General features: G+C 40.4%; 1 protein-coding gene across 4 annotated transcripts; it reads right to left on the bottom strand.

Annotated features, from left to right (window-relative positions):
• Positions 1-124,192: 124,192 nt before the first annotated feature.
• ADGRD1 (adhesion G protein-coupled receptor D1) lies at positions 124,193-282,209 on the bottom strand. 4 transcript variants are annotated; one of them, XM_064466444.1, is made up of 27 exons: positions 281,843-282,209; positions 279,300-279,671; positions 279,168-279,204; positions 274,941-275,024; positions 271,491-271,586; positions 268,501-268,623; positions 264,163-264,342; positions 262,718-262,972; positions 259,159-259,223; positions 258,237-258,392; positions 255,371-255,430; positions 253,990-254,107; positions 252,955-253,065; positions 251,142-251,217; positions 247,621-247,762; positions 193,366-193,439; positions 191,293-191,416; positions 175,734-175,837; positions 172,821-172,932; positions 166,186-166,339; positions 159,098-159,164; positions 158,007-158,073; positions 151,472-151,563; positions 129,225-129,351; positions 127,929-127,970; positions 125,107-125,199; positions 124,193-124,431 (listed from the first exon to the last, which is right to left on the bottom strand). In XM_064466444.1, the coding sequence occupies exons 2-27, from the start codon at positions 279,366-279,368 to the stop codon at positions 124,336-124,338; spliced, it is 2,724 nt and encodes a 907-aa protein (XP_064322514.1). In that variant the 5' UTR covers positions 279,369-279,671; positions 281,843-282,209; the 3' UTR covers positions 124,193-124,335. The 4 variants fall into 4 exon arrangements, with proteins under 4 accessions (XP_064322514.1, XP_064322515.1, XP_064322513.1 ...); XM_064466445.1 differs by lacking the exon at positions 279,300-279,671; XM_064466443.1 differs by lacking the exon at positions 281,843-282,209 and having other exon boundaries at positions 279,300-279,933.
• Between the last annotated feature and the right edge of the window lie 6,149 nt (positions 282,210-288,358).

The following is a 288,358-nucleotide window of genomic DNA, read 5'->3' as shown; positions in this document are numbered from 1 at the left end:
AATCATCAATACCCTCTTCCAGACTTAGGTCTCCAGTGATGTAAGAAAGTCAAAAAATGACAAGTCCACTTTGGAGGACATTAGGCAGACTCAGCACTGGTTTGCTGCAGCACCTCTAAATGGGATACCCAGTTTGGTGCTGCTGATCATCACTATTTTTGAACAAGGACTGACCAGCAGAAAAATATAAGAACGCTTCTCAGATAATTAGTGGAGAAAAGCCACTGTACACATGCTTCACCTGTATATCCAGGGCAACGTTGTCTGGTAGAGCATTTCTTCATGCTTATAGAATATTTCAGGCAAAAGGCACTCAACACCGTCCTACCTGACAATAAACAGAAGTACAGTTAGCACTGTAGCCATGGCAAAAAGCTCCCAGTGTGGATATAGTATATGTGCTGTCTGCTTTTCAGCACATAGAGCATTCTAATTTCTTCAGGTAAAAAGACTTAGTCGCATGTAGCATTCTGTGAAGCTCATCTGTCACTGCATTTAAAGTACTGCACGTGGAGTGTAATATATTTAGCTTTATCTTTTTTCCTGCGCGTGGCCTTTGTTCCTCAGAATATTTGTATTAAGTCTGTTTTTCCCTTCTGTTTATATGTGATACTCCACTAGTCAATTCTTCTGAATGCTTGTTTACAAACAAAGGCAAAAAATAATTGATATTGAAATGCAAATACAATATAAGCAACCTGCCTCCATTGCATTAAGATGCATAGAAAATAACCATATTATACCATTCTGAGCTCTGAATGTGCCCCTGAAATAAATACAATCCATCACTAAATACTTTTTTCATCTCATAATGGGCCATTAGTGAGCTGCCTTCGTATGCCAAATAACAGCTGAAAGCAAACAGCTAGAACGGGCTAGGAGTAAACATGCCACACTTGGAATTAGACAGGAGGCAGAGTTTTGGCTGTCTTCACACTTACTCTGTATTCACTGGCTTCTAGGGAGCACTTTGGTAATTCTTACCAACCTAGGGGAGAAGAAAAGCAGACTAAAATATCATTTCAGACAGCATTATAGTGGAATATACAATATCAATAGAATAGGACATGCTGCAAATGCTCTGACATGAAAGTCATAACGGCGAAGGAGATATGTGGTGCCTAAGCGTTTACAGCCTGTTGAAGTTTTTTTAAAGAGGTCAGTTTTTCATTGGAAAATACTTATTCAATGGAATTGAAGCTTTCTGTTAGCTCCGACAGGTCAAGTCTGCTGGAAGAAATCCTTCCGGCCAGCCAGCCGTTTCTGGGCCACTCATCCCCTTGGACGCCACACGTGATTATTGCTCTGGCTGACCCGCATCACTGCCAGCCCCCTCACGGTGGTTGTGGGCTCTCCTCACCATGCCAGAAATATTAACAAATCTCTCTTTACATTCTTCCAACTTTTTTTTTTTGTTTCTTTATTAAATTCCCATATCTGGAAATTTCTTACTGCTGAAATTTGGTTCTGGTACAGAACAAAAAGCAGCTTCACCCCTTCCCCGTCCTCTTCTCGCTACAGTTGTGAAAATGAGACATTTCTGCAGGATGGAAATTTCGGCTTAGTGTCTGTCCTTTCACAAAATTACCATGAATTTTGTCAGAGCAGAGTAATCAGCAGGCTACCGGCAGAGCTGTAGATTTGAACATTAGATTGGCAGAGTAATTCTAAGGGGGAGAGGTGCACTGAGGTCTAGCTGAAACTGGGATTAGCCATTACAAATCAGAGGGACGGTGCATTGGCAGAGCAGCGTACTGGGAGCACGATCTGGCTGCTTATCCTTCTAAACAAGTAAAACCTCAGTAAGCTTTCCCTGAGTGATTCAGTCTAGTAGTTATACTGTACTCAGAGCCTAAGATAGAAATTGTTGACTATATTTTCTGTCTAATTTGCAAAGCTTGATGGTGATTTGTGTGCTACTTTGGAATCCTTATGGATTGCAGTAGGGAACAGAGACCACAATACAGAGTTATACAGAATGCATTAGGTTTTGACCAGATGATTTAAGCTGTTAGCAGTTTGCATTAAATCACCAGCACTGGATTATTTATTCTTTTTGTGTTTTTAGAAGTAATGCAATATTTGGACTTTAAACTTGCTTGGTAGTCTCTAAGCATTATTATAATAGATTGTTCCTGGACTGGCCTAGTGCAGAACTTGGCAAAAATATTTTCTCAGCTAAACACAGACTTTCTTTCTGTCATTCACTTATCAATATAATTTCTCTTCTTTGGCCTTTTCTTGCTACATTTGCAACAGGCTGGGAATCAGTTCAGCCTTGAATTGCTTGGATGTTTATTTGGAGGAAACACACACTTGCATTTATGTAAATCAAACTATAAAAAGATCAAGAAGCTTGACAAGCGTGAAGTGTTGAGATGATCTCTAAAAATATCAAGCCAGCAGCATGTTAGAATGTAGCTTTGCAAACACTCAACCTTTTCTTTTCAGGCTATCAAACAAGTCAACTCAGCATCCAGGGAGTTAATGATAAGTGAAACTGGCTCTCTGGGGAAGTAGAATAAATGATAACAGCGTGTGCTTCAGTTCAGATTGTGGTAAGTCCTGCCTGCCTGCCTTACTGTGTGGAAGGGGGATCGTACTGATACTTTCCAATGATACCTTTTTTCTTTTTTGAAATTTTATCTGCATAAAAGGCAAAAGAATTTGTCAAGGATTTCTAGAGACTCAATGAATAGTGGGTTTGGGGCACCTGGGCCGCTTGACACATCCAGAGCTTGTCACACGTGCTCTGGCACATTTGCCATTTCCATATTAAAAATTTCCTGCATTAAAAATTCTGTGCTAGGTTGAATCAAATCTTTTTTGGGAGACTTCTAGGATCCAGGATTGGATTTCTGGTCAAAATTCAAGCATTTATCTTAATTACATGCCAGAATGGTGAAAGCATAAGGAATAAGATCTCTCAAATCCCAATGCTGACAGATTTGGACATTCAGTCTCTTTTCATTTATGCCATTTGAGGCTAATGTATTCCGTGTAAATCCATTACTCTTGATCTGATTTTCCCTTGACCCAAATTAGACAAATCAGAGCATGGACTTTCATTGTAAACCTTCCAAAGACAGGTTAAAGGAATTGTCCAGAATTTGAATAATTTTTGAAAAATAGGAAAAAAGGAAGAAAGAAACAAACATTTTACAAACACTTGGAGTTTATTGAGCTTGTATTATCAAACAGGGATATGTCCTTGCAATGTTAAAAGCTCATTTGAAAGAAAGCTGGGTTTCTACATATGAAACCTCTCTATAGGTTTGAAAAATTAAGTCAAACACTTTCCAGAAGTTTTGGGTTGAGTGAAGCTTCAAAACCTAATGATAACAATGTGTAAATGTGTGCTTAAACTAGATAATAGGCACTGACAATTCAGAGAAGCTAAGTGGTGATCAACACGATTAATCATGCAAGTATTCACTTGTAGTTCTGCAGCTGATTTAGTAACTCTTTTAACAGTCCCATGATTTCAGAAGAGGACTCTTGTGTTTAATTGTATGGAGTCCTGAGCTGACTGTTCCCCATCTAATAAATGTTTTTATTGATCTTGTGGGCTGATGATCTGCTTAACTTCATGGATGACAGTGGGAAGGGAGAGGGATATTTTGAAAATTCTCATCTGCTAGCAAGTCCTGTTGCCGGGGGATGGGCTGGCCCTGTGTTTGCCAACGTGGCTCTCTTGCTGCACATGCCGCTGTGTGACTGTAGCTCAATCGTTTTTAGGAATCAGGTGGAAGTTACGGACACAACATCTTAGTCAGTCGTGTGAACCACACAGGAACAATGCATTTAAGTGCAGCAAAATTATGTTTTTCTGGTCAACAACAAATCCACCTGACAACAGAATTGTCATGTTCTGTATTTGCATCTTGTACTGGACACTTACATCTCACTGAAAGAGGAAATTAAATTATTTTTACATCAGTGATTTCTGTGATCTTGCTTCTAATGAACCACTAGGTGATTAATTTTCCTTCCTAAAATGGCACTCTGTTTCTCAAGATGGAACATTGAACCTGGGAAAACAATCCGGGAGTGCAGTACAGACTGGGACCCACCTGGCTGGAGAGCAGCTCTGTGGAAAGGGACCTGGGGGTCCTGGTGGGGGGAAGCTCAACATGAGCAAACAGTGGCTGCTGCGGCCAAGAAGGCCAACAGGATGCTGGGCTGCATCAAAAGGGCATCGCCAGCAGAGCTAAGGAAGTCATTATCCCACTCTGCTCAGCGCTTGTCAGGCCACACCTGGAGCACTGTGTACAGTTCTGGTCCCCACTGTACAAAAAGGATGTGGCCAGGCTGGAAGGGGCCCAGAGAAGGGCCACCAGGATGATCAGAGGACTGGGAAGCTGCCATATGAGGATAGGCTGGGAGAGCTGGGTTTGTTCAGCCTTGAGAAAAGGAGGCTCAGAGGGGTTCTCATCCCCATGTACCAGTACGAAAGGGGTAGCTACAAAGACGACTGAGACTCCCTTTTTACAAGGAGTCCCATGGAGAGGACAAGGGGGATGGACACAAGTTGCTCTTGAGGAGATTCCGATTGGACTCCAGAGGGAAATTTTTCACAGTGAGGACAGTCACCATTGGAATAATCTCCACAGGGAAGTGGTTGGCTCGGCCACGTTGGACACCTTTAAGAGTTGGCTGGACAGGGTGCTGGGCCATCTTGCCTAGACCGTGCTCTTCCTAGAAAGGTTGGACTAGATGATCCCTGAGGTCCCTTCCAACCTGGGATTCTGGGATGCTGTGATTCTGTGATTACCATTCCAATCTTTATCCCTCCCACAAGTCACACAAAGTAAAGGAAGTTAAAAGATATTTTTGCTATAGCTGTTTGGGACAGAATATGCTTGCAGTGTATCTAGAGATCCGGAGGACCAGACAATACCGTGTTAAAGAACACCCTGCAATGATTTGTTCAAAAAGAATTTGTTAACTTCTGAAGTTCAAGAAGGAGAAACATGGTCCACTGGTATGAACATGGGAGTTGGAAAGTCTAGGTTGATCTTTCTGCTCTGCCATTCTCTTCTTCCTTATCTTTCCACATGGCAATGGATTCTGCTGAACCTCTGCTCGCCCTCTGCAAAACAGGGGCAGCAGTATTTTGATTATTTATGAATATTTTGAATATTTTGAGGTGTTGTGCTAAAGCACTGGAGCGCTCATGGTAATTGGACAAAAGATAATGAACAAATTAGATACAGGTTTTGCTAAAAGTTTAAATTGTATGAACTCCTGAAGATTTACAAATGTTACTATTTGTCATTACTCTGCTATATCAGCATTCAAGAGAGGAATGCCCAAGTTGACAGACCGTAAAATTTGATTTCCCTCCATACAACAATTTCTGATTTGAAATATCTGCTGTTAATATGTGCACATCTGTATGCACGTATGTATATATTTATGTATGTGGATATTCATACACTACTATTGGGCTCCAGGCGCCTTGTTAAATTCTGATACTGCTGAGAAGTCTGAAACAGTTTGTGTTGCAGAGGTCTTGCGTTCATCAGCTCCTGCATTTCTGATTTAGAGAGGGACTGAAGCAGGCACATGTGCTGTTCTCCAAGGGAGTGATAGAAGCAAATCCCTTGCTTATTGAAAACAGAGTCTAGCATGTAGAGTAGGGAGGGACTAACGTCGTGTGTGCTCTTGCTTCCCAGCCCTCACACTTCTACAGTTTCTTATGCATGAGCTGTCTTGGGTAGGAGCTACAGGTACCTTGAGTTCATGGTGGTATTGATGTCGTCTTCTACAGAAGATCATAGTAACAGTGAAAATACTGAGAGAAAGTTGAGATTTTGAGCAAAACTGTCTTGACTTTTTAAAATTAATCTTAGGTTTAATTTATTAATTTTATAAACTATAACCACAAGATAAAAGTCCTGAATTGTTATAGCTTTCCTTAGGTAGTGGTGCATATTCATATGAGCACAGGAGGTCACGCTTGCAATGCGTGTCATGGTCTCCCTGACATTTCTGGAGCTGTACGTATTTAGCCCAGCTGAAGGCTTGGGACTGATGTAATAGATTCCAGGTAACATAACGGAGGTTTATTTTATTATCTCCTTTAATTAATGACTTAATGTTTAATGAAAGTTGCACTTACTTTAAAGATACTGTTTCACCTCTTTTTAGCAGAAGCTATGGATAATTTTGTCTAAAGTAAAATGTGGAGAACGTGTCTTTGAAGAGAGACTTCAGAGGAGTTTGACCCCAAACATAAATCTTTTAAATTGTTTCCACTTTTCTGTCTCATAAGGAGATCAGAATTTTAAAAATTCCATTTATTTCCTAATCTCTTAAAACAGCCATAAAGTCTTAGACCTCAAAACACCTATAGGAACAAGTCCTGATTAATCGCTACAAAAATGTTGTCCTTGAGAGTCTGATGCTGGTGCTCATTTCTGCCATTTTCTCACCATTCACCGTATACTCGTTTGCACTAACTGTGCCAGCTCTGCCTTTAAACAAAGCCCCACACAGAAGACCCTCAGGAATAGCCAGGATTTGGCAGGCTAACTGGCTAGTGGGCGGTTTGACATACTTCTGTTGTTATCTGATTGCTGCCGGATAACTTGGAAAAAAAACCTCCGCTGCCCAGAGAGGAGAGGCAGAAAGACATTGCATATTAGGGCAGTGCCTCCGTGTCTCAGCAGCTCCCACGGTGGCTCCCAGGCATGCACAGCTCCTTTGCCATGCTTGGGGGCTCACTTCTGCTCTAAACATTAACTCATTTCTCTGTATTGAAACTGAGGTTTGGTGTGGGGAGAGGAATGACCCCTGCAACGCTGACAATCACTTTAAAACTTAAGGGAATCAACTTTAACAGCAAATATTTTATCTTCTCGACAAGGAAACACTTTAGAGTTCCTTTCAAAGGGTAATAAAATGGAGTGGCTTAAAGTAAAAAGGAAAAGAAAAAGGACATATTTTGTATTTCAGATGTTTGCTGGCAGGTCCTGAGCTGGTGTAAATCACCTCTGCTCTGTTCAAGTCAGCAGATTTCTGATGATTTATACCAGAAGGGATCTTTACCTTTTAACTTTAGTCCGCCCATGGAAATAATGGTTTATATGGAAGTCTTCCATTTCAAAAAAGGTAGAGATAATTTTAACCAAAATGTGTCCTATTGAAACAAAACCAGAAACTAAAGAAAGATGAAGGTGCATATGTACCCATCAAGGGGAGAAAGATAATACCGCGCACATAGGCTCTGCTGGTTAGGGTGTGCTCACAACGCTTTCTATTCAGCTGTTGCAGAGGGAACCCAGGCTAATTAAAAAACCTTTTTCCTTTGTTAAAGAAAAAAAACATGTTAATTTCAGGTTTCATTAGAGTCTGAGGACAGAAATCAATGGCTATCTAATGGAAAAAAGACTGTCTGAAATCAGTGGAAGGTCACTTTTCTAACAGAGCTACCAGAGGCTAAAGACTCTTTCAATGGAGAGAGTGAATTTGCGTGCTTGAAAGCGTGCTCTCATTGAACTGGTCGGCAGATTTAAGTAATGTGATCAAAGGGAATCATGCTGAAAATGATGGTTAGTGCCCGAACGCTGTTTGCATGGACTGACCCGATGTAAGACACAGTTCTAGTGGAATGTACAAGCGCTGAGACACTCTAAATAGGGAATAGAATTTCCCTCAGTGATTCAAGCTTGTGTATCAGATTTGGAGTAGGGTAGCAGACTGTATTTGGGAAGACAGAGGCAACGATCATATGATTGCAGGTCTCCTCCTAAGGCATAGGCTAACACATTATACTCTGCTTTGTATTTAAATGCAAAGGTGGACAAGGTCAATTTCTTTATTTCGTTTGAGGAATGAGAACTTAAGTTGGCCGTAATCTGTCATTTGACTCTCTAGGACTAGAACATTTAACAGGATTTTTAAGAGTAAATCATTAGCAGAAAAGACATAATTATTAAACCAAGGATGTGGATATCAGGTTTGAAAGATCTGGACATGTAAGACTGCTGTGCTCTCAGCGTAGTTTTGAATGCCTGTACGTATGATACCAGGGCCCTCAAACATCCTCAGTAGATCCCAGAGTTTCATTAGGCTCTGATCTTTCATTTATTGTCACCGTTGAGTGAAAAGTACAACAGAAGAAGCAAAAATTCAAATTATTGTTTCTCACAAATTATTAGGTAGAATTAAATATAACTGTAACAGTGGCTTCTTCATAGTGAACAAATATGAATCTTGAATGACAGTGTGAGAGAGAACAATCTTCTGTCACATCAAACGGCCAAAATAAGGAGTTCATTTTAACTCCAAACTACTTGAAGACTTTAATGAGGGGGGATGGAAGCCAAATTATTCAGGATTTACAAATGGGCATAAACTTGCCCAAGATCAGCGCTTGGCACATGTGCCAGCGTCCTCTTTTCGTTCCAGGTTTCTCCTGTTGTAGTTCATTGCTTGTCTACAAGACCAGACTTCTTTCTTGTAGACCAATCTTTCTCATTTTACTCTCTCACAATGCAGTCTCCCAAGGTAATTTGGAAGTATCCTAATTAAGTTTTGTTAATTTGAAGAGAAAGGGCCATTATATACCTTGGATGGGAAGTGTTATACAAGGGTCAATTATTATAATGATGATTATTATTAAGCATTTCAGACTGTCTATCTGCTCTATTGACAACCTATTTGCAATCATTATTTTTATATGAATATTCATAAGGACTGTAGAGATATAAAGTACGATACTTGGCAACATTTATGCAATTAAATACACATTTAAATTCTGCTGGTAGTAGTGGAAATTAAAATCTTCAGACTGATTAGAAGGTGGTTAGGCTCTATTAATCTCCACCATCTATACATCTATCCCTGTAGCTATCTGTCCTCTTTAGATGTTTCAAAGGTGTTCTTCTGTGCCCTTGAATTACAGAATAATTTAAACTCTTTTATCATAGTGTAAAATGGCACAACTTCTTTAAAAATGAATATGTATTAATATTATTTACATAAATATCCACACTGATGTCTTAATTTCTCAAGTGTAGAAGTGCCATTTTTCATGCAATCACAAAATTTAATAGCTTTTCAGTGTGAAGAAAAGTATCCCGTCTGAACAAACTAAAAAGAGTAAGGAGAGATTAGGCCTATGCTTTTTTGATGGATAGAAATGTCATTTGAATAAGATCAATAATTATTCCTCAGTTTCTGAAAGTGCCAAAATTTAGGTTTCCCTAGAGTCTCCATCTAGCAAATTGGAGCATTCCTTCTTTTCAGCCTTTGCCCAGGGCTTCAGTGAGTGGTGGTTGTTCCTGGTCTCTTACTACGCCATGAAAAAAAGTAATCAGAAACTAACTTCAGTTCCATGATTTTCTGCTGTTATCAGGAAAAAAAAAAATCAGGTTGCTTGCTCTGCTCTGAATCTTCCTCACTTTGCATCTGTTTCAGAGAAATGGGAGATTTGCAGTAGAAATTTTGCCCAAATGAAATACTGCATTTGTTGAATTTTTGTTTGTCTGTTAGAGCCATTGTCAGGGAAGAGAAAAGAAGGGCAGTGGTAAAAGCAGGCTTAAAATGTTCCTGTCTATTGTATTTGAACAGACAATATTCCTGCATTCATTTGAAGTATCCTTCAGAGTGCCTGTTCACCCTTCGCATAGACCTGAGAGTCCATTTATTTCACACATCAATTACACACTTGACATTTTAACACTGTGTCTCTGATTTTAATGGGTTTTAGGAACTGCATTATGATTAGAGAGAAATGCTTCATTCAAGAAAGGAGACACCAATCACATTAAGAACAGAAACGTAAATTGCAAAATGTTAAAATTAATGTAACTGGAACTCAAGAAAAAGATAAAATACCTGTAGAATTTCCATCTCATAAGATGTTTCTCCTGTGTAAGTTCAGAAAGTACACTGCTGCATTGATACTTAAATCTTTTTTGGATCTGCATCATTAAGAATAGGATTCCCCTCATGGTTATTACATGCCACAGCCTTTAGCATCGTTTCAAGGATAATTCAATGGAATTAGAATGGGTCTGAAATCACTACAAATATTGTTCTGAGTTAAAGACGTTCCCAAGTGGTAATTTGATGTTTTCAGCTTTCCTTTTTGTAAGATCTGTCATTTAGTTTGAATGTCAACTACATGTGGCTAATATTCGAAACAGTCTTTTTAGGTCTTGACTCTAACAGAGTTGTGCTCTTTGTTTATTTCTTTTAATAAAATATTCCCCACTAATAGCAATTAGTCCAAAGCAAAGATACTTTTTTCATATAACAAGAAATTTCTGAGTGCTATTTAAATTGCCTTGGTCACAAATGACCTACAAGTCATTTTACAACAGATTTGCTGGTGTTTTATTAGCAGCTGCATTTCAAAAACTTTTGTATTAATGGAACTTGATAAATGGACTTTCACCCTCTGCTGAGTTTATTAATTTTGTGCTTAAGTTTCACACAGGGTTCCTAACTTTGCAGAAACTGGAGAAAAGAATGCTTGACAAAAGTAAAATATTTTCATTGGTTGCTATCTGAGAATAAGGAAAAGACAAATGTATACAAAAAAGCTTCAGAGAAATAGCAGAAGCCAGATTTTATCCTATTTTTGCTTACTTCTTCAGGTGGTGCTTTAGCTACTTTAGGAGACTCTTGAGCTGAGAGATTTTTCAGCCCATATGAGCATCGGTATCAGGAACACTTAACTCTTGTTAAACAAGATCGAGTTTTCCCAGAAAAATGAGAGATGAAAAACAGTCTATCCAGTCTGCAGGCCAAATCTAGCCAAGTATTTTCTCTTTGTCATTAATAATAAAAACAGGACAGAGTGTATGCAAGTTTAATTTTAAGTGAACCCAATTTACACATGCAAGTGAGCAAAAATTCATCCCTTTGGAAAGCCTAACTCTAAACTCTATGGCATGAGCCTGTAAGTCTGATATATATATGTATCAGTCTCAGTTACTCTGGGCAGATGGGAATGAGTTTACATAGAATAATTCAATTTAACCTATGTGCATCTGTCATCCCTTATTTAAGATATTTTGCATGTTCCTCTCAAAGCATCCATAGAAAATGAGAGCCCATTACCATTTAAATCCAGGGAAATTATGACTAGATTTTTAAGAGTGTCTTATGCTTGACTGGAATTCATAATGGTGTATCTGATTGAGTCTACATAATAATACCAGTGTGGTACTTGGTCTGCATTAGGGCTTTATACCTTGACCAGGCAGCCTACTGGCAGATATCTGAGAGCCTCACTGCAAATAAAATCATTTGGCAGAAGAAAGACACCAGGACTCAGATCTGAGAGTCTAATTCTTACCTCCCCATAAGGATGGGAAGATGGTAGAGCAAAGCTCTAGTCTGAAACATTATCATTAAGAAGCTGCTCAGAAAGCGGCTTCCCCTCACTCACAATCAGTTAGTGCTCCCGGCTCCAACTGGGAGCTGCCTGGGTGAGTGATCCCAGCCCTTTTGAAGGCAAAGTATGTAGGGCTTGTTTTCTGATAATTTAAATTAATCTGTTTGGCTGAGAGCTAACAGGGACTAGGAATGCCCAGTCAATTACCAGATCTCAGATTAAAATATATTTGATGATTGTTTCAGATGTGTTGGCATCTCACTGCACATCGTGTTAATTTATTGTACGTTCCAGGGAGTTAGGACAGCAGACCCACATACAATGTCCGTATATTGCTGCCTTGCTGCCTATCAGTATCTCTAAAGCAAAGGGTCAGAAGGGTATATGGGCTGTCACTGTTACAGCTTCCAACCAAAAGAGAATTGTCTCAGAAGATGAGAACCCATTTCTGATGTGAAATATCTTTTCTGTTCCTCCCCTGCTGGAATTACTTCTGACTTATAAATGAAAATGAGAAGTTTTATGGTGTTGCTGTTTAATGTACTTAAATTCTGATATGACAGACTATACTATCACTACAGGAGGTAAATTAAATCTTCATCAAAGTGTTATGCAGAGCCTCTGGGCTAGGCTATGTAGGGCATAGTGGATAAATTATACCACTTGGCCCAAGGCACTATAAATCATATACACTTCTAGGTACAGCTTCCTCCATATTTTTCCTAGCTCCAGTGTACAAATATGGAAGATGAGGAGAGAGTTACTGGTTTGTGCAGCGTTGGCCTCAACTCTCAAACAAACGTGATTCACTTAGAAATCACAAGGAATTTTGCAGATACGGTTTGGGTTCATTCTGATGGCTATTTAATTTCTGAGTACTTAAGGTATAGTCAGTCAAATCAGATTTTTCGATACTTAGAAATGAAAATGAAACTTGCAGTTCTCTAAAATTAATTTGCAGGAATGGGATCATCAAGGCAAATATTATACTAGATCTCATAGTCTAAGAGCAACTGTTGGCTACAGGTGCCATATTAGAGGTATAACAGGACACACGCTGCACCATCCAAACATCTACTCATGTCCCCCCATAACCCGCCCACGTGGCTGAAAAACACTGGGTGGTGACGGGTGCACAGCAATTGCTGTTTGCTGTATATCTGCAATGTGCTATTTGCATAGGCTTCTAAATGATGCTTATATTCTCTTCCAAGCTGCAATATAAGCATATAGATTAAACTATATCTAGGACCATATATACAAGCATTGGGGAAGTCTTGGTGGCTAGAAATTTGTAAGGTCACATATTCATCTTTTGACTGAGTTATATAGTGTCTTATTCAGTAAACGCTGCAGTGGGAAGGTAGTATACTACTGTCTTTATTAGTAGACTAATTAGCATGAGGAAGACAACTATTCCTGCCTGTTTATGAAGTCCACTGAGTTGAAGGCAAGCCAGGTATGGAAACGCCAAATACCCTGTAGGGCTGCCTCTTCTGAACCTCCAAAGGAGTGGATGAAGAAGAGGGTCAAGAAGCAAGGGTGATGCCTACGATTCCGGAGGCTGGTTTACCTGGATAGAGGGAAACTTGCCGGTACCATCCTGGATGATGTGGAATCCCTGAGGTGCAGTATCCCACTAGATGAAGTCCAAAAAGCATTCAAGTTGAGGTGGGAATTGCCAGGAACATTCAAGGGCCTTGGTGATTTCGGGACTGCTGGTCATGCAGGCAACTCGACATTCGAAGCCATGATTACGGTGAAAGAATGCAACATCAAAGAGAAGAGCAAGAATGTGGCACCAGGGCTGACCAGATGGGCTTAGTTTGAGGGATCTCATTAAGATTAATCCTCGCTATACCCAGCTAATGGAACTTTTCGATCTATAGCTAGTGTTGGGAACCATACCGGACATGGTGAGAGAATGTGTTAACATCAAAATCTGCCTTGCTGGACCATGGAGGACATGAATAATTTGTGGCCAATTACCATCAGTTCAACCGTTTTAAGGTTGTGTTCAAAGATGTTAACAGAATGGCTGACTCAGGCCTGCCCCATTAATCCTAGACAAAGGGGGTTTATAAGGTCAGCAGAATGTTTGGAAGATCTAAAATTATTACAGCTTTTGATTCACAATGCTGAAAGGGAACATCGACCTCTGGGGGTAGTCTTTGTTGATCTAGCAAAAGCCTTTGACATCATGAGCCGTTTGCACATCATTTTAGCTCTTAAGCAGAAGGGTGTGGATAGTCACATTATTGCCCTGATTAACAACTTCTGTTATTACCATCTGATCGACTTGAAGAATGAACAGTTGGATCCCATTGGGATGTGGATTGGTATAAAACAGGGCGATCCAATGTCCCCAGTAATAGTCAATTTATCTGTGGATCCTCTGCTGGAGTTGGAGGAAGAAGGAAGTGGGTTCCAACACTGTTTGAAGAATATAACAACTATGGCTTTTGCAAACAACTTAGTTTTGTTAAGTGGTTCATGGGAAGGGATGAAGAGAAATATTGGGCGTCTTTTGCGATCTTACTGGCCACAAGACCCAGGGAGAAAAGCGTTGTGGCTTTTACGTTCAGCTGACAAAAGATTCAAATACTATCAATCACTGTCCAGCATGAATGATTAACAGCACTCCCCTTAATATGGTTGAACCCAGGAGTTCTGAGAAATACCTGGGCCGAAGTGTAGAATCATGAACAGGAATATCAAAACTGGAACTACTGGAGAAAGTAAAGGACTGGTTTCAGTGGATTGGAAAGGCTGCTTTAAAGCCATTTCAGAAGGTGGACATCTTGAAAGGATATGCTATCCCACAATCGATCTACTTGGCAGACCAGGCTGGTGTGAAAACCATGTACCTGGAAACCCTTGACTTGGCTGTTCGAGCAGCTGTCAAGGAATACATCTCCCAGTAAGTACATGTGATGCCCTACTATATTCCAGCACTCAGGACGGAGGCCTAGGTATCACCAGGCTCTAGGGATTGATTCCCAGCCTGTAGGTCCAAAGGCTATGCAGAATTGTTTGGACAAGATAGTACGAGTGGTGGCTTGACAAGAGGGACTTGAGAAAGAATTTGAAAAACTATGGATTGCAACAGGAGGGGATAAGGGAAAAGTTCCACCTCTCTGGGACCCAAAAACAGTAATAGTAATATCTGAGGAGACTGGCGGTGAAGAACCAGTCTTGGAATGGGAGATACCTGCTCCAAAAGTCTTCTTTCTGAGGCCTTGTAACTAGAGGAAACAGGAATTTGAAAACTGGACCAAGCTGGTTTCCCAGGGCCATGGTATTTCCAACTTTGAGAAGGATGAGATCAGTAACAACTATTTAGAGTTTTATAGGGGCATTCCCAAAAGAAAGCTTATCACCACATTGCAGTATACAGCCAACATCTACCCGACAAGAGAATTTATAGCAACGGATAGACAGGAAAGTCAAATTAAATCTTATTGACACTGTCAAGTGGAGAATGAGTCCTGCACACATATTATTGGATACTGCCCAGCCGTACAGGATGCCAGGATTAAAAGGCACAATCACTTCTGTGAATTGTTGGCTGAGGAGGTGAAAAAGAAGGACTGGGTAGTATTCCAAGAGCCACTGCTGAGAATTGAACAGAAGGAACTATATAAACCAGGCCTGGTATTCGCTACAGAAGGCCAAGCCCTGGTTGTCGGCATCACAGTTAGGTATGAAAGTAAATTAACAGCTTTGGCCGATGCAGCGGTGGAAAAGGTTAAGAGATACCAACAGCTGAAAGATCAAATGCAGGAACTGACTAATGCTAATATTATTAAATTTATGGGATTTCCACTAGGCGCAGGTAGAAAAAGGTATCAGGGCAACCACAAATTATTGAAAGAAATCGGACTCTGTAGTTCCCAGCAGGAACAGTTAGCTCGTCGATTATCGAATCGAGCAGTATTCTCTTCAGTGGACATTACGCATATGTTTGCTAGTAAAGTAAAAACTACTGTAAGATCTTAATGTTTGATGTATTGTAAATATGCTATGTCATCATTTATAAATAAACTGACCTTTCCTCTCTATCTCAGGCGGGAGCTGGACCCCCTGGAGCTGCCAAGGGTGACAGAAGCTTGGATAACAAGGGCAGGAGTAAGTAGAGATGAACTGGGGCTCAGTATCACAGTGTGTCACTGTTCCTGCTAAAAAGACAATTATCACAGGTCTTTACCAAGGTAGACAGGCGACCTGTACTTAACATGGAAGAGGAACATGTATAAAATTATGTACGTTCCATAAATCATTAAGGGTATCTGGACGTCAACTGACAATCGGAACTGTGCTGTTAAGCCTTTTTTCCTTTTTTTCCCAACGAAAGAGAGCTGAGTTATAAAAACCCACTAAATTTCTTTTTAAAAAAAGGAAAAACTCCCATTTCTTCCTGCAAAATGAAGTAACATTATAAAAAAGGAACACTTTTAAAAGGACAACTTATTTCTTTTATAAAAAATAAAATCTATTTTAACTGTTTGGAGGAAAACCATGGGCCCATCAATAAGTTCAGATATTAATACAGAGCAGATTTTTTTCTGCTAAATCTAGGTAATTATTCTCCCTTGTGATACATCTAATTGATATTATTTTTACAACAATCAACACCAAGTATATGTTTGACCTATATTGCACTGATATTTAGAAACTGTAAGAAGGTGCTCTGCCTGGAGGTTTATAGACAGAAATAGTAATACAGCAGGCAAGCAGGGGAAAGCAAAGAATAAAATATTCTTGGTGAATTTTACTTTCTTACAATTTTCAACTACAAAGACCTGTTCAGTACTCCCTGTGTTGCTTGACCTGTGATGAGTTATGCTGTTGTGTCCATGGCTGAGGAATTAAGACACAGACACTGTCCAGTCTACTGTAATTTCTGTAACTGGTAAATCATAATAATCTAGAGGGTCAGTACTTTCAGGGGCCACAGGTTATACCCTTGGAGATGTCTGTACAGCCTAAATCAGAATTAAGAGAAGGACTTTGATAACAGGTGCACAAGCTTGTATGCTTTTAAAATGCAAGATGTGATGCTACCTTTCTGTACTGACAGGGGTTTTTTAATTGTTCATAAAGTTTTTTTGGGACTGTTTCAGTAGACTGCAGCATTGCCAGATTCTATCTGTACTTATGAGCGCAAATATTGATTATGATGACAGTTTTCTCTGATAGAAGAATTAGAAGTCAATGGAAAAGGTGTGTTTTGAAGACAGAAATTGGTCTATAGTTTATTAACTGATGGAGAGAAATGGCTCTATGGTTTTATTAGTTCATGTAATTACACAGTTTCCTGGTACATGTTTCTTTCCCTACGTTGTGGTTCAGCCCCAGCCAGCAGCAAAGCACCCCACAGCCGCTGACTCAGTCCCTCCCCAGTGGGATGGTGGAGATAATTGGAAGGGTGAAAGTGAGAAAACTTGTGGGTTGAGAATAAACACAGTTCAACAGGGAAAGCAAAAGCCGCGCACACAAGCAAAGCAAAGCAAGGAATTCATCCCCTCCTCCCCACGGGCAGGGGGTGCTCAGCCATCCCCAGGGCAGCAGGGCTCCATCACACGTAACGGTGACTGGGGAAGACAAACCCCATCGCTCCGAACGTCCCCCCCTTCCTCCTCCTCCCCCAGCTCTACATGCTGAGCCTGACGCCATGTGGTGTGGGACAGCCCTGGGGTCAGCTGGGGTCACTGTCCCGGCCGTGTCCCCTCCCAACCCCCTGTGCCCCCCCAGCCCCTCGCGGGTGGGGTGGGGTGAGGGGCAGCAAAGGCCTTGGCTCTGTGCAAGCCCTGCTCGGCAGGAGCGAAACCAGCCCTGGGGTATCGACACTGTTCCCAGCACAAATCCAAGCCACAGCCCCGTGTGAGCTACTGTGGAGAAAATTAACTCTGCCCCAGCCAAAACCAGCACACCCTAAATAGCTGTAAAGCTGACAAAGACATGCTTTGTTACTGTCTTGTGGCAGGAATTATTGTCCTGAATAATATTTTAATGGAACCAATCTACCACAGAATTACTGAAATTTCAGCATATTTGGATTGGCCAGTGGCCATTGCCAAGCACTCTCCTGAGTCGTTCCAAAGGATAAACTAAGAAGAGGACAACAATCTAATTGTAGTAAATCTAAAGAAACAGTTTAACTTAGCGAGCACTTAGCACTTCTAAGCATGTCTGTAGTCCTACTGTCTTAAAAGCAATACTCAGAAGTTAAAGTTGTACACATCTTCTCTCTTGTTCAATTATAGCCTTAAGGAAAAATGGATAAACACTCTTATCCCTTGATGCTATAGCTAACTAAAAATTTCAAAAACCTGAGCTCTAAAAAAAGAATAAAACAATCCTGAAACATCTCTGGTCAAAACCAGCCCATGAAAATTCTAAGATTAAGTAAAGCAATGAATATAAAAAGAAGCAGTAAATAGCCTAAACCTGAGACTGTTGGTAATGGTCTCTTTCATTTATGACTTCTTGTGTATCTGCTCTGATAGTCAGTCATTTATGCTGCTTGATTAAAAATCAGGACATTTTGGAAAGCATCTTTCACTTGTCAGGGTGGATTTAAAGCAACTCAACCACATCAGAATGATCAGAGAAGATCTGATATTCAGGGCTGCTTCAAGAGAGGTTGTAGTTTCCATCTGCAAGCAGTTGCACACAGTCAAGGTTGTGCGAGGTGTTGAAGAAAACCTAATTTTGGGCAGTCAGACTTGAAAGACTAGTTTACGTATGTTTCTTACATGGAGACAGGCTCCTGGTGAGTTAAGCTCCTGCTCTTGCTCATTGTCTATAGGCAAAACCAGGAGTCCAGGGAGTTAAGCTTTCTAAAATCCAATTTGTGCTTAAACATAGATGGTAGAAACATTTCTGTGTTTCATATAACGATGAGCAGGCCAGGCTTGCTAAATAATAATTCACCTAAACACTGAAGTGACTCAAAACTTAATGTATTTTTCAAAGTTTGGTTCTTCAATGAACTGCACACATTACAGGATCATAACAGGGAGAAGAAATAAGTCTTATGTTCCAATAGACTACCTTTATGCTTGGATCCATGCAAAAGGCTTAGTGTCATCTTCTTTTACATAGAAGATTAGATGTGGTGGGGCCTTTGAAGGCGATTTTAAATCTAAGTGTAAAATACTGATTGATTTCTTTAAATTTATGACCAAGTGTTAGTTTGGCGTGCGAGCCCCACATGCTACGAATTGATTTTGAAGTTTTTTCTTCTATGAGAATTTGAAGACATAGATTGCCTAACGGCTTTGCTCTTGAGATCCTTCTGTCATCTTTCATAGGCATTATCAAATGGGATGTTTGTTTTGAGGTCTAGAGAAAGCTGAGCTTTTTTTTGTCTCCTGATGCTATGGTTTTTTGAGTCAGGTTTTGATGCTCTTAATCAGACACCAAATTTCACTTCATGTCACAGATGGTCACGCTTGTCAGCTTCATACACGATGAAATGAGTGATATCTAACTGGACTTCCATGTGTCAGCAAATAGATTCTGTATTTATGTTTCTTCAATTTGTGAGGATCTTATTTGCCCTTCACAAGTCCTCACACCTAATTAATACTGGTCCTAATATTGCTTTGACTAGTTTTTTAACTACTCTAGGATAAATTTCTTCAGGTTCTCAGTGTATCTGATTACGCATACTGTTTCTTATTCTGGTCTGCAAGCCTGTCTTTCTGTTGAAATCAGTATGTAAAATACCTGGGTCTTTGGGGGAAGACTGAGATAGTAAGTACCTTGAATCCTTCAGCCTTCTCTGTCATCTCATACTTGCTTGCTTTTCCTATTAAATAATCTACAACTCTGCCACCTTCTCATGGTACTGAAAGAACCTTTCTCCTGCTATCTCTGATAGTCCTTGCTAGAAATAACTCCCTTTTAACACTTGTTTTTCTGATATACCTGTCTAGTTGTATAATACGTTTCCATTCCTCCTTTATGATGCATTCTTCTAGATTTTTAAGTTCTTTAAAGAGTCATGCCATGTCTTTTTCCTCTATGGTAGACTCTTTTGCTTTTGTGTTTTCAATATAGTCTGTTTTAATAACTGCCAATTCTCCTGCACTTCTTTTTCCCTTACAATTTCTTCCCAAAAGATCCAACCCACCATTTCCCTGAATCTGTTGAGCTTCACTGTTCCTATTCCACTGCTCTTTGCAATAAAGAACTCGGATGACTTCTTTATTTTTTTACCCCCAAATTTCTTCCTACTTTCGAATTCTTACTTAGCTTCTTCTTACGAGTTAGAATCAAATTTATGGCACCAGTTCCCTGAGTCACCTCCTCTGCCATGTGGCAAAATGAAACTGTCCCTGAAGCATAGCAAACGCAGCCTGCATTTTCCAGATTTTTTTCAAGATATGGTTTGGTAATAAAATCTGGTTTTACAATTTTGTCCTTTGGATTCATCTATTAGCTATAATTAAGCTTGATTTTCCTCTTTCTCTGCTGACTGGTAACTTGCTCTAGACAAGACCCTTTCAATGGAATTGTTCTTTAACTTCTTGGAGAAAGAGGAAAATGCTTAGGGCTGGATTTACAAAGAGTGAGTCATCTTTCACTCGGTGTTCTTACAATTAAGCAGACAAGACAGCCTCGAAGCAAAAGAGAGTCAATATTATTGCCATCCCTATTTCATAAGGGGGAATTGAAACACAGTGATTGTCCAAAGGTCATCCTTGATGTCTGTGGAGGATTTGAGAATTGCTTTAAATCTCCTTAATTCCAGTCCAGTTTCTAAGTGACAGGTAGTTTTTTCCGTTATTTATCTAGCTCTAGTTCACTTTTTAACAGTTAGTCAGGTTCTTTGTCATCCAATTTTGATATCATCCAATTAATTACTTCACATTTAGAGTTTTTTAATCCTTGCTGAAGAACAAATTGCCTTCTTTAGGGCTTCTTTGGAAAGGCAGATTATGGATAGAAAGGTAGAAGAGTGGGGGTGAGGTTTAAGTGAATCAGAAATGGTGTTTCTGCTTCAAATGTTTATATAGCCAATTTCCTCTCCACAAATATTTTATATGTATATGTATGCATGTATGTGTGAATGTATGTGTGTATTTGATTTTGTATAATTGACTATTGGTTTTCTATCCATCAGTTTAGGTAACAGTGATATATGTTGTTTATCCAGTTACTGAGTAGTCTTAGATGTGAATAATGTATTCTAAGCCTTGTTTCTCACAGTTACCAAGAGAGAATAGACTGCAGGGCCACAGCCCTCAGGGTCAGGGTTTCATCCCTGTAGGAAGGATGGAAGGAGAGAAATATTCACAGATCTCTGCTACTCACACTGTTAAATCCTACACAGGCCTCGGTTGGCTGCATCCTTTGCTCCTACACTTATCCCTAGAAGATGCTGCCTTGCATTCATACCCAGTCTACTTGGTTTTCTTTTTGATAATTTTTTTCTTTTAAAGATTTTACGGGTAATCCTATCCTGCCTCTTGCAAATGCAGGGCCCCTGGTTCCCCTCCCAATCTTCTTAAATCCAGAGATGCCCCACAGCAAAAGGAGCCCTTTGACTCCTGTGCTCTGAGTACCTTGTGTAGAGGGGAGCCTGATTTACTGTCGAATGTTGGCGGATGTGATAAAACCATTGAATCTGTTTTCTAAGCCCCATGAAATTGGTCCCTGTAGTGACTCAGCTGGTCTTTCTGTTCATAAATAATAACTATAATAAACACATGAAGAACTGTCCAGAAGATCAAACCCAACATTTCATTCTCAAGCAGCACTGAATTTTGCTCACCCAACTACCAAACCCTAAAGAATTTTAAAATTTGCCTTGCCATTATTCAGAATTAAACAGCAGCAGAAATGGGAAAGAAGGTGGCCAGAAAAGAAAGGAGAAAGAGATGTTCATAAAAGCTGGAGACTGATAGCAGTGGCCAAACCAAACCAAACCAAACCAATCAGAGAGGTGTCAGTGTTTCTGGTGCTTAAAATGCACAGGTTTTGCTTTTCCATGGTAGAATTTCTGCTGAATATTGGCTGACAAATGCGCCATTGGCTTGTGTAACTGCTATTTATTATTTGTCATGCAGCTTGGGAATTGCAGCTTTAGGCTAAGACCTTTTTTGCCTGGCAACATACCAACTCAAAGCAGAAGGATATTTGCTTCCAGAAAGTGGTTAAAATAACACGAGGATAAAATGAATCACGTACAGATGCAGACAGATACGCATCTGTAAACTGTTGCCCAGTTCTGGATAGCAAGGTGTCTACCACTCGGCTAGCCCTGTAGCTGAAGCCAGCTGTATAACAGAACACACTGTATTTAAGAAGTTAAACATAATATCCTAAATTCTGAACTCTTCATAGCTGTGTTAGAGCAGATCAGGGACCAGGTAACAAAAGTAAGAAATGCTCTTCTCCCATTCTTTTTTTTGCAGGAATAATCTTTTGCCTGCCCATAGCAAGTTTCCTGCTGCTGGTTCAGCTGTACCTGGTGAGTATGAGAATCCTTACTCAAGCCTTTTTTACCGCTCTTCTCCCCTGTAGGGATATGAAGTTCAGCTGAAGTCTAGAAGGAGGAAAAGATCTATAGTTTTATGTCAGCTTCATGCTGTGGTAGTTTATATCAGGAAAACTGAAACTTTTCAGGCATGGTATTTATTCCATTCTTTTCCATAATTCCCAGGGTTGAATACAGTAAAGCATTTAAGTTGAGCAATTAAATTAATCAATAGTGTCACTGTTGTTTTAGTAATTTAATATAAGATGAAGAGGGGGCGATGACTGTGAAATTATTCATTTCTGATGCACACCCACAAATTAGCATTCCTTGTGCTTGCTTTTTTATGTGTAATTTTGCACTTCAACAGAGAATTATAGACTGTAATTGGTTCACAACTGAAAATAAGAAGGTTCGATGGCCTTCTCACTGCGTGGAAGAACTGTGCTAAGAAATTTGCTTCCCCCTCTTTATGTCCTCTAAAAGATAGGTGATCAAGGGCTCAAAGTTCTCAATGACATTTAAATGATGGATATAGCAAGAGTGCAGTAAGGTCTGGAAAGCCTGCTTAGGCTTCTGCAATTTGGGCATTCCAACACTTAAAGAAATGAGGCTTTGACTGAAGTGGGGTGGTTGAAGGTCAGGAAATTTTCCATTATGGTCGAATAAGATACCAGAATCCTCCACGTGTTGCAGGCTCTGAGTAGAGCTTGCTAAATAGTGGGAACCAGCAGCTTTGGGTTTTGTCTCAATCCCAGCCCCATGGGGCTGCATGCTGAGTGCTCCTCTCCTACAAATTCACAGTCTGGACTCCTTTCCTGCAAGCAGCAGACCACCTTTTGTGAAATACTTATAGTTAACCCCCTCACGCAGTGTGTGGGAGGGCAGGATGCCAACTCCTGCTCCTTTGTTCACTATACAGAGGTGGACCAAAAGCCAGAACTAGTCATACGACACAGTCTTCCTAGTCTCCCTTTGTGTCTCAGCTGTAGGGCGATGTTCTTGCTGGCTTGCTTGCTCTCCCCTGTCCTCCTGATCCTTGTGCCTTGGCAGCAGAGTGAGGTAGCCATGGCAGGTCTGGAGGGCATCCTGGGGCTTTTGTGGCCTGGTGGCTGAATAAGTCCAGCGAGGCTGGATGGATCCCCTTTTACTGATGAGGGCAATGAATCCCCAGCCTTGCACCTGCAGAGGAAGGGCTTTTCCTACTAAGCTACTCTGCAATCTGGGCACCAGCACCCATCTCAGCTGTCACCTGTGAATAGTGTAACTGTGGTTATATTTGGATTGAAATGTGAAATGCTGGCAGTGTATCTTGGATCTTGTTTGAGCATTCCCTTGGGATTTTTTAGGTATTTCCTACCTTGTCCCTGGATCCCAAATCTGGGACAAGGGTAAGAACCATCTTGCTAATCTTTGGTGCTTCTGTGAAAGCATTTAACATTTACAGAACTTTTCAGTGCAACATGTTGGAACTGAATTAGTTTAGAGGGACCAGATTTATCTGATAAATATTTGGACATTTAACGTGTGCAATTCACATCCTGCTGCAGATTAACTGCCACCAGTTCCCAGATCAGCTCAGATGTATGTTCAACAGTCTTTGCTGTGACTGCAGCATAGATATACTGTGCTTTCCAACAGGAAAGTATAGTGCTTCCCTCCGAAGCAAGGTTGTGGTGAGGTAGGAAACATCATTAGGTGTGTTGGTACACTAGCAAAGAGTATTTGGATGGATGCTAGTATAATATTGTATAATACCTAGGAGTCTCAATTGCTAGTAATCTTACCTTGATTCAGACTGACACCGAAGTCTATCCCAAGGTCAAGTCACATGGAGGTGGGGGGGAGACAGTGGAACAAATGGTCTGTACAGCTGCACTCCAGACCTGTTGGCTATTGGACATAAAACTTGGACCCATTTTGCCACAAACTGCATGCCTTTTTTTCAGATCAGAAATTTAAAAAGTATAGAATGGCATGTGGACATATTCTATTTTTATATATATAAAATATATAAAGATGTTCTGAACATACAAGGTGCTCTTGTCTTTGGCTTTTTAAATTTTGATTTTGCTCTCTGATTGCCTTTGGTGTATCTGCAGGGATTTTCTTGCGTTTGCAGAGAATTTACATTTTAAATTGCAGCAGTGTGCTCTCTTTCCACTACTCTAATTTCTAAATGTCACTTGGATTATTAGCATTTTTTTGACATAATTCAAGGTACTTTGCTCCTTTCTAACCACATAGCTTTAGTTCCCCCCCCCAGTCTATTTGCTTTCCAATATGCTTTAGTATCCTTTTCCGTAGGCAGGTATTTAATTTTAGTTGTTCCCTTCACTTGCAAATTAGCTTATTTTGTCTAATTATTTCTCCTTTTTAATATTTACACTTCAAGGAAAATGGGAAGACACATGCTATCTGAATTTTTCACATTCTGAAATTTATTTTAATTGACACAGCTCTTCACTGAAAAACAGCTGATTCTTTTCCAGCTCTTGCTCTTCTCCAAGGTGAGCTGGAGGGGATGGACACCATCCCCTGTCACAAATGAAAGCTAGGGGCTGTTGTGGCCTGGCCCTCCTCCAGGGAGCCCTGCACAGCACCAGCCTCCAGCCCAGCTCTTTCATCTGCTTTGGCTTCTCTAATTCCAGTTTCTGTGTAGCATTTATTCCTGGCCACCATTGCTCACAGGCACTTTGATCCTTGCAAAACCTCTTGAGAAAATAGAATACACAGAACGCCACAATCACTATCTGTGTTTCTTAATGACATTGCACAGCTTTTCTAAAATGAAACAAGTATCTTGCACAATGTAGTTAGTTCGAGGCAAGCCTTCAAAAGATAGAGTTCATGTCAGACAGATACTGTTGGCTTGTGGCCACCCGCCTTGTTGATGTTCCTTCTTGCCATTCGTTGTCTACCTGCTTAGAATTTCATTTACATGAAACATACATCATGACACAGAATTTTATGACAAATAGTTCTTGGAGGGGCTTGAGTGTTTTCTCCCTTTACCCAAGTAAGCACTAATACAAACTCTCCATTAATATGCGTAACAGAGGCTGTTTCCTGAGGCATGTCTTTATTTTAATAGAGTAATCTGGAGTATTTTTGAAAACATATGCAATTAACATTGATTTTTTTTTTCACCGTGACACTACTTAAGGTACCTAAATGAGAGCCCGAGATGTACTTTTCTTGTATTCTCTGAGAGAGTACTCCAACATATGCACTTCGCTTTCTCTCAGGTGGAAAATGCTTTGTCTGACATCTCTTTGCAAGCTCACATGAATGTCTCCTTTCTTTCACTTTACCACAGTGGTGATTAATGTACTTTCTGAACCAGTGAGATACTCACATTCCTACAAATCCTTTTTATTACTGCTACTTCTATTTGGTGGCCGTGCTCCATAGTGCTACGCATTACACATGCAAATTTTCAAATTGATGGACTGGCTTTTGTAGGTACAATTAGATGGGAGTGTCCCCAAATTCTCAGAGTTTAGCGATCGATTGTGCCCGGAGTTGAGATCTCAGAAAGCTGGTTTTCTCTGGCTACTTTCCAAAACACGTTAGGAGATTACTGCAGCACATACCGTGGTTACCGGTCCTGTGCCTATCTAATTTGCATCTCTGTGTTCGAGGCACTGACGATCCCTCCCGCAGCTGCTTTCTGGGGTTTCTCCCCAGCAAAGGGTGCTGGGTCATGCTTCCTCCCTCCCATAAGACTGGAGAGCGGTAGGGACACGTGCCCACACCAAGGAGCTGGAAGGACCCCCACCCCCTATTTCAGATGCAATGCAAGCATCTCTACTTGCCAAATGGTTCACCAGGGGTGACCCAAGAAACAGCTCACAGGCTGAACAGTTTAGGTCCCACTCTGGCCAGATGCGCAAAGAGCATGCGTACTGGTGTGCCATTCCTATTTAACGGATGAGAAACTGAGGCACAGAGAGCTTATGTGACTTCTTCAAGGCCAACATAAGTTTACTGCAAAACTAGAAACACTAGGAGTTTTGTCCAAATTTCCTCAGTTTCTATGATTAATTAAACTCCTAATAATTTTCTTATTTTTAATTCATAAAGTGCTATGAATAAACCCTATGCTGAATTTGCCTTTCATGTATTTAATTCTGGGGACACGTTGTGGCATTAAACAGTGACAGCACTGCAGACTCTCAATTGCCCTAGCAGGTGAGCTGACAGTAATTGCAGAATTTTCCAGAACTGACTCTTGGTTTAAGACCTCTGCCCTTAAGCTTCCCTCCGCAGTTGCAGAAAACTGGTTTTTTTCCATTTTTCATTACTGTAACATCTCACTGAAGGCAGAGAAGTGACGTTGCGAATAATGCTGCTGTGAGGATTACCTGCCAGCTGAGAGACTGATGGCCCCATCACTCTCTTCCTAGGTGGAACAAGCTTCCAGCACTGCAGGAGAAAAAGTCTCTCATGCATATCTGAGAGGAGGTGGGAGGTCTGCTCTCCTGTTTGTACCCAGAAATGGGTACACCAGCTTCTCAGGGGAGGGATGAGAGAGAAGAGAATATACCTTTGAAATTTACTGCCCAGGTGCAAAATGAATGGAAGAAACTTGGAATGCAAAATTAATTTTCTCATAGCAGCTATAGGAAAAGAATACGGCTGCTCATAAACGCTCTTGTTTTGTAAGTGCAACGTTCTTCATCAGCTACATGTTTTCAGCTCTCAAAAGCTCAGGAGAATTGCTGTGAGTGATGTGCTCAGGATTTTTAGGAGCTATGCTCTTCCTTACACTTGCTTCTTTCCTTTGTCTTATTTATTTGAGGTTAGATGCACACATTATTTCAACCCCAAGAGAAATAGGTCAGCTCATTTCAGCATTTCAAAACCAGATGAAAAGGAGACTAGATAGTTTAGGTACTATTTTAAGGCTTACACATTAAATATTCTCCTGAGATAATGAACCTGTTATCATTTTCAGAGGGTGATGCAGACAGTTATTTTTTGTACCAGAAACTCTCAAAAGAAAACCAGAACTGTGGTCTTAAAATTAAAACAAAACTGTTGTGTGCTACAATCTGTGCAGTAGAGACCAGCTCATTTGCTCCAAATGCAGTCCAGGCTCATCCTAACCACCGCCTTTCCCAGGGTCCTGGCGTACCGCCTTTGAGACCCTCACCAGAGGCAATGCAGCCAACTGCAGGGGCATCACTGGTCACTGCTGGCTTGGGTGGGGAGAAGCCTGGAACCTGTGCGGAGCTCCTCAGTCCTATCGCTCAGTGAACAAGGGTAAGAAAAGCCCAGACGTGCTCAAAGACTCCAGGTGGAGAATGAAAAGTGCTGCCTCAACTAAGCTGAATTTACATGTATTTTTTCAGTTCTCTGAAGATATTTCAGTTGGAAAAAGCAGACCAAAATGAATGAAACAAAATTCAGTTTTTTAGTTGGGATCAATCTATCAAAACGTGAACAAAATGTTCATGTTCTCTTAAACACAGACATCTGAATTCTGCCTCTGGTGAGGAGTCACTCTGACCTCACTCTGCAGCCTGCACTGGGGAGATAAAGAAGCTTGCGGCAAAGAGTTTGCATTTTATTTCATTTTGAAATGAAGCAGAAAGCCTCTCTTTTGTGGATATGAGTTCTTGAGACACCTGGGCTCCTGAGCCCTTTCTCAAGCACTTGAGCTCTCTACTGTAGAAGCAGGCCTGAAGATTTGGCAGTGCACCATAGCACAGGAAGTATAAACAGTGAGTGGAATTGTTTAAAATATTAAAATTAGGGGGTTTTTTTTGGTAGGATATTAGAACTTATTCCATTTAGAAAAGCTCTGGAAAATGGAACAGTGAATCTGCACTGAAGTAGGAAAGCTTGGTCATGATGTTAGCAAGGAAAACACCAAGACCATATTTTCCAAGCACAGTTAAGAAGTTCTGATGTTTGTGCAATTTTGAGCATTGGAGAATATGGATTACTTTGCACTGGAAAGTTTGTGGTCTTGTGAACTAAGTAATTTCTGTCTTACTAAAGTTGCAAAACTAAGAAATTGTGCAGTACAAGCTTGCTTTATTAAGTTATTTAATAACTTAAAGTATATAAAAACACTCCTGATTAAAGTCTGTGGATGGGCAGCATGCATTGTTTTGTTTCATTTAGTAAGATTCTTAATGACCAGCTGGCAGACACCCTAGGCTGCATGCTTGTTCTGCACTTCAGTTACATCAAACACCTTTTCTGTGTGCTGAGGTGCTGTGGCTGAGAGAGCAGCACCTGCCTGCTGCTGCCATTTCATTTATTCCCTGAATTGGTATGAGTCACCCAGCAAAGCAATGGGAGAACTGTCAGGGACATGCCTGTGTGTTTTTAGAAGATAACAGTATACCACGAGTAGCTAAAGAGATGTGCTTCTGTTTAATCAATAAACAGATAACATGGAAAGTTGTACCCAGCTGGCTATACATATGAAGAATCTAGAGAATCCTTATCACAGCTCTGTGTGCAGTGCTGCACAGTTAGAGAACTGAAAGCATCGTGACACTGAAAACAGGATCCTTTCTTAGTTACCCCTTATGCTTTCCTTCATTGATGTTGATTTTTACAGTATTTTGTAACATGTGAAAATCATGAAATTCAGGCTCAGGTGGCCATTTTATTGAGAGTTGTTCCACGATGTTCAGTCCCACGGGAGCTGCCTGTCCTAACATACTGTTCGTGCCACACAGTTTGGCTGGCAGACAAGCATGGGAACTGCTGGGAACAGTCATGACTGTAAAGCAGGGAACACCTCTAAAGATCCAAACATCTTTAGAAAGGAATTTGGACTTTTGATGCCCATGTATTTTTAATGGCATGTAAATCTGTGAATTTGGGGATGTCTCGGACAACCTTATCCTTGTTTGTTTGGGAAATCTGCCAAAAAGTTTGGGCAATTGCTTGCGCTGGACTTACTGTCATTGGTTTTGTTTGAAGAGAGAAGGAAGGGGGATGGCTTTTTCCAAACACCTGCCAAACAGGACTGACCTGCAGCGGACAACCCCTGGAAAGTTACACTTTCAGGAGTTTGTTTAAAAAGAACACGGAGTTCTTCTGAAGACTGAACTTGCAAATCATGTAGTGTCACCTTGGAGTGATATTTTATACTGTGACATTCATTGCTACTCTAGCTTTCCCAGTGACTGTATAAATTGCTTTTGCAAGCAGAAATTTATTGTATATATGCAATGTACCTCTCTTGATTTTGGCCCTCCATCACTCTCCCAGCTCCTCCCCAAAACAGATGTTGCTATAAAGTGATATGTCATTTGTTCCTGAACTTTTCTTAATGATTGTGGTGGCATTTCTGATATTTCTTAGAGGCAAGTGCAGCAGCTGCCACCGTAATTGTTTCACTAAGTCAATGAAATACGTTCTACCACAAAAAAAAAAATCCAGCTATGATTTCATAATTATTGTTTCCCTTGTTCAGCTCCAGAGCTGGTCAGTCTGTGTATTCCCTGTTCCTAAAGCCCAGGATCCTACAGACTCTGTGCTTTGTGCTTTTTGTTATGCCTCTTGAAAAAATATCGCACAGATTTGAACAATCTTGCTAGACTCACTTGTCAGGAAACATTTTGACTTTATTTCTTTGTCCTATTTTAAATTCTCCTCCTTGACTAGCCCTTATGCAGATCCATCATATTTAACCCAGATGGGTCTTCTATGAGGCATGTTTGGGCTTCCTTTCTGGTATCGCTTATTTAAGGAGAGATCTATCATTCTGCTTTATCTGTTGGGTGTGGTTGGTTTTTTTTCTTTCTTTTTCGGATTCTTCTTGAACAGATTCATAGAAAAGGATTCAGGTAAATTTTCCAGCTACTCTGTAGTGTCTTTGGGCTTTATTTTCTTTTGTGTTCTACTGAAGTGGTGAAGCAAACTTAAAATGTCTTACACATGCTTTCTACTATAGGCAAACATCGAGTAAGCTGTAAGATGGTCCATACTTTCTTTGACCTTGGTCCTATCCTTCCTTTACCCTTTTCACATCTTATGCAAATGCTATACTCCAAGCCAATACTGAATTTCATTTGTTAATCACAACACCAAATTATATAAAGTTTATTTTTACTATCACAGCATAACTCCTCAGTAATTTTCCTTATGCTTTTTGAAAACTGAAGCTGTTCATATCAATCACTCTGTACTTTTATGCAATTAGCTGCTGTAAAAATATTTTTAGTCATCTATTTTATAGAACAAAATAACAACTCTATCTCTGCAGAGCACTTGTAGATACTCAGAGTTTGTGATTCTGCCATGACCTGCTGAATTGGTCACACTTCATTAGGTCATGGTTTGAGGAGCTGCAGATATTTGGACATGGAGTTTTAATTTGATCCATTATAGTAATTTATGCCAGCTTTGAAACTGTGATCTGGATCCATATCTAAATTCTGATAATGTTACAGTCTCATCAGTGCTAAAATTATTAAATGATGCATATTTGGGATATTTGGGATTGCTGCCTTCTACGCTGTCAGTTGCAACTGCCACTACAAAGCGTGAATGTCGTCATGTCTTTTGTGTTAGACATTTATCAAATGTCCCCAGCCATAAGCATCATTCTCGGGGACTACCAGAAATCCAATCATAGTGCAGTAATTAATAGCAATGTGTTTAATTCTAAATACTAATTAACACAAAAACATTGCCGAAATTAATGTCTGTTGCTAAGCCAAAGCCCAGAAGTTGTGCAGTTTAAGCTCTGATTCCAGTAGGCTTAGCAGTAGCCTGTGGGAAATGCAGGAGCTGTTACAGTTTTTTGAAGGGCCTTTGAAGACTTAGAGATATGACTTTGATATATTTGAGAAAAAATAATTACAATGAACAGTGATTTCCAGTTTTGTTTTAGCATACTTGTGAAGCATTCAATCTGTACAATCATCTATATTTTTTTTTAAATTCAGTTAAATAATAACATGTCTGGAGTCAGAAAAAGCCATTGCTTATTGCAGTGTCTCTGGGGAAAGGAGTGTCCAGTAGAAGATTTTTACTTCATTTGATTCATCCATCTGATGTTATTTGAATTTACACTAGAATCGAACCTGGTACTGAAACAATAAAATGTTTGTTAAAAAAAAAATAATTAAAAAAATAAAAGAAGAAGGAGTATGTGGAAAATTTTATGACAAATACCTGTAAACTGGAATTGTTGCAGGAGATGCAGGCTTTTCAGAAAAGAAAAAAAAAGAGATAAGATATGGAATTGGACCTTGATTCTTCTAGGCCTGAAATTCTAACCCTGAGATTTTATGTATCATTTTGCATATCTCAAACCAGTATTTCCTTGTCCCACAAATAAAGGCTTTTTCTGCTATGAATTAGGCTTTTCTATTTCTCAGTGACTCAGATTCCTTGTCCATACCTACATCTATCTAGCTGTCTCAGGACACGAAATTTCATTCTTGAAAGTGCAGATAAGACAACGGAATTTAGAAAGTGATGTTCGCCCATGTCAGCTAAGCGAAAGCACTCAGAACGGGCTATTTCCATGGTAAGTGAAGTAAGCGGTTAAAAAAATCCCACAAAATACGTTCTGTAACATCTGGATGTGCTTGTAATATATGTCCATATATAATTTGTTTTAGTGATGAATTTATGGATGTCAGAAAATTTGGATAAACTCAGACATATAACTTATCCAGTGGGCAGCTAATCCATGATAAGAGCAACAGGCCCCAGGAAAGAAAACTGCAGAGTATTGCCCATGTTAACAAATTAGTGATGTTCTCTTGCCTTTTCACTTTCTTCAATTATCCTGGTTTAGTTTTGACGATTCAATTAATCAAGTGCGCCTTTTAAAATTTGCTGTTTCGCCTACTATTCACTGATGATATTAAAAAGAAACTAGGTATATTAACCGCAGCATTCCATTTTCAGCATTAAGGTATTAGTGTGTTTCTTTGGTTTTGATGAAAGTTGTGGCGCAGTGAACGCCAGGCTACTCTTTCTCTTGTATTCCTTGTGCTCTGCCAAATGGAAGTGCTGTGGCAACTTCATATCAGAAAAGACTTTAGAGCTGTTGCCTCTCTATCTACATGTAGTAAAATGCATAAAGCTGTTCTTTTATGCCGCCTTCTCCATGTTAGGTCCAAGCAGAAAGCTGACCATCCCTATCCCCGCCGCACACCTTTTGAACTTCCCCTGAAAACCAAGCTTTGCCAATCATTTTCTGAGGGCTTTCATACTGTGAGGCTTGATCCAGTTGTTCCTGATTATTCAGATAACTGTTCAGATAATGGTCCAGATTATTCAGATAACCTAAAAAAAAATAGAACAAAAAAGTGCAATTTGGACTGCTTTCATCCCTTTTTTTGAGAGGTCTTAGAGGAGTACTCAGAGAAAAATGGGTCAAATCTCAGAAGACACTTAATGAGGCAGATATTGACCCAGTTCAGTGGGAAAGAAACAGAAAAAAGAATAATGGGACCCAAAGAAGCCATCCAAAAGAGAACATTCTCCAGTACACCATTCAAGTCAGTATTAGAAGCGAAACTTTCTTATCCTTATACCAACTATTATATAATCCTTCACTCAAGTTAAATATTAAATAGGCTTCTAGCAATGCCATCAGTAATGTACAGCAGTGTCTCTATTTTAGATATAAACAAGCCCATACATCCAAATTATTTTGGTAGGCTGGAGGTTTAAAAAATTGAAAAGAAAACAAATTACTACCTAAAAATTAAGTTCTACATTATATTAAATAAAAACTTCATCAGTGTTGTATGTCTCAAACCTTTAATTGGTGAAAAAGCAGTATTGATTAATTGGGGGGTGTTGGGTCTGTGTGAGTGTGGATGTATGTACGTAGGCATGCAGAGGAGGAGAGGGGTTTCTGCAGTAATGGCTGGCAGAAATGAAAAATAAACCTTGTAAAAACCACACAGTGCATGATTTTACATTTAAATAATTAGTTCTGAGACTGGCACTCTGGAGAAGCAACTGTTTCATCCAGCTCTCCATGATCTGATTGTGTGTGATCATAAATCTGCCTTCCCGCCATCGCCTTTCTCCCAGATAACAACTGGTTACAAAAAGATCGATCTTTTGCTGGAAATACTTTCATTTAAATGATTCATGGGATCATGTTTATTATGAGGAAAAGTTTACACCGATTTGTACAATTCATTTTGATTCATTGACTTTCATTCAGATTCAGAATGAAAATAAATGTTGGAATGAGTTGTGAAGGAGACGTTCCATTTTCTGGCCAGCCCTAGAGTTGCCATCAATTATTCACAATAACACTTTATAACTTCTGGTAAATTTTTCTTACAACAACACTGCAAATTTGATGGAGGTATCTTGTGGTTTAGCCTGGCAGGCAGCTAAACACCGCCCAGCTGCTCGCTCACCCCCCACCACCCCAGTGGGATGGGGGACAGAATCGGAAGGGCAAAAGTAAGAAAACTCGTGGGTTGAGATAAGAACAGTTTAATAATTAATATAATAATAATAAAATTAACAACAACAACAATAATGATGATGATGATTATGAAAAGGAAAACAACAAGAGAGAGAAGCGAAATCCAGGGGAAAAACAAGTGACAGAACCGCTCACCACCCGCCGACCAACACCCTGCCAGTCCATGAGCTGTGATCGCTGCTTCCCCGGCCAAGCCCCCCAGGTTTATATACTGATCATGATGTTATATGTTATGGAATATCCCTTTGGCTGGTTTGGATCAGCTGCCCTGGCTGTGCCTCTTCCCAGCTTCTTGTGCACCTGGCAGAGTGCGGGGAGCTGAGAAGTCCTTGACTAGTGTAAGCACTGCTCAGCAACAGCTAAAACATCAGCGTGTTATCAATGTTATTCTCATACTAAATCCAAAACACAGCACTGCAGCAGCTACTAGGAAGAAAATTAACTCTATCCCAGCTGAACCCAGGACACATCTGTAGTAAATGGCAGGGGAAAGCAGATGTTATGTGATTTGCTCAGGAACAACACAAGAAAGAGCTGCAGAGTAGCCCTGGGCTCAGTTGACACATGATATCACCTCAGCTGAGAGATGACAGCTAAGAAGAGATTTCTTATTAAAAGAATATTTCTTGATCACTCCAAGTGCGTAGTTGGGTGGTTCTGTTAAAAATTATAATGGCTGTACAGACATTGGTGGGCTGGGAGGGGAAGGGGTGCAATATGTGCTGTCCTACACATAACACACGCAGATTAGGACCAAGTGCCTGTAGGACGGGACAGTCAGGAATGGTTTGCCAGAGCATGTAACACTGGACCAGCATAAAATTGTAGTCCAAGGCCTTTAACTGGTCTGTTGCTGAGTATTCATGGGGCGGGAAGTCCCATCAGGTCAGATATCATGGACTTTTTAGGGAAGAGGTGGGTTTCCTTACGCAAAATTGGTAGTGATGGTATTTGTAAGGGATAAGCATGTCCTTACTTGGACACTGCTGTAGTATTTTAAGACACAAAAGATGTTTCAAGTAGCTCTTATCCATGATGTGGTTGCAGCCCCCAACTGAATTTGTAAAAGATTTTGTTCGGCAGTTTCCTGTGCTTGTACAGCAAACTCTCTTCTCGCTTATTTGCATGGATCCTTGGACTGTGCCTTTTCAAAACGGGGTCAAATATACAGGAAGACCCATAGTGATTAGAGAAAAATAAACATTGATGTTTTCTCATAGCCTAAATATGACTTGTTTCATTGTTCCAAAACCATCATAGTTCTTGAAATAAAATTGTCAGAATGAGGACCATAAGGGAGATTTAAAGGCACTTCACTCCTAGTGAGTTAGCCACCTGGATATCCTGAGAAAGCTGACCCTCTCTTCAAGAAAGAGCTTCATTAAGCTCTAAATGCCATATACAAATTGCCTCTATAACCTCTTCCTTTTTACTGTCTGCTTTCGCACAATGTAACAACAGGCCTTTGAGATTCATGCTGTGCTCTGTTTCTGCTGGGCAATGTGTATATGTACTCACATTGCAGAACAGTGACGATGCTTTTCTTTCCTCACGTAAGAACAGATCATTTCAACAGCAGCTGTCTGTCTTTTGAGGGGAAAAGGCAGAGTAGTTATAATTTTGAATAAAAACCTACTCAGATTTTTTCCTTCCATTCACTATATGCAGCTAGAATGTTTCAAGTAAAAGATTCTCTTGGGAGAAGTTGTTAATGGCCACTTTGTCACAACATCAAGTTTAAAATTTAACGATGTTTACAAAAAAGCTTATTTTAACATCAGTGTTTTCAAATAAACTGTAGGTAAATAAACGATCCTTTGGTTTAGGTTAATTTTAAGGAGCTTTTCCAGTCTTTCAAAGCTAATGAACTGCCTAAAAAGGCTGACGCGCAGAAGTGAAGAGGCATTACACGTTCCATATCAGGCCTTGCAAAGTCCGCTGAAGTCAGGGTGGAGCTGCTGCCCTACTTCAGTGAGCGGTATTTCAGATCTGCAGGGAGAGCAGACTTGAGAAAAAGGGTTACCTGCTTCTTTAAATGGGACCAATTTAAATCCTTCCCTGCCCCTCCCTTCTTGCTTTATAGAGGCCAGTTGGGCTAAACCCTAGTAGTTTTGTTTCTACCAAAGTAGGCTGATGTGTGACTTGCTCCTGAGAGGTAATCAGTCTGTCTTTAAGCTATGCTTGCTATTGTTTTGGTGTATTCTGGCTCGCCATTCTTGCATCTAGCTCATGCTCAGCTGGCAGCTGTTACCTCCAGCTTGTGTGAAGGTGAATTAAATCAGTGTATTTTCTAACAATGGTGATTTCAGCTCAGCTGACTCTCAGTCAGTGGGTACTGGCTTGACCAGGCTGGCACAAAAAGGGCACTTGCTTGGGTATCATTGACATCAGCTATCCTGTATTTTAGAGAAATAGGATACAAATGTTCAAGGTTAGTTTGATGTGCTTCCCACTATATATTCTTAAAATACAGCCAGGCAAACAGCAGGTGTATTATGCAGAACTGCCTCTACCAGAATAAAGCCATAATTGAAATGGACATTGATGTCACTGAACAATTTATCTTCCTTAAAAGGGTTTTGCTTTACGAAAGAAGCTAATTTAGTCTGGGAAATTAAATTGATAGCCATGCGGGAACATTTGTCTAATTCACTTACAGGGTTGTATCATTAACCACAATTGTTTGATCAATATTTACAAAACAGTAGAATTTACTCGGTTGACAGATGTCAGAGTTCCTCTCCTCATTACTGAAAGTAGATTCTTTGTGGGTAACCTGCAATAACATCTACCTCCTCAGAGACTCAGAATGCTAATATGGTATTAAAAATGGATTTTTAAATGCATGATACAGTCTTCTACAATCTTTTAGTAGACAACTAAACCCAGGAAAAACTCTTCTGAAATCCACAATATTAGTATGTAGCAGAGACAGAAGTTTTGTCGTGGTCTTAGAGCATTGGGTAAAACCTGGAGGATGCCAAACCTACTATATCTAACAGCTAAAAAAATATAACCAGCGAGTAGAAGTAATTATGTGGATACCAGCAAAGAGTGCTTCAGAGAAGGAAATACTTCTGCAATTATGTGCATACTGCTGGGATTGCCTGTTCTCCCTCTTTGATTGTGCCATGTTATTAATCTTGTATTGGTTTTACTCGCCTTCCATCGTGTCCATTTTGCTTCTTGTATCTGTAGAAACTGATGTGAAAGATCTGTGGAAGCTGAACCCATGACAAATGTACTTTAGACCAGCACAAGAAATTAATCAGGTCAAAGAATTACCTATGTGTTTATACTTAAATAATACAGAAAATATTTTTCTCTGCATCTTCAGAACTTTCATCCATTTCATTAAAGCTTTCCTTCATTCCTACAATTTATGTCATCATGTATTCAGCTGTATGTTCTGTGAGTCATGCCTTTAAAGCACTTCAGGTGACTTGTCTGATCTCGGTTCACATTGCCCTATTTTCAGGAGAAATTTTTTTAATCAAGTGGCTAAAATATAGACAAATTTTCTCTCTTCCTCCCTTCCTAAACAAAATTCACTTCAGAACCTTCCTTTTTACCACAGCTTTAGAAAGGTCTTTATAAGATTTATCACTATCAACACTTTGGTGCTTCTAGATGGGGCGGTGGGCAATATATTCACAGTAAATCATAATCTCATTTTGTCAAATAACTTTTAATATAAAGGAGTCTGGAATACTTGCTACTAAAAATGTTGTGTTCATGGTGGAATACGAGCTGCAAAACGTGGTACTTACATTTGGATGTGGGAATTCAGGGCAAGGAGCTTTGTTTACTCCTGTTTCTGACAGGAAGGCTGTCTCTGTCTCACTTAGTAAGAAAATCAGTGTTTTTCCACTGAAGCCATTAGAACAACGGTGCTTTGGGGGCACTACGCTTCTGTTTATCAAACAGTCTAATAGAAGAGAGACACGTTTAAACAACATGGTTTTTTTTTTTCCTGTGAATCCTGACTGTTTTCATTACTTTCATATCTTTTAACTTTCATGTCTGTGGCTCAGACTTTCACTGGATTAGCATGGCTGTAAAACTGGAGGAGCTTCTTTCAATGTAAATGGAAATTCTTCCTGATCTGCCCTGGTTACACTGACATCAGATTTTCATTCTTTATTGATTCTTACAAATTTTGGTGCCTTCTCTCTCCCCTGCCCCTCTCACCCCAGCCCCCTTCTCTATTAATGATGGATTTTCTTCTTGTAAGCTTTTCTAATTCTTAGCTTGGTTTAAAAAAAGGCGCAATTACTTCTGAATGACATGCAACACAGGAGTAGTTTCCTCCACTTTCATTTTTTTCTCACTTGACTTGCCTTCTGCAGTTAAAATAATATATTTTCCACTTACATAATTTTATGTTTTTCTTAAACCAACATGCACAAATACATAAAACACAAGTAACTTGGCTAGCTCTCATTGACATTTAAAACCAGAAGCGTGACTGCATTACGTAAAATGTCTTTCTTCCCACTGCATTTTTCATTTTATTGCTTCTCTTGTATTATAAATACTTTTTTAAAAGTACATGCTAATTTATTAACCAAATATTATGATGGTCTGAGATGCCTGACCATCCTAGTAGGTATAGCACATCCATGTCTCCTATAAGGAGTTACATCAATTTATGTGAGCTACAGGTCTGCTTTTGGGGGGGGACAGCTTGTGCCTTTGAACCATATACAGTGATTTTACTGACACTTGATCCTCATCTCGGCATTTACTGAGCATTTATCATGCAAATGGTCAATGCCAGGTCTATAGAAGTATTATTCTGTGTGGAGGGTATGGGGGCAAGGCACCTGGCCTCACATCCACCTCCCTCTCTCTAATTAGTAAATGTGAAGGTGAAATGGAGCCAGATTTCTGCCTATTACTCATACTTTCACGCTCAGCTGTTTCAGACCAGGAGTTGAAAGCATAACTCCTCTCTGTAACCTGTTTGAATCAAAGGCCAGGATATCATTGCTAGCATGAGGGCGACTCTCTAATTTTCTTGAGCAAGAAGTGAGCCCCAGCTGAAATCTAGCCTTTTATGTAAACAGGTTTTTGGGTTAAGTCATTCAGATTTCCTGAGTTGGTGGTTAGGTAAGAAGAATACAAATGCTTTGTGCAGTCCTATACTCAAATTCAATTTCTTTAGGTCAGTGTACCATGAAGAATCAACTCTAGGATTTCCAGGTAATAGACTGCCACATGCTTGAACTTGTGCCTTTAATTAAAGTTGTCAAGTTGGTGCTTTTGAGAAGTGTATTTCTTCGATTTCCTTCTATTCTCTTTGGTCCTGGCTTGAAAGTAGGAAAATAGAGACAGACATGGTGATAGATTTGACAGCTGACCTATTACTCTCCCAGAAAATGATACAATGATGGACCTTCTCTAATAAGAATTCAGAAGGTATTAATGTCGCTTTCAATCTAACAAATGTTTGACCTTTATTATGGTCTTACAGAAATGATAGCTGCTCATACTCACTCTTCAATTTTAAATGCATGCTGAAAAACGTTTAAATGTGGAAAGCCCACAGATTCAAGGCAAGTTCAAGAAATTGCTTCTGACTTCAGGCATTTTAATTAATTTATGAATGACAGACTAAGCTGGCTCATGTTGAAGGTGGCAATCTAAGGAACTAAAAAAGTCCGTCTCATCAAGCTAGCTAGAAGGCTTTCCCTTCTTTGGGAAGCTATGTTATATGATTCTACAGATTTTCATAGGTGTACTTTCATTCCAGGTTCTGGGAAGAAAGCCAGAAGTTTAATCCCATTTTGTAAGTGATTGGGGCCAAATTCTATTCCCAGAAAATTAAATGAGAGTTCAGTGATGGAGTTCAAAAGAATTGGGAATTGACCTCTATCTAATATCTTTCAGAATAATTTATTAAAACTATTTCACTTTGTCCACTATTGCATTGCCAATGCAAATTTGTGCATTGGGTTTCAGACTCTGGGGCAGAAGGGAAAAGCAGCTAAATAATGATTGAAATTCCAATTATGTTAGCTTTATGCTTAATTCATATTGCTCCTAAAACCGATTCAATGCACAAGTTCATGGCATTATGGAAAAATGTTGCCGAAAGGGCCATATCTGCAAAGATGTGCTAAGTAAAAGAAAGGGCTCGAAAACCGTAATGCCCTGATCTCACTAAGTCAACACATAAGACAAACAAACCCTGCAGGACCAGGACTACAGAGGGAGTTTAAACTCACCTTTCTATTAGAACATGTTGTACAAGAAATGCTTAAAGGATGGAGCAAGTTTAATATTAAATAGCAATTTTTATAGTACATTACATAAGTGATTAATCCTCAGCTGTGCAATTCCACCTTGCTTTCCTGCTTAAACTCTCCTTGAACAACTTCTTAAGCTTCTTAGGACTCGTTGTTGATTTGAACTTCTGTGATAGTGCTTCATGTGATTAGCCTTTTGTCTGGGACACTCTCCATGGCACAGTATAGTTGTTCTACAGAAGCAGATTTGCCTGTGACACTCGCTTGAAAATCTCATTGATGCTTATGGAAGTCATTCATACTTAGCAGGTACCTTGGTATTTAACAAATTCCAATTGAATGTAAGTATATGGATTAAATTAATACACAGTCAATATTGTTATAATGAATGGTTCCTTTAATGAGCAGGCAACTCTCATTCTTTTAGATCAGGATTTTCAAAGTAGTCTGGAGGGATTAACATATTAAATTTCAACAGTGCTTTTAAGATAATGGGACACCTAACTCCCTTGTGCACACGTAACAAATCCTCACGAAGTTCTGTCTCTTAGGTTTCTGTGCAAAGGAGAGGGACGACAGTAAGAGGGTTGGGTTTTTCTAAGCTTTTTTCCCCCATTGTTTTGGAGAATTGCCAACCCTAAGTCAATTAAATAGTATTAACTGCTTTAGCTGTCTCTCCTGGCTTGTCAGTTAGAGAAGTATGAGACCACATGGTTTAGGAAGAAAGTAGAATTTCCACCATAGCATCTACTAAAGCAATTCTTTGGAAAACCTGTGCCAGGGAATAGTTCAAGTTTCTTTGGGAAAAGGGGTAAACTCTGTGACTTGATGGCATTTCCAGACTTTTTTTCTAACATATTTTGTTATTGCATTTTATAACATTTTATTATACTTCAATTTCTAAGTATAATGCATTAATGTAAAGCTGATGTCAGAGAGTGAACCGATTTCTGAGATAGATGTCTAATGCTGTGGGATGGCAGCCTCTATTTCTGCTCTCTGACTGCAGAGCGGGATTAGTTAGATGAGAAAAAGCCACTCTTAATATGGCTCAGCATCCTTCAAATACGCCAACAACCTTCCTCAGTTTTGACATTAATATTTCTGATGGAAATGTGCCCAATTCTGGGGCTTATGGCAGAAATTCTGGTAACCAATTCAGTTATTTATTGAAGTTTTTATAGAATGAGTTATAATTTGTCTCAACGTCCACAGAGAAGCTAAACAATATTGGTTAGCTGGGGTTTAATTGCAAATTACAGAGAAGACGAGAAAAAATTTCATTTTTGAAAACTGATGCTTTTTTTCACAAGTTTTTTTCCCAAGGCTTGACAATGTTAGTGCACTAATATTGGAATTTTATTTTATATATATATATTTTTTTAATCCAAGCAAGTGCCACTTCATTGTTATATTTAATTAAACACCCCCAAAGGTCTTTGGACAAAGTGTCTGAGTTTATGAAACTTGTTGTGTGATTCAGCCACACAGCAAAAAAGTCCCCGCAGAAGGCAGTGGTGTCAATGTTTGTTTTTCTGTCATGTGGTGTTCCAGCTGTCACCAGCTGCGCATAAAACAGAGATGCTCTGTTTCAGAGTTGTTCCAAGATTCGTCCTAATGATGAGGTTCATTAAATCAGCATGTGCTGATTTATGTCAGCGCCACATATCACTTAAGTGAGTTCATACCATCCTTATTTACCATCCTGTATTAATTTATGGCTTAGCTGTCCACTTCTCCAGTGTTTCTTGCAGCCTTTGCTCTGAAAGGTTGATTGGGAGGTTTTTAGCTTCTGGGAATATATATATGTGGGATCATACCTATATTCTTAGAGCTCACATCCAAAGAGGCATCTCTGTTCAAGGATGGGATTTCTGGTGAAAACCAGAGAGATCTGTGCCAAATCGGTAGAAAATTGGAGGCAGATGTGGAAGGCCTCTATTTGAGGAAAGCAGTCTGCATCAGAGGCAGCATAACCTTAAACCTCAAGCGCTCATTTCTCAGATTGGCTTTTTCGTTTGTCTATCCTTTCAACTACCCATCCACAAAACCCTTTAAAAGACCTTGGTTTTGCTGTAATGTGTGAAAGAAAGCTTTTTAAAAACTTCATTTTGTGAGAATGGAACCCTTTGCCAGTTAACTTTGCTCCTGCTAAATAATGAGGTTCTTACTAAAGGCTGAGGTGAAGTCCTGCTTTATAATTGGGCCCCTGGTAAGAAATGGAGCACATACGTGATGCTCAACTTCAAGCGTTTGCTTGTGTCCTCGCTGAAGTCCGTATTACTACTACTAATGGACTCTCTCTTTAATCACAATTAATTGCTTTGCTGAATCATCTTTTTAAGCACATGAAACAGTTGAAGATAATCACTTTAACCTAATCTAACCTTGGGAAAAGATTTTTGGAACTAGACCGGAAAATACATTGAAAGATAAATTGGGGGGAATGAATTTTGCGAACGTTTTTTGTCTATTTTGAATCATCTGCCTGTAGCCGTGATAGGCATCTATTTACACTCTCCAATAGTTTTGTGTGAGTTATGACTGCCACAAAATGGCATATGTTTCATTTTTGTCGCTGTTCTAAGTTTATTAAAGCTCGGCTAAACAACTAAATCCTGATAGAGCTGGTTTTTGTGAGGAAAACTCGTCTATCAAGGTGAAATAAGTAGTATAATAGCAGAGAATTTGTTTTTAAAAACCAAGTTTCAACAATATCTTATTTTCTTAATTCAGAATGAAATATTTAGATTGCTGTGAAATAAAGTGTATTTCAAGTAAACATACATTTGAATTTTTCCAAAGAAAATTCCAGTAACTTGATAATAATTATTCAGAGAAATGTTATTGGTTTTGAGTTAAAGATTTTTGTAATCTCCATGTTCTCCACAAAAAAAGCTTTATCGTAGCCTCCCCCACTCCCCCCCTTTTTTCTTTTCGGAGGGGAGGGCAGTTTGTGATGTCACTATGAATCATCACTCTTCAGTAACTTCTTCCAATCAGGTTTCTGTACAATTACAAAAAAGGTCAGCAGAACATGTAACTTAGTGGTGTGACTGAACACAGTAGTGGTAACTCTAGCACAGCTCTACAAGTCAACGTGATTTTCAGAGAAAAGTGGAGTGACCACATCTTTTGGGAATATTGCGTACAGAAGTGCAGTTGTTCCAGGACTCTGTCATTGGCCTTAGGTGAAATCAAACCCAAATCTGAACAAAAGTTCATGTATACGAAGTTCTGTTTCTGTTGGTGGAGGCTGTGTTTGGACTGCCAACGGATCTGTATACATCTAAGTGACTCAATTATATTTCAGGCTCGGGCAATATGTACCTACAAACCCTGACAGGGTGCTACTCAAATCCTTAGTGTATTGCTGTCTCTGTGTGACCACTGGTGACCACGTTTGCATTGATCCTTAATATACTCTGTCTATAAATTCCAATTTCTAAATATACTGTGCTATAGCGAACAGCTCAAAGCTGCTCGTTACAGCTCAAGAAATATTAGGTCAGCTTATACACTCTCCAAAATTGCACTGGAAGTGAGAAAGGATTTGTCCTTCATTCTTTAAATTAGCCTGCTTGGGCTACTGAATGTCGTCTGCCTGGTAAAGTTTTCTTAGATGAAATCTTTGTATTTAGAACAAAGCAGCTAATGCTGTCCACTTAGTGACATACGGTGTCATTGATTATAAATTGTGAGTGACATTTTACCAAGGAATTGCTTTGTGCTCCCATTTTCAAGAGCATATCAGCAGGAGTGCGTGTGTTCATCTATTTCTCTATATATCGATATTTATATAGTTATACCTCTTTTTTGAAAAGGTACTTAATTTAACAACAGTAAAAAGCAAATCACTTAGAACTGAATTTTGATGTGCCACCAAGCATAATGTGTGAAACCCGGACTGTGTAAAGTCTTTGGAGAAAAGCATGAATATATGCAAAGATTTTCCGGGTTCCTTGAAAGCCTGAAATGGTTCTGATGTTTTGTCAAGTTTGCATCATTTTTTCTGAGTAAACTACAACCTAATTACAGATGACCCTGAGCTTAATTGCAGCTGCTTATTTCAGTGTTAGAAATCGTGTGCCCAGCATGTTGCACCAAATTTAAAACAACTCCAGAAAGGAGAAACTTTTATGTACTATCACTTCTGCATAAAGATTTGGATAAAATAGCAACTCAAAACAGGAAGGGAAAAAGAGCTGCTGCTTCTAAACCAATAAGGACTTTAGCAATTGTCAGAGCCTTGCTGGAGTTCCGTACCCGGGGCAAGCAGCAGGACACATGCCTCGTTTGTTTTGCCAGTTTTCTTTCACTTACTCTTTCAGCATCCAAGAATGGGCATGGGTTCTTGTAGCCTAAACCCCAACGTGTGGTTTCCTAGTAACAGAGTCTCCCAGTACACTCATTCCTAACAGAATGCCTCTCCTCTGCAATAATACTATATTTTGGTGGCAAGTTATGAAGATCCAGAGTGGTTACAGCCTTCTAATGAAGGATCCAGAGATGATTTGGTGCTTGAAAGCAGGATGAGGAAGACCTAGACTGTCTCATTTCCTTCCTGAGTCAGTTCTCATGGGAGTTTGAGCACTGCCTTCTCCCCCAGCTAAGGCGGGGGGGATGGTAGGATTAACATTTTAGTCCTGCAGGTTACTTTCTCCGAAGTACTAGCAACTTCCATCTTCCTGTGTGAACATGAATGCAATAGTTTCATTATCCTCAGCGATGCTGCTGTCTTGTGGGAACCGGTTGACATCCCTCAGTATTTCTTGCTACCTGAATAGCAAGGAGACTGCTTTGCTTCCAGCAGAACATGACAGCTGAGTGGTTTTATCTAATAAGGCCCTGTACGCCACAGGGTCTCAGGAGGAAAGAGACACCAAATGCTCTAGCTGCTTACGTATGCAGCTCTGTAAGAGGGAAGGTCACCTAGCCCGAACTCATAGACAGAAAACTCAGTTTGCCTGTTATTTGACAATTTCTTTCCATGAACCATAAGTTTGCCAAATCACACTGGTGTAACAGGTGTGTTCTACCATGAGAGCCAAGTCATAACGCACCAATACTGAATGAAGTCCAGACTACTATCCAGTCATTGAATATTGTGAGCACGTGCATAAGTAACATCCTATTCCACTTCCTGAATGGCAGCTGGGAGTCCTGACTGATGCTATTTCATTGAAACTCCCGTGAGGGTTTTCACCTGGGGAAACTGGTACGCAAACATCAAGCAAAATTAGCCGCGGCCATGGTCGGCTGAAGGCCCAAAGCTCCTCTTGGGAAATCTGGGCTTCCAAATTGTGGGGGCATTCAGATGCTGCAGATGTTGATATAGTGAACCCAACTAAAACATAAATGGATGATGACAAGGAGAGAAAAGGCCGGGGTAGATGTATATTTGTTGTGGATGGAGAGGAAGATCGACTTATGGTTTGAAATAGGTCAGTTAGAAAGCGAATGCATGGCAACAGGAAGAATCTCTGCTAAAATTACCAGCAACAGAAAATGCTCTGACTTTTGTGTCTATGCCAGTCATCTTTTTAGTCTCAAAATGACATTCACTGCTTTGTTTAGTACCTCAGCACTTAGCAGGAAAAAAAAATCAGAATATTTGTATGCTGAGTGAGAGAAAATGACCCTTAAATGTTACTGTAACCATAACTCCAGCACAACTGTGAAGATTGTAAATAATAATGTGAAGTGTTTCCCTCTTGATCATCTAAAGGATTTATATGATTTCAGCACTGTTCTGCATTTCCTTTCATCTGGAACTCCTCAGTTTTGGAGTAATCTTTATTCCTAGAGTGGACTAAAATGTACAGTGAGATATGCCACATCCATACTTGTATCATAGCGAGCCATAGGGGTCGGTTCTTGGTAATTCTGGCATTGATCTCTGAGTGCACAATGTATGGTGATTAATGCAGTAATTTTCAATCAATTTACTTATTGATAAATTACTCTTAATCTGTAGGTGGAAAAAATGCCAAGTAGCGTGGGCTCCCTTCCTGTGCCCAGTTTCTCCTGTGCTCTCAGCAGGATGCTGATGGGATGGCTAGGAAGAGAGATGAACAAACTGATTGCAAGATGAGGAGGAAGAACGGTTTCTTGATAACAACTAGTTTGAGTCCTCGAGCACAGGGAGGCTGCGAGTAGTTCTGTCATTAAGAGCTTATTATCTATGGAGATAAAAACTAGGAGAAAGGTGGGGGACGACAACACACCAACAAAAAAAAAACCCCAACAAACAAACAAACTCCAAAACCAAACTAAACAAACAAAAACCCCAAACAAACAAAAACCACAACCCAAACCATGAACTACCTTGGTGTCCCGATCCCCAGTGCTCAGAAAGCAGATCCAAGCTTTGCAGGCACAATAGTGTTTCTGTCTGTGGACAAAGCTGTCAAATTATGTGAAAGGTTGTTCATGAGAAAAATATAACTGAGAGCATGATGACATGAAGGTTAAAACCATTTTCCATTTAAAAAAAAAAGAAGTCACTGGCAGCATAGAATTGGAATTATATATGTTTTAGTTTTGTCTTGTACGTTCTTTTCTGGCACAGACTAAATAAAATTTAGTAGAAAAGTAACGAGACTTAAATGAATTAAATGAATTATGGCTTCAAAACTTACTTTCAAAGGGTCTGTAGCAATGACATGACTACTTTTTGTATACTCTGTGTGAGTTATATCTGTGCATTAGATAATTCTAAACGTGTCCAGTGTTTTAACCTTTCCATTTTTATATACAAACTGGAGACAGAAATTTCTGTGCTGTAGAAAAAGATGATACATGCATCAAAGGAGCATGCTTAAGGGAAAAATTTTTCCGTGTCTTTGTTGTCTGACATGATACCAGACACGCAAGCTTGAGCTGTGTGTTATACGTTAGGGAATGACAACTTTTGAACAGATGTCATGGAAACAATTTCTGAACAATATTCTGGGCACTTCCACTTAAAATTATTAACCTGTTTAATGTAAGATGTTCTTCCAGTTCTACAGGGAAACATTTCCCATTGAATCTGAAATGTATGGTGTTTGCTCTGATTTTTGTATTCTATGATTTTATTTTTACTGGTCATTTTGTTATTACATATTGCAGTAAAATTTAAGCTGTAATTGCTAATATTGTTGCTTTGTTCAGGCGTGTGAAGATATGAGGTCTCTAACGTCAGAACCACACACTGGGCTAGTTGCTTAGGTAAACCAACAAACATGCAATCGGAATAATTTAATTTATACTGTGTCATAAAAAGCACAGCCTATATGGAGATTTAAGCCCAGTATGTTTATTTATGACTCTCCAGATTTATTTAGTTATTTAACTGCAGATCTACATCTGTAGAGAAACTACTGACAACCTTTTCAGTAAACGATAATCCCAGTTCTTGATTTAAGAGAAGAAATAAATTTTTTCTTCCTCCTTATAGACAAGAACCACCAGTACAGATTGGTGTTCCTGGGCTCCCCGGAAGCCTGTAGTAGAACTGGGGAAACATTTAACTACAATTTAGTGCTTGAACCATAGGATAACTGCTTCAAGGACAGGAATACACAGTACATGTTGCTACTGGAGCAGTCTCATCTAATCTAGCTGTCTCCAGAACACCACCTTGGCTTAGTCCTGCCTCCACAGAGGTCTGGAAGATAAATATTTCTATATGAAGTTTAGACTGGTAGCCAGAACCATCTGCGGAAGAAAACTCGGTGTGTTAAAATATGCCAGAGTACGATACGTTCAGATGGGTAAATGATATATCCGAACTATAGTAAGCTCCAAGTGCTTGTTCATTTAACCAGTAAAATTGCATCCACACTAGAAAGATTTCACAGCTTTAATTATGTTTTTGGATTAATTAAAGCAGTAAAACTTTCTAATGTAGATGAGCCCTTGTTCATCTCATTTCTTTGCTTCCAGCATGCAGTCTATCAGATTTGCAGTGGAATTTAGACGCCCTTATTTTGTCATTTTGCATACAGCTTGGTAGGGCTCCTAACGACTTCACCCAGTCTTGTGTTAACTTTTGCCTTGCCATTTTCACTTCATGACTGCACACTCATTATAAATCAGCTCACACTACAGCTCTTTTTGGGAGCACATTTTCTTAAGCTCTGTGGCTTTCAGGCATGGAGGGGTTTTATTAGCAAATTTGGTACAGTACAATCAGCATTACACTTGAAATGGTCTTATTTATCCTCTGATTATGACCCCTGGATGTCTGGTACGCAAACAGGTGCTCAGACACCTCTCCTGCTATAACAGAATTTGCATTCTGTCCACACCAGCAATTTTAGTGAGGCAATGAATATGATAGATGGTCCTGACATGTAGGGCCAGTGGTGTCAGCATATTTGTAGTGGGTTCTTTTTTTCAGTCTTATTTTTCTTTTTTCTTTTATGGCTCAAATATGGAGATTTTGGAAAAGATAACAGTGATCAGATAGGTAGATAAAAGATGAGAGTGTGAGATAGAAAAGGACAGTAATCCGTACTATACATATGAGGAGGCACTAGAAGAGGTACCTGAATTGGTAATATATCGTGTATTTGCTCATTGTCAGTAGGCTGCTGTTTTCCACACTTGCCGTCATACCTAAAGGCCCTGTTGGGTTAGGAACATGTGAAATAAGGTTTTTGCTGCACCCTGTTGTATTAGTTGAGTAGCATAAAATAATTTTTCAGGTCATGGCTTGGTACTGAAGCAGTCTTCGTGCCCCTTTGGAAAGGCTTCCAATTTCCATAAAAGATAGATGTTGGAGTAGGAATGGTGGCCCCAAGAGGTCTAAGTTTATAATGAAGGCTTACAAATCATAAAACTGGATTAAAATCTGAGAATTTAAAAATTAATAATTCTCTTGGACCTTTAGGACACATTTTGATAATTTTGAATATTTTCTCCACCATCATGAAACCTTTCACCTTCTCTTTCACTTCTTTGGAAAGCAAAGTTAATACATTCAGAAAATACTCTGTTCGGAGACTTAAATTACAACAGGCTTCTTAAGTCACAGAAGTGTGCAAAAATATTGAAGCATTAAAACTGTCTTCAAAATTTTCAGCAGTAGAACTTGTACTATGAAGTAATACCAATCAAAATAAGTATTTCTGCAATTTAATGGTACAAAATGAGCTAGTTTGAAACCTGAAATTATTGGCCTAACTATACCCTTGCTTTTATGCTGTGTGACAATGGAAGAGTCAAACAGAACTCTGCCCTCTGGCATTGTGCTGCTGCTGAAAACCCGTGGACTTCTTCGTGATGAGTTACAAAGCTAATGCATGTGCCGGTTTATGGTATAGTTCCTAAGGCTATACAGGGTCACTGAAGTGTTTAATGTATGCATATGTTTGTCCAATTTAATAACAATCTGCTGAGAAATAAATGAGAAGGTGAGACCCTGGATGGTTGCAGATCTTCACAGGGAAATACCGTTGGGTTAACAATTTACTGTTCTTAGTTTAGTCGGAGTTGCTGATTGTGTGATTGTCACTCGGTGAAAACGTGAGGGAAAATATAACTTAAACCAAGTATTGATTATTTAAAATAAAAAAAAAAAAAGGGAAAAACATACCACCAATGACAAAAAACCCTGCTCCCTGGTAAATATATTTAAAAGGTGGTGCATTAATTATTCATCCATCTATGCCTCACCAGACCCAGGGGAATCATAACTGATTTGCAGAATACAGCAACTCAGGCCTTTTGCCTCCCTGGGGACCTCCACAGGTTTCTCCCTGGGAAAGCTGTAATTGCAGAAAGCGCTCAGAGGCAAAGTTAATCCTGTGAGCAGGTGAGTGAACCCATACCGTATTCAGGTTTTCATTACAAACAGTTTCTCTCAGTTAGAAACATATGTGGCTGGTGTTGCTGGCACGAGTTTAAGGTACTACGATATTGCAATTTCAGCCAGCAAAAATGAAGAGTCACTCCAGCCAAGTCACTTCCACAAGATCTGCAAAAATGTGCAATAGCTAGTTTTTATTTTTTAACAGCAGAGACCCCAATATTGGAGATACACTGGATTAAAATATGGGAAATCTTTCTGATTACAAGGAAGTGGACAGTCCTGTATCAGCGTTAAATGGGTTTTAGAGGCAATGAGTACTATTTAGGCTTGAGTTCATAAATGACGGACAAAAATCTCTTGTCTGGCACATATGGCTCATTTACTGTTAAGCCGTACAAAGAACCTTGTAATAGTTGGGTTTTATAATAACTGAAAAGCCAATGGATGAGTGAGTACAGAGAATTAACTTCATAATCTGAATGTTGCATTTGAATGTTATTGAAAACAATTATTTGAATCACTAAACTATATTTACATGTTTTGAGTTTTCCCTTTGGGGTAGTTCCCTGGTCTTCTATCACACATCACTGGCTGGTAGATATTAGGCTGTGGTTAATAGTTTTGTATTACATTGCAATATTATTTCGAGTACCTGAACGTAACAGTAGCAAAACACATCATGGGTTGTAGCTGTGGTCAAATCAATACATTCACACAAAATTAGGAGAAAATTAATGTTGTGCTGTGAAAAGCTCTAGTTAGAAAAATGTCCCTTCTAAGAAGGAGCAGACTTAATCTGCGGCAAAAACACAGAAGTAAAAAGCATCGTGACACTGTAAGTAACATAAGGGAGCTTTGGTATGCTCTCAGAATCCTCTGTATCCCTCTACGGAGAAACAGGATTTGCTCCATGATATGCTGCTCTTAAGGAAGAAGAATAACACCTATAAATAGATAAACATCTAGGGGAGAACCAGCCAAGCAACAAAATCTGGGTCCGAGTCAGCCTTTTTGTAATCATCTCTCTGCCTCCTGGATGGGAACTGAGCCTGCCGAGGGAAAAGCAAGAAGGGAGGCAAGCTGCCTGCAGCCGAAGGCACTGACATCTGACTGCAGGGAGCTTGCCAGAGGCTGGCAAAGCCCTGCGTTTCAGTGGGAAGGACTACTCATGGCCAATTCCTTTAAGCACAAGGGGTATTTGTGATTTACAGGCTTGTTTCTCCAGGTGGAGGCGATTTGCGAGCTGTAAGACGGACAGAGGGACCAATGAGGACAGGAGAGGCCATTTGTGCAGCAGATTGAGAGGTGACCTGGGTGAAAAGCCTGGGAAGCGGCTGCCGATAGAAGGGAGACCCTTCAGCTCTCATGCAAAGTGAACCCTTCCTCAGCTGCAGGTGGAGGCTCTGGGAATGGGAGACTGCAAACAAAAAGCCATACGGGAAGACTGGGCATCACTGCTTCCCTTAACAGATTCAATCCAAGAAACAGAAACGCTACCTGAAGTACTTGGGGCTAACAGTAACACTTAAATATCAAAACCAGCACGAACTGAAAAATGAAATGCTGTGCAGCAGTGCTTGCTGTGAGGGGACAAAGGGCTACAAGTATCTTCGTTTGCCTTGCTTTTTTTGCTGACATCTGTGACCATAATGTCTTTTGACACATACTTTTTTGTTTGATATCTTTAAGTTTCATGCAGGGTTTTTTTTTACCACTGGGAACAGAATTTTGCTCACTGCAAACAGAAAGAAGGCCATGTTGAGCTCAGGTGTGATAACAGGCTGCTGGTTCTGGCAAGGCAAAACCCCGAGCATCTCTTTGCAGCTGCTTTAGCAAGGACTTAGAGGGCAGACCTTGCAGCAGCAGTAGGAAACATCATTTGTTTCCTCGACACTGTGATGGATGGCTATCAACAGTGGACCCCTGTAAACTAAGAAAACAGTTCTTCCTCATACCACAATCATCAGAGCACTCCAAGGTAGGGCTCTGCTGCCTTAATTTAGACATCTGTAGTACAGACATCTCGAGCTGGGCACACAGAGTATTTTTATAGTCCACAGAGAGAAATAGGGAATGATTTGTCTTATTCTACAGTAAATGTCTAAAGTGCCATATAAGTCATGCTTTAGAAATGCCTATGTCTCTCCAAGGACTATTAAGATGTTGTAGATAACTAGTTGAAGACTTCTGAATTTACCCATCTATAGGCAGGTGAGATGAGACCCTTTCCCTGGCCCTGAAGCGAAACAGCGAGACAACTGCTGAGAGGCGCTGGTGCTGCAGGCGCTGTCTGAGCCACGTGTGCCCAGCTGCTGCCATCCCAGCTCTGTCCCTTCCCGCAAGCCCTTTTCCTGCATCTTCTCTTCCAGCTCCCTGCAGGTGACTCCCTCTGGGCCTGCCGCCCCTCACGCAGCATGTGGCGCAGCTTTCGGGCTCCCTGAGAGAGCCTCTGTGTAGGGAAATCGCTTGCTGTCCCTTCAAGGCGCCTGTTTACCTGCCTTAGCCCAACAATTTGTAGCCCATATCCACAGACCACGCATAAAGGAGCATCCATAGGATGTCATCCGATTTTCGGTGTTTGATGGTGCTCAGTATACTTCTATCTACCAGGCTTTGACTAACTTCAGGTGACTGCACAGTATTTAGCTCAAATCCAAACCTCGCAGAAAAGGACATCTTCCTTCTCATGGCCTAGCCTTAAGGGACTCTGTTTCCATCTCAGTCCCAAGGTGTTTCTCTTGAGTTTATGTTAGAGGAGCAAGTGCTGAGCTTGGTTTTCTGTTTCCTTGCACCACATAGTCATTTACACTAATGAGAACAGGATTCCAACTGCTCCACAGTCAAAATGAGGACTCAAGGCAGAAATTATGGGCCAGATTAAGTTCTAATTTGCATTTAATTCTGGATGAAGTGCCCCTCCTTCTCTTTTCACTCATACTAACTCTGTTTCACCATTGCTTTAGGGTTTCCTCTGTCCTGCTTTTGTGTTGTGGATTTGTTCCTTGATTGCAATGTGATTTCAATAATATCTGCAATTGCTCAAGTTTCAGTAGCTAACTATGTTAATTGAGAAGCTGGACAGATGGCTCAAGCATCTGATATTAAGCTTACTGTGCTGAAATGATGTAGCCATCAGGGCTTGAAGTGTTACCATGGGAATGCACTTCTAAAGGCTATTGAATGCTAGAAGCATTACACAGTGACACTCCTGCCAGGGCTGTAGTGACACTAGCTTTTAAGAAATCAAAAGAGGCAAGAAAGGGTCATCTTAAAAATCCCTGGAGATATACTGTGATATGTTGGTATCCTCCAAATAGCTGCTGTATAGTCAACCAAAGGTTCTTTGCACACGCACTCCACCAAGAGCATCAAAGCTATGATGAGCCTTTGTCTCTGGAATAAAGTAGAACTATCATTGTATAGCTTTCATTGTAGACTTCAGATTGAAATAAAATCTTTCTAGTCTTCTAAATCCTCTGTTCATCTCTCTGGAAAGAGTTTTCAGTGGCCTTCAGAAAAGGAGGATGGTGCAGTAGCTGAGAATTCGAGATGTCATTTCAGTAAGATTCACGGTTGTTCAGGTTTCTATAGGTACTATGTGAACTGAGAAGTTGGACAGATGGCTCAAGCATCTGACATGAATCTTATTGTTGAAATGGTGCAGACATTGGCCCCAGAGCAGCATATAGCTTCTTTCTATATTTGGGCAAGTCCTGTTATTTCTTCATTATGGAATAATTGAAATTTAAGCCAATACATTTTACCTTATGGTTTGAGGATGCTGAAGACATGCTAGCTGCTGTGCTGACAGAAGGGATTCCTTACATGGCTACATTCAACAGGTTTTCTGTGTTTTCATGGGGCTTTGGTGAAAGTTATCCAGGATTAGTAGGTGTTTTGCTTTTAGTTACAGTGAGCTTTTGAGCCAGTCTGTAACTAATGTCTAAACCACCCCCTTCTCTTTCCCTTAGATAATGTTAACGTGTGCACACATTGCCATGTAATCTTTCATACAATCTGTTCTGCAAAGGCAAAAATAATAAACATGGACCTAATGCTGCAGATCAACTGGAAAACCTGCCAATGGCTTCTGTAGAAGGTTTTCTTGAGTAGAGAAATTATCTAATCTGATTCATGCCCATCACCATGGTAACCGAGCACTGTGTAGAAATTTACCTATATCTGTAAAAGTGTTTGCACATTCACTGGATTCTTTCCTTATTTTTTTACTTTATTTATATGATCTAAGAAATTCAGTGGGTTTTTTTCTCTATCTTTGAGAAAGTTACATGAAATGGAGACTAAGGCCTGTGTTTGCTTTGTTATGTAGAGTAATTCCCTAGGGTAAATATATTTACCATTTATCATCTGTTCATATACATAATGCATATGTGTAGCTGAGTTGGTTAGCAGATAAAAACTTTTTTCTTTTTAACCTTTCAGCTGAAAAGATGCATAAATATAAATCCCATCTGCAGATATAACATCCTGAGTGCTGCATATTTCCAAATGCCTCCAGCAGCTGGGATTTATATTCCAGGTCATACACATTTATTTTCTTTTACTGAATTCCTGTGATGTATCAAAAGACTTCCTGGGTGTGATGCCCCACGTGAAATAGGCATGGCTGAAAATTCCAGCCAGCTCATGAGAAGGACGGGACTCGACATAATTTCCAAATGTTGGTGGGGCTTTTTTTACCAGAAACTTTGAGGTGGTTGTTTTTCTGAAACCAAATATGCTCTGTTGAAAGGCTAGATCGCATGGTATAAGGTGTACTCTTGATCCCTCCGTTCCTGAGAGTGTTTTTCAACAACAAAAGGAGGGAGGGCTGTCCATGAAGGTCGCTCACAAATAGACCTGTGTCTATTTGACTGCCACACTTGTCAGTGAATACACAAGTAACAGGAGGGGGAAAAGAGGAAAAGGAGGATAGTTTGACTATTCCGTTTCCTCCTAAAAGGTGTTTCTATTGTAGTGCTTTATCTTTTATTTAGTATTTTTTCCATCACTGGGCACTTTCTTTAGAATCTGTACATTTATTTTGGAATTTGGAGGGGAGCTGAGATCTCTAGAAAAATCTCTCTAGAGGGTATAATCTTCATAGTAATTGTCTGGTCATAGAGAAAGCTGTGGAGAGGAAAAGGTCTGTCTGCCTGCCTGGGGCCTTGCCATATCTCTCACTTGGCGAATGCAATCCGTGTTGCTGTGATTTCAAAGAAATGTTGTGACTGAGTGGCTTTAGGCAAGATGGCCCGCTATGCTTGCCATTTTTTATTCTTTCTAAGTAGCAGTCCCTGTGCAGGACTTATAGCTGGAAGGAAATTTTAAAATTGTAAAATGAATCATACTTGAGTAGAAAAGGGATATGCGCCGGCACTGCTCGAGACAGGGGCCAGAACATATGAGCTTCATTTTCAGAGAAAAAAAGTCCTTTGGTGGCAAATGCATTTGCGAATCGGGGCTGTAGACAAATCCTAGCCCTGCTTAAATAAGATGGTAGTGATTTCTGACTTGTGAAATATGAACTGACGGCATGATGTTGTATTGTTTTCATTGTAGTCTTGTACTGCCCCTCATTCTCAAACATGAAAATTAGCAGCAAAAATACTCCTGCTGAAAGGAACCAAAAGCCCATTGCTGGTTGTTCTCTTCTTTAGGCCATTTAGAGCACCATATTCCTTTATTCAATTTCTTTGAGCATTGTGTGTTGCTGATGCAAACTTTTGACTTTTCAAAAGCTTCCTTCATTGCCTGCCCCCCGAAAAGGTCTAGAAGTGCCCACGCTTCAGATCTTATGCCTCGTCTGAAGAGCAGTTCAGTCAAAAAGTAATTATATGTAAATAACAAGCATTTATTCAACAGAACAGCTCCTTGGTAAACTTTTGACGCACATCTGCTTATTTTCCCTAACAGGCAAACAAGATGTGTGCTTTTTTCCTCCGCTGTTAGCAAAAAAGAACCAATATAGGGCATGTGCGTTCCCCTCTACCCTGCCCGTCATCACCAGAACTATCAGTGGTGTTTTGACTATAGAATATTCTTAGAGAAAAAATAGATAGCTTGTTTTTGCATATTCCAGGTCACCCTTGCAAAAGGGCTGTCTGTCTTCATAATGTTGGGCATTAAATGTTTGTTTCACTCAGTATCTCTTCCAATCTCCAAAATGCACTAGGTTTTATGCTTGATTTGCCCACATTTCTAGGACTACTAATCTTTTTCGCTATGTTAAAGCATATTTATAAAAAAGGCTAGAGGTGCTAAAGTTAAAGTAGCAACATCTATTTTTCTCATCAGAAGTCTTTTGGTGAAGATTTTTGCCCTGCTATCCACAGATCAAGAGCTGATTGGTGAGGGAATTGTGGCATAACCTAGAGACATCAAGGACAAACCTTTCACAAAGATCTATGGAGAGTTTGTGTTCCGCAGCAGCTGCGGTGTCCTCCTGGTACGTACACCGCCTGTTTGAGACACTGGCTGTCCCAGGTTATTACTGGAAGTCAGCATGGTGCTGTGCCTAAACTAATTGTTTCTTCTCAGTTTATCAGTTTAGGCACAGTGCTGAGCGAAGGCAGCTAGTCTGTGTCACTACCAGAGCCTCTCTAGCGACTTGGTGTCTCTTCGCTCCACTTCATTGCTCCAAAGGCTTTTTGAGTGTTGGTCCTTCTTTGAAAGGAGAGTTTTGCACTTCTGACTCAAATTTAATTGAGAGTCAAAGGGACATAGGTTGTTATAGGATAGTTATCAAAGATCTTTAGGAGTTTAGTCTCCAAATGTCAAGTTTTTGTTAGGCTTTAAAAATTTTTACATGTTGACTTCCTATTGATTTCAATGCCTACATTTCAAAGTCCTGTCAGATGCCATCAGCATCTTTTAGTTGCAAGTGAAGATGCCTAGATGCTTTTGAAAGTTAGATGTTTATGTCAAAAACCATTTGCCATACGCCATATGCCATCTTCACCCCTGTAAAACAACAGCACTCCATTGAAATGACCATGCGCATGGTTAAAATGCAGTCTGAGTTTAGCTCCTTTATAAAGTAGGCCATTTTGCCATATACTTGTATTTAAAACATGTGAGCAGCCACACTGGGATTATTTGCTGCTATAGAATGAAATAATAAGTGGTGGTATTTTTGTGTTGTACAACAGCATAAGTTCCATCTGGACCTCATTGACCTTCGGTCAAAGCTCTGCATTTCTTAAAATCTCATTCCTAGCAAATAGATATTGCACACATGAGAGGGGATGAGGCATGGAAATGGGTCAAGTGCTGGCTTCACCCCCTCAGCGAGGTAGCTACCGCCCCTGATGTGTCAGGATGTTAAAATGTACTGGAAGCAGCAGCGCGGGTCAGCTGTGCCAACAAAGAAGTGAGCAGTAGGAAAACTGGGTTTGAGAACTGGGGCTCTGGGAGCCGTGTCACTGAATCACAGGGCTCTGGAAGCTATTTCTGGCATATCACAACCTTTTGTGTCACATTTTGCTCAAGGCTGTAGGTAAAGCTAAACTGTTGTCCCGATGCCGTGATACCGCACAGCAGTCTTTACTAAAGTACAGAAAGCCTGTTTAACTGCCTCTGCAAGATGACTAGTAAAAATGCTGTTCCAGGACGCAGAAAGCCAAGTTCTTTTGGTTTACGCGATATTACAGTGATGGAAATGATAATGCAGCTGGATCATTAACTTCAACAATGTCAGCATGTTCTCACTATTGCATTTCCATTAATTTGTCTACATATTATTATTTAACAGCACACTTCTCTTAGATGAATTCACTAATGTAGTTTTTGGCTCCCACTATGTAGAGTACCTCTGCTTCAAAAGTGAGCTATTAAATGCTAGAAAAGGTAGGAAGATTTGTGGAAAGACACACCAATGTGCTCACATTTGAATAGGAGCGCATGAAGACATTGAATGATAACTTCCCTGCAGAAATCTCTTGCCGCTTACCATGCGGAAGTCTTTGTTTCTACCTCACGTGCAGGCATGAAAGAAAACAAAAAGCAGAATATCAAATCCAGAGGAGGAGTGGATGTTTATGGACCTGAGAAGTGAAATGAATGAATGGTTCCAGCCAGATTGTTTTAGCATAAATTAAGACACTGTTCGCAGTCCAGAAAAGGAACAGGAAAATATGCTGAGTGCAGATCCTTACGGCTGCTCCCTATGTACTAAGCACTCAGGTTATGAACAACAGTTACTCTTCATTACTTTCCTCTACTGCATCTCTTCTCAGCCAGACTTAGTCATTGAACTTGAACTACATCATGTTTGGATTAAAATGCTGTATCTGTGGGGTTTTTATTTTAAATCTGTCTTCATAACCATCAGAGTTGAGAAAAGCTTCTTGGTCAGGAGTTCAAATGTGGAATGTGATACTTTAGTTTTTGCCTTTTTGCCTTACCTCTGCGCTGCCTTTAGCTGCGGAACTCAGCCTGGTCCTTTGGGCTGGAATAGGGACATTGAGCTCCAGCTGGCTCTCGGAGGCTGTGAACTTGGTATTGCAAATAACTTATAGTGCAACAAGAATGGAAAAACTGAGGCATGTAATCAGATAACTGAAGAATTTGGGGGCTTTCCAAGAAGTATATTGGCTCTGAGGTGTGGGGGTTCCTTTTTCTTCCCCGCCCCTCCAACTTTCCTTTGAAAAGGAACAAAGGGCTCTTACAGCGTACGTTCTGTGGCGTAAATGTAACTGTAAAAAGGGGGAAATGCACTACACATGTAGAAGGACAGTCCAAGGCAAAGAAATCAGAGAGCTTCCATATCAGGCTTATGGGGTAAGAAAAAGACAAGCTTCTTAATGAAGTAATGTTGTTGATTGATAAATATTTCTGTTTGGCTTATCTGTCTGTATGTAAGCAGTGTCAGCATGGGGCGAACCAGCCTGCTCTGAAGGCTGATGCACAGTTTGACCAAACATAGGTTGAAATGTAAAGGTTACATATTTACATCAGCAGGGTCATCTTGCAAATATGAATCTAAAGCCTTACTCTTTTAATACCCTTTTAAAATAACTTGCAGACAGGAGGCATCTGCCTATAATGGATGGGATATTGAAAGCCAAGCTTAAATATGAAAGCCCAGATTTAATGTATGTTACTGGCAATGAGATTAGGCAAATCTAACCAGAATTCCCTTTAGGGCTGAACATGAAACCCCCTGACATAATTTACATGATGTCATTCAACAAATTGCAATCATGCTTTAGATAAAAGAACTGTTAAGACCTCTTTTCTGGGTGTGTTTAGAAATCAGAGTTGCACATAAATGATGTTTTTCAGTACAAGAGGCATGTACAAATTAATCTTATTCTTTGCCAAAGGGCCAAAAGCTCGTTCATGAGTGAATATCCATCAAATATGGTGACTGTAGGTAATAAAGGAGTGAACTGAAGCAAGAACGTAAGGATTTCCCTACCCATGAAATTGAATGTTTATTCAATAAGAATCAAATTAAAACTGTGGTATTGATTCAGTTAGTCCTGTAGAATGTCATCTTTTGATATCTTTAAACTGTGGCTATATTAGCAAATGCAGGCTGAGGACTGGGTGAATTGCGTGGGTGCCAATACAGTGAAGATGTTCATTGCACACCTGTGGTGCCAACCATGAACAAGTCATGAACTTGACTTTATCTAGTCAGTAAGTACTTCAGTGTTACACACATGCCCTAAATCCTGATGCTACTTTGGGGGAACATTCTGTGTTGTAACACTAGTGAGAAAACAACTGTTGAATATTTAATTGTCTTTGATTTAATTCAAGGCTTGAGAGATGCAGGAATGATGGTATCTTCTTCTAACCCAATAACTGTCATTGGTCTTGGGTTGTTATATACTTCCCTCAGACAAAAAGTGCAGAAGGTTACCCACTGGTCATGATACCAGGTGCAAAATTAATTGACTCATTAGCCTTAATCAGCTTATTTTAACTGCGAAGGTCTCATGCTCTGAAGATGATAGTACCTTTAGCTTACAGTTATAAATAAGCATTTACCACCCACTTCTGCAGGGCAAACTTTCCTTTAGTAACACTGAAAATATATTTAGAGGAAGATTTTGTTGTTTATTTGAAGAACAAAATACATGCAAACCTCTAGACACACAGATGGTGTTACACAGGTGACTCCTCTGTTCCCCAATATCTGCATGCCGTAAACTGGAATTTGCTTCAGTTAACCTGGAGAATATCGGTTTGCCATTATTGCCCAAGTGTGACACTTCTTATTAGTATTATCTCACGAGAATATATGTAGGAAACTGTTTTTTCTAATTACTATGATTATGTTATCAACAAATTTGAGAAATATTTTGAATCATTCATTCATGCCACTCTCAGTACGGCAATATCAAGTATTCTTACTTTATAAATATTCTTTGAGAGTTCAGCTTTCAGCTTCCACTAGTAACATGTTCTGTAATGTACACCTTTTTTTTTTTTTTTTTGTGGCTGGCATGTCTGTAATTTTGTTCTCCTTGGCAAGGAAAAACCAAACAGTGACGCCAGGATATTCTGCAGTATATGAAATGAGAATAGATGAGATTGTCATGCAACCTTAGTGTATGGGGTTTTTTTTTTGGTAAGTGATAGTGAAAGAGATGATCCAAAAATACATTTAGTCCTCGGTGAAAGGTCTGACTTAAGCTTATGTAGACATATCTTAGCCAGCTTTACCCCCATCTAGGCTGGGGACTAATTAAAATCTGTGCAAGCTACACCCTCCAAAACTTACCCACTTTCTCAGACTTACAGCCTTCAATGAGATCTTGTGCTTGGCGCTGTGTGTGCTCACTATAATTTCTGTTAGCTCTAGTTCATCTACGCAAGTAACAATCACAGACTGATTGCTGTATATAACGTGGGCATATTTATGCAGTTGCGATCGTATGGGGTCTAATAAAAAGTGGCAGTTGGTTGCCTGTTTTGTTTTCTGTTGTGATGCCCAGAAATGCCGTCCTAAGGATTTGCACATATTGCTTGATTGCTACCATTCATCTCGGAGTTCTTGATACTATTCTTAAGCAAAATGGACCTAAAACTGCAGGGCTTAACAGGCCCCATAGCAACTCCCACAAAACAAGAATGAGGTAGACCTGGCATATGTTATCCAGCGCTCCGCCGCCTCCATGGTGCTTGGTGGGCATAGCACAGGGACAGGAGGGAACTAGGAGAGGGAAAGACTCTGAGTTGCAGAGCACTTCATAGGTAGCTGGAGGAGGCAACTGTAGGACAGAGAGCATCTCAAGCTGAACCAGTATTTGGGAGGCACAATAAACAAAAAGATTTTTTTGAGTTTTTTTCCTTCTCTTCCTTAGGCTATGTCTTTTATGCTTCAGATCTTGAGAGGCACAGCACGTAATCTGCTGTGTGGGCGGCAGACTCCATGACTGAGCTGCCGATGTAAGTTAAGTTATATATTGCTCATAAATTGTTATTTTCTGGGGCTTATCTTCTTCATTAAAAATCACTTTGAGCTGAATATTTCTATTATTTTATCAGCTCAGAGCTGACTATTTATGCCTCTTAAAAATTCCACTTCGCACTTTCTGAGTTTTCAAGCTTGTATTGAACCCTTTCAAAAGGAATCCCCTTTCAAATCTTTTAAAAGAAGAATCCACAAACAACATCTTTAAGAGTTCCTCTTTTTTTGAAGTATCCTGGATCAAACCATGAGTGGTACTGTGGAAATCAACAACTTTTTAAAATTACCCAAATCCAGAGTTAGCTGAGATTGCTAGAAAACCACTCATTATGTAATGATGGCCATAAAACAGCAATTATGTTATTTCATTCTGAGTTTTAATTATGTAATTGCAATGACTATGTTGATTGAATTCTTAGAATGTTTAATGGTGTTAAAGAAAATATTATGACATTTTAGCCCATGTTCTTAAGAAGTACTTTTAAACGACAGCAGAATTCACGTGCTTCCCCTGCCCTTCCTCGTAAGGTTTTTTTATTTTTCATTAGTGGGGGAGATTCTTTTGAGGGAAGCAGAGGCAAAGTGAAAACACAGTGAACATTGGATCCTATTTCTGCATCTGGATCCTCCTGCAAGTACTAATTTCCACCTCCCTGCTTTAAAAGGAGCTTGGTACTTTGCAGCATCAAGCAGAATAAGTAAAACTTAATACGTAACAGAGACAAATGCCTGACAGAGAGGGGAAGTTTTAAGGCACTGAACAAAGTGTTGATATGGCCTCCTTTGGCATATCTTTGCAGTTCTGTTCATTTATGTTCAAGAAAGATGAGCTAAAATCAGAAAAGGAGCAAAAGAAGATTACTAATATAATTAGGAGAATGGAAAGTTGATTGTACAGGAGGAAAGCAGGGTCTGTCTCATTCATTCCCATAGACTGAAGACTGAATAGGAACATCATTGCTATATATAAATAAAAACTGAGGGAGAGAGAAGGATAATGGTGATACAAGAATAAATGGATATAGACAAGACACTAATACTTCCAGACTGGCAGTTTAGAAGCAGGTTCCCATCCACCAGAGCACCAAGGTGCAGCAGCAGCCATTCTGCCAGAATAAGGGAAAAGAGCCCAACTTTTTCTTAAGATTGACCTCAGTACCCCGATGGAGGGGACTTCATGGCCACGGTGCTTGTGACAGAAAAGAATTTGACCTTTTGATGCAGAATTACCCTTCTGCCTTGTGTTTTACTTTTTCCCCAGCAAGTTCTAAAGTCCTGCAGAAGTGAGGGCTATCCTGTGCTGAACTGAGCTTGCTGTCCTGATTTCCTGTCTACTCCAATCCATTTAATCCCCATTCTCTCACAAACGCCTTTGGGAGCCAGTGGTTCCCTGAACGTTCACAGTGGTGAGTAGATGATGCTGAGGCTGAAGAGTCTTTGTGTAGGTCCCTGAAAAGCCTGACACCTGAGGCTGGCATCACTGGTCATTCCACAAAGGAGCGAAGTACTTTCCCCATACCCACAGATTTGGAGAGGATACAGTGCCTGCATCTTCTGGGGGGGATTCTGCAAGTTTTGGTGGTACTTTTTTTTTTTTTTTTTGGCAGGGATGGACACAACGCAGACATGACAAATCTGTCCCCATTTACCCCACAGTGGGGACACATCTATCCCCATTGACAGTGGTGAGACTCTTTTTGGCTCCAGTGGAAGAGAAGGGAAACACTAAGCCCTTTAAAACCCCACTAATAAGATTCAGCATTGTCTAAAGCATTTCCACTTAAGTTTTTTTATGGTTCTTTTTATGACTCCAAGTGACAGGGTAATGGGGCGTTTCTATCATCACACACATTGCTCAGCTCTTTCCTTTTTTTAGACGTTTTAATTCTTTAGTTAGGATCCGATGTCATCTAATTTGGTGCAATTGCTTTCAATTAGATTTCAATGAAGCTTGCACTGGTCTATGCAAGACCACTTTAAGGACCCTGTGGATACTGTTCTTTTCTGAGTGGGCCTAATAGGAAATAAGGTTTTCAGCCCCGATGAGTTTGTGTAAATAAACTTTACTGCATCTTCTTTTTGTCCAAAAATAAGATAGGTCATCTGAAATTACTGTTAGTGATACACCATGAATATCCATAGCTTACAAATGCATTCAGTAGAGAATGTGTAACTAAATACAAGCACAGGATTTCATTCCTTGGAGATCAGTGCATAGGTCTTGGCTGCATTAAGGGCAAATTTCATGCTTAATGCAATTACTGCATCTTCTAAATTGGGTGATATTAACATGCTGATCTCTTTGGGACAGGAGCTGTTGCTTGCTGTATTATCGGACAATGCCTATCATGCTGGGGTTTTAACCTGATTGAAATTTTTAGGTGTTACCATGAGATCTGAATGTAAAATTATAATCAGAAAAGCTCAGTGGCTTTTCTCCCCTCATAATCTATCAAATTGCTCAATACATTTTTTCTCTAGCATTTCAGCCTTTTCCATTTGGCAAATATTGATGGTTTTTCCAGAGCTTTAATGGAGGTAAAACTGTCACACAAAAAAAATAATAATTGCCTGCATTTCTGTAACAGTTACAAGCCAGAAAGCTTTTACTTTGTTCCAGAATAATAACTCAAATTAATATACAGTCTAAGCTCCCTCTCAGCTTTTTGAAGTCTTCTGCTCTGAGTCAATCACAGCTTCGCTGAATTGTAGTAACATGCAGTACCTTTATAAAAGTACTTGACTATTGCCTCTCCTGAGCAAGAAGACTTAACTTGCAACTGTTCATTAGTGTCAGCAAACATTTCACACAGGTACCACTAAGAAAGCTTACAGGACAAAAGCTAACAGTCTTTAGCTATGCTAAAAAAGGTATCTGACTCCAAAGTAGCCTTGATGATGTAATTGTTACTCAGGCAAAACTTTAAATAATAAGCAGAAGATTCTTTTTTTTTTTGTCCTGATATTCTATGATCAAGTCCAAAATTTGTAACAGTAACATTATACAAATCCAGTATAAGCAATATCAGCACTGTATAAAAATGATACAGCACAATTTTTTTTTCTTTGGAATGAAGAGGCATAAAGTAAGGAGGGAAGGGAAAAAAAAAAGGCAAGACCAAGGTAGGCAAAGTCATACTGAGTGGCTAAGCAATATCCCCATCTACCTGTCTCCAAGTTAATTACATATGTGTGCAGGTTCCTGTCAACTGAAGAGTCAACTAAAGCAATTTTCAAAGCAGCAGCGGAAAATGGATAAAGGCAGCCATCCTAAGGAGTACATCTGGCAGCTTTAAGAGCACTTGACCTTATGTCAAGCCAAGCTGGGAGTTCCCAAGCACAAGCTATCGAGAATCTGGTTCACTTCAGGCGTATGCAGCTTCCCTTAGAGCCACAACTTCTCTAAAGCAAAGCAAGGCGTGAGAGAAGGACACTCATAGAGATTGACTGATAATGCTGTCACACGCCTCGTAACACTGGGGAAAATGCACATGACTTGTTAGTTCATTTAGGTGCGCTGTTTTTCTCATCATGTTGGTTACGCTGTTGTGCATCATGATGGATTTTGGAGGTTTTTGTTTCACCCTTTTGACAGCATATATGCAGACGCATTACATTATTCATTCTCTGGGTATGATGCCTCTTGTGGTCTTAAGTGTGAAAAATATTTGTAATTAGATAACTCACAGGCATCCTAAACTCTAAGGTGCAGTTTTTACGTGGAGATTTTTCACACTTTGTTGTGCTATAGCCACGTGCCATCTTTATAGAAGAATAGAGTACTTTTATGCGTAAGAACACTCCTGGTCCATAAAAATTTGACCTTATTCTGGAAGATAATTCTGTTATTAGTCGGTAAGGCTGGGATGAGCGGAACACTAGACATGGAGTCATGAAAACTGAATCCAGTCCCCAGTCCTGCCCTTGGTCTTCTAGGTCATGGTAGGCAAATCAGTCGGAAGCCTCAATCCCCATTTTTAAATGGACATTAAATCTTTGACTTTGCTTTAAATCATTCTGAGATTTGCAAATGTAAGGACTGTATTAAAAGTAAATGGCATATTATTGGACTCAGAATTCCCATTAAGACTTGTCAGTTTTAACGAGGAGTTGGAATGTGATCTTGGTGAACTTGCTAAAGGACAGGCACTTTAAAATAATTGGAAACAGGAAAGAATTGTTAATTGATGACCCCTTTTGGAAACATGACCACTAGTATTTCTATGCTGCATTTTTTCATTCTTTTAAAAAGATAAAAACTCCTTTCCTTCTGCCAGTTGTGTTCAGATTCCAAGGTATTCCTCAGAGTGACTGTCTTTGCTACGTGCTTCAGCAACACAGGCTATAAAGAGAGACCCCACTACCTGGAAAACCAGTTTTGTAGAAGTCATATTCTTAGCTCAAATAAAATGAATCGTTTAATTTGTGGGGAAGGGTTGAGGTGTGTGCTGCTTTTAAATGACGCAAAGGACCATTTTCTTTCCCTGAAGAACCTGCTGCCTGAGTACATATTTTAAAAATCCTCGGCGTGAATTCGACCACCTTATCTAATATAAGAGCAACTACAGATAGATATCCACTCACTTTTCTAGTCTACTGATTTCAGTACAGCGGTTCCACTTATACTATGCCCTGTGCCTTTGAAAACATTACATAACATTTTCCAAAATGGTGCAAAGAATGAGTAAGGGCTCAAAGACACGTTCCTGGGGAATTAATTCTGCCAGTAAAACATCCCTATCATGGAGGGCAGTAGAGCTTAAAACCCCAGCAAGCTCTGAGAAGTGAGCCCCAGCTCGCCCCAGGACAGGTGACAGTAGAGCCATCCCTCCCTACGGCAGCCGGGAGTAAAGCAATGTGCAAGCTGTGAGGTATTTTTAATGATGATGTGTTATTTGACAAGGAGCTATTGAAATTCCTTGAATATTAGCATCACTTAGGGAGATCTCTAACCCTAACTATACATATGCACAAAACTGGAATTTTCCTTAAAGGCGTGCAGTGGAAGAAGCTACTCAGAAAGCCAGTCGACCTGGTTACTGTAATCTTGACCATAAAGACCTGTCTGGTGTCACTGGAAGCACACTCACACCGCAGTCACTGATCATCCTAAGTTTCTACAACTGTAAGGTAATCGGGGACATTAACCAATGGTGGGTGGAACCCAGGAAATTAATGTAATAAATCAGTGATTGTAACAGGTTTGTCAACTCTGTAATGAAGTAAAGCACGAAATCTTGTTCTTCCAGTTCTGCTTACCAACAAGGAGTCTGTCTCTTCATATTCCTGATTTTTCTCCCACCTCTTGTTTCTATATCTGGTTTTGTTTTCTGCTGATGGATTTATATTTTATTGGCCACGTTGGAATGACGAGACAGTGACATCTGGTGACCAGTTATGGGTATTCATCTTATTTTTTGACACTTCACCATAAAGCAGTTACCCCAAACCTTGGTAATTACTGTGGAGAAATCTAACGTTAGGTCAATCATCTTCAAAAAGAAGGACCTCAGCAGGTCCCATAAAGTGAATACAAATGTCACCATTTTAGCCTAGTCTGCTGGAGAACTAAATGTTAAGTGATCGCTTATCCACGTAGCCGTCTGTGGGCCCACTGCCACCAAGCTGTTACGGCCAGGTCCCACGTTGTCCCCATGGGGGACTTACATCTGCTGGGTGTTTGGCCTGAGCTGCTGACTGACCATAGACGTGTAGGGTAGTGTGTTATTTTTAGACTTGGAGGAAGCAACCAGTGAAATAGGTTGCTGGCTTCTTTATGTACTATTTAAAAAAAAAAAAAAACCACACAAAAAAAAGAGCAAAAAAACCCCCCAACTTCTCAACCTAATCTGCTGTCACAGCTATGTTTTTTCTTTCCAAGTGGACTGCCAGCAGGGCTCCTGCTAATAGCCTGATGTCTCAGCATGCTATGCTTTTTGGACCTATTAATTCCATAAACAGAAACATCAGCGCTTCTCCTCCCTTCAGGTTTGAAAAGGCATGTCTATACTCAGCCTCTATCAGCTGTGGCTGCTCAGGCTGTACCTTTGGTACATCACACGACTGCTTTAGCCGTCAAACGCTACTGGGGTTGTTCTGATGATGATGGTAGGTTGAATTTACCCAGAGATGCATGAATAAGAAAGAAATCAAGAGCAATAAAGTGCAGAGCTGCCTCTTTAACCAGCTGAGTTTCCTGCATTGCCCTGCGAGGAGCTGGGGATAAATGCTGCGCGTTATGCCGTTACCCTCCTTGGCACTGCTGCCGGTACTCCCTGGTAGGGTAAACGAGGCTGCTCCTTCTGGGAAGCGATATGACCCAAGGCTTTACCTTCCCCTCTGTTTCCTTGGCTCCTCTGCCTGGTTGTAGCCTGCCTGGGGAAGGAGGGGGAGGCACTGAATGCATCCCATCTGCCTGCCCCAGGGCAAGGGCAGAGCAGGAGGCCCTTGGCCTCCACTTCCTCAGGAAAAGGAACCAAATACCTTGGTGGTTTTTCCCCAGATCATCACCAGAGCTGCCCTGGGACAGTGCTGCTTCTCAGGGCAAACTTGGGTTTAATTGCAGCTTCTCTCCTGATGAAGTGAGAATTTGCTTTCACAGAAAAATGTTTTAAACCTTAATCTTACTGTCTCTTATACTTTAGTAAAGCTTTTGAAAAGATTTTTCTTTTAAGATCCAATGCTTTTCTAATTTTGAGTAGAGGGGAAATAGTGCCTTTAGAGAGACAGATTTGCAGTCAGATGACAATTTAGGAATACAAGTACAAGAAAAGGGAAATTAATTTCATAGTCAGGTTATAAAGAAAGACTACGTGGTTCCTCTGTGCTATTAGAGTTTGCAGAAAGAAGCAGGCTACCTGCATGGACTCGGGGAACGGAAAAATTAGTTTTCTTTTTCTGTGTTTAAAAAATAAAAAAACACAACCAAAAACCCCAACACTATCGTTTGGGTGTGTATGCTAACAAAATCAAGTTTAGACCGACATTGTGCCCCAGAGAACTGACTGATACCAGAATCCAGGGACGCCAAAGCAGCGCTGCACAAAGTGAGTAACTCGGGTATTTAAGGCAACAGACTTTTCATCGTTCTCCCTTTGCTCACTCAATAATAAAGCCATTTTCTTTACTTCTTTCATAAAAATAGTTCTTAGAAAAAGCTGTTGCAACAAGGAGGAAAGGGCAGCTAGACATCTCAGTGAGACCTGTGGCATCGTACTGCGTGGAGAAGCTGTGATGCTCCATCCCCTTCCACGCCTGTTTCAGGCCCTTCCTCTCGGGTGACGGACGTGGCGCCACGGCCCCATTCGTGCTGAGCTTGGGCCAGCGTGCACCCCTGGGGTTAAACTGAACAAATCCTGCCAGGCAGAGCTCAGGCAGAGCCCTCACACAGCCGCGGCCCCAAGGCTCCTGCTTGACCCTCGGGGGGCTTCTGCCCACAGCGGCGCGGTGGCCCTGGGGACCCCCAGGGATGCTGGCAGGACGGATCCTGGACTCCTCCAGTCTGGGACCACCTGTTTAGCACCAGCTAAAGCTTCTTCGTCTGCTCTCCGAGCCCAGCCAGGCAGGTAGCACAGGTCCCAACCTCTTCCTTTGTGCTATGCCTGCCCTCCTCTGCCATCTCATCCTATTATCCGGAAATGAATTTAAATCATCATAAATTACTAACCTGTGTTATTAGTATCTTCACTGAGGTAAATAAAGGGCTACAAAATTTATTAAGTCTAATTTCTTTGCATACTGGTTCTTTCTATATTCCCAGCTCCTGCAGGGTTTAGTAGAAAGGCAAATTATGTTTGATCCATTTTTAGAAGTTTTAATTATTAATATTGTAATAAAATAATTAGAATAATTTTTGGAGTTGTTAAAGATATTTTAAGTTGATGTCATTTTCCAAACTGTACTGCTGGGTATAAATAAGAACAGTTATTGCAGTCTCCTGACCTAATGGGAGTAACCTGGCAAGTATTATCATTCCAAAGATTTTTTTTCAATCTCTCTTTTTTTGCCATCATCTGAGCAAAGATGGATTTTTCCATAATATCATGATAAAACATTCATAAACAATAATGTTTTCCTTATTGTATGTGGTATGTTTTAGATTACGTTTAAAGCATCTGAAAGGAATTTATCCCAGAGCTACATGGTGTCACTTGAGAAAAGAAAATCAAAATTGCTTTTGAATTTGTGATGACTTCAGTACCGCTTGTAATGGAAGCTGAAGTTGCTGTTTAGAAAAATTGAGTCCCTAAGCATCTTGAAGTACAATACTTGTGTGTGGCGGGGTGTGTATATGTAATTTCCTCAACCTCCTGAGTACTTTAAAGCTTCGCTTTCTCATTCAGGTGTCTCCGATTCCCTTGACCTTGTGAGCATTTTAATGTTGTACTTTCCAAAAATGACTATTGCAGCTGCAGTTGAACATTTTAATTTGTTTTGAGTGCTGTTTTGCAATGGCCTACGCTATAAAGCCAAATTAGACAAATTACAATGCGTGTTCATAGAAATTAATTATTCCTAATGATTTCCTGCCCAAATATATATTCCTTTCTATGAATGAAATGGAAGAAAGCTGGTACTTTGCGAAAGTGTCCATATGTTTACACAGATTTAACTTTACTGTCTTATAGTTCTGAATTATACAAAAATGTATTTCTATTACAACTTTGCAAGTTCTGGGTTTTTTTTTTTTCCTCTCGACGCTTGTACTCTCCCTGCAGCCTGTGGGTGAGGAAGCACTTGCTGTTTTACTGTTCTGATCAAGGTTGCTTTGATACTGTAGGAAATGACTTGGTTTTTCTTGTGGCTGTATGGAATCTGTTGGTTGTCTTCAATAGAATAGAGTTTCTATCCTTAAATCTTCACTGTGAATAACATTCGTACCTGCAGCAGGTAGATGTTACATTTCAGTTCATTAAGTGCTGCAGATGCTGGGCAATGAGGGATCTCAAGTACAAAAGACTTGCTCTACATCAGGAGATTGTAATAAATTATGAGTATGGATTTGTTAAAATAAAGATCCTATCATTCATATAGCGATAACTTTTTTTGCAATATAAGGCATTTGCTCCACATTCTGACAGTCACTGAAATCACCTTTCAAGCCTGCCCCAATTTGTGTTCATTTGTCTAAAGAAATAGGGGGGGGGGAGGCTTGTGTTGTTTTTTTTTAATGTAGTGAATATTCTTTATATTATATTTACTCTAGCTTTTATTTATTTAACAGTACAGTTCAGTAATCAGCGGGCTATTGAGCCAACCTCATCCAAACATCTCTACTGTCATCTCAAATCCCAGGAATAAGAAAGAGCACCCCTTAGATCTATGAGGTGCGGCCCTAGCAAAGCCACCGGTTCGTCCTAGACAAGTTTAGCGGTTTAGGCACTATCAGCAGAGAAGCAGAGGCTTCCAGCTTTGAACTGTCAGTCAGACCCACCAGTCAGAACCACCCGCTCTCCCATTTCAGCTCTTCTCAAAGCATCAGAAGGCATGGCTGAACATGCTTTAGAGAAAAGCATAATGCTGGCTTAGGGTCTCTTCAATATTTTCACACTTCTTTGCATTTTGTACATACAGGAGAAGGACTTCTTTTATTAAACAACTAATCATTTATTTGTCCAGGTCAGGTTTAAGTGAATTAATATTGTTTCCGTGACTTGCAGAAGATAGTGCTATTAAAAATAAAATAAGGCACTTATCCGTGGTTCGTGGCTTCCTTAAGTGGCCTTTAGGGAGCTCAGGTTTCACTCATGGTCTTATTTTATTATTAAAATATGTATATTTTGGTATATTAAGATGAGAAGCCAATCTGGCCTTGATCTTAGGGCAAGTCACTTTGCTCCTCTGCACTGCAGGTGTTCCTTTATGAGGAGAGAGTATTAACAACTTTTATTAAGTGCTTTGAGATCCTGGTTTGAAAAATGTTATACAACAGCTTGGAGTCCTGATTTCTTCCAGTATGGGGTCTTGATTTGAGGAACACTTTTTTGATGCAGCACTTGAATTTTTTCTGCTGATTTTCGTCTCCATTATAAATAGTTCTGTAAACTCCGCAGATAAATATATAATACTTTGCAGATATTTATTAATCACTGGTTGTTGCTTTTATATTATTTGCTGTTATGTTATTTTGTCAGAGATGAAGTTGATCAAGTTTAATCACAAGTTCATTCTCAATATGGCATTGTAAGAGATATGGATAGAAATTGCAAGCCCTTTTTACAGCTGTTTAAGGAGACAAACCATTTTACCGGATGGCTTGAGGGCTACAAAGAATTCTGCATCTCATAGAATAATTAGGCTGGGTTTTATGAATCAAGATATTTAAATAAAGAGGAACTAAAATCTCATAGTGTGCTTTCATTTAAAAGAACAACAACTTTTATATATTGGTGGCTTTGCTGTCAAACAAGTGACAGAAGATCTCAAATGAAGAATAGTGAGGGGTGGAAGGGATCATCTAGAGAAGGGCACTTGAGAATGGTTACGATGGGGAAAAAATGATTGTACAAAGATAAAAGATGTTAATAAAACCTGCCCAGCAATCAATAGCTAAAGGTGTCAGTACATCAGAAAGTTTAGTATATGAGATATTATTTAATACCAGTTTGACGAGGTAGGGTTACATAGTGAGAACACTGCTACCTCCTCTGCAGAGAGGGTTCTACAAAACAGTAGCTAAAAACCTCTCTCTTCTTGGTTGGACAGACTTTTACTAGATCTTGTTACATAAATGTGAGACCAAATCACTAAGTATGGAAAACCTTGGAAAATAAAGGCTTGAAAAGGCAGAGGAATAATAGCAATAGTGTTTGTGTCTTTCTCTCAGTAGCACAGAGACTTTGACGGCAGAGCGTGTGCTTCGTGAGGGAACACAACTCACTCAGACGGCCTTCCCTTGCGGTGCTCAACCTCACATGCAACCCCGGGGAAACGCGAAGGGAAGGACTCAGCAAAACCAAAGCGCTCATTAATGTGAATTCCCAGGAAGAGGAAATATATGTCCTTGAAAAAAAAAGAGATGGAGGATGTGCCGCAGTGGTAACTGATGCAGAGAAACAACAGGATCAGCTCTGATTTCACGCTGGGAAAGATGCTGATCTCATGCGCTTTGAGGAGGGCTGGCAAGTTCTGAAAAACTTGCTGGGATCGCAGAATGAAGCCTCTGCAAAATGTTTGATTGTCGCAGATAGCATCATCCCTAATGAGGCAGCAATCTTGTTTAACCCAGCTTAACCCTTCCATCATCTAATAACCTCATTCCATTCTTGTTAGCTAACACCGAGAGTCGGTGATGTGTTGCCAAGGGGTATGGTTTGTTTTTCAGAAGTTAGCAGAAATCTGATGGCATAAAAAATTAAGCGTTTAAGTGTTTCCCCATTTACTGTACTTTTACTTCTCTCCGTTATTAACAGTAGCAGGGGAGAGATGGTAAGGACTGAAATCAGTAGGCACTGTAAAACAGCAAACGTCCAAGCAAAGATGACAATGGACACTTAGAATAATTACGAGTGGACAGATGGTGAAACCCGGTAGAAACATGTTTGTAAACAGAGGCAGTACACTTTAATGATGTTATGGGAATGATCACCAATCCTTTGGGAAGATTTAAGTACTATTAGCAAAGAAAAAAAGGCAACCTTTTGCTGAGGCCTCAGTTCAGCACAATTACAGGATATCTTACCTTCAGGGTTAATGTAGATTTGTACTCAAATCTTAATGCCCAAATCTTTTCCATTTATAAACAAATGCTCGTATCTCTCTTGAATGGCACTTTAGACCTGGACTAATGGGGGTAGAGGTTACCACAAGTCTTAATTTCACTGGGAATAGCAGCCTGCCCAGTCTTCCATGAGGAGCCAAAACTAATCATTCAGGTGTAGGTAGTGACTTGTGCCTTCCCCTTTACGAGGAGATAGCTACTTTTCCTATAATAGCCTGGGAAGCAAATAGTGCCTGAAGCACATTGCTCTTCTCCATGAAGCATAGCAGTATCTACAAAAATGAATGTAGCAATCAGAGAGGAAATGTTGACTTGTGTGTCATTACAATGTGGCTGCTTACCCACACACGACTGGCCGGGGCCAGACCTTCCTGCTGACCATGTTAATGCTTCACTGAACACAATCTTGTGTTTGCATAAGGACTCTGCTGAAAATCAGGCTCTCAAATCCAAATCAGGATTCAGGCTGACTCAGGATGGATTATTTCCGTTAGTCCCAGTTCCAAACTGTGAGAAAATATCAATGTACTGTAAGTCTTTGCACTATGAAGATGTGAAAACATTAAGAGACACTGTGTCTTCTCATTCTTGTTGCGATAGGAGAAACAGTTCCTCAGGTTGCTCCCGAAGTTGGAGGATTTGTCGTAAGGTCATTCATCTCTATGAGTGCAATCTCAAGCTCCTGTGCAAGGAAGTAGACACAAAATATGTTATGTTCTTTGAAGTCGTCCATCTGACCTCCTGCCTCGCAGAAATGGGAGGGGTATTTGAGAAAGAATTTGTTGACAGTGCCAGCCCGAGGCATAAATTCTCTGAGAGATTTCTTGGGACCCCTGACTTCTGGCAGAAGCAGTCCTAGCCTGACCTATAAGCTATATCTTTTTATAAGCTTATATAATTTCAGAGTGAAGGTTTCTATTTTTTGAATTACATAAGCCAGGCTGAACTCTAAACATTCATAAGCATATCAGTGGCGCTCTCCTTCCTCCTCAGCTGTGTCCAACCAGGCTTACTGTTAATTAATGTCATTTTTTTTAGCGCATTTGGTGTTCACCCCAAAGGGCTGAAAACAAGTATTGCAATTGGAAAGAGCTGCTAATACTGTGTGACTGGTACTGACTGGAAAGGATGTGTGAGGAGGCAGAGCCTGACTGCAGCCGCTCTGACTGCTGCTCCGGCATTGCAAATGCTGCAGCATTTCCTTCCCTGTCCCTCGCTGCTCCCTGGGGAGAGGCTATTTTCCTTGCTGTTTTTTAAAGCGCATATTATTGCTAGCCAAATGGATGATCTGGAAATGTCAGATAGGAACTAATTTAAACACAGAAGAGGAGTAGACTGCAAAAAGTTCTGGGCTAAAAAACAAAAGTGGCATCAGTTAAATTTAGAAGGCAGAGGGAAACCAATTAATAAAGTGTATTTGAAGGAATATACAAAATGAAAAACTTATATAACAGGTTTTGTTTTGGCAAGAAAAATAGAACAGAATATGGAAAGAATGATGGAAGTCGATAATAATGGTTCGAATGTTTTAAACAGGTTAAGGTTTGTAATATTTTCCACTTGAAATGAATGCAGATTTCATATGTTGTTATTCAGAGGTTTGGAAGTCTTTTTGCTTTAACCAGGAAAGACAGTAATAGGTGTAGGTCAACCTGCTGGATAGTTGGTTGAATGACAAAAATCAATCCAGCAGGACAATAAGATATCTTTCCCCCCCCTCCCCCCTCTCTCTCTGCAGTGCTACATTGCTGTTTGGAGATGTTAATGGTTAGGGCATTTCCCTCCCAATTTTAATTCCACCCAGAAAGTGACATTCCTCTGCTCTAGATCCATTAACAGTTGGAGCCCATGTCTAGTACAATAAGATATACTGATTTATGAAATTATAACAGAGATAATTTTTCATGCTCAAATTAGTAGTTATCAGCAATTTTGATGATGTGTTGGTGACTCTGGGAGTTTCTTGCTGACAGTCTCCAGCTCTGTATCACCACATCTATTCACAAATGCACTTGGAAAAGCCATGCACTACCACATTTTTGTCTGTACATGCACCCAAAAAATATTTCTTGATTGATAATAATATATGGGCTGCCTCCAAGAAGATGTTAATACTAATGCCAACATGAGAAAAAGCACTCAATAAAATAGAACATATGCTTGTGCCATTCCTGTCCTTGCATTTTTTGGCACCGCACTGGCATGTTTATAAGCATCAGCTCTGTTCTATATCCTTATAGCAACACATGCCACCACAATTCTGATACACCAGAAGCTGTGCTGCCACCCAGCGAGGGCTGGGCAGGCGGGAGAGCTGGACCCAGGGGAACCTCAGGGAATTCAACCAGAGCCAGTGCAGGGTCCTGCCCCTGGGGAGGAACAGCCCCCCGCACCAGCACAGGCTGGGGGGGACCTGCTGGAGAGCGGCTCTGCTGAGAGGCCCTGGGGGTGCTGGGGGGCAGCGAGGTGACCCTGAGCCAGCACTGGGCCCTTGGGGCCAAGGGGGCCAGCGGTGTCCTGGGGTGCATGGAAAGGAGTGTGGGCAGCAGGGCAAGGGAGGTTCTCCTCCCCCTCTGCTCTGCCCCAGTGAGGCCACATCTGGGGTGCTGCGTCCAGTTCTGGGCCCCCCAGTTCAAGGAGGACAGGGAACTGCTGGAGCAAGGCCAGCGCAGAGCTGCCAAGGGGATCAGGGGCTGGAGCATCTCCCCTGTGAGGAAAGGCTGAGAGACCTGGGCTTGTTCAGCCTGGAGAAGGGAAGGCTGAGGGGGGATCTCATCAGTGCTTATAAATACCTGAAGGGCGGGTGTCAGGGGGATGGGGCCGGGCTCTTTTCAGTGGTGCCCAACGCCAGGCCAAGGGGCCACGGGCACAAGCTGGAACACGGGAAGTTCCCCCTGAACATGAGGACAAACCCCTTCCCTGTGCGGGTGCCAGAGCAGGGGCACAGGCTGCCCAGAGGGGCTGTGGGGTCCCTTCCCTGGAGACATTCACCCCCCGCCTGGACGCGGCCCTGTGCCCCTGCTCTGGGGGTGCCTGCTCCAGCAGGGGGTGGGACGGGACGAGCTCCAGAGGGCCCTTCCAACCCCCACCATTCTGGGGTTCTGTGAATTTGTCATTTACTACCCACACAAATACTCTGCTGGAAATTAATATTTTTTTCATACATAGTTAGAGATGCAGAGCAAAGAAGGGTTGGAGAAGTGGTCAAGTAAAGTAGTCAAGAAAAATGCAGATTTTTTGGACTCCTACTTGGAGCTTCTCTGGCACCTATCTTTCTTTCTTTTCTTTTTTTTCTTTGTTGTCTTTTTTCTTTCTTTCTTTTATTTTTTTTTTTTTTGTCAGCAGCTCTTGCTGCATAGGTACAATGTCCTTCACTGTATTTTTCCTTATTTAAGAAAACATTCTAGATACTAATCCCTGCAGGAGACAGTGCAATCCTGACACTGGCTCGTGATAACCAGTGATTACTCTGAATTTCAGGAGATTTTCCATTATAATGTCATTGTGTTGTGAGAAGATCAGGCCCAGGATCTCCTCCTTCTTCTTCTACCTCATTTCTTGCTATGATTTACTCCCTTTTAGTCTTAGTCCAATGTTTGAAAGAAGGTACTGCTGAACTGGGACTACCCACAACAGCCACCATCACTATATTGTCACCTTTCTGATCCTGCTGGATGTGCTATTATCTGTCTTGCAGGCTGTCCTCAAAATTTGCTTTTTGCATCCACTGAACTGCTATCTATCCAACCTGCTTTGCTGCCTGTTTCTCGAAAAGATTGTCACAAATCTGATCTTTGCAGATAGCTGTCCTCACATTCAGTGCCCCCAACACACTTATCTTGGAGCCATCTCGCCGCATGAAGAGAGATTTTTTCTTTTTTTTTTTTTTTTTTGAGGCTCCTTCCTCACCTCAGTGCTGTGAAAAAGCAACAGAAAAGGAGTAGGTCAAGATGCTTCAGGAGGCCAAGGCAGATGATGTCCAGTGATGAGGTAGAGAGTTAGCTTAGAAAATACCACATAGGTATATCATGTGGTTCGGACTGGGTAAGTGCCTGTTGGGCTGGGTTAGCCCGTTCTGCATGGGCTGCCAGCAGAACACAGCCTGGGTATATAGCGTCCTCCCGCTGAACTGCACAGAGAATTCCCTCTGTGGACAAAAACGGATTTTGAAACCCCTCAGACTAGACCAGAGACTTTGAAAACAAGGCCTGTCTGTGAGGCAAACAGTGAGAAAAGTAGCGCTGCATGGATATCACTGCTGTCTGTTCAAGCAGCAGCAGGTGGAAGACCGGTAAGTTCTCTGCTTCCAGGTCCTCTCCCCAGAAGTCCATCACACATGCAGTTCAGGAGGTTTCCCATCTTTGTTCACTCGTCTCCTGTCCTTTCCTCCCACTTGTATGTGAAGTTTTCCTTTCCTTTCCTCCCCTTTTTTAATCTCTATCCCCCCCGTGTGATTCAAGCGACTAAGCATTTGATGAATTCTCTCATTGAATTGGTAGGGGCAAGGGAAAGATTCCGATTCTGTGTGCAATACCTAGAGCTAAAGAAAATACGCCACAGGACATGAGAATCCAGGTGAAAATAAGTAATCTTTTTCTTTTTTTTTTTTTCTCCTAACTGTCTATGGTATTTCACATAATTGCTGTTCTGCTGTTGCTATGGTAATGCCAGCATTTCTCTGTCTCTATATTGTCCATTTTTCTGTCACTTACATCTACTTACTACATGGGCCCACTTCTACCTAACAGATGAATTGCCCATCTAGAGGCGCAGGTGTCTTTTTTTTTTTCCTTCCTTTTTTGTTGTTTTTTTTTTTATTTTCATCCTGCTTTCCAGCTCATGCAAGAGTCTTACTTTAAATATGCACAGAACTTAAAAATAGTTATATGCCTAAAGGCTTTGCTGGCTTGGTACCAGTGCAGTATATCTCGCATGATCAAGGTGCCACAAAAGCAATGGGAGCTCTCTCACTCAACCCATAGTATTTAAAAGACCTCTTAAATTAAGGCCAGTATTGTCTTTTGAAATGCCTTAGAAAACTGACATGAGAAAGGCTGAAATTAAGCCTACAGTATTTTAGCAACTATAGACCTTCCTTATTTTGTCTGATCTTACATTTAGAGCTTGGCTCTTGAAAGGCTGCAAGAGAATGGAGTGGGGGTTGCTGCTGAGCATTGCTCATTATTTATAGTGCGTACCAGGCCGTAGTGTGTGATTAGGACACAGGCATTTTTCTTAGTTTGGAAGGCTGCTTCCAATAGAGTTTCACAATCCACATGAAAGAGTTCACTAACAGTGGGCAGACAATTATAATAATAACATAGCATCACATAGAAGAGTCGTCATTTCTCAGGCATAATGGACACTTCGTTTTCATCTTTGAGAAAATCAGAGCTATTGGCTTTGGAGAAAAAAAAAGAAGATAATAAAGAGCAAATTTTTAAGATAAGCAAGTTTTATGACAAAAATTTTTTGTTACTGCTTAGCCACATCAACCTTACTCTGAATGGGTTTGTCCACAGTAGTACCATGCAGTAGCATAAGAAGAGTAATTTGGGACTGTCTTTTATAGCCCAAAAAATGGTGCATATGCTACAGGAGGGAGAAAATGAATCCAATATTTCCAGGACAACAGAATCCATACTGATTGAGTTGATCTCCATTTAAATTGTGGTATTTGAAACTAGGTTGGTTTGGCTGCCATCTCAGTCAGAGTGAATGACATCCTAGTTAAACTATCGTTATGGTTCCTGCTCTGAGTATGTTCTCCAGGATCCTTCTGTCATGTAGCAGAGCATCTACTATTTTTTTCCATAGACAAAGATAACTTTAAATTAGATCTCTGGCCCTTTCAGGATCAAAGTATCCACGCTCCAAAACTGGCCTTTGCTTCTGCAGGATGTGTAGGAAAAAGCTCACAATGGGCAGATGTTAAGAGACTCATCTTTCCAGTATCATCTTGTCTCAGCCTCTCATTGCCATCTGCAGTAGGTCTTATACTTTCTTGGACAAATCCAATGCATGAAAACATAAGAAAATGCAAATATTATAATAGGATAGACTGAGCTAACAAAACAAATAATGCTATTTTCTTCCTAATTTTCAGATAAACATCAATCTTGTCTTACCCCGTTCATCTGAACAGTACAGCTATTGCTGTTGCCTGTTGTTCAGTGACAAGCTCCGACTTGTCTAGGGTCCAGCTTCTATCAGAGCGGCAACTGTAGATCGTGACTGTAATTTCCCTCCTGCCGGTTTTGGTGGGTTTTTTTTCAACTGCTTTCCCATAAGACCCACTCAGGTTTTTAAGCTTGGGCTATATACAGCACCACACCCCAGCGGAAGTCACCGACCGTGGCAATTGCACCCAGGGCTTCAACTTCTAAAGGCATGTGCTGGCCAAGATGATACCAATGGGAGGTCTTGTCTCCTGCGTGTGGTCCAGTCTTCTCAAGAAGAGCAAAACATTGTATGGGTTGAGTTTACATAGCATGTAAAATGCCCTTTAGAGGTAGTGAGCCACTGTAACTCATCCACAAATTCATGTGGAGGTAGAAACAAAGCACACCACATACTTTATAGTTTTAGAAATGTAAGAATAGTCACAGTAGGCTCAGTTAGCTGCTAAAACTGCATATAAAGCTACGGAGAAGTGCTAATGGAATTTTGGTTCATTGCTGCTTTTGTATTATACATTGTAATGGCACTTATGTATATACTACCACATGGGTTTCAATCACTATGTGAGGGATTGGACCCCAAATCAAAGCATAATCAAATTTTACACTGGCAAAGACCAGAAACTGGTTGAAGAACCAAGTTTTTAAGTCACTGGGGGGGATTCAGGAGTTGAGAAGGTGAACTTTGGGAGGATGAAAAGCTGAAAGTTTTTAATGGTTTAACTGGGATGTCACTCTCTGAACTGACTGTATTTTTATTGCTGAGTTTTTCTGGTCATATTACAAGGGTGATTATCAAGTCATATAGTACTTTTAAGCTCTCATTCAATGTCCACAATGCAAATCTGGGTATTCTTGCATTTACCTTTGGGTCAGACTCATAACGGCATTTTTAAAATAGGTCTCAAACTGTATTTCAAAGGAAGGTAGACTTTCATCCACATTCATAAAACACAATCAGCAATGAAAACTGACATGAACAGATTGGTGTGGTTCGTCCACACACTTGTATAAAACTCCAGATCAGAGCAGAATTATTTAATCCAGCCTGCTGTGGTCCATACTACAGCAGCAACAGGAAAACATGAATGACCCTAAACGAGTAATGGACTGTCTTAAGATCCTGCTGAGGCCTTCTTTCTCTGAAGAGTCAGAGATCACTCTCATACCATCTTATAATATTTAGTTTTACTCCAGATCTTTCACATAGTAAAGGTGAGAATTGATTACACTTTGTATTTTTCATTGTAATGAAAGATAATTAACAGTACTTAACAACCAGTTAAACAGGAAAGATACAAATTTCAAGAAATATAATGTATTAGAGATATAAAGTGTTGGTTTTTCTTTTAAATATGCCATATTTTGAGGCATTTGTAAGCTCTGCTAAAGTAACCTTATTGTCCGTGAATATTAGAGTGTCTAATTCAGCTGTTTTGTACTCAGTGTTGTTGGTGTATTTATTTTTACAGCACAAGATGAGCTAACATTGAGTAATGGAGTTTCATCTGGGATATGGAACTCAATTTATAAAGAACTTTATGCTTAAGAACTCATAAAGTCAGTGTCAAAGTTTGAGCTAAAGCCACAGGCTCTTGTGAGGTGTAAGAATTAAATAAAATGATTTGGAAAATCCAGAGAGGACAAGAAATAGAAGTGTCATTTAAAACAAAGACAACACTAAAAAATCCCTTTACCTGAAGAGGTACGTCTTTGTCAGATGCTATTTTTGTTTTGAGATGATATGATTAACTAGAGTAAAATGTAAATTCCAGCGCCACAGAGACTTCTGCATATGCTGAATTATGTGGCAACACTAAGGTGATTAGAGGCCTGTCTGCATGCAGGGACCGGGGACACTCTGTGACTGCTCTGAAGCCTGATTCCTCGCAAGACCGACAGAACTGTTAGTCTTCTGGTGAAAGGATATGGCAAATTTGCAAAGAAATTAATCTGGAGATTTCACTTGTGACTGTGAGTTACCTGTTGGGAAGAGATCCTAACACACTTTACACTAGATGATATTTTCAATAATATGATTTTTCTGAACAGGAGGAGATGGATTCTGACTCATAATTACATAGAGCAATGTGCCCAGCTGATCAAAATTCTACTTTTCCCCTGGGCTTCAAGTAATGTGCACTCATTAAATACTGACTCCAGAAGTTACGTACTCCAAAATTACCAATATTTTTTTTCCTTTGACTCTCATCTCATTCCTGCAGCCTTCACCTTTGAGAGGTATTTTGTTTGCTGTGTTTTCAGAGGAGGCTACTACTGACTTTTTTCTTTAAATGAAACTTTACACAGTGTTAAAAATACTTCATTTCAATGCAAATAAAACTTCAGTTTGTGGTGTTTCTAGTAAAACATTAACAAGTATCCATGTAAGTCAATATTACCACAGCTTCCTCTTCCCATCTTCTGATGGCAGAGGAAAGCATTTTGGCTGTGGAAGAATCCCCCATTAGTGATCGTCAGGCTTTCAGCTGGCCCAAAAAAAGCGATGCAAACCAGACACTTTACTGAAATTCAGCTCTATTGCACGCTGATTAAAATATCAATTTTTAACAATCACCATTAATACAGGCATAGTGTTGCCATGTTCTGGAGATCAACTTTTAATGTTTAGAGTTAATGGCTCAGCGAATATGATCGGGGTTTCTAGGCACCAAGCTCATACATGTTTACATTTGTCTTATGGCAAAAAGGCTTATCAGCTACAACAGCTGTAACACCATTTTCTCCTCATTGTTTCCAAAGGGAATTTAATTGTTGGAGAACCTGTATCTAAACTGATTTCTGGTAAGGTATTCTTGGTCTCTCCAAGTGTGTCCAGGTCTGTTGCGTGACGTTATTATACTGTGATGGGTAAGATTTTTTCAAAGACTGGGGCCGGCTCTGCTAGGAACTGTAATTGCGTATCACCATCCCAAAGCATTTACAATTCTTATGTAAGAAGAAAAAAAAGATGGGAAAAAGAAGGCTTGTTACCCTTCTTGTACCACAGCAACGTGAGATACGGAACAGTTTAATTCCTTATTCAGATCAGTATGTGCGAGAGTGGGGAAGTGATCTCGGATCCCCTGTAGTGCTAAGGTACGGGCCTATCCGTCTTGTTCAATTTAATTTAGAATAAGTATCCATTTTTAACGGTGCTTCTGTATAAATCATTTAGTAATAATCCATCCTCTTGAAATCAAAGTTATAACAATCAGCTGGGTATGAATAATTGGTAGTAAAAGATAGGTAAAAGTGTCTCTTCTCCTACAAAAATGTCTTCCTTTCTGAATCAATTCAGCATTTTCTCTCTCCTAGAGAGGGAAGGATATTCAGGCTGTGAAAGGATGGAAGAAGAGGTTTGTTTTCATTAAAAGTTCTTTTTCCAAAGATAATAAGAGAAGCCCCATCTCTTTGTTACATTGAGCATAAAACAAAATGGGTTCCTCCAGCAACTCACAAAACATCTGTAGCATGTTGTCAAATAGCCGGGGGCAATTACAGTGCCGGGCAGATTTGGGTTCATTAGTATTACTAGCTTGAATACTTCTAATAATTAGCCAGGTCCCTCTGGTGAAGAGTAAATAGTCTTTATAACTCTAAAGCCATGTCTCAGTTACATAAAAGAAAGCGAGTTGCTGTTCACGTAAGGTACAATAGGTGTTTTGGAAATCTGTTTTCTCTAGGTGATTGAGAACCCTGATGTATCAGAGAGCTTTGTACTTACTTTTATCTCATCTTTTTGCACAAAAAGTTGATATTAGTTATTGTTGCTCGATTTAGTGACCCCTTGAATCAAATTTATAACTGGAAGACATGGAGACATTACTGATTTCTCTTTTTATAATCGGGGTGTTGTTTTGGTTTTTTTTTCACATTTTTTCTTTTTTTTTTACATTTTTATTTTATTTCTTTTTCTTTTTTATATTTCCTTTTTTTTTTTTGCTTTTTTTCTCCCACACCCCCAGGATCCCTTGCCATCCAGGGACCAATGCATTTATTTCCCCTCCTGTGTCATTTTAGGGAGGAACACGTTTGTAAGCCATTAAGAACACTTTGTGGAGAAATTAAATTCAATGAGAATTAGAGATCAGGAGGCTTCTTTTCAAGTTCCGTAAGCAGATTTTAAAACTAATCACCAATAAAGCCCAGGATCCTTGGAAGAATGGTCATAATATGGTACGCTGGGAAAACAGGTATCTGTAGGTATGTGCTGGAGCTTTCTCAGGCAGCTTCAAGTCTCATTCCATATGGCAGAAAAAGCAATAGGCCACGAAGGACTGACATTCATGATGAGTTTAATCCTGTTGAAATGAAGGCGGGTTTTCTAGGAACTTCAGCGGGGCTGGGATTTCACCTTTGGCTTTTGGAAGAGATGCTGGCTGCTTCCCAGTTTAATGTGATTTATCCTTCACTTCCTTTTACGTTCATCCCCTGATTAGCTTTAAATTCAGGTTAGAGCTGCTTTCCTTCGTCTTCCAGAGAGCAGCACTGACAGCTGTGGGCTGTCGCAGGGAGAGCGGAAAAAGCCGCTTTCAAAGTGGGACAAGGGTAAGGCTCTGGTTTCCAGATGAGACACCACCACCAGCACGCCTGCATAATCAACAGCGTGCAATCACGGCATTTCGCTTAAAGTCATTCAAATCAAAATGCCATTAGGAGGGTGCAGAAACCTTTGAAAACATTGGCGATTTAAAGATGGCCTCTAAGATTTTTCTTTCAACTCTAAACGTTTCTTGAGCCACTGAGGCCAGTGAAGCATTTAAGATGTGAGTCTGTCATTGCCCACAGTGCGGACTAGTGTGTGATTAAAGCCGTGCGTGTGCTGCAGGCTCCTCACTGAAATGGGGTCTGGGGTAGCAGAGGGTCAGGGAGTGTCGCAGAGGCCCTTTCATTTGATTGAGTTCTTTAGAGAATTCCTAAAAGAAGAAAAAATAACTTCCATTAAGTTAAGGGAGGCAGAAGCTGAGGAAAGCTTTGACTCTGAAGACAACCTATATGATATTAAATGGAATGGTTTCTGGTGAGTGTTATGTGGGTGCCTTGCTTAAAAGGGGGAACAAAGGGTGGATTAGAGAAGCTGAAACAGCCAGACATGCAAGGGCATTTATTAGTGTTGTCTATTATTAAGTTTATTCCTTCATGTGGCATGCCTACAGAAGGTAAAGATGTATAAATACCTGACAAGGAGAATAATCAGAAGGGTGAATAGGTCTTAACTGGATTATTTTGCTGTTTAAGAAGGTATAAGAGGAATTTAGTACTTCAAAGGAATATTAAAATCGTATGTCATGGAAGTGGCACTGAAAAGCCTAGATACATTAACAATATCTTTGCTGTTCATTACTCCAGCCACGCAGGCTGATCCAGAGTTGGGCAACTGAAGAGCAGAAGATTTTTGCTGGAACTGAGTAGCTGGTATAAAATGCAGGTCCAAGGCCCATATATTCATTTTTAAGTGGATGCGTAAGGTCATTGATTTCAAGTATCTTGCACAATTTCCTCTATTAATGCACCGTGCTCTAAGATACAGGCTCATTATTTCCCTGTATATTTGTCAGTGGCTCTTTGCCCTTGTGTACACATTCAATATCAAAACTTGAAATAAAGAAATGCTCTACCTAAATGAATTTCTACAAGAAAATCATCCATGTGTGTAATAACGTTGCTAATTGTCTGTCATCATGAAAGATATAATCATTTACTGTTGATACATTTGATAGTAAGGAGTCTGAATCCTGGCTCCTCCTCATTCTCCTGCTGACAGCTAGCTAGTCACAGAAACCTTCACTGTCGTGATTTTTGCCTATATTTATACAATATAAGCAGCAAAAAAGCAGCGGAATTGGTAGCAATTTGTATGGTTTGTTTTGTATTTGTATTTAAATGTGTGATTAACACCTGGCTGCATTGTAAATCATAGCACTGACTAACTGCTTACATGATCTATGCCTCTACATTTGTCTACTGCACTAAAAATAACAGAGGCGCAATCAGTCGTTGGTATCACAGACGCTTCAAGCCTAAACCAAAATCAAAAGGACTTGTTTCTTTTCTCTCTCAAGTAAGTAGTGGCACTGCCACATCCAACCACCCCCCAACGAGTTCTCTTGACGTTTTCTTCTGGCTGCAGAACAATCATGTCACAATTTTTTTCTCTAATTATAGTAGCTGAGAAAAATGCCTGTTAGGCATTCCTGTAGGCATCGTTGTTTTTCACAAGGACACCATTAAGTCTTCTGAGAAAAGTTTCACCCTGTTCCTTTCTCAGATGGACAAGGGTTGCCTATAAATATATTTTTGACCTTCTCCCTATTGCTCAGTGGCCTTTAGCAGTTGGTTGGGTCATTATTCGGTACATATATATGTAGATCATGGTGCAATCACAAGAGTTGGACGTTCAAATTTCCATCGCATAATTTTTATGTATATTTCATACAAACTTCTCATGAGCTTCAAATGCAATCTGACACGTTTGTTCTCATGGAATTTCTCGTCCTGCTGTCAACAAGCTGGGTACTATTATTTGGAAACCCACTTCAGATGGCCATTAATTATGCCTAGTTAGTGTCAAAATAGTTAATTTCTTTTCTTCTTTTTTTTTTAGGCTTAATAGCATGCTATCATCTGGCAGCTTAATCTTTGCTTTAATGAACAGTAGCAACACATTAAAATGATGTGAAAATTACTACATTAACTTTACAGAAAAAATATCATTAGTACAAGAAGCACATTAAATTCCTGAAGGGTACCTCAAGTGCATGGATTCTGAAGTTGATTAGAAGTACTTCTGCAGAAATTGTTATTTTAGGATGTTTGCTACCCTTTTTCCCAATTTGCTGTAAATTACCACTGTATGTCATAGATAGATTTACATATTCTGTACAGATACAATAGAATCTTAATGCATATAACGATATCTCTGAGGCTATGGTTTATTAGTTAAAACACAATTAATCACAGTTTTTAATGATTTGGCTGGAGGTCTAGGCGGGAACTATCACAACATACCTGTGTTTAAACAGATTTATGTGGAATATTAACAGGGTGATACAGAACTTTTAAGAGGTGCTATTTGTGACACAACATTTTTAGATTATAAAAAGTCAAGCTGAACATTTGGACTTCCTAATGGACTCGGTACAATAATAATTTCTACCTGATATATATGCATGTGTACAGCAATATATGTAATATAATGATTATATAATGCTGTTATTTTAGGTATAGTATAAATGGGCAGATGTCTATTTTGTTGCACCGATGTCACTGTTATCTCTTTTTCCACCAAGACTTCCCTTGTCTGTCGCAAAAGTATATGTGCTGTTCTAGATGTTGACTTGCTTTGGTCTATATTACTGAAAACCTTTCAGAGGCATCATACCACTCAACTTACCACCATGAACCAGATTTAGTGGCATTGCTGGACCATCTCAGGCTACTGCTGCTACACAGAGCAGTTGTACATGAGGCGTAGCACAAAATGATGTAAAGCATCCAGACCTGTGGGTGAAATTCAGTGTAATGTGAGGTTGTAGGATGTAGTATTTCTGGCTTTCCTCTGCTGCTGGCTCATCACTGGCTTTAGTAGCCAGTAGTTGTCAGGGGTCAGATTTGCAGAGCATTAAGCACCCGAAGGCTTGGATAGGCACTCACTGACCTTTGCCAAGTGCCGAAGTGTGTTAGCAGGTGTCTAACCCCTCTCTGACATCCTGCCTACCTGACTTCCTTCTGTACACCCAACTAGACACGTATGTTCACCTTTAGGTACCCAGGCGTTTGCAAATTTGACCCTGATCTCATGAAATGATCTACTTGATTACAGCAGGAATGTTCGTTCAAAAATTGTCTTGCAAAAATTCAAAACTGATTAAAAATACCCCAGAAATATTTCTGTTCCACTGTTTCTCATTTGTAAACCGGCCATTCTCGATTCTGTCTGAGACAAATGAACTGGACTGTCTTTTAGAGACCTTTCTGACCCATCTAATATAATTACATAAAAATCCCTTGGCAGGTCGATCTTTCTCTATTGCTTCTCCTCATGATTTCCAACATCTCTTCCTGTATTAATTCTTTCCTGCATAAGAGCATTAAGTACCACGTTTCCAGTATCAGTTCTCATGGCTAATGCCGTTACCACATCTGTGCTGAACTTATTATTCTCTCAGACTCCTTTAGGCCTGAAGGGAGCCTGACATCATGTGGCCCGAGCCGCTGTAAAATCAGGTTACAGGATTTCACTCCGTTTCTCCTTTATCAAGCCCAGTATCTTAAGTTAGATTAAGTCAGATCTTGCCTAATGTTATCACTCTGAACCAGAAGGCTTCAAGACATGGAGGCCCACTGCCTTTCTTGGTCACTCATCCCTCATTTCCCCTTGCCTCTCTCCTAACATGACAGCTGGTTGAAGCCACCATCGTTCTTGCGGGATCCTGCAAAGACAGCTTGCGGTGTCCCATAGCTGTCTACGCCGCAGCACCTCGGCTTGGGGCAAAAGGACTTTGCCCACACTAAGCAAAGACTTCGGTCATCCCACCTCCCGCCGGAGTGCCAGAGAGGGCGGCTCACCGCGTGAGCCTGCGCTGAGCGGGGGCTGCCGCGTTGCAGCATCGTGTCAACTAGCGTATTTAAATGGATCTGCCGTAGATAGACGTTAGCCAATTGGTCATATCGTGTACCAGACTGCTTTCTGAACTAATTACAGTCGTCCCTTTAGAAGCCAGTGTCTGACACATTGTTCGTCCTCTTTTTTTTCTGCAGACGGAGCCATTTCCCTTGATTTTTCACCATCTGGGAGTCCTCCTCTGAATTTAAATGTTCTGCAGTCTCAGAAGGGCAGCTCTGTTCTCTAGGTTATTAGTTTTTCTCATTATCTTGATTCATTTTCTTATGAGCCATGAGATGGAAGCCTGTGATATTGGAGGTCTGGGCCTGGATTTGGATTTGAAACTTACTGACTTGCCCTAACTCCCTGGTGTGTTAAGTCAGGATCTTCTGGCGACACCTCCTGCAATTTGCAGAACATACATGTCACGCCTGTGTCTACATCTAGTTTCAATTAGTCGTTAGCACTGCGGTCCCTCCCCTGCACTGTCGTGTAGGCTGTAGCGCACACACATTAATATTCCCCAATAGTCTCTTCTTTTTACCTATGCATTTTTTTGCCTAGTTAATGTGATTTCTTTAGCCTGTATTTCTCAGGCGTCCTTTCTACTTTTTGAAGACGACTTTCTCTCTTGTCTCGGAGGAATCTGACCTCCAATGTAATTCAGTATATTGCTTCAAAGCACCCAGAATGCTATGACCCTGCATCCCACGCCTTAATCTTAATTTCTAAAACTGTGTGAAATGAAGCCTGCATGTAGACATATTTTTCATGGAGCCCTGAATTCTGTTGTATATTTTCACCTCTCTGCCAGTCCATGTTTTCACACACTGAGTTATTATTGTTTATTTTCAGACCCTCTTTATCTGAAAATAACGAGGGCTGTTCTGTATCTCCTGTCTGTCATTTAGAATGAATTTTTATAGTGATAACCCCAGCAGATTGCCAGATGTACTTTTAACTTCTCTGCTTTGGAGATAAGATTGATATTAATCCCATCTTTTTCAGTAATCTACTGAAGTATTTACCTGCCTGGAATCATCATCTTTATTTATTTTTGGATTCTAAATCTATTTTTTTTCAATATCCCTTCTATATGCTTTTCATTTCAAGTTGCTTAGATGACTCATTACTAGTCTCAGGTAGGGAATGCATTTGCTGTGCCAGCCACTGAATAACAACTTTAGATGGTTTCTTTTCCATAGATGATTTTTTATGATTATTATTTTTAATCTTAGCTATGTCTTCTTTGGCGATGTGCTGCTGGGTACTAGCAATAGATCTAACTGTAGTTTGCACTGAAACTCTTTTCTGGCCATTTAAAGGAGCATTAAACTGGGAGTAAATTATTTGTTGCTTTTTTTTGTGATCCTCTTAAACTGCCAACATAGTGAGAAAGGGATTTTGTATAAAAGACGGCTGTATTCTAAATGTCTCTAAAGAAGTAATAAAGAGTTTAGTCCCAAATGGATAAAGGTGAGAAATTTGCCTGTTTTTTTTTTTTTTTAAAATAAAATGTTATATGCTAGAAGACGTCATTTGGAAAGGAATTATTTGAGTAATTCTGCCATTCTCCCCAGAATTAGCTTAGGAGAGGCCAGTTCCAACCCATTACAGAAAGATGATCCTTGTCCCGGGTATTTTCTCTGTCTTGCAGTCATGTAAACCATAATACTCATTAACATTTTCTGTATTTTCATCAGAGGATGGATTTATGGCACTGTAGGTGCAAGGATGTACCTCAAAACTCCCAGAGTGTTGTGGGAGTGTAAATATAAATAATAGATTACTTGGAGCAGATTTTGCATGAGGCCAATCCCTTCTCTAATTATTCCCAGATCTCAGGGCTTGTCTGCCTTTAGCATTTCTCATCGAGAGACAACTGTTCCTGAATAATTTGGTCTACAGGCTCCCTGGTGGGCTTCGTGTCACCTAATTATACATGTGTGACAACGTAGGTGTTTGCATCTGAACCAGCCATCTAAGTAGTCGGGGGCAAGAGAGAGGCATTCCTAGTGCGCGAGTCCCTGGCAGAGGTCCTTGGGAGGCTGGGATAACAAACAGTCGTTTCTTTCCCTTGACTATAAGGGGAATCTCAGGCAGAAATTCAGGTTCTGATTTCTGATAGTGGCAGATATTTAAACTGGGGTATGTGCTTCCATGCCCTCTTTCAGAAGTGGACTCAGCTCGAGCAGAATAAAGTAGTCATCACCCCAAACGGGAGTATTGTCATGGGCTTGTTCAGGGATCCCGTTTGCAGTTAAAATTTCTACTCCACCATAATTCAAATATGTTATTAGAGTAATTGTTGAAAAAAATTATATAAAAATGCACTACTCTGTGACTAAACACTCTGTTTTCTCAGCTAAGTATGCACTCTTCTTGCCAAATACTGAGCTCTAGTAAGAAAGGTGACTTGTACAAAGGACAGAATACACCTATCAATTTCTCTTACTTGCATTTGCAATTACCTAGGCTTTTTCCCTCCTTTTTCCTATGCTGAAGATGTTGCATGTGATGGCATTGTACTAGCAACCGCAACAACCAAAAATTCAGCTGTGTGAAATATTTATGATAATGCAGCGAGATGTGCTCACAAGAGCTGAAAGCTTCAAAGGAGCCAAGCTCATAATGGATAAAACTGGACTTTGGTGCTTTGAAAAAAAGTTTTAGATATGTTTAAAAGGCTGGAAAGAATGGAAAGTACTAATTAAACTGATTAAACAACAGTTAAAATTAATTGCCTATAAACCAGAATCAAAAACTGAAAATATGAGAAATGAAACTCAGGGAAGCTTCCCATCCATTACTTTCTACTGGAACGTACGAAACGCAGTTTCCTGGCTATTTCTAGTTGTAACTACATCTTAGCAATAAAACTGAGAGCCCACCAGATTAATGTGGGCCGCAAATAATTTTGAAACCAAAATGAAGCATTCCTCAAAATAAGGGAAAATTGCATGTAAGTCTTAGAATTTTCTTCCCCCAAGGCAAGAGCTAGAGGATAGCTGAAATTATATTTTATATGGGTTTTTTTTCTTTATAATGCATACCAATTACTCCTACAGTAAGTAGAACTGGTTTCCTCTGCCTGTTTTGAGAAGACATTACTTACATTATAGATAAGGGCACAATCCTATTTCCAGCAGTGCATTAGCAAAGAAACAATTCCTTGCACCTGAGGGCTCTGCCTGCCATCTGCATAGCTCAGCGTGCCAAATTTGGACATCTGTCTTGGAGGCGTCCATCAGCAAAAACTCCTGTTCAAAAACATCTTCAGGTTTCCTCAGGGTTTCCCCCTTAGTTTTCATGAGCGATACTTCTCACCCACGCACTCAAAAATTATTTACCACCTGCTACGTTCGGAGACTGGGACTTCTAAAATTACCATCCTATAGCTTAAAAGCCCGTTTTCTTCTGCTAGTGAAGGAGGAGAACTGCAATAGATCCAAACAGAAACAACTGGGGAAAAGATGAGGAAAACTGGTTACAGAGGTAGTTCAGAGAATGAATCTCCAGAACCTACATTAAAAATCAGTAGACAAAGCTGTTGTTAAATTGCAAATGACAGCCGTTATCACTCATTCTGAATCTACTCTCAAATCAACTGCTAGATTTTGAAGCACTTGTTGATGAAGTGAGTTAGGATTTATTACTGCTAAAGCATCAACTTCCGTTTGTCTTTATGTGAGTACAGAGAAGCACAAAAACCAGTATGGAAATGAGTAACAGTTTGCTTTCTGTTTTTAATTAAATTTGGCAAAATAAGGTCAGAAGAGGAGTATTTGACGTTGCCTTGGGGGGTTTTCAGACTTTTTCAGGCAAACTGCTGCGAAAAATATAAAGAAAAATATGAGATACTGTTGGAGCATCATTGCATGACTATAATTGCGTTAGAATCAGCCTGGTACTCTCTAAAAGAAATGTGAAAATTTTCTGTTGACACGTTTGGAAAATGGATTGACCCAGTGTTTACTCAGTAAAATAATTTGATGTAATTTTGATCCGCAGCTGATTTCTAGCATTTGCTGAGGCCAAGACTTGAAGAAAATATTTTTTAAAAAAGCAAGTAAATGTCGAACGCTGGCAGTGATGTGTTAAGGACATTAAATACTTATGTCAAGTAATAGTTTTTGCATTTTTCTCTCCAAAGTAGCTTAGACATTGTGTATTGGTTACATGTTTTATTTGTTCTTCTAAACTATACAAGTCTAGGAGCTTTCTGAACTGTTTGACACAGACGTGTTAGAGGCCATGCATTAAGCTATTTGTCTTGCCAGGTTCCTGCAAAGAGTGGGCTCAGAGAAGTGGGAATTGTGTAGAAAATTCATAAGGAAATAGTCCAATGAAACCCCAGCTGAGAGATACTTGCAGAGCATTAGCCAGTCCTTTGCATCACCCAGTCTCCATTCTTTTCCTACATCCTCTCTATTATGCTCAGCGTCTTATCAGTGGTCAAATGATCTCAAGCGCTGAGGGTTTTCAGTCCAGTCCAGCGAGGCACCAGCCTCAGTGGAAATTAACTATGCCCTAAGTGGCTGTGCTGATTTCAGGTGAGCTGAAATGCGCTAAAAGCTAAGCATTACTTTAAATGCTTCATAAAATCAGAATCACAATCAGTGGTCACAAAGCACTTTGGAGGCCAAGGAGATGAAAAGCATTTTTGAAAGAAACATGAAAATAATCTATGATCATTATATCTGTGTTAAAGCAGTGCAACATATGCAACTGCTTAGTTTCCAGTCCTTATATATTTCACTAAGATTAATGTTGCCAAGGTTATTTCCAGAAAGACATGGCTTTTCCACCCTTAGAAACTTAGTACAAGTAAGAGGGGTAACAGCTGCGTCCTGTCTACACCAGGTAATGAAGCTGCAACTCTGAAAGCGATGCACAGAGAATTTAGTCCACTAAGCTCAAGTGCTCCAACACAGAGCAAGTAGAGGTGCGTACGCAAAGAACAAAGGCTTTCTTCCCCATGTACCTCCTTACACTTTGTTTTGGTTATTGAAAATAGCTCAAGCAAAGAGTTTGCTTTGAGGTTCCCCAAGTCTCGTAACCCAGGGTTGCGGGGCACCATGCTGTTTGCATGCCATTTGCACCGTGAAAGAGCTGTGTTACAGGCACACAGTCCTAATCGCTTTGTGCATAACGGGTTATAATATTTTGCCATTTTAAAATTACTTCAGTTTGATGAACTACATTTTGATGACCCTGTTTTAAAGAAATGCCATCGATACAGACTGGCATTACAGATGAATTAGGTACCAGCTCTGGTTAGTCTGGCTTATCGCCAAGCATCGTGATGGGAGAGTTTAAAATTTCTGGTTTTAAACCTTAGCAAAGAACAATTTTTCTTCTCCTCTCTTTTAAATCTGCAGTACTATAATTATGAAAAGCAACTCGTTGTTACCATTACCTACAGGCAGAAGCTATAAGCTTCCATTTCTTTTCCTGCACAGCTGTCTGGTTCAGTAAATACATCTTTGGGGACTCATTTGCATTAGTTACCACGAGATGATGTGCAGCAGTGAATGGTGGTTTGTGCCTTATAATGGGCTTCCTCAGCCCTCACTTTCTAACACGATTATGAGCTCTTCTGTCGTTAAGGGAGGAGCAGAGATTCAACGCTGTGCAGGAGACCTGAAGGTTAAGACTGAGTAGGCAGGAGGGACATCATCTGGCATTCCCCATAGCATCTTGTAGCAGCCTGATGCCAGACTTTCAGCCAAGGTCCAGCAACGTTTCCCTTTTTGAGGCCTGACAACTGTTTTTTGGAGTTTCATTAGAGTTTGGTATTATATTCTAGGAGCTTACGAGAGAGAGTAAAGTGCACCATATTAATATTTGTAGTTATCAAAGAAGTAGAACAAGAAAGCCAAAGGGCTCTGCATTTAGATTAATTCAAAATATTTAATGTGTGGCTGCATTATTTGAAAAATAAGATCAATAAAAACCCAGGAGATAAAGCATTTTGGTTTTAGTGGAAAAAGAAGGGAGAGCTGCTAACCCCTTCACCGAGCAGAGGAACTCTGTCCCCGAGACGAATGCGCTCGCAGACACAGCCCTGCGTGTGGGTGAGTGGGGAGGGCGGAGGAAAGGCACGTGGTTTCTCAGCCAGTCTAACCACTTATCTCAAAATTAAAGGGTTCAGAGGAACATTTTGGAATATACGAGAAGATCTGGAGAAAACACGTCCCACTGCTTTTCAAAAACACATTGTGCTCATTTCTTTAGATAATCTGCACAGTTGTGATTTCAGGTTTCTTAGGTTTTCAGTAAAACACACTAGGGCATTTTATTATAAGCCCATATCATGAAGTGTTTCTCCTGGCTGGTCTACAAAAAAACATGATGGCAGGAATTTACAGTAACAAGTAAACTCATTAGCTTCCAGTAGGGGCTCCCTTACTGTGCACTTTGCATATTTTTGTGTTCAGACAGGAAGGACTGTGGAGTAACTGCTTTGCTTATTGTGTATTGATTTCCCAAGTAAAAAAAAAACCAACCTATGTTTTCACTGAATAACATATTTTTCAGGTTGATGTACGTTTTATTGTGATGTAGCTTATTCAGGGTTTGCTCTGGTGCAAATGAGATTGAGTGTGAAATAAGGGCTTTGCCTTGCAAATTTTTAACTTAATGGAAATAATATTAGAGTGCAATAAAAATATATAGAATTTATCAGTGAATAAAAATTATGTGTCTCATTGGATGACACATGTTCCAGATACCTTTTATTGTATTTTGGAGTGAAGGAAAGGGAAGAAAAGGGAAAAGATACTGAACTGTAAATATAATTTAAAAATATGATTTGAAGTGGCCTTAATACACACAAATGCCTATGGTCCAAGTTAAGGGTCCAGGTTTAAAAAAATCACCTGAGCAATATGCATGGCTTTTTTTTTTTAGTCTTCATTGCTGTTCTCTCCAAAAACTGTTCAAAACCATATTGATAAGGAAAAGCCACCCAGTCCTTTGGGATCAGCTCTCTATAGTTGGTTTAGCCCATCATTACAATGGCCTTTCAGCTTTATCAGTCTGTATTCCCTCTATTCTTATAATTCCTCATTTGCACCTTTGTTTCATGTATAATGATTATATCCATCAAAGCCCATTGTAATTAATAGGTTCAGCACTTTATTCTTAACAGGTAAATCTTGCCCCCCCCCCCCGGATCATTTGTTAGATATATCTGTCAAAAATGCTTCTTGCCCACAACAAATATTATTTTGAAGTCATACTCTAAATGTGAAAAGGACAATCAATTTGCTACCAGCTAGGACCGTTCTGCAGTGTATCAAAAATGAGGGGGTTGTTGTGAAATAGTGGTAGTGGGATGGAGGATTGATGTCACTAATTGGAGCCTGTGCTTTTAGGCTAGGTAGGCATATCAAAGACTAAATGGGCGTAAAAGCTGAATTCACCTCTCACCCTTACAAATGAGCTACCTCAGCTGGGCTTAGAGCATGTTGTTTAATCAGCGAGGAGCAGCCTCTGCTGATACTCCGGATGTTTCCCCTATTTGTCATTAAACGGAGGTCATCGGTCTCTGTGACTCTCCCTTCCACCTTGGTATTAAATTTGCTGTAAAGGAAACAAAAGCCCTGATTAGTGAGGCCTGGAGATGTTTGTCAGGGCTACAGGTGCCTTTCTTGGCTGGGGAGCCAGTATAAAAATAAATCTTTGTAAAATCAAAAGTTTCCATCTGTCTTGAAGGATGGGGGAGGATTATGGATCATCGAAGGTGGGAGACCAAAATGGCCGGATCTGAAACACAAACACATTGTCTTTTCGTCCACCAGAAAATTGGGTTTGGTTGCTTTTTTTCCCCAGCTGATTTGTCTTGGACAAAGCTCATCTTTTAGAGATAACAAACTTCTTTTTTCCATGTAGAAATAAAATTTTGTTACTTGAATGATAACGCAATGCTCAGAGTTTAGTGTCTTGCTTTTCGTCACTGTATTAGCTTGCAGAGAATCGGGTTTGCTGCCTAATATACATCCACAGTTCTAGTAAGCCACTTCCTTCCTTTGTGCAACACCCAGCTATGCATCTTCCCTGGCCTGTGCATTCCTCTACGTCCTTTGCCTCTCCTCCATCAAAATGCAATCACCGACAGCTGATCAGAAAATGTCATTTAGATGAACCTTTTATCACTGCTTCATGGGGAAGCCAAGGATGAACCAAATGATGGTGTCCTGTGAGGTATCATGAGGGTTTCTTTCTTTTTTCTTTCCTTTTTTTTCTTTTTTTCTTTTTTTTTTTTGAGAATCTGTAAGGAAGAAATACTGTTGATTGCATCAAGTGCCAGAAACATGATCAGAACCAATTCTGCTCTTTAGATTTACATATGAAAGTCATAAGCCAAGGTTAAACAGCTGCTTTGTTTATGTCGACATCATACCCTATGCCAAGTGTTCTCCTTGGACAGGCAGAGCCAACTGCCTCCATCAGGAATGCAGGCTGGGGCTCAAATTGGTTTACTTCTCTATACTGTGACAGTAGTATGCACTAGACTTTCCAACAATTTAGAGGTAACCTGCAGTGATGGTTGCGTATTGTGCGAGCTTTTTATCCTATTGACTTTTTCAGGGCTCTTGTGGGTAAGTTCTGCTCTTATCTGTTCACAAACTCTTCCCTGAGGTGCCTGGAAATGTGATGACTTCCTGATTATTTAGGCTAAAATGTGCATTTGGTTGCATAGGTACCTACACAGGCAAATAGGTTAGTTATGTTTTTAAACTAAGAAACACATAGATTTAGCTTATCGTAAAATCAGAGACGCAAAATGAATGGGTTTGACACTTTGCATTTGGGAATAATACAGCTGGGAATAACATTCCTTCCTGTTCTGCAGCACATAGAAAAGCGTGTTTCTTGATATTGATCAAATAAAATATGTTTTATTATACTATAGTTGCAGATGGAGGGAGAGGGGAACCTTGTAACTGTGAGAAATAGATTTGGAAGAGAAAGAGCTTTAGGACTGATAACTGAAAGAATATGGCTTAGATAACATGATAATGTTCTTTGAAGAAAGCTCTGAACAGATCAGACTGGAACTTAGTGAATAACTTGGTAGGTGATTATGGCCCTTGGTGAATTGTCTGAAAGTATACTTTGAATTGCATATAGATTTATTTGCTAATCATAGTAGTTTAAGCAATTTACGTGATCTAGCACATTGCAAGCCTTCATCTACCATCAGGTTTTATTTCTTGCTCACATTGTTCTGCCTGATGTGACTGGAATAGAAATTTTCATAAAAGCTCTAGATATCTCTTAGAGAATGCCTGTTCACCTGTGGGTAAGCCCTCAAGCAGGGGAGATGAGTTCATTGAAGAATTAGCATGACTGTAACTCCTGTGCGTGTCCATGACTGCTATCTCAAAGCTGGTGAGAAAGTTACACTGGAGCAGCTTCGGGCTGTGTTCAGGTGGTTCAAAGGGTTTGTTAGCCACGTAGTGCCCTGGGAAGAGGCAACCTCTGGGTTTGCTTACACTGAATAGGAACAGGTTTGATATTCAGAACAATCCAGTTATACCAACACCAGCCTGTCCGTACAGCTTTTGGCACCACTTTAGATACCTTGGTTCAAATTTTACAGATAATCCACTAAACACTGCTTTCTTTGTGAACAAGTTTAGTTCCCTGGCTCACTGGGGTGGGAAGCAGCAAAAAAATAAAACACAGTAATGAAATAAATTACCTTGTACTAAACACATTGGCTTGCAAGGACAGCTGCAGACAGGAGGTCTCTTCCAGGTGAACGGGCTGTAATTCGAGCTGAGGAGTACCAATGTTATATGAGGGACATGGGGGCTTGAAAGATGATGCTGAGCTGCTCCAGCCTTCAGGGATCACAAGAGTCAACACATTAGCCCGTCACCTTGAATGACTAAAAATTCCCATCAGAAAATCTACTCCAAAGCACAACATGAGCCCACCAACACCATTCTATGAAACAGGTGCCTTAGAAGCTGATCTGCAGCCGTTCTCACTTTTGATTACATTGCAAGGATTACCAGCAGCCAGCTAATGATCAGGTCGGTACCCTGCCAGTTTCCCCATATCTGCATATCCTCATTATGTATTTATCCCGTGTTGTGTGTGATTACAGAGTAACTGAGCAGCCAGAACTGTTATACTTATTCCAGAATTGACTTTTCTGAAGTTTATGATGTGGAAGAATAGACCTTAGGTATGAAAATTGATCCGTTCTATAAGATAGGAAGTATTTGGGCAGCAGTGTAGAATCCCATGCAATGTATATCTGCTCTGAACAGAGGGTGTAGCTGACTGTGCCATGGTTAGATCCAATTCAAAACTTCACCAAGTTTAAATGGGATTTAACTTGGCCATAAGTGTTGCCTGGCCTTCTGCAAAGATCTGAAATCTTGCCAGAATTTGTACCGGGAATGGGTGTGTTATAATAATTAAAATTAAGACAAGATAATATTTTGTGCTTGCAGATGGCACAGAGGAACAATAGGGGCTGATCTTGTAGCAAAGAAATTAAAATAAAGCATCAGTTGAATTAGTTAACTACATAGCCTGAGCCAATGTGAGATGCTTCAGTGTAGCTTAAGACCTTGAGTTATAAGTAAAAGCAGACTCAGTGATCCCAGCAGGCAGTTTGTCTGCAGCCCTTTGCTCTCAGCAGCAGGTAGGATATGGCATCATTCTATTGCTATGCATATTCACCAGTGTTTGTAATTATTTTGATTAGATTTACAGCCAGAGATGCTCATTAAAATAATATGCAGTTGTATACGTGTCCCTCTTCCCTCTTGCTCTGCTTCCTGAATTTAGCTACGGCTCTGAATTTAGCTACAGTTCCGAAGCGGAGTACGTGTGAAATAAGGGCTGGGTGCTATACGTGTCCACAAAGTAATTTCTTTTGCTTCCTGGTAGCTGAAAGGCAAGAGGTTTGTTCAGGGCCAGCTAAAGACACAGAAGCAATGTGTCCCTCCCGACCATGCAGCCCTCCGACTATAGCTCCTGCACAGAATTGCAGAAAGACGTTGATGATAATACATTTACTTTGGAAAGATCCTTGTTTCTTTGAGCTAATGAGACCATGAAACAAATGCACATGTAAGCATTGAAATAAAAACTGAAGTAGGAGATTTGCAGAAATCCATGGCATTTGTTGGTGATCCCACAAGAACCACGCTAGTAGTTAACGGAGGCGGCCGGCCTTGGAAGCACGAGCGTGTTGCGGTTCACAGCGGGGTACAGTCGGTAACAGATCCAGGGTTCAAGGCCTGTGTTACTCCTGGTTAGTACCAAATGTATTTCGGTGAGCAGGCTCAATCTTCGGTCATATTTGAGAACCTTTCTGTGTGACACCGTACTATTTTTCACATTATTCTCAGTGTACAGCCATTCAGCAGCTTTATTTTATCTGAAGATGGACCTTATTGCCTTGATCATAACCAAGGGGGTTTTTGTTGTTTTGTTTTGGGTTTTGGTTCTTTGGGTGTTGTTGTTTTGTTTTTTTTTCATTTTTAACCTCATTTGAGCTTCCAGTTTGTAATGAGTCTTAAATCCAAGTCTGTTTTGCCTGGCCTGTAGTCTGGTTCCCGCAGCTTTTACGCTATCTCAGGGACAACAGTTTTACATGTATCACTTAATTTTTCTTTAATTTCTCTGGTCTGAGCTCTCACCAGTTCCTGGGGGAATCAGTTTTATCCTGTTTCCAACTCTTCACTTTCACACATCTAAAGCATCATTTTTCTCTTTTGAAAACCCAGCATCTGGTTACGCTCGTACTGAACAAAATGAAATAATAGAGGCAATGGCATACCAATTAGATCACTAAAGAAATCAGTCGGTTGCCATTTCCAGGAACATGTAGTACTTCTGCAAGACTATACTATTATTACCTTGCATTTGGAAGTACTGCAAACTCTTCCAACAACTTTCATGGATATTTGCCTCAGAACTGAATGACTCCAGTTTAATTTAAATGTAAATGAAAAGTGCGTAGTGTTTAAATGTTTAACAGACTCACAGAGGATTTTGCACAGAGCAGAATTATTCATTTACTATGTTCTGTAGTGGTTATTATTCATTTATTACCACATCTAAATTCCTTAATCAGATCCAGATGATATTCTGCAGATTCCCTCCCTCCCCGCTCCATGTCGATGGCCTTCAGGAAGACTTCCCAAGACCTATGCCAGTTTGGCTTCTGCAAGATGCTGCTGGTTTCCTAAGTCCTGGCTGGAAAATAGCTTCCATGCTTGCAGAGCATATCTAATGCCTTCTAATACTTGTTTCGCAATGAGTAGCAAAATCGAAGCAAATGGCAGGCCTTAGTTCCTGCGGCAATCCTGGATTCTGGCAGGCTTTCCTCAGGAGATTCTGGCCTCTTTGTACTTCGATAAACTGCATGTTTGAAAAGAAGGATGACAAGTGGTCTCTTTAACTTCAGGCTTGCAGAGGTTTTAGAGGGACTGTTCTCAGCTCTTGAAAATCACTGCTACGGTCTTAGAGCTAAGACTGAGAAGGCTTGTCCATATCTTCAAAGCCTCTAGTATGTTATACTTCATACAGCGATTTATTCATAGGTGTTCACTATATTTGTAAAGTCCTTTTTACTGGTAATTTACATATTATTCTAGACATTTAATTTAGTGCCAGTTTTTAGCCAGTGTTTAGTTTTTGATGTATGTGTATATATATATATACACACACACAATTCATGTTTATATAGTCTCCAAGCTGTTCTTTTGTAATTAGAAAACATTATTTTTTAACAGAAGAGCAAGGCAGGATCAGGTCAATAGTTCTGTTACACACACACAGAGCCATGCCCTTCTCCATGATATATATCCTGGATCTGAGGACATCCAGGTGGGTGAGCAATAACAGTACAGCTCTTTTGACCTCCTTCAGCAATGACAGTGATTTGGAGATGGTCAAGTTTCCGACATGATTTTCATTTCTGTGAAATTGCTTCAAAATTGGGATTGCAAAAAACCAGTCATCTTGGCTGCCTGAATTGTTTCAGATTCCTGTTACAGGTTCTTGTTACAGTCTCTTTATTTAATTCATCTGCCAAAAAAATTCCATTTTTCATCACCTTCAGCCTTTGCCAGACTGGAGTTTTCCTTATTTCTTGTATCTGCTCAAATTAATAAGTGTAGAAATCGTTTTTAGTGCCATAGTATTAAAAATATATGTATTAAATCCTGCTGAATTTCACATTAGTTTTGATACTCTGACTTGCAAGGAGCTCCCTAACCTGAGAACTTGTGAACGGCATAGGCAATTCATTCCTCATACTGCTCAAGAGCTATGCATTTTATTCTGTATGCTGCAAGCTTGTCAGATTAACAGATTCTGCAGTTTTGTTCTGGCTGCTGCTGGTGGCAAGGAAATAGAGGCAGAAAATCCACCCGTCGCAGTAGGAACTGTCTCCAGCCGTGGACAAGATGCTGCAACCACAAAAGCAGGTGATGGCGAGTGCTGCAGTGAAAGCTGTAAATCAGTTTTTGTTGTACGCAGAATTTCTTGGGGGGACACTGCATGATGCTGGACCTCGGCTCTCCCAGGAATGCAAAGCGACCGGGAGCGCTCAGGCTGGCTGCGACAGACTTGAACCAAACGATGCCGAAGCCGGTGCGGTAGTAGTAATTTGGAAAGTTTGCCAAGGTTTTCTGACTGGCAAATGAACCCAAGCCACTTTCTGACCTCTCAAATTAAAGCTTAATTTCCTTTCTAATTTAAAGTGAAACCTATCCCTACTGGTTTGCAATGTGCTAAATGTAAGCAGCCTCATATGTGTATCTGTTCTGCCAAGTTCATGCAAAGAGGAGATAAATTCATATTAACAGGCTGGTTGGTAACTAACGCTTTCAGTCAAAATATTGTGCTGAACATAGGATACAATATTCCACGGTGCACTGTATGACAACAGAAGCTCTCCGGGTAAATATACCCTCATACACTACACTATAGCAAAAAATAATTATTGAATTTACTCTGCAGAGTAACTGTGTGATAAATAATTTCAATCCTTTAGTTACTCACTGTAAAGAAGCTACATAAATAATTACTGATTTACTGACAGCAATTAAGTTGGCCTAAGAGCCCAGGATTAATAACACACTTACTCTGCTCGTTCTCTGGAATTATAACTTAGATGCCATTTCTAAACATCATATATCTTTATCTTGGCTTCTGATAACTGTCAGCTCATCCTGACCAAAGGAGCTATGAAAATGTAGCTAAAATGGAGATTTCTTTCATCTCAGTAAATCTCTTTCCCTTAGTGCCTGTTTTTGCAGTAGTCAGGATTCTAGTGAGGCAATCTTAATTTATTAGTTTAATCTGGGAAATTAGTTGCTGTAGGTTTTGGTTATACAGATCAATGGACAAGAAAAACCATTTTGACTTGAATAAGATTTCTTTTCCTTTTGCAAGGATGCAAAGAGAATACTGGAAACAAGTCAACTATTATTGTTTTAGAGACTAAAAATCAAATACAAGAGCATACAAAGTAAATATTGCACCAAAATCTCTGATAAAGTGAAGCTTGTTGCTACCTAGCTGTAGCTGTAGGCAACCATGCGAAGACATGATACAGTAAAAGTTGAAATGAGTAACAACTGTTATGTTAGAAACATGACACACGCACACCCCCGTATTACAAACTGCATTTTACTGAAAGGAAAAAGGAAACACATTTGAAAGCTTCCAGCTGATTGAAGGATCTAAGTCACATTATGAAGTGACACGGGGCCAAAACCACATAGCTGTGTCTTCAAAACCAGCTTTTGAAAGTAGAATTTGCACTATAGTGGCTTTTTGAACATTGTGCTAGGTACCCATTTGCATTTGAGGGGTTAAGTATATTTTAATGTCTGTGCCTATGTGATTTAGACTTTAAGGCCTGTTCGATGCCTTTGACTACTTGGGCTTCCAGCTGCCTAGTCACTTACGAAAGCAGGATTTAGCTGTTCAAATCCTTTAGGCCTTGTAATGCTCAGTGCAGTAGCATAAGAAAATTGAACCTGGCTGCCTAAAGATACAGCTAAATACTCAGCAGCATATTATAAAATGCCTACACAGGTTAGGCCTGAATTCAGTGTAAGAAAAAATCACAGAAGTGCCCCTGCTGTTTATTGAATAGGGTCTAATTAGTATATGGAGATAGTGATCAGATGCCTTTTATCCTTCTGTAAATGAGGAATGATTCTCTGCTTGTATATTGTGCTGAAATGTGTATATAATTGCAGGAAAGTACCTGCAGAAAAAATAACCAGGCCAAAAAGATACCGCTCTGCCTTGTGCTGTGTGACAGTTCCTGTGCTCCTGAGACTGGTGCCACCACCCCATAACGCCACCCATTCATGTCTCACATAAAAGGCATGAAGAGACTAGCTCTTAATGCTCCTTTTAACTACAACACGGAGCAGCTTGCAACGCCTGAGAGCAGATCACACTGTATGCAAACATTGTGCTCCAACCCCAACCGCCCTGCTTTTAGCAGTTAAAAGAGTCAAAGCCAGCAATACTCCAACTCATGCTGCTGACAATAGTCTTGATTGCTCGTGCCTGCCAGGGAGAAGGGTCTCAAGCCAAAATGTCAGGAAGTGTGGGAGCTGCTTGCTCTTTGACCCAGTAATAAATAGATTTTAGATTGTTCTGTTAACATTTGGCTGTTTGCAGAGTTCTACTTTTATTCTAAAGGTTTTTGTAGGATTGAGAGGGACCTTCGCTTGATTTTTTAAAGCACAGCCCTTTCATTTTTCTCTCCCTCTGAGCTGTCCTGGATTATGAATAAAGGAAACTTCCACAGTAAGAACAATAATACTTTTGTCTCTCACAAGATCATTGCAAAACGTGATAAAACAATGCCTTTATCATTGACCGCACTAGGAACATCATTGACTCTGGATTTTACTGAGGTTGACATTGACTTTACTGAGGTTGCGTCTCAGTATACTTGTGCTTTGGAGTGTAACATACAGACTTTCCTGCTTTTCCTCCTCCTTTTGTTTAGAATAGAAATGAAAAGGAGGGGCCTGTTGAATGAGTTGGAGAAACTCCACTGCTACTCTGATGCCCTGCTTCCCATGGACTGCTTAGGCCTTTTGTGGGGGGTTGGAAGAAAGAGAGTAACCACGATGTATTCCCTTCGTGACTGAGCCACCTGGCTGGTTGGAGACATAGGTCACGGTCACCTACTGTAATTTAGAATCACAGTCTTAATTTGAAGCTGAAGAGGGTTTGATCAGTTTTTAATGCTAAAGGATTGATCAGTGGTCAGTGACTGCATGAGTTTATTCTAGTTTTTCTCCACGTTTGGCACTGTTCGGGTAAGGGTTAGGCCTCTCTCTCTCTGCCTGAGTCAGATTTGGAAATGTTGGCAATAATCGTGAAGTTTAGCCCCAGCAGGTAAATAGATGCCTGCCTTTACAGTGTCTGTTTACAATTTTGTCTCCTTTTAATAAAACATCTGAAATTTAGCTTCTCTGGCACTATCAAAAATTTAACTGAAACTCATCCATTGCTTGAAGCCTATTACAAGATTAAGGAACTAAATTAGTCTAAACATGTTAACGCAGCTGCTTTATCCTTTCTAGGTCTTTTGATAATGTCACACGTGGGTGCCCTAACTTTCAGAAATGCCGGTGTTGTCAGGAGGAAGATCCTGAAGAGTGGTCAGGGAGGGAAAGGCAAACCATTAGCTGTCATTTGTGACCATAGAGGAGTCTTTTGGAAGTACCTAGGTACTGTGAGCAAAAAATGCACACTTGCATTTTAAAACTAGGTGTTAGAGAGGGATAAAATGGATAAATGTAAGAGAAGGAGACCAATGGTAATAGAAGAATAGTAAGTAGCAGACATTACTATTAAACGTGGCAGTTTGGTTCAATTCCTGCTTTGTTTTAAAATTATTTTTGCATGCTTGTATTTTATGAGAGATGAAATGTGATCTCTGGATGAATCTCCCTCACTGGCATCACAGGACTTGTAGTTGTGACAGGGCAAAAGGGAAATTATTTTCCATGAGGCATTTCGGTTTAGATTTTGTAACAGCATTAGGTACCCACTTTTCCAAAGTTTTTACAGCTCTTGGCTGTCAGGTCTTCACTTTTTGCTTCAGAATGTCCTGGACTGGGCAAGTCTCCAATGTATTTGTTTTGTAACACCTTCCTTGGATAATGTGTCCAAGGTGGGTTGTTTTTTTTTTTCAGTTTGCCCTGGAAATAAAAAAGACAAACTGTCTGACAAGTTCTGATTAGAGAAACACCAGTATATGAAGGAGATTCTTGTACAATGACGGAATGAGGTAGGGAGGGCTATATTCCTATGTTATTAGCAAAAGATACTGAGGCATGAACTTACACTTCACTACCCTGTTTTGCAAGACAGAGAAAAGAATCTTATGAGAATGATCTTGTGGAGATATAATCCAGAGGCAATGATGTTCCTAGTGCGGTCAATGATAAAGTTTTATCATGCTTTGAAATGATCTTGTGAGAGACAAAAGTATTATTGTTCTTACGGTGGAAGTTTCCTTTATTCAGAATCCAGGACAGCTCAGAGGGAGAGAAAAACGAAAGGGTTGTGCTTTAAAAAATCATAAGGATAGACAAGTCCTGCCGCAAAATATTGTTTAGATAAATATATGTGGGCAGAAGATGTTATCAGTAGCATCATCTTCAGTAGCCTTTTAACTATTTTCATCCATTCAGGATGAAACCAGCCCAAATTCTCCTTCTGCTCTCTGAGGGTGACTAGCGATGAGCATTTGGTCACTGTGATGTCTGTGTGTACTTTCTTGGACCGTGCATGTCTGAGATACGTCAAGGCACAGAAAACATCATCTGAATTTGAAAAAAAATAGACCAAATGAAGGCTTTTACATCCAATTTTAAGCAAATGTGGAATGGAACAGCTCACGGACAGAAAATCATCTTTATGCCAGGCTGATGCTACTTGTTCAGTTCACTCTGTTCCACTCCGAGTCTAGTGAGACCAGAGGGGCAGGAGTGACCTTCTGAAAACAACTTTCAGTCCTGACTTTAAGCCATACCTTCATTTAAATAGTCCTCAGGACGGTTTCATCAGAGTAGGGTGAATGATTTAAGGCTGGTGGACCGCTGTGTAACTCGTGGGGGTTTTTTCTTAAAAAGTTAAGGCCTCGTTCCTGAAGCATAATTTTCTTCATGATAAAATGCAGTGTGAGGAAGGCGTTGCACTTCAGAGAATATATACCTTGCTGCAAAACATTATTTTTTTCACCTCAGTATTTCCAGATTGCCTGGTAATGTCCCTAATGTATTCATTAGAGAGTGGATGGATCAGCGTGGCATGGAACCAGAATAAGATTCACACCAGGAGACATGAAAACACAATATTGAGATAAAGGAATTCTTTTCATGTATGGAATACAAATACTCTGAAGATACACTATCTGTGCTTGCTTTCCACAAATATTTTTCTTTTCTTCTTACATTTCCTTTTGGAAATTGCATTTCTGTATAAAGGCCTTCTGTTTTTTTCTTTTTTGAAGTGAAATGGCATGTACTGTAAACTGATGTCTTAAACAATAATGGCTTGCTCTGGACTCCTTGCTGGTGACTAGTGAGCTACAAATACATAGTGAGGTGAACAACGGGAACAAAAGATTATCACTTTATTTACTTGAATTCAGCAGCAAATTTTGATTGAAGGGGGTCTGTTCGTGTGGGGTTTTTTTTCCCAAGAACATTCGACTGTTTGACCTAAACACAAAAAGTGGTCATGAAAGTGTGAGGGTGGTTTACTCCGATGTTGGAGTTTTTACCAAAGTTTGATGCACATCTTTCTAGCTCACTGCATGTTTTATCAAATGAGGAAACAGACCCAATATGTGACCAAATGTTTTCTAGCTGCCACGATGTCTATTCTATTGTAATATTCCATTTTTTGTAATTATTCAATATTTTTGCCATTAGTCACTTCCAACTGACTCATACAACTAAAAATGATGTGTGAATGGCAAACCGTGAACACTTGTAGCAAGATTTTAGCAAATAGTCTGAAGAATGGCAGTTACTGTGAAGCAGTTAATAAATGTCAATGTCTCATCCAGTTCCAGAATAAGATGTGACATAAATCCTACTGAAGTAGTTGGAAGTCTTCCAACAACTGACTCCATTAGGCTTCAAATTGGAGGGCTCATCAGCTAAAATGGGATGGTGTTCAGTTATTTGTATTATTTGTAGCGTACTATTAATAATTTTTTATCTTTGAGTAATGTCACAGCTTATGTTTATTCAGAACGTCTGTAGCCTTTCTATAAGCAAAATCTTTCAATCCCAAAATTTCTCATCCTGTAAACTGTCAGTCAAATTATGACAGTCTTATGGCAACATGGTTCTTTTCTGCTTCACCTCCCTTTGTTTAACTGGAAGATAAGCGATACCAGGAAATTAAAAATAATGCAAATGCAAGATAAGAACTCTGGTGGAGCTTTATGAGACTTTTTTCTCTTTTTTTGAGATTTGGGGCATTCCTCAAATAAGATACAATAAACTCAGCATGCTCATGAGAATATTATCATCAGAATTTCCATGCTATAGACCATCCAGAAAGACGAGTACTTCAAAGGGAGAAACACAGTAGATTTCAGGTAGCCTAGGTGTAGCCATTATTTATCACTCTGATGCATCTGATTCCAATTTTGTATAAATGCTCATATCAAAATAATTATTTTTAAATCTCTGCTGCGATACAAGAGTAGCATTGGACCTTTCTTGCAATGCTCTGACTACTAAAACTGACTTATGATGGAACAGCTCCTGTCATTCCATTGTAGCTTTCTAATTGACTACATAATTTTTGGTATTAGCCCTAAAAAGCCTGTCTTGTTTTTTCTTTCTTCCCCCGCACCCCCCCAAAAAAGAAAAAATCTGTTCACCTTCTGTGATGATCTTAAATGATTACACCAAGCATCTGCTGCTAATGCAGAAAGGAGGCGGGAGCAAACAAGGCCTCCATCTTTGTGCATTCCAGCTTCTGAAAACAAATCGAGGGGGAGGCTTTGTTATATGACATTTCTCAGCAGCCGAATTATTCCTCACTCACATGTCGAATGCTCCTTCCTGAATACTTAATTGACCAGTAAACTTCCTACCTAGAACACAAAAGCTAGATAGAGAGTGCTTCTGCCTAAGCAAGATGAGATGGGTACTATAAGAATACTGCATACACTTAGGTGCATATAGCACTGAGATACCTTAACAGTGGAAGAGTAAACAGAGTAAATTTTCAGATAAAATACTGGCTTTTCACCTCTGGGGTAAATGTTCAGTTTCTGTCCGTATTTTTACTAAATGGGAAATTAGCTGCCAGGTTCCTCTGAATAGCATTTGGCATCTCAGAATCGTCATTGTCACTCAGCAGTTTGGGCCACCTGCCCTTTCTACTCAAGGACTGACCTACTGGAGAGGCGTAGCATCAACGATGGGGGGCCTTCCTGGGAGTGCATTGGCATGTCTCCCCATCTAAGTCACTGATGCCTCTGCTGCCTACATTGCCCGCCCAATCCGTAAATCTCCTAGGCTGGGTTCTTTCCACTGCTTTAAAGCAGATGTTACGTGGGCAGTGTCCATGTGCTCCATGCGTCAGGACAGCCCTTGCATCTCGGGAGGCAAAAGAGCAGCACTGCTGCTATCTCATGTGAGGATTTAATCATGTCTAGCAACCCAAATTATCTCCCTGAAACAGGTATTCCCTCTCAGGTGTTGGGTTCATTCATTAAAAAAGGGTAGTTCTGGCATCGCTTGAATCAGTGCTCATTCTGGTGCAAATACTGCCCAGGCTGCCCTGCTGTGGTGTGCTGGCTGATGTTTGATGTTGTTTCTCTTTGGTTGTTGATCTTCCTAAGGCTCGTTTCTTTGAAAAAGTCACAAATGTCTAAGTACTGGCAGCTTTCATAGGCATCCGGAAAGCCAGGACGTTTCAAAGCCAGCACTGATTTGCAGTTTGCAGCAAGGTTGCAGATAAAAAATCCTGATATTAGGGCAAAAATAGCTCAGATTTTCAAATCTACAAGTTTAAAGATATGCATACATATTGATATATACCTATGTGCTTACAGAGTTCTCTAAGAATAGCAGACTTGCATCTGACTTACAGCTTGACTTATCGTTGGGAAACAGGAGTTCAGCTGAAATAGACAGCTGAGGTTATATTAACTTCACAAAAAATGGAGGGTCTAACTCAAAAAATCCAGCATCTTTTAACAGAAGTCAAGTGATTTTCTCATTTGTCTGGCCAGCTTCTATCAAGTTCATTACTCTTTCTTGATTAAATCTTTTCTAATGATTTCTGCCTGAATGAGAAGCGGAGAAAAGGTAGTCACAAATCACTCCTTAGACAGACTCTGACAGCGATGTATATGACTCATTTATGTTCAGCTGGATGTAAGTCTTTAATTCTCCTTAACTGTAAGGAAAAGGGTATCATCAGCAACAAATATCCTAAGCGTGGAAGTTCTAAGAAGGGAAATTTCTACCATGTTATAGCTGGCAGTAATTAGAATATTAGACAAAATGTTGCAACTTCATCAGAAATAAATATAATAGTGGAAAAGGGGGAACCAGTGTAATAATACTGAACTTTTAAGTTATTACAGTCCATTTATTGCATAGAATTTATTTATCTGGAGGGGGGGAAAAAGGCATTTTTTGCCTTTTTGGTGTATTTCTCTAATTGGGGTCTATAAACAGTTTGGTCTGCAGGCTGGACCACTTGAAAATGAGTAATAGGCACCTTTTGGCCTGAGTAGAGTGACTTAGAAAGAATATCCTACTAAAGACCAATAGCTACACCAGCTTCTTGATGCAATCAAATCTTTCAGTGAAAGATATAGGTAAGTGTTCATTTTATCTAATGGATACTATCCTTAAGTTCTAGCCTCAGTACTGGCATAGTGTTCATGCACGTACCTGGCATTAAGCGCTTTGCTTAGCGTGACATGTTCAGGTGCTACCAGAGTGCTCTGAGAGACTTCTTGTGGTGGGAAGCAGCTACATTTCTGATTCTGGAATAGGCAGGTCTTCATTTTGCATTGCGTTAGCATCTGACCTTCCTTTAGATTTAAACATGGTAGAAAATAGAGGTGGGTGCTGCTCTAGTCTGGATGGTGGGGTTGGGTTGCATGTGTCTGTTTCAGCATCACAGTATTAGAAGGATGCGTGCTGCGCCAGGCACCGCTAGTTAGGAGAGGGAGAAGGGCTCCAGCCTCCTTAGCTCCTCTAGTAAACCTGTGCTTACATAGAATTAAACATGTGCTAGTTGCAGAAACGCAGCTTCCATCAGTTTGGCCTTCCAGATAGAAGGGGAGGAAAATTATTCTTTTTCCTCCCAACCACCTTTTGTCTATTATTTTTCTCTTTTATCGACTTTTCCTCATATGGCTGATTGTAAATGTTGCCTTTTCAGACGGAGAACTGGCCTGCTCTGAGCAAGATAACAAACACGTGCTTTTTCTCCCACTTTCCTTATATAAAATAATATTTCTTATTCTATTTGCTTTGTTGCCAGCTCTTATCTGTAATTTGGATCAAAACCCAGGACTATCTTTTTCCAGGAACACTGAATAATATAATGGTTGGCAAATTGTGAGGATATTTTTTTTCTTTTGTTCTGAATTTTTTGATGTTTCAAAATAGATTTTGGAACTATTCATACTCTATGGAAAAAGCAGACGCAAAAGCCTTTTATCCTCTTCACTTCTGACTGCTATGTCTGGGTGTTTAACATGTTGTCTTTCCCTTTCTTACTAAAAATTAGAAAAGGTTTTATTTAGTGATACAACTGTGAGTCAAGGCGTGATATAACGCTTACTGCTGTTAGTACCAAAAATTTCTGTCGTCTTCCACTGGTGCTGAATATGGCTGGGAATTCTACCCTACAGTGAGGGATTCGGGTCCCTGGGTGGGATTCCTGGCTGGGGGCTCTGCTTAAGAACGGCTTCCAAAAGAAGATGCTCAAATGGTCCTTCAAGGCTGATACTAGCGGGTCCTGAAACGGACCGCACGGAGAGCTGCTCTGTGCAAAGGGTGCTGAGAAAAGGGGCAGAAGAAAGAGAGCTCCAAATATTAAGCAGGAAAAGCAGACTTTAAGCTGGGTGTCTATATATTAAATATTTGTCCTCTGCTTTTTGGAGAACTGAACCTCCACTTTGCTCTCCGGGGTAACAGTTTCTTCTTTGCTTTCTACTTTTCCTGTTTTCTCTTCCACAACTGTCTACAGGAGTATCTGTTAAGAAACCAGACTCGGGGATAGAACTAAATCCAGGCCCAAATGTTTTCATTTCAGCCATGGACTTCCACAGTTTATCAGTTCCCTGGTAAATCCTGAATTAAAAGTTTAATAATGTATTTTCTGTCCTGTTAGGAGAGAAATAAACCTAAGATGTTTTAATCATTTTCAGGTTGCCTTACAATTACACAAACTGAAACATCACATGGAGTCAGTCTTCTTGGTTGTGTTTGGAAAAGGGGTTACCGCGCAGTAGGTTTATTTCATTCCTTTAGTATGTTTTAGTAAATTATCCTTTCTCCCCCTCTCCCCACCCAAATCGCTTTCTTTCAAACAATATCATTAACATGCTGGATGAAGAAAAGTCTTTCTGTTATTGCTCTGGATTCCTGTCACCTTTTCCATCTCTCATGGCAGTGTTAACATCCCTTTAGACTGTACATTCTTTTGGAAAATTAGCCCAAAAGTTTAAGAGCACATAGAGCCACCAAGACCGTGGGCGTCTGGTTTTGATTCTGGCCTTCAGATGCTTCAGTTGTATAAATATTTGTGATTAATGACAATAGGTTATAGAGCCACTTCCAGAAACTCCTGTTACTAATCACAGTGCCAGCACAAGGACCAGCAAGCAAACCCAGGGGGAGCTGTGTCGCAGCAGAAAGCTTTTACCGGTTGTTGTTCACTGAGTTTGTGTGCTGCCCTTCCACATCCATCCTACTTACCAGAGGGTACCATTACCCTGTGTTGTGCTACTTAACAGTGAGTAAAGCGCTGTTACTTTGTGTTTATGCAGCCTTGTTTCTTGCTAGCCCTGAAACACCACTGCTATCAACAGTATTATCTGTATTTATAACAATAAATAACCTGCAAATACTGCACACAAAACTGCTCAAGAGAATACTTTTCACCGATTAGGACACGGTTTACTGGTCTGTCATTAAATCTCCTGATATCTCCTCAATTGCTAAAGAGAAGTGAATGAATTTTTGATTGAGATGTGATGGCTTTTACTGCGTTCATCAGCCAGTAGATCCATCAAGGCATTCCTGTCATGCTTACGGTTATGGTACCTCGGCTCCCAGAACAGTGAAACTTAATTTCTTATTGACTGGGGCCCACAGAGGACTAACGTGAGACCAGGAGAGTCCCGGCCTCTGGCAGCAGTTGGAGGCAAAGGAGTCCAACCAGCGGCAGGAGGTGGAGTATTGCTGCCTTGGGGCAAGCTGCTAATTAAAAGATGCTTTTCTGGTAGCTTACGTCAGAGGAGCCCTGACATAACCTTCAGCAAGAGGCCTCTTTATTTCTCTTGAATGCCAATTAATTTATTAATAAGAAGATCAATTTTAAGTGCTGCTCCCAGTTTGGGTTGCCGTGGAGACCGCTGACGGCCATTAGAGCGAGGCAGACTTGGGGAGCAGCCCCTGTGCTCCCGCTGGTGTCTGAGCATTTTCTGTGACTTGGATGAAAATGCAGCAAATTACAGCTGTGCATATCTGAGGCAGGGTAAATCCAGATGTGATCGATCTCAGAATCAATGATTTTCTGCTTCAGACGAACCCTTTTTTTTGCTGCACCCCTGCAGACCATGAGGTAGCAGAGAGAGAAATTAAGTTGGGGAGCAGTGGCAAGAAGCATCCAAGCAGAGCCTGACTCAAGTCAAGGATGTCAGACGGCCTGGACGAGGCTGCATTCCCACAGTACTCTGCTGGTTTTTGAATGATAAAGGAGGAAATAACCATCATTATAGGAGTCTATTCATCTTCCCTTGCCTGTGCCCATTGCATGGCGTGGAGGATAGCTGAGGACTGGACCAGGTGACTGGCCTTTCCATGCTCCTGCTTACAAAGGGCTTCAGAAACTTCTGGGGCAAAGCGTAATTTTTGTAATATTAATTATTGTTAGAGAACCAGTTTTATAAATTCAAACCAGCTACTTATAAGTTTGTGCCCTTGACCTCGCTGTATGGGAAATATGCCTTCCATAGAAACTGGTACCGTCAGAGCCCCAACATCCACCCTATGGCAAGGTCAGAACATAAAAGCAGATAAGGCACCGAGAGGTGATGTTCAGCCAGCAGCTGCCTACCAAACACCAAGCCAGGGAGCAGGGCGGCCAGAACCACCCTGAGCCAGGAAGCAGAGGTGGGAGGTGAGGACCTGAACCGCCGCTCTCGGCAGGGCTGCAGAGCCAGTCGCTAGCTGCTGGAGGAGTGAGCCCGACACAGGCCCTCGGGTGGCACCGGTTGCCGTCACTTGATTGACGCCAGTTCACAGCACTTCAGGGTCTACTTCACAGAGCCGTCTGGGCTCATGGAGAGGATGTTTTCAGAAAGCTCTCGGCCAAGTATAGATTTCGGTAAATGAGTGTTTACAAATAAGCCACTTACCACCTGGGCTTTATAGATAGCTGCAGATTTCTCTTTATCACGTAGCCTCTGTCTCCCCAGCCAAGCAGAGCGATGTCAGATGCAAATGTTAAAAGGAAAGAGTAAAATGTAGGCATTGCAGAAATTAATATTTACAATATCTGATGTAAGTGCTGGCAAGACCAGGTAAGAAATGCCCGAGGAATTAAATAAACTGAAGAGGTATTTATGGGAAGGGAAGTAACCAGCTTGAAAGAATGAAGAAGGGAACAAGACCTGTGAATGTATTTGATTACCATAAACAGAGACCAGCTGCTTCACACATCCTAGACAAATACGGTTTGGCTTGTAATTAATTTAATTGTATAAAACCCGCCATCTGTAGGAAGAAAAAGCAGAAGGTAGAAGTGGAGGTAGCACAACCTCTTCCCTATGCCAGTCCCAAAATTAATACGGCAAAAGCAGCAGTACCCGTAGTCCATGGAGGAGATCAATGCCCATAGTTTATGACATCTGCTCTGGCTTCGCTTGAACAGATAATGCCACATAAGGGAAACAAAAGGGTTTGGGGAGTGACTAGACAAGTGACTAAAATAGAATTGTTCTTAAAGCATTGTGGGGGATGCCTAGTGGTATAGATGCACTTTTAAAAAGAATGTTATTTGCCAAATCGATGAGATGATAACTGGAATTTGGGAGTTTAAAATATGTTTCTTTTAAAACGGCATTAACTAAAAATACAATTCAAACTGAAAATGCAATAAGGATTCAAACCATGTTTGCAAGCAATGGTCAGATTAGAAATGTAGGTTTCAGATTGCTCAAAACCAGGATGCTGTCCATCTGTGCAACTAAAACAAGGGGTCACAGCTCTGCTCCGGCCCTTGTGCTCTGCAGAGGAATCCTACACACCCAAGCACAGGAATTAATGCAGCTGTGAGGAACATGGAAGCAACATGAAACACACCAAACCTCTCAGCTTGTCTTTCTACAAAGTTTCCTAGTTCTCAAGCAACTGTCAGGCTACTAGGTCTTTAACAGCACTCACTCCTGAAGGCTGCTTGAACAAGGGTGGTTTAACCTGGGTTGTGAATTTATTGGCACAAAGAGACAGAGTTTACATTTATTTTTATATACTTTCCAACTCACTTCGAAGTCGGCAGTGGGCAGGAGCTCACCGTTTGACTGAAATTGCATCAATAGTAGACATAAAATAGCTTTAGAAAAAGTTATAGCATGCGTGCTAGAGTCCTGGCATCTTACTCAGCCAGAAGTGGAGAAGTCCTGGTTGTACAGGTGATGTGTTATTATGCTTTAGTATCACTGTTAAATGTATTAGGATTTTCTTCTTTTCTGGCACGAATGACTTGAAGGAGTAACAGTGGTTTTGGCCATGACAGCAGGTCACCACCTCTAGTGTGTTTTATGGGAATCTCTTATTTAGCAGGAAAGTAAATACTGTTCCTTTTGGCACTCCCTGGCACCCCTGCCCCTCCCAGGTAGCTTCGTGCCTCTGCAGCTGGGGTTAGTGTGCTCTCTGACCCATCAGCAGATCCTCTGTGTCCCAGGCATGTTTCTTGAATGCAATGAGATATTTTTGGCCAGGCTCCTACTGTGCTGGCAATCAGGGAGAGTTTGGAGACGTACATCACTTACATAGAACAAAGTGAGTTGCTGTCTATGGCCCTTGGGCCAAACAAAGAATAAGGCTGCAGCCTGCCTTTGTGTTTCTCATTTTGCATGGTGGTTTTCTGGCGGTTTTCTGGGGGTTTTGGGATGTTTTTTGGTTTTGGTTTGTTTTTTTTTTGTCCTTAAACTGCATCTCTAAGTTCTTACTTTCTCATCTTGGAAAGTACAATGCTTCACGCATTACAGTCCACAGGAGGAGACTAGCGTTTAGCTGTTTTGAGCTTCCCAGTGAGCATTTCTTGTAGTGACATTACTGAGGCTGTTATCTGAAAAATAGCTCTATTAAATTAAGAGCTTTGATATATAGGAAAAAAATTATCTGATATTTCTTTCCATGTTAAATTATTGTACTGATGCACATCCAGAAAGGACTGTATTTTTCTTGCAGAAAGAACAGCTAGGTGTTCATAGGCCAAACATCTTCTTAACAGGACGATGTTACTAAAAGTTTCTCTACAAAATGTTTTGTTTGCCATTAAGAGTTATGGCTAATGTAACAGTTACAGGGGCAAGACAGACTGTCATTTCACAAAGTTTGCTCTGCACACCCCCATGAGCTCTGCAGGGGGATTTAGGCGGCTGAAGGAAGCGGAGAGCGGAGCGGGACGCGGGGTGCGGGTGAGCGAGTGATGCACCACCGCTTGCACGGCTGCGGGAGAGCAGGCGCCTGGTGCCATGCCAGGGCTGGGGACCCCGCTGGAGGTGGGGAGCCTTGCTTCAGCCTGAATGCAAGACTGCTGCGCTTCCAGGAGACAGGACTAAGGATGTATTCCTTGCCTCAGGCTTTCTTCCAGCTGCCTTAGGCAGGTCCCTCTCGGCATGCCAGCTGTTGTGGGGACTCCCGATAGACTCCTGTGCATTGCCATCACCTAAGCCTGAGCCCCAGAGCACAGCTGTAATTGCATAAGGCAGCAAGCGCTGGACTTCAGGCTCTTCAGCGCCTGGGTTTGTAGTGCCTGCTCCTTTCATGAGTCTAGTCTGTTGATAGGCTAGAAAATAAGTCTGATTTCAGAAGTTCTTTTGATTTCAACTGCCGTGCATTCAAAGAGAAATTACTCATAGAAGTGACTTTCTTGAAGTCATGGCGCCAATATTATCCTTTACTGTCCGCTGAAATCCTCCTAAGTGGCTACTCTGATCCAAATAATTTCTGCTCTTAAGATGGCAGAGCACAGCGTGAGTTATTTTATTTTGCAGCACAAATGTATCCCGTATTGAGTGTCTGAGGCAGGCAATTCAGTAAGTGTAAATAATAACTGATTTTGACAGAAATGCCTTGTACACTGGAGTCCCTTCAGACAAGCCGAGAGTGGCTTTCATGCAGTTTTTCCAGCTACATTGTAGAACAGAATGCAGAAATCCAGTTTTGTGACATTCCGGGTGATTCCTGCTCCCCTAATAGAAAAAAAAGAGAAGACCTCGCTGCTTCACTGGTATGGCTTTCTGTCTGTGACAAATGCATTGACGTGACTTTTTCTGTGATTATTCATTTTCTTTAATGGGTTTGAAAGAGAGGATGTTCCTTGACAGTATTATGGAAAGAAACAGGAATTACACGGTGGCAGAGAGGAGGTAGAAGGCATGTAATATATCCTGGCTCTGCAGCTGTGCTGTAGAATGAAATACTGTGCTCTCCCCTGCAAAATACAAGCGATGCAAATGCCATCTACTGTGGGGCAATCTCTGTGTTTAGCTGGGGGATGGTCACTCCTGAAGATGATATAAGCAGTAAGAAAGACATATAGGACAATACCGGAAATACAAGGCACGCAACGGTGAATAAAAGCACAGCTCTGCACATGAGGAGTGCACGTTTAATGAGATAATGATGAAGCATTTACTGATACAAAGGTGGGGGAGTCCCCACCTGACCCCGCCTGTCTGGCCCTCTGCGTGCGCACGCCTGGCGATGCAGCGTGCTGCAGAAACCCGCTTCGGGTGCTGCTGAACCGCGTCCAGGACCGGCAGCAGGAAGGTCTCGGGGGGTTTTGCGCTGACCTTATAGCAGCTGTAGCGCTCAGGGGCTCTCGGTGAGAAACGCTGTGTGGTACTGTGCTGTGCCACACGCTTGCTAGCTCAGGGCGCCTTGGTGGGCATGTCTGCACTTATATGGGAGCTGCGGCTGATGCGTGGAGAGGCAGGGACTCGGGGAGGCTGGCGAAAGTGAACGTGGGGAGGTATTGCTGGGAGCGGCAGCCACCGTCAGAGCCTCCCCAGCTGGTCGGGGCAAATTAAAGCAGGAAAATGCTTTCTACAGTGCTTTCTGCAGCAGACTTTGCTGCAAAGACCCACTGGAGCTAATGGGTGTATCTATGCAAAACGTTATTCTGTTCAGCAGAGGTTCGTGTGCGTGTGTATAACCATCATATGCCAAAGATGAATACTCCGAGGTGATTTGGCTGTCAGTATTACCAGAGCACCAATCAACAGCTGCTGGGTGTGAGATCTTCAGATGTGGCTCTTTCACACCAGCGTGATTTAGACTGCTAGCTGCTGTTGGTGTTTGGTGTTATCAACATCTTACTCAAGCTATTGTCTTCTCCTCACAATGTGCATCATCTCCATGGTGATGCCTCCCCGTGTACCATTTGCCCTACATGTTTTGCCATCTTTAATTAACTTTTCTTTTTCAGACTGTGATTGAACACTGCTCCTAACAACCGATAAGCACTAAAGGCTTAGGCAAGATCCTTGGAGAGTTCCCAACATTAAACTCATGTTTTGCCAGGTGATGATCAGTTTTGATAACCCCTTAGTTTGAAGGTATAAGAAATTATTTATGACATCACCAAATAAGTGATATTCTATTCCAGTCAGTGGTATAGACTTCCAGTGATAGTCTGGATTTTAAGAACTAATTCTGGGAGACCTTCTGCACGCTGTATGTTGACTTGCTGTTATTAGCAGGCAATATTGAGCAATATTTTAGGCACATAAAAGCATAAGATTGAAAAATATCCCTACGTTATGCAGTTCACGCACAAACTTTCAGTGTATTCTGTTGACTAACCTGCTCTAGCTGAAGATGTCCCTGCTCACTGCAGGAGGGCTGAACCAGATGGCCTCTAACAGTGCCTTCCAACCCAAACTATTCTGTGATTCTATGACTATACATCTGAGATTTTAACACATAATGTACAATGTAAATGTGCAGTATTCAGCTTACCAGTTGTGAAACATAGTCCACAGACTTTTTTATTACATACTTTTGTCCTTTGCTGCTGCTGCAGAAAGCTGCCTGTGCAGATACTCAGATGTTAAGCGTCATATCCTGAAGCCTCCCATGCAGTCATCGACAGAGAGTATGAGAGTCCCGTGGGTCAATATAAGGACTGAGCTTTGCCCTTTTTCCTCTATGAACACATGCCCATATATCCCCACCCCTCCTTTTTCTTTTTTAAGAAAATTAGTGATACGTGACTGGCTAAGTGAGAAGACCTCCCCACATTTAGTTGTCCTGTGCAGAATCTGAAACAAAAACTCTAGAATGAAACACACTATAGCCAACATAATAGGAATTTTAAGTTGTTGAAATCCTAGTATACAAGCCCCAGATTTTCCAGGGACCATTTGATCTTTGCTGCTTAACTGGAGACACTTGGGAGGGTAAAAATTTTGTTTTGTTTTGTTGTGTATTTTTTCTGCAGAATATTGCCAGCACAAAGTAAAATGTAAGGCTTTTGCAGTGACAGGGTTGCTCATAGTGCTTCAATTCTTTTTTGGGGAAGGAGAGGTTGAACTCTTTTATGCATTATTCCATGTTCGTAAGTAGAGAAAAGCAAATGCTTAACCTGGAGCATGCTCAAAGGAACACATGCAATGCCCAGTCAAGTCTGCTTTTGTACAGTAACCACAGAAAATAGCATGGGGAGAGAAGATTTCAGTTGCCGCTGGTATAGGTAAATTAACCTGAATCTGCTCTATTGGGAATTACCTTTAGCAAATTAGCAGCTGGTCAAGGAAGCTGTTTGGTAAAGATGCGCTGAACAATGCCTAAAAGACACCCTTATGACTCAATATTTCTGTCACGTGTCAGCACCTGGTGAATATGTTGTCAGTGGTACATTTAGTATTGTAATCATCCTTGACAAGATGAAATATGGCCTCCGAATTCCAAGAACATATGGGATTATTGGGAAAGAAAATTGTGTGAACAAGGGCAATTATAGCAGTAACTATCCATGACATACTACATTGAGTAATCCAAGCATAACATAGATATAATGAAAATATTTTTAAAGGCAAGCATGATGTAAACCAGTGCCAAAATTACCTAATTTATTATTCTGTCGTGAATGATAAATGTTAAAAATACCCTCCACATTTCACAGAATAGCAAGAAAGCATTCTTTTATGTATGCCTTGCTGCATGATTTGGAGGGATACAAAGGGAGGAAGGTTTCTTTGTAATGGGTATTGAAAGATGATGAAACACTGTTCTCATCTAAATTCCAATCTTTAATTTTTCAGGATATAATTGCTCTAGTTACTCTTCATCACATAATTCCCCTCCTATTTAACTTCCCATCATTACCCCACCACATCTACACAGCTATGCAACATAGGAGAGGCAGTTGGCAGCCTATTAATCATAATAGACCTAGCTTTAACCTTGAAAACATGTCATCTACAGGATTGCACCTCTATGATGATAAGCTTTGGGAGCTATTTGTTCTTTGAGATGTAACATTTCTGGATTTACATTATCCTTTTCAGATAAAAGTGTAGTAGTAATCAAGTTTGAATATAGTATGCGTTAGTTTTTTTTAAAAAATGCCACAGTTTTTGTAATACCTTTCTTCATGACCCATTGCCCTGCTAGAGCGTGAAAGTAGTCCTAAAGCCAAAGTTTCAGTCTCTGAGCCACTGAAGTGAAGCCTGAACCTTGTGCTGGTTTTCTGCACTGACTGTATTAAACCCCAGAGATCTCTTTCTGCTAGCAAGGCCACAATCGTTGGCTGTTCCTAAGGGACAGAGGAATCCCATCCTTTTGATGCAGCTCTGGGGCATCACCAAAGTAATTCCCTGCCTTCACTGTGATGCAGCGCACGTGGCGAGGGGACCTGCTGGCCCCACTTCACATGCAGGGTTGCTCCCATGCGTGCGTGAGGCTCTGCAGCCACAATAAGAAGGTCTTCTCTGTGCTGTTACAAAAAAATGAAGCGGAGATCTCTCTGGCCTAATGCTGTAGCAATTAACGGATGCTTTCCCTTGCAACAGGACTCTGCAGAGCATAAATACGTAATGCAGTGGTTGGGGGGACAGGGCTAAGGTTAGGAGCCATGGTGTACAGCGCTTTTGTCCCAGCACTGGAGCCAGCAACAGGTGAAAGAACCAAAATTATGGTGTAGCATTAGTATTTGATAATAAATGCTCTGGTCTCAACTTAAGTGTTTTGAAGCACTTAACAAAGACGACAGTATCATTATCTTCATTTCACTGATGGAATAAACACATAGCCAGGAAAAGTTACTTGCTGAAGGTCACACAGCAGGGTAACTGCAGCGACATGACAAAACCCCCGGCATTTCTGAAACACCACCCTGTCTGACCATGCCTCTGCTCCCAGGCATCCACAACATGGACAGTTGCTGGCGGCTGATAGTTGCTGCAGTTGCTTGGCTGGAGGAGAGTGCAAACCGCCATGGAAAGTTAATTGTTGCACGTGCACCCCTCTTCTCCTGCCGAGCAAACGCCCTGTCCCCAGCCACAGAAAACAGCGGAGAAGATGATGCAGGTGTGGTGATGGGAAGAGACTTCTGACAGATGTGGATATATATAAAAATAGATATATATATATAAAATATATGTAAAATGTATGTGTGGATGTCACACACAAAATCCTATTTTCAGAGATCTGGCAGAATGATTTTCCCCTCTAAGTCTGAGACAGAACCTCTTTCTTATATCGATAAATGTCATTTTTTTCACCTGGGAACTGACCTTGATCAGGTTGCTGGAATAATTGGGTTAGAAGAAATAATCTGCAGGAGCTGCTTCGTAAACTAGGCTCCTTTCTTAAAGGGGAGGAAATCACTTTCCTCAGTGTATTCTGCGGGTATAAACTTTAATACAAAAATATTGCACATTACCACGGCACACCTGATGCATATAGCAGGACTCTCATGAGTACAGCTCTGCTTGTTTAATCACAATAGTATTCATAGGGAGCCATGATTGTTATGCTGTTGTTTATAACCCATGTCAAAAGAATAATTTGAACAAATACAAAGTTATTTTAGGAAATTAAGAATTCTTATTTATTTGGGGGGGGGGGAGAACAACAAAACTAAATCATTTTACTACTTACTGGCAAAGTCATTCTTGCTACATTACCTATTTTAACACTCACATCTCATTCAATTAAGATTTCATACCGTTGACAAAATGATGCTGCCCTGGAAAAAATATTGCAATAGCTGCTATATACAAGCCCATAAATAAACTGCAAGATTTTCAGGCTTTAAAAGACTGAGGGCAGGGAGAGATTGGTTAAAGATTCATTTGAGCATTTCTTATTCAATACATTTGCTGCATTCAGTAACAACTAAAATACATTGAATCAAACAAAAAGAATGGACTCAGTTGGCAATGGAACGCATTTGTACTTTGTGGTTGTTTTACTAGTTTATCAAAAACAGAAGAAACCCCACCCCCAACCCAGTACTATAAATACAGTGTTCTAGCTCCTAACCTCACGTGACATAAACAACAAGATAAACGGCTTCATCACAAGCAGCGTTCAGAAGTTAAAGCACGGGGCGCGGGTTATCCACTGTGGATCTCAGTAGATAAAGGGTAATAAATGCTCCCTCAGTATATATCGATGTCACGGTCTAAAGTATAAAACCAAAAACATGCTCATGCTTTTCTTAGTTTTGGTGAACAATTTCGAAATAGGGTGTAGCTGGATGAAGAACAGATTTAGCCCTTTATACTGCTGTCGTTTGTGTGTCACACGTGTTTTTTCAAGTGGACCTTGGTTAGTGACACAGGTGATCAATGTACATCCCATGGACAGAAACGCAGGCAATGAAAACTGTGTAGAGGGGAATAGTCTTAAAAATTAAGATTATTTTTTTAAAAAAAAAGCTTTTAATATGTCCTCTGGTTCACTCGTAGAGCTGTTTGTGCTATAATACAATGATTAGATGAGAAACAATCAAGGAGGGTTTCAATCTATATCCACGGTCACAGTGTAAGTAAAAAAAAACCCAAACCCCACAACAAACCCCCACATGCTCCAGTATAAAAAATATGCTTAAATACGTTGTCTGCACACAATACAAACACTGAACTCTGTTATCACAGTACTGTTCTGTTACAGTCTCCTCCATACATTCCAAGGGCTCCTTCTACTGTGTCTTTTGGGGAAAAAAAAAGTAATCATTCTCAGGCCAAGAAAAGCCCATATATTTGCACAGCTGTAATACAGTCCAATGCAGAAAAGGCTAGGGAAAAGCCATGCACAAAAGCCAAAATAAAGACCCAGCCATTTAGACACCTAGCTTTTACTGACCCGCCTTTTAGAGTTGGCTGTCAGCAACTGGAGTTATTCAGCAACAGGAAACATGAGATTAGAAGCTTATGTATTTCATGCATGTATACGTGTGACATGCACTGTGTCACATTTGGCGCTGTTCCAGCTGCATTAATCCAGCGTATATCTGGTGCGACTAAGATAATTTCTGTAGCATGTCTTAATTTGCAGCCAGAGACGAGCTTGGGCGGACTGTGGGGTTTCGGTTTGGTGACCACACCAACAAGTCCTGGCCAGGAAGGGGAGAAGGTACAGGAGGTGGAAAAGATTGGTCCAAACTGAAACAGTCAACTTTTTCTTAGTGCGGGAAGGAAACATGGAGAAAGCTTGGTTTGGATCAATCAAAATTGAAATGCACTGATATTTTCTAAACTTTCAACTCCATTTCTTTTGGATGAAACACTTCACTATATTCGGTCCTAATTAATGAATGTTTCCTGTTACCTAAAGATCAAGTTACTTTTATTTTCTTTTTCACGAATTTGCTAGCCAATAAACAATTTCCACCCTGCGCATTAGCGTGCAAATACCTTTTCTCTTGGAAATCAATAGCAAATATCTTGCTAGATTCACTGGTACCAGAAATGGTCTGAGCTGCTGAAGGTACAAACCTTCAAGAAAGAAGGAAAAAAAAAAAAAACAAAAAAAAAACAGCAACCCCCCCCAAAAAACTCCTTAGCAAAAAATGAGGCTGAAGATTTGCATATTTCCCTCCCTTTGTGGTATTTTGATAGCAATGGGAAAGCTAATTACCGTGGTAATTCCTGCAAAGCAGGATACCTGGTGTGTTAGGGAGACAGCTACCGCAAACAAGGCAGAGCTGGGGTACGACGACATGGCTGCAACGCCACGCTGATGGGGCCCTCGCTCTGGAGGCCCTGGCTGCTGAGTAAATCCTAGCGCAAGACACAATCTTCGGGGCTCCGAGCACCTCTGGGGCTTATAGTCTGCTTTACCCCCAGCTGGAAAGGAGCATCACTGGCACAGGCAAGATTGCACCCCCTTGTGCTCCAAACATCACTTCTGAGAACCTACAAAACACTGGTCAAAAGAAAAATTACAGTGTTTTTTCCTCCTTAAAGATACTTCATAGCAGTCCTAAAGGAGAAGCTATTAAGTGCTGAGCAGGGTTTAAAACCACAAAAGACTCTGCAGAGACCTATTTAAAAGATGTCTGTAGGTAACAATACATAGACTTATTTGTAGTCTGGCTGTCTTCACAGTATATCATTGCGTTACATTTTTGTGGTTGGAATTCAGTGTCTCGGTTTGACCGGTAAAAGGAGAAAGATAAGTCACAGTGCCAGGTTTTGATTTCCAAAATCTACAGCGCATTTGTGAAACGCACTTGATGGACAGTTGCTGATTGCATCCAAACGCTTCAGGCAAAGCAATACTAATACTTGTGTTGTGATATGTCTGCAGACACAAATCAGTGATCGAAATGCTGTGGGCCGCTATAGGCCATCCTTAGCCATTTCTGCCTTTTACAGGTACAATGTAAACAGCAATATCTAAAATACTAACAGGCCACGTGTAGAAGTATTAGGTGTTACATACGCTGTTTAGGAGCAGAGAGACACGTGTATATCAGCTTTGCTAATTCCACGCCCATGCTGGGAGCTGGGTAGCTGGAACCTGCTTCTCCCTCAAGCCCTGGCTTCCTCGTAGCATTTAAATTAATCACCACACTATGTATTTTGAATAAGCTTCACTTCAATAATTGGATTCTGTATGGTAATAAATGTAAACAGAGAGCGCACAGCAAGACCAGAATAGCCCCATTACAACAACACAATGGGAAGCATTTCATTTTAGAGCATAAAAATCCATCTTTCCAGAGGTATGTTGCCTTTCCTCAGTTCTGGGAGCCGGAATGATTCAGATAGCAATAAGCCTTTTTTTTGTGTACCTAGTGTTTTCATCATTGCTGACAAAACCATCCAGTGTATATTTGTGCTAGTTATTTTTACAGAGATTGCTAATAGCCAAGTGGTCGAATGTGTTACAGTTTCAAAGGCAAGCGGATGAGGGCTATTTACCCAACAAAACAACACGGCGACTTCCAATTTATTAGGCAGTGATTTAAAAAGCAGTTTTCTGCTGGTATTAACAGTGAGAAAAAAAAAAACTGGTGGACACTGTGCCAGAGGTCCTGAATGTATGGCTTGGTTTTCTCCGAGAAGCTGGTCTTACTGTCAGACTGCTGATAAATCAATGCGGTTGGCCGAATTGGTGCTTTTATCCCAGGTGTTCAGCTTTGTGGGGGATGTGGCTGGCCTGTTCCCAGTCATCTGGAAAACAAAATAATATTGAAAATGGATTTATTTATTTTGCTAAACCACTCTCGTCTGGATGAAATAAAAGCTTGAAAGCATCTATTTACATTAAGCATTGTCACGGTGTCTTAAGAGCATATGCTATAAAGGATTTTTAAGCAGTTATTGCCAGGATCTAAGGTGATTGGCAGCGGTCACTTAATAATACCTATCACTTCAGAAGTCTGGCTCTGTATAAAAACAAATGTCTTTTGCCTCAAGACAATTTAGGGAGAGCTAGAAAAGCATATTTGTGTGTTGATTTATTTAAGATTTTACTCCTCGGGCTTAAATGTAAAAGTGACCTATCAAAAAGCCATCATCATCAGACAAATATGTTGCCAAATGCTGCATATTATGAAGTCCATTACAACTGATGGGGACAGTCTGATTGAACCACACTCCAGGGTTCATAAACCTTGTTTACTTTTATTTGATAGTTTACCAGAAAGTAGAATTTTGTCCTTTGCTTTCAAAACAAATATTGAGGTTGCAACTTAATACTTGCTGATTCCACCCGTCTACACCATGCATTAGGTCAGGTACTAAAAATACCCACGTGCCTTCTTGTGTCCTGCTCTTTCTAACAGAATTTAATGTGAACACTTTCAGGCACAATGCGGGGAATAAAAAGGAAGGCGGAATACTCACAATGTCTGAACTGAAAGGTTTCACGTTGATGTTGCGAGTTGAACTGCTGGTAAGGGACCAGACCTTGGTTTTGTGCTTAAAGGCAGCTCTAACCTTTGGGAAAAAAATGAAACCAGATAGAAGATTTCTTTCAAAAAAGTTGTGTTTATTTTCACAGGTGCAGCCTACAACCATTTCCCCATTATCCTTCCTCCACATTAATGTCAGCGGACTAAAAAACAACAAACAATCTGCCGCTACATTTTTCTTTATATTTATGGTCTTATTTTAAAATTTAACTTCACTTTTCAGGTACTCATACGTTAAATACAAAGCATTTTATGACCTCACTTAAGTCTCATTTCATTGGCAACATTTTCATGTTATCTGGGTTATCCCATCCTTCTAGATGTCCAAGGTATGACTGCATTACCATTCACCTTGTTAAAAAAAACCATAATAAAAGCAAAAAATAAAACCCAAAACTGCAGGGCACATAAGCGTACATGCCCCGTATTTGCAGTTCTGGTTTGAAAGATTTCATAAGGTGCCATTATATTGATTTTCAGCATCTCACTTTCACATTTTCTGACTAAATATACAGCCCCGGGCTGGACCACAAGCTCCCCGCGTTGGGCGGGCTCTCCCTGGAGCTCACACAGCCCTGATAGTGCTCAGGTGCCACGAGGACGTAAGGCAGCTGCCAGCTTTTTGAAAATCTGGAGGTTTTTAAAGACGCTGGATGAAATTCCCTGTGGATGTAGGAAGATTCTGCACCAAGGTGAAAATAATCAGCTGCATAACCAAAAGATGGTAAGGCACTCATTCTTTAGGCAAGTAGGTGAGATTTATCGAGGCTTACTGACTGGAGGTGATTGACCAGTGTTACGATGTTGTGATAAAGACCGTCTTGTCGGGAGGAGCATAGTCCGCAAAACACACGAAGTAATCCTTCCTCCCTCTTCGACGCTGGCATGGCCCCAGCTACAGTGCTGTGTCCAGCATCCCAGGAAAACCAGGGACCAGCTGGAGACAGCCCCGAAGATCAGAGCAGTGAGGATGATCACAGGTCAAGCAGACACACGTTATGAGATGCTCAGGTTGTTTAATCAGAAGAGGAGACTGAGGGAAGACAGGCTAAGCCTTACAGTCTTCCCTTTCCTGCAGAGAGGAAGGGAATTATCTACTCTTCATAAACATAGTAGCTAAAAAAGGAAAGAAAAAGCTCAAACTGCAATACGAGCGATGACACCTACGGTTCGGGAGTGGCAGTGGTGAGGCACGGCGCCAGACCTCTGAGGGAGGCTGGGGGGCTTCGAGGGCTGAGCTGTCGGGGGTGACACCAGGGTGCTGGACGTGTGCTGCAGGAGAGGCTGCTCAGGTCCCTGTCAAACCCGTTCTCCTGTGTGGCTTCTAGCGTGTGTGCATTTCCCGTCCAGGCGCACTGGGAGTAAAGCTCGCTTTTTTACCCAACCCCTTGGAAATATCTGCAGATTTCACTTTACAGTATCTGTGTTTTACTTCTAAGGTAAGAACAAAATTCTCAAGAGGAATTCTCGCAGTTTAGCTGAAGTATTTTAGATATGCACAGCGTATGATGGAGCCAATAAGAAGCCAATAAGCTCTGCAAAAACGACAGTTCACATTAGCTATAAATGAACTGGTTTTTCAGGATACAAATTCTGAAAAGTTCCTGAATTTAATTTCTCATGAGGTTCCTGGAAAAATGGCAGCAAATCAAATATTTGTATTTGATGTAAGGCTTTTGAAGCTTGACAGCAGGAGGAAAGCTTTCTAAGCCTGGGGGAGAATAGAATAAAGAAATATTTTTTCCTTCTTACCTTTAACCTGCCTGCTTAACTTTAGTTGATTTCAACAAAGATCAAGATTTCACAGTCAGTCCTGGCTCTCCAAACTGATTGTGGCAAAGATCATATCAATGCTCTAAGACTGAATAGTTTGGCAAATATTAATAAACAATAACGTCTCCACAGAAGAGCTGGAGTGCTACTGGTCATCAGGAGGAGGCGGGACGCTACGGGGCAGAGCTACTTAGCGGCATCCAGGAGAGCGAGCTGTGGGACAATGACAGCTATGTGGGTATTCCCTGAGCAGTACCCGCCCTAAGAAACTTTCCTTGTCGCTAATACGTGTGGCTGAACATTTTCAGCTATCTGCTATGGGAGGAGAGGATGGTGCAAGCTCCAGGCCCAGCAGAGATGGTCTCCACAAGCCCCATTTACATCAGTCTTGCCTTGGCTTTACTCCAGTTGCTCTGAGAGAGCCTTAATGCAAAAAGATGCCTCTTGGTCCACTATGAATAACCGAACTTCCTGCCAAGAAAAATACCTGGAATATGTTCTATTCTGTTTGGTTTCCCACTAAGGACTGCATGAGCAACTCCCAAAAGTATGTTTTCCTGAGAATAATATTTATTTTCCTCTCTGGAACTGCAGACGTAACAAAGCCAGAGGGTCCCCAACGGGGCTGCCAGAGCGAGTCCTGCTCCCACTATTTAAGCATCCTCCCTTATCAGCACAGCCCGTGCCCTGCTCAGCACCTCCAGCCCTCAGGAGTGCTTCTTTGCTTCATCTTCAGCTGCTTTCTCTTAGCTTTGTGGTTTTTTTTTTTTTGAACCTTTCTTATGTTACAAAAGAATAAACCTCAAGCATGGGTCGAAAAGATGCAATATACAAAGTCACTGACTGTCATGTATTAATTGAAAGAAAGAAGAAATCAGTGGCATAGCAGGCAACGATAATGGAGAAGGTATTTTCTTGTCTTATACTTGTGTTACTTGACTTTGGTGACACCAAATTTGTTAAGACCATTTGGTTACATACCTCTGAATTCAGAAGACAGTGAAACAGGAACATGAAAAATCCCTGAAAACAGATAAAGGGAGAAGGGTGAAGACTGACAGTGGGGAATGGAATACAATAATGTATTTCTCACCATATTGGCTAAAGCAGGCATTGAGCAGCTGGAGATCTATAAATATTGAAGGGTAGGGCAAATCGTGCCCCATGTTAAACTGGGGAAACCTGCAGCGTTAGGTTACTATGAGGCTTGTCTGGACCTTTTCCTGTAAAACAGCACCTCGTAGCCTTTGGGGTGCTAAAGGAGAAATCTGGCTGAAAAGAAGTGGGAATTCTGTTTTCACAGGAAAAAGAAACCTTTTGGTTTGTGCTTGTAAAGATAAAGGCAGAGGGAAATGCTCTTTGGGAAACACCAGGTCAATATTTTTCACACTAGAAAAGCGAGGTATTAGCATTAGCAAAATTTTTACAAAATAATTTTGCTGTCTTTGGGCTTTTTGTCCCATGGAAAGTGAAAAAGTCCCATCCCCTTTCCCTCCCAAAGTAATTTTATTTTCTTTTGGGGACTATTCAGCCAAACTTATGGGGGGGTTTTTTGGATGAAAATTGGAACGTTCCTTAGCTTATGTGGAGAACTCTGTTGAACTCTTTTTACGGCCATGCTGGTATTTGTTCCTGAGGCAAAAAAGGATTTACAGGACTTAATTTCTTCTTCCACTTTGTAACCATTACTCGAGAAAGAATTATAACACAACTATAGATTTATGCCTCCACTGAAAAATCCGCTTAAAGCTAAGCAGATGCTTATGTTCCTTCTTGGACGGAACTATTTTTCTGGACTGGTGCCTTAAGAAGACGAGGGTTAATTGCCTGCCTGCAAGAGTCATGTGCCGGTTTCTGCAGCATGCAGAATAGCTCCACTTTTCTCCTTATGCCGTGGCATTCCCACAAACTTCTGTTCGCTTTCATTTAGGCACCGTAATGAAGCCTCAAACTGACACTGAAAAATTGTTCCAGTATTTGTACTAGAGAATCTTGCCTGTGGTACATGGTGCTGGGAGAATGAATTTCATTTCTCAAGCTCACTCTCTCATTTATTTAATTATTGCTCCTGGAAGCACTAAGGAGTGGGATAAAAGTTCTGTTTACACGGAGACGAAACAATTGCCAGCGTTCTCTGGTCAATACAGGCTTAAAAGACAGAGGAATGAACATAGTAAGAAACCAATAAACACAGGCATGTGAAAACATTACTAATGATCCATGTGTTGGATCTCAGGAGCAGTTCAGCAACCATAAACTTTCCCACCAGGTACTTACTTGTAGTGAATTGAAAACAGCAAATATATACTGAAATACTAATGCGTGGGCATTGACAGCCAAAATCCCAAAGATCCATGAGCTTCCCAAGATTGGTAAGAGAACAGCGACGGCTTTAGCTGTTAGTCTGAAAGAGAAGATGAAAATAGGAAATGAGATGAGACAGCTAAACAAATTTCAGCCGCCGCACCAGGGGGTTTATCGGTTACGTCCTGGCAGCAAGGCAGCGTGTGTATGACTCTCTTCACCATGAAATTCTTCTAACAGGCAAGTTTCTTAATTACTCATTCCTTGACTATGAAAATGGGGATAGCAGAACTTTGGTATCACGTGGGATAAATACAGATTGAGAGTCAGAAACTGAGGGTGCAGGGGGAGAGATGGTGAGATGGTCCTGTAATACGGCAGCCACAGCTTCAGTTTACAGTGAAGTATCACCATTTCGTCCTTGAGGAGTCAAGAGTAAGATTCAAAAACAGAGGGCAGAAACCAAGAACAAAGGCAGCATCACCTGGAAAAACTAAAACTACTGTATAGTATATCCGAAACGCACTTGCTCAGCACTAGAGCTGAGTGAAGACAACATGCTATTTCTCTTATAGAAAGTGACTTGGCATTTTTAATCACCACGAATGGGAAGGAACATGCTGCACCTCTGCAAAATGCAGATCCTCCAACACCGCGGTGTTATTCTGCTACCACCCTGCTTTGTTCAGGGTTGATTCAGAGAAATGTATGCCAAATACTGAAATAGCTTGTGTTTCTTGGAGGTCCCTCCTGATAGATCTTCACTCTGCTCAGCTCGCAGGACTCGGCAGAATTTCAATAAAAGGTGATATGACAGCTGAAAAGCTAATAGCACTGAGAAAATAAGAGGGATTTTTTGGCTCTGCCTTAATGAGCTTTGTACAGTATCTTTGCTATAGTGGTAGATGAAAAGAAACTGTGGTATACCAGAGGATTACATGATCACAGAAAGTTTTCTGCAGCAGCTGAATTCTGTGGACCAACTTTTATATAAAGAGTAAGCAAAGGGAGCCGCAGAGAAAACAAAGGCACAGCATTTAGAATTGTAAGATCACACTATGTCTCTTCAGTGTATTCATAGCCTTCTACATTGAAGACCAAAGAACTATGCACTTTCTACAAGGCGCTTGTTTCCTTCATCTGCAACAGGAATTAAGGGCAGCCAAACCTCACAGAGATCTCAGGACCCTGCAGAACAGGTACCGGCAAGTCTTGCATTCCTTTTCCGCTTTGACATAAACATTGCTACTGTCTCTCTCTGCAGCTGAACGCCACTCAGCCACTTCCCAGACAGGCACAACTGACAAAATTTAACTCACAATTATTGCTTGTCCCACACAGTTGTCTTCTCCTTATAAAGCGCCTCAGAGCATCATCTCTGATTCATGCTAACGAGTTGCTCTAAAGAATTGTACTTTGGGGTCTGCGTATACCCTGTAATATTGACTTCAAGAGTGTCATACTAATAGCCTTACAGAGTGTTTCTAGCTTAAGCACAGAAATATTAGGAAGACAAGCAGATTACTCTGTGGAAGTCCTTGCCACAGGATGCTATGGACATCTAAAAAGGCTCCTATGAATTCATGGAAGATAGCTCTGTTGTGGATTGTTAAATGTGACAGTTCAGATGCAGCTGCTTGTGCAGGAAGTCCCTGATCTTTTGTGTGCTGAAGGGTGGGAGCCTGTGTTTGGAGAAGAAGCGCTCTGCTTGACCTTTATAGTGGGGATACATGGTTGGATGGACCCCCAGTCCACCTGGTTTAATCCGAGATGGCAGTCCTCCTGTTCCTAATCCATCTGGCTTTTTGAATAAAACAATAAACACCTCCCCAGTTTGTTTTCACATCAATTTGACCTGGTAAAGGCAGGTGTAAAATCGAGCAGGGCCAGGTGACCAATAGTGGAGTTAATAAGTCATCACTCACTTTTTCCCAGTAAGTGCTAAACATCTAGTTCACAGCACTGGGCAACCCCAAAACATTCATGATGCCTGTCCACTCTGTAATCGCTCAAAATCCCCCATGAATCCCACAGGGCAAAACACTCTTGTCAAGACACCACTAACTAGACAGCCTGGTGCAATTTTGCCTGTCAAGGATGATAGGTGTCGAACCTTTGCACGCCCAGGCACCACGTTTTCAGTGACAGCTATCCAAGGACAAACTCTTCCTCATGGGCAGCCGAGTACACTTTTGGTGGTAGGACAGAAAGCACAAAAAAGGGGAACCGTCCCCATGTGAAATGTCCTGACCCAACAAGGCAGATAGATCTAATCCCTACTTACCACAGCACTTATAAAAACTTACTGAAATCCTGTTGTAGCCCGCGTGATTTAAGCACATTCTTACAATTAAATGTGTTTAAAATATTTCCGTGAATTTAGTCTATGGTACAATTATAGATAAAGAAGCCAAGAGGGCAGTAAAGGGAACAGAGGTAGTGAGAAGCTAAAAGTAAGTCCATGCTTGCTAAAGCTCCATTTTTCAGAAATTAGCAGATTTCTATTTAGCGGGAAACCTATGCAAGAGAGAACGTTGTTTTAGGGAGATTAATGTCCTACTTGTGCCCCCTCGTACAGATTAAAGTACAGGTTCAGGAGAGAAGTGCACAGAGCTGCGTGACAAGAGACCGCTTGTAATTACAACAAACATAAAACAAATGAGAATTTTGTACAACACAATTCAAGGAAGGAGTCTTTTAATTAAACTTGGAGACAAGACATCTTGACCATTTCAGTCACCTGAGCACACACTTCATTATATCCTTGATTAAAAGTGTATGTTGAAGTACTGCATAGGCTTCAGGTTCACAGGGAAAGCTGGGACAGGGAAGAATCTGGAATATATTTTTTTTTCCTTACTGATTTGTATCTTTATGTCTTTGGCCATGAATATTTCTGCACAATTCAAATTAATTCTGCAAAGAAAGTTCAGCCAGAAAATGACAGAATACCTTAAAGCTTGAGCTCTCCTATTTGATTAAAAAATGCATTGTAAAAGGAATAATTTTAAAACAACCGATACAAGTTTCTTTTAATGAATCGAGGCTGTTTTGGGTTTCTCTCCCTGTTAAGATTGAAGTTCATCACCTCGGTTCTAACATAAGCCCTGCTCCATCGGGGAGCTGCCAGCAGACCACCTCTTGCAATAAACTTTGTGCAGAAAGACCTGTGTAATCGTACAGAGCCCTTGTGCCTTCAGGAAAACGCGGCTGTGCCGGGTTCAGGCCAGACTGGGGGGAGGATACGTGAACACCTGGAAGATGGAGGAGGTACATTCAGGTTCCATGATGGATTAGACGTCCTCTCCCACCTGATGCAGCAGGTGGTCAGTATGCCCAGCACAGCCACACTGTGAACCTGTCTTCGTGGCAAAACGCCCTGTTTTCTTTTTCTCTTTTGTTCTCACACGCTCGATTTTTATAAAATTTGCGGTTTGGAATATCATTTTGCCCAGCCAGTTTGTTGCCAAAAATAAGTTTTCATAATTTCTTTCTGAGTCAGAGCATAAAAAGCTTCATCTGTAATTTGTAGTTGGGGGCAGAATAGAGTTAGGTACTCGATTTCAGCATTTTCAAACTCATTCTTACAGTTTGGATTTTCAGGAGCCTTTAACATCACAAATGCCTTACATATTTTTTAAAATAAGGTATTAACGAAGGCTGCTCACTATTAAGCACAGGGTCCAGCACATGTGCACCAGAAATACATAACTAAAAACGAAAACAAAATACAGACATGTGGGATTTTTCATGCGAATGTATTAATGTTTCATGCACATCCATGCAGAAGAGCAGCCATGTGAGGGTGGAATTCTTTTACGACTAAGGGTCAGCTCTGCATATGTACCACTGAAATCTCATTAGGTCTTTTTTTTTTTTCCCCTAATTACTGCACAGCTTTCTATGCTTGCATGCTCTGAATTTCAACCTATGTATGAAATTATTAGTTCAAGGTGTTTATGAGCTTTATTCACCAAGCAAAGGACTCAGCTCTATACTGTTCCTGGTCCTCTTTTATTTTCTTCCACTTACCCCTCCCTTTCCCATCGTTATTTCATTTCATCTTTGAACTTTAAAAAAGAAAAATACTAAATGTAAAATGCTGCGTCAGAACACCATTAAGGTGGCAAGGTTAAAAAAGTCTTAGGAATACAAAAGTTAAATGTTCACCAGGCACATTAATTCTGACACACTGCACATTATTTTTTTTTATTCCCGTTTTTCTTTGCTACATGAATATTTTAGTAGATTAGTTCTAGTACACTAAGATGTAGAGCGCAATCAAATACATGTTGTTTCTGGAGCAGAAATACTGCATGACTTAAACTGTGCAACTTTTAAAAAGTCACTACCATCGCTTGAGCTTTTTATTGTCTATGAAATTGGTGATGTGAAGAAGCAATACTTTGGGGCAGGGGCAGATTTTACTTTGCAAATATTGAGCTCCAGCCCCACCAGGACTTCATAAACCTTGCTAAAGTCTTTCTTTGCCCTTATGCCCTAATGTGTCAGAAAACAGAATGGCCATTGCCTTATAAAGGACCCTCTAAATTTCTCCTGTGTGCCCCTTCTCATGCTCTGGCCTTGGAAATTAGAAGCAACCTAACAGCCTGTTTCTTATGTACACTTTTAAAAGCTCAGATATTGCTACTCTTTTGCGGTCTAATAGCATTAAGTTTGGTGAGCTTTTTGTCTCTCTGCATCTATATACACTGAGTGATCAGCCCTGGAATGAATTAATTAGGAGCCAAGCAAAATCAGCACAAAAGATTTCTCCTGTCTATTGTTTCATTCAGCCAAGGTGTTTTTTTTTTTAAAGTATGTACCTATTATTACTTAGTAATATAGACAACTTCTGGAAAATACAAATATATCTTGAGTCTGATTAAATTTTTATATCCAGTGTATAGGGAATAACCTTTGGGATTTTACCAGCTGTACATAGCCTGTCTATCAATTCAGTCGATGGTGAGGGTTGTTGCTCCCTGTGCCCCGGCACTAACAATCTCTTCGTCTGGGCTGCAGAGACTTCTGAAGCACCGCTCACCACGGCCCGCTTTGGCATGACTTGCTTTCTTTACAATTTGGGTGCCGGTTGCAGAAAGCAAGCAGCCGCGAAGTAGGGCTGCTCAGCGCCACATCCTCTGCCACCAGGCCTGCAGGGGCTGCTCTGCAGACGTCGCTGGTCCTTGTCAGCGCGTACAGAGTCCCACGCACCTGAGTGCTCGCGTGCGAAGCCCGGTGTCGGCTGGGGAAGAGCGGAGTCCTTTGAAAATCATTAGAAAATTTTTCTGATGCACTTCTTCCAAGAACAGCGTTAACTTTATGCCTTAATTGTTAATCAAGCTGTCCATTTAACATGAATTCACCCTTTAAATCTCCTGTGGAAAAAAGTATTTTTCTTCCCTTTTCCTGTTCTTACAGTTTAATTCTAATTCCCGAGAAGTGAACCTTGCTCACCAGAGATTTTCCACTCCAAATTTCTTCAGTTAGCGCTGTTTGATTGCTTTTGGTTTAGCATTCACTTCAGTGCAGGCTTGTGGTATTTTCTGTGTACCTTGCTCAGTCAGCGCCAGGCTGTAGCCAGTGTTTGACACGAGCTGAGCTCCTGACGCGTGCGCTGATCGATCAATAGAGGAAGGGAACTTTTCCGAGTTGGATAATTATCATAGCTGCATTGAAGGCCTGGTGTGCAAGAAGTACCGGTTTCAGCACCTCTGAGGCGTATTTTCAATACCAACATCATACAAAATCATTGCACCGTTACTGAAGTTACTAGGAACATTTTTCCAAGAGCAAGGTTGGGCCTTATAGTTTTATTGTATTTGCAATTGGCCTGGAACAGCGCTACTCAGCCGAGATTGCTCCCTTCCCCTTATTTAATCTCTGCCCTTTTCTGCTATTGCCCTGAGCACACTGTCGATATCTTACACCGAGGCAGAATGACTACACTGACGGCTACAAGAAAGAAGTTTCACTGCTTGCAGGAAAAAAAAAACTTTATTACTTCTGTGAAGAGGGCCCCTAATTCACAAATCAATTTTATTGGTTATATATGGAGCATTAATCCTTTTAAGACTTCGGACATCCGCTTTTCTGTCATGATGCCTGCTGAAGAACTAAATTCAGACCCACAAGCCAAGATTATATAATAATTGGAGGGAACACTGCCTAAAAATGGCAAAAAATCCTTCACAACAATTCACCAAAATTGTTACCCTGACAAATAGGCCTTTTAACTGAAATTTCTCTCGTTTCTTAAACCCTTCACTTGCTACTGTAAGGAAAATCCTTTGCACTTTATATAAAAATAATTGAATCCAAAAATCTGTAACCAACATTTTGGATTAACGCTGGGAAAACTCGACTTCAGTGTCAGTTTCCCATGTGTTACAAGTAGCGTTCACTCCCCTCTAAGCTGGGAGCTGGGAACCTGCTGGGAAACCGCACGCAGCAATCCTGGCTGCGCAGGAAAATGTTTTCCATTCAAGTTCAGCAGTGCTCCCACCACACACCTCGTCTGATCAGCACGCGGGCTTTCATCCCTGGGATGGCTGAGGAGCGGCAGTTCTGGCCGTCGCATTCAGGAGCGCGGTGTGCTGCTGCTCACTTTGCTGCCCGAGGGGCAAAACCAGTCCTAAGCCGTTTAGGTGGTGAGCTGCCACCGACATCAAGCAGATGCATGGAAGAACACTGATAATAACTCCCCTGTTTTAGTGAACTCGGCAGTGAGCAGCAATGAAACACAACAGTCTTCGGGGCTGATCCAAAGCCACTGATATCATTTGGAGTCTACAGGATCAAGCTCCCTTTCACTCCTCAGTAAAAACGAACCAAATCTCAGTGCAGTAATACACGGGTGCTATAAGCAGCTCAGCAGAGTAGCCAAAGCGCAGGCTTGAGAGGCAAATCCCTCAGGACCCCTCCTAACTCAGTAACCAATTTACTCCATACACTGCGTGCAAGTGACATTGAGAGTAGGTGCCTGGGGCTTTTTTCAAAATGAAATTAATCTCTGAACTCTGCTAGACATCTTGATCTAACGAGTAGAACGCTCAAGAAGGACAGACATGGGTTTTAATTCTGCTCCTACCACTGAGCTCCGACAAATATAGAGGCACTTTTTTTCTCCTCCTATACTTAGTCTTGGTTATACAAACAATAAGGCTGATGGCACAAGGAATGTCTTTTAATTAGCACATACACAGTTCCCAGCCTAATCTTGAGTGATTTCTAGGCACAACTATAAGAAATAATTAAAGAAAAAGAAAAACAAAAAGACCCCAAAACCCAAACAAGCCAAAAACCACTGGTAACTGCAGATGCCATTTCCCGTTTTCCCAAATGTTATTTGCCCTTTCAAAATGATGTTGTAAAACTGAATAAGAAATGTTTACAGACACTTCAGAGCATTGCTTGCTGGTGAGTGCCGTTTATAATCCAGGGAAGACACTGCTAGTCGAAAGTATTATAGCTATGAAAACAAAAATCTAGGCTGCAACAGTAACTAAATTCAGATTGATTTTTATTGTGTGAGTGGGGGTGTGTGTGGCATTACTCCTTTTCCTTTAGCTCAGTGTACAACACCAGCCCTCTCACTGCAGGCCCTCACAAGAAGGCAGGTGCTGCCAAAGCAGTGCCAATTCTCATAAATCTTCCCAAAAGCTAAAGCCATCTTTAGTGGAATCAGCATTTGCCCAGAATATAGCAGGTGTGGGCTCAAGTCACGCTGCTGCCTGAGGGATTGCAGTTCCCTTTATTCCAGAGGAGCATTTTGACTCCCTGCTTGATGCTCCTTCTCGCCTATTGAACCTGTTCCGCTTGCATTAAACAATTAAATATTCACTGGGTCAGAGAGAGAAGGTGCACGCCACAGATTAGCTGAGGCACTCCCTTGAGAGGGGAGTGTCCTACCTAATCCTTGCTTTATTAATATTTCGTATTTTATATCAAATATTCAGTGGAGCAGGGGCTGAAATCCAAGTCTCCCTTCAAACCCCCTTCAAGCCTGACAAAATAATGGCCATTGACCAGAAATGAAGGCACCTTAAGTATTTTAATGTTGAGAAGGCAATTCCAGGGGCTTGCTGAATTGACTTTTGACTTCAGCACCTAACCAGGGATTTAGGAACCCATGCCTTGCTAAGGCCTCCGACAGATCAAGCCCCATCTCACCTCCATCACCTCCTGATCCTAAAACTACAAAAGAAAAAAAAATATTTCCCAGAGAAAGTAATAAGTACTTAAGTAAAACATGTTCTTCTCCTTGTCTTTTATGCAAGGTATTAAAAGAATATAAAGAATTAAATCATCCTGTCCTTACAAGCTGACTTTTCAGTGGTTACGATTTTCCCAGGGGAACTGAATTTGCAGTGGGAATTTTTCCATTCTCTTTGTAAGACTCCTTTCTCCAACATTTTTTGACACTAATTCTCTCACTGCACTGCTGCTGAGACAGTATTCTCTGCTTCTCGCGCCTCAAGGTCAAGGTTAGAGCTAATTTTCCACTGAACCTTGCCATTGAGCCATCAAAGAAAATAACAAGAGCTTATTCTCACAGTAGAAGAATGGTCTACATCCAACCAAGGAGTATTAATAATTGGGTTTGGATGAGAAGATTCAATACCTGCACTTGGAGGCTTTGTATCACAGGATTCCCGGTTGCACGTGTATTCATTCCCAAGAGACACCCAAAAGCTTCTTTGTTCTTAGTGAAGTCATGGTTTTTAAAAGGTGGCCGGGAGCTTTTGCTAGTGAATAGTCTTGTTGCGTATTTGTGCTTTAATCATCAAAACATTGTGTCTCTCTGTGCTGCCTTTCATGCTCTGCTTCTACTGAAGCATCTCTTGAACCTCAGGAACAGCCCCAGTGTAACAGAGTATGTATGTTTTCTACTTTCCCACAGCAACCTTTAAAAGAACACACAGTATAAATATTTCCAGTTAAATGATCGCTTAAGATCTGCTGAGCACCATCATAGGTGAGCAACGATACAATCCTTATGTGTACAATCATTTATAATAAATTCACAATTCAAACTTATTACTTCACGGAAGTGGTGTATTTCTTCAAAATGCCTTTAGTAGACTAAAGGGTTGGCTGTTTGTTGCAGTCACATGTTAGATTTTCTGGAAGTCCAGAAAATGTGGCTGCTGAAAAGGTTTTTTGGGAAACTCTGGTAATGGGTGACAGCACAAACTTCCCAGCAGCTGGTATTGAAGGCCACAGCCGGAAGCCAAAATAATCACATTCTCAGAAAACCATGTGGAAAATGAAAGCAACTTAAAAGAAAAAGGAAAAGAACAAGCCCTGACCCTTACAATAGTGAAGATCTGTGGATTTCTTGAACACAAACCATTCACTTCCCTATTTCTTGCAGTGTTGGGTACTTCCTTAAAACCTGATTCTGGAGTGACTTTAAAGGAAGTCAGAGGGGGAAAAAAGACAAGAAAATATTACCCACTTCCACTTCAGGGGTTCTTTAATAGTCTCACAAAAACAGATTGACTGGGAAGCCTGGAGGGATTAATTTGTGGTTTTAAAAAGAATATAAATTGCAATGTTCTAATGGGTCAGGTCTTTTTCATATAGCAAGCTGTTAGTAAGCGTCAGTTTGTTTCCAAAGGTGGAACAGTCCTCTTGGTTTTTCAGTTGGCACCTTACAGAGCAAGTGCCCAAGTAAAGAGAAGTATTTTTTTCTCACAACCAGACAATAAAAACTATGCAGGAAGCTTTGATTTTATCCATATACAGTTAGCCATGAGCTAGTCCTGGGTTCAGAAAGGTTGTGGTATTATTTCTGTTTCTAGAGCAGACAAAGTTATCAAACAATTAGTTGCCAAATATGACCATAAAGTAAGTCATAGGCGCAACGTATTAATAGGATAATCTAACCTTGGCTGCTCTGCATATGTGAAAACAGATGTTCCTTCAGACTCTCCCCTTCTTCTAACAGAGACCTAGTGCCCAGCTCTGCATTGGACTCAGCCCAGGCGAAGGAATTTGTTACGACAGCTTATTCCCAGAAAACTCATTACCTGTCTCTTCCAAGGACAAGGCAATGGAAATGTTCCAAAGGGCTAGATCCTGCCTGTGGGTGCCAGATGGACCAGGCTAGATGTCATCTATGTCTTTTCTCCAACATTTGCACCTAATTATTTCTTCCACTACAGTTTCCATTGTTTTATCCATTTTCAAAGCTCCCAGTGCAGGACTTCTTCCACCTCATGACAGCTTTCTGTATAGACTATCCCCAGGTATAGTGTCAGTGTGAGGCATGAATCTACATTAGCCCAACACTTACTATTTTTAATTGGCTAAAGCTCTGCAAGTCATCTTGAAACAATATACTGAAAATTAGTCTTATTGCGCTATTTAGAGCCGTCTGAATCTTTTTTATAGTTATTATATCATGTGGTGAAAATCTTTGTTTTCCCGGCAGTAAACCAAGATGACAGACCCCATGCTAATAAAGAGGGATTGTCAAATTAGAGAAGTTATGAAAAGGACCTCATAGTGTTCATTTTTCCTTACATAACAGGAGATTTGAGGGAAGAATTCACATGACTTGAATACTGATATGAAAGGGCACAGCTTGTTCAGAAAGGACACGCAGGGAAAAAGAAAGGGTATATCAAAAATGTAGACCGGCTCAGAGAGCCAGAAACTATAGGCAGACAGATCTTGCAAAATCTCTGCATAAAAATAAAGGCGAAGACAAGGGGAACGGTACAGCACTGTACATCCATTTTGGCCAGGAGGCTAATGTGGATGGGCCCTTTTTTTCCCCTAAACATCTCAAGGGTTGCCCAAAGCACAGGATTAGGTGTTAACATGAAGCTAGCTTCATTTAATTAATGACAATGATAATGAAATACAGTTTATAAAACTGTTTTTTAAGACTTATAAAACTGCAGCCAGTGATGGAAACCCATTACGATATTTTTTTTCCTTTCCTTACTCTGAGATGTCAAACCAGGAACATCACACAATAAAAATACGAGGTAGCCCCTAATTTGTGCTCCAAGCTGGCGATGCCTGAGCCGAAGCATTCTGTTCAGGTTTGGGAATCAGTTTTCAAGAAAAGCCTCTGGAAAGACCCTGGAGCCAAGCAACAAAAATGATTGGTAATCTAGAAAATGTGGCCTATCAAACCTGGGAGAAGTTTCGAGTATATACATTTGCAGGGAAAGACAGACACTGTTGTCGAGGTCCACTGGAGAAGGACTGGCTCCTATTTGTCCTTTCTTAAACTGTCCTTGTAGAAACATCAAGTTTTTTAGGAGAAGCCATTAGGAAAAAAACTTCTGAGCCAGCTACACCCTGGAGAGACTCAAATTTCCATCACCAGAGGTTTTTACCAGTATAAGTGGTTGTGTTTTACATGCAATTCAAAATGGTCAGGAGCAATTACACAGCCAGTTACCACCGTCCAGCTGACAAGTGGCAACAAACTTCATAGCTTGGTGGTTCTGTATGCCTGGGAACACCCAGAAACAGCAGCCGCCCAGAGATGGGGTTTATTGGAAATCTATAGGTTTGGCAAATATTTGTGGCTCTTAGCTTGAAGTCAGCGGGGCTCGTAGTTTAATTTAGGATGACAAAGTAACAATCACATGAGCCCATATACAAAATTTCTGTGGAATAACATCCCCCCCCCGAGGAGCTGAACTCTGAAAATGATCTCTTGACCTAAACAGTCTCAGTGACCCTTAATTATGCAATGATATCAACAGAAAGATCGTTCTCCCATTTCCATGGCAACGGTACCAGTGAACAGCAAAGCTATCAAGGTCAGGCATATAAACTGAGAAAGAAAAGTAATTTTCTGTGTAATGGTTCATATGAGCTTTAACTGCAGTAGCGGCAAATAAATAGCCATATACTTGCTTGATCGCCTGTCTCAAATGTACATAAGGAAAAAAAAAAGAATTGCTGAAGTACAACTACAATCACACTGCCTTGCTGTCTGGTTTCTAAAAACTGCTAGTGACTGCTGCTTCGGAGGATAACACAAACCGCAGAAAAGCATTCAGCTGTGCAATGCTGTAATGTGAGGAACTTAATTTCTTATTAAGCTGGCATTAAAGAAGCCAGGCAACATACGGCTTTTATCGTGTTTATCAAAGTTAATGTGATAGCTGATGCTGTATTACTTGCGGAAAAGCCCAGTCAGAAGTGTTCCAAAACAATATTTTCTCATTTGTCAAAATCAAAATGTTTTACTAACTGGTTTGATGCCCGCCTTCTCCCAGGGCCCTGCCTGAAAAATGGAAAATATGGAAAAGTCTGCATACTTCCCTACTAACCTCCTTACCTCTGGTCCCCTCTCCCTTTCTCCTTCAGCCCTTTGCAGTACCCGTGAGGCCGCCCGGAGCCTGCTCCTGGAGGCCGGCAGCCGGCTGTCTCGCGGGGTGCCGGCTGGCCGCGGAGGCAGGCGGCTCCCGGGGAGCTGCCACCAGCACCCGTGCTTGTGTCTGAGGCTCTTTTGGCTTTTTGGAACCATCTCAAGCCCTTTGCTTTAGTAACATGCGGCAGTATTGGGTATGGTTGCGGTTCCATATACATTGTAAAAATGAAAAATGGACTCTGCAGTCATTTATTTTTTAATTTCTGAGCTGAAGATTTGCTGATTCTTCTGTTCTGTACGGTGGGCTCAGACCATAGCTCATGACAAGCTCCTTTATGTGGCTCCATACATATTTATGTCTGTCTTATCGCTGCTTACTTTGTTGAACAAGTACTCTGAATCATTACTACCTCTACTCACATGACAACATCCAGAGTTTCTTTGTTCTGTTACTGTATTCAGATGTTCCCTAGTTTTTTAATACCTTTATTAAAATAAGGCAACTAACTTGGAAGGGTACTGGAGAAGGTACGTGAGAGTTAAAGAACATGGCTCTTCATGGGGTGATTACGGCACCTCGTGTCAAAAATCTCACCATTTCTGACATTCTCATGCTTTCAGTTATCATCTGACTTAACTGCCTTTTTGATTATTTCTAATATTGTTCCAAGAGAAAACTACTTTTTATTCAGTTTCTTTCCCTAAAACATGTTTCTGCCTTGCATCTTTTTCAATTTAAAAGAATTGTGCATAATTTCCAATTTCTATTTCTAAAACACCTGAACCACATCTATAGTTAATGGCATTTTATTACTTGCCTGAAGATAGTATCTGAAAGTTTCAAAGGACTTTTGATTCTAAAACAGGACATTTTCTTTATTGTAATTACCCATATTTTTCATTTATTTAATTTTATTTTGAGAGCGCATTGTCGGGAAAATATGTAAATCACACTTAGCTAAGAGCTGTGTCAGGCTGGGTAGTGATTTACAAGGGTGCCTAGAGCTCTGCACAAGGTGCACGTTTAAATAAGCATTTACTTTATGCGTTGGCATAACTATAATATTTGTCTTATTATTCTGCATAAAGCTGACATAGAGTTCTGGGATTATAAATTGAACCGAGGATGTAAATGCAGCAGTTCAAGCAAACTCTTGAAGTTATTGCTGTTCACAGTGAATTGTACTGAATGTCATGATGAACGACCAGCCTTTAATTGTTACTCTGGTACCAGGCATAAAGCTATGACTCATAACACTGTCCTCCTCCTACCGGTAGTTTCATGGCTTACAATCAGATATGAAAAGATTGAAACCAAAAAACAATTAGGAAATGTTAAAAAAAAAAAAAAGTTAACTTCAAAGCTCTTTTTCACTGTAGATTTTCAAAAGCTGAAACTTTTCTGTTGTTATAACTCTAAAGTAAAGAAGGTAAAGACGACATGCTATTCTTTAGGCAACCTGGGGAGGGCGGGGGGGTGACACCACACCTGCATTGTTCCCGTATGTCACAATATCATATCACTAACAACATCTTTGACCCGACTCCTGAGTACGCTGGCACCCTGCATACAGCAAAAGACTCATCAGGAGCAGTCCACCCTTAGGCTTGTGGCCATCAGAGAATTTTGTTCTCAGTAAATGCTGTATAAATCCTGATCTGGCTTAAGGCGACCCCTTCTCAACGTAGTACACCCTCAAAACTTTCACTTGCAGTGACTGCTCTTAGCGTCTATCAGGGACTGATGGGCGACCCAAGAAACCATAGATCAGTAAGCACAACAGAGGTTTCTAGACATTGAAGATGAGAAATGGCTGAAGGGTGGCTTGGTCTGGCCCCCTCCTCTATCCCTTCCCTTCCATTACTGATTCTGTTGGGCTCCGCACAAGGTTTCATCACAGGGATTCAATAACCAAGTTTTAATAAATTTCCTTCTATCCTGACATTCGGATATGGAAACAAGCATACCTAAGCATCTCTAATGAAAAGTAGTATATCCTTACACTCAGAAAATCCAGCACCTCTTAAATATCAAGTTTTCCTAGTATAGTTTGTACCTGTATCATAGAATCATAGAATAGTTTGGGTTGGGTGGGACCTTTGAATGTCATCTAGTCCAGCCCTCCCTGCAATGAGCTTGAAGTCTTGCTGCCCTCCTGAATACAAGAATATGTTGTGTCTTACTGCCCTTCCTAAGACGAGAAAGAAACAGGCACATGAGTATCAGAGCTGCTTGTTCCTTTGGACAGGCCCTGACCACCCTGGAGCAGTAAATCCTGTTTAAGGTGAAATGACAGAAAACATTTCCCACAAAAGATGATTTTGGCTCAGAAGGAGACAACCAAATAAAAAAGAAGCTGTGGAAGGGCTCACAATGTCGTCTTGTCCAGCTCAGCCATGGGACAGGATCAGTTGTCACTCCCGGCACCAGATTTAGCCCTGACAGACATTTGTGCAAGCGCTTCTGAAAGCCGGTCAGAGGCGGAAGCTCAGCAGCTCTCCAGGTGATTGACTCCATTGCTTTGCAACTCCCCTCCCACTACTGGAAGCTTAAAGATTTATTTTTTTTCCCCCATCAGTTTAAGCCTAGTATGATTTGTCCCTTTTTCTGTGGTTTTGCAGAGTAGCTTCCTCTCTGCAGCTATGTTTTACATAATTCTAAGCTTTTATTACTTCTCCCAAAGTGTGCCTGAAATGCACCTGAACAATCACAGCATGGCCTGGAGCCTTTCTCCAGTACTATGACTCTTAGCATCTGTCGTAAAGAAACTATTACTGTCATTATGGTTCCTAAAAGATTAGCACTTCCTCATTAATACTCTCATCGGCAACATTCAAACCCATGTATTTTTAGTCTAAAACTCTGAGTCAACTAAGGAGATAGGCAAACTGCATTTGTATTTTTCATATTCAATGAGCCAAAAATTTAATTAGGTTGAAGACATTATCATTGGCAGTAGCACTTCAGCTCAATAATTGTCATTGCTTAATACTTTCGTTTTAATTCTTTCCTTTATTGCCAGTCAACTCTCCTCCTTCCAAGAGTTTCCATGAGATACGTCACTCATGCTGTTTGAAGCCACGTTCAGCGAGCAGGATTCCTTACACACAATTAGAAAATGTCAAGAAAAGTAATTGCTGAAAGCAGATTTGGGCTGCCACACTGCTCTTTCTAACTGATGGCTCTCCTTCAGCAAACGGGAAAAGCTCTTTTCTTTTTCAGCAGAGCACACAAAAGCAGTGGCTCCGTTCCTCCGAGGGTTGCAGCTTCTGCCACCCAGAAAGGCACAGAAAGGATTTGCTAGCGCTACGGATTTTGGATCCCCGTAGACTTTCAGATGAGTTTGAAAATCGTAACTTGCTCCTCACCCCTCTTGGAAGGAAAAAAAAATAAAAAAGAAAAAGAAATTCTCTAATGGTACCACAAAGGGGTGGAATTTAGTTATGGAGGGAGATTGCGGTATCTCCTTTGGCAGAAGAGCTCTCACGAGAGCTTCAAGCCAGTGTTGTGATTGACAAGTATATTCTGTGAAAATGAACAGCTGCAAAAGATCCTTAGAAAGAGAAGTCTTTGGACGTCAAATAACAAGAAATAGGAATGGATTCACAAGAACAGAATGCAACAAATACCTGGTATCCTGCCGAATAATGCCTGGTGTTAAAAGCCCCGACGCCATCGGCACTAACTCGGAGGGCTGGTACCCGAGAGGAAAGGTGACTGGGCTGAACGGCAGGCGGCATGTTTATAAACAACGTAAAATACTGATGCAGTGTCATGGCATGGAATGGATCATTGATTAAACGGATGAGCAATTTGCCACAGCGCATTTGGTGTGCTGCAGGAATATAATAGATGGCTTTGCAAAGTGCTTTGGAATGGTCAATTACACGGTTAAACCATACAGATGTCTGCAGCATCATGAGCTGTTGGAGGACAACTCTCTTGTATTTGTATCTGTTAAAGGGAAAATCTTTCTGTATGGCTCTTTTTTTTTTTTCCAAATAACCGAAGGAATGGATTTGCATTAAACCTACATACTCTCTTTTCAGTTTAATCCAAAATGGTTTACGCTATATTAAAAATGCAGAGCTAACACAACAGCTTACGTGCCTTGCTTGCCCTGCCGAGCGTTCCCTGAAGCCCTGTTTTGCTCCCATGCACTGCAGCTACTGCCATTTGTTCCAATTTTTAGTCATTAATTTAACTAAACAGAAAAAAATGTTTTTCCTTCACTCAATAGAGAACTAAGAGGCTGTTTTATTATTTTACTGAGTGAGGACCAAGCTTTGAGGGGTGAAAGAAATTAGAAAAAGGGAAGAAAGAATAGGGTAAAAAGCTAAGAAATATTTCTAATTTTGCCATAATTGCTTTCTCCATGGATGATTATGATAGCTATCACTTCTGGTTCACTAGCTTCTGAAGTGTACACTTTATAAAAAAGATAGAGATTTTTCCAACTCATTGGACCATTTCAGAGCAAGCAGTGAGAAAGCATTCAATAAGAGTTGGACTTGGCAATTTATTCAAGGAAAGTTAATGAAACTGTCTCTTCTGGACAATACGATGCGAAAGTGAACTAGCTGGGAAAGCGCAGTGGTATGGCGAAGCATGGTGTCTTTGTTTCTAGGCTAAAACTACTATTCCTGCAATGTGCTTTGCATTTCTTCCTCTGTTATGGTTAATATTAGTCTTAGTGCAAAACTAAGGTCTTTGAAAATTGTCTTATACTTTAACCCTTGTAACCCAGGAGCCAGGCAGCTCAGGTAATCAAACAGCTACCTATGACAGTCTTAATCAGGGAAGACTTCTCCCTGTGGGTGGTGAAATGTGCACATTTCTAAACCACTGTCATATTAGATATCTTTTCTCACTGTAACAGAGAAGTAACTTCCCAAATAAATACAGTAATGAGGCTTTGAAGGGGTAGAGCAGCAAGAAAAAGGCTATTTAGGTCCTAATAAGAGTTAATGAATGCACTGAGTGAAATTAAGACTTTACATGCAGTGGAAATAAGCAAGAAAAAGAGTTCACATGGTCCATAACTCAGAAATGTAATCATGTGCCTTTTCAAGCACGTGAGCAATTCCATTAAACTAATCTGCTTTAATTGCATTAAGCTCAGAGAGACTACTCACGTGCTTAAACTCAAACATATGATTAATTATTTCCCTAAAAGAGAGCCCAGTCAAGAAGAATGGATAATGCAAACAAATGTTGTACGTATGGATGTAAATGTTTCAAGGTATTTGATTTGGCATTCTCTAAACCAAAACGTTCAAGTTAGCTTTTTGGTTGAAAATCTGTTCCCTGGATGAAAACATTCTCAGAAAGCAGCATCTGAATTATTACAAAAAATTATTTTGCTGAGAGTCAGTAGCTAATCATCTAATTAAAGGTTCAAATATAATCAAGCACAACTAAGTGAAACAGCTCATATTCTATACGTGTGTCCAATATGCTTCAGAAAACAATACAAAAGGCACGTTCTTAAGTAAATTTAAGCAGTAAAGAGGAGATGATAATAATTCTTTGCTTAGCTTTTACCAGTAAACTGCTCTTGCAGAGCTGAAGTTTCAGATGCTAAAAATGTGACCGTTTTCACTCACACACACAAAAATTCCTACAAGGATGAAATACTTACTGTTCAGACTGTCACAGGAGTCTATTATGCATTAATTAGCATCTCGGATCATATACTGATTGATTAATTATATTCATTTTGCCTTAAATTATTGGGTATTTTGCAGTTTATGTATCATATAAACTCACCCTTTTATGCTGCTTCTTCAGTTTATTGTATATCTTATTGTGGGGGTGCTATTATTTACTTTGAACAAAAAGACACGTCCACACCGGTATCTCTGAAACTAGAATAAAACCTTCAGCAAGATGCTGTCTGGTATCTCCATTGTGCCAAGCACCTTCCGAACCCGAAGAGGTCAGTCAGCCCGTAAAGTACTGCACTTTATTCCAAGCGAAACGTGAACGGGGAAGCTGAATAATAAATTAATTTTAAGATAAAAAAGGAATTTTGTTCACAACTCCCTTTTCTATTTTGGCTTTTAACCATGGTGTTTGACGGGCGCTGCCTTCAGAGGGGAGCGCTGGCTCACCCTGATGCATATTCTCTACTCGCATTTGAATCAGCATTCGGGAGGACCTGTTGCCATATGGAAAATCAGGAACAATTACTCTAAATAATTACATCAGTTTATTGCTGTCTGTTGCCAAGAGAAACAAGCCTTGTTGGTAATATCCACTTGTGTTGCCAAGTAACTTAATCTTTAGGGAAACTAAATACACTCCAGTACTAGCACTTCTCTAACAATAAATATCCTTTCTAACTGATATCATCATGGCTCATAACTGCATCTTTGTTCAGAGAATTTCCTAAGGTAATCTCTGCGCCGTTCTGGGTTGATGGCCTCAGAAGTGTGAGTTCTCACACCTGGCCTGAGACGTGCACCGAGATGGTATCTGAGTACGAGCTGGGCAGCCAAGGCTTCCCTCACAGTCACCGGGGAGAAATCAGAACTTTTAAGGCAAGTGAGGCGAACACTTGACAGACGAGATCAACTGTGTGGTGGAAGCACTGATTTCTCCATTGATCAGGAGTCCAGGGGGAGGTGCCGGCGTTGCGGACTACGTTACCCACCCAGGCTGCCAGCAGAAACGGAAGCCAGTCCTCGTCAGCAGGATTAAACTTGGTCTTTGGCAGCAAAGCCTGGCGAGAGGCGAGCCTGATGATGAGCCTGTTCTGTAAAACCTGTAGGCTGGGATTTTCAGACTACAATGGCTGTTCATATTTGAACTCAACAGCAGCTGCATGCGTGAGGCCTCTTAGTCAGGTGCTTAAAGGCCGGTATAAACATTGGCCTGAGTTACCAAGGAAAGGCAAGCTGGCACTGGCACCTCCTTCACGCTTCTGCCACAGGCACTTCTGCCGTTCTCCTGCCAGTTTTGCTATGCCTTTCAGTTCATTATCACTTGTAAACTTCGAAACCCTGCTGTTTAAGTGCTGTCGTCCAAATTGTTGCAGACAGCAACTTACTGTTTCTCATTGTGCTTGCCACTTAAATTTCATTCCAGCTTGAAAAGACAGCACTGAAATCCCTCTTTTTTTCCCCTCCTAAGTTTATTGGATTGAACAGGCTTCCCTTCCATGGCTCCTTGCACTGTGGGTCTCATATTCTTTTGCCTTTGGCTTTCTGAAACCACGAACACAGGCCTAAAAAAAACCCACTTCTGCCTTCTGTACCACTTCACTGCAGCAAAGAAGTGCACACGGTGACAAGGTGCTTTCTTGTCCCACCAAAATCATGTTGAGCCATTTTAATTCAGCTGCGTTTCTAGGAAGTGCTTGGTAAATTCTTTCTAACATATTGCGGTTTCCCCCATAGCTAATACCCAAAGAACTGCACTATTTAGATGGATGCCTAGGCCCTTTATTTAAGGTTCGCTTTATGCAACGCATTTTGCAGTCTTCAGTAATTCCTCCCTAAGCCAACTGAACTTGTTAATTCAAAACCTGCCCTGTAGTCCTTGCTGACGGTGACGACGGAGCTTATTGCGGTTTTCTGATTTCTCCGTGCTCTCTGTCACTGATTCATTTCGCTGTACTTATCCACTCTCACACGTTAACAGCCTCTAATGTACATCTAGGACCCTTTAGGGGTTGGAGGCACGGGTTTTCTCACTATGAGAAACATGTCCCGTGCAGCTGTCAGAACAGCACCCTCTCGGATTTTGTTCTCTTCTTTTTTTAGAAATGGTACCATGGACAGAATGATTTCACACTAGATTTCTAAACTTCTCACCTGCCGAAGGAGTACTGATGACAAGAAAATGAAATCCAGTGTTACAAAGGCCTTATATTTCTCTTTTTTCCAACAGACCAGTGTCTTTCTCCATGACATCCTCTGTACATTAAACTCTAATTCATCGTGCCTCACCAATATGTTGAATCAGGGTATAAATACTTTCTAAGATCTGATTTGGACAGCTATTTATGTCCTTCTTATTTCAAATTTCTTCTGAGGACCCATTTCTGTAATGATATCTACAGAAAAAGAGCTATTCTGTATGTTCTGTTTACCTTCAACTGTATTTTATTGAATTAATTTAGTTCTATGTGGAAAGCTGCTCTGTCAGAGCATATTGCTGCTTAATCAATAATTTAATGATTGAATGCTTCCAGACAAATCTCCCCATTGATTATCATTTTTCTCCACCACCGTCACTTTCGTTAGGTGAAATCCTAAAACTGTATTTTAAAAATTACTTGGAACAAGGAGCATCTCTCAGCCAGGCTGTCTGGACAAGTCATATTTTCAGTATGGAGCTCCACCATTCCAAATCTACAGCTGATAATAGTTGAACTAAGAACATATACTCCTGATTAAATGGATGTCATCTTATTCCTGCACCCGCCATTCATAAATTGTGTTACTTACGTACACACACAGAGTTTTCTTTTAAAAACTAATCTATGTTAGTGTGCAGGGTACAGTGTGCCTTGAATCAGTTCTTTGTAATACAAGTAAGGAAATATCTAAGCACATAGAGCAATCGTGTAGCTCCTCTTCTATTTATGGACGTTGTTCCTTTGTCTTCATAATTCTAATAGTTTATGCAAATTGTCATTGACAATATACAGTTATTCGCTTCCTAGAGTTCTGTATTTCCTTTGTATTTCTGAAGGTCACAGGGACTCAGCCAAACCCGAAACAGTCATTTTAATTCCCAGTCTTTTCACTGTACTACAATGTAATTATCTTATAGATTTTTTTGTGTAGGCTTATTTACTGTTTTTCTTTTCCCGTTGGATAAGTATACAATAACTAAACTAACCTCAATTAGGTAACTGCCGCCAATATTTAAAACTTAATGGCATTTTAAAAATTACATAAGTAACCCAAGCATAAAAAATTGTTCTTTATGATACCATTTCAGAGCAGTGGCACCAAATCCTTATCATGCAATAACCTGTGACTCAGAAACATTAAACACAAACCATCACCATATTTTCCTCCTACCTAAGTTACATATTCCTTGAGTTATATACAGTGTCCTTTTTGTATTTGGACTAAAGCACCTTTAGGAGATACAAAACACAAAATGGAATAGTCAGCATCTTACTTTAAGCTCAGTATATTAAATTATCTTCTTAGCTACCCATATGTAATCCCATAGATTTTAGAAATCAGAATTCATCCTTGTGTATTTGGATGCAGCGATGTGTCTACATTACATATCCCCTCCAGCCTTGCTAGCACAGTGTTTTAAACACAATACACTCTCAGAGAGGCCACCACCCCAAGAGGCTTAAGGCACCTTGATATAAAGACATGCTTGAATTTATGTACACATTTAAATCCAGCATACGTCTGTGTGCTTTGCAGTATCAAGAGAGTCTTAAAGGTAAGCACATGCCTAAATATTATGCTGAACTGGGGCTAGAAACAACGTTTGTCCTCTGAAGGAGCAGAACAGTTGCAATACCCCAACACTACAGATTAATAATGCTCCGTGAGTTTCATCTTTGAATACAACAGGGAGAGGAAAGTCTCCATTAATAAAAGGGAAAATAATGATTCAGCAAATGTTGGGGACTGTAATAATCAGGAAAACACATTAGCTTGTGCCAAACCACAGGTTTCATCCTGTGCAGCATTTGGCTTTTATAAAATATAGGTTAACTGGCTGCGTCCAGGAGAATGATATGCTACCTTTAACATTATTTGCTTTTTACTAGAGAGAAATGATACCAGTGTTCTGAGAGAAGTGCGTGACACATGTCTCTGTGATATAACAGTGCTGGTGTGAGATTATTAACTTGTTATAATATAATTTGAATGAGGAAAAACTTACTTGAAGGCATTGGCATCTCCGTGGACCTTATAGTTGTCTGCGCTGATTCTTGAGATAACTCTTGTGACAGCAATGAGAATACCAATATTGACCTGAAGAAGAAGAAACAAGACTTGGTCAGGAAAGTACTGACCGTGTCATAGGCGCAAACCGCCCCAGGAGTCTATTGTACAAATACAACGAAAATAGGAACTTTGCATGGATTGTATTTATTTGGCAAAAGAGGATTCCAGTTTTGGACTGGTATAGTTTGACCCTTGCCAATAGATTTCCCTCTCCCCACTATGGGTAGCTCTTGCTTGTTCTTTCTTTCCTTCAGGAACAGTCCCTGTCTGTTTAGGACAGCTAAGTGCTCAGGATCCCTACTGTACAAATAAATACCCTAATAATCTACTACCAGATGACAAATTAGACAAGAACTTCAGTGAACAGAGGCATGTGTCTGAATGCTCTTTGGTTTTGTGCTTGCACGTGCACAGGCTTTGGAAAACACCTCTCTCGCTAGACTTCACAGTGTACAATTCCTGTTTCTTAACAAAATCTGCTTGCAATTTAAGCACAAGGTTATTTTAAAACAGCAATGAGGAAAATATGTTAAGCCTGAACTCTGGTCTTCAAAAGCCCTGCTCTTTTTGAAGTCAGGCCCAGCAGAAACATCAATAAAATGAAAAGAACTCCCACCAGAAAAGTAGGAAATCTTGAAAAGACTAACACTGAAAATCTCTAACAAAAGAGAGTTTGCTCAGGAGTCACAGGTGAAGAAAGAAGGAAATCTTTATCACTTAAAGGAAATGTGGCAGAGACTGTCTTGCTGTGCAAAGATCTTGGGTTTAAAGAAAAAAAAAAGAAAAGAGAGAATGTAAAGGTGAAAGACGTATTTCCCCCTTCCTGTCCAAAGTTACACATCAGCTACAAAGCTGATATTTAGCATCAAGTTAAGAACAAGGGTAGAAAAGATTTATTCTGAACTGCAGCACAAAAAGAAAGAGAACACTTCAAAATAGTGCTGTTGCTGAGTTAAAACTCAATAATCATACTCTATTTTTTCTCTCTCTCTCTAAGCTTATATATTTTTTATATATATATATATAAAAGCTTCTCCTCTTGTGCAGTCAGTGTGACTATACCCTTTCCAGGGTTCATTAGTAATATGTTTAAAAGATGAGAAGGAAACACTGTGATCTCACTGCTGATAAAAACCAAGGTACTTTTAAAATTAGCAACAAACCATGACCTGAAGTTCTATATTTAAATTTCCTGAACTACTTGAAAATTTTTTGTTAAGTATTTTGAGAAAATAGAGTAATCTCATCCAGCCTAAATAAACAGATTAGCTACAAATGTCTTCCTTTGTTACTATTTTAGTAAATAAAGCATGGAGGTATTTCCACTGCCCTTATAATAGGAAACCAAAATACAGCCACTGAATTGTTCCTCCTGTGGCATCTGCTGCAAACACGTTGCCAATGATTTGGATAGGAGACTGCTTAGTTGATGAAACACTCATTATGATTTAACCTATATCAGAATGTTCAAACTAGGAGAATAAACATTTAGGTAAGGGAACTGTATACAGTTCCCATGTTTTACTTTTCTGGAAGACCAGATTACCTGACACTTGCAGTTATTTTGCCTTAAAATTACAAAAGGACTGAGAACACTTTTGCATGCAGGTATTGGCCACACTCTATTTTTTGAAAGAACATAGCTAATAACATTGGTGCTTGTTTCCTAACTCACAGCACTCCTTTCAGGGCAGCTTGTCCAACCCCAGGCACTCGCAAGTCTCTGGTCTCTCTGAAGTCGGCAGGAGCTGCCAGTTCCCATTATTGTAGGCCTGATCCAAAGCCCACCAGAGCCCATGGAAAGATCCCAATGACATCAGGGAGCTCTGGCTCACTCTAGTAACTACTTCATCTGACTAAAAATTGTCAGATCAGGAAGAGAGTTCAATGAGTAAGAAGGACTTCTTTCAATATCTTTCCTCATCAAAAATTTGTCAGACCAGCTACAGTGAGACAAATGCTCTCCCTCAGGTTTTGTTTGCAGGGGCTTCACCTAGATTTCCTCCAAGTCTCATGTGATTTTTGTTTCTTCTTTAGTGCAGTGCCGAAGTCCCATGCGTAAACCCCTCTGATGTGGTGTGTTGCATCCTAGCCAAGAAAAGGCTTGGCAGCACAGAGGGATGAAAAAAGGGATAAAACATATTGCCTTAATTAAATCCATTGACCAGCATTCCTCTAAAACCACAAACTATTTTAGGCTCCAGTTCAGTTTTGGGCAATGGTACAGGGAGTTATAAGCGCCTCTTCCAGTCTGAGGTTTAACATACTCTCTCACGGCACAAGTTCTTTTGATCCTTATGATGACATCATCAGTAGCACACTGACGCTGCAAGTTGTTGCAGTTGCAGCCCATTGCTAGGTCACATCGGAAATCCTTACTGGGTATTGTGCGTTTCCAAACACAGCTCGTTGGTTACATTAGATCGATGTTGACAACTGGGAGAATGATACTGGAAAGCCTGTTTGCACTCAGCTCTCCCAGGGCAACTACAGATGGAATAGACCAAATTGACTTATTTTAGACTTCTGTGCACATGACTTCGTATGGAGGCATGTAGAATCACACCAGTCAGAGCTGAGTATCAGAGCAAAACTTGGAGGTTGGAAAGGAAATACACCAGAAAATAAACAAGAAATAAAAGGTGTAACAGATCCATGGCTTCTAGTCGTTCCTAATATCAATCTGTAATTTTTAATTTCGTACAAACTGTCTCCTTGTTCGAAAAAATGTTGCACGCTTTCCTGTTGGTTAAGTAAGAAGGAAATTGGTTTTAAAATAATGAAAGAATTTAATTTTAAAATAGTAGAAGTGCTCATAACTGAGAGCTAATAAGAAAAAATGAGATGCTTGGCAGCTGTGGTCTGTTCATTTGTGCTCTAATCCACCACAGCACTTAAGTATGTACTTGATTCCAATGACTCTGAGGATTCCTACTGTTTCAGGGCCTTTAAACACTATGGCTCCAATTCTGTCACCTTTTCCCATGATGAATGATGTCTAATAAGGGACACAAATTGTCACTTTCCAATCAGTGTGCCTACCTGCAGAGTAAAATACTACTCAACATACAAAAATGATCCTAATTATGCACTGGTACATAAAGGTATGAATTAATACCATGAGACAACAGACTAAATCATGTCTGATCAGCAGGCATAAGGAAGAGAATTTTTTTAAATATATAGAATATTCATAAGCAAGTACCAGCTGAAGACAGCGATGGCAATCTCAGCCTGGGACCCAAGTCCCATCTGAAGACATCAGTTACAAAGCTGATGCCTCCACAGCACAGGACTGCTAGCGATATGCTAATGGAAATCACTTAGCTACATAAAAATGCTGTTTATCAGACAGACTTGTAAAAAAAACACCAGGAAAATAACTACTTACAGGGAAACCAATGGAAAGGACTTGCCACTACAGCCCAGTGTCTCCCCCCCAATGGACCGCTCGCTGCCTGCAGCACGCCCACTGCTCTGTGTACACAGATGCTTTCCGCAGAATTTCCTTAATTCTGCCATATCTATGGAAACACACCAAGGCAGCAGATGGTTGATAACAAACAAAGCCTTCTGCCAGAAGTTTTAATGTCTTGTTCCAAAAATTCAGGTGCTTTGTCAAGTTCTTTTTTCCCTTGAAAACATGTCCCAGGCCCATTTTGGCTTAAATTAGTTTGGTTTTCAGATCAATTGCAACAATTTTTTTTTGTGAAGCTGCCTTAAGTAGATGCTATAGAGGCTTGAGTGATGTGGTTTGGAGAGTGGGGGAGAGGGATCTTTAAACCTTAAGATGCAGGTAAGCCAAAAGACCTACACATTGAAGGAAGTATTTTGTTCATCACATCCCTGGACTCACATCCCAGGGAAAGAGCACTTCGGGTATGAGAATCCATACAGGGCTGGGAGGTCCTGTGAATTACTCCCTAGAAAAGTATGTGTGAGTGTTTTTTCCCAGTCACACTCCCACCACATCATTCGGTTTGAAGGCTCCGTGATGTCTATATTGCCTGTGAGGCTGCGGCAGGACCAAAGCAGACTGCCTGCCTAGTCTCTAGAGAGTGGGAGTTGAAAAGAGCAGTCTCCCTGTTTTCTTCGCAGCATAATCCTTTTTCTTGGCAGAGAGAAGCTGTGGATGGAAGTAGTCAAAAACTGCTTTTTGAGACATATTTTCAGAGCTAAACACTAGTTCATGCAACTAGTGGCTAATTCATTATTTAAAGAGCACAGGCACACATGCACACACAAAATAATGCTTAGCCTTGTTATTTCCCTATAGGCACTAACACATTTTTCAGCTAGCGCAGTCAATGCCCAGAGAGGATAATTTGTCAGCTAGCTTGCTGCTATTTTGGGCAGAGCTGGGTTTAGTCTATTTAACAAATTGCTCTACGTGGATCAACCTTGTGAGCACGTTTTTTTCCCTTTCTCAAAATATTTGTATCCCTACAAGAATATAACCTGAGCTGCACAAATATTATATATCATAAATGAGAGCGAGACTTTCATTGGCAAGCAGCTACACATGCGCATTGTTGAAGGCTGTGCTCACTCAGGTGAGTATGTGCTTCACTATCTGGCATGTTTTGATTAATATTAACTTAGGACAGCAGCTGGGAAAGATTTTATTTTACTGGTTGCATCTTATTTCTTCCTTTGCTGCTGAACAATGGCCAGAAAGCAAGTGCTAATGTGAGAAGGTGTTTAAATATTATTTTAATTGCTCTCCAATCACCAATATCTACATATCTTTGAATATAAACTCGTATACAGATGGTCCAAACAGGCCAACAAGAAATTAAGTTTGTTGGAACAAAGTCCAGAGCTGTTTAGCCAGCTCTAAACCAGCGAGCAACATTTCTGATTTACATGTATGTGCTTTCATTTGGCTAGAAGAAATTCTGCCCTTCCTGCACAGGGACTTTCCAGTGTTGTCATTAATAATTTGATTAAAACGCTAACATAAGGCCATTTCTGCCACACCAATATAGTGACTGTTTGCATTGTTTTCTTAATATATATTTCTATAGCCTAGTTTTTCAGAGGCTGTACCTTGGGTGGAAGATGCTGGACTAGGCTGGGCTGGGTGCCTATAAGAAGTGCTGATTTCACAGTTTCCCAGGCAAATGTTAGGATGTGCACTCAGCTGCAGTGTAAAAATGCCTGTGATGGAAAAGGTCATCCAAGGAGCCACCTTCTGCTTGCCAAATAGTTATAGAGATATGCAATGGTAAACACTAGTTCTATATGTATAGCTCGCCTTCCCTCCTTTGGCATGTGAGCAGGATTAGTGGGGTTTTTACGGTGTGATGAAATTTGGGGGAGCTTCTTTGTGCTTTCTGGGGAAATCCTAGCTTTCTTGGGGAAGTACAAGGCACAGTCAGTGGCTCCTTTGGATGCTGCTCCTTGCAGGTAATCCTGCTTTTGTTTTACCTGACCCTCCTTAAACACCACAGCAGGCAGACTCTGGTCTAGATTTGGGCTCATGCCTTTAAAATCTAAGTAAAGCTTTAAAGACAACCTGATTTCACTAATCTGTGAGTCTATTCCATGTTCATACTGTCACTCTGACATTATAACCTGCAGCAAAAATCGTAGATAACCTGATCAATTAAAGTATTGGAAACAGTGCTGAAGAGGAATAATCTCCCACTTAATCCCTGCAAACACCCCTGACTCCTCAAGTAATCACAGCGATTAAGCTACAATTCACTGTAATTTAATGTGTGGGCATAATTAAACTGCTGCAGGGCATTCATGTATCAGCACCAGAGCCGTGACCCTGCACCCTGCCCTGGAAAGATGATGTTCATTATAGCTGGCAGAGGTGTCTGCAGCAGCCACCCGAACGCCGGCAAGCTCACCTTAACAGCCCTGCCTTGATCAGCCACACAGCCTGCCCTACCTGACGCCAAACCCCAAAACCAGAGGAGCAGCACAAATCCCTTATCAGGGTAAGAAGGCAGGTGCAGCTCGTTATCTTCCCCAGAGCTCGCCCGAAGGGCCACCGCTCGTGCCGTTGTTTTAACCCATTCCTGCCAGCCTGCAAACTGCCGACGACGGTCTCCACCGAGGGCACTCGGCTTTGCTGGGAAGAGTGAGCTCTCTACAAGCAAAAGCTTCAAATACCAGTGGGGTGGAATCAGCCTTTTGGCTTTTACTGGGGGATTTTTCTGGGAATTATTAAAACTCCCAAGGCTACTCAATACTACGCAGTTATTAATGGCCCCAAGGGGGCTGTTTTGGGAGAGGGCTCTCCCGCTATTTTAGGTTGTATTTTTGTCTTGGAATACTGAAATGAATGGACTGAGGATTAATATGCATACACAACTGTGTAAAGCACAAAAATCAGAGGAGGAACAAACTGTGGACCATTCATCTCTTGTCATTCGTGTCATCGGACCTTCAGCTAGCTCTGCTGGGGGCCTGACGCGGCCGTGCAAGGAAGCAGCAGCAGCCGTGGGTTTACCTACCAGAATTACAAACAACGCCGGCGCCACAAAAGCCCAGATTGCTCCATTCTCTAATGAAAGCCAGCAGCTGCAGAGAAAAATCAGAATGGTTTTGGATGAAACACAGAGTCATTTAATGAGTAACGTTCTTAATTATAAAAGATACTAAGAGAGAGTGCAAAAAGGCTGATGAATTTTAAAAGCAAGAGACATGACAGAGCATCAATAAGAAGCTCCTTTTCCCCTCACACTTGGGGAATCTGAGGCAGGATCTCTTTTTGATTTGTATCTTGCAGAGAGTCAGTGACAGCTATCTGCCCCAGCACGCCTTCAAATAGCATTAGGGGCGGAAAGATGGGAAGAAAGGGAAGGTTTTATTTGCTATTTGTTGTTCTTGTATCCCGTATCACAGGGACTCATTCCAGCGCTGTGAGCACTGTTGTAGCAAGAGACAAATTGAAGCCCTCCCTGCCTTGCCTGGCTGGTGGTGAGGAAGAGGCTGGGAAACATGCTGTCAGCTTCACATGCCTCTCTCACCGCAGCGATGATACAAGGCACTTTACCACACAGAGAAAATAACCCTTCCTCTTAATCTTTTGCTTGCATTATGGTCAGATCGAATCCCATGGTGGTTTTTTCAGATAAATTTGCTTTTCTTTTTCCAAATTGGAAAGGAACTTAATTTTCAAAAAATTTAAGAATATCCATTCTGGATCTTTAGATGGTTAACTGCCATTTTCTTCAAAAGAATAAGTATCTTTAATCAAAGATTATTCTCATCTTGTTAGAAACATTTCAGCCCGCACTTCAGTCCGGGGTGGGGGGGGGAGCAGGGAGCTCACTGTAGGAGGCCGCTGCAGCAAAAGGGAAAAATAGGCAAAATATCTCAGGAGTTTTTGTGCATCTCAGCAGTCAAAAGCAAACCCGCGGCTTCTCGGTCTAAAAACACGCCTCTACAACAGTCGTCCTTTAGCAGGCTACCTCCCCTACTCCCCAGCAGGATCTTGCAGGACTACGTCCCTGTTGTTGGAGGTTAACAGCTCTACGTGTGTCTCTCCCCATCGGACTTCCCAGCCGTATTGCACCCGGAGTGGCGACATTTTCATACGCACTTGCCACTTTCTCCGTAGCTGGCCAGGGACGCTGCTGTAGAAATGATGCAAATCACCAGTGGGCAGCCTGCAAAACAGCAAAGTTGGGGGCAATATCAGTAACAAAAGTACATCTTCCAGTAAATCCTGCAAGTTCAGCTAAATTTCATATGAACAACAGAAGAGCTCAGGGTAGTTTTAGAATGAATTCTAACTCGGCGTCCTCCCGCAGCTGTGTAATACAACATGTTTTAATCAATTAATGTCAGGCAAACAAAATGACTTTTCAATAAAGTACTAGTTTAACAGTTAAACTGAATTAGTGCTAATTTCATTGAGAACCATAGTCCTTTTTCAGCCTGGGTTTTGTTTACGTAACTTCTGTCTCTTGTTATTCAAGCAGCGGTACCCTGTAGAGAAATATCAGGCTTATTTTAACCACTTTCCCCCAAGCGCACCTTGTTCAAGAATTCCAAACAACCTGAAAAACAGAGCAGAGTTTCTCACAGGGGCGCACGACAGCAGGCGAGAGGACAGAAATGGCGACGTGTAGTTATCTACAGCATCACGCATGGCAGCGAGAGACAGCTATGAAGAGGCAGAAGCAAATTAAGACCCCGCTCAGATGCCTGAGACTTATTTTGACAGAAATATGTAATAGCTCCACAAGATTTCTGTGTTTAAAGTAGGCTATGTTTCCAGATGGGTTTTGACAGTTCCAGCATGCTGCATCCTGGGAGCTGGAGGAGTGCTTTACGGGATCACGCAGGAATTATACAAAGGCATATATACACCATTATATATACGGTCCTGCTGCCCGGGGAGCCGCGCGCCTCCGGCCCTCAGCGCTGCGATACCCTGTTGTGCCACTTCAGCACAACTTTCCAGGCCAGGAGCTGGAGAGGAAGCGAGGTTTTTCTTGCCAACAGTTCTGAATATAGTAAAACCTCATCCCTTTGAAGATTAAATGATTGTCTGTTAATTCCTGTATGATTTAATAAAATGTGAAGGTTTGGGCTTTTATCATCTTATGGAATTTAATAACCAGGTCCCAGACAGAGTATTATACATGATAGCTTAAGTTTCAATTTTCTTTTGAATTCTTCAGGTTCTCTGCATGAGGCTTTTACAAAATTCTCTGACAAGTAATATCTGCTTAATCTTACCAATATCATCGTCACAAAATTCTGTAACGTTTTCCTGTACTGGCAGAAATAGAAATTTTGGAAGAAGTATTTTCATTCTTTAATGACTGTGGGTAGAAGCACCTTGTATTTATAAATAAGAAAGATACTCAGTAGTTAAGAAGCAGCATCTACAGACGTTGTTTAGGTGTTAGACTTTGAAATCCGTTCTGCAGGATTGGGTTTAATATTCCATGAACTTGATTCTGCTCTCCCGTGCTTGTCCAAATCAGGAATAACCCCTGAGGAGTAATATGTGTGTAAGACCTAAGCAAAGGCAAGATTTTAGTTTACTATCACATCTGCCTATTTAAGAAAGGAAATTCCTATACACATTTGAACAATATCAAGAATAATTATATTCAACAGAGCAATTAAGCTCAGACATAAGCCTATCTGCTGAAACTCAGTCTGCCACAGGTATGTGAACTACCTGGACTAATCGTCCCACAGGTATTTCTACAAATTCCCAGTCACATCTTCAGTTGCTGAGTAGACATTGTTGATTGGCATTGTTGGTCTTCGGATGCAAGCTGTCTTTCCACAGCGGGGACTTTGTCACAGAAGCAAAAATACCTGTGCCCAGATAACTGTCCTTTATGCTTCTAGTCTGCCTTTTTTCTCCCAAGTCAAATGCTGGGTATTCAAAGGATTTAGCATGACTCTTAATCAATTCCAAATGGCAGTGAAGAAGAAAATCAAATACAGAATTCCTTTGGAAGATAATAAAACCTAGGCAGATGAAACATAGAGCAGTCATCTGCATAAAAAAGAGCTGTTAAGGCAGTGAGAATAAAATGGTCGGCAGCCTGTAGTACCGTGTTTGACTTTTCTTTGCGTTAACAAGATACTAAATGGATAACGGCAATGGAGGCAGAATCAAGGTTTTGTTACAGTGAAACCGGAGTATTTTTCCATTAAGAAACAACCACTCAATAAATTCCATAAAGGTTGAAAAAATATATTTAGCCTAAAGGCACCATAAGATTTGATCTGGACTGAAGAATCCATATGGATTATATATTATACACAAAAGTAAGTGTGTTTGCTTAAGCTTTTGTCAGTAATAATTACATAAGAGATGTGAAGTTTAGTCTACACCCATAATAGGTAATGTTAATGTTGGGCTGGCACTGGTTATCATCCACGAAAGATTTATGGTTATGGTTTATTACTGTTTCTGAATGTTTCCTCTGTTAGCAGATGCCACAAATACGCTCACCAACCCTACTCCAAATTGCCGAATTTATGGTGCAATAGACCGTGCTTTCCAGAGCACAGTATCAGATGCAAATGCTCTAGCACACCTTCCTGGCAGCTGATCTATGGCACTGGTGTCATCTGTCTCTGTAGTCCTAGAGCATCACATTCAAATGGGGTAAATCAACCCACGTGGAGCCGTGTGCTGCTGCAGCTCGAGTTCTCCGGGTCCCCAAGCCAGCTAATTTGAAGCTACCTCCCAAACTTGGCACCAAGTTTGATGCAGAGCAGACATAAACTCTTAGTACCTGGCACAAGAAGCCCAGTAACACAAGCCTTGCTGAGGCAAAATCCTCCCTGAATTCAGCCCAAATACAGACACTAGGGTGACGTCTAAAAGGAATGTTAGCTAGGTGCTCCTCTTCAGCGTTAAACTTTACATCTAATCCATTTGCTTTATGTTCCTGAGGCACTAATGATAAATAAAATGGAAAATGCCTGTAAATCTGTATGCCGCATTTTGAAAGCTTCTGCGTCTTCTGTACTTAGCAAAAAACAGACAGGCTATAGAAACACTGTGGCAGACAATTCGAAGCAATTTTAGGACATTAATTCTAAAAGGCTAAATATGTCATTTGTTGAGGAAGATGAAGCATTAGACACAAATGAAAGTATATTTCCTTCCCATACTGAAAAGATCTACTTTACTTGATGGGTGAAAGTATATTCTCCCATTTGTTTTTTAGAAGTTAATTTTCTGTGATTTTCTTTTTCTTCTGCTGCATTACACTGCATCCATGCACAAGTCTGGGACTACATCAAGCAACAGCAAATAAAGAAATTCAGGTCTTTTGGCAGCTCAGAACAAAATCTTCATTCTAAGGCAATCGCTAAAGGAAAGGAAATTGTCTGAAATAGGAAAACATGTTAAGGCCAAAGTGCCACAGCAAAATCTCCGCTGTCACAAACTGTATCATCAGAGTCCTACAAATGGGTGGGTGGGAAAACTTTTGCTACAATAATCTGTGTGTGTTATGCTGAATCACCAAGGCAACAAAGTTTTTTTTCTCCCCCAATCAATCTCAAGGTAGTTTTAAAGGTAGGATATTATCACCTTCCTCAAATTGCTCTTCTTTTGAATTCCTGACAACTGCAGTCTTTGAGGTAATTTTAGCACCCTTGGGACTAAAGATAACACACAGGAACTTCAATCAACTCTGCACACTTGGTGTTCTGTCTCTCTGATTACTCTTGAATTCACTTTACAGGAGTAATATCTCTCAGAAATCTCAACAGATCTTTGGAGATCAGTGACATTCAGTGTAGAGTTCATTGTCGCTGTCTCCTCTCATTGCCTCAAGTTTCAATTTGTCATTAATATAGGCTTTGCAAACTTTTACACGTGTACCTAGCCCAGTTTTTCTGCTTAAATAAGAACGATGGGCCTGGGTTTTTAAATTCAGGGCTGGGGTTTGTCATTATTCCAGCAACTATGAGTTTGCAAAAGTGAAATCCATTCACACTTCAATTAAAAGCAAAGAATAAAGAAATGAACTATCTGTTTTGACTAACATGAGATGTGACATCGTCATCTTCCACTTCTTTCAACCCTCTTTGGTCAGTATACAATTTACTAAGTCAAAGTGTAAAAAACTAGCCATTTTTATTAGATACTGGAAAACATATATCTATTATGGTCTCAGAATGGCACAAGAACGCTTGACTTGCTTTTCACAGCTGCCGTCAGTACAAACTTACCCTCATTTTAAGAGCCAAACAAAATAATTTTAGGACAAAACCTTTTTAGCCTCTTTCCCCAGCCTCGCAAGACTTCTATTTAGCTGTGGGAATTTTATTGGAATATACCTAATTTCTTTCTATTGCACTTTAATCAAGTTCGTGAAGGAACAGCCCAGGCTCTGTCCCCTAGAACACGAGCACGCGCTGCTGCCGAAGGCAGTACTTGATGTTTGATCTCTAATTAAAGATTTCTATTCACATTCAGTGCTATATATATGCTAACAAAAGAGAAAGTTGGGAACTGACAAACCTGGGTGTCCTTTTAAGATGCAATGGGCATTTTCTCTCTAAATCATCATTATTCAGCAACTCCTATTACCAACTGGATGAGCACGAGAGCTACATACCGGACAGCGAGTTGCGATGCTGTTGGCTGAATGAAGGTTGCCTTGATACTTAGCAAGAGATAAACAATTTGGAATGCAGTTGCCTGGTTAAATTACTTCAGGGATGTTTAGACATACTTGCAGCAACGACATGATGTCAGATATGATTAAGGAAATTCAACATTTAATTCAGATGTAAATACTTTGAGCTATAGGGAAAAAATCAAGCAATACAAACTACTTTCCCAGCAACGCGGTAGATTTACTGGATTTCAGAACACACATTTTTTCCCAAGTCATTGCAGGAGTAATAGTTGGAACTTGCTTTCCAAAATTAAAATATTTGTCAAAAAAGGGCTTTTGAAATGTTTACACAAAGAAATGTATTACCCTTATATGGATGATGTCTTCCACTATCTGCCTCCAACAGTACCTTTGCTTCATTTGAAAAACAGAGCTTGCCACCGTGTTTCTTACACAATCCTTGCCAAGAAGAGCATTGCTAGAACAACTGATATAGACATTTCTACTGCTGGTGCCTCCTGTACTTTGCTACGTACATCTATTTTGATGACAAGTACCTCCTGTTGGGCCTGAGAGATTATCATCCAAAGCATTACTCAAAATACCACTAAAGAGACTTTCTGGTAACCACATTTAACATCCCATTGGGTTATGTACCAATAGGCTCTGTACTTGTGCTAATTACTGCTAATTGAGTGGTAGCAATCATAGTGCAATAAAATGAGGCAAAATGCAACATTTAGTACTAGTCATATCGCAGTCATATGCCATGTTTATCCTTGTGTCTTACAAATCACTTTGTAGATCACTGCCATTTCAGAATAAATAAACCTTACACAAAATGCCAGAAAGAAAGGGTAAAGGTGCATTGCAGCACATATAAATCATTAATTTATTTTCATAAGGTAATTAATGATTGATTGTAAATTGAGTTAATCAAAGCATCTGCTATAAGAAATTACCCCAGTGAATTAAATGCCAGTTATTATTTTATTAACTGTTGTGGCTTTTTACATAATATTTCTGAAGGAGAAAGAGTTCTCAAGGGCTTGTGAGAACGTTTTCTTTGGTTTGATCCTCTTGGATTTGTATTCCATGAGCTCAGGATTAAATAAATCCACAAGAAAACTCTCTAACATCAGCATGTTTCTCTACATTTAGCACTGGATCTAGAAGAATCTACAAATCTCCAATGTCTTCAACCCTCAGCCTGTCTATATTCTCTCACTTTTGGATCTATGTGCATGAAAAAGATTAATTACTCCACTTAGCCCGTTTTGAGTAGTGGTTTTGCGGGAAAAAAAAACCAAAAACAACAACAACAACAAAAAACCTTCTACTAAAACCACAGCAGAACAGCTTTCAAATGTTTTTGGCAACCAAAGCTTTAAGGTGCATACTGTTGACATGTAAGCTGGCAATTCCTTAAGAGAAAATCAGCTGTCAAAGCCACCAGGATAAGGACACATGTATGTGACACTCTTGGACCTGTCACAGAGATACAAACTTCTACCTAACTGCGGTTTGTCCCCTCGGTCTAGCAGATACCCTGTTCACCAGAGGCCTCTATCAAATGGCCTGTAGACAGAACCGCTAAGGAGATTTTAAAATGAAGGAGGAAAGATGTACAGAATAAAAAGGACATATTAAAAAAGAACAAGTAGGCAGCTGTGGAAATATATATATACATCTATAAGTGAATAGCATTACTATCACCCAGATCTGCATGGTGCCAATAGCTATTAAATATTCCATTTGTGACTGCAGTAGGTCTGTGTTACTGGTTTTTATTCATCTTCCAAATGAATTTGGGGGGAGGGGAGGAAGATAATGCATGTTTTAATATATTTTGAAATTATCTGTAATTACATAGATATTACTTTGCTATCTTTTCACATCTCTCTTTTTGACTCAGTGTATGAGGTTTTCTTCTTCTAAATTGTGGAGGTTTGTCAAGCACCATTGCTGTACTTCCAGGACAGCGAAAGCAAGCTAGCTCTCATCTGCTGTGAAGAGTCTGGAACAAAATATTCGATTTGGATTCCTCAATATACACACAGATTATGCTTTCATTACTGCATATAAAAAGCTGTGGATTATTATTTGTGAGATTCTTGTGTCATAGGACTGCTTTTTTTATTCTTAATAATAATATTGAGGTTCTGTGAAGCCATTTTCAAGGCATAAAACAACATGTCATGAAGTCTTGTAATACTCCTGTGCTACTGCACCGATTTTTTATGTATGGATTGTAGAATATGGAGAGAATAAGCCAGTGTTGTGAGTCGGAACCAAAAAAAAAGACCATACCAGTGCAGTGAGACCTCCCCCCCCACTCCTGCGGTTGATTTGGTAATTAAGGATCTGGAGTGGAATTCACTGCAGTAGAATTAGGTTTAGGGACTATATATTTTAAAGTCTGATTACAGTCAGAAAAATTACGCATTTTCTTATCCAAAAGACGTACTCTCAGTAAGGCAAACCATGATCGTAGCATGACAATTTTACTATGCTTCTGAATGTAATCTTGTCCTATAGTGAAGAGACTTAAAACAAGCAGCTACTAAATGCTTACCCCATCCAATTCCGTAATAATATAAGTGCTTGCTCTCTTCTGACCCAAATACTTTGATCACCATACTGTAAAGATGAAATCCTTCTACCAGCATCCATGCAAAAGCACTCAGGAAGAAAAAGTGAAGGAGAATGGCCAAGATCTTGCAAGGCACCTAAATTAAGAACAAAAATGAATACATTACTTCTTCGTGATGCAGTCACATTGGTTTTCCAATTTATTTTTTTTTTTTATTTCTGCATGTATTTACACACTAAATGCTAAATCACTGGAGTAAATCAGGCTTAAAAACAAAGCACTAGAGAATTTCATTTTTCTACAGCACTTTCAGATATCTTCAGAGTAATAAATCCTCTTGCCTCTTGACAAAAACCAAAAACTTTGCCAAATGTAATGTGGAAATCCAAACTGATTATTTATTTATAATAGTAGGAATAATACTGCTACTAAAGTGTACAAAATATTTAATCATTCAAAACTGAAGGGTCGAGATCCTGTTGCTGAGCCAGTAGTGAATACAGGAGAGCCAAAGAAGTGGGGGTACAGGCATTGTCCTATACCCTGCTCCCTGTTCTGGGGTGGTAAAAAAGCCAGCATAGTTCATGCCTTGTTTTCTACAAAGAACTGGTAGAAAGTCAGTGGATCAGTTAAGCTTGAGTGAAACATGGGGATTTTTAAATAAGGTGCCACGCTGAACCTACGCTTTAGTTACACTTCACCACGTGGCCGCCTTACTTCGTTGTTCCTCATATTAAAAATAGGATAACACACAAATTAAATCACCTTGTAATCCAGAGTCTGTCTGCCCCGGTTAGAAATTCTGTAAAAGCCTCATATACTCCTCCATCAGCAATACTAACATAGACATTTCAAAAAATTATAGCAAGCTATGATTGGGTTTTGAGTCTTAATTGCTCTGTGGTGGGCACCTACTTCACCCACCTGTTTGAATTCTCAATTTCCCCCAGTCTGAAGTCTGTACCAGCTGTATATGGAGTCATATTTGACAAAAACACATCTAGTGATTAAGGCAAAGAACTGAATTTCTTCTCTGTAGAGTGCGCACAGCCAATTGGAATATTCCTGGACAGCCCTTTTTTCACTATGTGCTATCAAGATTCTGGAAATAGGAGCTAATACGGAAGTTTAAGCAGCAGCAAGTTACCACCGAGACAGTGAGCCCACCCGGTGTAAACGGGACTAGCTGTTTCTATTTAAACTCTAACATGATTTGAAATGAAACAAATGCTGCCTCGAAAGAGAGGAACGCCATGACTAAGGCAATGCAGCAAGAAGTAAAGACATCCTCTTGAGTCCTGTTTACACCCTCCTCAGTGCTTCTGGCCCACTGTGGGCTATACGAAATGCCGTCTGGGCTTAAGACCTGGCTTTTAATTGCTCCTTGAAAAGATCTTTACATTTGGCTCGAAGTCTCCTATCAGCCTACCTCATGAAACCAGGACAACCCAATCCTTTCTTCTTCCCCACTCCTCACGTATTCACACAGCACCTTCTCCTTTCCCCACTAATTGCTTTTTGAGGATGTCTCACCACAAGTGGTTTTGCTCAGCATACAGTAATTGAACAGATGTGACTGCCAATGATCTTACCACAAGATAACCTTGTTTGGTTTGCTTTCAGTTAAGGCACATTTTAAACACAGTCTTGGAACGAGTCCCAGCTGTATCTCGGTTTCACATCTTGTAGCATACTGATGACGGCCATTCTGCTCTGTAGTTGTAACGTCCCTCCTATGACACCTACAGAATTTCAGAGGGGTTGCTTGCATGCAGTCCATGGAAATGGCAAGACTTTTCTTTTTTACTTCAAGGTTTCCCTTCCTCACCGGGACAAGCCGCAGTAAGGTGTCCAGGCGGGTGGGGTCTCTCTGCAGAGGAAGCATTACCAGCGGCAACCAGTTTGCTGCCGCAGTGGTCTTCAGATGTTAATCATTAGTTCCCTTCGTTGCATTACCTTAGCTGCCCTGCGCTGGCAGTTACCTCTTTTTGTAGAGGGTTCTGGATTTTGTACACTAATGAAAAATAAGATGTTGGGACTTGATATTATAATGAAAATTGAAGCTTTCCTGGACCTTCTTACTTGTACTCGGCTGGTCCTGTGCTAGTGCAAGGACATTCTAATGCAAATCCACTGTGAGTACATGTATTAAAAAGCAATAACTTTGATTTTAATTCATGTAAGTGAGATCTGTAACTGTTTTCGTATTTTGCAATGTTCAGTGACATATAACTAAACCAGATTTGCTTATTGACAAAAACTGTAAAAAACTTTCCAGTTAATTTTATTATAAGGCTATGAAATACATTTTAATGCCTTTTGAGTTCTACCAGAAGATTAGTTCACAAAAATAAAAATGCAACATAAAGCTGACTTAAAAGCCAGCTCTGTCAAATGGGTACTTTCCAATTTTTTGGTAGCCAAACAATACAAATCACCGAACAGAAAAAAAATAGAACACAGTGAAGTAGCAGGAGGCTGGTCTGTATATAGTGTTGTATAATATTAAGTTGCAGATTTTTACATAAAATCCATAGCAAAGTTGTTAATCATTCTGTATCTGTGCCTTAATTGTTACATTGAAGATACTCCCAAAGGACAGAAACGCCTTCTTGAAAAAGGCATTGAAAAGCTGAGAGTTTACATAATAAAAACAAGCAGGTGTCCCTTGCAGTATCATATGATGCACACTACTTTCAGCAAAATACCTGTAAAAAGACAGATCTCATTACTGTTACTCTTACAGTAGACTACTTGTGAGTCTCTGGAAATAGAAAAATCAGTCCAGCCAGTAGCAAGGCTTATCATGTTATGGTTGTTGAGAAAGGAAAGCAGACTCTCAGAAAGGCCTCTTAGAAAAGAACAGTCATTTGTTTACTAAGGGCAGTCTTCAAACAGATAGGTAAATTTGCATATGTTTTCTAAATTCAACTTATAATAGTGTTTTCAATTTAAGTAGCAATATTACTGCATTATACAGAACCCTCTGAAGATGTCCTTCCCTGCAATCTGTATGCTGCTTTGATACACAGTCTTGAATCTCTGCAGACACATATCTCACAAACAGAAGTAGCTCATTTCATCTCTCTCTTTGGAAGTGTTTTAAGCCATGCCACGCAGACGTACTGAGTGAGAAACAGCTCAATACACTGATGCAGAACTGCAAATAGTAGACACATTACATTTCCCAGTTTTTGCTGGAAAAAACGCAGTACTGCCTAACACACTATACTTCAATTTTCATTTTCCTACGTCTAAATAATACTTCACTTTCTCCCACAAACATGCTCAGGTCTTTTGAAGGCTTAAGTACCCTGAAGATGGTTAATTATTTTTAAATGCACACTGCTGTTTGGGATTCTGTTAAAAAAAAATGGTGCTCTCTAGTCTATAGCAGAGAGTAACTGAGACAGCAAACCTCTCTGAAGAAATAAATCCACCTATTGCTGAAAGTCTAAGGGAAGTCATTAGACTGGCGTGCAGCTAGCAAAGATATCTTAGGGATTTGGCAGTATAGGAAGAAAATGCTGCGTGTGAAGATACTTGCTTTCTCCAGAAGAAAGATATCCTGGTTTCAGGAATAATTGCCTTCCTGGAATATGTCATGATCATTTAGGACTACCGTTGCAGCACTACTGATGTTAGGTATCAAGGAACAGCTTTTTAAAAAAAAATGTTCTTGGATGTATTAGAAAAATCAAAGTCCTATTTGAGGAAATAGAGTTCTGTGGTTAAAAATCACTCCTACTCTACAAAAGTTGATTATGATTAAATAATACATCTGACATTACCAGGGGAATACTGTATGCTATATCTGGAATCAAAAACTAAATATCCTTAGAGAGGGAGATGGGAAAAGGATGGAGATCTAAAGGAGGTCATGCAAGAAAGCGACGCCAGCCCATGGCCTGGTTCCACAATCCATTCCCTACCGCACTGGATCTCCTCCAGCAAACTGGCACCACTTGTCCCTTCAAGCAAGGGCACTTATAAACTGTTTAGCACTAGATACACCCACCTTTGGCAGAAGCAGAAGATTAAGAAATTTACACTTTCTAGTGTAAATACTTCCTCTCTCTTTTTGTAAACTACCATTTAGCAGTCCAACTAAAGCAGCGATTAAAGGTATTAAAACTGATGTCAAAGCTAGTGAGAACAGAGCATGCAGAAGGTAAGGACATGAGACTAACAAAAGGATGAATCACAACACCCCTGATCCCAAGAGGCTAAAACAATACAAATAAAAGTGTAGCAGATGGTACGTACACCATGCTTTTCAGCTTTAAGATCTTTACGGTGTTGTGCCCCAGAATTACTGCTGTTACAGAAGAGACAGGGCTGAAATATCTATGGATTCTGTGAAGCACTTCGCTTTGGAAAGCCTGTGGCATAAAACAGGTCTTGCTTTCTGTGTGCTATTGTTTCAATTTAACTAAAGTAACTTTTGGGTATGTTTAGGAGAAATGAAAATATGCACTTATTAAACCGCGACTTCAGTCTACGTGAGCGTTTCGCAGTCTTAGCTACATCTGCTCAGCTAAACAAGCAAGACATCTGCGTGTGGAAAGGCACGTAATCAATGTAAGTGGACACTGGGACAGGTCTCTGGAGAACATCCAGAGATGTTCTCTGATCTCTACCTACACCCAACTAAAACCAGGAAATGTAACTAGTATTTCACAGTATTTTAAAAGACTGGAGGTGATGCTGGCCAGAATAAGGTGTAAAGAGGCTTTTACACGTTATCTGAAGTGACTCGGCTGGACTGTCTGAAAATCTGGAATGGATGACAAAGGAAAAACTGTAAGAAGACACGCTGTTAGGCTGAGTGAACATTTTATTACCCTCCAGCCTATGTCTTTCAGCAGAGTTTTAGCTCTTTACTTACTCAGAAAGGATTATATTAATGCCTGGTTTCCATTGTCTTCCATTTCAAATTATACCTTTTGCTGCTCTCCACTGTCTCCATTTCATTTTCCTTCTAAACCCTCCCCTACCATTTTCTCCCTTGCACATTACCTTACTCATTCAGGACCTACCTGAATGTTAAACAGCAAAAGAGTGTGAACTTAGTCTTACAAAGTGCTTTTAGATCCTCAGGTAATAACAGCCTACGTAAAACCAGACATTATTGTTATTTATAAACTTAACAGATGTTCAAGGGATCCCGTCTGAGCTGAAAATAAATTTAAGTAGCTGTTGTAGTGGCAAAACGAAGTGAACAAACCTCATATTTACTTGTACTGAGAAAAAAAATAATAAAAGATTAATAGAAACTGCTCGCTGCTTGTTAAAGTGATACGGAGCAACAGCTGGTCACCAAAGTAGCCACGTTTTGACCACTACAAAAACAGCACGCTGGAAGATTATTTTAAAATCAGGTTTTGTTTCTGCTTTTTGCAGGTGGGAATTTCCATCAATGACCTTATGTTACTTTAAATAGTGGTTTTTAAACACAACAGTGGAAACAAATTGGTTTTACTGGTATGTAATACTGTTAACTTGGCATATTCACCTTAATCTAACCCAGCTGTTCTAGATGCCAGTTTTAATGGTTTAGATCCTGGTACTCACATAAGGAATTCCCACCTGTAATAGCAGATCCATAAAAAAAAATCAATCCTTAAGTTCAAGTCCCGATCTATGTGATCGGGCAGAAAAAGCCCATACCTGCACAGAGCTACCACGTAAGCAATTTGAAGGTGTTTGTCATTTGCTTAAGTGCTTGCCTTAGGTGCCCAGAGAAGTATATTCATGTTCTACGATACTGAGGACCTTGGATTAAACTCTTACACAGCGATTCATAGAGGTAATGCTTTCAGCCACCTCTGGCTAATTAAGCAATAGTTGCTATACTTTTCTCACTGATTATTACTCAGGTCAAATAAACACGAATGATACTTAAAAATCATCTAAATTTCCAGAGTAGACATCATGATGAATAAATCTGCTGTTCAGAAAAACAGCATATTTCACCACACAAATAAAACTTTATGAGCAAAAGACAAAGACCTTCTGTTTTTCTCTCCAAGAAAGCAGAAGAAATTGCCACAGCTCCATCAGGAAGCTCATTACTTTCCAACAGAATAAGATGACTTTTTAATATGGAAAAAAAAAAAAGGCAAACTGTACCACAGCAGAGAATACATGATTAAAAAATGTGAACTCCCACCTCCAAAAAAGAAAAACCAACACAAAACTTTAACAGAAACACAAATAGCTTACTAAATACAAAATTCATATGATTTTCTCCAATACAGAATGCCTACAGTTTTCAGTACAGAGAATGGATGAGAGAAAGCACAAACCATGTCAGGCAGACGCCAGCCACGCCACCTGAACACACAACCGACGTGTACTCCGTTGCTACAGTGATTTTTCCATGTGATGGGCACACACCTCTCTCAGTTTTGCAAACATCCACACGTGGCTGGCTACTATCATAACATTATTTGGCTGCATGGAAGGCTTTATCCAGGGTTGTAGGATGACATTTTTGGCTAATGCAGGTTAAAAATAGGAGATCTCACATGCAAGACACCTTCTTGCACGTGGCATATGGCATTCTTCCACGGAGGTGCCTCGCAAACCCCACAATCACCCTTTCTAGCACTTACCGTTCCAGGGCTGAACTGAAAGCTGGTGAGAAGCAGGATCTGAGCCACCAAGACAGCAAAGGACAGGTTGGCATGGATATGATAGCGCTGGTTGCGGATGGTGCTGACAGACCTGGCAGAAGTCAGAAAGTCACATGAACAAAAGAGCATTTCAGGAAGCACGAATGTTATTATGCTTTATCAGCAAACATTTTGATAGGCTTTTGGTCACCCATTTTGGTGTGGGTATCGTGATGCCTTTGAGCACGCCTTCCACCAGGATGGAGTCGTACCTAACTGGTTTCTTGCATATTCTGCTGCCGTGCCGAAGGCAGCAGAAAGGCTGATTTGCACATTAACCAGCTCTGTTAATGACTTGTGAGAGAGTATTAACAAAGGGCTTGATCCTGAATGGTGCTGGGCTGCCAAGGAAGTCAGACCTGCACCTCGCAGGAAGCATATTGCACCTTGCACCATCTAGCCCACCCTGTGCCACAGAGTTTCTGGTTTTATTTGGTTGGTATTTGCCTCTATTAGAAATAAGTGAACGTGAAAAGACTCTGGTTACAATTTTGACTTTACTATGACCAGCTTTTGAGCACAGGAACTATAGCTACTTACATGGATGGGCAGTGCCTATCTTGACAGAGACCTGACCTTGATTACAACATCATTTGAACCTATCTCTCTTGGCTTTGCCAAAACTGGCTGGAAATCTGACAAGAACATGCTTTCCTGGGAGTCTTCGGACCTCGTGGTTCTGTTCTCATCCAGAAATAGGAAGTAGAAAACAAACAAAAACATTTATTTGAACATTTCAGGCCTTTAACATAATTTTATTCTTCCCTTTAAAAAAAAAGAACCGTACTAGTGATAACAGGTTTTCTATTTCAATCCGTCCTGCCTGCCAGCCCCTACTGTCAGCTTTAATCATTTCAGGAGACCTGGATCATTTGGCAACAGTAATGGCCGTGCTTCTTCCACACAGCAGCATGCACTCCCATCTTTTTATATCACACTGGATGGTGATGAGTTTTGCAACCACTGGTGACACATCATGCGTGTCCCCTGCGGCAGGGTGACACAGACCGGACAATGCAGACGACGGCTTGCTGTCAGTCCTGCGCTTCCAGCACTGTCGCAGCCAGTGCTTCATTAGAAGGGCATAAAGAGGGAGACAACAAGAAGTATCGATGCCCTAAGGGAGACGACATGAAGTACTGATGCCCTAGAAGTGACTCAAAGAGACAGGTTGCGCTGCCTGGTGCCAGTGGCTTTCTAAGAAGGCACTTCATGTAGTCCCAGACTGGAACATCGTTACCCAGAAGGCAATCAGGACTGCCCTCCTGGGAAGCAGCCGTTGTTGCCAGCACGCGGAGTAGCAAAGAACTTGCCAGATTCCTCTCTACTTACCTCATGGTCATCTAACACTACATTGCAAAATTCCACTTCAGCTGTTTAATGAGGCCCTGCTCTCCAGTGAAAACCTAATCAAATTATCTTTAATTGGCAGTTTGAATGATCCTGTATGTAGGTGGGGTGCTTAACCCTGTGACAGTCAGCTGGGTCCAAGCTCTCTTTCCAAGTCTTCTGTTCGCCTCCAATTTCTTGATGAGTTTTCAGCCCCGCTGCAGCAATACCATCTCTTTTTGCTCCTTTTTCCTTTCTGAATGCTCAAAGATCCAGCTTTGCACTCAGACAAAAATGGAGCAGATCGTTCCCCTTAGCCTAAACATGCCAACAGCACAAAGCCAGATAGGCAGACATTGGACTTATTTAGAGTGGATTTTGCCACACATTACGCACTTAATCCAAGTATGACCAACACAGAACTTGAGACTTGGAAATAATACAGGGTTTGGAACAAACAAACACTGCAATCAGTTTACTGTGTTTCAGCAAGTCCTTTTTCCTAGAAACTGGCCTCTTAACAGGATGTCCAAAGGACATGCTTAGGCATAGAAATCAAAAATTGAACTCTGGAGTAGGAAGAACATGGTTTAGTGTGCGAAAGGAGACAAGAATCCCAGTCCTCGCTGTGCTCCCAATCTCCTGTGCAACCTTGGACAAGTTACTTGACCCTTTGTCAGGTTTTTTATTTTCTATTTAGACAGAAACCTCTATGAAAGCTTTTTCAGAAATGTTTGTATCAAGCCTAGCTGGGCCTCAAACTCAGTTGTCGCTGCTGGAATATAAACATGCATAAAGACCCTGAGCACCCTGTGGCAGGAACCTTCCCAGTGCAGAGAGCCCTCGAAGGGGCTGGAGGTTGCAGAGATCCAGAGGGTTGAAACATAAGCCACGGAGTGAATTTCACACTGCCTGTAGTGTCCTTCATCTTACTGAAGCAACACATTAGAAAACTAGCATAACAGAGAAGAGCAAGATACTTGAAGATAAATGTGGGTTATGTGATGTAATTGTGTACAAGCTGTACGAAACAGAAGTGAGGCAGTGAATGTTCACTGAGCCTTCCTTTCTGGGCATACCTTTATAAACACGCTGCCTTACAGACAAGACAGTTGCAAAGCAGAAAGAAGTACTGATTGTACACTCCAAGCAATCCATAGATGTATACGGGGGGAAGAGGGAGTGCTCTTACAGTCCTTGCTTATATTGTACTTGCTTTGAGCTCCAGACCAAGCCCTCTTACAGCTTTCTTGCAAGATTGCTGAACTAGAGCAAAATACCCCTCATACAACGGAACTATCTTGCTATATAAAGACCACCCCATTTCAGGAAATGAAAGTACTTTGGAAATAGCCAACCAACTGTTACGAATATATGTGCAGAATCTAATTAAGGAAGGTTTTAGAATTAACAGCCTTTGTTTTATCCTGAGCACCTGAAGGGATCCTAACCGGTGGCCTGAAATGCAGTGCTTGGCTTTCTGCATGATATTTGCTCAGCAGGTATGAAGTTAAAATTACTCACGACAATATAGCAAATGTGACCAGCGTGATCGTCAAGCAGAAGATGGACAGAGCGCAGCCAATGTAAGTGATGGAGGAGAGGGCCACCTGGTGTTCTCTTGTTAGCTGTACACAAAGAAAAACATGAAATAAAAACTATTAATTGATTTATTACACAACAGAATCATAGGTCAGCCTCCCTGCACATAGCGTTTCCTCCTCCATCTGCCCATATATAAGGCGATGTTCACAGTCATTCACTGCTGTTTCTAACATGGGACGTGAAGAGCCAACTCCACACTCAGCCGCGCAGCCGGGGCATCCACACGCCCGTGGCATCTTGGTTCCCTCTTTTATTTCATAAACCAGCACTTCCTCAGAATAAGTTCGTCTCTCTGCTGCTGCGATATCGTCAAGCATGAGATTAGAGCAGTTTATTGGGCTGCACAAACAATGCCAGCAATGGGATCTTTCACAGCTCGCGGGGCACTGTGCTAATGCTCTCACGCTGCAATAATTTACATCATTGTGCAAATACCAGAAGTGCTTCACAGCAGTGAGAGCTGACAAACCAAGATAACCCATAAATCACGGGCCATTTATAGCCCACTCGTTTTGTTTAATGTGTCATGTTTTCGGTGCCTGTTGAAGGAGCTGGACTGACATCTACAGAATGGAAAACCACAGAAAAGACCCAGCAAGAGCAGCGAGAGGGCAAGCCTCTCGTCTCAGCCGCTCTTTTTATCTACAGGCACCTTTTGTAGAAGTAATTCAATTTTCATGAACATTTAACGTGTAACTCCATACTGCCTGCCACTAGGATCTATGTTAAAACCTGGATAGAGTCAATGGGGGAGGGACGGTGTGTTTTGACCATTCACCCTAAGTCAATCAGAAAGTGTGCTTTAATTTTCCATGCAAGTTCTCATAAAAGAAGGACAAAAGAACCACACCCAACAAAGGGAGCCAGGCGTATTAATATGTAATAAGTAGAACAGAGCTAAGCAGGAAAAAGTTTTCTCATCTCAGAAGAATCTTCAAACATTTTTCCTGACTTGAATTTGGATAGAGTTGACATTTTCATAAACTGAACATTTAATAAAAAATAAAAGTTGGGTCAATCAAAAAGTTTTCATTTTGATGCTTGAAATACTATTTTTTTATTTCAACATCTATTCACTATAAATTAAATTCCTAGCTGAAAACTCATTCAATATATTTATTTATTCTGAAAAATACTGAAAGGACCAATGTACTTTCTAATTTTTTTACAGTAACTCTGTCTAATAAAAAATAATCCTTTCTCACAATTTGGAATTTTCTATTATTTTCCACGCACACAATAAAGTTTCCCCCCAGACAAAGTATGTCATCAGAGATTATCAAACCCAGGCAGTTCTACCAGTAAATTTCCCATTAAAATCCTTTCTAAAGCAGAGAAATAACACGCCATGTAGTTACGAGAAAAAAAATAATTTTAAATACAGACAAAACCGGTGTGTTGTATATGTACATTTTTCTTGTAATTATCTGCCAAGAGCAGTATCAGCTCACGTGCAGTAAGTTTTACAGCAGAATAGATTGTGGCTCGCTCAGCAACCTGAGAACTAGTAAGCGATGCAGCAGCAGCATTGAAAGACAACTGTTGCTATGGTGTTACAGTTCCTAGGAAATATGATGCAGCTCTTTAGTATTTTTTTTCTCTTTCAGCCAAAGGCACATTTCTTTTCCCTGACTTGGATAGCATCAATTAGAGAAACAAAAGGGTTCTGTGTGCTGGACCAGCTTAAAAGGTCCATATAATTTCTACAAAAGAGTTCCTATCGCCCCTCATCCCCCATAGAAGCCATGTACAGCCAGTCTTCACAGACTATTCCTGAAATAGCAATAACTTGTGTGGTAAATTGGGCAGTTTAGAAGTGATTTCCTCATCAGGGATATTCATGTCCAAAACGCATGGACCTTATTTCCTGATTGCTCCAGTACACAGCCCTTTCTCCTGCTACAGGTGGCTTCCAGTTCCACAGAGGAGGAGGGGAGCAGAGGAAGCTTTTCCAGCTTCAAGTCACTCTGAAATCAGTATTTCTCAGCAGTTCAAGGCTTTCTTTCACTCCTTTCATTCCCAACACCTGCAGCCAGAAAATGTTCCCAACAGAGGTCAAAGCTGCTCGGTGCTCATTTAGATTTACGGTGGTCTATCACAGCGTTTGCATTGGCAAAGGCAGATAAGATCTGCAAAGGAAAGGTAATGTCTTATTATCACATGCCAGTACAGAAGATACAGGGGATCCATCTAGTGGAAATGGGCAAAAATCAAAGCCTTTGTTTTTTTTTTCCATAATACACCCGAGAGAAGATAATGATCACACAAACATCTTTTTCTAACTGATTTCTGTCACAACTAACATGCCTCTAAGTCCTTCTCTGGGTTTTAGCTCAGTCTTCCTCCAGCAACCTCTCTGGGGCAAGACAAGACATGAATCAAGTTCTCCCAAATGGAGCCTGCATGACTTAGAGACAAAAACGGAAAAAAAAATGCTTATCAACAAAAAGCAGACGATTCATCCGACCTAAAATAATCTACACAGGCCGCCACGTCTGTGAACTGGAAATTGCTCTCGCAGTCATAAACGCAACCAGAATTCGATGATGCTTTAAGAATTATGTTCTTAAATCAATACCCACGTCAGCCTGGTAACTATTTCAAAAGCAACATCACTGTAGTTCACATTCTCCTCTTGCCTAATGTGAGGGACAGAAAGCCTGGAGGCAGTTTTGAACCTTTTTTGTTTGCTAAGGGAAAGGTGGAGCCTGCGATAGTTGTTCTCGATGGAACATTGGGTCGGAGGGGTGCAAGAGAGAGGTCCCTGCTCACAGCAGCTCCAGCCGGTGAAACCAGCTCCTTTCTGTGGGTGGTATGAATTGCAAGGGGAAGGGAACAGCATGAAAAGAAGGGCTGGAATGATTGCCAGGGTGTGGAGCCTCATTTCTAAATACAGGTATATGGTGCAGGAGAGAAGAGAACCTGTACCTAAAACATCAGGTCTCTACTCACTTCTCACGACCCAGCTGTGGCAGCACAGCTGGATGCTGTGTGTCTGTGCTCCCTTTGTAAGGGATGGCAAGCATGCAGCTTTTTAGAAATACCTGCATTGTCAAAGCATTGTGCATCATCAATTAAGAAACAATTTCCTATAAATTCCAATGGTCTGATATGAGCTGATTTCGTCTTACCTCAGCTTGTCTTTCTGAAAATTTTCAGACTTGCGTGCATGACATGGAATATAAGACAATAATTTGGGATGATCTTATAGCCAGCACAAAAATGCTAATCAGCCTGTAATGCTATTACTAAAGAAAATAATGTGAAAAGGTACCAAATAAAACAATGAGCAATCGGTGTAGATTATTATCTACTTATTATCTGCTACATTAAATTATCCTTTTCTTCTAAAATGTTTTGCTTCTTTGAGTTTCTAAGGTCATTCCCTTACTCTGCAGCAAGCTGAAAAGCTAGAGACAAGTTCATGCAGTCATGAGTGTTAGTAATCATGAGCACTACAAGGCAGATGTTTCTTAGTCTCAGCTTTGACAGACAGTCAAGTCAAAAATTCATACTCCATGTAAAACTCCCGCCTTGTACTTTAGCCTGTAACACCCTTTACCTTGCAAGTGTCACTAATAGCACGGACAAAGAACTGACGGTTTCAGTATTGCACCATCTGCAATATTATAGTCTCTTGTCTTACCCTCATCCTCACTCACAGAAGAAGTGAGCACGTTGCTCAGCATTTTTCTTTTGGAAACTCACAGGCAACTGGGTGGCCTGAGAAATGATCCCGGAAAGATACCAGCTCTGACTCCAAATATATGTTTTTCCTTTATGATGTTGTTCATAACAAGAAAATGAGTGACATCTAACTCCTCTTTTCAGAATAACTGCAGTGGAAGCTGAGAATATATTGTTACAATGGGATGGTACTTTTCATCATGAGTATCTGGAAAAGGTGGGTTGAGGCTGAAAGGCTTGCTCAGGAGGCTGTCCATGAAAAATTGTTTGACCTGTATCTAGGACAGAAAACGTACTTATTTATGTAAAATTAACGAGCAACTGTATATACAACACAGCACAACAACCCATCAAAAAGCTAAGTGGGCCACAGAAACACAAAATAGCAACTGGACAGATCAGAGCATCTGTCTGGGCTTCACAGGGCTCTCTGCACGGTGTCCCCTTCCTCTGCGTGAAGTTTGCACTCCTGCCCCTTTTTCTCATTTTTCATCTCTCAGGCAGTTCACCGCGCGTTTTCTGCTTTGCAAAGCAGGTGCTTTTGGCTTTCTCCAGCGGAAGGGACATTTTGGGGAAGTAAGAATCTAAAATTTTCTTCTTTGCATACTGCAAAATGCTAGAGACGGCACATCAGACAAAGGGCTGAGGTCAAATACTTAAAGCCAGGTTTGCCATAGCCGATCCTGAAGGGGTTTTTCCACGTTCCAAATTATGACTTCACAATTTAGCCACCAAAAGCAGTAATTTCATTGTCTAAACTACTTTTGAAATTTCCTTTCTGAAAAGCAATTCATCTTCTTCCAAAAAGAGACGAGTTCTTGAATCAAAAAAAAAAGTTTTACAGCCTTAAAAACTGAGCCCTGCAATCTAAGGACTATATCATACCTATCATTTGTATTTCAGTGTTACTTACCGTAGATCACAGACTATGATATTTTTGCACGTGCTTATATAGTGTGTACATTTTCTGAAACCAAAGTTATTTGTTTAGTGATGGAAATGCGAGACATGACAATTGTATTTTGCCCTAGGTCCAAACAGCAGAGCAAATTATATTTTAGTGTCCCTATCGGTCAGCTTTCCATCTCAAAGAAGCATCCCTACCGTGAAGTCACAATGTTTTTTACCCTGTTTATCAAGCTGACTGATATCTGCTGTGAGACGATCAGCCGCCGGCCTGGGCTGAAATCCACCCTCCAACCCTTCTGCAAAGGCTTGAAACACTATCTAATGAGACGTTTCTTGGGAGGAGGGAAGGGAGGAGATGTAGGGGTGAAAAATTAAGGCTCAGCCAACCCTATTGAAGCTGCACCTTTAAAATGTAATCTGAATCTAATTAAGAAAAGGATGAATAATTAACTTTGGCAGCCTGAGTGTTTCAGAAACATTAAAATGCTGGCCTTGGCTGATGAAGCTAATGGTTTTAATTGCCTCCAGAAAGGCTGCTGAAATTCAATTTCAGTCCAGTGAGGCCTTTATTTATATATTAAATAATAATAACAATACAAATCTCTGTTTTCCTTCAGCTTGCCAAGCACTTTGTTAGGTACATAACATTAGGTTTTTTTCAAATTAACATCTGTGTTTAGTTCAGGAGGCTCAGTCTACTCACTGAGACCACAAGAATGATTTTGGTGGGGCCAAACCCAACGGCACTGCACAATCACTGCTCACAGAAAGAAAAGTCTAACTTGAATCGGAGACTTTTATCGAGCCACAATGTATCAGACACCACAAGTTGAGAGAAAAAAAAAAAGCCTCTGAGAGTCAGGCTTTGCAGCGCAATCATCTTTATCAGCCATTTCCAGCAGAACTGTTTTTGAATTCCCATTCTCTATTAACTGCACAGCTCCCAGGGATCAGCAATAAAGTGCTATGAAGGGGGCTTTTCAGGATTAAAGGGACGTTTTCCTACGGCCAGCCCAGCCTGGTGGCTGCTTATTTAAAACTTTTCTCTGTGACATGAAAAATTTAGAATTTTCCAAATATCTCTGCCAAGGTATTAATTAGTATTTTTAAAAGCCCATGTCGTCTTTTAAAGTAGTTCTGGGCAAGATGTCATCAAACAGTGGGTAATCTGCTCATTACGGATCGCACACAGCAAGTTTTTAGTTCAAATGAAGCCTGAAGGAAGCATGGCAGGGAGGAAGGACTCAAGTTGTGAAGTGGTACCAAATTATAATAAAGTTTGGGGATCAGAAAAGTGGATACTTGCAAGTTCTTCCTCATGTCCCTGCTTGTGTAACACAAGGCACTGTGGTTTCTTCTGACTTCATGTCAGGCCTGAGACTTGCAGTCTTTCTCAAGAAATGTTAAATGCTATATTTACAGCAGATTATCCTCTGTGAAACTGAAGGAGCTACTTTTGCCCATACGCCTAAGACTTGTACATCTGTTCTCTACTATCTGTTCCAGCAAAAGCAGACTCGTCCTGTTCTCCAATTAACAGCCAAACCGAAGTCCATCAGAGAGGGCTATGAGGAGAATAAAACCCAGTGTGGGTCCAGCAGGCTCTTGCAGGGAGAGAAAGGATGGTCTCATGCCAGACTCTGAGTCTGAGATTTTTCAGAGCAGCTGAGGATAACTAAATACCCGGCTCCCGGTAAAATTCAGTGAAAATTAATATGTCTACCTCCCTCATCCAGGCTTGGGCTTCAATCCAGAAATGTCCATTTCAATTCAGGACTGTGGCTAGCTGTGGCTTGCGCTGCAGCCAAGACTCTCCAGGTACCCAGCCCTGAATTTCCCCTGTACCACGCTTTGGGGAGAAAGGGCATGAAAAGGCTGATACAGGAGGCGGACTGAACTCAGGAGTACAGAATGACTAAATTTAAAGCCATTCAGCAGTGAACAGTGATGGATAAAGGTGCAGTATCATAACATTTTTGTACTGCGTGGGGAAATCCTTTAGTCAGCAAGAAGACCTAGCTGCCAAATGGCTCAGTGCTTTCATTTTCACCGTAGAAAGGAAGTCTATGTTGTTTTGTTAAGTATTCTGATTCAAATAGAGTCCTGTTTCTTGCTCCTCAAAGAAAAGAGCTGCTTTGACCACTCTTAAATATTTGTGCTTTTCCAAAATAAAAAGTCATTTTTTGTTCTCCTCTGCTGAGTGAAACTCAGTAATTGCCAAACAATTTTCTAGGGAATTTGAGGGGTTTAGTATCCTGCAGCATTAGTCCAACTTTTTCCGTGTAATTCTACAGGATTAAGGACAGAACCAGAGTGTCCTATTTCCTCCCATCAAAATCAACAGAGCTGCACTGGCATAGGAATGGAATAGCAGAAGAATGAACAATGGCTCCGAGTTAAAAATCAAGATCGGTGCTCAATTTTCAGGAAAGATGAGCATGAACAAAGCAAGGACAAAAGAAATACAATGCACAATCATACTGTGAACACTTCAGCGAGATGTGTTGCTCCGTGGGGGCAACATTCGCTGCAATGAAATGGAGGGGGAAGTGGAGAGAGTGCGAAAGAGTAAAGAAAGTTTACAAGGCAATGCTAGAATAAATACATTCTCTGATTTATCTTTGTTCATCTGATGGGTAAGGGCTGTCTAAACTGTCTGCAGACATCTCTTCAGTTAAATAAACTGTCAGTGGTAATAAACAAGGACCAAAAAAATTGCAGTGCCTATCCAATTTTTAAATATGCAACACAAAAGAAAAATTACTGGACTAAGGCATTATTCTTCTTATGTTCCCAGCAAGGAAAAACATGCTGAGAACAGTAATTATATTAAAATTACAAAAGAGCAGAAATCAGAGAATGCCACATTATTTCCATTTCATTGTCCTATTAGAGTATATAATCTGAACCTCAGCTGGCTGAAAAAGTTAAGAAAAAAGGTTATGATTTCAGATTGCTATTTTACTGTCCCCTGAGTGCAATGTTTGATTAATAGCTACAATATTACATTTAGGAAAACAATGCTCCAAACCTATAAATTACACACCTATGCCCCATATTTTTCAAGCATTTGACAATATTAGGACATTTTCAAAACAGCCTTTATAAACACGAATAGATGCACTTTGTTCTCAGTCAGCCATAACTTGTCAAAACTTGCTGTCAAACTCAGCTATAACAGTGAAAAAGAAAATAAAACCACACATATTGCCCCAAAGAAGATATCTGGGATGTATTTCCTTTTGCAAACAGAACCCAAAGCCAAATCCTCACGCCTCTTCAAAATGATGGGCTCCCTAAAATTGCTAGGAGTTGTCTCTGTAGCTCCGGCTGAAAGATGAGAAATTTTTATAAAATTTCTTTTTAGATACATTTATATAAATGTTCTTATATAAATTTATATAAATGTTTCTCTGCTTTCAAGCCCATTGGTGGGCAGCTTGATCTGTATTGATCATCCTCCCTTCTGAATTACGAGCTACAAATTGGATGAAAACCAAAGTAATTTCTAGCTTTAGAAATGCAGAAAATGTGTTTAAAAACCTGAACAATTTCTACCACAGATTGTATGACACTACTGCATTGCTGGAAATGTCCACCCGCATGTGAACTTTATAGTAGCCATTTTTATATCCTCACAGTTGGAAAAGGCAGAAAGAGGAAAAAACAGGGGAGAAAAACAATTTAAGAGAGCGGCCTAGGAGCCATAAATATTACAGTTGTGTCCTGCGCTGGCCACTTGGGGGAGGGGGACCCAATTCCCAAACTCTATTTTGCTGTGGGATACAATGATTTCCCCTTCAAAAGGATTTCTGAACTCTGGGTCCCCAGGTGTCCACCATCCTTTTGCTGAAATGACATTTATGTGGCAGATGGTACAAATAGCCTGGCATGCTTTGTAGTTGTTGGATCACTATAAAAATAAAATCTGCCAGATGGCTGGCATGTTTCCTGGCAGGAGCATAGGGCCCCACTGACTGATGAGAGGAAGTAAAGCTGCCCAAAATAAAATAATAGTGTCTGAATTTTCTTTGGAGTGCTTTTGAATTGTGGCTTACTCCGTGTCGGGTTTGATTCCTGCTGTCTAGGAAGCACCTTGTGACATCCCTCCGCCCGGCTGCACCAGAGGAGCGTTGCTCGCGTCTCTCGTCCCGATTTCTTCTGTCCCTCCCCCCCGGGAACGGGACCCCTTGCCCAGGCATTTCCCCCCCAGCAGGAGACACTGCTGGGTGCTAGCTGCGGGAGGTGGCGCGGCAGGTTGCGGTCTCCCCGGGCTCTGCGCCAGTGGGGGATGCCAACTTGAGGGAACATCTCATCTCCCATCCTCTGCCGTCCCCATCCGCGTTCAAGCCTGCGGCACAGCCGAGGACTGTCGTACTACGGTACTGCAAGAAAACCACCACAGGGATTGTCTCACCCTGGGTGCCCTCCACTTGGGCTTTCTCCAGAAGAAGCAAACAAAAACCAGTGTAAACACATCAGACTAAAGGGATTATTTATTTTTCCTACCGCAGCTGTATTAATGCACCATTGTCTCCCTAACTATAACATTGCAGGGCAGCTGGCAGTACGGGTCTGTTCTGACTGCAGCGAGCGCTGGGTGAGGCAAACCTGGAGCACAGTTCTGTGGATCAAGGAAGGAGAAAGATAGACATGAGCCCCCGAGAGTGCACCTTCAGCAACGATTTGCTGTGAGGGACTTTTTCACTCGACCTCATCTTCCCTCATCAGAAAGAGAAGCTCGATGAGAGCAATGAGTCTCCCAGAGGAATTAGTTAATATCTGCACAACTAATCTGAACGTCCCACTGACATATTTTGTTGGGGAGGTGCAACTGTAAAATTATCAGTCTCACTAACTTGATCACAATTTTGAAAAGACATCTCAGCCGAGCTTCCAAACTCTCATTGCGTGCCTTAATTACATCCACGCAACCTCGCAAAGGCAATCAAGGACTGATCGTGTCCCTTCAGGAACGTTCTGCTCACCTTCGGTAACATTTTACCTTCAATTAACCGATTTATTCATTTAAACTAGTTGATCATCATTAGTCTCCAAAACTCCAAATAGATGCTATCATTCCTCAAGTTCAAACCAACATGATAAATGAAGCTCAGCAAGCGAGAATTGGGGCCAGCCGCGATACAGACATAACAGTAGAGTGATAAAAACACAAATAATTTTGGCGTTCCACGTGGGCCAATTCATCAGCAGGCTAACAGGTCAGTGCCAGGCTGACATCTGAGCACCGCATGGTTGTAAGTTTTTCCAAGATGGTTATTTCATTCCTGAAATAAACTTGTTACAGCTGCTAATCTCCTGCACCACTGAAAGCAGCTAAACTGCGTACATGGATCTCAAGCTAATCAGCAGTATTGTTCGTACCGTTCTTTCACAATCACTGTGACTTTAGCGCGTTCGAGCTCTTGCTGAAACGAATACAAAATCTGGAATAGTGTTCAACTACACTTCTAATCTGAGCTCAGTTTTAGCTAATTCACAGCATTCAAGGTTTTTTTTCATCACACTCTATCACAGCTATCAGAGGGCAGGTTCATTTTGTCACGTTTAAGTTAAAAATCCAGAATTTGAATTTTTTCTTTGTGACCTCTCTCTTTCAATTTCTTTCTCTGAAATATTAAAATAAAAATGCTTTTTCACCTCAGCAGATTTCAGTCGCTGGAGATTACTTCCAGCTGGCACACAGTAGAATAATGACTGAATTAATCTAACCTGTTTTAAGCGAAGATCAGGAAGGAAAATCAAGAACTCACAGCTTGTTCCTAAGAACTTTCTTGCATTTCTATTTCCCTGGAAATTAGGCCCACCTGACAGTGTGCTCCATAAGCGTCTAACAATTTGTCAGCATTCCTCATCTCACAATACTTCAAATATTCAAGAGAAAGCACCATCAGATGCAAGATGTCCTACAGTTTTGTTCCCATGAATGATTCACTGAAATGAAACGAAAACCATGTGCAGCACTGTAATTCCTCCTCAAGACAGTGGCATAAATTATTAACATAGCTCCGTATTATAAAATCACAATGATAAAGAACCTTGAGAATGCATAAAGGCATTTATGCCAACAAGAAATGCACAAGCTGTGTAAATATATAGAGAGATCTGCTGGATATTGGTGAAGGTGTGAAAACGAGCTGGACCAGCACTAGCAGGAAGGGAGGCACTGGGGCAGGATCACAGTGCGGCAAAGCTGGCAAGGTCTGGATCATGCTGGTGTTCTGTAAGTGGAAAAAGCTAGACTTAACCATGAGAAAGGACAAAGAGAGAGAGTTAAGGAGGACATTCTTGCTCGAATTTAGCACATCTCGGAAGAAAAAGTCACCATCCTTGACAAATAGCTATCATACAAGCTCAGCTCTCTAGGCATTGGAAATGCTCACCACAAGTATTTATGTGGCAAGTTACTTTTGAGGAAGGTCGCTTGCTTTGAGTATTTGTTGCTTGGAGACACCTTGGCTTTTCCTGAACTCGGAGAGTATGCCGTACTCTCCGGCTGTGAACAGCAAGCTCTTAAAAACTGCAATGTCACATTAATGGGAAGCTTATAGGTTTGGTTTTGTTTGTTTGTTTGTTTTAAACAAAAAGAAAATCAACGACATGAAGAGGAGCTGAGAGACTCAGAACATTTATCACACCGAACTGGTCTCAAGAGTTCATTGATTTCCACATCAACAATGTTCTCCCTAGGGATGTTCTCCCAGGTCTGGAGCTGCTGCCTACGTACTGCTCTGTATTACACCTCTTTAGAGCTGTCAATATCCCCCTCTTCTTTTTTTTTATTGTTTTCTGTGCATCTGCCTGCCTTTCTGCAAGGGTTGGTAGAACTATTCATGCCTGGTTTTACTGTTCTGCTGACTGGTGCGATAGGTTAAAGGTTGTTACAGAGCCCTCGGAGAGGATGTCTGCCTGTGTGCTACCCTGAGAGCTGCATTTATCTGTCCAATGGAGAGAAAGGGAAAGGATACCTTCCGTAGGAGAATGGACATATAAAGCACCTCAAGTAGAATGCCCATGAAGAAATAAGTCACTTTTTTGTACCAAAATACAGCTTTTGACAAAAACCTCTCCAGTTTTCAGGCAATCTATTTCCAATAATTTATTTATATTTTTCAAGAAAAGCAGACCCCTTTTTGTAAGAAACAGAATCTAGACAAAAAAATAAATGTTCTGTCAGAAATAGCATTCGTGTGGAAAAATGTCATCCTGTTCTATTTATGCAGCCACAGATATATAATAGCTACATAAATAGAACTGTTCAAATGTGGGCAATTGCGTACTCCCACCCTCTCTTTTTCTTGTCTCATATTATCTGTGAACTCCATTTATGAAAAGAAAAATAAAATATACAAAAGTTCAAGATCAAATATAACATCATTGCAACAATTTCTCAGAGCACTGACAACCTAGTATTCCAACAGGTGATTTATATGGACCCTTTGAACCTCGGCTCATTAATTTCAGAACATGGTGAACAAACATGTACATGTGTTTAAAATCCACAGCATTCTAACATTTACTTAACAGGGTTCCAAGGACGCCTGGGAGAAGTTTCCAACTGTCTAGTGGATTCAGTAGGCTCAATTGCTTAGACATGTGAAGCAAATACTTAGCAAATGTTTTAGGAATTTGTAAATGAGCACAGTCTGCTTGTATAGCTCAAAAGCCAGGCAACTTGTCTTTGCTCGAACCTTAGCTTCATGCCAATGACACAATGAAGATACCATTTATTTTTTTCACTGGTTAAAAAAATTACTGTCACAAGATAATCCTAAACAGGCAATTTAAAGGGTGTATCTTGGTCAAAGATTTGGGATGACATCTGATGAACTCTGAGAGAGGGACCACACAATAGCCAAACGAGAGGAGCTGGAATTATAGCACATTGAAGGGATGACGTCTTTCATTGGCTTGTTAGCAGCAATATCACCTGAGACCCCCCACGGGCCCACTCTCGGTGCCACCTCGCTGTAACATCGAGCTTGTCCAGGTGACGGTGGGAGGGCAGGGCAAAGCAGCTGCGTCCAGGCATAGTCAGGTTCATCGCTCTGCAGACCAGTGAACCCCTATTTCCATGCTACAACGCATTTATAAATTCTGCCAATTGAGGTGCATGGAAACACTCGTTTTAGATGAACTTTAAGAGGTTAGAGGTGAATGAATATTTTCTACGTAGCCTGCACAATCTTCCATTGAAAGCTGCAGCAAGCATTTCAAGTTCTCATGGATTTGCACTAGGAACATATGGACTTTATACTGGAAATACTCATATCACCTTTCAGCCTTTCACTTTTCCCACCACAAATTTATATATTCCCTTCTATTTGTTTTGTTCAGAAAAGGGATTTTAGGTGGAAGGGGTCAAAATTCAACAGAAAGTGATGGGAATTAATTTTCATTTTAAAAAACCCAACCCTATTTCATACAGACTTTTACAGTACTATGTCACATAGAGAACGTTTTAATGCATCAGAGTGACTAGGTCTGTGTCTCTCACACACACATCCATGTAACATCTCAGCAGCACTTTCATTTTGTTTTCTAAATTACCACAAAGAAAAAAAAAAGCAATGCGTAAACATACCACGCAAACTTTGGCAGATGAAAATGCATTAGACCAAAAAGTTAAGAAGGGAGAAAATAATGAAACTAAAACCATTAAACAATTGTGAGGAACTGGATAGTCCATTCATGTCCAGCCCTTCCTAGTTATGCATTTCAGGTCTCTTTAGGAGACCTTGATTACAAGGACTTTGATATAACATATCTTTGATCTCCAATTACTAATATTGCATAATATTAGAACCTATTGCAACATCTCATTATTCATTACAATCTCAGACCTGTTCACTTGAAAGGTAGACCTTTCAGAACTGTTCCGCAGTGGAAGATTGACTAGTCTTTCACCAGCATTTAATTGGTGGAAACCCTGTTTAATCCTGGCTAAATCCCTGCTCTTTAAAGCAGGGTTAATAATAGCGCATTTCTCCCAATCTGCTTTTGTCTCACTAGAGGCGAAGGTCTTCAGGCAAAGCTCCATTTTATTATAAGTACGAACACTTCCTAGAAAAATAATACTTGGAAACGAGTTGGGGTCATTAGGTGCTTTACAAGTAATAAAGATAATAATGGTTAGATAAAAACTGGGTGACTTGAACAAGATATCCCCATCTTCAAATGGTTATACTAATACAAAGGGCTGTGGGTATTATTAAGCTCTTTGGAAAGCAGACCATCTTGTTCTAAACTGTGACCCTGACTTCAATGGCATTACCCTGTCTAACCAGGATTACCCTGCGAGTAGTTGTGCTAACAGTGTTACTGAAGCAGTGACTCCTAATAGCAGGCTGGGATGATTCATTCCTTGAAAGGACCTCGGAGCTGCTCAGTGGTATAACCCTGATTAGAGTTCCCTTACGCTGCAAGCTCACTTTTGTATCTGTCTGCAGGAACCTCTGTGCTGCCCTCGCAAGCACAAGCAGCCCATCCTGCAGCAGTAACTGTCTCGGCAAAGCTACTGTCTAAAAGAAGAGCAAACCCATCATTCAAACCAATTAGCAGGCGCCTGGTACATGACGGTACAGTCAATGCATCCACGCCAGCAGAGCTGACAGAACCCCTCTAGCTGTACCACAGAGGACACCATGCTTGTTAGCAGCACACAGTGATAAATAGTAGGACTCCTACTGTCCTACTGAAGCTTTTCTTCAGTCTGTTAATTTGTATTATTAGGATGGTGTATGCAGAAAGCTAGAATGTGCTGGAGAGTATAAATTTGACAGACAGTATAAATTTCCTTAAATGTATGGTTGGTAAATTATTTCTGTTATACATTCATTATTTATTAACCGGGGGTTGTCCAAGCAGGGCTTCATCACTACCTCCATTGGATCCTCCCTGACAGTAGCACACCCAAATAAAGCAGTAAAAAATATTTCTCATGCTCATGGCAGTGCTGTCTGTTTGTCTGCTAAACTCCAGGATGGGCTTGACCTTGCCTGGTGCTGAGGTTCGTAGAGGGAGTCCTTCAGCAGACACAAACCTGCAAGGAGCAGACAGTCTGCTCCATCTCCGAGGAAATCTCAAGGCATCGTAAGGTATCATGAAGAGAAGAACATGGCTATTAAGGAGAGCAAGGCATTTGCTTCATCTGAAACCAGTGGTGAGTATGAATAGCAAGTGTAAGGGCCTGGGTAAACAGAGAAACTGTCATATTCCAGCTGCAAAGACGCTTGCTTGATAACTCTTTGGACAAAGGAACTAGTTGAGAACTAATAGAGAAAACTGTACATACGGCGTTCACTCTCAACCCTAAAGCATCATTTTCTTTCTCATGCTCCTTACACAAACCCCTGCTTGGCAACAAGGTGAAGGAAGAGCAGCGGGGAGGCACTTGGAAAGCTGGCAGAGACAATGGTAGGGGCCAGCTGGCAGCAGAGCATGCTTCACATGGACTTCAAGCTCGGCTGTCTGTATTCCACAAGTCTAGTTACCAAAAATCTTAAAAGCCACATCTCAGATGTGTCTGTCTTGAAAATGAATCATAAAAGCCAGGGTCATCTCTACAATGTCCTCTAGCGCTCTTCCTGCCTGGTACTTTAAGAAATCATGCTAAAAGGGTGAGAATAAAGTAAAGAGAATTCCTACCTACCAGAGATGTGTTTCATTTCATGCTCCATTTCAGTTCCCAAAAGTTTTAAAAAATAAATATAGTCAAGAAGTATTAAAACATCATCCCAGAAAGCAAGATGTGGGATAAATCGGAGTTGGGCAAAAATGAGTCCAGTTCCAACCACTTACGGATGTGGTGTGAGGATGCTTCATCTTTAACGGACAGATTTACTCCTTTGCTTAATCTCACCTTCAGAGGCACCACTTGCATCAGAATGGCGAAGTTAGTGAGGTGGTTACAAAGACACACAGAGTAGTTGAGGTCCCCGCTCTCACGCACACAACCTTCATTAGACCAAACACCGGTTCCATTGCTGCAAAGCACACAAAAATGGAACATAATGTCTATCAAAATGCATCTTATCAGGTTAATTTGACTAACTATAATTGTACTATACAGGAAATAAAAAGGTTCGAAAGCCGTCTCAGGCTGGAGCATCCGCAAACCCTGCTGGCATCTTCTCAATTCCACCATGAAAACAGTGTAGGAAAATATTGACCAGAACAGGCCCCAGGTCAGACCCCTTGCTTTACTGTCTCTAGAGATTTCTTCCCGGTTTTATAACCAATGAATGATAACTACATTTTTTCTTACATTGTGCGACCCACTTATGGCATTTCACCTGGACCCAAATTTCTCTATTCTGAGAACTTCAATATCAGACCAGTCAGTAATCTTGCAAAAGTCAAAACAGTCAGCATATCATATCTGCTGCCTCTCCCTTGTCCACTGTCCTACTCATCCTGTCAAAGCAAGTCATTCAGACTGACTGAGCATGATTTCTGGTGAGCCATCCATGCCAATGGGCTTTTGTCACTTTGTCCTCAGGGGCAGCAAGAGCAGCTCCTGCTCCACTGACGATATGGCTGGGCTGGCTGTGTGGCCTGGTCCCAGGGCTGTGCAGGATTGCGATGCTCATGAGGTTGCCTCTTCCTGGAGCCAGGAAAACCCAGAAACCCCGGTGCTATCACAGCCCTGCAGTGGGGTGGGGACGTAGAAGCCACAGGCACACGTCTTGGGGGGGGGTTTCCATGGGCTCAGGCACCACAGGTCACCCACCCAAACCGCCTGCTTCTTAACCATTTATTACTTTTGATATTATTCTGGGTCCTGAAGCTAGACTGAGTGATCTGTATCTTTCTTGGTGCTTATTTTAAAGGCAGGTATTACCTCACCTTTGCTCTGTCCTTTTGGACCTCCTTTAGTTCTCAGAGTCAGTCTGTTGTAGGTCAGAAACCAATTGCTTATTCTTTAACTACCATGCACTAGGGAATAAGATGCTCTTGGCACAAATAAAACTCATTCGGAAGGACAGTTTTCATACTCCAGTTTCTATCCTGAGGCAAATCCTCAAGGGCCCAAATCCCAGTGGAAAACAGTACAGGAACAATGCCCCAGCCATATTAATTTGCCTCAGTAAAATCTGTTTCTAATTCATGGTAATTTGTGAGTAACTATAACAACGAGTAACCGCCAACAGCTGGGACAGTTCAACATACTTGAAACAAAACTTCAATAAAACAATTACAGTGACCTTCCCATGTGCGTGCTGGATAGGAGGGATCACAGCATTGCGGGCCATTGCTACATCAATTAGGCTTATACCGTTGCAGCTCAGAAACTGTTAATCCCCATGAAATTCAAAATTCACTATTTGTATTCTTTCTCAATTGATTCAGTAAGAGCAGCGTGTTTGGAAATCAAAAACAGATGAAACAGGGATTAAAAAAAGACAAGCTACTGCTTTTCCATAGGTCCTATTTTCTAAGTGAAACATTAAGGTGATATTTACCCCCCTTTCATTCTAATTTTCATTCAGGAGCATATTATTTCTCCATTCCATGCACTGGCCAAAATGCAAAGCTCTGAAACACTGATCTCACATGGTGTCGTGATACAGGCACAGATCCAGTGAAAACAATGGCTCTGCTGGAGGTTTGCCATCTTAAAGCACCCGAGCATCTGCCCAAGTGGACATACTCATAAACCACGATAAGCACAATTTGTATCAGTGTGAAGTTTTGATTCCAAAATTTTTCAGTCTCTCAATTACCTGCCTAACGCAGGGCCTGTGAACAGCAAGTCTCCATTTATGGTAAGAAGCCATTATGAGGTTGTGTTTTTTTGTAAACCAGTGGCTCCATTTCTTTAACTATTTCCATTAATGAAAGAGAACAAGAAGCATACAGGTAATACACAGCATCACAAACTAAGTGTAATTTAATTAAACCAAGTTAAAGAATTTGAAATTACATAACATACCTATAGTCCAGAAATGCACAGTAGAGATGAACTCTGTTACTCTTATTTAGTGCTTGGCTGTATTGTCTGGGAGTCTGCAAGAAAGAAAATACAAACCTTGAAGGAATGTTTAAAAAGAGCTAAATTCTGCTGTTCAACTACATTAAATTCTCATTCTTATAATAACTTCAACAGACTTTTTCTAGACTAACACACCATAACTGAAAGCAAATTTTGTCAGTCTTCATGGCTGTAACACAAACTCCAACCGTGCAAAGGCTGGTATTCGGTCTTAATTTTACACCCTGGGATTAAACTCGAGTCACTTTGAATGAGAAATCTATGTCCCATTTAAGTAAATAGCAAACCAGGATTATTTATTGCATATAAACACAAATATACATGTTTATTTTTGCAGGATTGGGGTGTTATTCTTCAGCACATATTTGGCTTCTTCGAGTTTTGTTCTCATTGTGTAATAAGAATCTCACATTTTAGGATTAATAACACTGAAATATGTGCATTGCAACGACCAACTCACAGACATTTTCTTTCCACAGTCGTGATTATTTTAAAACATACAATCAAACTGAAAGAGCAATGACATAATTCAAGATTTTATTTTAACACACCTTAGCATTATGATAACATAATTTCTATCTTCCATAAACAGATTTAACCACTAACTCAATCTCCTCCATTCAGGAAGCTTTGAGACCTCATTCTCCCCTCTGTTACGCCAATTTAATGACAAAATAATTCAAATTATATTGGAGTGAAGTAATAGTTTGTTATAGACAAAATATGCAAACTAGAGAACTTCCAGGATCGTTCAACCCTTTCTAATACATAAATCCCCAAAGTCCACATTGTGTTAGACCCTACCTTAAAGGAATTTTTTAATTACAAGAGTCTTCAACATAAACAAATCACTGGTGAATTAACAGCCCTCGGAGTATTGCAACACAATTCTGCTGTCAAGCCGAAAGATAACCCATTATTGATTTCCTTGTTTCAGAGGAAGAAGGGAAAGAAAACCCCACCACCTCATCATGCTGAAACTCAACCAAGTACAAGAAGTCCCTGATGCAATTTTCCTTCTCCTCTCCCACAAGGCCAACAAGTGTCAGGCACAAGGTAGCACAATTCCCTCCTTACCAGCGATAATAAAGCATTTCTGCCTAACCCAGGACATTCACACATTTGTACTGGATTTGCACACACTTCAGGTAGCTTTGCTGTAGATAAGGCCATTTACTTCTTCTTAACTCACACCTCTGGATAACATAAATGGAATTTTCTTATCTGCTTGAGCAACATCCCTGGACAAAATTTCTAGTTCCTTGACTTACCCTGTTTTCCCTAAGCCTTCATCATAGAAACAGCTGAGATTGCAGGTCAGGTACTCACAGGAGTAGAGCTTTGTGGAGAGGAAAGATTGCCACTTATCTGCTAAGGGTCTCTAGTTCCCCTCTGATTCTGGTGACATCCTGCAGACTTTTTCCACGAGGGGACCAAAGCAAACAATAAAACCTCACTCTCACAGGTGTGCCGCACTGGGAAGTGATAACGGGACAAAAGTCACGTCCCCCATCACCAGGAAATATCTCACTGATATGACCCCCAATCTGCTCGTGCCACTTTCTTTCCAGGTGTGGCGAGAGAGGTGTGGTAAAACCAAGTATTAACCATTAATTAATACAGAGGAGTCCTTCCTCAACTGTGAAGGCCCTTCGCCATCACTGGCTGCCCTGTGAAGGCCCCATGCAAGGCTTCAGGATCAAACTGGTATGTACCCTGCTAGATCCATCAATGCTGAACTTCCCATTCCTTTCAGAAAATGCTCCACCATGAGCCTCACCTTTAGCAACGACAGGAGTCCTGCACACCTTCTAAATCACGAACCACCTATGAAATATGGAGCGTCTTTCAGAAACTGCTTCCTTCCCTGAACCCTACCTCTTGCTGCTCAGAGTATTCTTGAAGAGCACTAGTTCAGAAACTGCAGAAGACTAATGATCCATAACCCACGGCTGGAAAACTGCCTTCTGCAACTTCAGTTAATTTAAAGTTTTGTTGGCAGAGTACATTCTTTTTACCAGCAGCAAGGGTACGTAGCATAATGTTTGCCCATTACACTGTGTAATGTTATGTCCATCACAGCTATAGCTTTCCTGAAGTAAGCAATTGAAAGAATCCGTAGTCAGTTGTATTACAAATTACTTCACTTGTATGACAGACAGTGGGTTAAAAAAAAAAAAAGAGACAGAAAGATCTGCTGTAATAAGAGCTAAGATCATACAATAATTGTCATTTCTGATTTGTAAGGTATCTCTAGATAAATCTTGTTTCTTAATACACTAAATAGAGAGGGCACCGCAGGGTCAGGTTGGAATAAGACCTAGTACTTCAGTTGTGTATAATTTTACACAAATAAATCCCAGATGTACATTTTACTCTCAATTAAGTATCTCTGGCAAGAGACAAATTATTGTTTTTCTCCATATTTAACTCTAAGCACAGATGTCACTCATCAGACAAAGAACTACGCCACGTGAGGCTATACAGCCTCTAAGCTGTCCAGGACTGTATGCATACCCACACGGAAAAAGAACAGCTAAATAATGTGTATACAAGAAGAGTCCATATAAATTTGTCTATTTAATTCCCTTAAAGAACATGTCCCATGTTTTAACACACGACGTAGGCCTCACAAGGCTTTCAGTGCCATCTATGATAACTGCATAAAACACTCATCTTCTCAGATTTCATTGAAGTTCTACAACAAAACCATCATTAGAATAGAAAGCCCCCCAACATATAAGAATGTGGCTACAAGGAATAAACCCTCTCTGATCTTCAACAGCTCTACTTCAAAGTGCTCTCTAATCTATGAAAAACGAACTGACTGTACCTCAGTACTGCATTTCTTAGGTTAAACTGCGTGTGACAGCTTATATGTGACTTGTATCCTGTAGCACCGAGGATATTGATTTAATGACATTGATAACAGAAAGCTTAATATACAAGTAGGCTTTTACACTAAAAGATTAAGTCACTTGAGTGTTTATAAAAGCCTGTGAAAGGACAGTTTATGCGGCTTTCGGTAATGGGAGAGAATGGAGAGGGGGAAAGTACCAGCACACTAAGTAATGCAGGAGCTGTGCATCAGTTCTCCCTAATCCAGGTTCTTTATGTCAGTCCTCCTGCATGGAGAGGGGTGCATGGAGCTTCTTCAAAAAAGAATTAGACTAAAAGAGGAAAGCAACCTCTTGTCACTGAGGAACAGTGCACAGAAACAGTGTCACACAAGAGTGCAAGCTCTATGTCCGTCTGATGAAGCAGGTATCTTGAGGAAGGACTGTCTCTCTTGACATCGCGGCTGTTCAGCATCCCTCACCCTAACCACTGACTCTTGGTAAATCAGTCAGACTCACAAGCAAACCACAGAAACTCATTGTATCTGTTGAGAGCACATAGAGGAGATGCATGGGTGTGTGATGGGGATACGGTACTCGCACTGCTGGGAACTAGGCACAGGGCCATGGTTAGTGGGTGAAGAGGCCAAAAAAGGGGGGTAGGGGGCTGAAAGGACTGCTGGAAACCTTCAGGAAAGCCTAGTTGCAGGAAATGTCATGAACACAATTTCAGAAGAAAAACAGCCAGCCAGCTGCTGCTGGGAAGGCTTGCCAAGGAAAAGAAGCCAAGCAGAGGGTGGGGTGAACCTCTATGAGATTAGCTTGTTTCTCCTCTCCTAAATTTAAAAAGCATACATTTAGCTACATAGTGGTGGCCACCGAGGGAGGAGGGTGTGCACCTTCTAATTCAATATGTATTTTTCCCCAGTGTGAAGAAGGACAAATCTGTGGGTCAGATCTGCCATTATCTAAGCCCAGTAGCTCCAAGCCCAATGTGTGGGATGTTGGAATTCCTTTCATTCAAAGCAGATGATAATTTACCTTATTAAGTTCAATTTGGAGTTCACTTGTCTCTATTTACAAAATACGGCATTTTGTCTAATTCAGAGGTCTTGAAGTCTTGTCTTCTCAACCTCCGAGAATACCATGGATTATTTTGAAGGTGGCAAGAAAAGACACTAAGACAAACAAGCGTCTTGTCAGTATGCTTGTGTCTTCTGTGCAGTTCACAGCCCCACCAAAATATTCTTACAGGTGTATGAATCAAAAGCACTTTTGATTCTTGTTTATGGATTAAATTAGAGACTAAACTGATGCTTTATCATGGTTTAACCCCAGCCAGCAACTAAGCACCCCACAGCCGCTCGCTCACTCACCCCCGGTGGGATGGGGGAGAGACTCGGAGGAGTAAAAGTGAGAAAACTCATGGATTGAGAATAAACACAGTTCAACAGGGAAAGCAAAAGCCGCGCACACAAGCAAGGCAAAGCAGGGAATTCATCCCCTCCTCCCCACGGGCAGGGGGTGCTCAGCCATCCCCAGGACAGCAGGGCTCCATCACACGTAACGGTGACTGGGGAAGACAAACCCCATCGCTCTGAACGTCCCCCCCTTCCTCCTCCTCCCCCAGCTCTACATGCTGAGCCTGACGCCATGTGGTGTGGGACAGCCCTGGGGTCAGCTGGGGTCACTGTCCCGGCCGTGTCCCCTCCCAGCCCCTCGTGCCCCCCCAGCCCCTTGCGGGTGGGGTGGGGTGAGGGGCAGCAAAGGCCTTGGCTCTGTGCAAGCCCTGCTCGGCAGGAGTGAAACCAGCCCTGGGGTATCGACACTGTTCCCAGCACAAACCCGAACCACAGCCACACCAGCTACTAGAAAGAAAATTAAGTCTATCCCAGTCAAAACCAGTACATGCTTCTAATATGCGTATTTCCTGTCCTCACAGAACATCCTGACTGTTAGCGTGACCTATCCAGGACCACACGGTTTATTAACTTCCTTTTCCACTTTATATAATCTACCTCTCCTAATTACCTAAAAAATTAAAACTTCAAGGTACATTCATCTACTCAGTTCCCTGGAGGAAGACAGACAGAAAGAAAAGGAAAGAATAATCACCTATTTTTATAGTGGCTATACCGGCTGTTATCGTCCAAGATGTGAGAAAACTGCATTGCAGCAGACCTTGGGCTTAGATCACCAAACTATTCTAATTTAGAGTCTTTGTCTGATTCACCCTAAGAGGTAACTAGCATATGTAATGAAAAAAAATGTTATAAATTGTACAAAAATTAATTTAACTTATCATTAGGGAATTAAAAGTGTTATTCATAAAAGCCAGACCTTTAGTTGTTCCACTGTTGTCAACAAAGCTCTGCTAACGAACGCTTACTGAAGCAACGAGCAGATACTGTGGGCTCCCAGGGTCAACATGAAAGCTTGCTGAATGTTTTTCTTAATGGCACAGTCATACAGTTAAAAAAAAAATCCTATGATATCGCAAAGGGTGGAAGAATGTGGCAGACAACAATATAAAGGAAAAAACCAGTGCAATATCAGAGGCTATAAAGGCATCTGAAATTAGAAAATGTTGCCATATGTAATTGAATATGGATTGGGTTCCATCTTTCCTTTGCCTGACGCTAAAAATAATAAAAAAAGAAAGTATCAATTTTCTGCAAAAATACTGTTAATCAAATGCTACACCAATAGCCTTCCCCAGTTCTCAGAGTTCTCCATTTAACAGCTGCTGTATTGGGCAAGCAGTGTGAGAACAAAAAAGTAATGAAAAAACCCATGAGCAACAGACTGAAAAATATCTTGGCTGCTCTACTAGTTAGCATTTTTACAAAGAGAGAAAGAAAAGGAGGAGGAATGGATGAGGAAATTGTCCTGGTACTTTTTTTTTTTTAAATTATTGTGCATAGCAAAAAATTATGATTACTTCTGAATGTGCACAGCATCAGAAGACCTTGATATTTTTCTTAGACTAGCAAGTCCACATCTCTCTAAATAAAAATGCCACCCTCCTAACAGGATCCTGTCTTTCTTATGGCACCGAACAAGGGGCTTATTCCAACAGCTGCCAAGACAACATCTGATCGCTTGCAGACCTCAGTGTGGGCTGTCAGGCTCTGTGCATCTGTACAACGGTTGCTTATGATCTACAGAAACTGAAACTATTACTTGGTGCTCATCTTTCTTCAGCTCATCTCTGATTCACTTCAACTTACCTGCTTATAGCACAGGTAGTCTTCATGGCACCCAGAAGAGCTGGGGCAGTGATTGCTGAATGTACTCTAGGTGCAATGTCATGAGCGTTTTAAGAGAGTAATAGTTCTTCTCTCTGGTGTTGGGTGCTAAATAGCATAAAAGTCAGTTTTTTCCAAACTGCTCAAGGAAAGTTGCAATTTTTGGCAATGGAAACATTGCAACCTTTGAGTTAAAATTATAATCTCCCTAAACACACATGCACAGCTCCCAGATGGCTTTTCTTTAATTTTACAGCTAAAAAATTCCGAGCCTAACACAGAAGTTACCTTCACGTAGATCCCTCAGGCAGCGAACACAGCACAGCACCAGTGGGTCAGCGCTGAGGCCTGGACTCAGCAACCTCTGAGCACAAAGTACCTTGCTCAGCCTCACTAAGCCACGTATCCTCTATGGACTATGCTTTCGTACATTCCTCACTTTCAAAGATCGCAAATATGTAACAATATATTTCTTCCCTTTTTCCTTCTCTTTGGCCTGGGTGCATATGGCACGATGACTGTTTTGTATGTATTTGTTAACACTGGGCAGTGACAAGTAGTTGCATGCCAAATTCATTCAGCTTGGAAGCCAAAACTATTTAAGATGCAGTACTGCGGTGCAAAACCATGCCAAACTCCCATTGACTGCAATCTGGATTAATAATACTAACAATATTGTTGTAAATCATGGTAATAAATGGAAAGCACAGAAAGGCTGAAAAATAGCCACAGAGAGAAGGTGGTTCATTTTCATTAGAGATGCATGGAGCTGACTTCAATGGAAGGCATGCACAAATAGAAACTGCAGGATAAGGACCTTTGAAATTCAATTTGGGCAGCTACCAACTTACATCAGTAAATATTTGATGTTTAAAAATTTTTAAATGCCAGGCAGTGAGAAATGGGGCTCAGCATGGCAGCTTTTCCTCATGTGAGCACCAATAAACACAGGATTGAACTCGTGATCTGTATGAAAAGCTGCCTTAATGCTTAAGGGAAAAAATGATTTCTCACATCCCTTAAAGCACGGTTCTGTTCCAAAGAATGGCAAAATGAAAATATTAATATTGTCTCTCCAAAAGTAGTCTCATTTAAGTAATTAGCAATATAGCAGTCAGATGGTTTTGATGTGTCCTTACAGTTAAACAGTTACATCCACATGTAAGAAAAATATTTATACGTACACAGCCCTCTAAACCTCTGCATGATTTAGACATCTTAGGATGGACTAAGGAGTGCAAAATTAAGTCACTGATACTGAAACACCTGGGACATGTTTTCTCACTTCTTTGAGTTTTAGCAAGTCAATGGAGATGAGAGAGCAAGTCAGAGCTAGTTTCTTTCCACGTGTTATTGATAGAATTGTTTACACAGAGCCAGTGTCATCAAACTTGCCGGGACGCCCCGCATCGCTTCCAACTGACTCAGGGCATACCCTCCAACTAGATATTACCTCTCCAAAACTAATGAATGCAGTCTGGCTCCAAAGGGACCTAATTTAAATCAGGTATCTTAAAATGCAAGTTATTTCACTCAAGGTGCCCATGTTGAAGCAGTTACTCATTGCCTAAAACGCCTTATTTTGTTTTAATGTAATGCAAAGCCCTGCAGAGCAGCTTTTCTGCTCTTCCCATCTCCCCTCCCACCCAGCACACGCTCAGAGCCACCACAACTTCACACCAGACAGAAGAAATCCGGCTTGATTGTCAGGGCTCAAGAACAGTTTGTCAGACTAGCAATTAAATAAAAGGAAATCTATCATTACGACCACTGGTAGACCTACCTGAAGCAGAGATTGCCGAGAGGCCATAAACACCAAATCCCACGTGGCCGTTCACGCCTAACCAAGATCTCAGGTTTTATGCTCTGATCTGTTTTAACACATCTGGGTTAGATGGGCCAGGATGAAAGTAGTCTCTGAGCATGGATGAAGCACAGCTAAAAATATAAACCTACCCCAAACCCGGGCATTTGGCCTGATTCTTCCAGGAAGTGATTTTGTGAGCCTCTTTTTGCCAAGGCTGGCTATTAATGCAACTGGTTGTCGTGTTCATTCCTCTGGTCCAAGACTGTGTTGCTTTATGCTGCTTCTGCACTCCTGGGCTCCTTGAAAATGCTATTTTTAATGCAAATAAAGTCAAATACTTATAAAGTTGTCTGTGCAAACCATCCACCAGCCTTGCAAAATTCTAGTCACATATGCTGCTAGAAGCTTACAGGCTTTTTTTGGATAGATGAATGAAATATCGTTTCAGCTTTTCCCCACCCTCCTTATAATCAGCATAATAAAGTAGATTTTGTGGTCATGCTGATACAAGTTCATGATAACTTTCCAAAACCACTTAGTGAAATAGATGATGGTGTCTTTTGTTAAGGTTTTTTTTCTTTCCTTTTGCTGTGCTTTTTTCTGCTACTCTGCATTATTATATTAAAAATGTATTGCTTTTCTAAAACGAGAAGCAGATGTTCCTCCTATATGCCCTTTCTTAATCTCCTCTATTTTTCTTAACTCATGTGAAAGTACTGCTAAAAGAAAACAACTGCTCTGATTGATATTGAAAAGGCTATTTAAAAATGGACATATTTTCTAATCCAACAGAACCACAGTGAGAGAAATAAGCAAATCTCTTTTTTTCCCGCCATTCACCTGTACTATTTTGACATAGGCAGAAATATTTCCCTTTGCCATACAACTGTCCAGGCCCAACGCAGAGCTCTGTAACAGGAAACAATGTCTACGCAATGACAAGAGCTGTGACAGGGACCAGAAGGCAGACACAAAACATAATCCCTTAAAGGGATGCACAGAGTATGATCAGTTTTAAGAATGCTTTTCCTATTAGGTAATATTTCCACAATTCTTAGTTTCCAAAACAGAGCTTGGACTTTTACTCCTGATGGCTTTTTTTTTTAAGAAGAGAAACATTTGCATCAGATAGGAACCATTCACGGCACTCAGATTTAACATTTAAACTGCAGTTGTGATTCGCAATCCCCATGTTACTGGGGCAGAGAGAATTTAAATGAGAAACAAGAAACTGGGACGACTCAGCACTAGCTGGATAGGAGTTGGGCACTTTGCCCGTTGCGCCGCGCTGCCCGTGGAGGGCAGCAGGAGGGACAGGCAGTCAGTGCCTGCAAGCGTTTGCTCCCCTTTCCACAGTACAGACCCCCATATTCCAAACAAGACATGCCTGGATTTTGGATAACCAGATTTCACAAAACTCAGCTGAAACTGAAAATCCTTAAAACAGAGGTTTGGTCCCAACAACTAACAAGCACCAGCGACAGCAAAAAGTTGCACCAAATTCAAAACCAACATGAAGGTACAAAACCTAACAGCAATGGCAAGTCTCACTGACACTTTCTGGTTTCAGTTTAACATACACCTTTACCAATACAGAAATGAAGTCTGTATTAGCAGACACCTCCATTTCTACAAGACTGAAAGTCATAATTTTAAGAAGAATCAACCAATATTCACTCATATTTCTTACGGAAAAGGCATTAGAGACTATTTAGGCATTTTTCCCATGAGGACCACATAGTAGTTAGCACAAGAGAGATTTCCAAGTGAAGAATCAATATGTATTTCCTTTTCTAAGTAGACAAAAAGTGCAAAGATGTCCTAATTTTCCTGCACAAAGACCAAACAAAGTCTGTGTCCATATTTTTGAAGAGCACAAGGACTTTGACAACCTGGAGCAGTTAAACATTAAAGTTTCGTGCACTCTGCATGATAATAGCAGGAATAATGGACTGCTTATGGAATAAGTGAGAATAATGCATTTATCTTCTTTGTAAAGACTTCAGTACCGTACACTTCACCTCCAAGGACAAAATTCGCTGCTGGGAATGGGTAACTTTGGGAGTCTGGGAATGCAAGGGGTCTAATGTGGCCAGAAACTGCCCATGAAGCAGGATAAAGAATGAGGACACCATGGAATAGGAATATGGCAATGGGGCCAGGGCTGCTGGTCTTGAGGAAGGTTCCCTGAGCTTCCTTGGGAGGCCAGTTAAGCCGGTGAGGCTTTGCCCAGGGCTCCAGCTGAAGGACACTCCTGCCTCCCATGTACACACCTGCATAGGCAATTGCTTAGCAATGCTTGGAGAGGAGGAATAGAGGTGACAGCAAAGCAGCAAGAGCTAAGTGAGCTTCCAAGGCACGAGGTCTTCAAGGCACAGGCACAGAAATCCTCTTGTTTTGTGTGTGCACAGCGTGTAACCTAATGGGACTCTGGTTTATGACGTAGAGAAGCTAATATGAATAAAATTGTACTCCTGAAAAAAACCACCAGCTTCTTCAGGTGTCAGAAGCCCCTTCATCAGCTTCAGTGAGAGCTGGATCAGGTCTGCATTACTCGCTTTGAAAAAAACAAGATCTTGTAAGGTATGCAGTTGGTTCATCTTGACGCATTTGTAGAGTCATCTTTGCTAACATCTCTTTCCAAAGTCCCATGTTGTGAAGGGTGTTTTGAACATGTGATTTAATGAAAGCTTTAGGAGGCGTTTTAATAGGTCATGTCAGAAACAGGGTACCAGGCTTAACTGTAAAAATATTTACCACTCGGTTTCTTTGTTGATAATATTTTTTTCTGCGAGTGGATTTATATGGTAGCATTTTCCATTCTCATTAAAATCCTGGCTATGCGAATGTTGCCTCTGAAAAGCAATGCCTCACATTCTTTGTGAATTATATGTGGCAGCCTTTGTTTTACATCGACCCTTTCAGGTCTTACATCCCTTGACTAGCTGCTAATCATCATTTATCCTTTCCCTGACTCCGCTAATCTCCGGGGAGTGGGTGGGACTGGCAGTCAATGGAAGCGATGGAGTATAAATAATGACAGAGTACAATAAACATTCCGGTTGTAATGCCACATCTCATGACAAAGGCTTTCAGAAAGATACAGCACGCAGTCCTTCTATGATAAGACTGTTGCAACCAGACTGGAAAATATTACAAAAAACTTATGCTTGCTTAAGGCCAAGATATTCAGGCCCACTAGGTGCGATAAGGGAATGTTTATTCTGTGTAATCAAAAAATCACTTGGACACTTGTTTTTATTCCCAAATTCACTTTCCTCATGTGACTTTTCACAGGTTCTTTCCTGTCTATATGCGTTTTGTTTCACATTCATTATCCTACCTGTTTAGTCTGTAATGTCTCAGGCTAAAATATGAGTCCTGTGCTGTGTTATGTTTTGCACGGTGGGAATCCAGCTAAAGCCTACAGAGACCAGTGCAGAAGCCTGTGTTCACAGACAGCCTTATATTGTAGCATTTTCTGAAAAGCAGCCTTGGGGCATCTGATAACCTCCTCAAGTACCCAGTGAACGCAGAGGCTTTCTTCCCCTGACTTCTCTCTCCCCAGTTCAAGGTAGGGAGATACATCCCCACTGCTTCACTTATTCCAGTTCTAGCAAACATACAGCCACAGGGTGAAAATGATGGAAAAAAAAGAAAATTAACCCCAACAAAAAATGCGAGTTTTCTATCACATTAATAAGCTACAGCTGCTGTCTTAAGCAGTACAATTAATAAATGAGACAAGGAACCCGTGGCAAGGGAGGCAAGGACAGGAGCAGGATTGCTCTGTTCACATACAACCCAGATCTGCACCATCTCATCTTGAGAAAAAATACTCTTCTGTAATGCTTCTTGAGCAGCAGAGTGCTATAACACGCCCTCCTGCAAGACTCTGTATGCCTTAGTCCTTAACATCCCATTAAGATATTATACTCTCCTATTAGCTCTTTCTAGGATTAAGCTAATGGGTTTCCATTGCCTTTTTTTTCTTTTAATTCCTCTTTTCATTGTGGGAAAAAAAACCTCTCGCAAGAACATTTACATTTTTCTTCTTCTGATTTGAATCTTTTCTCCCATGCCTGTACGTTTGCCAAATATGAGTTGTCTTTTAGCCTGTTGCATGAATGGGGATGAAATTCACACAACTATTTAGTTTAGTGTCATTTTTCATTCACAGGAAGCATCAGGGCGCCAGAACCATTTGATTTGTGCATCAGCCACATCCAGCAAATTGAGAACCGCTCTGGAATTAGGCCTGGTCCATTAACTCCAGATACAAAGTTGAGTAATATGAGACTAAGCCACTGAGTTCGTTTTTCAGATGAGAAAATGGAAGTTAGCGGAGTTTTGTGTATGTTTCTAGACATAAGGTAGATAGAGATATTGTTGCTGATACAGCAGCGACAGAAAATAGCCAACTGCAGTTTAAGCCAGGGCCCCTGGCTCTGCTATGATTATTGTGCTGCACAAGGACAGTGGGAAGAGGCTGCAGCGCTGGCACAGCCAGCCTCCCTCCTCCAGCCCTTCGTGGGCACGGGGCAGGCTGGGCTGGAGAGCCCGTGGTGCCCAGCTTCGCCAGCCAGCCAGGGAGCCCTTGGGACTGCAGAAACCACGCAAAGGCAACTTCAAGGCTGTATTAAATAGCCAGCGCTCTGAATTTTCACTGTGTGTTTTATTTCCAGGATAACCAATATGGAAGTTTTAAAGTAGGGGTACATTCAACCCTTCAGTCTTTCTCCACTTTCCAAATAGTGGAGAAATTAGTTTTCCTCAGCTAAAAGTTTACACAAACATTGCACCAAAATAACTGTTTGCAGCTGTACAAAAGAGGGGGCAAAGCAAACGCGAAGCGCACTGCAGCAAGCTCAGGAAGAGAAACAAGCAGCCCAATAAGGTATTAGTGCCTGCCGGCTGATTCATCTGATCATATAATGAAGTGCCACATAAAGGCATCTTCTCCTATAAATTTGAATACCTCCATAATTACTCAGCTCCCAGTTTGTGCTGTTTGTCTGGAGCTCAGTTTTTCCATGTGATTCCTGAAATCAGCAATGGGTCCCTCTGGAAACTGATCTAATGGTTTGAGGAATGCAGTTATGGTCATTAGAGCTTTGCAAAATCTCCAAACTCACTTGTCAATTACTGAGTACAACAATTTAAGCTGGGCAAAGAATGAGAAATCTTATGTTCTCCCTCCAATGGAAATGCTGCTACACCCCTTTCACTTCTCTTTCTTGCACTTCAGTGAGATGTCATTGGGAGGTAACCTGGATTTTTAAGTGTCTTGACAAGATGCTGCGGCCAGTAGTAAAGCAACATGCCAGTGTCGCATTCCAGTAAGCTCCTGTGACACGGGCACCCTGTAAATCAATTGGTGTCTTTTTTTTTCTTGCTTTTTCTTTAAGTAAAATACATTACATAAATAGGGGAAATGTTTTTAGATCTAATAAAACTATAATCATACACAAACAGAAACGGCTGGCTGCACAATTTGATTTACCAGGGTAATTCTATAGGATGTCAGAAAAATTACAAACCAAAAAACAAGAGCCTTCACCAAGCTGCTGTGTGACAGTAGCTTTATAGGGCTCAGAGGCACCCGTCCTGTTCCCAGTGAACTAGGAGGGAAACTCCCAGTGACTTCAGGAGGTACAAGGTGTCATATTCCTGTTCCACTGTGATTAAGAGTTGTTAAAAAGAAAGACAGTCTGGTTTTAGGAACACAGTGTCTCAGAACACTACAGCAACTATTTCAGTGTCATCTGAGTGCTAGTTCAGGATGCTTTATGCTGCGGAGCATGGAGAGTTCTTTCTTTTGCTAAACATGTTATTTTTGGAAACATTCTTGCTAGTGTTCATGGCAAGATTTCCAATGGGGCAACACTTCCAATTAAGACCTCTCTTTTAAGAAGATTTAAGAAGTGGCTGACAGCCTTAAAAATATTTTTTTTTAATAAATAGATGATGATTAACCTGTCATAGAGTGATACACAGTCCAAATAAGTCAAGAGATTCCTTCCAGCCATTGCTTACAACTTGAGAGCTTGTAGTATCGTCATAACCAAAAGTGACACATGCTATGCATATCTATCCCATGTCCATGTCATCTACTGCTTATTTAGGAATACTTAAGAAGTGGTTCATTAAAAAAATGCAAAGTAATTTCTTACATAGATGAGAGGATATTTCACAAATTCTTGTGGTAAGTAATTAAAAATCAAGTATTTCTAAAAATTGAGAATAGGGAAAAGAGGAAAAACATTCCCTGAAGTTGTATTTAGATTCTCTTCAGCACAGTAAGTTATCAGGGGCACCAGTGCTATCACTGGAATTCTTGGACTGCCCCGCACACAAAAGGCTTTGCTGCAGTTAATGGGAACACCACACTCCCATAAAACTGCACCATAAGGCTGTAATTTACGTAGTGAGGACCATGATCACTGTAGGGGATAGCCCAGGTTTAGCCCACTAATAAATCAGAAGCTTAAAGCACCAGAGTGAAACTGCCTTAAGCCTCAATATGAAGAAAAAGAATATGGTTTAAATGCAATCTTCTAGTTTATGGCCAGCCTTCATTATAGTCTCCTCGTGCTACGCAGAATCAAAAAGCAGAAAAGCCTGGGGAAGGGGATGGAAAGGGGGAAGAGGGAAGGGAAAACACACCTCTTCCTCTTGGATTCAGCCATGTGTATGAGTTTGTAATCTGAGAGTACTTCACATTAAAGGATGAAAGAAAATACAACTTTCAAAAGGAGCAAAACCCCACCTGAAACCTTATTTACCAACAGGATTTTCACTGATGCCTTTTGAAACTGTGTTGCACAACAGTCAGCTACCTCTGGTGCTACCCAGCACGTTGGGTACATTTGAAGTAAGAGGCACGCGGCGGAGGGCAAAGAGTAGCTCAGGGAATCTTCTAAGCACTTGCAGCAGGACTTCAGTAACACAGCCAGGCCTCTTGTTTCTTATTTACACAGTAGTGATTCATTTCTTATTTCCCACCAGCAAAATATTGATCCAACCAGACTTTGGTTTTGGAGTTTTGTTCCTATTTCTCTTCTCATTGTCTGCCTTGGCAAACTCTCCTAGTTCTTTCCACATTCAACCTCAGGAGAGCAAGAGCAGCAACAAAACCAAAAGGCCACATCCAATGTCTCAGGTGAGCCAGTATGTTTCAGGAATATCTCACCTTTAATATCTGCTTCCTGTAAAAGCAGTTTTTAACAATCTGGTCGTTAAGGATGTTCAGTATGACTTTTTAATGGAAGGCGTTTTAATGCAATGTTATAAACGGACTTGTCATCATCATGCATAGTCTCTTTATGTCGCACTGGACCTTTAAGGACCTTCAGGGTGAGCACGGCTGTAACTGAGACTGAGCTGTAACAGAAATCAGCAAGTGTCTACATGCCCAACCCAACCTGCCTAAGAAGTGAGCATCCTTACAGTATTCACGGCTTGATCCCAAACACATTTAAGCCAGTTACAGTCTTTCTTTGGATTTAAAGGAGTTTTGGATCATTGTCTCCATTATAGGGCCAGCAAAATTCCCCATTAACACCCTCAGAGACTTCAGATTCCACCAGGTTTCATTACTGGAAAGTGCTGCCAGCCCAACAGGAGCTTTCCGGCACCAGAGCCCTGCGCAGCACAAAGGTGGGGCCTGCTTCGAGGGTAATTTTTTTTTTTTCCCCAGGTTGCACTGTTTTCTAGTGTTTTGGTTTTGATTGGCTCAGGTATAGGCTGCTCTAATGCTTACGAATGTGAGCTGCTGTGTTCAAAGGAGCAACTGGTGTAAGGGAACGTTCAGGACAGAAAAGCGATTGCTGTATGCAATGGCCCTTCCCACTCCTTAACCTCTTCCGTGGGTTACAGCCATATTCTCTTCCCAAAAGTACAACCTACTTTCCTGTGAAGAGGAATTCGTAGTCTTGCCAGAGAATGTTTTAACCGTCTGCACTGAGCTTAGGCTTTGCACATCGCAGAAGAGACCTGGGGACCGATCCTGCATCACATAAAGACGTGAGCATCATTCCCACTTGAGTCTCCCAGAGAAAGGAAGAGGCTACTCAGGCAACAAAATTATGCATGTCCTTTGGTTTACAACACTGTAAGGATTGTCTTATTTGCTGTCAGTAGAGATATTTAGGGGATGCAACATAACTAGCACAACTACTTGCGTGAGAAGACAAGAAGATAAAATATAAGCAAAGACACCTGAAGGCAAAATGTAAACATAGAGGTGTACAGAGTAGCTATTTGACACAATATTGAGGGCTTTTAGGTGTAATCTGTATCGCAGATGCATGTCTTATGCTTGAAGAATCAAGGCTGCTAAAATACTGTTTCTCCCTAAATCCACATGCCACTTGTACTGCTTTTAGCTCTTCTTTCTTTCCTGCTCTCAAGGACTGAAATCATAACAACAATCGCATTATTTTTTAATTTAATAGAAGGAACAGTGAAACTAATTCCAGCCTTGGGCAGTCCAGACACCAGTAATCTACTCTCAGCCTTGATGTATTATATATAAATGAGACTGCAGCTAGATTGCATCTTTTTATCAACCACACACTGAAGAACTAGAATGCAGGGCTCCTCTCTGTTCTTTTCACTGGGCGCCTAACAATCCCTCTGCCTCAGTGGGAACATGGTAAAATATTGAAAAATCTAAACATAAATTAAAGCATACATGGTAACATATCCCATGCAACAGAATTACTGTAGATCGCTATAGACGTCGTGCAAATTGCAGCATACAGCTATGTGGTACGCAGATATTATAGGTTACAGCACTCACTAGACTTGGATTCGTCGACTTCAGCCGACAAAAGATGACATTCCAAATACCTACTTTTGCCTACTTCTTCTCAGTAATTAACACAAGCAGCCTTTAATGTATGTAACACTAGGGGCCGGCTACCCAACCGTTAATAACGCACACAGGCCAACCAACGTAGCAATCATGAGACTGACATGGCAGTCTCCAGTTCCCCAACATCAATTACTAACACAGCTCCTCTGACACAAGCTATATAAAGCAGTTTGCTGGCATGCTGAGGGCTGAGGCGAGGTTTAAAATATCCTCAGAAAACTAACGTGTGCAGATGTCCTACAATTAAAAGCAATGGGTTTTTTCTATTCATTTTGATTGTAACACTCCCAATTTTCCTTCCTTGAAAAAAAAACTTATTTTATCTTGTTGGTTGGTTGTGACTTTTAAGCATACTTTTCTTAGAGGGCCACGCGACGAAAGCAAAAGAAAATTATTGTCTCCCCACAGTCCTCAAGGTCACAAAAATTTATTTGGGAGAATACTTCCATGTTAGGCTGAAACAGAGTGGATATTATTCACACAGAACTATTGGCACCTAATTCTAACTTCATACATCTACAGTGTTTCTTTTTACTCCGTTCTCAAGCTGAAACACAATATATTTCGGCACAGCACACAACTGCAAACTGAAATACATTCTCTGGACGGTGCCAGCAGTGTTTTGACTGTGGTTGGAAATTACGCAGACACGTGGATGAACACAGGAGAGAGTCTCAGAAAATACATTCTGTTCACGGAACAAACACTCTCCGATAAGATTAAATTAGACTCCAGTTTATCTGATAGTAAAAAGGATCACATCCAAAAAAGAGCCACAGCTACAAATGTTTATTGCACAAACAGTCTGTGCTCAGCCTGGTCAGAAGCCTGGTGAAATATAAAATTACCTATTGGGGAGATTTGGATAGCTTTCTCACACACAGACAGAAAGGAAGAAGAAAATCACATGTATGCCTGTCCATGAAATTGTTTTGTGGTGTGAAATTACCCATTTCTGAGTTCATCCATAGGACAGAAAACTCATCAAAGATTCGTGAATAATTGTTTCTGATTTTTCCTGAAATTTGACATGAAGCAAATATTCCTCTCTACATTTTGTTTGAAGGGGGCGGGGGGGGGAAGATTGTTCTCATTTTGTTCAGCTTTTCCATGTTCGATGTAATGTGGGCCTGGAAAAATAAAAACATCCTGAAATTCTAAAAATTAAAATATTGAAAGTCCTAATTTTCCATACCTTTCACCCAACAAATCACTGAGCGATAAAAAATACTGTGACATTTTCAAAACACTGTGGTATTTCTCTTCTGGGTCACATTATCTTGTTTTTCAGCCTATATTTAATACAGCAAATTATTAAATTCAATCATACTAAATCTTTGCCCAGAACACATATCTTGGTATCTCAGAAGTATATATTACAGCCCAAAGTCTGACAACATAACTGCTCAACATGGTTCCCCATAGCATATAAGCGAAAACGCCTGCAGGCATTTTTATCACCTTCATTTCTAAGGACGTACGTGTCATTTTTCTTTTTGCACATTTCCCCTAACTGTTATCCTCTGCTTTACACAAGCTTTTTTTCCAGTATAGGGAGCTCATTTACTGATTTTAGTGGCAAGAGGATCAGACCCATCAAATTCATGTAAACTACAGAATCAGTCCCTCTGGGGTGATGACTTCCCGAGATTTTCATTAAAATAAAAGAGAAACAAGGCTTTTAGGGTGGGTTGGTTGGTTGGGGGGTGTGTTGCCTTTTGGTACTTTTAGTTTTAGAGCATGGCAAAGCCTGAAGCCAACAGTGTCATTTACTTATCTGAGTCTCTGTAAGGGTTGTAAAGGTTTCTAAAGAGCTTGTTTTCATTTTACAAGAACAGGGGAGAGGAGGGGAACAACTTTGCTTTCAGCTTGTTTCTAGTATTTCAACTTTTAACTCTGAGGACAACTTCAAGGCCAAACTGTAGGCACCTAAAATACAGGGTTTCTAAAAGAAAATGCTGACAGCCCATGAACTATAAAAGTTATGGAGAACCCTATAATAGTAATAATAATATCTTCCATTTATATATAGTGCTTTTTCTCCCAAAACATCTCTTAAACTAGAAGTCAAACAAGCTCATCTGTGGCAGTAAAAAGAACTAAAATAACAAGTATTGTAAACTTCTGTGTTGGAGAAAGGTTCCACCCCTGGTTCAGTTGCTGGCCAGGACTTTATTTCCTGTAAAATTGAGTTAAACTAAACAATTTAATTCGGGCAGCTCACCTGGTCACTGATGCCTTCCCTGTGAACTGTTCTGAGAGTCAAGAATAAGAGCGCGCACGTGGTAAGATCAGATGCCCAGAGATTCATGTGGTGAAGGAAAAACATTTCCCGCAGGGCTTCGAGATCCGAGCAGCCCGAGAGTCAGAGACTACCGTGCACGGCTGATAACTCTGAAACTCCAGCGCTTGAGATTTCCCCCCAGAGAGCTCAGGAAGGAATAAGTCACAGCTATAAAAATATACAGACTTTTTATCTGGGTAAAAAATAGTTGGGAAAGAGAAAAAGAAGATGAATTTTTCCAGCAGAAACCAGTAGGAGTGCAATGGCTTTTCTAGTTTCAGTTAAATCTTTCTGTCGAGATGGTGGCTTCAACAGAAGAATTAATTTTCTCCTGAAGTTTGTCCAAAAGACCAAAGTTACAATAAATAATAATAAAGTAAACCATATGTGAATCCTGTATCAATCACAGAAGTTAAGCACACAGCCACTCGAGGAAAATTGAGGCTGCTGCTTTGATGCATGCATTTTCCTATAGCATTACATGATAAAAAAAGGTCTAGCAAAAACATGAAATCGTTAAGAGAATAATTTTAGACAGAATTTAGTGGGGGGTTTTGTTTTGTTTTTTTTGCATAACAGTTTTTTCTCCAAAGACCCTACTAGCAAGCTGAATAATGAATGGTTGATTCAAATTTATGATGAGAATGGACACAAACCAAGTAGTAAAATATTTGCGGCGTATGGGAACCAGCAACTGTGTGAGCTGCTCAAGTTGTTTTCAGTTAGCTTCACTTGCTTTTATTGAAAAAATAATATCTGCATAAACAGCCAACTCCTGGTCTCTGAAGTCAGCGGGAACTTCACCATTGACTTTAGCGGGACCAGAATGTGGCTTCCTTGGATCTTGTTTGGAAGGTGGGGGTGGAAGTTGTTTGTTTTTTGTTAAATATGTGTATTGGAACAGAAAGATTTCTCAAAAACAATGTCATGCATTGCCTTCTAATTAATTTCTACCAGCGATGCAGCAGCAATATACCCTAAAATCTCTGTTCCAAGTCTTTATATGTGGTAAGTGCCAATACTTCAAGCACTGTGCGCACACACAGTTTCAGCTCTGAAGAGCCAAATATCTAAAGAGAAAAGAGTGGTTAAGAACAAAAAAAGTTGAAGGAGCATTGTGTCCTTTTCACAGGTGGGAAAACTGAGGCACTGAATTATTGTGGACTATTTCCCTTCTTGAGCCAATTCACCGTACTTCATCTTATTTGCTCTGAGTGAACCAACTACTTTTGAATAGTTTGCTCAAAGTTACAGAAGCAGATTATGCCAAATCCAGAAACTGATTTTAGGTATAAAATGCTCGGTCAGTGTAAAACTATTTTTTCACTATCCTTTTGTAATTACAATCATTCACTTCATACAGCTGCACTTTGCCAACGTAACGATTAAGAGTAGCACAGCAGCCCTCATCGAGGGACAATGTATAAGCGTTTTAAAGTCAGTAAAGGGATGGAGTAAATAAATCAAAATAAGCTTCTTATGCAAATAGATTCATCTTATTATTTTCCCTTACAGAAAGCAGATTTACATATTCAGGACCGCAATTATAAACGAAAGCGATTTATAAATTAATTCAGCAGCACTCTAGAAAACTGCAGGTAAAATTAATAAAAACAAGTGAATACTGAATAAGCTTGACAGAAGATCCTCCGTGCTTTTGTTATTAAGAGTTAGAAAGAAGTTATATGCTTGGTTGGAAAGATACCAAGCATCTGAATTTCCCTCCCCAGAACCAAACCTCCAGGTGTTGGGTTTTGTACCACAGGCAGACCCCTAACGCCTGCTTAGGATGGAGACAGATTTTCTGATGGCTCAGCTTGATCCAAGTATATCACAAGGTCTATTTAAAATTGGAGTGGGCATATTATAGGAAAGAGATAATAACGAACAGCGGTGCATTGGCAGAAAGATGAACTCTACCAAAACCAGATCGTTTCCAGTCTTTTTTTCTTATTTTAACTGTAGAAAGCTCAGAAATCTGGGACACTGCTCAAAAACTGCATGGTTTACTTATAGCATATCTGAAACTTGGCCCACAAACTGCATCTTTTTTGAATTTCATGGGAATGACAGTTGCATGAGATTCCCCGTAGTGCCTGGTTAGCCACGAACCAGAAATGCCACATAAAAAGCTATTTTCATAGCGTTTACGTACAAGTTCAAACACAAACCAAAGAACTGCACACTCTTACACTGTATTTTTAAGTTAAAAATAGCTTTTTGAATCTCATTAAAACTTAGGTACTGTTTGGTTCAGAGTTTGAGCAAAGGTTTACATAGTATTCATGTTTATTAATTTTATTCAAATTTCCTATGTCCTTATCATCACTCCTTCAGGACTGAAGAAGTTGCCTTATTTCACAAAACCTTCAAGGTTTTCTGGAACAGCTGGGTTTAAACTTTACCCTTATAATTGAACTTGCTGGCCAAATCTTTTGCTTGCTTTAGGTTTTTCTCTACATATCTTTTCTTGTACCTTTCCTAGTTTTTTATAACAGCCATTTGTATGTCAGCTTTTTTCCTGCTCTCAGTGTTCTAGATAACTACAATATGATGATTTTCCCAAATTAAATACTTTGATTTAAACAGATATCTATTGAAGAGAGATCCTGTACAGCATTAAGGTTTAATAAAGATAAGGATTAAACAGAAGTTTAAAGGGCAGATTAAGAAAAAAATTTTAGAATATTTACAGGACTAAAAATGAACTAAATCTTGCAAAGGCACGAATACCCAGAGCCTTGTCTAGTCATTTTGACACGTGCGAGGCCAGCCTCAGATGCTACCGAACAGGAACAGAATTGCATCAGTGCTCACCGTGTGTAGCTACACAAAGTGCAAGACAACGGAAAATAAGGTACATGTTCTCAGCTCAGTGTAAGAGAGCCAAGTCCTTCTGAATTCAGCGTATTTTATAGCAGTTTACACTCACTGAGAACCTTGATCCCAGGGAAATTCATCTTGTAAAATACTGCAGACCCTTCTTGCATGGGGATTCTCCCCAGATGCTGCTATCCATTACCAGTTATCAGAGTAGGAATAAGAGGATTTGGATAAGGGAATTTATTGCTGCCAGAAAATTAAGAAGGCAGCCTGGTGGACACTTGGAGCAATTTACCTTCTGGCTAGGTTTCTTGATACGATAAATCAATATAGTTTGAAACAGTCAAAGACAAGACAGATCTCATTGTAAATAAGGCTACAGAGACTGTGATTCTTACGCATAGGCACTGCTAACACCCGCTAGTATAAGCTTAAAGCTACATGCCAAATCCTTTTATTTCTGTCAGAAGCCATTTCAGATTAGCTGAATGACATTTCATGATTAATTCTTTTTAAAAATGTGGTATGTGAAATGAACATCTATTATTTTCTAAAATAAAAGGAGCTCCATTTTTTAAAAATCAATCTAGATCATTCAATCTACTTGAAAGGGCAAATTACAGCTTGATTGTAGGCCAATTATCCTGGTGGAGATCACTTGAATGAGTATAAATGTATTCTTTCACAGGCAGTATTTGTTATTTGAACACTGATGTTATTTAATTAAAGAATAAAAAAAATATCTCAGGTACTTCAGGCCAAAACCTCATTGAAATGAGTGTAGTTCTACATATATGCCGTTGTACTTTTCTGGAATGGGTTTTTCAGCCTTTGAAGTCTGGGTCCCGGGCCTCAGAAAGAGTTTTGCCGGTGTTCATGGAGCTACACAGAGGGAAAAGCACAGAGCCAAGCCCACGGCTGATCTTCACTGATGTCAGGATGCCAGCGCAGCAACTTGTAAGAGCGAGCCGACAGCTACACAGAGAAGTGATATCCTTTGGGAAGAGCCACCATGGGGTCTGCAGGTTGAAGCAATTCGTAGTTCCTCAACGCACTCATCTGCACGGGCGGTACTTCACCCATACTAAATGGCTTTCAGAACAGACTTAGTCACAGACTTTCTGAGTTGGCCCCCACTGCCTGGAGCGCCAATCACCCTGCTATTATAGGCTGTGGCTATTATTGCAATGAAGAAAAATACGAGCACGTAGACTTTATATTCTGAACATTAAATTCTCTCTCTCCGGAAATGTTATAACTAAGGAACAGTAAAGCAGAACTCATTACTGTGAGGTGATTATGAAGACTGTGAACCGTGCTCTGAGTTATTATAATCTGATTACTATAATAATCTATTTTATCCAGCTCTGTGACGGTTCAGTACAGATTATCTTGAAAACTTCAGCGGGTTGTGCTAACTCACTGAGAAGTTCTTCCAGTTGCGTTGGCTAGCATTAACTTAAAACAAAAACGTTTACTGTGTTAAAAATAACCCTTTCAGCATTTAGGGAAAAGGAAAAAAAAAACCAAACATAAAAAATGCAAACCAAACCCTTTATTTGTATTTATCTTCTCATTCTTCACATTTTGAGTCATGTCTCAAGATCAACTAAAGAAGGCCTTATTGTGGTTCCAATGATATAAATCCTTGGAGTTTATGCCAATACTTTTATTTGTCATATTTATTGGAACTGACATTTTTCTGGACTCTGTTCACACTATGACTTATGAGCTTAATTGGGTTTCATTTGTTTTGCTGTTTAAAATAAATTAAGACCAGGGAGTGGGGGATTTAGTCTCCATAATGATCTTTATTTCCTAATATTGTGCAATATGAATTCAAAATTCTAGTTGCTATTGAATTATTGCACCTTATTAGGAAAGACCTTACCTAGCTATTTAGAATATCCTCTTCATTTCAGAACTACTATTTCATTTAATCCCTGTAACATAAACCAGGGATCTCATCTAGTTATGCTAGGGATGAGGAGCCGAAGCAGGAAGACTAAGACTAAATTAGAAGCTGTGCCTGAGATGAGACAGATGTGCAAGAGACTGAAGTTCAGTCTCCCAAATGCAGTCTTAGGATGGGTCATACATGTTCTTAAAATAAGCAGCCATAGGGAAACAACTGGGCAAGGTAAGGCTTAGAGGGTCTTGGAAGGTCTTAAAGAAAAAAAAAAAGCACAGTAACAATATATGATAAACTATGCACTCCAACAGATTTTAATCACAAAATATCACAATTCAGGAAAAATGTTACTTTCCTCTGATACTGCTCGTACTGGAAACAGCTGCCACATGTCTAGACAGCAGAATTCCTGCCCATTCCTGATGGCCCTCTGCAGGCAGGAGCTGCCCAACAGAGGCCAAGGAAGGGAGGAGGTTATGCAGATGGCTACTGCATCCGCCTTCCAAAGAGCAGGTACTGAGAAGTTGTACACTATTCCGGACCTCCCTACCTCAGCCTAATGCACTCCATTTCTTCTTTAGAATCAAGATTCACCCATCTCTGCTGCACTCCAAATATCTCTGAAGCCAAATCCAGTCTACATCACAATGCATTATATTAAATAAAAAGAGAATAGGTGATACCAAACATATATGCTGTTACAGTTAATTCCTGCACTACTTCCTCATATCAATAATTGCAGTTTTGCCTGACTGAAGCCGAGAAGACATCCTACCTACAATTTTATGCAAAACTCACTGATGTCCACTTGAGTTCTTAAACCAGGGAGAATACTGTCTCCAAGGAGTGAGCCACTGCACCAGAGACAAAGGCACACTTAGAGCGTGTGTATTTGAGATAGAGAAAAGAGAGACTTGCCTGATCTGAAATGCTGAGAGCAGAAAAGCCTTTTACTCTTGGTTCTCAAGGCTCCTCACTGATCCTTGAAGCACTGTTTGGGTTCTTCTTTGAGGTCAGAACATTTCAGAATCATGTTGTGTAGGATTTTCAAAGCCCCCTACAAGGGCCACTGCCTAGTTCTCACCGAACTTGCTCAGTGGAGACAGGAGTCAGCATAACAGCAAAGCACAACACTCAATTCTCTTGCAATAACAGCTCCAAGAAGGTCTTTCAGGGTATGTAACACTTTCCCATAAGAAAACCCCAGCCTAACAACAAAAAACTGCAAAAGGCCCCCAAAACCTGAATATTGTAATCATAGGTTAAATACTTCTGTTGTGTTTAGGTCTGAAAATTGTTAAACGATAAACCAGATGTGTGGGATTTTAGGAGATGGGACTCACTGAAAGATCTCCGATGACCCTTGGGGAACTCAGGGGTTATAAAGCAGAAAGGCAGAAAACCTGCTTGACAACCATGGGTACATTATAATTATACAATTGCCCATGCACAATTTGTGATCAAGTCTTAGACAAGGTGGAAAGGAGTGAAAGAGAAAGATAATTTAAAAGGTTAGTTCAGTTATCTCCTTTATGTGGGTAAATCAGGCTGATGATCATCGAGACAGAGAGGACACCACCTCAATATAAATGAACAACTATTAACAACCAAAAATTTTAGGGGATAATAGTGATAGCTGGTCCTCTGTTAACAACCCCCAGGTCAGACACTTGGTCCTCCTAGATATGAATTAAAGTCTCTGTGAGGGAACTGAATCAAAGTTAAAAACTCTTGATGATGACTTGCAAAATAACGATTGGTGTGACTCATTTCTGATGAAATAAGCATTAATGATAATAAGGAAATGCTGTTTAAAAATAATACTACGCTCTGCCATTGAAGCAAAGTTGGCTATTAGTTGACATATTCATAAGAGGAGATGAAAAGCAACCCTGCTGGAGGAATAGGAGGGCATCTCAGGGATAAAGGATGCAGGCAGAAAAGGAAAGGTTGATGGGCCCGCGAATATTCTCAGTAACTATTCTTTGCTCTTCTTTCAAATCATGTTTCAAAGCAGTTTATTAATCCATCTCCGATAAGCTACAGAGGGTCAGAAAAAACCAACCCCAGGGTAATACTTTAAAGAAATTGGATTTATTCCCAGGAAGAAACAGGCCCACAATATCTTTCCCACAAGATTTCTCATCAGCTCTTCGTTTCTAAAATACACTTCTAAGGGTATGTTCCACACACCTTTACCTGATCCAGTGGGTCATCTTCTACAATAGCCTGCTGTTCTGTACCCCTTATATAGTGACTAGTTTCTTCCCAGCTCTCAACCTGCCTGGTTTATCCTGTCTGACAGCCCTGACAGTCGGTTCTTTTCATAAAGTCCTAAATTATTTTACTCCTCAAATAACTACTTAATCTTCACACTTTATGCATTTGGTAAACAGCAAATTTTTAAAGCCTTCATTTTGGTGCCTTAAAACACCTTAGACCTGCTTGTCAGTTCTGGCATGACAAATTAAATATCCTCTAAAGGAAGGCATACATACAGGCTTCAGCCTGTTTAAAAGGGTGCAGAAAGGTGAATGCGTTTGAAGTTGCTGACACCTGCAAACTCCAGACAGAAATATGAGCACTGATCAGTGGAAATATATTCAACTGCTGGTCTCCACAGACATTTCTCTTTATTATGTATCTTTTCACAAAGTTTTGGCCTTGTACAGTTGCTGCACCTTACTGGGGTTTATTTTCCATTCTATTATTCCTTCAGTCCTATCCATCTTGTAATTTTACACAGATGGCATTGAATAGGTTGATCCATCTCATAGTTAATCAACCTGGTCCTTCCTTGAGAGCAGGGATTGATTACAATATCCCCCGTTTCTCCTGAATTATGTTGCTTACTTAAATGTTCCCAAAGAGTTCTCCCACAACGGAATTGCCCCTTTGTCCCTCTGACTGTGTAATGGTTGCTATGTCCAACGAGGACTGTAAGACAATAACTGCTCCGTTCAATAGGTTTGCATTCCAAGTGTGGAATCTCTTCTTGTTAGTCTGAAATCAGGTGTTAAATGTACATGTCGGACAAAAGAGGACTAGTATTGTTCTGGGCAAACATTCTAGTAAGATAAACAACTCAAACTGTAGATTTGCTGTATATCCTACACAGAATTATGAACAGACTTCCAGTATTTATCTTCGTACTATTTACCTATCTAGATACTGTTTCTATGTTCTGCCTTCTAATTCAGGAATCAAGTTACTTTATACATTTGCCATTGTTGATACAGGCTAGATCCTGGTACGCAGTACAGAAATTGAAGTTTGATTTTCAGAGACCTATTAAGAAAATCAGAAATCACTCATTTTATATAGAGAGCAGCAAGAAAGAGAATACAAATAGACTAATTTTGTCTTTTCAAATATATGTACCAAGCTTCATGAACGTGCTGTCTCAGGGTTGACAAGAAGAATTGGAGGTAAATAAAAATGTTATGGAAACACTTTACTAAACTGTTTGTTTCAATATAGCTTTCAGTTAAATCCCTCATAATTTCTAGAAAATGGAAGAAAAAACAGATCTAACCTGCCAGGGACCCACAAAGAATACTCAAAGGTAATCTGAAAAGATGCCTACTAAATGTCATCGTTGTAAAGATGGATATCACAATACAAAACACACCCTGAAAGCTTTGCCCTTCAAGGAGGTTTGGCCGCATTTGGTTTCTGGAGGCAACAAGCACTATCCACTTGCTGCTCATGGAAACAGAAAAGTAGCAGAAACTTCTGAAGACCAGTAGAAGGTAGCTCAGGCAATGAGCAGAGCGTAGCGAAGAGCTGAGGAGCCTGGTCATGGCAACCAAAGTGGCAAACAGGGCAGGGGCTTGTAGTGAGAGATTCTAGACTGTCAAAAATACAACGACCCCCTGCACGCCTGTAACACAACATTTAATCTTGTTTCATTTTTGAAAGAGAAAACATTCAGATTCAATATGTCATGTTAAAACATAAATATGTATTTCATGTTTAAATACCGAAATAAAATGTTTCCATTTTTAAAAGAATACTCAGGTTTATAAATACTTAGCCAGAGCTATTCAATACTTCCAGCACAAATAACACATAATTCAGCCCACCTAACGTTAGAGTTTTAGTGAATAAAAGAGCTGTTAAGGAAAACGTTTCCTCAGCACATAGCACAGTTAGTTCCGCATCACCCTCTGACTGCCTCCGGAGCCCCGGGCATTTCGTCCTAAGCCCACTGACCCCAACGAGCTCTGTGCTGCTTTACCAGCCCTGGTCCCGCTGCTTTGGCTGGGGCAGAGAGCGCTCCCGTCTGGCTCCACATCTCTCCCTCTCAGCACATGAATACTATTACTGTTATTAAAGAGAGGGTAAAGTAACAAAGATCTCTGGAGCCTGTTAAAACAGCCTAGCTGGAAGCCCACTGCTCCTCTTTTTGAAAGTAGAAAAAGAAAAGAAAAAAAAGGAAAGCAGCTCCTTTCAGTATAATCTCTTTTAAGCTGAGCAACTGAAGGAAGGGATCTTAGTTCAGCCTCAACAGAAACAGTGAAACATCATTCTGGGAGATTTCTTAAATTGTTTTGCAAAGTACTTCACCCCCTGAGCTTCAGGGCACGGAGAGCAGGGCAGTAAACACAAATTTTGGGATGACAACTTCATTCACACTGAAAAGGTTTTGCCAACACACTGACACCAGAAAAACTTCCGAATAGACAGGGATGTAATTTCTACCCGCAAAAAACGCTCGTCAGTCAAGCGAACCCAGGTCCCTGAATGACACGACTGGTTCTGCATTGACACAGGCAGGCTTGCCCTTATTGTTTGGGGTAAAGAACAAACTGTGGTAGTGTGGTGCTGGCCCAAACACTTCTGAGAACCAAGTATATATTTTCCTGTGCTCTAGAATTTATTGGAAACGGTCCGTGATTCAGCTAATTTCACACTTTAGTCAGAGCTGGACTTTGACCAGGATCACTAACATTTTTGGATAATCGTTAAGGAAGCATTAAAGCGCAATCCAATTTCTTAGAGAATAATCAGTCCATGTGAATCAATGCCACACATTCACTTTGATGACTCGCTATACAGTTTGGGCTATAAATTCTGGACTCAGAGACAAGTAAGTATAAAGGGAACGCACCTCTCTCCCTATCATAATCCTGCGGGCCAGCTCTGTGTTACCTTTCCTGAGGGCCAGGCGGCACACAGAAAGAACTGGTTACCTAGACCATACCATTCCCCAGTGACCACTCTCAGATATTTCTCCAGCTTACTTTTTCCAAAGGGAGGAATGGAAGAAGAAACCTCACATTGTCTGGGGTGGAGACACGGTCTGAATTCTCTACCGTGCACCAAAAGGAGAGATTTTCTATATTTGTCAGCGCAGGCCAAATACTGCAAAAAGTAAGACCAATACAGAACATTTCTGCAAATCTTACTCTACGTGCCATTTTTTACACCTGTAAAAAAGAGACGGAGCATTTGCGCAAATCAGGGCACTATGTTTTACATCCCTTCTTTGCAAATGTAAATGACTCCTGCAGGCAGTAGTGAATTGGGTGTTACGGATTTTTTTTGTTCTTGTTTATCGCTATGTCCACGTATGACAACATGGAAAATAGAAGTAACAAATAGCTAAGTTGTTAGTACACTGAGGTGAAACTCATGAAAGACAAAATATGTCATCAATCAACCTTCAAACTGTGATGCAAAGATTTTTATGGAAACACTTACTCTCAATAGCATGTATGTATTCCAGACATAGCAAATTACTTTAGCATGAGCAAACAACCCATTTGTCTAAAGAAGTGTTCCTAAGAGATACCCTGAAATTATTTATAATACGCAATGACAGAAACCACACAGCCCCCCCAGAAAACGTTTTAGTGCATGGAGAGATGCAAAGAAGCAAATATACTTCGTACATGACAGGCTAGTGCCCTTCTGAGTAATTTCTTGTCTTTTTGTTTGAAGTGAATTTGCTGTTTTGCTCTAAAGAGCAGGTGCAGATGTAACTGAAAGTGATTGGTTGTGTCAAACGAGAAAGATTTAATGAGAAACCTTAAAGAGCTAACCTATACCCTACTTGGGAGAACCGCGTTCACTGATCTGCAAGAAGAAAGTCGCAGGCTGACTGCAAAACAAGAGCGTCCATTTGGCCTTCCTCCACCACTCCTGATGAAATCATGCTATCCGGGGGCCAGTATTGCTCCGCAGATGTGCTCTGCCTTATAAACAAATGAGTGAGGTGCCTTGGGAGCAGGCACTTCAATGTATGAAACAGATTGCATTCTGTTCTGCCACAAGCAAACAGATGACTGAGTGAACAACTGACATCTTTATTTGCAAATATTCCCAATTATTTCCTTGCACCGGGCCCCTAACACCTTCATCACAAAACTGGTTTCTCCAGTTCCTGGAGCTTGGTCCCACAGCCTCCATGATGGCACATTTTGGGAGACGTGGACAGGCCCTCCTCACTTATCTCGTCTTACCTAGAGTGGAAACTGGGGCTGGTATTTTGTGAATTTCTGCCACAGCTTTAAGATTTAGATTTCCGATTTAAGGCTTTTGTCCTGAAGTAAGAGGAAAGATGATGGATGTCCTCCCATCTGCGGGTGAACCAGAGTGCTGTGGATATAGCCATATATTACACAAAACTGCTAGCTCTTTGGCACCTGGATAAAAGCAACCCACGAAATAAAAGTAGATCTTGGAGCAGGGCCAGTGACTATTTTACAAAAAGGTGAAGCGCATGCCTGAGCGTTAGACATTAAAGTTAGTGCAAGTAACTTTTGCGACATCTCGGAGTCATACTTCTTTATGTTTCCTTCTCAAAGCAAGTTGAGAGGTGTCTCTCGTTGCAAGGGCTAGAAAAGGCAGAACTTGGCCAGACTGGAAACAGGCTGAGAAAAGTTGCCCTCATTGTTTTTCTTTCCAACCGGAAGGATGAACAATACAGGTGATAAACAAGGAAGCAACAGATGTTTTAGTGCCCATTTGGGAAGTCAAGAGATTCATGTAGCCTAAGAAACTAAATAAGAACTGCAGTACTTACGACTAATGCTTCCACACCATAATCCAGGCCGCATGCTCCCTCTTATTTTCCCAGCTTTGCATTTAAGTACTCACATCGCCTGTCCTTCCTAAACCAACAACAGCAACAACAGCAACAAAAATCGCCTTACAGTTTTATTTGCCATCCCACATTCAACCAAGAGCCTCCTGAGGCCGAGCATCCTGGAAACATCCTGCGATGCCTGCACCACTGGAAATCTTAAAATCCTTTCTACCTTTGAGATGGTTTCTCGTTACAGTTCAAACGGGTGGAAGAAACAAAGAACAATATGGAATGGGTAATTATTTAAAATTCAGTAATTACCCAGGGGCCTTTTCTTTTTTCCAGATGTTTCAGCCCAGTCTGACTGCAGTCCCAACACACCATCTAAGAATCTAACTCTCTAGCCACCGTGTGTGGTCCAAGAAACCTGTAAAAAAGGCAGGATTATATCACAGTGAAAAGTGCTTGTTTTATAGGTTCATCCCAAGCAACCTAGGTTTCTTTGCAGAACTAATTGGTAAGACCTAATTCTCATGCAACCCCTCCACTGCCGAAGTCTGTATCAGGTCATGACAAATTATCAGGAGACAAAAAAAATAAAATAAAAGCTTTCACCAACCTTGCTTAGGTCATAATAAATTTGGGGAAATACATATTCACATTAGAATTGCAATAGGTCTATGTGAGGTGAGGGACAACCATTAAGGAGAATCCCTTCAGAAAATGACGTCTGACCTGATCTTTTTTCTAAAGTAGGTAAATACTCCCATTTTTAGAGCAGAAGAAGAGCTGGAGCTGACCTCAGTCTCCTACTATACTGTAGCAAAAGTGGCAAATGCTAAACAATAGCTGAGGTATGTCCTGAGTGGCACCAGAGCACGGCTGCCTGCCTCCATCTCTAGCTGGAGGGAGCACAGATCCCGACCATCAGATTCAGGGCTGACTCACCACTCCATGTTTACACCTCCTGCTCCAAGAATGTATTTTGACAGCATGCAGCACATGCTACCACCCACCACAAAGACAGAACATTCCTGGAAGGGAGTTTCTCTTTTTCTTTTACAACTGATATAACTTTAAAGGTATTTTTCTGCTTTAGCATCTGCATTTCATTTTTTTTTTTCTAAGACAGGCTTTTCAAAGCTCTTGTTTCTTCACAAGCAACAGCTGTCAGGTTTGATGAAAAGAGGCTCTGCGTTTTACAGAACATGGCTACAGAACAAAGACCTTAGGCCAGTGTTTTGGCCACACACAACCAGAGAAAACTTTCCTCTACCTTACACAAGAACTTACATGATGAACGTCCATTGGGTCTCTTATGCAGTTCGGCTGTTAACATGGAACATGGTTCACAGTGAAGTGGTCTCTTTACATGGTTGTTCCAAAGCTGGGCTGAAAATATTGCCCCATCCAAATTCTCGGTCCAGTTTCCACCTCTGCTCTATTTTCCATCCACAAATATTAAATACAGTACCCCCAACTTCAGGAAATTTTTGACATGTTTAAGTATATTCCTATGTCATTCCTTTTGGGATAGTCATTGCTTTTAAAAAAGCACCTTTTTTTCTGTTCACACTGTATTTTAGGCAAGGCACTCCTTTCAGAAGGTCTGGTTTTAATTTACATTTGAGTCACTGCCACCACACAATGGCCATTCATGATGAAGACGTCCAATAAACTTAACAACCTTATGATGTGCTGTTTCCTGAGATTAGTTCCATTCTATAGCACGTGTAGAAAAAATACATTCATTATTTTTTTATTTGTTTTTGTTGTCTAAGAGAAGTTTAATGCCAGTAGGACTGGAATATGAAGACTTATTCACAAATCAAGTTTTTGTCTGCTTTGTCAAGTTTTTCATTGCTTAGAGATTCTGACATAATGGCTTGCGAGGAATATTATATCTGTGAATGAAAACAAAGCCAGTCCAAAGCTGTACTCTCCAATCTATTTCTGTCCTTAACTTCAATTAAGTAAGCATGCTAACTGGTGTTTGATCGTAGTGCTCTTATGTAGACATTGTGCCTGAAAAAAATCCAAACTACCAACTTAGATCTTGATCCCATAAAGAATTATGTGCATGTATCTTTAAACAGACGGTGCTAAAATTAAGCTGTTTCTATTTCAAATTAAACTTCTTCATGATTTTGAGAAGGTAAAGGTTGCTCAAAGTTTAATTAAAACAAAAGCACATATATTACAAGATTTTTCACAAGGACACTCTACATTTTCAAATGCCATTAACAGGGAGGACCCATTATACTACTAAGGAGATCTGTGTAATCTGTAATTACATTAACTGTGAGGAATTAACACACTTAGTAACAAAACAGAAATACTAGCCGCATTATTTGAGCATTGGTCTATTCAAATGACACTGCAGGAGCCCTTTCTTAATTCCATATTCTTTAATATATTTTATATACAGAGGACAATTCTCTTTCATGGATCTTATTTCCGTTAGTTTCAAAAAAACTCTGTATCAATAACAGCTTAAACCAAGTCCTCTGAAGTCAATCACAGCCCACCCAACATCTTTATCAAACCCAAGAGAAGAAATGAAGTTATTGTTTGGATCTTGGAATCAAGATCATAACCCTTCAAGGTACTAGTTATATAGAAGAAATTAAATATAGGTAGTTGTAGGCTCAGTCTAAGATTGCTTCTTATTTCATAATTTTTAATTGCAGGAATAAGCACGTCTGTTATTGTCATAATATCATCACTGTTTATTTTTCAGGTGAAAGAGACAGGAAATCACTTAGAATGTTAGAAAAAAAGCTTACAAACACCTTAGAAATATCATAAAAATGAGAACACAAGAGCAAATTTCAAAGCAGTGTCTGACCACGGAACCTTAAGAGTGGGCAGGCTCCTGTGCCTCTACAACCTCCATGCAGGAAACCTAGAGTTCTCACAGGTAGGATTTACTTTGTTACACTGATATTTCAAAGGGACAAAAAGGATTTCAAAAGAGGCTTTCTGTTCATAAAGAAAACAGAAAAAACCCCAGGGTGCTAAAGGGTTAGCTGTGCCAGTATCTTTTCCTGAAGGCAATCATTACTAGCTGATCCACCCCGAATTGGAACAGTTCAGCAGATGTGATATTTGAGCTGCGTTTGGTTTATTCAACACACATCTCCAGTGATAACATTTTCAGGAGAAAAATGGTCCCCATTGCCCGGTGCTCTCCATCAAGCGCATTCCTTCCCCAGCCTGGGCTGGCACCACCAGGCACAGCGGTGCTGGAAGGCGCTGCCTCATTGCTAACATTTTCTTAAGGTCTGGAGTTTTTGTAGCTGGCATGAGCAGGACAGAATGAACCCTGGAAAATACTTACACATTATACCAAAGGAATGTAGGGCAGGGATTAAATTATAAACCAAAGTGATTTTAAATGAAATAACACAGCAGGTTGCGATGACCCCTTGATACGGCCATTTGGTACCTGACTTTCAAGATACGACAGAGGAATAAGTGGTAGAAGTGAGAAAGAGGAGGGGGGTCCTGGCCTGGCTGAAGGCTTGTTTGATATCCCAGGTGGGACCTACATTCCTCTTCCTTCCATCTCTCCAAACTACCTCTCCTTGACTTGGTGCCTAGAAAATCTGGTCACCTTAATATATAGTTGGCAGCACATCAGTGTAAAAGTCCACACCGACATCTGAAAGTGATCATTTTACTGCCCACACTGGAGGAATGTTTCCCCACAGGAATAAGGAATTTTATGAGTGTTATAAAAAGTTACTGGCACTAGAACGTATTATCACTGTGGTATAAATTACTGATCCACATGTCAGCTCTGGGCCAGCAAGGATGGCAGCCAGAACCACCTCTCTGCTCTGAAAGAGCTGCATGGGCAACTGCCTGCCTTTGCAGCCTTCATCCTCAGTGTCACTGGGTGTAGTCCTCCTCAAGAGGGACGGCTCCAAGCCAGAAGGCAGAGAGAGGCAGAGCAGAGAGCTCTTGCATCACATATTGATCATAATACAACGGCAGCAGCAGACAATGTTTTGATCGCATTTGTCTTGCTGCCAATAAGGTCAAAAACGTCACGGCGTTTTTTCCATCAGTAATACCGAAGCCGCAGTTTGTTTAGCACCACTTTCAAGCTTGGAGTAAATTAAATAGAGTATACTTGAATATACTTAAGTATACTTAGTTCTTAAAAATATAAGATACTTTGATTCTCATCAGGCCGTATACTTCAGCCGCACAATTTCTTTTTTTTTTTCCAAGCGCTCTGAAATTTACTTTTATTTTTAGCCGATGTTTTCCTGAAGTTGGCAGACGTTCTGTGACAGAAGGAAATATTCTGTACAAAATGCAAAATATTGATATCTACACTGTCCCTCGTATTCCTGAGCTGGATGTGCCTGAGCCATCTCCCAAGCAAGCTGCTCCACAGCAGCGGCAGCGGTGCGGGGAGGTGGCACCTTGCACGGGGCAGTTCCTCCCCCCGCGCAGGGAGCCGAGGGGTGCGGGCAGGCACATACCGTGCACGGTTAAGCCAATGCAAATGCAATCTGCGCCAACCCACGCTCGCCCGGTGCGAAAGGGGAAGCCGGCTGAGAGCGTGTTAGGAGTTATGTAGCTGAAGTAACGCCGACTTTTGGATCCTGCAGCGAAGCCAAAGTGCAGCTAGATGATGCATCTTTATCTCCTGTTCAGAAACCCAGTGCTATGAGGCAATGTTGTATAAAGAGTGCTGTCAGACAAATGAGAAAGACTGCAGCTCTGACTGAAACAATTAATCTGTATGCAGGGGTTGTCCTCGTTTCCCATTAGTTTGGAAGCTCCAGCCTTGTCAGTGATCCATCAGTAGTTCCAAGACACATGTTTTATTTTCAGGGCTCTATAGCTCTGGGCTGAAATGTCACATTTGTGGTGTCATCCAAACATATAAAATCTGGTTCAGTCATGCAAGAAAGAATATGAGGAAAAATAAAGGACCTTTCCCTTTTAAAATTTTTTTCTGTATCTTTCCAAATGCATTCATTAAGGTTAACTATTGCACACCACAGAAATTCCAAAATGGGGCAAGCTTTTCACAGCAAGGAATCCAAACTTCAGTCATTACATATATTGCCCACAGCAGGGAACGTCCCTGATCTGCTGATCTGCTTAATTTTGCAGTGAAGTAAGGCACATAGGGTGGTTCTAGCTGAGCAAACCTAGATGTTTATCACTCCAGATTCTTTTCATACCAGTGGAGACAAATAGGAGTAATTCAGCTAATAAAATTAAACAAATACTTTGGCATCAGATGCATCATATCCTGGAAGAACTCACATCTCTTCTTGACAGCACAGATTGCCTGTGCTGGTGAGCAAACGTGGAGATGTCAATTATCTAGGATATTAAAACAGAAAAGTCTTACTCAAACACGGCCTGACCCAGGTCTTCAAACGCAAACAAGGCGCAAGCTTCATTCAAATAGAGGGTAACTGGATATTCAAATACTTTTATGGTTCTAGCCCTATGCATTTCTGAATCGCTATACAGACCCGCTGGAACAGCAGTCAGCGAACAGGCATTGGATTTTGGGTTGCTCTTCCCATCTTTTGACCCTTGGAAGGTCCAATAAGAGTTTTGTCTGTTCTTCATCTAGTGTGAAGGGCAGCAAATACACCTCTAACGTTTTTCCTTAATATTCTACAATTCATAAGCTAACTAATTCTTTGCTAGCATTAAGATGCACGCTGCAAAAGTCAGTCCCAAAAAGCTGTGGCATGAAAGTGAAATTCCCTGATGATCTGAAAGAAAATGCAAGATAGGCATAGAAGCTTAGATATGAGGTAATAAAATATGTTCTATAAGACTTGCACACCAGCAAAGATAGGGACGAAATGTGTGCAGCAAAGAAGTGTAAGCAAAAGCAGCTCTTTTAGAAGTAGCACTGGTACAGAGTCATTGTATTGATTAATTGCCTTTATACAACTGATCACTATAGTTAATCCAGTAAATCTCTGGGGGTTTTGACATGTCATTAGCGAAGACAGAGTCAGGCAAATATGTATAAAACATCAAGAAAGAGTAAATACCTAGGAAAAAATGTCGCAGCTTGCAAGAAATCCAGAATTCAGCATTTCTGCTTACTCTAACTTGAAGATGTTACATCTAGTTTGGGTAAATGGGGTTACCGGAAAAGTTGCCTTTCTGTAATACATTGTACCTCTGCTTTAAAAAATACTTATGCTTTGGTTAAGATCATTATTATATAAATAATAACGTTCTAACACCAAAGGAGAAAATCTTGTTAGGTCTTCTCAGATAGAAAAAGGACTCTCTTCCCACTACGAGAGGAGACTGCAGGCTGGCAGGGTGAGGTCCAAACAGCAAAAGAGGATCATGGCTTGGTCAGCCACCACCTTTGATCTTAAGGCATAATAAAAGAACCAGTTTGGGATGTTCCGTAGCCTTTCAAAGAAGCAATGAGCAAGTTACCCAGTAACTTTCTTTTTATATTCAGGATTTGGCTGAGTTTTCTGGGTGTTTTTCACTGTAGGGGTTTTCAGAACATACATGTGTTCTGAGCGTCTCAACAGCATGTAAAATTCAAGACACCAGTACCTTTGATGATGCCCAAAGTCATGGATTATTCTTTCCTTCTTCACTGAAGTAGCACAATTTTAAGTCAAGAGGCACAGTTAAAAATTTGGCTTTTTGGAGTCTGCCTTCCAGGAACAGTCTTCAGTAACCACTTAAAATTTGCTGTTCTGCTAAATATTCTTGCCAGTACATTTATTTTCTGCTGGCTAGTTGATAATTGCTGGAAGCAAACCTTAAATTATTTTTTTTCTTCCGTGGAAGAATATTTATGGCTTTTTTTTAATAATATTTACTGAGCTCTAACTTTCCTCAAGAGAGAGCCAAAGAATGAGTTAGAATATGTAAATCCAGTTCTAGGATATACAAAATATTCAAGTTGAGGGAGGTAAAAAGCTAATCAACAGTCTGCAGACTATGCCAGAGGAATGGATATATACAGTAAAGAAATATACCATATACTGAAGTCATGCTTTTGTTCCCTTGGGTACAGACTTTACCACAATAAAGCACTAAGTCTCTGCAATTCCTTTTATAAATTTTCCTGGAAATATTTCTATCATTCCATTAGGTTTGATGTTCACAGGATACACTTGGGTTTGATGCTTGTGCGCTTAGCTGAGAGATACATGATTTAAAGTGGCATCACGTACTCCAAGGTGGTCAGATAAGTGTGAGGTTACATGTTACTTAAAATAAATAATCAGGCTTAATAACACATTTATAAGGAGCTTGTTCCCTCCATGCTGCCTTCAAGGAAACGTGCGGGACTTTTATACTGAATGCCTTGCACGCAGCATCCCATTTCACCCTCCCAACGGGTCATTCCCACGCTGCTTTTTCATTCCTGTACATTTTAACGTTAAAGAGAAATCTACAAAAGAAAATAAGGCAGAAAATTCCCTGGTAGACAAATTACATTCCTCTAGTTAGGGTGTAAGGGCGGGGATTTCACTGTCAGGCACGGACCCGTGCTTACCGCCGTAGCTGCACACGCTTGCCCCGCGACTGCGAGCCGAAGCATGCCCGTGCCAAGCGGGCAGCGGCACCGTGAAGCATCCTCTCACAGCCGTGTACGAGTGCAGCCTGTGCGGGCACACACCTTCGTTACTTCTGCCACTTTGGCTATGAATTCGGTAATAAATGTGCCGTAAGCATCTAACTGGACCTCACTTAGTAAAAGCTTTGACCCGGAAGATTAAAAGTTAACCTAACCTTAGCACATGCCAAGCTCCGAAGCGAATGAGTTGCCAGCACTCAGCCATTTTGCACGAGAACTTGGTCCCACAGAGGATGCTGAATTTATTCCTATTTGTCTCACGCTGGCAGCTATTCCCAAGAGCAAAGTAATGCTTCTCTGAAACAGAAACGGTGTTTGCGCTATATTTTCTTCTGCTACGTTAAATTATTCCCTGGATTATTTTCTCCCTTCGCCCACACCTCTTTTACCCCCACTAACGCTTTGTCTAACTCTTGGCAGATTTTCAATGTAAATACTTCTGCTCCTGGAAGGAATTTACATAAAGCCCGACCGCTCTGCAAAGGAGAAAAGCGTGAAGCTGTCGCAGCTCCTTGGCGACAGTTTAGGAGGACTCAGCACCGCATTCACAGGACCAAGAAAGGAAACATTCTGACCTCCTCTCAAAGCGTGCTCTGCCGTTCATCAAACAACTTCGCTTATGAGATAGTTTTAAGTTTCAAAGCGCTTATGTGCCCGTCTGAAATACCGGTCTGAAACACATTTTTGCTGGCAGTGTTCAACAGGTGCGCAGCCGTCACAATTTTGCTAAAATTGCAGGTTTTGGAAGTACAATGGCCGTACAACAACACTCTGGGGGCCGCTGTGGCTGAGCCTGAGAATGCCGTTCCTGGAGGAGATGCCCTCGGTTAGTACAAACTGGCATCGTTTTATTAACTTCTGTGAACTGCTGATCGACTCTGGATGAGAATCCAGTCCCGCTAAACATTTAGCCAGTTTCTATAACCATGTTTTCTCCCCAGTTGGAGCAAGAACAAACAAGACCGTTGGACTAGAAAATAGATCATCACCACATCACAACAGTTTCATGTATTGACAGTGATGGAAATCACTGACATAAATCTAGGGAAAAGTTTTCTGTGAATCACAACACAACGTTAAATAGAAAGTGAAACTGAGAAATCAGAGATTAGAATAAAAATTCAATACTGTTCTAGCTTTTAAGTAAGTCAGAGTGCATAATTAATGGCATTACGCTGCAAGGCTGACTTGAAAAATCAATCCAGTTCTGAGGGCCTTTAAGTAATATTCCTAAAAAAAATTATCATTTTTCTGCTATTTGCAAAAATCAAGAAAATTTATTTTTAGGTTGAGAGGGGAAAAAACCCACAGGAAAAGAAAAATCCCAAAGCTTTCCCCCAAATCTGAAATTCCACTTTTTGAGGGTAGCATTGTCATCCTTAATAACAAGTGGGAACCAGTAAGATTTCATCAGTGTAGCTGAAGAATTACAAATATCGCTCAGGAAAACCAAATTCCCTGGCGTGTCTGGTGCTTTCTCGAAATTTATTCTTTCACTGGCTATTCAAGCTGTATTTAATATCAATTATCGCAACAGACGGAAAGAGGGAATGAAAAATACAGAGCGGTGCTCCTGAAATTATCACTATTGAAATTATTTAAAACATCTTTAGGCTAATAAAAAGTCTACTGTAAAAATTGTTGCCAAAGAGCAGCATAATTCACACGCAGTCTTACATGGACTAATCCATTTCTTAAGTGCCACGGGATATTTTTTTCCCTTGTATCTTTATTAATTAAAAATCTCCTTGAGCATTCAGTTAATACATTCTCTACTTTCTAGCCACAGAGAGACTACAAAAGGAAAGCGCCCACTGTGAATGGGTGCATGCAAAAATGTTAGATCTCAGAGGGGACTTTGGTGCCAGCCTATAATGCATGTCATAATAATCTCTCCAATGCGTGGGGAAAAGGCGCTCTTGATGCTTTACACAACCTCTCCTCTTCCCCCTATTTATAGAGTGGGAGTCCCAAGGTAGCTCACAGTAGAATCTCCAAACTTTTGGTAATATCACCTGTTACTACATCATTGCACTGAACAAAAAGGTTTAGTTATACTATACAGGATTAATGTATTTCACAGCGCTTTGATTAGGATGAATGCAAAATAATGAGGTTAATGACTTACATTGGACCAAAAGCTAGTGACTAAACATTTTTCGCTACATGATAAACTGCATCTAGGGCTTAATTCAACCCTAAATCCTTACATGATCGGTCAAAGTACATTTCATCAGCCTGGCCCCGTAAGTTCTTTCTACAGTGCACCATATGTAATAGAAATACAAGGAGTGGTTTAATTCTAGGACGGAAGCGTTCTGTCTTCCTTCTGCCAAAGTACTCGGGCTCAGTTAAAGCTCCACATTATCTGGCACAGCACTCCAGCTCTTGCCTGTTTTTCAGCGATATGGAGTTTAATATTAACATTAAACATACATATAAATATATAAATAGCAGGCTATAAGGTAACTAAATTAGGATAGATATAGATATATAGGTACAGGTATGGCAAGCCAAAAAAAATTTACCAGTTGACCAGATGAGACTTACTCTAAACCTGAGAATTTATACTGATGAATATTGGAAATACTTATCTATTGCTTTCTCTGAAATAAATCAATACTTTTTTACTAAAAATATCTGTGCCTCTGAGACATTACTTCCTACACTTATCTTCATAAGGATTTCCAAACCGATCTTTAAATAAAGCATGTTCTATAGCCCCCTGCGTTAGTTATGTGCATGAAACACCTCCAGGCCCAACCCTAGATGAACAAATAAAAGCAAAACATCAAAATCCAATAATCTGAGGAAAGTAATTCTCAAAGAAAAAAACCCTTAAAAAAAATCAAAAACCCAAGAAAAAGAAAGACATTTAAAAGGAGGATGTAAGGAATTAATATTTTAAAAGAACAAGCTAATATTCTGAATTAGAACTTTAAACTTATCCAAATTTCATTTACTGTAAATTAATTAAATGTCTTTATTTAATGTTATTTGTTCATGGGATTTCTCTGTTTATGATTTTCACATCTTCTAGTCATCCCTCCTTGTTTAGCACTATCTGTTACCCAACTTCAGCAAAGCACTTAGCCATGGGCTTGATCCAAGTCACATGAGTAATCCCCGTAAAACTTGTTGCTACATCCTTTGCTCTCTCTCCTAAACTGCGATGTTCTGGTTCTCATACTTAAAGTGCTATCATATAAGCCCTGCCTTCGTCTAGAGTGCACTTTCCCCTTCAAAGCATATGTTAGTCATTAAATGATAGCTGGAACAGATCAAGATTACAGAAATTTATCGCGAGCCGCTGCAGAGGAGGAAGGTATGCAGAGCTGGCTTCAGGGTGAGTCACCGAAATGCAGTTCCTCTTGGCTGGCCCTGTCCTGATAGGAATCTTGTTGCTGACCCGGCTTGTGTTAGCCTCTTCAATTGGGAAGGACTCTAGTCCTTTTTTTTTTTTTTTTTTTAATTAAAAAAAAAAAGGGAAAATCCCTCCTTAGCAGCCGCACATTTCCTGCTAGAAAAACAACTCCAAGTTTCTATTGCTAGCTGTTAATATCATCATCTACCAGCTCTGCTGCAAACCAGAGGCAGTTGAGTTGAAATGTCTAGTGTAGCAACGGGTGTGGAGGGAAACGAGCAAAACCAGAAATTTACCATCCACAAATTTCTCTAAAGTATGACTCCTCTGCCATTTCTGAGCTAAAATTAACAGTTTTCTAAGCCAAACTTTTTATTTATATTGTGTGAACTAAATACAAGCATTGTTTTAGATGAGTGATGTTACTGTAACAGAGCCTATACTTAGCCATACTGCTGCCTTGTAATAAGTACGGTCACAGCCACAGTGCAATACGAGGTGACGTGGGTTTGGCTTTAGAAGAAATGCCACTGTGGAAAAGCAAATGCAGATCACCCTCACCACTGCTGAGCAGGTGCCTTATTTTTCCACTGCTGGTTAAATGCAACAACTCAGGAACATAATAAAAAGGGTAGACTTCTCTCCAAAATCTGTGCAATTATTTCTGTGCTAATGCTGCTAATCACCACCAGCAGAGCAATAATCTTTGCCTCTATTACACCGTATAACTGGTATCTCTCCCACAACCCTGCCCACTTTTCTATTATGGTTGTGAGGACTCCACTCTGGGCGTGGATGACATCCTAGTTTTCCCATTCAGTGGCCCAAGGCAGTATTCACAGGATTTCCCTGCAGAAATAGTGAATAGTTAAAGGTGGGGATACCAATTTGCATTAAGTGGACTTGCAGAGTTTTGCAATTCCTCTTCTTGCTAACTATAAATCCACTCCATTTGGAAACTGCCCGCTACTTCTTTATCACCAGAACAGCAAAGTTGAAAACAACAACATTTAAAACACTTATTATCACAAACTAAGCCCTTTCAGTCCCACAAAACCACACTGAACTCCCTTGCATTGGCAATGTCTGATGTGTGCAACATGCAGATACGCAAGTTACAAAAATCCCTAGTCAGATCCCTCTTAGCTGCAAGCCAACGTAGAGGAGCTTTATATTCAAAAGCCTTAAATGTTTTATGACTTAGAAGTACATCCATACGAATAAATTTTCTGTTACCATCCATATCCTTATAGATCTTGTGCTCTTTTGGATGGACACACACACACACACACACACACACAAGTGATTCAAGGGATTGAAAAAAGCCCCTTCTGGCCTTTCCACAAGAGTGTTCTAACCCAGAGCATGTGCAGAAGACTCTTCTTTTCAAAACATGTTCACTCTTCACAACAGTTAGCCTTTCAGTACCTTATCACTTTCAGTACATTTTTGCATATGTTTCCAAGGCAGCAGAATATAAATCAGGAAAACAAAAATAGATTTAGTATACTTACCATTTTCTGGACCATCATTGGTTTATATGCATTTAAATACCGGTCATTTGTGTCATATAAATCACTCCTGCAAGCTTAAGAGGTCTCACAGACACATGGGCAGACATGCCAGAAGTCTACGAACTTGAATACAAACATGTGGTAATGTCTTGGATTGGCAAGCGAGGAAAGTCTAACAGGCAAAGGAGCACGAGCAAAGACTTCAAACTACACACAATTAATAAAAGTAGCCTAACTCCCTCACTACTTATGGTTTGAATGGTTTGAAGTCACCACCAGTGCAAAGAAAAAACCAACCTAGCAAATGTTACAGCAAAGCATCTCAGGGAGAGTGTACAACAGGTTATCCAGATGCCATACTGCTGAAAGCAATAAAAAATAACCTAGATTAAATAAATAGAGTAAATAAATGACACTTCAGCTGAAATGACTAACAAGAAGTTTTCTAGTGAACTTTCTACTCGTTGTTTACTTAATATACGTGCTGACAGAACTTTGCATTTTCACAAATTATTTGTACAGAGGGCCTTTGCTGTATTCCTCATAAATGTAAGTCCGTTGAACAGCTGGGACTTGTCCTGTGCAACAAGTGGTATAATCGCAATTCTGCCTTCCACAGATAAGGTTATGATAGATGCAGAAAAGTGGCTTAAGAGCAATTCTCAGCACTTGTGTACGTGGTCTACTCTGATTTAATTCCTGCCACACATAAGAACATAATAAAAAAAAAATCATAAAAGTAACTTAGGAAAATCTAGGTCTTAAAAGCTTGCCAGTGTGCATAAGACTTCCAGTATGACTCCAGACAATGTACAATGTGATGTGGCTGCAATGTGAAGGATCAAACTGTAACAAACCAAGGAAAATGGAGAAGAACATCTTAAACTTCCTGCCACCACAGTAACTTATCTGGAACCTACCCACATTGATCTGGAAGACAGAGTTGAACCTGCCTAGAGTAGGTCCAGAGGATCTGGAAGGTACATTCTCTTTTTGGTTTTACTTGGATTTTTCAGAATGTAACTAATGAAGAGACAGCAATGCATTAGCATTAGATTTGTACTCACTAAAAACACTGGCTGTCAGTACAATCAACAGACAAACTATCTGAAACAAATCTTCATTTTTAGTCTTCAGAGCAGATTCTGTTTTCTCTTCAAATTGTTATTATGAAGAATGGAGTCGTACCACTCTGAAAGCAACCTTAGACCACCATTAGAGTGAGGACTGAAAGCTTGGCCCCATGGGAGTCAGCGGTTCTACCATCGATTGTAAGTAAATTAGAATTTTACCCTTTATATTTAATATATCTCTTCACAAAGCAGTTTTGAAAACATACCCTCTCCAAGTGTCTGACTCCAGTGAATTTGAAATTCTCAATCAGCAAAACTCTTTGACCTTCTTAAAAAAAAAAAAAAAAGGGGGCATTTTGAATCTAAGTCCACCTTTTCGTGATTGCAAATGCCACAGTTTACTTCTGCCACTTCAAAGCAGCTTGACCCCATCAAGAGACTTTATAGGATTCATGCTTACAGTGGGGATTAGGGACTGGTGGTATGTTATTCTTAGTTTTCTCTTTATAATTTTAAACATCAAAACTGTTAACATCTGAAAGTTGGCTACCTCACCTCCGCAGTAATTTTTTCATAACATCTAAATATATTTTTATATATATATATTAACATTGTGCAAAGAAATACAATGTTTTATAGCAGAAACCCTGGCAGTTCATTAAATGTAGCACAACTGGCTGGAAAGCTGGAACTCCTGCAATAAGCCATCGCCACATGCAAGGATGTTTTGAGGATGTAGTCAGTGACGAGGAACTTAAACAAGAAGAACAAATTTGAATTTAAAAATTGTGTTCGTGGCTGGGGCAGAACTCTACATCACTGGGCCAGATTTGATCATGTCAAATATAAACCCCGTAATTTTCCCTTTTCCTCCGGTGACAAATGTTCAATCAAAGGCAGAGTGTGAAGTAGCACAAAAGGCCACAGTTATGTAAAATAGAATAACTGTGGAATTCAGTTCTGGGTTTATAAGTCAGCAAGATTTTTCAAAGTTTATTGCTTGGTATTGACTGACCTCCAACTGCTGATGCACTGTCACTTGCGAGCACAAATTTGAAAGAGAAAAAGCAGATGCTTTTTTGCTGTAGATTGATAACACTTGGTTCCAGTCACCAGTGGTTATTTTCTTTAGGCAAGACGTAATTTTATAGATACTAAGTGGAAGCTGGCATACAAAATTACCCACATACCCAAAGAATAAAAGTCAGCAACTAAACTTAAAATGGAAAGCAAACTTTGCTTGTACGCTTCCAAAAACATTCAGCTGCTTGATGATGCCCTCAGTCCTGTCCCAATATCCACCTCAAAAGCAAAGGACTCATTTACAATGAAATATTGAGGACTTGTTTCATGACAAATGAGTGATAATGCATGGAAAGCATTGTGCCTCCAAAGGCTTAAGTCTGTTCTGACATGGAAATGAAACCTTCTATGAATTACAGCTTATTACAATACAATCCTGAATCTTAGAGCAGGCAAGCTTCATTGTGCTTAATGAAAATCTATATTTCTTGTTGCTGTACTTTTCTAGTCTTTTAAATGGATCCCTATGAGAAAATAAGTCCTGGGATGTTTGTGTTAATAACATTAACCATAGAGAACTATTGTTGTATTTTTAAGAGATGCTGTACATCATCATAATAACTATTGGTGTTTTAAGGTTGCCCAGGAGCAAGAAAATTAGCTTCAACTATGTTCATTTCTCATTTGAACTCAATGGATTTTCTGTATTCTTTATAGCAAGAATTTAACTTGCATAACAATGTGCCGAACTTGGTATTGATTTTTAAATTACAAGCTTTATTATTATTTTTTCTTTTTGCTTAATTGTGGTACACTCCAAGAGTCACAGTTTTAACTGTATTTTATAAAAGTTTTTCTGGCAAAGTCCATGCAGTGAAAAATTATACCATTGTTCTGCAGGTGCGGGCAAAAGTCATTGTTTCTCCTCGATCAATATATAAATTAGCCAACACTTAACTTGCCATAAAAATAAATTGGCTCCACATTGATTTGTCTCTCTCATGGTAGCACTAATATTTGTGTACAAATGAGAACTGGGTCTTCTCTCACTTTATTTTCCTATCAGTAATGATGTTAAACAAACCTCAGCACACTGCTGGCCAGGCAAAAGACAGAGAAGGATGATGTTGAGGTACTTTCAGAGGCAAAAGTCCCATTGCCTCATTAAAAGCTCAATGAAAATGTTCCTTAACCTTGTCTCTGTCTCCCTGAACTGCAAGAGGACTCCCAGCACTTTTTAATAATGGGAGCACAGTTAAGAGAGGAGGAGGTCTGTCTTTTCCCTGCACTTTACCATCTCCAAAGGAGTACCCCGAGAGAGCACTTCCCAGGTGCGCAGGCTGCACTTACAATCATGAACGATGACACTCTCATACGAGTCCTGGTTCTGGAGATTTAGGCAAGTCATGTAGCAGAATATGAGATGAGATTAACAGGGAAAGCTGATAAAGCTTCACTGATGAAGCACTCCAGCGCGGAGCTTAGAGGAGGCAGGGCACCGCGGGGTTTGGATGGGGAGCACGCATTGCCGAAAGTAAAATCAGAAACAGCAATGACCGAGAGGAGAGAGGGGTTGGTCGAAAAGTGAGGAGAGAAGCAGCTGTTTGAATGATTCAGCGTAATAAAATGGTAGGAAAGATTAACACTTCATGGTGAGGCAGACAACTCCCCGAGCACTATGTTTGTTAAAATGAACCACATGGGGCAAAGGAATGAGGTGGAAAAATGCTAAATTAGTCCTAACTTGGTAGTGTCTTAGTAAAGCATGCTTTTTTACCCAGAATCAAAAAATCTTTAAAATGGCATTTGCATTAAATATATTTGGGGGAAAACCAGCTACTTTAAGAATTCCCAACTTGCATCTAATCTTCATGTGAGGCCCTCTCTCAGAGGCTGTAACAGTCAGGAGTTTATAACCCTCCAAAACTGCAGCTGCACACGTTCCCCTTCTGCAAAAAGGAAAGGGAAAATAAAGCCCTGGAGAAAACTACAGAAGCCTCGAAGTGGTTGAAACTAGTGTGCACAAAGTTTTCTTCTAGCTGTAAGGCAATTTTCTCTGTGGTGCCAGTCAACTGTAAGGGATCAACAGAGCAGCGAGCACAGCGTGCTCTGGTGCATCATCCAGGGTACGAATGCTCCCCTTTTCCCTTCACCTTAGTCACTCCTTTACTTTCTCTGCACCAAATATGCCTGGAATTACACCAAGCTGGTATTTCTACATGCTGAAAGATGGTCAGCTGCCTTGTCAGTAAAGACAAGAATTTATAGCTACTTTGTCCCCAAGACAGTGTCCAAAAGTGACCTCAGTGTGGTCAGAGATCAAGGACTATGCTACATAGCCATATGGATTTTACAAAATATTGGTGCAGTTTTGCACCATTTCACAGAATCCCAGACTGGTGGGGGCTGGAAGGGCCCTCTGGAGCTCACCCCGTCCCACCCCTGCGTGAGCAGGCACCCCCAGAGCAGGGGCACAGGGCCGCGTCCAGGCGGGGGGTGAATGTCTCCAGGGAAGGGACCCCACAGCCTCTCTGGGCAGCCTGTGCCCCTGCTCTGGCACCTGCACAGGGAAGGGGTTTGTCCTCATATTGAGGTGGAACTTGCCATGTTCCAAACTTCCAGATGTTTCTCCATCTGTTGCCTCTTCTGACACCTGCCAGAGCATGTTGTGTATGCATTTCAGCCTCGACATTCATCTCTTCTAAATCTCTACCCTGTCCTGTAATTTCTTGGATTATATAAGCAAAATGTTAGGTCTTCTTTAGTTGCTCCTGCTATGAAAACATCCTGCCAGAAACAGAAACTTTTGAGGATAATAATTTTAGAAAATGTACTGTCTTTGTTACAAAACATCTGGACAGGTCAAGATTAAGCCTTCTTTAGCTGCAAACTACCATCAGTCTTCACATCATCCCATACACACTGAGGGTGTTAGCTGATTTCTGTTATCTTTATTTGCTGGAGACAGTAGTTCACCCAAGTTGCCAAACAGCAGAGCATCATCAGTTTTAAATCAGTCAAAAAAATATCTTTCTTTCCCTGAAATGTTCCTAAATAACAACTGACTATGGTAACTTAGTGTATCAATTTTTGTTTCTTAGAGGGCTTAGTTTAGATAAAATTTTGCTGATAAGAAGAAATGTTTGTATTAGAATAAATACTGCAGCCTATTGTAAAGAAAATTCAAAAAATACTTCTTTAATGTAACTTGGCTTCAGTTATGAAGAACAACGTCCGCCTGAAGACATTGTGTGTCCAACATCTGAAGGTTTGCCAACTTTCTTCGACCAAGATATAGGGAATGTAATCTAAAGCTTTTCCAAAGAAATCCTAGCCATTTAACACCTTCATACAAGCCCATATTCAAATTCTTTATGCCCATTCAATACTAAAGCCAAAATGATATGCCTCAGGGTGGTTCCATGAAGGAGCTTGAATCTAGCTTAACTGTATCTTTACTGTTTTGGTCTTTGCACTTGCTACTAAAATTAGCAATGCTTGTGTCAAGCTGTAACAGTGAGTTTGATGTGAGTATCTGTCCAGTAGGAACACAACCTAGTCTTTGGTTCAAGTTCATCAAGGGCTCCCGTGAGTACCACTCGGTCACATTTTCAGCCATAATACACATTGACTAGAGGTGAGCAACGATTACCACTATTTCTCTTATTCTCACTCCAACCCTCCTGGATGGGGTGGAAGCATTCCAGCCACCAGAACAGAGACTACCACATACTACAACCTGACCCAATCAGCAAGTATATCAGGAGCTGGTAAGTTTAGAGGAAAACGGTGAACATAATTTTCTTGCATTACAGCCTTTGTCTGATAGTTTATCAGGTGAGCTATAGAAAGAAAACAATATGCATACATAGAGCAAGCTATTCTCATTCTTTGCACAAGTTTATGTTGGCTGGAAAGACTGTATTATGACAAACAGTGAATCAACAGTATAAAGTATTTAATGAGATTTAAAATCCCACTATTATTAAAACAGCTTAAGAGAGTGGCAACAACAGATCTGAGTCTACAGTGTCACAAAGTGCTACTGGTTCTCTCTCATCTTCATCTTGTACCCTAAGCAGTGGGAAGGAAGGGACGGTCATTAAACAGATCCATGAATATAATTCTTCAAGATGTAAAAAGTCTCAAGCAAAAAGGCCTCCAATGACCCCCAGATATCACAGGAAAAGCTATGTTATATCTACAGAGAAGGAAAATGAGAATTGCTTTTCAGCCTTAGCTGTGTCATTGTGTTATAAAAGTGGACACTGTGGATGGAAAGAGTGGATAAGCATTCCTCAGAGCAGCAGAAAGAATAAAGCACTTAATCACTTTATGTTCTTATGCAAAGAAGTTAATTTCAAATCCTTGATGAAGTCTTCTTGCAAAACAATATTTCTAAGGCTGTTAATATTTTCATAAGATAAAAAAAGAGTAACAGAAAAAATGTTTTCAGGGACTGTGCAACAAAATAAACTGTTCTTAGAACAGTGACAATTAAAAATAACACTATAAGAAGTAAAACGTACATGTCTATCCTACCCACAGGGAGTCTTTACTTCTTAAGAAGAATTAAACAAGTAATATTTTTATCCTGTGAAAAAATCGGGATGACTTATTCATCCCAATTCATGAGAATTTCTATTTTAAGTCAGAAAACCATTTTCCACTAATGGAAGCTTGACCAGAAAATTTTCTGCCTGCTCTGTTGGTAGAATGAATGTCCACCAGCAATATTGGTCCCATGAGAATTCAGCTACAGGCCTGAAACCATCAAGGCCTAATGGCTGTAATTACTGATGTCCTTTTCTTACATCCTCTCTGACGGAGGTGAATCTGTAGTCTAGTCTCCCTAGTCTTTGCACCCATGAATTTAACAGTGTAGGGATTAACTGTGATGTGACTTCCCAGCTCCCGTGCTCCACAGCACCAGTTTAGCCTCCAGCCTGTCCCCAAGGCTGGGCACCCATCCCTTCTGTGCACTCGGCACCCACTGCCCCACAGTGCTCGCTAGAAAAGGAAGCATTAACGTGTCATTTATAAATATTTCCTGCATTCTTACCTAACTGATTAGATATTAACATCAGTTTCTATTGCCTCATGTTTCAAGAAAGAGAAATTTAATCATCTCACAAGCTCCTAAAAGCTATATAAAAAATGCAGACAATTCCAGAAAAACCCAGAGAATCCTTGCCTAAGAGAAGATGTAACAGTGAGTTAGGCTGTGGAATGAGAAACGCTCTGTGAAGTTTTGATTCAAGAGGTGATATTCAGTTCACAGGCATTCTCTTTGCAACTATTTCCTAAAATAGACATGTTTTATTTTATTCCCTTTTGTTTTCCGTTTCTCAATGATTGGCATTTTTCCTATACACACTAGAAGAAAAGGAATTAAAGATTTAGTAAGCTGTGCCAAGCATCACTACAATCAGTACAAGAAACCATAATCTCCTTTCACTCCTCTCATTTTTCTACTTTTGCAATCCAGTAGACTCCATTGGAGTAGCTATAACGAAATGAGATCAGCTGAAAAAGTCAGAGTCAAACTTACATTTTAATAAAGAAAAACTATTTGTTTGAACTTGTTATTTTTAACTTGTTTTTCTTATTACACTTTCTTCTCTGTTAAACTCAGAACATTTTGTGGAACAAACAGGCAGCTATAAGAATGAGATTGGTATCCACTTCAAATGTTTCTCCCATTATTATAAGCAAGCAAGTAGTACTTTAATGGATGAAACAGGTTTCTCAGCCAGATTTAATGCTTTTGGTTTAATCATTATATTCAGTCATAAACTTACATAAACATCTTGACTGTTACTCTTTATTTTAAAGTACATACTTTAACACAGTTATCTTGCAGCCAGAAATTTTTTTACATTTTAAATCCTACTTTTACTTCATAAGCGATCCTACTCAACTGAATGAGAGAGAGTGAAATAGTATGTAGTACGGTAGGAAGGACCTGAGCTGCTACCATACGAAATGTTTCCGATACGTAGTAATTTCCCGATCTGCTTGAGTAAATTCACTTAAGAAAATTGGCGCAAATAAGTTTAAGTAATTTACTTAAGTAAATTTACAAGTAAATTGTCTAAATGTATATTGTTTAAAATTATCCCATGGATTTCATTGGAGCTTTTTAAAATCTACAGCAACGTAAAAGAGAACAGATTTGGGCCACTGTTGCCTTACTTATGCACAACCGGAAGGTATGACTTATCCATTCTTCCCTTAATATTAAACATACCTGCTAATTAAAAGGCAGAACAGAAATTATATTCCCAAAGCCATAGGTGTCAGACGTAAACAGTTGTCTTATCAAAATCAATGTACACGCCACTTCAGAAGAGTTGTGTATGTTCTACTCAGAACTCCTTACTATGCATCTGCCCCACAGACAAATATTCAGTGTGTTTCTACCTACTCTATATCTTTGTTTCTAAAGATTACTCAGAGATATATGAATTCATGTGCAAGGTACCCAGAGGCATTTGGGTTGGTTCTCTTTGCACTGATTAATAGCTTCTTTTTTTTTTTTAAGCAAATTTACACCAGCAGCAAAAAAAAAAAAAATATATACAAGAAAGGCAGAACAGATAACTAGATGTGTTCATATTGCCCAGACCTCCAACTATTTCTGGTTAATTCTCTTTACAAACTTTTGTGCCTAGTTCTCCTTTTCAACACTTATTCTGACTCTAGGCTTTACCCTTCCACTTGGAAAACAACATAAATGAAATATGGCAAACAAAACTTTAAATAAAATATTTCATGATGTCAAAACAGATTTTCTGTTTCAACACATTCGATGGTTTCAGAATGTTTTGGTATTTGAAAGTTTTTAGCATTTAGATTTTTTTTCATCCGATTTACAATTTTAAAAGGAATTTTAGAAACCAAGCTAGGAGATATAGAAAGTGCTTCTCCATCAGATAATACTGAAATTAGGTTCTGGAACAAGCATAGAAAATATCTCACACAGTTACATTTAGTTTTGATTTGGAAAAGAGTGGAGAAATGGATATTTAGTCCAGCATGGGACCAGTTTCTAATTCAAGTCCACAAATAGCTCAGGGGTAAAAACCGCAATGAGGTTATGAGTTTTCTAACTGTACTTGTGGGGCAAGACTTCATTGCATCTCAGACTTCCCAAAGTAATAGGATGGTACCAGTTAGTTAGATGTAAAAGCCAGCCACAGATTATTACTGAAGGGAGTAAGCAAGTGGGTGAAGAGTCCCCTGTCTTTCAGAGGGGTGTGCCTTCTGTGCTTTACCCATCCTTTTTCAGGGTTGTGTGCCTGAGAGCAAAATCTAGCACATTTATTATCCCAGTGCAGTTTATTGAACATTGTTTAAGGTCATGCTCATTACACATTCAGAAATATTTCCCCCCTTACAATTAAAATTCACAGAACTTTAAATACAAGCGTATGGACAAGTATTTATGGACTGATATCAGACAGCACTGAGCTACTGCTTCAATGCTGTTAACACAATGAGATAAGTTTCCCCATTTCCCATGAGGATTTAAAAGTAAATATAGAAATAAACAGACCAAACCACAGACATGCAAAAAAAATAACCCCAAACACAAAACCATGTCACACCTGAACAGGTGTTAGCAGGATTAAAGACCTGAACATTCCCCAGAATGGAAGTAACTGTAGAAATGTTATGGTAGATGGGAGAGGGCTGCCTGTGAATATGTTGCCAATTAGCAATGAGCTCTGGAGGAGAAGACAACCACTCCCCTAATGCACAATATAAAGCACACACTGCTCTAGGTGGAACCTGAATCTCCCAATCAACCTGTACCTGTTATACACAGGGTGTGGTAGACAAACATGTCCATACCCCAATCTCATGGGTTCTGCTGATTAAAACAGAGAAAGAGAGAGCTGATAAATGTAAAACTTCCGGTCTGTAAACCAAGATCCCAGTGATCTTCATAGTGAAAGTCAAGAGGCATAAAGGAAAAAAAAACCCACGGATTTGCTTAAAAGTCTGCTAGTAAATCATCATACTGAAGCAGCTAGAAGGGACCTGAATAAATAAAGCAAAGTACATTTTATAAATGATCTAGAGAGTCTTCACTTTGCAAGTCCCCACCTCTAAGAGGCCACTAGGGACCTTCAGGAGAGGCCTTAGTTTGAAAAACTGTCAGCAAAATAACAATTTTCATTTCTGTGCCTTAGGGTTTTCTGTAGCCTCTCCATCTTTATCAGAAGCCCAACAGGAAGAAGAGAAACTGGCTTGAAAACAGCCATTGAAAGAAAAATATTATAAAGTATCTGGAAGAACACCTAAGACGTGTTTTCTAGGAAACATTTAAGTATTGAAATCCTTCTTTTCTGTTTCCATTCAAAGTTGTATCCCTCATGCAATCCTCAGAGTTTGAACTCAACTATTCTCCATTCCACTGACAAAAGAGCTGCCCTTTTCTCCAAAAGCAAACAAAACCAGCTATTTTTCCAGTTTCTTGCTGGGCTATACTAATTCGGTACTAACACGTCCCTAGAGCAACACACACAGAAAGGCCCAAAGCTATCTTGTCACCTCACCTTCCTTCTCAACATGTGCGCTAATCAGCCTTTTGCAGCGATGGAAACGGAAGTCACTGCAGCGTAACAGTTGGAAAAACATAATATTGTAGTCACAAATGCCGTCTGAATTGCTGCTAAAAATGCCCACAGAAATTACATGAGAACCACAAAGAAGTCATCACAGACACCGAAGTTTTGAACAGCTGCAACGACAGCCTCAACCGGTAGTTTCCATTTCACTTACCAGTTTGTGGGTGAGCTGGATGGTGATAAGAGGAGATCCTGACAGATTGTGGGACAGCTTGGGTAGAGGTTCCACTTTGATAGAGATAAGATAACTGGTTGCTGAGATCATATGACCTTTGTAGGCAGCAGCTTCAGCAATCCTTGGAAAGAAACCAGTATATTAAAGAAGTAGAACAACAAATAGTTTTTTAGTTCACCCACAACACCCACAACAACAGGAACACGGGACCTCCTTTTTCAAGCCAATGCATGTCGACAGGGGAGCAGGATCCGGCCCCAAAAGATCCTACAGGACTAGAAGCAGCAGCTACAAAGTATAGGGAACAGCTTTAGGCATTAGAAGACTTGATCTTATTCTGCTCCTCTTTTGCAAAGGTTTACAAGTCTTGCTGAAAGTGCTTTAGATAATTAGAACCCTACAAAGTAAGGGATCTAAAAATAACCTAACTAAGCAAAGCAATCTAAGTGAAGGGGGTTTGGGGCTAATTAAACATACATATTAGCATGTAATACACGTATTATATATAATGCATATAAACATACACATAGGAATGTATTTAGAAATAATTTATGGCTTTACTTTGAAAAATGAATTATGTTCAGTTAGGTTTGTTAGAGAGTAACTCAGGTCACAATACAAAAAGCTGAACCTGACTAAACATCTGATTAGTCCAGGTAATACTTTTGTCTTAGGCTGAAATAATTTTGCAGTACGTAAGAACCCTTTTATTTCTGCTTTCAGCTAAAACTTATGACTTTGGCATTTTTGCACCTTTGGGAGTAACTAAGATCCATTTGGCTGCAGGGTAAAATTTTTTTACACTATCAGTAACAAAGTGCAGGAGTAAAATGGTCTCTGTCATCGACCTCTTCAGTATGTGAATGAATGGTATTTACTATGAGAAATATGAGCCATAACGAATTAACCATCAGTGTGGGTTTCCAAACATAGCCAACCACTGGAAAGAGCCAGTTTACAAAGCACAGTCAAAAACCATCCTATTTACTTCTGCCACCTGTTTGCAAATGGCTTCTTGAATTTCTTTCAGGAAAAAAAAAATAAGTCATCAGTCATTAAAATAACTTCATTCGGTTCCTCAGCAAGGTCAAACAAAACAGAACTCATTTAGCGCAACCCCAAGCACCAGTCCTTAGGTCTGGCCACGAAAAACCATCAGTGTCAGAGATCACTGCTGCTGCCAGTAACCAGCGTGTGGAATTCGTTAACCTCGGGGCAGAATTTGCCTCTCCGATATGAAAACTTTAGAGGAAGACACTTAACATCAAGACCACTTACATTTTGAGATTTCTCCTATACAGATTGACAGGATGGACATTTGCTCCACACCCATTATCTCCCTTTTTCATTTTAGAGAGCTAGATGAATTTTGAAGTGTAAGAAAACCCTTCAGCACAAGCAAGAAGCAGTGTTTCTGTGCTTCGTGCTGGCACACGCAAGCCTTTCTTCACTACGGCCCTGGATGTTAGGTGGCAGTGAGCCTGTCATCCGATTACCTTCAGTGGGATTAGTACAGATTTACACAAACTGTACATGAGCAGGAGCAGAACTGGGCTCAAAACTGGTTTTTGTTCTGATTATTTTTTTTTTTAAAGAATCAAAACCAGCTCCCCTTAGAAACTGCTGCTTACGTAATCTGAAAAATAGAAGTCATCTGTCTGCACAGCACAAAAGCTCCAAGAGCTTTGGTTTTAGCTTTCCACCACAAAAGAAAAAAAAAAATTGCCCTTAAGAAAATGGACAAGCTTCAAATTACAGGTGTTCAAGTAGCCCAGAGCTAGAAGGAACATAAAAGTAAGTCTTTAAAACAAACTGCTCTGGGAAAACGTTGTTATTCTAGTGAAACGTAAGCAAAAAAGTTACAAAAGTACAGCACAAAAAAGAAAACCAAGCAGGAGAGAACTGCATGCTTATTTTTAAAACATTTTTTGAATACCTGGGGTTTGATTCCACAGAGGAAAACTGCTAGAGCTAGCATTCCCTGTATTACTAGCTTTTTTGAAGCTGTTTTGGACAGATCTGCATCTAGAATTTTATAGACGTGATTCTGTAGTGCATTACATACTGCAAACAGTTCAAGTAGTTTGGATTAGTTACAGAAATCTAGGAGACGTTTCTTCTCCTGTGTCTTTGTGTTTCTCTTTAACACTGCAGCAGGGCCACATCCTTCCTTCTCAAAAATGAGTGATAAAAATACATACAGAACAGTGGAACAGGAACGAGTCTCCAGGTTGTCCTATTCCACAAAATTCAGATAACATAAACAAAGATGCCATAGCGCTTTAATTTTGCTCTATCAGCGCCCCAGGAGCTGTAGAGTCTATGACTATGCAGCATCTTTAATCATATTTCGTTTGCTAAACTTTGACCTAAGTCAAGACCATATTAATTCTCTTTCTCTCTTTGATAAGTTGAGATTATAGTTTATCATCTTAATAAATTGCACTGATCCTCCTGTTTGCAAAACATAAGCTGTCATAAATTATTGCCTCTATTTCTTCATGTCAGTAAGAAATATTGCACATTAATGACGTGGTTCCTTTACAGACACCTGCTAAGTGCCTTTTTTTGAGAGAGAGAGCGGGGTAAACAACAGTACAACCGGCTACCTGATTTAAAAATGGTTTAGTAATAGCTGTGTGATTATCTCGGTGTGATCAATCTGGTCATAAACCAGGATTTTTATACCCTGAAGTTCACAAATGAGTTCCCGCAATCATGACCTTCCATGTAGCTGTATGTAAAGAAAGGGAGGCGATCCCTGAGGCTCCGAACAACTGAATGCTGCATCTTTCCTTCTGCTGTCATAAACACCACACCGAAAAGTTACACATTGGAAAAGATGGGGAGACAGCATAAACTCATCTACGTACCCCAGTGCAGGTGAAATATAAACATCAAGTCATACTAGCTTAAAAGGAGAGTGTAAGGATTTACATGAATGGCCTTGCAAAAATCCCTGGGGAACGGCACTGCTGAGAGGTCTGCAGTGCTGCATTTACTTCATCTTATCTGCTAATGATTTCATTGATTCAGCATATAAAACAAAAGGTCTTTAAAGCATTGCCTGCTGTCCTGTTCTAAAATTACCTTACAGGTTTCCAGGATTAAGATTCAGATGTTATCTAAAGAGGGATGTTATGTTTTCTTGCTGTTTTCAATTTAGTGCAAGCTTTATCTTTATGTGTGTCAGGACAAAATATGTCATTTCCTCTTATGAGATAGATTAAAATTATGAAATTCTAATACCAGATATGATGAATGGAAGGAGACAACAAAGACAAACATGTTGCTACGGGAATGTATTTTACTACAACATAAAGTAAAACATCTAATGTAAGCTTTAATCTCTCTCTAGTTAATGACTACGTCCTCAATATTGCAGAATCATGATTATGGCTCGTAATTTATTTACAGCTGATAATGACACGACTGTTATAAAGGTGTATCACTAAGGTAACAAACAAGCTGTTACAGCATGAGAGGTCTGAGATACTTACTTGGTATCCATAGGGTTGATATTATGAAAGAAATAGTGCATGTTATGGTAAAGCAGGCCGACAATGGTAATCCAAGCTGCAGAAAGGGAAGAGAGCAACAGTTGTAAGCAAGACATTTCTCTCCTAGACCTGAAACTCCGTGTTAATTAAGAGCCTTGACTCTGTTGACTTTTATGTCTCTGCTTTATCAGAATTCTGACTGTTCTTTTAAGTAAATGAAAAAGTATGAACATCTTGCAGTACGGCACGGGAGACATATCAAAAGTAAAATAGAAGGACACCTATCCTGCGCAACTGAACTTCAAAATAAGTTGTTAATCAGTTGCCAATTATAAAACCCCGGCATCGCACTACAAAGGGTCACACGACATACCAGAGGCAATGGGAGCTGCAGAAATCTCAAGGCTACTGCACCACCACCTACATTAACTGGCAGTTTATGAAACTCAGAACACAGGCGACCGGTTTCCACTTTGGTTGTCCGTTTGCTGCCTGCACTCCAAGTATTTATGGGTTCCCCAGCACCCGTGTGAAGAGACAGATGAGTATTTTCTAAGTGTCAGTCACACAGATGTCTTTCACTATCCCTTTTGCTGGGTTCCGGTATTTATACTATCAACTGTTTAAGGTAGGATAATAAATTTTTAGGTTAGCTCATTTGGACAGTGCAGAAGTGTGGCCTGAAGGCTAAGGCTGAAACTACTCGGAAGTGAGCTTTAGACGGGAAAAAAAGAAAAAAAGGAAGAGTAAAACATTCAATGGGCTGGACCATTTCAGAATCCAAGCATTATAATGCTCTGAAGGAAAAAATAAAATCTGTATAGTGAAAGGCTTTATAAGTGGAAAAGGAAAAGTGCCCTCACATGCTATTTTTGGCATTACAAGTGGGTTTGCAATTATAGTTATTCAAGCCTCAGAGCGCTTGTAGTGTAGTCCCCAGCCAGAACCCCCTGCCAGTGCAAAGAAACAAAGCTGTTATCGCAAATCAGGTAGACAGTTGGGTAATTATTAGGGTACTTCTCACTGCAGGGTATCCGCAGGTAACTTCACACTTTATGAATTGGGACCAACCTTCTTCGACAGAGGTGACTGTGGAAAGGTCTCTGGGTGTGTAAATACGGTGGATTGTAATTTAGGGCACACAGATCAGATTTTCAAAGATTTGAGGATGCAGGTAGATGTTTTTGTACATAGGTTCCTTCAATCCCTGATTAAAACATATATAAATAACTTCAAACTCCTTATTTTTGAGTCTTGACTAAAGCTTCAGATTTTTGCCATACCTTGCTTTTGAGATTGTTAAAATTTTAGCCTAGGTATGGATTTCTGAGTTCTGCCTTTATGCCTTGACTGTAGTTTACATCTTCATTCTATTTCTGTAGCTGCTGTTGCTTAAACCTGTAATTTTATAGTTTAATTTCATACAACATTTCGATATTGATTCTGCAGGAAAGGATAAGTAATACCTGATCTGACATCCTGGAATTTCTTAAAAATAACCAATTCAGATGATTAAAAATAGTTTATGAAATTATGGCTTCTCTGATGTAAAAAGATGCCAAAATTTAATGGCTTCAGTCTCTGTGGCCTCACTGTATTATTCAAGATTAATTCAAGTAATATGAAAATTCTACCACATTGATAAATAATTAGTGTGACAGGAAAACTGATGCTTCTTTAGAGCCAGTGTGATCAACAGTGATCAAATCAGGTACTTGGAGAAATAAAGCAAACCAAAACCTGTTTTCAAGAAAACTCATTTTTGGATACCCTGTTTATATGACTGTGTTCATCCCCTTAGAATTTTCCTTACCTTTTTCATGGAAAGCTTCACTGGGAATGGAAATATAACTCTGTCCTTGAGATGGAAATCGATAGTGGGACAAATTCAGAGTCTGAGGATGCATTTTGACCAAGCTGTAATCTGTGTGATAACCCAAACAAAAATATGATAAAATCAATAGCCTCTACAACCTACTTGACTATTTAACTAGACTTCCCTAATAGCTATTGCAAGTCTTGAATTTAAAACCCCAGATGTTTGCAGAAAATACAGTAAATTCTCCAAGTATAAAATTGCCTTTTATATCTGATTCCTTTATGACAGAGGAGGTGGTACGCACACTGTTAATACACCATGGATCACTTCACCCATGCTCAAAAACTGAGCTTACCAGGGCAAGCAAAACAGATTGATAACACACTCCTCCACTGACATTTGAAGGCATTATTTCAGACCTCCACTGCTCCATTTGAGAGCACCAGTGTTCAAGAGAGTACGTGCAGTGATTAATGGTACTGGTGACTGCTCAGGTTATTTGCACCCGCCTCAGCAGGGCAGAGCAGAACACCAGAACAGATAAATTACCTTTGCTACCTGTAGCACCCAAAGACACAGATGACATTAGGGTGCTAGGATGCTAAACAGCAGTAAAGTAAAATTCTCCTAAAAGATCAAAACTGTATGTATTATTTGCAACCCCTTGCAAAAAACCTTGCAAAATGGAGGTTTTGTAGCATCCAGACATCTGCAGCTTCGAAGTGCTGCATAAGAGCTCTAGGCTCTTTAACTGCCTTTTAGTATAGTATAGTATTACTAGATTAATTTCATAGAATTCATATTCTAAATCCCTCCCCAAATAACCTCACGAAGTTCAAGTACAGAGCTGATTACCTCTGGACTAACTGAACAGTCACCTTTTCTACAACAGAAACACTGTTTTGTATTCAAAAAGAGAAAATTATCAGGTTTGATTTCCTCTTTCATGTGGGCAAAGGAGGGGCTGCAAGCACAGAAGCATTTAGGACACCCAGACAGTCCAGAGAGAACATTTCTGCTAAATCCTACCTGCCACAGATGACGTGCCCTCAACAGTTAAAGGTAACGCGTTTTCATCCAGGTTGCGCGTCATATGAGCCATCACACTGTCAATAGTTTGAATTAAACTTCCAGATACGTGAGTGGTCTGGGGGACGAAGAAAGAAAAGGCTCTACAACAACCGAAATTGCAGTTCATAGCACAAAATGCCAAGGTGCCACATTAAATTCCTGTGTGACTCATCATTCAGCTGTCCAAAGTCAAATGTGACTTTCTCCACAACCTTTTCCACATATAGTGGACAAAACGTTACACAAACTGATGCCACCCAGAGCCTGACCTTATAAAATACTATGTATTATAGAATGCCTCCAAATGACTCTCTGATCCCACCAGCATTAGACAGTCAGTTATGCTCAGGATTCAGCAGAATGAGGCCAAGAACTGAGCAGATTACTTTGACTATATATAAAGACTGGTATCAGACCTTTATTGGAACATAAGCTGGGACACTACAGTTAGGCCTTTCTTTCATCTTTATTGAAATGATCCCCAATATAAAGCTACTTTCAAAATGTTTATATGTCTCCTGGAAAACAACCCTCCAGGTTGAAACTTGATCCATGAAGTCTCAGAGTGAATGCATGTTTCAATAAAAATGAAATGTATTTTATATGAAATATATTCACATCAGAGATGATCAAGGATTTTAGGCTAAGAACTTAAATCAGTTAGACATCTTTTTATCCTAAAAGCATTTTAGGCTTCAGTGAGACCTTCATTTATTTCAGCCTCTCCTTCTCTCAGTTTAAAAGCTCTGTTGTGAACTATGTGATCCCTTAACATTCAAACAAAAATCTCAGGAAACTCCTGGGTTCTTCCTGCAAGTATTTCTCTGCACTCTAAAAAGTAGACTAGAAGAGAAAGAACATTCATACAAGTTACTTCTCCCTGTATTAGTTTTAATCTCTCTCACAGCTTCAGTTCACTAAACAGGTAGGCACTACCACATATTCCATGTGCATTGAAAAATATCAGTCTACAAAACAAATAAAACTTTTAAATATCAAAGCTCAGAGCTAAAAAAGAAGGGATTAACCACTTACTTTAGTGACAATATCTGTTATTTTATAAATACAATTTTGTTTTATTCACCCTGAAATATGTGGAACCGGACCAGTTAAAGTTCCCTTATTCTAATGCTCAAAAACACATTATAAAAGAAAATTACATCATTGTTCTGCCTGTGGGTCTTTACTGCAAATATGAAAGGGGCGTATGAGAAAATAAATAAGTCATACTGCCAAAAAAGGCCTAACAAGAAGAATAATAGAGGCAACCAGTTTCCTTGCTATCCACATGAAATTATGCAACCGAAGTAACCTAGAAATCTAAGGCCATTTGTCTTACCTCTGGTACATCAATCCAGTTGGGCAGTAACAGAAAGTCTTCAACAGCTTTTAAAAATGCCTAAACGATAAATAAAACTATGTTATTTGATTATTTATTAATCAGCTGCATCTCCTGGTAAGGATCCAAGGCAGATCTCTGCTAGGATTTTCTTAGATTTATTTTAAGATGGCAAGCCCATTTTCATTCAAGTCACAGATTCATCTCTACCTGCCAGCACTCTCATCATGTTCTGTATGGTGACATTTTAAAGTAATAGTTTATTTATTAAAAGGAACACCACTGCGAAACTCCCAAACTGCAATCATTATACTCAGCTGAGGTGACAAGAGTGGAACTGAGACTAAAGTGAATAAATTCTCCCATTTTATCTAGACTCGGATGACATTAATACCTCTTTTAGTCATAGATGACTACATATTTCAACAGCACTAGGTAAATATCTGGGTCCCATTACTTCTACAATTTATTGTCTGCTTAACTTTTGCACTTAAAGGTTGTTTTTGAGGTCAAGATCTGTCATGGTGGGCACTGTGCAAGGGCTCAGCATGATACGGTCCCTGCCCTAAGGAGTCTTACTGATGAAGACAAATAGAAGGAGGGGTAAAGGGAGCACAGAAAATGAAATGAAAAAACCCCACATCTCCTGCTTAAACTTCTCTGTTAAAACGTCTTACAAACATCAGCTGAATATAGAAAAGTTCCACTGAGAAATGTGGAAGAAAGCTGCAGGACTTGTCTGAGCATAATTTTACAAGCCATAATACACAGGGCAGTGCCGGAGCTCTGCTAGATGAGCTTACTTTTGGGCAGCACAAACCTTGCAGCCCCCCTCAAACATTCAGGGGTGATTTCCACCAGGCGTGTACAGATGCTAAACCCAGGACCCAGCCCAAGTTGCCCAGAGCATTCAATGAGTATCTCTTGTCAGGGCACAGCATCACTCCAGAATTACTCCGCAAAGGATGTGTTAGACCACTGGAAAGGGAGGGAAAGCAGGAGCGCTGGGGCCACGGAGCAGACTGGTGTTGTAACAGAAAACACAAGTCAGAACTGCCGGCCGCAATGCATTATGAATGTGTGTCAGTAATCTGAAAGTTTATTGCACATCACTTAAATTTTTTTTGTGCTGTGAGGCATATGACAATCAGGACAGAGATAACTTTACAGAAAATAGCATGCATGCTCAGTGCGTGCCTTTCAGGGAATTAGCTGCACACAATACAAAGCCTAACCATCAATCAGGCAAATGACAGAGTCTCTGTGTATGATCAGGACTCTCTGGTGTTTACTTCCCAAAATAGCTTTGCTAAAGATAATCACGTCCCACATTTCTGCCTGCAAATCGCTTTCACGGCGCACAAAGCAGCATCAGATAGCATGAATGAGCAACCAAATGGCAACTGAAATGATGTGGGAAACAGGTACGACATCTGACAGGATGATGTTCCTTTTTCAATTTAGAGCCCACACAAAATTTTCAGCAAAACAAAGGAAACAATGTATTAGAGCTTTTTGGAAGGGTTTTTGCTACCTATTAAACCGAGATCCATGAAATCCAAGCTTTACAGTTTGCAAATGCTAAGCTTTTAACACAAACTATCAATTGCTGTCCATGTAGTTTTCAGAAGCATTTATTTATTTTGTTGGTCTGAGTAAATAATCCTTGTCACCCTGGTATTACCCACAGGCTTGAAGGAACAATCACTAGTGAGGCCAGAGCTGATTACTGTAATAATAGCTTTCTAGCCTGCTGAAATCAGGGAATTAGAGGCCCATCGTTTTACAGAAGGCTAACTTTATGTTAGCAGAACATGACCCCCTGTCCTCAGCTCAGACTGCAGAAAACGCCTTCTCTTCTCTTTTTTTCTTTTTTTTTTTTTTTTATCTTTTCTTTTCCTTTTTTCCTTTCTGGATTAGCTTAATAATAAATTACTCAGTTAAGCTTTGAACCTGATCTTTCCATGAACCAGTTTCAGGGGAGGTTTGCAATACATCTACACAGGAGTCCTGGCTGTGATTGGCACCCGGTGCAAGGTAAAGCTCTTGACTCGCAAAAGCTAAGGACAGCACCACCACAAGCAGGCCCCTTCCCACAGCTTTCCTCCCGCGACACAGAGCTGGCAGAGCAGGGCGTGTGCCTCTGCCGTCACAGACTCCAGCAAGAAAAAGGCAAAACAGAGGCCGGAGGAGAGGCACAGCTTGCCCTCTGCTTGCTACAGGAGCAATAAATGCTAACGAAAGGTAGGGCAGACAGCAATAAGGGATAACTTTTAAACCCTCAGTGCAGGCGTGAATCTCAAAGATAAGTTACAAGTTTATACTGGGGCAGTGACCCGGGGCCAGACTGGTACGGCCACAGCCGGAGCGCTCCCTGCGCCCGAGCTGGTTTGCTGTTAGCTCCTGCCCCCATTTTGCCGCTGTCACTACTCTGATTACAGCGCCTTTATGTCCTGCACCTGACAGATGACTGTCAAGCTCTGCTGCATTTTGGATCAGCTGGGCCATGCAGAGAAATGCTGACTTTTTTTTCCAGAACTATGCATTCTTCACTGGATTCCCTTGCAGCTGAAAAAAAATTAACTAATTATTTTCTCCTCCTCTGTTTCCTGCTCAACTAAATAATTATTTTTGATACGTGGTCATGCTTCCAGGATATTAAATAATATCCCCAAGAAATAATGAGATCTTCGAACTATTTTCTGTGGTTGAAGCTCACCTTCTGCTACTCCCTAACATAGCTACTGCTTTTTTCCTATGTATTTTCTGCAGTCAGCACAAACTTTCAAAGCTGCATTCAATACTCCAGCTTCTGGAGAAATTTCAGGGTCATCTGGCTCCACACACAGATGTGAGAAACTCTTACCTCTGTCAGGCTTAGAGCAGTGTTTTCTGACAAGGACTTGTTGGGCAAGCTGAAGGACACGTTCTCCAGGTAGCCCAGCATGGTGCTGGGGGAGCGGAGGTTCCCTCTCTCCGCGGTCAGATTAGTTATGATGGGACGATAGGCGTTTGTGGAGAGCTGCAGGGGCAAGATGCAACTCATCAGAAGTCATTCCATACGGCACTCGTTATTTATTGGTTTTAGCCCAAAAGGGAGTTTGAGGCATAGCAGGCTCCTGTGGTTACACACAGGAGCCAAGGGAACAGGAAAGCACACGGATCAATAGATAGGATAAACAGGATAAACAGGCACGGCTTCATTTTTTCATTAGCAGCTCGGGTCCTATCTGCCGTGGTTTCCTGAAAGCCTCTGTGAACAAGAAGAAAACTAATAGAACTTTGACACTGCCGAGAGCAAGAAAGTGAAAATATACTGCAACGGCTAATTGCATGTAGGCGGATTACAGCTAATTGTATGTATTCTGCACATGAAAAATTAATTTTAATTAAATCTTTTTCATTAAGCATTTAACTAAACAGATGAAAACTAGTTTTGTTATTGTGGTGGGAATTTTTTTCTAATTTGAAAGGATATAAGAGGAAAAATTAGCAAAGTGTTTTTTAATTGTCCTATATCTTCAAAGTTCATAAGTTTCTACATTTTTTCCTTTTTTTTAAAATATTTTTATTTAATAATGAATTTCCTTTATCTGCCCTACATTAAGAGTTCTTTAATACTCCCATCTTCCCAGAGTGGTTAAAAATTCTCCCTATGCATATCTGAAAACATTTATAATTGGGGAATTGCACGCCACTAATGAAAACTGTGAAGCGAGGAGGGTCTGTAACTCAGTAATACATACACATTCTGACATTAGAGAAAAGAGGTATGAGGACTGTCTTACCACAGGTTTTGCAGTGGTTGTCACCACAGACCATGGGAGCGTTGAAGAAAGCAAAACTTGCACGCCTGGGGAAAATACACACGCAAAAGAGTGTGAACAAATCTGATATTCCCACGGCAGGTTGAACCAGTTCTAACCCAAATCAGCGTATTTGCTCTTCCCTGTATTTTCCTTATTTGCAGCACTGTAGCTACACGGGCTTGTTGAAGGCATTTTATTTACTGATTCTCTCATCAATTTTATTTCCTCATCTTTATATATAGAAGCCTTGCAATTTAGTCTAAGTGTTAAATACTTAAACCTTTGTTTGCAAACAGGAAGCTTCAGGTGTTACATCTCAATTGAAAAAGGGCAACTGTACAATTAAAACGTCGGCATCCGTCTTCCTTTTCTAACACTTCCCCCAGCATTTATGCAAAATATTTATGGAAAAATAAAAAAAAAAAACCACAACCAAACCCCTATGTCTTATCAAAAATACATAATAATCTGTAGGCACTTCTGACAATTCCATATATGACCGTGCTGTATTTCTGTGTATGTGATAAAGTAGGACTGGAAACATACAGACACTGGAAAAAAATGAGACTCAAGTCTCAGCTATGATCTCCAAATGTTAATGTTACCTATATCTTGAGTCTAAATGGCTTAAGTGCCAAATAAAATCACACCCATGAAGGCAAGCTCAGAAAGACTTTTCCACATTATAAAAAACTGTAAGAAATATTCAAAGCCAATGGAAATACTTTCATTGCTTGCAGCAAAGCTAAGGCACCCTCAGATGAAAGAACGTTGGTAGAAATGGTGGTATCCTAAAGCTTTGGGGCACGCTAGTTTTGCATAAAACAAATAACAGGGGTCAAGGAGTCAAAACAGCTTTCATTAGTAGCTTGAGCATATTATAGGTGACGTCTCCATTAGGTGTTTGTAAGTTGATTTCAAGCACAGCGAGGTTGCTATTAATCCGACAGGCTTTACTAATAAACGTCGCCCACTAGCACTCTATCTGTTGAAAATTACCATATGAGCATGTCATAAATGATTTGTCGAGACAGAAAGAATAAACTCAGTTTTGGATGGTTTCCAGTTGCTCCATTTTAAAAATATCGATTGCTCTCTGTGCAAAGGGATTTATTGGTCATTTGTGAAAGAAATAAAATTTTCTTCTAATCTATGTCTTACCAAGAATTTATATTTGCCAGGAGGGTGGTATTTCAGCCCAATCAAAGAGTAGTTGCATATATAGGACACATTTTTCTCATGGATCCAGAAGGAACATGACTGTTCATTCTATTAAAAAACAGGCTGTCCTTTTCTTATGCCGAACCACATCAGCCCAGCTTCAACCCTGCTTTATGTCCTCCAAAGTCAATAAATAGATACCAAGAATAACTTTTGTTTACTATGTTTATTACTATTATAATATCCATTGCTTCCTCTGAGAATGTTCTAACTTCATCCGTCCACTACTTTGAAGGAAAAAGCAAAAAATTAAGTACTCCACTTTTCTCAAGTGCTCCAAATCACCTGAGCACCTTGAAATAATATTGGCTTGAAATTCTTCACATTTACAAAAAATACATATATATACACACACACACACACCCGGCATCCCTTTATGGTTTAATTCCTAAGCCCCTAGAAAACACACATCAAGCTTCACTTTCTATTAAGAGATTAGAAATTTATTTTTCACAGAAAATTGATAGTTCCAGGTGACCCTGAAAGCCTGTGAGCACCTAATGTCATGCAAATTGCAGTAAAGTCACAAAAGCTCACAGCATGAACATCTCAATGTGTAAATCAGGGAGTCTGCTATACAGCCTTCTAAAAATCAGGCAAAATTGTGTACAACTCCTTAAAGACTTAGAATTTAGCAGAATCCAAGGGCCCAACTTTTTCTGCAGATTTCCAAAAGCTAGCTACAAGCAATAACGTCCAGCAACCAGGTAATCTGAGCCCCAGGAAGACTCTTTGCAAACCAAAATATATAGGAGCGAAGTTGAAACTTAAGTCCTGAACAGGATTTGCATTCGTGGAAAGAGCTTTTCATGATGCCTTGATTATTTGTTAGAGTGAAGGTGGGAGGGTGGAGGGCTTCGGAGGATGGTTGCTGTGAGTTCACAAGAATTCGGGGCGGGGGAAGAGTTCTCTTTGGCTTTGTGTAAGTCATACTTCTCTGACAGTGAAACAGGGCACACATATAGATGGATCAGGTCAATTTGAAAATCTGCTCTGGAGTTTAGCAACATAACATTCTTCTTGAGTTACACTACATCAAAGAATGTGATTTATGGTAGCTTTGGGTTGGATAGTGTTATAGTAACCCTAGAGTGTTGTGAAAGATACAACAGCCAAATAAAATAGCATTTTTTCCAACATATCCATTATAAACATTATAAAGCTAATAAAACTTTTTTTTAAAGATTTTAAAACTATTTCCTGTATCAAATGAATACTCTCTGAATCAGAATTTTTGAAGACTTTCATAGGAATCACTTTTAAAAATAAAAAGGTTTTAAAATAAAAAATGTGAGTGCCATTTCCATTATTTGTGTGGCAAAGCAAATGTATATACACAAACTAGATGGAGGGGTTTCTTTTTCAGTGACTTCAGTCCTACATAAACTAGTTTATATTTTCTTTTTTGAAAAAATACATTTTTTTACATATTTGATTGCTATAATCAAACCTGGAAGTCACAAACACACACATTCTCGTTTCCAGGGTCTCATCGGAAGATCTGTGTTATTCAAAGAGTTTCTGTTGTGAAAATGGTTCCCATGGGTTTAAAAGCACAAAGTTATGGGTGTAACTGCTTTAGCTCTCAGTAACCTAGTAAGAATAAATGAAAGCAGGGAAACTGCCAGCAAAGCCAAATGTTCCAGATGCCCAATAGCTTTATTCCCGGGATGGATGTTTTCTAATTGCTACTCACACACAAGCTCTTAATAGCAACAGCCTGTCTTGTAGTGAAAAGTTTATAATAAAGATCCATAGAACAACTGACAGGGCAGTAAACCAGTCTAAGTCTTTGTTCTAATTCGATTCTTCACCTTTTGTATTACATTTCAGCTGATATGTTTTTTTTCTAGTTCACAAGTATACATGAGTTAATAGGTTTTATCATGTCAGGAACTGGAGAGAGAACCATTATTAGCTACATCTGCAGGAATACGCCGAGTGACTTGGCTCTAAGTTACACAACAACCAGAGCGCAAGATAGAAATCTGGAGTCAGTCTTTCCTAATCCTGCTCTGCCTCAAGTCTAATTATTGCTCCTCTTCTCCTGATCCTAGGGGACATAACAATGGCTGGATACTTCAGGTCTTGGTAATCTTTTGTGACATTTTTAAAAGGAGCTAGAACATAGGATAAAAAGGCTGCACATCCAAAGACAACTGGGCGTTTCAGTGACATTCATACCTGACTTCTTCTGCCTCTAAAAATTATGTTCAGTAGCTGAAAGATGTAAAATGAACACAAATCCTACACAGCAAACATTCTGAAGTCAGCATGTTTACAGAAGATTCATTTTGACAACAGTGCATATACTCACCAATAGCAGCTGTAAAGTACTGCTCAATTTCATTGGGGGTGAGTGCCCTTTCCCATATAATAAATTCATCAAATGCCCCATTCACATAGCGCTTGGTTTGGTCCCGCTCTGTCCCAGTCAGTAGATTTGCACTGGGGTCTCCATAATCATAGAAAACTTTCCCATCTGGATCAGTTGTGTTCAGAGTTCCATTGACGTAGACTTTCAGTCCTTCTCTTGATTTCCAAGTAAAGAGAATATGAGTCCAATAAGGACCTGCAAAACATTAAAAGTCACAGCAAAATCCATGAATCAATTCCATTTAGAGTCTTTCCTGTTCAGAAAGTTTTGCTGACTTGTGCGATGCTATAGAGCTGTATAGGAAGTGCTGAGAGTGAATTATGGAATGCTGATGTCATGTATATTAATCTTTATACCCACGGGGAAGCCCACACTTTGGCAGAATGCCTGTTAGCTTTTGTCTGAACTCTTACTTGGGCTCACTGCAGTTTCATAAATTACACTTGCTAAGTATTATTGGCCAAGATTTGAAGTCTCTTCAATACTGCCTCGAACTCATAAAGACTGTAAGAACCGGAGAACAAGCAGACGGACTAATTAAAAGTTGCCACCGCTTTTTTGTTGTACCTGAGAGGCTGAAAACATAATATTAATTTTCACTTGAACTGGGTAATCCACAAATGTGTGAATTATTCTTACATTTAGCAGCTTTTCTCTTAGAATAAGATTTCTAAACAGATTTATTAAGCTTTATAAAACTCCGCTACTATGAGGTGAGAAAGTCCTATTTCAGCAATGTACAAGTAGTCAAATTAAGGCAAGAAAAGGTTTAGTAACTGTCATTGGCATTTCTAGAAGGCCTAAATTTGTTCCAGTCGCTAGGTAATACCGCTCCCCAGCAACACACAGTTTAGACAGAAGCAGTAAGATATGTGATATACCAAAATGTTTATTAATACTATGCCACGGCATACAAAACTTGACACTCAACAGATAACAAAATGACCAAAGCCCTAAACACCCAGTTAGATAGTTACCAAATGAAGTCTTAATTTAGGAGGCAGCAGAGGACAGCACGCGTATCCAGTTTTAGAATATACTGAGAAATGTCAGGGATTAACCTGCATTCTTCGCTCATGTTTCGCCTAAGCGCTCATTAATCTATAGATGTCAATAAGAATTCCACTTCAGAAACAACTGCAAGTTGGGTCTGAGGGCTGTTACTGAACAGCAACTATTCTATAATACAATATCACTGTTTTTTTCAGTTCATACTTAATGCCTCTCTCCCCCCATCAAGAGAATTCTTGAGCACAGAGCTCTGTAGCTATTTTTATATATCCACTTCTCTTTCCTGAAGTTGTGCTCTTACCACCACATCTCTCTACAAGATTAAAGTAAAATATAAAAAGATATTAATAATTTAAAAAAATTATAAACTTTACCTGGTGGACTAAAGCTTGCTTTCCACTTCATCATTGCATTCCCGCGGGTGTAAAATTCCACTGAGCCCTCACCTTCGTTTGAGCAGATTTTGAAACCACTGGAAATTACTTGTCCACCAGAGGCAGGGAGAAACTTAGCCTGCTGGTCTTGAGTCTTCCAGAAAAAGGAAAATGTTACTCCTGGTGAAAGCAAGTGAGAGGAGATTTTAATGAAAAAAAAACAAGCAATAAAAAATTTCCAGTACTGTAGAATACAGAGAGTGGGAATGCCTTTGAGGACAGATCATCTGCTAGCATAAACAAGGACAGCATTTTTAAAATCAACAATGCTCTAAGAGTTTAAACCAGATAAACATCTCTTTCTTGGCTTCGCATCACATATGCATACCCAGGACATAGTAGTAGTCATTGCTTCCCGAGTCGCTTCTATCAGTTAAAACTAAAGTTCTTTGACCACTGGAGTTGTTTTTTTTCCTTATAGATTTATGCTTCCATTCCCTTTGCCTTATCTCTCCAGCCTCCTTCCCCTTCTCACCCTCCTGTGATGATCCCCTTTATCCTCCTGTGACCCTCACTTGTTTCAAAACACAAGTTGCTCTTGTATCTCCATATCCTCCACCAGCATCCACATCTTATTTTGATGTTCACCAAATGCCAGCACAGCCATAAATTTGACTGCTTCCCAAGCTACTGATGCGCTAACTGGCTGCCAGCGTGCCCATGCTTATTGAGTAGCATCCATTGCTAATGACACTTTCATTTTTCTAAGCATGTTATTACCTCTGTTTTCACACTTCAGTGGTCCAATAATTGCTGAAAGCAAGGAACCAACGTAAAAGAAAGGGATAGCAACATATGCAGAGCCTCAGTCAAAATTCTGAGGTCTCCACCTACACAAAAATCAGAGAGTTGTTCCCAAAAAGCAAGTGCAATCCTGCAAGTGGATATGTGATTAACTTTGTCCACAAATAATCCTGTTTAACTCACAGTAAATTTTACTATTATGCTCTAAAACTGAAGAGCTCTTCAGATTGCACATTACTAAAGAAATATGGTTTCTGTAAGATGGCTTGTTTCTTTAATAAAGGTTACCTCAAAAGGCTTGATTGAAAGACAAGAGCAAATCAAACCTCCCTCACACTTCAGAAGTTCATAGTGGCTCTGCTGTAGAGGTTCTGCGGTCAAATGCAATTACAAAGAAAATGGCTCGACTAAACAGCTCCTAAAAATGTTCATCTCAGAATTTATAGTACAAAGTGCTGACAATAAAATCTGAGTTCAGAGCAGGTTGAGAAAAAGTTTATGAAGTACAGAAGTGGTTTTGCCACAAAGAACCAGAATGAATTAAGTTGGCAATGACCCCGAAGATCACTTCATCTAAAGGGCCTGCTCAAAGCAAGGCCAATTTAAGAGCTAGATCTGGTTGCTCAGAGCTCAGTGGAGATTTTAATATCACCACGGATGCAGGTTGCACAGCCTTTCTGTGCAAACCGTCCTGATGCTTGGCCACCCATGTTGCATAGAAGCTATTTTTTCTTAGCTCTAATCAGCATTTCCTGTGCTGCAATGAGCCTGCATTGCCTGTCCCATTTCCATTGTGCATCTCCAAGATTGTTTAGCTCCATCTGCTGCTATAACCACCCATGAGGTACCTGAAGACAGCCCTTAGCATTCCCTTTCCTCAGTGGTGTAAGGAAAGCCTTGGCCTCCCCTCCCATGTCATATTGTCCAGCCCCCAACGTCATCTGCTGGAGGCACTCTGGCTTGCCAGCCTCTCTATTGTATCAGGGGACAAAAATGGGACATGGTACTTCAGATACACTCTCATGAACACTGAACAGAGGGGAATAATCATTTCCCTTAACCTACTGACTACGCTCTTTTGACACCTAGTCAAAATAGCTGTCTGGGTGATTTTATAGTTCGCAGTTCTGCAGGCCACCCAGGCAGTATGAACTTTGCCAATTTGCTACCAGATAGCCCAGCACAAGTTAATGAAGCCCTCAAACTATTATGTACATTTCTTGTTAAATCCATAGGGTGGTTTTTTTTATATATATGTTTCGTAATTTTATGATTAAAGATGGAAAAGCCTCAGACAGCTCACTATAGTCATCAGAAATATTCCCCCCACTACCCTCTGGAACATAATCTTTTTATATTTCACATATTCTTTTTGTCACATTAACTTAGCAGAGAAGTTAAAAATCATATTACTGTAGAATAAATAATTTAACTATGTAGTATCTTCCTAAGTGACCTTTCTGTTTATCGTCATGACAGGACCCATCAATTTACATGATCTACACACCATTCCCTAAATGCTTTACACATGATAAAATAACCACCATGGAAATACTAATCAATTATCGTTGGCCTCCTAGAAATCAATCAGCTGGTTTCCCCCACCTTCGACTGTCTATGCTCTTGGACTACCCTGTTGCCATCGTTGGATCCTGTAGCCACAGGAACACTGTGGCTCTAAATCCTCCTCACGTGCACTTTGGTTCATGAAATGCCAAAAAAACCAAAGGTGGAAAATAAACACACAGCTTTATGAAATGCGACGTTGCGCATAGGGCTGCTTTTTTAATTTTTTATTTTCAGCTCCACATATATTGACTAAATCTATCTTTTCCTACTGTGTTCAAACTAAAGATATTAAGAGAACATTCTCCTGCATCTTTCACAAATGTTTCTTTTGACTAAAAATGCCACTTTAATGAGCCCCAAACTGCTCACAAATCCATTAGTTAAAAATTACTTGAGAAAGAAGGCAGGCGGGGGATGGATGTTTCAACATTTTAAAAACAAGAATCTTTTTTTTTCTCAGGTTAAAATAACAGATCTGAAAAGTTATTACACTTAGAAGGAAAAATATTGGGATTTTTGTTTCATAGGTTGTAATATTTCATCTGAAAAGATCCCAAGATCTTTCAGAAAGCCTTCCCTGCTCAGGTGTGCTTAACACCGCTTCACACAAATGCAACAAACGAACATCAAGGGGTGTTTAAGCAACAGTACGCTTAAATAAAATTACATCTTATCATTGCCACAGGTTTTATTTCATTCAGAGAAAAACACAGACACTCTCTTTAGATAAAGGGGTGTTGGTTTTTTACTTTTTTTTTTACCTGCTACAGTGATTTAGTATTTATTGTTTATAGGATTTCTTCTCTTCACATTTCATCTGCTGAACATTTCCGTGCTTTATGTTTTTAATGCTCTTGTTTGTGAGATACTGGCAGTGCTCTGGTACTATACAAATAATTTATTCTGATTATTATGTTATACTATAGATGTAGAAATAATATGACTTACTGATGATTTTTATTTCCCAGTGGTATGAAAAAAATATTAAAAGATACAGCATGCATCAGAAAATATGCCTACAGGAGGCTGCGGTATTACTTTTTCCAATACTCTCATGTAATAGTTGTGTACCATCTGCTCTGCGAGTTTCTCCTACTTTCTTAAAAAGTTAATAAAGGGCTCTTGCTACAGCAGCTAAAAAAAAATAAATCCTATTTCAAGTAACATTACCAGTTTGAAGAATGGCCTAAATCAATAAAAGCAAGAGACTTCAATGGTAACAATGCTTCTTAAGCTTAGGGAGTGCTGGAGTTCACGTACAGAAGGCCGCCATATTTCCACTGATCCTTCCAATCCTACTCAATCTTAAATCTCTAGTGACTGTTTTACCCTAGTGACCAGCTGTACGTTTGGTTTGGCAGTCACATACAGTTTTAATCATCTTCTGTAATCAACATATTGTCAAATCTGTGCCCGCCTAGTACACCTGTCATTTTGTGACCCTGGCCCAAGAAGAAAGGGAAGTGAAATATAATTAAGTGATTAAGCACCTACAAGGACAAATGGATTCCAAGACACCAGGAGACTTAAAAATTTTATTATCTCCGAAGATAAATCTAAAAAAAACCCCAAAGCACTCCTGCTAAGAGGCCACACTGAAAAAAAGTCTCCTGAACTTGAGACCTGTAAGACAACTGCTTTGTCATCTTGCAGTTCATGTAGGAATTAATCATGGTGCTGCAGGAAAGATTTTGGGCACTGTAAGCTTATTTCTGGTTTTGTTTGAATTAATTATACTGTAGATCATTGATCTGAGTAGTTGGTAATTACTTCTAATTCAAATTGCAGTTAGAAAAGCCTAAATTTTTAAAAAAAAAAAATTGAGCTTCGCTGAAAAGTCAATAAAGAATAGTGTCAAGCTAGAATTTTAGAGAGTTCATTCCAACGAGGAAACAAACAGTGATTATTGAATTACATAATTTGACAGCAAAAGAAAAGCAAATAGTAATTAATGAATTTACTAACCTTCAGGTCCACAAACTTCTGGATTACTAATGCAGGAATTTTGATAGCTTCCACTGAAGAGAAAGGTAACTCCTTTCTTTTCAGTGACGTAAATACCTTTGTTCACCATTCCTTCTACAATATCTAAAGGAAAAGCAATATACAGTTTAATATTTATGTAAATCACAAATTCCTGGAAACATGATTTTAACAGACTCATACACCTCATATGTTTATCTTGTCCCAACTATAGGTTTGCTTTTGGTTTTTTGTTGGGCTTTTTGTTGTTGTTGGGGTTTTTTTTTGTTTGGTTGGGGTTTGTTTGGTTGGTTTTTGTTTTGGTTTGGTTTTTTTAGCATGGTGGGGGTTTGTTGGTGGCTTGTTTGTTTCTAAAGAACCATACAGAATCCTCTTTCATTTCAAGCTTGTAAAAATTATATCTGTCACTCAGATTCTTGATTCACTAAGACTGCTTGACAAAACACATACACCGAAAAATTATTATTTCAAAGAATCTGAATAAACCTTATCCTTTCCAGAGTGAGGAATACTGGCCACATCACAGAGGTGTTTCTGTGTTACTGTTAGGCTGAGTTAGTGAAGAAACTCTTTAATCAATCAAAACTGTAACAGAATTGGGTTTTTCATTTTTTGAAAGGGAAATTTTGTGATCAAAAGCCACTTTTCATTTTTTAAAAAATCGATTAAATATACTTGACAAGCTATATTTAGAAAGTAGAAATATATATCCTTTTCAGATATCCTTTGGTATGGCCTCATTGCCATTTGGAAAGGCTATTTCTTTTTCTAACATGGATAAGGACTAATCATCTTGTGATTTGATTGTGATTTTCTTTTGTTCCCTCCAAAAGAAAAGCACCATTGATTCATCTCCTACTAGCTGAAGCACATGAGCCTCCTTAAAGCTGAAAACCATGATGCTTGTTTAAAATAGGAAACCTCACCAAGGTCTGAGAGTCCAGCTGACAGATGATGATGGGAAGTTAATCTCATTTTTATCTTGGTACAAATAGGGACTAATTTTAGCAGTGAAGACAACAGGAAATCACAACTAACAATTCCACTCTGTTAAGAAGCCTGCACGCCGCAGAACACAGAGTAGTCTGTCACCTATTTCTGAGCAGGCAGCATGTAATTGTTCGGTTTGGAATTTCACGTTAACGCTACTGTTTGCAATAGCATTTCTGCAAGGATTGTGAATATTCAGGACCTTGGTTTTAAGACCCTTCCCTATAATTTCTTCTGAAAAAGAAGTGTTAAGACAAGAGTTGCTCCAAGGGAAACACCAGCGATGAGAACACAGCCTCTTCCTGCTCTGAGGTGCAGAAATTGCCAGCTAGGTGCTACCTGGTACTTGAAAATCTAACTAGATCGTAAGGGACATGGGGAAGGCACACAAATGGTCTGAAACACGTGAAGAGTGGGACATAAGAGACTTATCTCTGTATTTACCACTGTGCACCCACCTGACTTAACAGAAGCCTTTTGCACAGCAGAGCGTGGGGCAAATCATGCCAAGGCTGCGCAGTCAGCGCTAGGGACAGACCCTCTGCCTGGAGCAACAACCACAGCTACTGTTCTCACCGCTTCAGGATGGTGCACCCCTTCATGCCTTGGGGACGTGAGCAAAAGGGCATCTCGCTTTCAAACTGCAGACAACTATGAGGCACGAGGACCACAGTCACAGGAGCCCTCAGTGAACGTATGTCCAAATATTTTCTTAGTTCCTGCCAAACCTCCAAACAAATATAACAGTTTTCGGGTACCTTCCCCTCCCTTCAAGGAAGAATTCATCAGGTTTTGTCTCTGACAGATAAAACCTGGTTTCTTTTAAAAATGTGAGTGTGTATTATGGAGTGAAGCAAACATTTCTAAGTTCTTCTCGAGTAACTTGAATTCTAAATTAAGCTAGCCAGAAGAAATCCCGTAAGGTAATGCATTTCTGTTTCCATAGCATTTCCTTTGCCATTGATGTCACTCTTTTTAATGTTCATATTGAATATATCCTATTATGTGAGAACTATGCAAATGGTCTATAAAGCAGATAAGTGAGGACTGAATGGAATTAGGGTCATTTGAAGTTCATTATTAATAGAGTTCACATTTGCCAGCATACTTTTACTGCTGGAGTAGAAAAATAGCGGGTTTAGTATTTTAGTACAAACCTCCTAGTGTCTGAGCAGTCCCAGACAGTTCTACCATTTTCATCCTCCTCCTTGGGTCAGATTTGCTAACAGCTAAAGGTGAGTTAATACCTAATTGTAAAGGGGACAAGAGGTCATATTTCAATTGCACCTTCACAGCTATAAATCCTAGTGACTTCAATTAAATTACTTTAAGCTTATTCTGGTGTAGATGTAACTAGTTTCCAATCTGTCAGGTTTCTGCCTGGAGAGTTGCCATTTTCTCTTCTTCCTTTTATCTCCTGATGTGTTTGTGTAAAAAAAAAAAGCCTAAAACATTAAAGGGACATATCTCTGCAGATTTTTGCCCCTTTTCTTTTTTTTTTTTTAATGTGTTAATCAAAGATGTCATGATTGACAAGACCTTTCAGGTTTTGCAGATTTGCTTGCATTTGTCTTTCCTACTGCGTACTTTAAAAGTTACTATGAAATGGTGAAAGACTGATGGCTTCTTTTCCCTTTTAACCTTGACAGAAAAGAAAAATTTCAACCTATTTGTTCATATGTGTTCCTCTGAAATGTCATCTCTGTTTCTTTTAAGCTTAATACAAATATTTTAGGGTTTGGAGGACCGCTGGGACCCATCGTTCCACAGGCTGCTTAGCACAGGGATGCTTCTCCCAGTAGTCCAGACTAATTCAGGTAACTTTGCAGGAGTGCTTTTTCGGTAACGTATGCCAGTGTAAGCATAAATAGACCTTTACGACATGACCACTCACAACAAAACTCAGTGTTAGCTTTGAATCCAATGTTACAAGAACCATCCAAGCTCGACAAATGCAGAACAAAAAATATGTAGATCCTCACCTACAGTTGCAGAGAAGTTAGAGTAGGCAGAGTCATTGGTATATACAAAGGTAGAGTTATGGGAAGGAAGCACAGTGAAGTTGTGGATTCTTAGAGCTGGGTGGAACAACAAAAGAAAATAAGCAAATGAGCAAAACAATGAATAAACAAATCAGTAACGAATTGACCAGTTCATATCTCTCAACATAGCACAAATCACAGACGTTAGTCAGCAGCCTTAACAATTATCATGCAACAACATCTCCCAAGGACTTGTATGCGTGGCAGCGTTGCATTCTTTACACAAGTTATGTAAATACTGTAAGCATCTCTGAAAATTTTTTTTCCCTTTATTTACAGTAACTGAGGAGAAAAAAACTATAACAAACACAACTGCAGCTAAAGGGCTCTGAAATATAATCGTGCTGGAAAGAAAGTCAGCAATTATAACAAAAATCATTCTACAGGTGCAAAAGCTATGGGCAATTCAAGTCTCGTGTCCAGCTCTGGGCTCGCCAGTACGAGACACACGCGGGCATTCTGCAACAAGTCAGGAGAAGGGCTACAAAGATGGTTAAGGGACGGGAACATCTGACACATGAGGAGAGGCTGAGAATGCTGGGACTGCTCAGCCTGGAGACGAGAGGATCTGGGATCTTATCAATGTGTATAAACACCCAACAGGAGGTGTAAAGATAGCGCCAGCCTCTCCTCAGTTATATCCAGTGAACAGATAAGAGGCAATGGGCTCAGATTAAAACTCAAGAAATTCCATCTAAACATAAGAAAAAAAACCAAACAACCTTTTTGTATCTGACAATAAAATTTTATTCTCCAGGGTATTTTTTTCTTATTTTGATAATTTAACAGTATCTTGTGCACTGCAGTTATTTACCCTGGGCAGGCAAATAGAGCTTGATGGAAAAACCATGAAAGTAAACAGGGAGACATTGATTGGGATTTAGACCAACTGAGCTCACGGAAGGGAAAGGTAAATGCTTTTTTAAAAAAAAAAACACCCACACATAAAAACCTCAAGAGAAAAATGCTTGGAAAACAAGGGGTCAGACAAAACCTGAACATGGCCACATCTTTTTTTATTTGCTATATGTTGGGTTGATTGTTTCCCTTCAATTGCTTCTACTGCTGAGATAACCAAAAAATTAATTTGCTGACACTCTCACAACACAAATGCATTGAGAGATATAAATCTGGCTTCACACACAATGACTTCAACAAATAAAATGGATTAACATGACAGACAGATTATGATGCTTCAAGGATTTAAGAGGAGAAACATGGAATGAAAATAATTGCATGATATGATGAGTGGAAAAACAAGAAAGACTCTAGCAATAAACAGAAGAGTTGTGTAATCAGAATGGTATCAAAAACAAGCAAATTGTCACCTGCATTAGATTACAGCAATAAAGATAACTTTTCTTGTATATCAAAGTCAAATACCAGATAGATACATAAAACTTCTGCTGGAGGCAGTTGAAATAATATCTGTGTATTATAACACACAATATAAGCGACTGAGAAGAATTTGAACTACCCACTCCAACATCAAGGGAAGGATTCAGCATTGTAAGAATTGCACTGCAGAGAAAAAGACTTTTGGCTACTGGCATCCTCAGCAAATAACAGCGAGACAAAGTCCTCCAAACTTTTTTCAGCAAAGTCATGCAGCTGGCTGATTTATAAAGTTATTTAGCACAATGTCACAACGGGAGTCAAAGCAGATTGCTCCTGTGAGCCAGTCCAATTCCTGTAAGTGAAGGTCTGTGGGACCAGGAACTTTATACATTCTGCTTTATCTCTTCCAAGACACTACTGAAAAGATTGCTGAATTTTGCTGAAATAATGTAATTCAACATAATTTGAAAAACAATCTACCATCAGTTGTCATTTTCCCAAGAGCTATATTTTATATATTGCTTTCAAGCGCTTTCAAAACAACATCTTTGTAACGTGAGTGCCAAAACAGTGCTAGATATGGAGTGCTTTACTCTTCTTGAAACTGCGTGAAGTCCAGTGTCAGAAAATCACTTTAACACAGTGTTAGAGACCTCATGGTAACTTTTTGTAAGAAAAACTATTATTCTATTGAAGTCAGTGGGAATGCTGCCATCAACCTCTAATGGGAGCAGAATATTGCCCAGATTTATTTCTGGTCAGTCAATTTCATTCCTTTAAGAAATTTTGTGGAAAGATGGGTCAAAGTTTAAGCTTAAAATACTTGAACACCTCTGGAATAAAAGTTTTTAGATATTTATGGATCCTTTGCCCACTTAGGAACAGAGGTTGATGTTGCCAATTTTGTGCGATAAATAGCAATAACTTTGCACTTTTGTAACATTTTTCACGTATGGTTGTAAAGGTCTCTAACTCCTGATTTAATCTTCTGCAGTGATCTTTCTGGGTAACGATACTGCAGTCACCAGTAGTAACGCAGCGGCTACCCCTTGGACTAGTACAAAACAGTTTAGCTCAACTGCCAAGGCGGCCAGCTGGAGTGTGAGAAATACTGGGGGATATACATCAGCCCAACTTGGAATTGGCTAACGTGTCAGAAGAGGAAGAAAAAACAGTTCATGTGAAAATTACTAAGGGACCTTTGAGTCTCAGAAGGAAGCAGAGCATAGTTGAAAATTTCATCTGAAAGGAATGGCCCTGCAAGCCCACGATGCTGCGATGGGATACAGTGGTTCAGTCAAAGCTCCATTAATTACATCACCTGCTCTTCCCCCCGAAGCACCCGTCACCCGTTTTGTTCCTGATGCAAAACATCAGCACCAGAGAACTGCTGAATCCAACCGGACCGCGTCTTAAATTCATTCCCTCTGGGATCCTGCAGCCCTGACAACTGACTCGTTCAAATCAGGGAGGGTTTTGCCTTACCAAACCCCTCGGTTTTGCCCAACTGGAAAAAAATGTTTAACTAATGCTGTAAATAGTGCTTTTAAGGAAATATCCAAACACACATGAGGAAGAATTATTCAGATAAGAGCTTGCGCTTATCTTTCTATAGATATTATGTGCAATTTTGAAAGGTGACTGAAGAATCTGGGTATTTAACTCCTTCCAAGAAGCAAGAAGAAGCAGGCATCTTTGCTGCGAGCTTAGCCAAGGACCTCAGTCACTGAGTGTATTAGTGCGTGTTATGCATGAACCAAACCAACTAATAACGATATGATTTCAATGACTCTTTGGATCATAAACCTTTTCTCTTTATAACCTTAACAATGCATAGACAGCCCATAAAACGTCTGAGAATACTCTATAAAAATCAGTTCACAAATACGATATCATTTGGACATTGGAGCACTGCAAAAACATTAACTGAAAAAAAAATCTCAACTGCCGTGGTACAAAAGCTAACCCCTTTCATTGCTCCTGCTCCCTTTCCACTTACAGACTGCCACAAATACTTATGTTACTGCCATTGCCAACGAATCCTTTGTCTACCTCCATTTGTATCCCGAAACTCGTGAATTCCGTCCACATCTTCCAATGGCCAGTAATGAGAAGCTGATGCAAGAACTTTGAACCCTTTCAAGAAACACAGATAAAAAGGTTATTCAAGTAAGGCCCAACAAGGAGTGTAGCAAGTCTCCACAGAAGAGAGCAATAAAGGAGTTCAATAGGTTAAGTAAAACAAGATATTTTACATAAATCAAGTACTATACATAATCAAGACCACAAATCAAAATAGCAGAGGAGATTAAAGCCATATATCTGACTGAACACTGAAGAAAACCTGCTTTTAAAACTCAACTGATTTCTATTCTAATTGCACTTAAAATGTGTAACAATCTCTAACTATATCTCTGCTAGCGTATCAGGGAGCATTCATTGCAGTAACGGTTGAGAAGTCATTGAAGAGTAATTTCAAGATTTTACTGAGACTTTAAACACACGGTGGCTAGTGCAAAGCACTGGGAAGGGAATGCAAGGGGGAAACATTTAGCATCTGTAGCACACTGCTCCTCCCGCCTCCTCCATAGGTAACTCAGCTATCTGCAGTTCAAGGGAGTAGAAGGACATGCTAGAATGTTCCCGGGAATCTTATCCTCTTTCCAAAACCCACTAAAAAATCAGTGCAACACCTTCAGGTTATATTGATCAAAGCAATTTTTTTTCACCTGTGGTCTCTATGGAGAGACACTAGTGAGATATAGTAAGGAGCAGCACTCAGTGGTGGAGGATCTGCAACGTGGATGAGAGTATAGGTGCCTGCATGGTTGTTACTGCAGAGTCCAGCCTTCCTGATGCCTCCAGACAACTCACACCTTACAGTTGCATAGCAGAACTATACCCTTTAGCAGAAGGAGTTTGATATTCCTCAAGAGAAGGGGTTCCATAATATAAAGCAGCGTACGGAAGAGGGTTTACTCCTCCCCACACAGCATTAGCTATTCCTTCAGAACCGCCTCCACTACACCAAGACCAGAACAACTCCTAGTGGCTGATAAGAATATTTTGTTTGCCTCAAGGGCCCTCCTTAGCAACAGGTGGACAAGCTGACACAAGCAAAACATCTGCTGGTTTCCATTGGCAGATTTATCTGCACAGTCTAATTGATGGGTTTGAATGATTTTAGGAGATGTGACCACTCAAACCCGACCAGAAGCAGGCTGCCCAAAAGAATCAAATTTTGTGTTAACAATTCTATTCTAAGGGTAGAGAATTAATAATGTAGGAAAACATGAATTGAAATTTATTATCGTTAGCTGCAAGAAACCCTTTATCCTCAAATAATGGATTTAACCAGCTGTGCTGAAATAAATTTGTAATCTCCTATATCTGAGAAAGGTTTATAGAAGGCTAGGTTAAGTTTAGAAGGTTATACAGATATACAGAAGTTTTACTGTGAATGCAAAAGAGCATGTGTTTTTTTCCCCATCATGGCATGTCATCCTATTCGTTTGAGTTAATCTTTTCTTTGGAGGTGGGGAGGCAGGGAGGACAGGGACGGTGGACAACAGGGACAGGGAGAGCAAGTATTTGTATTATACCATATCTGTAGTCCTTTGCCCTACAGTTTTCATTGCTAGGCAATCTTTCAAGAACCTGAGGTACAAAGCTGAAAGAGATGCTCCTTAAAAACCACTTCATGTCATACACCATAGAAAACCTCCCCACACCTAGTGTGCAAATTAAAACAAATCACAAGCAGTGTCCTTCGACCTTACAGTCTATCCCACACCTTTCTTCACTTTTGAGATCAAAACATGTTGCCTATTTGATAATTATCCTATCATTTTAACATCCTGGATACAAATAGGATTTTTTTATCATGGCTATGAAGGTGCAAAAATTTTACGTGCATCCTTAAGCTGCCTAGCCCTCACAGTGGAGATCAGTTTGATGTTTTCCACCCTCACGGTATAGCTTCAGAGCTGTGACACAGAGGGGATGGTAAGACTTTTTTATTAGGATTGCAAAGCTGATAAAATGGCTAAACACCACAACAAACAACTGTAGATCTGAGAGCACAGAACTAAAAGTAGCTCTGCGTCTTATGAGGACACATGAACTACTCAGGCTTGCTTGCAAACTCCGCTATACCAAAGATATGTAACAAATGATCCATAATTGATCAGGATCTACTATTGGCCTGCCTGACTAGAAATGTTTTCAGTTGTCAGAGGTTTTCCCAATGGGAAAAGGGAGCATGAGTATAAATAGGTAAGATGGGGATGTCTTTAGAGAAAGGGATAAGATTCCACAGCTATATGTTTCCCTTGAATATTTGGAAAATGCACAGAAAGGCACAATTGCTAACAAAAGAAGAAAGCTATTGCCAACATAAATGAATAACAACACAGAATAAGCACGTACAAAACCCAATCTGAAAATTCCAGGCAACCCAAACTCAACCCAGCTGAGCGTGGCAAAGCACGCTCAGGAAATAGGATATAGGAACAAGGTTTTTGCATTTACATTAACTAAATCTGGGTACATGCTTAGCTCTGTCTTCAAAGAACATATTCTGGCTGCTGCAAAGGAAATTAAAGTTATGAATTTCTATGGTATTAAGAGCATCCACATACACAACCTGTGCTAATGTACCTCCATCCGACTTTCATCAAACTGCTAGTTCCATTTTGCAGAGCACAGAACGTGCCTGCTGTTTCACAGTGTGCTTATATGCAAATATCTCTTGTTCCCATACATCTCCCTTTTGTATCAGGGGAAAAAGGATTAAAGTTAAGAGATGTGGGTAGGAAAATAAAATAAAATAAAAAAAAAAAAAAACCAAAAAGAGAAAAATAGAAAAGAAAAATCCCAGGAGAAAATTATTTGATGCCAGAAAACCATGTCACAACATGGCACAAGTGTTTTAGTAGTAGTAGTAGCAGCATCACGACAAAGGCATTGCCATGGTTAGCATTAAACAAACTCATAATGAGAGGTTATGTTTTAAGAGGCTTACATTGAAAGCAGGAAAAAAAGGGGGGGGGGAAATGGGAAGGGAAATAGACATACAGCAAAGTGAATTGCTTAGAGCCACGCTGTGTGTCAATGGCTTTCCCAGCTCCCAGTTCTGAACTCTATAAAGCCACGCTGTTACCCCACTTCCAGCCAATCAGCCCTGAGAAGACGTCTGGAAACAAATACCTGTTGCCTTGAATTCAACTTATACGTGCAATGTCTCTTCAATAGGTACCTACTCTGTGCTTAGAACAAAATCGCAGGGCTTGTTTACAGCCTAGTTCCAATCCAGAAAGCATCGCTCGCAGTCACGCTTCCCCACACACGCTGCGCTGTAAAATACATGTTGTGTAACGTGCCCCCATATTGCAGGAGGCTTTTTTTCCCCCTATTGTCCCACCAACTAGAAGGCAGTGATCCTCATCTATATGAAATGAGACTATTTCTTTGTTTTTGAGTGACGGTAGAACAAAAGAAAGTAATTGGGCTGAAGCTCCTGCAATAGCAGACAGCATGGCTTTTGCACATCCCTCTGTATTTTATTTTGAAAATAACTACATACGGTTAAAACTTAAAAGCACAAAGCAATACATGAATTGGTAAAGCAGTAAAATTGTACTTGCACACCACCATGAGGCTTGAGGTTAAACTATTTATATAAACAGAAGAATTCTGCAGTTACACACACAGACCCCAAATAAGCTTTGAGTACGTTTTTTCTGCATTGAAAACAGATGAGAGATCCTTGATATGCTCTATAACGGATTTAAACTTCATCATGAAAGGCTGGGAGGAGGGTAGATGACTTGAAGCCATGCCAAAGTACCGCAAAGTATACAAGCTGGCATATCTAACTAAATCAATGAATTGAAAATGCTGAAGACTAAGACAGTGAGGAGAAAAAAAATTTTAAAAAAAGAAAATAGCCTGTGTAGAGGTCTGATTCAGAAACTCGTGCTCCAAAAAAGTAATAATAAACAAATGCTGTGCATGGGATTTCTCTACGTATCAAATTCAATCCGTTTTTCTCCAAATACATTTCTATGCAATACGTTTAGTAGGTAGGTTATTGAATTTAAAACGACTGGTACAGTCGGTCTGATACTTTAGACTTTATTACATTTTTAATACAGAGCTGACATTCCAACGTAGGATGACAGTTTCCTTGGAACTACTAAGAAAAGGAAAAATACAAACCAAAAAAGCAAATCAATATTTAAGCAGGCTGTCATAAAACGCAAACAGAACATTCCTTACCTGGGTGTTTGGGTAGCTGGGCATAGTCCCCATACACCTGCACAGAAACATTACATAATGAGACATACTGAGGCGAAACTTGCTAAGAGGAATGCAAATATATCTGAAGAGTGACCATATTCAGAACATTACCTGGAATTTGTACTGAAATAAAATCAGCAAAGAATAATGACAACAGAGCAGAGATAATAAATTCTCCATGGTCTATTTAAGGTTAAAAGTACAACTGAAATCAAATTCCTGTAAGATTTCAATCATAAGTATTACTTTGCTACTTTTTGTAATAAAAGGGACATCTTCCAGGCAGGTTCGAAAAGTCCGTTCCTTCAGTGACGGCAAAATATCCTTCCAGACCCTTTGAGTAGTATTTGCTTGCTTCACACTTTGAGCTCTTCATTTAACTATAAATAAATTACCGTGACTGGAGGAAAATTAAAAGAAGTGTGCATCAGATCCAAAAGTTGCACCATTCCATGGAAAGAAGTCCAATATTTCTGTGACAATCTGTGCCAAAAAGAAAAGATCTTGTTTTCAACTTTCTTCCTACGGTTGTCTTTTCCTTTCAATAACTTTCACGTTGTCAGAGATCTGAAGCCAGTTTTAGTTTTGCTAGCAAGAAAATGTACTTCCTTGTAGCACACACGGCGTACAGCTCTCACTACTTCCTCAGAAACTGAGCTGAAAAGAGCTGCTAACTCCTCGCCTGTCCAGCTCACGTTTGCACCTCCATCCCAGATCTTTTTGGGTGGAGAGCAAGTCTGAGTGATGTCATACTTTCTTCTCAAACTTTGTCCCATTCTGGTACTCTATTTATATCACGTTGCTGCTGTCTCTTTTCTGGGTCCTAACACCAGCCAGCTAGGAACAAGTGGAAACAAGTCAGTGTGCTTCAGCAAGCAGATAAAAGATCACTGCTCTTCGCAATCTGCGCGCTTAAAGAAGAATCAAAGCCACAACAAGTGTTCATAATTCAAATGCTTAAGAAAAATAAAACAGGTTTTGGACAGAAATTTTTGAAGGAAAACTAAGATCTATTTACTAAAATAACAGGTTGTATTTCTGTCTAAAGAAGCATGATCTTAATGTACAGTTTTAAATCACATGGCAGTCTGAGGGATTAATTTTACTACGTCTCTATCAAGGAGGGGAAACTGAGGCAATTAGTCATTCCACTGATTTGCTCAAAGTTGCACAACAAAACTAGTAAAAGCACTAGGAAAATACTTCTATAGCTGCCACTAATTTAGGTTTTTTATTAAAAATAATTACAGCTAAGTATTTTATAAGAGCCTCCCAATTACACTCTGAACTATATCACAAACATTAACCATCATTTGACATATAAAAGAAAAATAGCAGCTAGAACTAGTTGACATTCGTAATTTACTCTGCTCTTTTTATAGTAAAATCTTGTTTTCAGCTCCCTCCAAGTTTTTTTTTATTTGCAGTGAAATAAACTGAGAGTAATACTTTAAACAAAATTTGATAAGCTTGCCATCCCTGTCCACTTCTCCCGTGCATTTCCATATCAACCCCTTTATCCTCACACGAGCCATTTAAAGGTGATGTAGGCAAGATCAGAAACTAAAAACTTGAATCAGACCATGTTAATATCTCAGCAAAATTCAAATTATTTTATTTACCTTTTCTTTTCCTAAAAATTATGTCAATAGGTTAGATCTTACTTTCAGCCCCAGATGCTTACTCATGCTGCAAAACATTCTCTGCCCAAAATCAATGGACACATAAGAAACTAATCTATAGAAAAGTGATTATGTGCTCTTGTTTCCATGCATGCCACCACCCGTCTATGCCCTATGTTCTGACCTTTAGTTATCCTTCCCTCCCTGTCCACCCATTTTGTGACTCTTGGCTGTGTCTTTTCAGGTGCCTATATCAGCCGACGTTTGCCTGGTTCCTCTTCTTGGCTCTCCCTTCCAGTACACTTGTCTACTTCTTAATCACAGCTTCTGCACCAAACTCTTAGAGTCGATTTTAAGTCTTAGGACGAAACAGTTTTCCACTGACGCTTTTTATAGAGACGATACAGCGGAAGCCGAGCACCTTTGGTAGTAGCTATGGCCCTGATTTACCCAGCTGGCTCCCTAGATCCTTACCGAGCTTCCACAGCTCCGGGTGGTAACGAGCTCCCTGCAGACGACTGGTGAGTAGATGGGACTCCAAGGTCCAAGGACTGAAGAGATCAAAATTAATTTTGGAAACCTTAAGACATTCATGGTCCATGAATGCTTCGGTGTTACCAAAGTTTAACACTACCATTTTTCAAGTATTGAAATAAAATGTGTATTTTTTCTGCAACCCTGATTTAGGACCTACAACAAAATAATTTTGAAAATTTTCAATTTCAGTTCCTACAAAAATTTAGCTTCCCACTTCGTTATAACTGCTCTGACTCTTGCTTATTTCCCTCCAGGTTTTTTAAACTCTTTCCCTGGTTATTGTTAGCTACAAACTCCTCTATATCCTAAAGGAAGAGGAGGAATTCTGTGTGAACCCTAGGAATTCTGCATCACGTACTAACAAGTAGAGCCACCGTTTGAAGTAATAGAGAGCTGTAGCTAAAAATCCTGAGAAAGGCTAAAATATAAAAAGAGAAAAACAGGAATTTGAAATATTTGCCAAGAGGGGCCTGTCAAGGGAAAGAATATGCTTACCAAAACAATTGGGAGAATCCAAGCAAACATGCTAACTGCCAAAAATTTTTGTGGAAACAGCAAATTGCAAGCAGACATCGGAGATTATTTGCAGAAACAAATTCTGATTTTATTCCTGTGGTCCTCTGGAAACCTGATCTGGAAAGTCACACTGCTCCCACCACAGACCAGAGGCAGAACCACGCATCTTGCGTGCAAACCAGAGTAACTGATCCAACGCTCGGAGGGCAAACAATCACAGCGGATTGCTCTTGAAGAACCTGCAGATGAAATAACACTCATTTAAACTACTTGCATGTCAATAAAAGCACAAAGGTCTGCACATGCTGGGTAACTGGGCAGCCCGCGCTAAGCCTGCTGGAGAGGTTTCTCCCCAGTGCAGCTCTCCCACCCTGCTGCTCTGGGGCCCTGCTAAGGGAGGGAGGAAGAAGCAGGCTGTGACCCCTGTACTACAGTATGGGGCAGGGGTCCACGAAAGGTCTCTAGATTTTCTGTCCCGCTTATGCAGCGAGCAGGGAAAAGGCCAGGGAGGAGCTGCTCTGCAGCTCGGACATTTGCTGACAGGTAGAAAAATTCCCCGGACACAGAAAGGCTGATGATTTGTAGCAAGAATCAGAGGCTTGCAAACAGCACTGGGAAATTATTATGCCCCAGGTTTCTCCCCCCCACCCCCTTGTTTTTCTTTTTTCTTCCTTTTTGAGGTAAGAAGAGGGAGAGGTACACTTCTGAAGACAGTTTTAACAAAAAAAGATCTGTCGTCATGATATAAGTTGGTGATGCCGGTTGCAACACTGTCGCAGCAATGTGAGTGTGACCTATCGTGCGATAATTAAACTTAACTTTCAGTTTCAGCTTTCCCTGTTCACCTCGTGTTCACTCTGGCTGATTATGTTATGGAAACAGAAAATTAGCAAAGGCTGTAGCTGACATTTACGAGGAAATGAAAAATAACCTAAGTTAAAAATCTTTATTGCTAACTATGTAAATATAAGCAGATAAAATAATCCTTTTAAAATGTTTTACACTGCAGAAGACAAACAATCCGTAATACAGTTTTCTTCCTTTGTTTTCACTGGAATCATTAACTTCCCACAAGAAAGCTGGTGCCTAATTGGGATTGAAATGTTTTAACAAACATCTTAGGAGTATTTTAAGACTAAAGCTACCAGCTAGATTTTGTAAAACAACTCCAATACCAGAGTCTCTACTAATACACCAGTAAATATTCTGGATTAAAATTACTCCCTGGTCAAACTATTTCTCTGCCAGTAATAGAAATTATTTACAAGGTGGTTACAGCTGATGTATCACCACCCATCTGCTTACATTTGTAATTTTAGTGCTAACTTCCCTGGTTTGTCTGGACATCCAAGGTAAATAGTTGTAGAACTAATTTTATTTAACTTCACTTACCCAAAAGGAAACCCACAGTTTTGTAAACTAATCGAGCTGTCCTTGGCTACGGGGAACATCCAGAGCAGCTCCACCAGCTCCCTCGGAACTACTCAGATGTACCTAGGTACAATGTGATCAGATTTGCACTCCTGCAAGGAACCAGAACAAGACCTTGTGCAAAACTTACCACCTTCTCAATACACACCTTAGTGCCGGCACAGTTATTTTTGTAATGAGTATAAAACTATTTATTCCCAGAACTCCAAAGCAGAAGCAGTTTTGCAGATAAAGAGGTCACCTCTAACAGAGTTTATTACCTTTTCTTTATACAGCCTTAATCCAAAGTAGACTTGTGAGCCCATACCATATACGAGTTTCAGGGTTTTTTTATTTGATCATCACTTCTGTGATGAAAAAGTAATTCCTAAACCGGTGAAGTTGGCCTTGTGCAGGACTGTAGCAATGGGAAGGTCTTGCACTAGCTCTCAGACCAAGTTTGGTTTATTCACTGCCAAAGCAGCACATTGTTGCTGCATTTGAAGCAGGTATTTGAATTCAATCTAATTTGAATTTCATGTATATAAAACTCTGGCAGTGCTTGTGCTCAATAGGAAGGTCAAACACTTTGCCAACAAAGTCCTCTGCCTTTAGGTACTGTGCAAGGATGAAATACAATGAGGAACAGGGTGAAGAAGCTGCCCCTGCTGATAACTGCACTGCCAACATTTGACAGAGAAGCAATCTGAGTCGTTCACATGCTCCTTCTTTGACTTGTGCATCCCTGTCCCACAGCCTCTGTCTGGATTCTGCAGTCACCTTCCTAAACCGGGGACAGTACCCTCAGCTGCTCCTCAGCCTTTTTCCCCCATTCTAAGGTTTAACTGGCTGCAATCAAAGCCACTTTACCATAGTTCGAACATAAACACCCAATCTATAAATCTCACTCAAAGACAGAAGATTGTTGCTTAAATTGCCAACTGTTGCTTAAAAAAAAGCAACAATTGATTATTTTAAATAGAATCATCATTGTATTCATCGTGTTGATGTATTGGATGGGGCTGAGTCAGAAAAGGCCAAGTCCTGCTTTCTTAAGTTTTCCAGCACCGAAATCCTCTCTTTTCCTCATGGGATGGGGTGCACATACAGCTTTGGTAACATACGGTACGAGATTCAACAAGCCCCAGTGCCGGGTCCTGCCCTTGGGTCACACCAACCCCAGGCAGCGCCCCAGGCCTGGGGCAGAGGGGCTGGGAAGTGCCCGGCGGAGAAGGCCCTGGGGGGGCTGGCTGACAGCCGGCTGGGCATGAGCCAGCAGTGCCCGGGTGGCCAAGGAGGCCACCAGCCCCCGGGCTTGTGTCAGCACTGGGGTGGCCAGCAGGAGCCAGGCAGGGATGGGGCCCCTGTGCTCGGCCCTGGGGAGGCCCCACCTCGAATGCTGGGCTCGGGTTTGGGCCCCTCGGGACAAGCAGGGCCTTGAGGGGCTGGAGCGTGTCCAGAGAAGGGCAGCGGGGCTGGGGCAGGGTCTGGAGCACAGGTGTGCTGGGGGGCGGCTGAGGGGGCTGGGGGGGTTTAGCCTGGAGAAGAGGGGGCTGAGGGGAGCCCTTCTCGCTCTCTGCAGCTGCCTGAGAGGGGCTGGAGTGAGGGGCGGGATGGTCTCTTCTCCTTAGTAACAAGCGATAGGATGAGAAGAAATGGCCTCAAGCTGTACCAGGGGAAGTTTAGGTTGGATATCAGAAAAAACTTCACCGAAAGGATTGTCAAACATTGGAACAGGCTGCCAAGGGAGGTAGGGGAGTCTCCATCCCTGGAGGCATTTAAAAGAAGGGCAGATGTGGTGCTTGAGGCTATAGTTTAGTGGTGGGCTTGGCAGTGATAGGTTAGCGGTTGGACTCGATGATCTTAAGGGTCTTTTCCAACCTTAATGATTCTATGATTCTATAGCACTTCTCTTGTGTGCTGGAAGAATTACGTGGTGTCTGTTCTCAGGCATTTAAACAACTACACACCTCTTTTCATTGTTATCCCTTACATAATGCACATCATACTTAGCTACCAGTGACAATCTAGTCTATGATAAGTTTAAATAAAACTGAAAAACGTGCACAGCCTCATGTGCTTTCATAACTCAAGACTCTGCAATTCTAAGAAAAACCAAAATATACAACAACTAAGGGTATTTTTCATTCTTATTTTGAAAACTGTTTGTTAATGTTTATTCTTGCAGATGTGTCATCTCATGTTGCTTTACTAAGCTCTCCACAGACAGCGTTTGCTACAGTCCCTGTAGCATTCTTTTAAATGGTAAACATCCACTGAACTGTGGATGCCTATGAGTGAGCACAGTTTGAAGTACATTGTACCCATTTTCTGAGATCATTTAAAAAAAACCCAAAACCAACCCACATTTACGTATTTGGTCCCTTTTCTTTTGGTACTTTCCCAACCAAATAGCTAGCAAGTTTAACAGAAGTGGTTTTTTTTTTTCAGTTTGCAAGTTTTCTCTAGGACTGCAAAAATTGGCCAGCAGGATTAGTTCCTTCTTTATACATTGAAACCTTGAAATAATTGTGTGAAAGTGCATTTTTATTACAAAAAAGAGAGGGTTGTATAGTTGACATTAAGGATATGTTTTCATAATAACAAAAGTATGGCTGTATCCCTTATAGAAGCAGAAACACAAATATTGTGGGTGGTGCAGGCCAGCAAACAGGATCTATTATGTCCAAGGATCCAATCAGTTTTGGTTGCTACACTATGCCAAAGCTTGCTACAGCTTCGCTTCTATTGCCCTTTCTGCAATACTCAATATATCATTGAGTTAAAATCTCAAATACTTATTTTTGTATTTAGAACTAATACAAAATTCAAATTCATTTCCTATCTACCTTTTTAAGGCATCTATTAGAATCACATTGCGTTGGGGTTTTTTGTTGCTCTGTGGGGTTTTTAAAAACAGAAATTAACTTACAGGCCTGAAGGTCCCTAGAAAGACCCATCGTTTCTAAGGTTCATACACTGCCTAGATCAATGACAGTCTCTTCTCGGTCTCAGACTTAGGTACACAACTGTCAGAATAATAAACATGAATGATGCGCATTCTGTATTTACACACAAATAACTACAGAAATGCAGGTTAAGAAACAGATGGCTAAGCAGCCTGTTCTTAACAAAAAAAAAATTTAAAATTCAATGTGCTTGGTGGGGGGTCGCCAGCAGAACAGGAATCGAGAGTAACAAGCCAGGAAGTATAGAGGGATTTGGTCATGTGGAAAGAACATGTGAAAATAATCAAATCTGGTTTTCACACTCATTGCAGAGGAGTAAGAGGTAGCAAGGCTTGGGATTAGTGTAAAACTTTGCAGGGCTGAAGGACGGAAAGGGCTCTGCAATCTCCATTATTGGATGCCTTGAAGGACAGGCTGGACAAACACTCGTCAGAGATACTATGAAAAAAGTCAGACTTACCTCACAGCATGAGGATGAACTAAATTAATTCTTCTGGTCCATTCCAATTGTACTTTGCCATGATCCTGTGATTCCTGAGATCACTGATGTATTTGTATATCCTCCTGTTTCATTTTTGCCTTATAGTCAAACAGTATTACCTTTGGCTAGTATCAACACTAAGCTGTTTCAGTGCAAATCCTGAAATACAATAAATTTGAGTTTCCAAGACATAGCAAAAATATCCAAATAAAAATCCTTGGGGCATTATAAAGAACAATTTTAATAAAAAGAAAGAATAAAAGCAAGACTTTTTAGAGCTTATGGGAGAGGATTATGCATATTTTGTACAGACTATACAAACTAGTGCTGCCTTTGAAAGAATGCATGGTATGGGAGGGACAGGGAAGTTTTACTAGCATGAGAAACAGTTAAAAATACCTACAGATTTTATTAGCATCTGATTACTATGATTAACAGTAGGATGATTCTTGATAGAGTGCAGCTTCTCGAAGCTGTGACCTTCAGTAGCACAAACATAATGCTGAAGGAGCAGCTATCAGATGTGGTGCAACAAACTACTTCATGAGCTCTTACCTGGGCCCCCGGCTCTGGTAGGGATCCACTCGCACAAAGATAGCTGCTGCTGAGCAGCTCAAGTGCTTCGCAGGTCAAGGAACCACAGAAGCTATGAAAAAAGTTTCACATGTGCACAACACCATCCAACAAAAGACAATCAAAGGGTGGCAGTGGCCATTGCATGACTCCGGTCCCTAGGACGCATCAAGTAGAAATGGTATTTTGGCAAAATTAGTCAGAAAGTAGACGACACTCATGAAAATATTGCATGAAATTTTCTTTGAGTTGATTAGACTGAGAAGGACAAACTGAACAGTTCAGACTGAAGGAAAAACAGACGAAAAGGAATCCTGGAGGTAATTCAACAAAGCTAATGCTATCACGAAAAAATATTTTTCTAATTAAGAAAATGAGAAGTTGCTGGTCAATGCCAGAAAACAAAACACAGCTTTTTGGCAATAAAACTAAGGCCTAATCAGATAAAAATACTTTTATCATGCGATGTATGTAATGTTAAGCTGATTTAATTTATATATTCTTTCTGAAAGGAAGGGCTGGTCGAGGATGTGGGAGTTGGGGGTAGCCTTGGCTGCAGTGACCATGAGAAGGTGGAGTTCAGGAACCTGTGTGGTAGAAGCAGGGAGATAAGTAGGATTACAACCCTGGTCTTCAAGAGAGCCAACTCTGGCCTCTTCAAAGACCTGCTTGGAGGAATCCCGTGGGCTAGAACTCTAGAAGGTAGGGGGGTCCAAGAGAGCTGTCAGTATTCAAAGACCACTTCCTCCAAGCTGAAGATCGGTGCACCTCAAGCAAAGGAGCCAGGAGACCTTCATGGATGACTAAAGAGCTCCCAGAGCGGCCCTGTGCCCCCTGCTCTGGGGGTGCCTGCTCAAGCAGGGGGTTGGACGGGATGAGCTCCAGAGGGCCCTTCCAGCCCCCTCCAGTCTGCCATTCAAATACCAAGTAAGCAGGTGAATAACACCATATAAGTAGTTACACATTTTAAGTTTCCTTTGGATGAGGTCCCACTTCCTGATTAATAGTTATTAGATTACTCTTTTTATTGTCTATTTACTGTATCATCCTGCTCATTAGTCT

The sequence above is a fragment of the Phalacrocorax carbo genome, chromosome 15 (assembly GCF_963921805.1).
Source record: "Phalacrocorax carbo chromosome 15, bPhaCar2.1, whole genome shotgun sequence".
NCBI lineage: Eukaryota > Metazoa > Chordata > Aves > Suliformes > Phalacrocoracidae > Phalacrocorax > Phalacrocorax carbo.
This window is presented reverse-complemented; position numbering and strand designations above follow the sequence as displayed.

Coding starts and splice junctions, on each gene's coding strand:
- ADGRD1 (XM_064466445.1), bottom strand. CDS start 281,920: ATGTCTGCTTGCAATTTGCTGTTTCCACAAAAATTTTTGGCAGTTAGC. Junction 268,624..271,490: donor TAACTTCTCTGCAACTGTAG/GTGAGGATCTAC, acceptor CTTTTCCTTTAG/ATATTGTAGAAGGAATGGTG. Junction 191,417..193,365: donor TGTGCATTTCTGGACTATAG/GTATGTTATGTA, acceptor TGTGCTTTGCAG/CAATGGAACCGGTGTTTGGT.